Raw genomic sequence first — 247,381 nt, 5'->3', positions numbered from 1 at the left:
AGTGTTTCACCCTTTCCCCCTTCTAAGGAGTTCCCCTCAGCACCCCCCAAAACAAGAAAGGCTACAACTCCATACACAGTCTCACTGAGCTGTCTGTCCTAAGGGGTCTGCGGATACAAACTGGGGTGCCTGACTGTGACTGGGCATTGCTCTGGCCTGAGGACCGTAGAGCCTTAGGAGGCTCCCCCAAAATGGCTAGCCTAAGAGACAAATAAAGGAGGGCGGTAGTCTACTGGAGAGGTCTGAGGACCTCAAAGAATCAAAGGAAAAGCCATACAACAAGCCTCAGAAAGTGTAGGACTCTGAGGGATGTGAAAGGAGCCAGGTCAAGGTAAACAATGGGCAATGTTTTCAGGGCAAGACTATGGGATAAGTCACCTCCAACAGCTTCAGTTCTTGCATGGGACCATTCATAATTCAAATGCCCTAGAAAGAGAATCTGATTGAGTTTTCCCACTCTCACGCTAAATGAACACTGATCATTGGTCCCCAGCCATTTTTAATTCTGAAAGCCTAGTGTTTGGGCTCTCCCAAGTAGGAAACAGGTGTTCAGGAATCCTTCCTCACTCCCTGCCCCGGCTCTGTCAGCCAGGAAGGAGGCAGTGGGCCTGGGCGTGGTGAGTAGGCAGCAACTTTTGTCCTGGATTATCAGGGGCCTGTCTCCTAGTGTCCCAAACTGTTGCCTGAGATTCTATCCTTAGAGATTCTGAGTCTGTGGGAAACTGAAATGCAGCATTTTATCTCTGGAAGGACTCTGGGAGGTGCTGTTTTGGAGAGAGAGGTGGTAAAGGTAGGAACAGGGTCTGTGTGGGCACAGTCACATGAAAACTCCCAGCACCTTGAGAGGAAAGGGTTCTAAATGACATCACCTACTTGCCCTGCTTGGCTGAGGGCATCCCTGCCAGTGAAAAGGTAGAAAAGCTGAGGTTTCACCTGTCAGTGTCTCCCAGAGCTGGAGCTCTTCCCCAAGGAATCACAATAAGCAAGAAAGAAGAAACTGCAAACGATGGTGATGTAAGAAGATAATTGTTTTGTTAAAAAATAATAACAAGGCCTGTCTGTACATGAGAAAGAGTCTAGAAAGAGGCTATGTGACAGAATAATGTGGAGCAGTTGCCTCAGCCCTGGTAACCACCATGTATCTCGGTCCTTGGAGGTGAGGACAGTTGGGCTCCGGGGTCAGCACAGATGGGGCCACCTCCCCTGACGCACTTGTCAACTTACAATCTTCCCTCTTTCAAATGTTTTAAAACTCCCTCCTTTCCAAGGACCTTTCTCAACTGGAAACCCATGTTGTGCCTGCAGTGACATAACCAGTATGGAATGGAGGAAGCAAACAACAGACCCTGGACTGGACCGAGCTCGAGCCACCTAGACAGAGCACACACACAAAAAGATGGGTGCCCCAGGCTAGGCTGGGGACACGATTCTGCACATTGGGAAAGTCTGTGTTTCTCTGGGCTTCCATTTACTTGTCTGTAAAATGGGATATAATCACTCTTGCTGTTCTTGTTATAAATCTGAGATAGTGTTGCTTCTTATACCTTAACACAACAAGCAACATACACACACAGACAGAGAAAAGCTACCAGTTGCTTGTTTTTGTTTTCTGTCATTTAGACTGCAAGCCCACAGGGCAAGAACCTTTTGTTCCTTGTACCACAGCTGCTGCTGAGTAAATGTCATCAGTAATTAGAATATTGGGAATATACTGCAGTGGCTGCTCCAGTGTTTTCCAGACATTGCTCACCTACCAGGCACCATTTGACCCCTATGAGTGAGGCAAGAGATGCAAAGCCAAAGACCCAGTCCATTAGTGACAAAACCACTAGGCTGCTGGGTCCAGACAACCGCATGGAAGCCCAACCCATTCACTCATTCAGCAAATGTGTATTGAGCACGTACTAGGTGCCAGGCATTGTGCCAGGTGCTGTGAATACTGTGGTGAACAAGTCTAATCCTCTCCTTACAGAGCTCATGGCCCAGTGGACCATGACCACCAGCCCTTGTTAAAGGTTAGAACCATTGTTAGCATGTTTGGTCTGTTCCCTCAGACTCTCAGTTCTTACTTCTGTTGACTCAGATCCCTGGTTAGGTATTTATCTGCCCAAGTTCCCCTTCAGCTTGAGAGCCTAAGAGTCATCCACCTTTTCAGAATTCCTCCTCAAGCCTTAGGGTCCTGAGAGAATGGTTCTGGGTCTCTGCAAAATCCTGCCTGAGTGACCAGAATTGGAATACATCTGTGACTCAGAGTTGTGAAGATGTGGGACACACATACCCTATTTCCCACACCATTATTCATATTTCTCTCCCCCCTGCCCCATACACACACAAAGTGCAAAGGTGAATTCTGTCCTAGATATATTCCACTTTTGTGGCTATTGATTTAGGATTAGGATCATTTCTTCCTGTAGAGCATGGCCTTACACTTGTGCCAAAGTTCTCACAGTGTGGCCTTGAATATGTCACTGACCTCTTGATGCTACTACCATTTCCCCATTTGCAAAATTCGGAGTAAATCAGTCAGAATGTTTTGGTTGCAAACAACAGAAACGATTCTGGCTAGCCTAAGAAACAAATAAAGGGGGGTGGTAGTCTACTGGAGAGGTCTGGAGACCTCAAAGAATCGAAGGAAAAGCCATACAACAGGCCTCAGAAAGGATAGGTCCCTGAGGGATGTGAAAGGAGCCAGGCCAAAGAAACCAATGGACAGCGTTTTCAGGGCAAAGCTATGGGATAAGTCACCTCCAACCACTTCAGTTCTTGCATGGGACCATTCATAATTCAAATTCCCAAGAGTGGGAATCTGATTGACCTGAAGTGGTACCCAGGAAAGGGTGGCCCATCTTGATAGACAGTCCCACAAAGTCTGTTCGAAATGTGGGAGGGATAATTCTCCAATAAAAAAAACCCGAAGATACAGTTACTGGAGGGCAAAATCCACAACTGGCCACTATGAGAGAGCTGGTCTCTGGATTTATTCTGAGGACACTTTTGGCACCAGAAATTCTGCAACATAATCTGAAGCAATGGTTTTCTTTTTTTTTTTTTAGGAGAGGTACCCTTTCCTCAGTTGAATTCTTAAGGGGGAACCCCATTATATAATACACATTAAAATAGTTTTAAGTTACTATAAGGTTGTAATGATGCACACAAAAATTTGAAATCAGAGATTAGAGATTAACGGTTGCCTTCCCATATCAGCCTCAGCAACCAGTTTGTTTCCATCTTTTGTTTTGGTTGCACGGTACTGACAAAGGTCTAATTCACACAGAGAAGTTGTTGCAAAAGGTTTTAACAGCTCACCCTGTGACCGCAGAACAGTCTCCTGTTAGAAACAGCAAGAGGTTTATTTCAAAATCTAGTCCAGGTGGTCTCCAACGTGTTAAAATTTGGTACCTAGCACATTTAAACATGAATGTTTTTATTACTTTTAAATGGCTTCAAAGTTTTTCAAAGTAGAAGTTGAAGCTTATGGGTCTACAGAAGCAATATACTTCCAAAACCACTACCCTGAGGGGTAGCAGGTCCTCAGGACCTCAAATCCCTTCCTGGCTTGTGGACCACAGGCCAACCTAATTGACAATCTTTGGATCCTTACTCTAAGTGCCTCCACCTGTTTGAACAACCACAGCTCTAGCATCTTCACCCACTGTCAAGAAATTACTCCCAGTCATACAACAGGAACTTTATAAAGGAATTTAACTCCAAAAACCAATTCCCATGTGTGAAGGGGACAGGATAGGTAAAGAAAAGAATTTAATTTTAACTGAAGTAGCCAAACCATCTGTAGTGAACTTCAGATTAGTCTAGAATAAACGTGTTCCTCCCTTTCTTCTTCCATGCACGAAGTATATTTATTGTGAGGCAAAGGGTGTGTGTTGTGGGACTGGGGGTAGGGCAGGAATGTCTTCTGTTTTCTCAGTAAAATCATCAAATGTTTATGTTCACTCCAGAAAAGAGTTTTATACTGATGGCTTGCAGAGAGACAGTAGCTATTGTCAGCTCTCCCAGCTGGCTATGGGAGTTGTAGAGTCTGGGAGGTGGCACCACCTAATGGTGATGATGATGATGATGGCGATGATGATCGTGCCTTCTTGTTATCTGCGGAGCCCAGCAAATAGCTTCATTCCTTTGACTCTTGAAGATTTTCACATCTTTCAGAGCTCCTCTTTGGAATTCCTGGACCCAGTGGCTGCATAGACTACCAGAGCAATAATAAAATCACGACTACTAAAGAAAAATTAATATAATGATGATGATGATAAAAAACCTTCCTAAATTACCTAATTTTATAAGATCACATTTACAAGCCATTGAGTGAGCTGATTCCTCCCCAAATCAAAAACTAGAGCCTTATGACTTTGGGGAAAAGTTTAGTTTTTTGGGGTTTTTTTTCTTTTTTTCTCTCATTATTTATCCCAATGTCTATCAACATCTGGAATTCTGCATAATGTATACATGTCAGAGGTTGCAAAAGAAAAGTAGAGAAGGGGCCTGGGGGGGAAGGGAGAGCAGTGCAGCCCCTGAGGAGCTGGGAAATAAAGAGGGTCATTTGATAAGGGGAAGGGGACATTGAATCCAGTGATCAGCCAAGGGCTACCCCTTTAAAATCCCAAAGCAGCCTTGGTTTCCCAGTCTTAAATGATCTGGAAATTAATTGATCTTTGTCTAACAGAACCTCCCCACCCCCCTACCCAGGAAGGCCCAACTGTACTGGAGCACCTCAAGTAATCCTCAGTAATTTCACCCAAACCAGAACCATGGAGCCCCCTGCACTGGCTCTGAGATGAGTGCAGAGCCTCTGGAGGGTCCTGAGATGCTCGCCCTCTCCCCAGGATGCCTCTGAGGTTGTTTCCTGACGTTTGCCAGGGACCCAGGGCTGCTGCTAACAGCCTGAGGCCTATGTGATTTGTAACTATCATAATATCATACTAATAATGTCTATTGATTGAGGCCTGTGGGATCTGCATTTATCATATCATACTAATAATGTCTATTGATTGAGCAGCTACTTCATGACAGAATGATACCCAAGCTCCCAAATTTGCTTCTTGAGGTAAGAATTATAGTAAATAAGGGAACTTGGGGCTCAGAGAGGCTAGGTATTGTGCCTGGATCTCACACCTCAGCGCTGGGATTCATGCCCAGCCCACCTCATTCCAAAGTCTACGCCCTTAACCACCAGGCCACTGAAAGCTAGGCAAAGGAGATTCTGTCTGCCTAGAGCCGACACCTTGCAGGAGCCTCAGCCCCAAGGTTTTCTCCCATTTTCTCTCCTGGTGCCATTTCTGTCTTCTCCACCTCAGCAGGACACTTGAAATTGCCAGAGACGGCAACCCTGTTCAAATGGGCTAAAGGAAAAAAAGGGAACTTTGTTGTTGTCACAGCACTAAACAGTCCAGTGGGTAGATCTAGTTAGCATAAAGCATGGCTAGATTCAGGTCCTCTGGAATGTGTCACTCTGTCTCTCAATTCTATGTTGGTGTCACCCTCAGGCAGACTTCCCCTCATGGGGGCAAAGAAGCAGCTCTAGGCTCACATTCCTGCCAAGCCTGGCAACCCTACTGAACAGAGCACCTTTTCTCCATTTTCAGGACAGGTGGGTCTCTTTTACAGTTGCCACCTGCTGTGCAACAGGCACTGGGTGGGAGGGATCGAAAGGGAACTTGTTAGAAACGCAAATTATAGGGCCCCATCTCAGGCCTACTGAATCAGAAGCTCTGGGGGTGAGCCCAGCAATCTGTGTTTTAACAAGCCCTCCAGGTGGTCCTGACACACTCAGGTTTAAGAACCACTGGGTTAGTGGGGATCCGTACAAGCCAACAGTTAGAAGAGCCAGCAAGTTCCCCACAAAGAGACATGCTGAGGCAGGGCATTCTGTTGGACATACCCTGGGTGTATGTTCCCAGCTACTTCTGTTTCTCTCCCTTGTAATAAGGCAAGTATGAGAAGAACTGTGAGTGGGGGCAATCAGACTATTAGGGTACTTAGCAGAGTGAATGTAGGTACCAACTATTTATGGAGTTGTCAGGAAAAGCCCACTGCCCAGCACCTGGGGTCTTTTGGGACCCCTCGGAGGTTGTAACTCCTCCAGCCAGGGAGAGGAAGCCAGCAGACCTGAGGGAATCTGGCTCCAAGCGCAGCCCGCATGGGGTGCAGGCAGCCCAGGGTAAGCCCCTGGGATCACTGTTGGACAGTTCTCTGTATTGCATCACACCAGATTTCTAGTAAAAATCCTGTAATCCTGGGGTTGAATCTGGACCAACTATGTGAGCTATGTGCCTATCCTTGAGCCAGTTTGGAGAGTGTATCCATGAGGAACTTACTGAAGCTGATTGACAAGGCCTGATCACATAAGCACCCCTGGCTGCCTCCATCACTTCAAGCAGATTTCCTAGCCTTGTCCTCTGGGGTAGTCCTGAGTGGGTGTCAGGGATGAGAATCTGGATTCCTGAGGTTTCCTGAAACCTCAGCTCCCCAAAGCAGAGCTGACCCCTGCCTGCTGCCTCTTGTAGTTCTCCCGGCATAAGCAGCCCCTCCCAACCCCTCCTGGGTTTTAGTCCATGCTACCTCAAACCCTCCAAGCTCCTCATTACTTGTCTCCAACAAGACTTGAAAAGGGATTCCAGCACATCTAGCCTAGCAAGGCCCTCCCACCTTAACCTGCCACGTGGAGGTGGGCAGAGGGCCTTGGTATGCAGGAAAGAGCTCTTGCCTAGAGGCAAGCAGGACACCTAGATCTTCAGGGTGACTTTGGACTTCACTTAAACTCTCTGGGCCCGCATTTCTCCATATACACATGCTGGATTTGGCTCTATAGATGCTCTAAGTTCCTTCCAAGTCCTAAGATCCTAAGATTTTTCTAAAGTACTGTTTAATTTTCTAAATATCCTAAATTTCCTGCCTTCAAAACAGCTCCTTCCCACCCAGTGGTGCCTGACACAGCCCTGAAAACTTGACATAAAACTCTTTATATATTTACAATAGCCAGGACATGGAAGCAACCTAAGTGTCCATCAACAGATGAATGGATAAAGATGTGGCACATATATACAATGGAATATTACTCAGCCATAAAAAGAAACGAAATTGAGTCATTTGTAGTGAGGTGGATGGACCTAGAGTCTGTCATACAGAGTGAAGTAAGTCAGAAAGAGAAAAACAAATACAGTATGCTAACACATATATATGGAATTAAAAAAAAAAAAAGGTCATGAAGAACCTTTTCTTCAAGGTTCTTGAAGAAAAGACGGGAATAAAGACGCAGACCTACTAGAGAATGGACTTGAGGACACGGGGAGGGGGAAGGGTAAGCTGGGACGAAGTGAGAGAGTGGCATAGACATATATACACTACCAAATGTAAAATAGCTACTGGGAAGCAGCGCATAGCACAGGGAGATTAGCATAGCACAGCACAGGGAGATTAGCTCGGTACTTTGTGACCACCTAGAGGGGTGGGATAGGGAGGGTGGGAGGGAGGGAGACGCAAGAGGGAAGAGATATGGGGATATATGTATATGTATAGCTGATTCACTTTGTTATAAAGCAGAAACTAACACACCATTGTAAGGCAATTATACTCCAATAAAGATGTTAAAAAAAAAAACCTAAAAACTCTTTATATACACGTTATATCACTGACCCTCAAAACAACCATCTGAGGTAGGTACTTCTGTCCTTGCCCAAAGTCACATGGTGAGTTAACAGCAGACCCAGGTCTCCTCCCTTCAAAGCCCAGTCCACTGTTCCACAAAATCCCCCAGGTCTTAACCTCCCTTCTCACTTTCCTGGAAAAAAAAAAAATCCAGTCAGACCAGATACTATAGGACCCATGGCCAATTCCTTCTTTCCCCATGATGCCCAGGCATCAGGAGTGGAGTTGCGGGGAACAGGAGACGCCTCAACTTTCACTGTGGATACCTGGTCAGTGTCAAACATGTGACAGATTAGCAGATCTGAGATCAGAGGTAAGGCTGAGACCAGATGTGAAAGGAGAGGGTGTTTTTTTTTTAAAAAAGAAAGGTTCTGAGAACTGGCAGGACACCTCCAAAGAGGAAAGGAAAAGGCCAGGATAACAGAAACCAGAACCCCTAGGGGACCGGATGTGGGGAACTACATTGGACCTCACAGAGGGAACATCTGGAAAGGTATTTCTTGAGTCTGGGAGCAGACAGGTTTGAGGGAAGGGAGCGTGGCTGCCATGAAGGATAAGGCGTTAAACCTCTCTGGCTCAGATGAACAGCAGCCCTCCGCCTTTTCTACTGGGAAGAGCTGGGATTCTGGTCTCAGAGTCCTACCGAGTACAAAAACCAGCTCACTCTCTCAAAGCCTGTTTTCTGAACTGTAAAACGGGAATTCAAGTCTCTACAAGGTAAGGTTATCAGGAGGAATAAGTAAGCGCTTACTTAGAGCAATGGCTGGTACACAATTAGCTGTAAAAGAAATGGCAGTGGGCAGCAGTGGATCTCGGTCTGTTTTGACCATTGGTGTCATGATTGGTTGAGAGGTGGTTCCTGTGTCGTTTGTTGCTAATAATAGTTGAAGTACCAAAGTTTTAAAATTATTTACAGCAGAGTCATAGCATACATTCATGTAACCTAATGCAACAGCAACTATATGCATGGAGAAAAAAAGGCTGAGAATTAACTGGGCAGGATACCTTGATGAGCATCCAAGCCCGAGAAAGCATGGGGAGGGGCTATTGATCCTCTAGTTTTCAGCCCTTCACGCCTGTCAGACCGCAGGCCATTGACAAGGGTTTTGCTTGACACCATATACTTTTAAAAGTTAGACTAAACAAGCCCTTCTTTCTATCACTCAGATGCATTTGCACTCAAATAGTAGAAGAGGTGGAGTTACAATGCCAGATACAGCCAAGGGCATGCCAAGCATGATGCTGTGGACTCATGGTTGGGAAAGCTGATCTGAGAGGCAGGATTGGCCTCAACCTCCATCTCCTCATGTTCTCCTGTGTACTCAACTCTCACTCAACTCTGGAGGAAGAAATACGAAAGAGAGCCCCAACGGCAATCCACTACCTTCTGTCAAAACGTCATGCCTTGAGTAGAGCAACCTTCACTTAAACACTCGCCATTTGTCTCACACAAGTGCCTGGCCCAGGACTCAGACCAACCCGAGGTGTAGTCCAGGCAGCACCACTTACCGTGTGATCTTGGGTCAGGCCATTTGGCCTCTCTGAATCTCTCCACTAATTAATACCAGGTATTAGCCAGAGGCTGAAAATACAAAAACAAGCCACAAGTATGAATGTTCAGTCAAGTAGGGTCGTTTCAGGGATCTGTGCAGCTCAAGGATTAAAACTAAGGTCTCATCCTAGTGTTCAAGGGCTCTCCTTCCTGTCTCCCAGGCCACCTTTCTAGCCCTCTACCTCACAGCTCCCCCTATATTACAGTTAAACTCCCTGCCCCCTAACTCACTCCTGCTTAAGTTGTTCTGCTGCCCAAAATGCTCTTGCCTTCAATTCCTATTAAAAATCTTTAGTTCTTTCAAAATCCATTTCAAGGGACTTCCCTTGTGGTCCAGTGGTAGAGAATCCACCTTCCAATGCAGGGGATGCAGGTTCAATCCCCGATCGGGAAACTAAGATCCCACATGCCACGGGGCAACTAAGCCCATGCACCGCAACTACTGAGCTCATGTGCCTCAGCTAGAGAGCCCGCATGCTGCAAACTACAGAGCCCATGCGCTCTGGAGCCCGCGTGCCACAGCTAGATAGAGAAAACCCATGTACCACAACTAGAGAGAAGTCCGAGCGATGCAACTGGAGAGAAGCCCACGTGCTGCAACAAAAGATCCCAAATGCTGCACATAAGACCTGACACAGCCAAAAAAATAAAAAGAAAATAAAATATTAAAAAACAAAACAAAAACAACAAAATCCAATTCAAGCATCACCTTTTCCGTCCTGCCTTTCAGTGCTGCCAGGCACGCTGAACTCTAAAGCTGAGCAGAGAAAGGGAAGTGCCAAGAGATGGCAAAGCTGTTTGTATGCCTGCCTTCTCCTTCTAGCTTGAGATTCCCAGCAGGCTGGGGTTAGGTCTCAAACATCCCAGCATCCCCATCAGGCCTTCCACGCAGTGGATGACCCTTAGAATAGTCTCTAGTTACCCTTCCCAGGCGGGTTCTTGTTTTTCTCTGACTTCCAAGACCAGAACAGGGGTTCAGTAAATGACGATTTAGGCAGATAGAGAGCCCCATTTCCCACCCACCTTCCTGTGATTTAAATCATGATGAGGCCACTTGTAACTGTGGACTTTAGGAAAGACGCTTAACTTCTATAAGTCTCCATTCTCATCCATAAAATTAGGATAATAATATTACTACGTTTGTTGCGAGATTAATGAAACTACAAAGCACCTAGCACTCAGTAGGTGCTCAATAAACAACAGTCCCCCAAGGAGCACTGGATCAAGCCAAAGCGGAAATGGGGAGAAAACGAAATTATAAATTGGAACAGAAAAAAATAAGGTAGAGGAAATAAATACAAACAGAGATTACAAGAAATATAAATAGGTTAATCTCACCTATTAAATGACTCTTAGGTTGGGTAAAAAACAGGCTGTTTACAAAAGACACACCTGGACACAAGAGTTCTCTCTTCATTTTACCCATTCTTCCAAGCCCAAGGGTGTGCCTGCAGCCCTTGTCACCCCACACCGCAACACAGCAGACTATTACAGCACATCAGACTATTACCCCTTGGCTTACACCATACATTGTTGGCAGTGTATTATCTATAAAATAAAGGCTCAAAATACTTTTAGGCACCAAAATTTTTATTAACCCACCTTCTTGCTCTCTTTTAACATTATAAACCAAATTAATCTCTTTTTGACCCAGAGTTGTGATGGGAACATCAAGTTACAATGCACATTTACGTTTCTCTGGCCCCTCTCAACCTCTGGCTGTCACTTCTCTCGTCCTTTCTTGGCTATCCCTTAACAATATATTCCAACCCCTGTAAAATAGGGACTAAAAGTACCAACCTCATCGTTCTGAGGTTTAAGAGAATGCCAAGCACTAAGCCAGGCTCTCAGGAGCATTCAAACTCCAACAGTTCCTCCACACCCTTTGACATAGCTCCTTCTCATCTGTCATGGGCTGAGGAACCAGTGAACCTGTAAACCAAGAACATGGGTATAAAGTCCATAGGCCAAGTGAGGGCCTGGATGGTAAAGTGCATGGGCTTTGTGAACACCACTGCCAACTTCCAGCCTCTAAGGAAGGACTGACTGAGTGAGCAGTTCCAAAACCCCTGAGCTCATGGCTCCCTGTGGGTAACTCCCGTGTACCTCTATCATGACCAGGGCTTGAGGAGGGACTTCTCAATTCCCCCTGCCACACTTGGAACAGTATGAGGGATGCAGCAGAGGCCAAAGACTGAATGACTAGCCCCAGGGAGTTGATGGGGAACATTAGCAAACCAATCTCAAAGGTGGTGCCATTTGCTCTTGGGGAGGAGAGGTGGGACCCAGGCAAGGACAGCAGCTGGAAAGCAAAGGGCAGGCCTGGTTCTCAGTAGCGGTAGTGATCAGGTTTGAAGGGGCCATCACAGGGCATGCCCAAGTACTGGGCCTGCTTCTCAGTCAGCTTGGTCAGCTTCACATTCAGCTTGCCCAGGTGGGCTTCAGCCACTGCTTCGTCCAGCTGGGGAGAAACACAGAAAAAGCTGGAATCAGTGCCATGCTCTGGGATCCCTTACTTGCATCTAGCTGCCAAAAAGAGGCGGGAACTGTTCTGTTGTGACATCTGCGGAGTGTTATGCATATCACTTCATTCTATCCTCACAGCCAGCCTCCAGTGTGGCTTTTGGCTGCTCAGTTCCCCTTCTTCAAGGGGGAACCAAGCTACATCCTCCCCTCCAAGCAGCCCTAATGGGACAATCAATTACATCTCCTTCCTTACCCTCCATCAACCTAAGCAGCCAACCAAAATGCTTCTCTGGAATTTATCTATGGACAAGACATATTTTCATGACAGGGGCTTTCAGGATTCCTAAACAGGGAGGCTATCAGTCTCTGCTCACCAGGGGCAAGTCTATTTGACAAGTGAAGTGAATGTAGGAGGAAAAAAGAGCCAAGAGACAGAGAAAGAGCTCTGACCCCAATGGATCCCTGGATCCAGTGTCTGAATCTTAGACTCCTCCATTACAGAACCAATAGAGTTCCTTTTTAGATTACACTGGTTGTGTTTGTTTCAAAATACATCCTTAGCACTGGTGGTATAGTGGTGAGCATAGCTGCCTTCCAAAATACATCCTTAAAATCTTTGTCTACAAATTCATAAAACTCCTTCCTTCAAGAGGGGGAGCCTAATTCCTCACCCCTTGAGTGACTCAATTCTAATGAATAGAATAAAGCAGAAGTGGTGGTGTGTGACTTGGAGACTGGGTCCTAAAAGGCACTTCAGCTTCCTCCTTTGCTCTCCCCCTGGATCTGGGGGAGGCCAGCTGCCATCTCATGAGGAAACTTAAGCAGCCCTATGGAGATACGCATGTGGCAAGGAACCACCTGCCAACAGTGATGTGAAGTGGATCTTCCAGCTCCAGTCAAGCCTTCAGATGACTGCAGCCCTGGCTGACATCTCGACTACAACCTCATGAATTACGCTGCTCTCAATCTCTCAACCCACAGAAACTGAAATAATAAATGTTTATTGTTTTAAGCCAGTAAGTTTTGGATTTAAATTGCTATACAGTAACAGATAACTAATACACCAGTTTGAACAGGGTTTCTAAAGGATCCTGACTAATAAAAAAATTGCCATCTCCTTTCACAAATGTGGAAATCAAGGCTCAGAAAGGTGGAATGACTTGCCCAAGGTCACAAAGCTAGTTAATGACAGAGCTAGGTTTTGAATCCAGGGTCCACCTGGCTCCAAAGTCCCATAACTTGTCTCAAGTTATGGTCTCCAAGGCAGCTTTGAAGAGACAGAACAGAAACCAAGGAGGATAGAGGCTCGGGTTAGATAAGGCCTATTTCTAAGTCTGACCAGTGCTGAAATGCATAAAGAGGGCCTGAGAAGAAGGGCAAGTGGCTGTACTTAGAGAAGGATCAACCCTAAGCGGGGCTCTCACTTTCTCAGCGTCCAGCTCCAGGTAGGGCCTCTTTCTACCCCCAAGTCCCATCCCATAATGGCGCAATAGCCTTTAACCACAGCCCAGCCCAGAGAGCTTTACATTTCCAAGTGGTTTCACACTCACGGTCTCATTAGAGGCTCACAAACACCCTTAAGAAGGAGGCCAGGGTTTATTCTTCTATTTAACAAATGAAGAAACTGGGGAGAGGCAGGCAAAGGCAGGAGCAGAGCCCACCCCTAAGTCCTAAGTCCATGTCAGCTCTGGAGGCAGAATGAAGGTCTCCAGTGCCCAGAGGACACAATGAATTCTCCCTTCTCTTGGCCTGGCTTAGCCGAGAACACCCTTCCTTCTCCCTGCTCCCCGTACCCAGGAGGCAGTGTGTCATAACGGTTAACAACTTGGACAGGCAGGGGTGCGATGCACTCCTGGCCCAATACTTTGCAGCTGTGGAGGCAAGTCACCCTCTGAAGCTTAGTTTCTTCATCTGTAGGCTGGGTCTCTCAGAGCTGGTATAGAGATCAGTGATATTCAAGAGCGCTTGGTGCAAGTACCTTAAGAAATGGTGGCTGCTCTCTCTTTCCTTGTTAACCAAGGTACATAATCCCTTGCCCACATCTCGCATGTGAGATGTGAAGCCTGTCCCCAACCCGTATCTTGGCAGTGATGAAGGAAGAAGATAGGATGGGGCCAGGTGCTGGGGTAGGAGGTGAGCTCTTTGCCTTCTCACTTCCAACCCCGGCCTCATTTTAAAGGCCTGCCCAATCTCTCACTATATTCACAGCCGTATTTCCTCCAACTGAGATCAGATGAGGGGTCGAATGAGACTTTTTTAACCGCACAACCAGCATGGGAACCTGGCAGGCTGCCCAGGACAGGACAGCCCCCTGAGGCCCTTACAGGTAAAACATCTGGTCAGGCAAGACAGTGCCTGAGGAAGACTAGGGGGAAAGGAGTTGGCTGGCTCGGGGGCAGACAACCCAGCCTCTTCCTACTTCTCATCAGTTGGCAGACCAGCTTTTCAAAGGGTGGGAGGAGTGGTATGAAGACTCCACCGCAGCCTCTCCAGCAGCCAAGGGCTGGAAGCAAGAGCTACTCTTACCATTTAGCTGAGAAGGAAACTGAGGCCCAGTCAGGCAAAGTAGCAAAGCCAAGTTCACCCATGACACTGGCAAAAAAAAAAGCCAGGACTAAAACATAGTGTTCTGACCTGTGGGAGAGGGCAGTTGCAGGGGGTGTTAGGACAAGCACTGGATTTGACGTCAGACGACCTCATTGTCATGGTTAATCAGACCACACGCGCACAACACGTCAGGTGCCATGCTCAGTGTGTTAGTGGCATCATCCCATTCCAAGGCCACAATCACGCAGCCTGTAGGCTGCATTCGGCTTACAAACACTTCCAAGTTAACCAACCTGGTTATATTTAAAAACTGAATATTTCACACAAATATACTGATATCTGGCTTCCTTTGAAACGTCAGGAGCCCTGGTCCAGTGGGTCCAGGTTGATGACAGGCAGCCAACCTCTTCAACTGGGGCATGTGCTCTTTGCTCAGTTCCCACCCAGGCCATTTACCTGCCCAATCCCTGTGGGCATGTGGGTTTGTGACCTGTGATGTAAGGAAATCCTCACAATCCTTAAAGAGGTAATATCACCTTCATTTTACAGATAAGGAAATGGAGGCACAGTTACACAGCCTCTAAGTGGTACGGGTGAGATTCAAACCTGGGTGTGTCTCACTCCAAAGCCCATGCTCCTCTCACCACCCAGCCCTGCCACTCTGGGAGTTATCCCCTGCTTTGGGCCCCAATTTCCTCCTCTGTTAAAAGGAGAGAATGATTTCTGCCCTGTGGAGGACCCTGTGAAGATCTTCAAGAGAGTGGAGAGGCGAGTGCTGTATGAACTCTGGCAAGGCCTGCATGGAGAGCCCAGGGCTGGACACATGACCCTTGGCCAGGGGTGGAGGTAGGAACCCACCTTCTTGGGCAGGAAGTGGACCCCAACGGGATACTTGTCTGGGTGGGTCCACAGCTCAATCTGCGCCAGCACCTGGTTGGTGAAGGAGTTGCTCATCACGAAGCTGGGGTGGCCCATGGCGCAGCCCAGGTTGACCAGCCGACCCTCGGCCAGAATGATGATGCGGCGCCCGTTCTTCAACAAGTAGCGGTCCACCTGCAAGTGGGCAGCACAGTGGTAAGGGCTGGTGGGCACAGCTCCCAGTGTCCACCCCTATCCTCATCCTACCCTCCTGTCCAGCAGGCCTCCCGACCTCCAGCAGGGCCCACAAAGGGCCTGGACTGCCCCAGAACAACCTCCAGCACAGGGCCTGGCACACGCAATTAATAAGAGCCAGTATTTGTTATGCAACTCTGAGCAGCAGACCTCATAGGTCTGCTGTGAGAATTTAAAGAGCTGACATGTACAAGGCACTTAGTTTAAGTACTACGTATTAGCTAATGTTATTATTATTACTGGCATGTGCCCTGGGCTAAGAACATACATATAACCATATATACATATATACACAATATATATATAAAATTATCACATTTAATCCTACTAACAAACCTGTAAATTAAGTACTGCTATTATCCCCATTCCACAGATAAAGAATCTGAAGTTTAAAGGGTTAAGTTCTTTGTCCAGAGCCACACATTACAAAGCGGCTGCAACATGAGCCTGGACAGTCTGAGGACAGATCCCATGTTCTCAATCACCATGCCTAGTAACAAGTTGAATGCGGTGGTACTCAACCTTGGCTGCACATCGGAATCATCTTGGGACCTTTAAAAATGGGGATGCCTTGGCCGCACTCCAAGATTCAATTTAAGCAGCCCTGAAACCAGTCCCTCTTGCACCCATCCCACGGCCCAGGTTGCCAGACCCTCGTCATCTGACTTGCTTGACGGCCAGCCTATGAGCACGCCCCCCTTGGCGCTCCATCCACCAAGCCTGCTGGCAGGGCTGGGGCTTCTCACCTGGGGCTTGATGTTCACCTTCTCCACAGCGTTCTCGTTCAGCCACTTGACATCAATCTCCACGTCAAAGTGTCCGATGTTACACACAATGGCGTCATCTTTCATCTGTTCAAAGTGCCTGTGGAGGAGCCCCAGCCTGTGACAGACTGTCAGGGACCAAGAGCAGCTGCAAGCCTGCCCCCTCCTTCACTCCCTGGGACCCCCCCACCTGGCGCCTACCTGCCGAGGATGATGTCGATACAGCCCGTGGTGGTGACAAAGATGTTGCCCTCCTGACAGGCCTCATCCATGGTGGTCACCTCATAGCCTGTGTAGGGACAGCGTCTGTGCGTCATCCAGGGTGGCCTTGCCCCCCCTCTGGCCCCAGTGGCTGACAACCAACCTTCACCCTATCATACCCTCCATGGCAGCCTGAAGCGCGTTGATGGGGTCGATCTCCGTGATGATGACGCGGGCCCCGAAGCCCCTCAGGGCCTGGGCACAGCCCTTGCCCACGTCGCCATAGCCTGCTACCACCGCCACCTTGCCCGCAATCATCACATCCGTGGCCCGCTTGATGCCATCTATGAGGGACTCCCGGCAGCCATAGAGGTTGTCAAACTTGCTCTGAAAGGAGAGGGGGCAAGGCGGCTACGGGGGCAGGCAAGGCCCTGGGGCCTCAGACCCACTCTCAACATCTCAGCCTGGCGGGCCTTGGGCTGATCACCTCCTGGGACTTCTCCCCACCAGCTAATGTGCTCATGTGCCCCTTGCCCTGCTCAGTCCCACAACTTTCTCCCTGGCCTTTCTCTGCCAGTCCAGAAGGCTTCCTGCGAATCAACTATGAGAGATTGCCCAGTCAAAGAATCTGCTTCACGTTAAACCTCTTGATGCCCAGCTCTGAGGCTCACTGCACAGTTCTTTGCCTCTTTAATGCCTTTAATGCTTTGCCTCATTACCCTAAGTCTACAACCCCTTTTCCCCCTCAAATGAGGGCTAAGCCCCTAGCCTGCAGCCTTCCCAGGGGACTTTCTGCAAGGCCTACTCCTGAGCTGCTCTGGGAACCAACAGCTGGAGCCATCACTGCCCCACAGGCTCACCTTGGTGACAGAGTCGTTGACATTGATGGCAGGCACCTTCAGGATTCCGTTGGCCATCATCTTGTACAGGTTGTGGACCCCCGTTGTGGTCTCTTCGGAGATGCCTCGGATGCCTGAACAAGAGAGGAGGGGATGAATTTCAGGCCAGGAAGGAGTGGACCAAGGGACAGGGTGGCATCTGGGATGAAACTACAAGAGCCTCAGAGATCCCACAACTGAACTCACCCAAATTCCTCATCTTTGCCTCCTAAAGCCGCTCCTCCTTCTGGGTTCCTATCTCTGTAACGGACACCACAGTCCACCTAATCACCTAGGCCAGCATGAGGGAGGAGCCACTACCATCACCAGGCCTAATGATTCTACCTCCCAACAACTCCCCAACTCTCCACGTGCACTGTCACTGCCCTAGTCCCTGCCACCATCATCGCTTGCCTGTCCCAGCCACAACTCATCCTCTACACAGTAGCCATTTTTAACATATACATTTGCAGGGAAGTCTTTTCAGTACCATCGAATTATTTCCCTTTACTCTCAGGATCAAACCAAACTCTTTTCTCAGTCTATTCTATTAAGTCTTTACAGATCTGATCTTCACTAAAGCTCCAGCCACAACCTGCAATTCTCCCCAGTGAAGGAAGCTGCCATGCTAGCTAACTTTCTGTTTTATGAATGGTCTATCCTTTCCTGCCTCAGGGCCTTTGCACTCACTACACTACCCCACTTTCCTCCCCACCCGCTTTTAACAAAGCTGACGCATTCCCAGCTGTTCTCAGCCCTTGCCTTGGCTTGCCCTTGGGTCATCAGCTCAGCCAGGCCTCCCCTAGCCGCCTAGCCCCGAAGCTGGGCCCTAGCACGCCTACAGGAGCCTGCTGTTCTCCCATCTTCCACAGAATCTGCTGCTCGAGGCACTGGGAGTCCTGCCAGGCCTGCTGCTTTCATGTGGGCAAGCAGGCCCCGTTTAAACCACTAGCGCCCAGCCCATCCACCCGTCCTACTCACCTGACAGGAGCTGTGGGTACTTGGTGTGGATGAGGTTGGTGAGGTCACCACCATCATCCAGAATCATGTTGAGGGGCCTGTCCTTGAAGTACAGCGTCTGCTCAATGCACCACAGATATTCCTCGTCCGTTTCACCCTTCCAGGCGTACACTGGAGAGTGAGTGGCATATCAGGGCCTGGCCCTCCCCACTGGCACCTGCTCCAGGGACCCACCTGGATAGAGCCAATACTATCTCCTTCCTAATTCCCATCCCCTGCCACCTCTAGCCCCTCTGAGGACTCAGCAATGGTAAGAACACAACTTGGAGTCAGAGAAATCTGAGTGCAAATCCTGGTTCTGCACTCACCAGCTGTGTGACTTTGGGAAAATCACTTCACCTCTCTGAGCCTCAGTTTCCTCATCTATAATAGTACGGATTATGTGAGACAGAGGCCAAGTACGGACCCCCCCCCCCCCCCATATATAGGTATCTGGAAATAATTATTTCCTTTCCTACCTCTTCTGTCTGGGCCTCCAACCCAGTGACCAGGGCTCCTACCCACAATGCCTACTGCTAGGATGGAGGTGCACAGGGGCAGGAAGCCACACTCAGGTGGACCCAAGCGAGACAAGATCCAAGATTCATTATGCACTGAAAGGACTTGATGGGCCAGCAGTCTCTGTGGTAGGTTATCCTAGGCAAAGTCTGGCCAAAAATTACTAACGGCAGCTACCATGTATGGAGCACTTTCTCTGTGCCAGACATTACTCTAACTGCTTCATGCCCCATCTCATTTTTCCTCACAGAAACCCTGTGAGGCAGCCATTACCATCATCATCATTTACAGATGCCCAGAGAGGGGCTAAGATGTGCCCAGGTCACTCAGCATGGCATTCCTGAGCAGGCATCAGAACCCAGGCAGGGCTCCTGGGAATTCGAGGGCAGACCAGTGGTTAGGACTCTGCGCTTCCACTGCTAGGCGCCCAGGTTTGATCCCTGGTCGGGGAACTAAGATCTTGCAAGCCACATGGCACAGCCAAAAAAAAAGAACCCAGGGCTCCTGACTGCCAGCCCAGGCTCCTCCCATCATATGGTACAACTGAGACACAGGTGTGGGGCTCCCATGAACCTCCTGTGAACAAAGGACACCTGCCAAAGCAGGGCCAGCTTCCCCTCCCCCAAATTGGGGCAGACAATGGCATTAAAAACAAAACCTTTCCCAGAAAAGGGCCATGGAGCCCAAACTAGGCTGAGGAGTTGGAGACAGGCCAATCCAGCCTTGGTCAGTCTCTGGAGAGGTCCTCCCCCACTCTTTACCCTCCACCTGTGGCTGGTTAGAAGGAACTGTGAATGTCCTATTTCATCATCATCAGAGCTAACCACTGCCCTCCTCAAGCCCAGGCAGACTTGTGCCTATTTCTCCAGCAGCTTGTGAGAAAGTCTTTCCTCTTTGGTCCTGGTACTTCCCCAGCGCCCAAACCATCAGATACTATGCAATGGACCTCTGAGACTTTTTTTCTGCCCAGTATCCCTCCCTGATTCTTTCAGAAACAGACCCACATCATTCCTTTAAAGAATTTCCCCTCTTCAACATCGTGTGGTTCCCAATCATTAGATCCCACCCTTCCTGATCACATGACTTGAACTGGGCAAGTAAGTGCCTTCAATAGGATTTTAGATGACAGTTGGACAAAACAGTTCTTTCCAATGGGTCACTAGGCTAGGATTCTGTGGCCATGACTCCTCTCCTCTACCGCCAGCAAGTCTGTAGCAGTAAAAGTCAGTGGAGCAAACAGGAAAAAGCAGAGCCACTTCATGCATTCCTGCGTCCCTCAGAAGCAAGCTGGCCTCACCTGGAATGCCAGCCTTGGCAATGGCAGCTGCTGCATGGTCCTGAGTGGAGAAGATATTGCAGCTGGACCACCGCACCTGAAAGAGCCAGCAAAACAGGGTTGGTCACAGACAGTTCAGAAGACCAAGGTCACTGGACAGGGATAAGAAAAAGCCGGGGAGCTAGGGCCAAGAGGCTCGGGATCTACATCCAGCCAGTTCTGCAACCTCAGGCTGGGTTGCAAATGGCAACCAGTGGATGGGAGTGGATGGGAGCCAGAGCACTGACAAGACCCAACTTATGTTAAAACATGGCTCTGCTGTGTGGAAGGGAAAAGGCTCCACACAGAAGCAAGGAGACAGGGCAGAAGCTGTTGTCAGAGTTCAGACAAGAAATGCACCTCTAGCAGTGGAGGTGATGATGCGTGTACTTTGAGGGCTGAGCTGACAGGATTTGCTGCAGGGTTCATTGTTGGAGTAAGAGAGCAAGAGGAGTCAGGGACGACCCCAGGTTCTTGAACTGAGAGGGCCTGTAAGGCTGAAGTCTGCATCTGCCTACACGGGGAAGCCTCCAAGAAGAGAAGGAAATCATGAGTTCCTTTGGACATGTTGAGGCTGAGATGTCACTCAGATCTCCAAGTGGAGGTGATACATCAGCTGCTGGGTATCCAAGTCTGGAGTTCCAGGGAGAAGTCCAGGCTAGTACATATAACTGGAAGTCATCACCATACAGACAGTATTTAAAGCCATAAAATCAGATTGCCAAGAGTGTGAGTGTATAAAAGAAAGAAGAGGTGCAAGGACTGAACCCTGGTGTATTCTGTAGCTGGCTTTTGCTGCTCTGCCCTGCCCCCTGCTTTGGGAAACATCTTGCCCCCAGAGAAGTTGGAAGAGCTGCAATCATTGGTACACATAACCCAGGCTGAACCAATCAGAGCGTGCCATCCTTCCAGCAGCCATGATTGGCCAAGGGCAGGCACATGACCCCAGGAGGGCCTAGGAGAGCCAGTCCTTCGGTGACTCAGTAGAACGCCGGGCTTGAGTTTTTCCTATCAGAGCTCCCCAGTCAGGAGAATGTGAACTGAGGGCAGTCAGACGCCGTCTTCCCAGCGAGAGAAAATCTGCAGAACAGTCACGACAAATGGAGGTGGGGGGCACTGTGACAAGGCTGTAGCTGGAGCCCCTGCTGGGCCTGAGAGGGCACAAGACTGGAGTTCCCCACTGCACAAGAACTGCTGCTGCGGGCCTCACCTCAGCACCCAGGGCAACGAGGGTCTCAATGAGGACAGCTGTCTCCACGGTCATGTGCAGGCAGCCGGCAATGCGGGCGCCCTTCAGTGGTTTGGAGGCCGAGTACATCTCCCGCATGCGCATCAGGCCCGGCATCTCATTCTCTGCGAGGTCCAGGGCCTTGCGTCCCCAGGCGGCCAGGCTGATGTCAGCTGTGGGGGCAGGATGGATGGGAGTTCGTGAACCACCGCATCCCGCCAACCACAAAGCACTGCCACTCAGCACTCATCCACTTGCGGGCAAGAAACACTAGACTGGGTAATCCGGTCACTGCACTCTCTCACTCATTCAACAAGGATTTATGGAGCCAGGGCAGTCAAAAAAGAAAGACATGGTCCCTGCCAGTAACCACAGCTTACTTATAGCCTTGTGGGAGAACACATTTAATCAAAGAATCACACAGGACCATGAATATTACAACACGGGTAAGTGCCCCCTTGAAAAATAGCTATCAGCCTATATATACCTCCTGCTACCCTTTCTGCTGCCACCTACCAACGTCCTCATTCCCTAAAGATTTTAGCTCCTGGCTCTCCACATTCCTAGTCATCACTCCTGGTGACTTCAGCACTCATAAATGATATAATCTAACACCTTGGACTCGGCACAGCTCCTTAATCTCCTTGGAAGATATAAAAATGCTTCTCCACTCCTAATGTTTCTCTCCACATGGAGGGAACTCATCTGTGTAACTAACACTCTTGGCCTCTCTCTGCCCCAGGGGAGGTGGAGTGACTTGTCTAACTAGTAAACTTAGGAGGAATAAACTGGGCATGCGCAGTTCAGGTCTCCCGTCTTTTGCAAGCAAGCAGCAGCCAACCTACCTGCAGGAAGTGTGTTCTTCCACATAGAGACCTACCCAGGCCCGCCCTGCCTGTAACTCGTGGGTTAACTGCTGAATTTTGGGGTTCAGTTAGCATGATCATTGGGACTTTGACACTAATCTGCATTCTCTGGCTTCCATGTTATTAGTCATCCCTTGGTAACTACAGCGGATTGGTTCCGGGAACGCCTGGGGATACCAAAATTCTCGAACGCTCAAGTCCCTTATATAAAATGGCATAGTACAATGAATACTACTCCTGTCCCTTATAATCTCACCCTCCCTCCCCTGCCACACTAGCCCATTCTCAAGGTCAGTCCCTAGGTCAGTGTTTGCAAACTTCCCGGATAAGGGTCATCTGGCATGCTTACAAATCTCCACTGCGGAATCAGATTCAGTAGGTCTAGGATGGGGCCTGGAACTCGTCGTGATTTTTATCTTTAGGGGAGCTTAGATCCTGCCAATCACCCAAAAGGGGTGGTGGGTGGGAGGGAAAGGACTATAGAGAATTTAGTAATAAATAATAAAACCAACTAAGTCACTCTGCTTCCTACTGTACATCTAAACAACTTCACAGATGAAATATACCCCCCCATGGGAGGGACTACTCCCACTGTGCCTCAACACACACCCCCTCCAACCCCTGCCCACTTTGGCAGGCCATCACCCATGATACTCTCCCTTAGAAATCTTGATTTCAAGCGACCGACTCTGGCCATGTCCCATCTTTCCAATACTCTCTGTCTAGAGCCCAAACTCCAATAAAGCTGCAACGGGTCAGGTCAGAACCTTTAATCCATTTATCCTACGATTATCACTGTACCTCACTGCACCCTTCATGTTCTCAACATCTTCCACAATTTAGATTCCACTGTCCCTTCTACCCTCTTGTTCTCTGAGAACTCCTCAGCAAAACTCCCACCCTGGTTAAACCCAGCCCTCCACTGCACCCAAGTCATTGAGCCCAGCAGGAGGAAAATGATGACCACACCAAGAGTTTCATTTATTAAGACCACAAATCTCAAGGGACACTCCAGCAATCCTATTACATCTTCTTAGTAAATTTACCACCTTTTCCACTCCAAACTTCTAACCTTTCCTCATCAACTGATGACCTCACTTCACAATTCATCGAGAAGAATTCAGAACTATGCCACTTTTCCTCCAGGGAATCCACTAGTCCTCCTCACATGTAGTTACAGACCAGGCATTCCTTTGTTACAACAGACTGGGCTGTCTCTGCTCTGTGGGGCCTGATCCCATATCATTTTACCTCCTTGATGACTTCACTACTCCACTAAAACTGCTCTTCTCAAGGTCTCTGTAAGGCCTAATCCCCATAACTAATGGTCAATTACCTATGTTCATGGTTCTCCCTGCAGCACGAATAGCAGTAAGTACTCTCTCCTTCTGAAACCCTTTCTTTGCTTGGCTTCTATGCCTGTCTTTCTGTGGCTTCCCTACCACCTTCCTGGCTCCTCTTCCTGTTACAGACTCTAAAGTTTGGAAGCTCTCAGGGCTTCATCATCTCCCTCTTCTCTCCTACCAGATGAGCTCATCCCATTTTATGGCTTGAAATACCTTTTCTATGGAAATGTCTCCCACACATTCGTCTCCAGCCCAATCTTCTCCCCTGAACTTGAGACTCATATAATCCAACTGCCTATTCAGCATCTCAATTTGGATGCCCAACTGGATTATGTGTCAAGTTTGAGCCCTCATGACTCCTTGCCCTCACCCCCAAACTTGTCACTCCCCAAATCTTCCCATTTTAGAAAATGAAACCACCATTCGACCAGCTGCTCCAGCCAAAAACTTAACGATTTCTTGCTTTCTCTTTCTCCCTTGCACCCCCTTTCAACCCATCAGCACACTGTTGGCTCAACATCCCCAATACAAGCAATCCAACAGCATCTCACCACCTTGGATCACTGAAGCCACCTCCTCACTGGTCTCCCTGCTCCCACGTACTATTCTCCCCACAGAAGTCAGAGAAACAAACTTTTCAATTTTAAAATGTATCACCTCCATTCTTCTGCTCAAGTAAAAAACAAGGCAACATCCAATGGCTTCCCCTTAACCATGAATAAAATCCTAACTCATCACATGGCTTTAGGGTCCTACCCAGGTGACTGCCCACCCTTCTCCCCACCTCTCCACCCTCTTCTCCCCCTCTCTAGTTGCTTAACCACACGAACCTCCGGGTGAGCTAAACTCATTCCCACCTCAGGGCTTTAACCAAGCAGCTCTCTTACCCTGGAAGGCTCCTCCCCAGCACCTGATACAGTACCTGGCACACAGGAGGGGCTCAACAAAAACCTGGAAACAGGAAAGAACTTGGTATTTTGTTGCTGGAGGAACAGAGTGTGCCAGGGTGACTCTAGTAGAGGGAGTAAGATGATGAATCAGGACTTTATTCCTATAGAGTTTTAAGGGGAGTATCATGACCAGACTTGTCTTCCGAAAAGCCCTCTTTGGTTGCTGCATGTATCTGTGGAGCAACAGACCCGGGGAGACCTGTGAGGAGGGAGACCAGGACCGAGGTGGTGGCCACGGAGACAGAGAATTGGGCAGATCTCCTCACTTATAAAATGGAGACAGTACTACTGTATTATCCGTATGCATGTCTGTCCCACCCTCATCCTTGAGTCACCCTTGTATCTCTAGTGCCCAGCTGGGCCTGGCACAGAGAAGGGGTCCGCAAATGTTGACCAGCCACACTTGTTGTTAGGACTGAATGAGAGAAGGTCCACGAAAGGGGCTGGCACGAGACAGGGTTAGCAAACAAGAAACAAATCTGAACCTAGTCCAACTCCCAGCATTTACGAATGAGGAAAGGCTCAGAGAAGGGTTTGCCCCAGGTTCCACAACCAGTCAATGGCAGAGGCAGGACTGGTGGCCAGGGAGGGCTAGAGCCAGAGGCTCCTGGGAGGGGCACAGCAGTAGTGGACAATGGTTCCTGTCCTATCCTAAGCTTCACCCTCTCTGCCACCACCTGTCCCTCTAGCCAAAAAGAACTCTTTCACTGCCCTCAGGACAGCTGTGTCAGCCCTGGTGTTTTTGTGGGTCCCTCAACTCCAAGGGCACAGGAGGGTCTGGCACTCTAAGCTCTGGGGGTTTTGGTGCCCAGGAGAGCTGAGGACTTGCAGAGGTTGCAGTAACACCTGTCCCAGGACAAGCTAAGAGGCATAATAGCAAAACCCTCTCTGAGCCTCAGTTTCTTCGTCTGTAAAGTGGGAATAATCATCCCTAACCTTCTATGAGCCCTGAGGATTAAAGAAGATGCCATATGGGCAAGGTCGGGCACACTGTGCCCTCCCTGATGGAAGCGTCCTTCCTCCAACCCTACCTAGCCAAGCTCCTCCACTTCCAAATGCAGCCTTATCTGCTGCCACACAACCCGAAGCCCTCAACCCTAACCCATCCAACTCTCCACAGTGTAACATGTCCCCATTCCACTTCTGCCACTGGACCTTGGCTTAATCTTTCTGGGCTTCAGTTTCATCCACACAAGAGGGACAATACCTACTCTGGCCTGCTACTTGATAAACTACTATTGGTAGGTTGTTATTTTCCACAGTCTTTGCAAGTCACTTCCTGTTAGGGCTTCAGTTTCTTCCTCTGTATCATGAGATAAAGTCCACCTCTAAAGATCATTCTGTAAACAAATGCAAATCCCCAGATACATAGCAAGTGCTCCATGAATGATGCTTTTCTCCAGGTTGAATGGCATCTTGAATTTACTTTAAAAATTGCTAGCCAGGCTGAACTGGGTTTTGCTGAAAGGTCATTAGGGTTATTCCAAATGTGTTCACTTATATACAGTGGTGAAAAGGTGGGCACAGCCTGGGTTCATATCCTGCTCCACCACCTCCCAGCTGTAAATATGTGGGCAAGTTACCTTTTTTCCTGGGTTTCAGTAAACCCATCATAAAATGAGAAAGTCATAGTCCCTACCCTAAAAAGCCATTAGAATAAAATGAATTAATCTATAATAAACGTAGAAGGCAATGCCCATTCCACAGTAAACGCCCAATAAACGTTAACTATCAGTGTATCAGCTTCAATCCATAGAGCACCAGGAAGAAGTTTTCTAACCACTCCAAAATTTCTTCGAGATTCTCTGTATGACTGTACCTTCTGGCCAGGTGGGTGACCCCAAGAGGTTGAGTAACAAGCCCTAAGTCCCTGGTAAGTGGACTAGCCCGGCCTTGGGCTCAGTCTCCAGGCCTCTCCCCACGTGCCCTTCGGGGCCCCAGTGCCCTCGCCTTCCCTGTAGGAGGCCCAGAGAGGGTGGGCACTTGCCCGGGACCACCAAGTTAGCCAAAGAGCCGGTCCAGGCCCAGGAGGCAGGATCCAGGCCCCCTAGTGTAGGTCCCGGCAGGTGCCACTGGTCCCAGGCCGCGGCCAGGTGCGCGCTGCCCGCCTGCCCCAGGCAGCTCGGGCGGAACACGCCGCCAGTTCGCCGCTCCGCGGGCCTCGCCGCTGCACCGGCCTCGCGGGGCACGCCGGGACGCATAGTCCGCGGCCGCCTCCGAAGACCCGCTCGCGGCGGCGGGAGAACTCCAACCCCCAGACGGCCTCGCGCGGCCAAGACCGCGCTGTGCCGGCGATTCAAGGGGGGTCTTTCAGAGCGCCCCGGGTCGGCTCCGCGGCAGCCGCCTCAACAGGCCCCCAGCGGAGGCGGAGCAGACGCGGCCGGCTGCACGTCCTGGAACTCACCGACTTTGTAAGGCAGCTTGTCCGACATGCCGGCGGCGTTTCCGCACGGAGTGATGGACACAGGCGAAGGGTGCCGAGCCGCGGACTGGAGACAGGAGCGGGTCAGGCGGCGCCGGGTAGGGACCTGCGCGTGGCGCCGGCGCCTTTAAATATCTTCCCCTGGCTTGCATATTCATGAGTCCCGCTGGAGCTGAGCCATAGGGGCGGGGCAAACGCACGGGGGCGGGGCCGGAGTGGACTTTGGTCCCTGCTGAGCGCAGTTTTTTTCCCATGCGGTCCTTCCACCTCCCGCCCTGGGCAGCGAAGGGAGATCGGGTATAGGCCTGAGAACTAACTCGAGGCCGTTCTTTCTTTCATTCGTTCAACCAGTGAAACCGATGTCAAAACCGGGTGAAACTGAAATTCCAACCAGTTCACTTCCCCGAACCTCAGTTTCTTCTTCAGTAAAGCGGGCAGAATGATACCTACCATACAGATTCTAACTTGCAATATGTCAAGTTCCTAGCACATCCTAGACCTTCCACCCTCCTCCCACTGTCCTGAGTTTAGTTAAATTTGTATGCGTTTTTATACTTTTACTACATATGTATACATCATTAAATGCTTCATAGAATTCTTTCTGTGTTTAAACCCTTCGTATAAATGGTACCATACTGTACTTATCCTTCTACAGTTTGCTTTTTTCTGTTAAGAGTCATGCATAGACTTTGAATGTATTCATTTTTGCTGCTGTATAGAATTTCATTGTCTACATCCCATGATTAATTTATCTGTTCTCCTGTTTGCTGGCATTCGGGTTGTATAGTCAGTCTGCCATTATTGCATACATGGAAAAATGAACGTTGTCTCTTAGTGCCCATGAGTAGGTGTCTCTGGGCCATAAGTGTACTTAAGGGTGAAGTTTCTGAGCTGAAGGCACATTTTTTTTTTTAAAGAGGTAATTCTTTTTTTTTTTTTTAAACTTTGGGTTTATTTATTTATTTATTTATTTATGGCTGTGTTGGGTCTTTGTTTCTGTGCGAGGGCTTTCTCTAGTTGCGTCAATTGGGGACCACTCTTAATCGCGGTGCGCGGGCCTCTCATTATCGCGGCCTCTCTTGTTGCGGAGCACAGGCTCCAGACGTGCAGGCTCAGTAATTGTGGCTCACAGGCCTAGTTGCTCCGCGGCATGTGGGATCTTCCCAGACCAGGGCTCGAACCCATGTCCCCTGCATTGGCAGGCAGATTCTCAACCACTGCGCCATCAGGGAAGCCCCCTGCAGCAGTTTTTAAAAGTAGGTAGTGTTACATAAAATAACGGCACATATTACAATGATGCATCTTAACACATTTTTAACTTTCCTAGATATTGCCAAATTGTTTTCCAAAATAGTTTATCCTCTCACCAGCAGTGTCTGAGAGGGCTTGTTGTTCCACATCCCTGTCAGCACTTGTCAGTCTGACATAAATTTTTGTTAAACTGATGGGTGTGCAAATCTCCTTGTGGTTTTTAATCGGCCACCTGAAGACTCTTTATCGTCTCTCTAGGAACCCTCTGCCCCAGCATCCACCCAGCTGCTATCTCCTTCCTCTCCTTCTCATACTTTTTCAGAGTCGACCCATTCTGTGTCTGTGCTTTCTCACCACCCACTCAGTCCTCAGCTGTGTGATCTCCACCCCCAGGTCTCTGCTGAAACTGCTCCAGCCAAAGTCAGCAGGGAACCTGGCTGAATCCAAAGGATGTGCCTCAGCCTGCATCCCAACCCACCTCACTGCTGCACACAATGTGCCCTTGGCCTCCACTTTCCTGACTCTCCTCCCACTCTCCACAGGGTAACTTCTCTGGCCTAAGCAACTTCCTATCCTTCACTAGTGACTTCAAGTGTTGATGTTCCTTTTTTCTCTTACTCTGCTCCATCTTCCAGGCCCATCTCACCCACACTTATGGCTATTGTGACCACTTATATCCAGGTAATCCCAGTGTTCATGGAATAAAACACTGCCTTACCCCAGACACTGCATGTTTCACTTCTCAATTACATGCCCCTTCTCCCTGGAGTTAGCACTACTGTGATTAAGGTTTAATGTCTTTATCATTCCCTTGCTTTTTTTTTTTTTTTTCCTTTGCTTTTTAAAAATGGATGTTACTACCTATATGACTATCCTAAATAATACATTGTTTAGTTTTGACTGTGTTTTGCCTTTGTATAAATGAAATCATACTGTATATATTCTTCTGCAACTTGCTTTCAACATTGCTTTTGAGAGTCATTCATGTATATACTGTAGGTATGGTTCATTTATTTTCATTTCTGTTTAATCCACTTATTTATTCATTCTATTGTTGATGGACATTGGGTTGTTTCAGGGTTTTTTTGTTTTTTGTTTTTTATTTATTTTTGGCTGCGTTGGGTCTTCGTTGCTGCACGTGGGCTTTCTCTAGTTGCGGCGAGTGGGGGCTACTCTTTGTTGCGGTGCGCAGACTTCTCATTGTGCTTGCTTTTTTTGTTGCGGAGCACAGGCTCTAGGTGCGCGGACTTCAGTAGTTGCTGCACGCAGGCTCAGTAGTTGCGGCATGCGGGCCCTGGAGCGCGCGGGCTTCAGTAGTTGTGGCGCACGGGCTTAGTTGCTCCGTGGCATGTGGGATTTTCCCGGACCAGGGATCGAACCCGTGTCCCCTGCATTGGCAGGTGAATTCTTAACCACCGCGCCAGCAGGGAAGTCCCTGTTTCAGTTTTTTGCTACTACAAAGAATACTGCTCTAACATTCTTATGTGTGTGTATAGATCAATACAGGTATAGATATAGATAGATAGATAGAATTTGGGAGTTGAATTACTTGAACAGATATGCTCGTGTCCAACTTAACTAGGTAATATGAAACTGTTTCCTAAAGTGGTTGCATCAGTCTATACTCTGACCAGCAGTGGATAAAAACTCTTGTTTTATGCCCTTATCAGCATACCAATTTTTTTTTTTCTCCAATCTGGCAGGTATGAAATGATTTCTCATTGTGGTTTTAATTTGCATTTCTTTGACTACTGTGACTAATGAGGTAGAGCATCTGTTCATATGTTATAACCCTTCTGGGAGTCTTTGTCTGTAAAAGTTCCATTCATGTCTTTGCCTGTTTAAAACTAGGTGGTTTGTTTTTCTTTTCAGCTAATAGGAATTCTTTACATATTCTGGATACTAGTCCTTTGCTAATTAAATGTGATGCAAATATCTTCTCCAGGTTTGTGGTTTGTGTTCTCACCCTCTCTGTTGTTTTTTGATAAATAAAAATTCTTAGTTTTAATATAGTCAGATTTATCACTCTTTTCCTGTAGTGTTAGTGGCAGTTTTTGTCTTGTTTTAGAAAACCTATATACCCCAAAGTCATAAAGAATTTCTCCTATATTGTTATCCCAAAGTTTTATAGTTCAAATATGTATGTGGTGTGAGGTAGGAATTCTATTTCATTTTTTTCCCATAAGGATAAGCACTTGTCCCAGCACCACTTATGAGATAGTGCATCCTTCTCCCAGTGACCTATAGGGCCATCTCTGTCATACATTAAGTGTCCATAAATCCACGGGTTATTCCTATCTCTCTATTTTGACACATTGATCTGTATATGCACTGTTAAATTACTAAAGATTTATAATAAATCTTGATTTGGTAGGGGAAGTCCTCACACCTTGTTCTTCTTCAAGGATATCTTGTGGGAGTTCCCTGGTGGCTTAGTGGTTAGGATTCTGGCTTTTCACTGCTGTGGCCTGGGTTCAATCCCTGACCAGGGAACTGAGATTCTGCAAGCCGCGCAGTATAGCCAAAAAAAAAAAAAGAGCATCTTGCACTGTCTTAGACATTTTAGAGTCACCTTGTCAAGTTTTAGGAGAAAAAAAGCTTTTTTGAATTTTTACTAAAATTGTGTTAATCTGTAAATTACTTAGGGGGAGAGTTAACATCTTTATGTCATTAAGTATATCAACATTAACATGGTACATATTGATGTATATATTGATATATATTTTTATATATGTATTATATATTTATATGTATTTCTGCACTTATTTATTTTATTTTGTGTTTTTGGGTTTTTTTCTCTCTCCATTTATTTAGATCTTCTTTAGTGTATTTCAATAAAGTTATTTATTTTTCTCGGGACTTCCCTGGTGGCGCAGTGGTTAAGAATTGCCTGCCAATGCAGGGGACACGGGTTCGAGCCCTCGTCTGGGAAGATCCCACACTCTACGGAGCAACTAAGCCCGTGCACCACAACTACTGAGCATGCGTGCCACAACTATGAAGCCCATGCGCCTAGCCCCCGCTCTCTGCAACTAGAGAAAACCCATGCAGCAATGAAGACCCAATGTAGCCAAAAATAAATAAAAAATAAATAAATTTTTAAAACAAAGTTATTCATTTTTCTCTATAAAGATCCTGAATATATTTTGTTAGGTTGATTTCTAGGTGTTTTTTATGTTATTTAAAATTTTTTTTATTTTTTAGATGTTTGTGGCAGGTGTTTACAAATGGATTGCTTTTGGTAGATTGATCTTCTGTTCAGCAGCCTTGAACTCTTACTTGCTTTTAAATACTCGTGTTGGGCTTCCCTGGTGGCACAGTGGTTGAGAGTCTGCCTGCCAATGCAGGGGACACGGGTTCGAGCCCTGGTCTGGGAAGATCCCACATGCCGCAGAGCAACTGGGCCCGTGAGCCACAATTACTGAGCCTGCGCGTCTGGAGCCTGTGCTCCGCAACAAGAGAGGCCGCGATAGTGAGAGGCCCGTGCACCACGATTAAGAGTGGTCCCCAACTGACGCAACTAGAGAAAGCCCTCGCACAGAAACGAAGACCCAACACAGCCATAAATAAATAAATAAATTAATTAATTAATTTTAAAAAAAAGATGTGTATAAATACTCGTGTTGACTATGTACACAATCATATCCTCTGTAAGCAAGGATAATTTTGGTTTTTTTTTTTCCAATCCTGACACTGTTTTGTCTTTTTTTTCTTGCCTTACTGCACTGGCTGGACTTCTAGTACAATGGTAAATGGAAGAGGTGGACATTGGCCCCCTTATCTTGTTCTACTACCTCTTGTGTCCTTCATCTGATTGACTGACTGGCACCTCCCTCCACCAAGTAATTGCACATTTTATCATCATCAATAGAGCTATAGGGAATTCCCTAGCAGTCCATTGGTTAGGACTCCAAACTCTCACTGCCAAGGGCCAGGGTACAATCCCTGGTGGAGGAACTAAAATCCCATAAGCCTCGCGGTGCGACCAAAAAAAAAAGAGAGAGAGAGAGCTATAAAATCCATTCCCCCCTCTCTACCCCATAACCAACAGCCTGATTCCATCCTTCATCACCTCCCAGCTGGATCAGTGCACCAGCCTCCTCACTGGTCTTCAAGCATCCAGCCTAGCTGTGTCCCATTCATCCTCAACCCTATAGCCAGAGTGATAATATATATACACACACACATATATATATTTTGGCCACACCACGTGGCTTTCAGGATCTTAGGTGCCAGACCAGGGATCGAACCCAGTCCATAGCAGTGAAAGCACCGAGCCCTAATCACTGCACCGCCAGGGAATTCCCCAGAGTGATATTTTGAAAACACAAATACGCCTATATCTTCCTCCTGCTTAAAACTGTTCATTGGCTTCCGGTTGCCTAAAGCAGTGGTCTCTAAAGTGTCTTTTTGATCAATTTTTTTTTCTCAAATATTATTACATTCCTTACAACATGACTGACAAGGACAGGAGTTCACATGAAGAGGAGGAGAACTGTCAGCTTCACCCTTTTCTATTTGTTCACTGTTGTAACTTTAGCATTATCTGGAACTTGCCATTGCTTTGCAGGAATATTTTGAAGCCAATTGTCCATTTTGTGGGGCTAATATAGGAAAACTGGTAACATGATATTTATGTTTGCTTAGCCTGATAGAGGCACACACTACACACAACAGTGTATTGCAGAATTCTGAAAGGTGGGGGTAAGGACCCCACTGCCCACCCCTCCCAGGTGTGGACCCCCTTCCCTCAGGAAGTCTCTGCTACCTCACATGACACTGACCTCAGACAAAGGTCAGACATACAGACCAAGTGAGAGTAATGGTGTCAGTTAATGACAAAAATCCATCCTAAGTGTATATCGTGCTTTGGGAGATATCAGCTAAGGGCATATTTGCTAATGTATGTATTTTAAGTTCATTTGAACAAAACTTTCGGAGATTGCTGGCCTTAGGAGAAGGTCCAAGCACCTTCAAGGCCCCCCTTGGTGTGGTCCCTGCTATGCACCTCACCTTGTCTCTTTGCCCCCAACAGCATCACAGTTCACATTATAGCAACTCAACACTTATGGATGGTTCTCCCACACCATGTTCTTTCCTGCCTTGATATTCTCCCCTTTCTCCCTGGATGCTTCCTGACCCCAGACTTCCTGTCAAAGTCCCACTTGTCCTTTAAAGCCCGGCCCTTCCTTGACACCCCCGCCCAGGCCAGAATAGATATCTCCTCTGTGCTCCCACAAAATCCCTAATGCAACTCTAGCACTGTACTTTCCACATTGTTTCATACCATCTTTGTGGGGGAGGCAGGGCTCTTCCTCTTTAGCCCCAGGATCCAGCACAGACCCTGGTTAACTTTTAAAAATAATAATATAAATATTAAAAAAACCAGAAGTAGAGGTCCTTCATTTATTCATTCATTAAGTATTGATCAAGTTCTACTAACTGCCAGGCACTGAGCTAGCTTCTGAGAATGCAGCTGTGTTCAAGCCAGACACAGCCCCTGCCCTCATGGAGTTTGCATTCTAGTGGGCAAGGGGTGGAAAATAACAAAGAAATGAACAAGCAATTTCAGATAAGGATTTTTTTGTCCTGCCCAAAGGCCTTTGCACATGCTATTCCTTCTGCTTAGAAAGTTCTTCCTGACCCTTTGCATGATAAGCCACTGATCTTCCTATAAATCAGGTGTGCCAAAATGTAGCTTTATTATTCTTTTTCCGTGACTCAGTGGAGAGAGAGAAGCCCTTCCAACCTGAGACTTCTGAAGTCCTTTCCAACCTGAGACACTGTGTTTCCCATTGCAGCAGTGTTGTCAGCCCTACTTTGGTCCCTTGGGTTCCTAGGAAGATCATCCTGGGGAATTCCCTGGAGGTCCAGTGGTTAGGACTCCCGTCTTCCACTGCAGGGGGCACAGTTTCAATCTCTGGTCAGGAAACTAAGATCCTGCATGCCGTGCCTCGTGGCCAAAAAAAAAAAAGAAAAACAAAAACAAAAAAATCATCCTGGCACATAGTAGATGCTTAATTTGTTGTCTGGTTGACTGGTTGAATGAATGAATGTAGTTACATTTTACCTTTTGGACAATAAATCAAATTTATTTTTCATTGTAACAGAGAGAAGTTGAAAAATAGAGAACAGGGGAAAAAAGTATCTGTCTTAGCCTGAGTTTCATAGAAAGTAGAACTCACGACCTAGGTTTAAGTTTGGACCTTTAGGGTGTGTGATCCAGGGGTGCAGACTGAGGGAGGATGAGGGAGCAGAGCAGAGAATGACCAAGTGGGCAGCTGTATCACTTGGCTAGCCACCGCTCTGGGCTGCTCCATCTCACCGTGGAACCACCTGAGGAACTGAATGAAATGTGTTTCTATACCCACAGCTAGCTACATAATTTGCAATGCCCAGTGTAGAGTGAAAATGCAAGACCCTTGTTCAAAAAGCGTTGTGGGGGGGGGGCGCAGAATTCCCCAGCGGTCCAGTGGTGAGGACTCCGAGCTCTCACTGCCAAGGGCCCAGGTTCAATCACTGGTTGGGGAACTAAGATCCCACAAGCCCCAAGGCTCAGCCAAAAAAAAAAAAAAAGCACTAGGGGGAGGGGAGAGTGCCATCAAAGTACTAAAATACAGATATAGAGCTTTCCTTCTCTTCCGCAGTTTCTCTCCTGACTTATCATGTTTTTTATTTGCTATTTAATGTCACAATAAGTAAAGAAAAAAATTTTAATTTAAATTTTACCATTCATATTTACATTGTACAATGCAGTTTTAAAGGTAAATATAAGAGCATTTAGTAGAATCACCAAAATTACAGAATGTGTATTTCATAGCTTGTATATGCCTATGTGTTTTGTTCTAACCAGAAAGAGTAAACAGTGCACACAAAAAAACTTCCTTTGGGACTTCCCTGGCGGTCCAGAAGTTAGGACTTGGTGCTTCCCCCGGTGGGGGAACTAAGACCCTGCAAGCTGCACTGCGCCAAGGAAAAAAAAAAACAACTTCATTTTACTTTTTGATATGTGCACATTATATGTGCACATTTTATCAGCACTCTGCCCTCAGCTTACTGGTGAGTAAGGAAGGACCAAAAGGAAAAGGAACTATGGATTTCGCCATCTTTCCTTTCCTTCTGCATTTTCAGTGTGTTTGGCTAATACAGAGTAACATGAGAAAGACAGGGCAGAGTCCCTTGGTTGTTAAGGTTTTTCTGTGTTCAAATCAAGCTCTGGTTTGTACTGGTTTGTGCTCTCTTTGAGTCTTGCTGAAATCCATACATCGTGCTCTGCTGGAATTTTGCATCCATGGGACTTTGAGACCGTGACATTCACGCAGATATACATTGTTTGTACCATTCATTTGAGAGAAAAAAGGGGGAATTATTGATCCACCAGCTTCCGACCCCAACAGGTCCTAGTGTCTCCCCACAGGTCATTAACCTGCCTGAGCTTCCAGGAGATGCATGCAAATGCCCTGAGCAAGAAACCTTGGGAGGGGAGCTAAAGCTATGGGCCAGGCCTGGGGCAGGCACAGCCGGGGATGACCTGCAGGAAACTAGTAGGAGCCTGTGCAGAATTGGTTTCCCCAGCAGGTCTGGGATGAGAGGCAGGTGAGGTGGAGAGAATCCGAAGTGGGGCACAGGAGGGTCTGACAGAGCCACACAATCCTGCACCCACCACCCGACAGTGCCATCACTGCTTACTGTATTTTTTATATTTTTCCTTGTCGTCTTTACCTTTAATATATATATTTTATATACATAAATATACTCATATAATTTTTATGTCACTATATGAGGATAATTTTCCTCCACTGTTTTGAGATATAATTCACAGAGCATAAAATTCACCATTTTTAAATGTACAGTTCAGTCGTTTTGGTATAGTCACCAAGATTGTGCAACCATCACCATGATCTAATTCCAGAACATTTCATCACCCCATAAAGAAACCTTCTACCCATTAGCAATCCATTCCTATTCTTCCCTCCCACCAGCCTCTGGCAACCACTAACCAATGTATTTTCGGTTTTGATAGGTTTACCTATTCTGAACATGTCATATAAGTGCAATCATATAATATGTGACCTTCTTTTCATTTTTAGTTGAGGGGTATTTTATATACAGTGATATGCACAGAACTTAAGTATTATCTGGATGAATTTTGACAAATGCATACACATGTAACCTATACTCCAACAAGAAAAGTGAATATGTTTGAGGATAATTTTTTTTTTTAGTGTTCATTTATTTATTTGGCTGAGCCAGGTCTTAGTTGCCACATGTGGGATCTTTTAGTTGTGGCATGCAGGATCTAGTTCCCCCACCAGGGATCGAACCCGGGACCCCTGCATTGGGAGCGTGGAGTCCTAACTGCTGGACTACCAGGGAAATCCAGAGGATAATCTTTTAAAAGTATACATAGAAGGGGGCTTTCCTGGTGGCGCAGTGGTTAAGAATCCGCCTGCCAATGCAGGAGAGACGGGTTCGAGCCCTGGCCCAGGAAGATCCCACATGCCGCGGAGCAACTAAGCCTGTGCACCACAACCACTGAAGCCTGTGCACCACAACTACTGAAGCCTGTGTGCCTAGAGCCCGTGCTCTGCAACAAGAGAAACCACGAGAAGCCCACGCACCGCAATGAAGAGTAGCCCCCGCTGACCACAGCTAGAGAAAGCCCGCGGGCAGCAACGAAGACCCAACACAGCCAAAGTAAATAATAAATTCATTCACTAATTTTTTTTAAAAAGTGCACTTAGAGTGGATATGTCACACCACTCTCATGGAGTAATAGGGGTTTTCCATTTTTTCACTATTAGAAGTACAATGAGTTGTTCATTCATGCAGAATTTCCCATATATTTTGGATAATTTCCTTGGGAAAAAAATCCTAGAATTTGGAGTAATTTGACCAAAGGACAGAAGCATTTTTTTTTTAATTTATTTTTTTAAATTTATTTTTATTTATTTATGGCTGTGTTGGGTCTTCGTTTCCGTGCGAGGGCTTTCTCTAGCTGCGGCACGCGGGGGCCACTCTTCATCGCGGTGTGTGGGCCTCTCACTATCGCGGCCTCTCTTGTAGCGGAGCACAGGCTCCAGACGCACAGACTCAGTAATTGAGGCTCACAGGCCCAGTTGCTCCACGGCATGTGGGATCTTCCCAGACCAGGGCACGAACCCGTGTCCCCTGCATTGGCAGGCAGATTCTCAACCACTGCGCCACCAGGGAAGCCCTGGACAGAAGCATTTTTAAAGATTCTCCTGATTTTATTGCCATGTTGTTTTCTAAAAGTCATCTGTTTGTCACTGCATGTTCATCATCATTTATATTATCCTTGTTTTCTTTCTTTTTTAAAATACATTTATTTATTTATTTTTGTCTGCGTTGGGTCTTCATTGCTGCCTGTGGGGTTTCTCTAGTTGTGGTGAGCGGGGGCTACTCTTCCTTGCGGTGTGCGGGCTTCTCATTGCGGTGGCTTCTCTTGTTGAGGAGCACGGGCTCTAGCTGTGCAGACTTCAGTAGTTGTGGCTCATGGGCTCTAGAGCACAGGCTCAGTAGTTGTGGCACACAGGCTTAGTTGCTCTGCGGCATGTGGGATCTTCCCAGACCAGGGCTCGAACCCATGTCCCCTGCATTGGCAGGCAGATTCTTAACCACTGCACTACCAGGGAAGCCCATCTTTTTTTAAAATTTATTTTTGGTTGTGCGGGGTCTTAGTTGCAGCTGGCGGGCTCCTTAGTTGTGGCATTCGAACTCTTAGTTGCAGCATGCATGTGAGATCTAGTTCCCTGACCAGGGATCAAACCTGGACCCCCTGTATTGGGAGCAAGGAGTCTTAACCACTGCGCCACCAGGGAAGTCCTGGTGGACTTCTTTTGTTTTCTTTTTCGCTAATTTAGTAAGTGAAAATGATACATAATTTAAATATACATTTCTTTATCATCAGAACAAAAGTGTCCTGCTCCAGAATAAACCTAGTGAGAACCTCCCACTGAAAATTTAAGACTCCGCGCTCCCAATGCAGGGGGCCCAGGATCGATCCCTGGTCAGGGAACTAGATCCCATATGCATGCCACAACTAAGAATCTGCATGCCACAACTAAAGAGCCCGCATGCCGCAACTAAAAGATCCTGCGTACCGCAACGAAGATCCTGCACGCAGCAACGAAGATCCCATGTGCCACAACTAAGACCCAGCACAGCCAAATTGATTCATTAATTAATTAATTTTTAAAATACTTTAAAAAAAAGAAATAGTAGAGAGAGATTCCATGGCCCCTTTACCTGGTTTCCCCCAATGGTAACATCTTGCAAAACAATGTACAAAATCACAACCAAGATGTTGACAATGATACAGTCAAGATACAGAACATTTCCATTACCACAAGAATCCCTCATGTCACACCCACTTCTCTCCTATTCCTACCCCCTTCTGAGCCCCTGGCAACCACTAATCTGTGGTCCATTTCTATAATTTTGTCATTTCAAGAATGTTATATAAATGGAATCATACACTGTGTAACCTGTTGGGATTGGCTTTTTCCACTCAGCATAATTCTCTGGAGATTCATCTGGGTTACTGCATCTGTCAATAGTTCATTCCTTTTTACCCCTGAGTAGTATTCCTTAATATGGATGCACTACTTTGTTTAACCAGTCATCTACTGAAAGACACCTGGTTTGTTTCCAGTTTTTGACTATTACAAATAAAGCAGTTGTGAATATTTGTGTACAGATTTTCATGTGAATATAAGTGTTCATTTTTTAGGGATAAATGCTCAGAAGTGAGTGCAATTGCTGTGTTGTATGGTAATTGCATGTTCAGTTTCATGAGAATAAGTTGCCAAACTGTTTTCCAGAGAGGCTGTACCACTTTACTTGCCCACCAGCAATGAAGGAGTGATTCAGTTTCTCCACAACCTTGCCACCGTTTGGTGTTGTCACTATTTTTTATTTTAGCCATTCTGATAGACGTATCATAATACTCATGTGGTTTTAATTTGCATTTCCCTAATGGCTAATGATGTTGAACATTTTTTTCATATGTATATTTGCCATTTGTATATACTCTTTGGTGAAATATCTCTTTCATGTCTTTTGCCCATCTTCTAATTGAACTGTTTGGAGTTTTTTTTACTGTTGAGTTTTCAGAGTTCTTTATATATTTTATATACCAGCCCCATGCTGTATATATAGTTTGCAAATATTTTCTCCTATTCTATAGCTTGTCTTTTTATTCTCTTTCTCTCTCTCTCTCCCTACTTTTTATTTTTTACCATGCTGCGTGGTTTGCGGGATCTTAGTTCCCCAACCAGGGATTAAACCCAGGCCTATGGCAGTGACAGCGCCAAGTCCTAACCCCTGGACCACCAGGGAATTCCCTTTTATTCTCTTAACAAGGACTTATGCAAAGCAAAAGTTTTCGATTTTGATGTAATCCAATTATCAATTTTTTGTTTTATGGACCATGCTTTTGTTTTTAAGCTAAGAATTCTTTGCCTAGCCCTAGATCCCAAAGATTTTTTCCTATGATGCTTTCTAAAAGTTTTATAGTTTGCATTTTACATTTAAGTCCATGATTCATTTTGGGTTAATTTTGGTATAAGGCATGAGGTTTAGTTTGAGGGGTTCTTTTGTCGTTGCTTTTTGTTTGTTCATTTGCTTGTTTTGCCCACGAGTGTTCAATTGTTTCAGCACCATTTGTTGGTTATCTTTCCTCCACTGAATTATTTTTGCACCTTTGTCAAAAATCAGTTGGGCACATTTATTTCCATTTATTTCTGAGTTCTCTATTCTGTTCCATTGATCTGTGTCTGTCCCTACAGTCTTGATTACTGTAGCTATTAAGTCTTGAAAGCAAGTTAACTGATTTCTCCCATTTTATTCTTCTTTTTCAAACTTGTTTTAGCTGTTCCAGTTCCTTTGCCTTTCCATATAAATTTTAGCATAACCTTGTCTATATCTACTAAAAAAAAATCTTACAGGAATTTTTGTAGGAATTATATTAAACCATATATCAGTTTGAGGATATTGATTCTTCCAACCCAAGAACATCGTATGTTTCTCCATTTATTTAGATCTTCTTTTTCTCCCTTATCAGTGCCTTGTAGTTTTCAGCATACAAGTCCTGTCCATATTCTGTTAGATTTATACCTAAGTATTTCTTCTTCTTTTTCTCCTCTTCCTCCTTCTGAATGACATTGCATTTTTAGTTTTGGTGTCCATGGGTTCGTTGCTAATGTATAGAAATACAATTGATATTTGTGTGATTCTTTTATATCCTGCTGATATAAGATTACCCTTGCTGAACTTACATATTATGGAAGCTTTGTTTTGTTTTTTGTAGATTCTTGGAATTTTCTATGTAACCAATCATGTCACCTACAAATAGGGACATTTTATTTTTCCTTTCTGATCTGTATGCCTTTTTTTCCTTTTGCCTTACTGCACTGACTAGAATGTTCAACACTGTATTGAATACGAATGATGAGAATAGACATCCTTGCCTTGTTCCCGATTTTAGGTGGAAAGTATTATCTTTCACCATTAAGTACATTAGCCATAGATTTTTTGTAGATGCTCTTTACCAAGTTGAGAAAGTTCTTCTCTATTCCTATTTTTCTAGTGTTTTTTAAAAAAATCATGAACAGAGTTGAATTTTGTCATGTGCTTTTTCTGATATCAATTGATCTCATGACGTTTTTCTTCTTTAGACTGTTAAAATAGTGGATTACATTGATTGGTTTTGAAATATGCAGCCAACTTTCCATCCTTAGAATAAGTCCCACAGTTATTTTTATTATTACTGAATTCTATTTGCTAAAACTTTGTTAAGGAATTTTGCATCTATATTCAGGAGGAATATTGGGCTGTAGTTTTCTTTCTTTGTATGTCTTTGTCTGGTTTTGGTATCAGGATAATATAGCTTCTTAAAATGAATTGGGAGGTGTTCCCTCCTCTTCTATTTTATGGAAGAGATTGTGTAGAATTGGTGTTAATTCTTCTTTAAAACTTTGGTAGAGGGAATTCCCTGTCAGTACAGTGGTTAGGACTCTGCCCTTCCACTGCAAGTGGCACAGGTTCCATCCCTGGTCAGAGAACTAGGATCCCACAAGCCATGTGGCATGGCCAAAAAAACAAAACAAAACAAAAAAAACCACTTTTGTAGAATTCTCCAATGAAATTATCTGGGCCTGGAAATATCTTGAGAGTTTTTAAATTATGAATTCAGTTTCCTTAATAGTGTTAAAAAACAAAATTCAACAGAATTAATTTTAAAGATCTTATTGGGGACTTCCCTGGTGGCGCAGTGGTTAAGAATCTGCCTGCCAATGCAGGAGACACGGGTTCGAGCCCTGGTCCGGGAAGATCCCACATGCCGCGGGGGTAACTAAGCCTGTGTGCCACAACTACTGAGCCTGTGCTTCAGAGCCCACGAGCCACAACTACTGAGCCCACGTGCCACAAATACTGAAGCCCATGTGCCTAGAGCCCATGCTCCACAACAAGAGAAGTCACCGCAATGAGAAGCCCATGCACCACAACAAAGAGTAGCCCCCGCTCGCCACAACTAGTGCACAGCAATGAAGACCCAACACAGCCAAAATTAAAAATTAAAAATTAAAATTAAAAAAAAAGAAAGTTCTGTTTTAAAAAAATAAAGATCTTATTGTCTTTACTCGATGATTCATGAATCAGGCAGCATCCCATCTGGCAGACAGAAAGGAGCTCCAAGGAGCTGTACAAAATGAAAGACTTTTATAGGCATAAGGGAGCAGGATAAGGAAATTAAATTTTCCTTTAAGCTATGGTAGGTTCTATCAGGCATATTACCTCACTAGTGCTGACCTGGTGATTCCTGATTAACCTGTTTAAGATTCCATTTCTGGAAGAGGCCGAAATTGTAATTAAGTTTCGGTTTGATGATGTGGGACTTAGCATAAGTGACTCCATTTGGGGCCTGTTGTCTTGATTTTAACAATAGTTATAGGGCTATTCAAGTTATCTATTTCACGTTAAATGAGTTGTGGTAGTTTGTGGTTTTTGAGGAGTGGACCATCTTGTTGAAGAAGTCAAATTTATGTGTGTAGAATTATTTGTTCTCTTATTATGCTCTTTTTTTCTTCCAGTTTTATTGAAATATAATTGACAGACAGCCCTGTGAAGGTTTAAGGTGTACAGCATAATGATTTGACTTACATACATCATGAAATTATTACCACAGTAAGTTGAGAGAACATCCATCATCTCATATAGATACAAACTTAAAGAAATAGAAAAAATGTTTCCTTGTGATGAGAGTTCTTAGGATTTACTCTCAACAACTTTCATGTATAACATGCAGCCATGTTAATTGTATTTATTGTGTTGTACATTACACCCCTAGTACTAATTTATCTTATAACTGGAAGGTTGAAGCTTTTGACTGCCTTCATTCTATTCCCCCTCATGCACCCCCTCCTTATTATGCTCTTGATGTCTATGTGGTCTGTAGTGATACCCCTGTTTCATTACCGATATTGGTAATTTATATCTTTTCTCTCTTTTTTCTTTGTCAGCCTTCCTAGAGGTTTGTCAATTTTATCAACCTTTTCAAAGGGCTGGCTTTTGGTTTCACTGAATTTCTCTATTGTTCTTCTGTTTTCAACTCATGGGTTTCTGGTCTTATCTTTACTGTTTCCTTCCTTCTGCTTGCTTTAAGTTTATTTCGCTCTGCTTTTTCTATGTTCTTGAGGTAGGAGCTTAGATTATTGATTTGAGACTTTTCTTCTTTTCTAATGTATGCATTTAGTGCTGTAAATTTCCCTCCCAGCAATGCTTCCACACAAATGTTAATATGTTATACTTCTATTTTCATTCAATGTATTTTTTAAATTTTTATTTATTATTTTTTGGCCGTGTTGGGTCTTCATTGCTGTGCGTGGGCTTTCTCTCTAGTTGTGGTGAGTGAGGGGGCTACTCTTCATTGCAGTGCGCAGGCTTCTCATTGCGGAGGCTTCTCTTGTTGCGGAGCACAGGCTCTAGGCGCACGGGCTTCAGTAGTTGCAGCATGCGGGCTTAGTTGCTCCATGGCATGTGGGATCTTCCCGGACCAGGGATCGAACCCATGTCCCCTGCATTGGCAGGCAGATTCTTAACCACTGAGCCACCAGAGAAGTCCTCAATGTATTTTTAAGTTTCCCTTGAGACTTTTTCTTTGACCTAGGGACTACAGATATCCTCCATTTTCTATGAAAAAGTTTGCTATATGCTGCTTCACTTTTATGACAGAGCAACTAGTACCTATTTTCACTAATTAAAGAAATCCCAAAAAGTATTTTCACTTTTACAAAAAAAGGAAAAGAGCGAAAATAGCATTCAGCCTTTGTTTTGCAGCAAACTATTATAGAGGCGGTGCGCACACCAAGCAGCAAGAATGGCACCGCCAAGCTCCTTGCCCGGGAACTATACTCAGCATCTCAGCATCAAGCCGCCATAGCTTTGACCTGTGTCTGTAAGCATCTGTGCTTTATCTTGACTTATTTTGTGCATCTACTAGTAAAATGTGTCCTAAGGTAATTGCTTGTTTGCTTTACACCATTTAGGCTTAGGAAAAGTTTCATAGGAATGCTCTACTTTCAGACAGCAGGGAAAACCTGTATTTAAGAAGTGTATTGTTGAGTTTTCAAGTGTTTGATATTTTCCCGTTATCTTTCTGTAATTTGATTTGTAAGTTTGATTGCATTGTGATCAGAGGACACACTCTGTATGACTTCAATTCTTTTAAATGTGTTAAGACTTGTTTCATGACCCAGGATGTGGTCAATCACAGTATATGTTCTTTGGGCACCTGAAATGAATGTGTATTCTTATGTTGTTGGGTGGATTATTCTATATGTGTCAGTTAGCTACTTTGGTTGATGATGTTGTTTAGGTCTTCTATATTCTTGCTGATTTTCTGTCTAGTTGTTCTATCATTTGTTCTATAATTATAGATGTGTCTATTTCTCTTTTCAGTTCTATCAGTTTTGCTTCACATGGTTTGCAGCTCTATTGTTCCCTGCATATGCATTAGGATTGCTTTGTCTTCTTGGTGGATTGACCCTTTTATTATTATATAATGAAAAAGAAACAAACAAGCAAAATCAGGGAGGGAAAGAGATTCCTTATTAGTGCCAGATGGGGGTGGAATCCATGTGGTTTGGGGGGGGTTTGATTCATTTTCTTTTTAAGTTTACTAGCAGGTTGATAAAAATAAAGTGTGATAATTGTTAGTTATCTGTTGGTAATGCCGTGGGGAAGCAGGCCCCCTCATACATTGCTTTTTGTGTTGTACATTGGTCCAGCTTTCATGGGCAATACTCTGGTAATAGCTAACAAGATTACAAACTCATATACCCTTTGACCAAGCAGTTCCACTTCTAGGAATTTTTCCCAAAGTGTAAGCACACGTGAGTGAAATGACGTTAAGAGCAAAAGATTGGAAATACTCTAAACGTCATTCAGTAGGATACTTGTTAAATAAATGATGGTACAGTCCACGTGGTGGAATACTTTGGCAGCCACTTTTTTTTTAAAAGGAGATGTTTATCTATAGATATAGAACGATCAATTATCAAGATAAAATGTTAAGTGAAGAAAAAAGAAGGCAACTTGCAGAACAGTGTGCCTAGTATGTTAGTGTGTAAGTGGAAAAAAACACACAAACAGGTTTTTGCCTATATATGAAATATATAGAGATAGATAGATACATACCTACATATATATCAGGCTGGGTACACAAACAACAGCTACCAGTGCTTGGAGGGGGGTGGTGAGGAGACCTGTCCCCGCCCACTCTGCTGAAGGCCAGAGTGGACAAATAATTGTCAGACCCCCTTCCCCTAGGCCAGGCGGGGGTGGCAGGCTCTGGGGAGGCCGTGGGGCACCGGAAACAATAGGCAGAGACAGGCCAGGCCCTGTGGCCTCACCCAGCCCCCTCCCCCCCGCCCCCCCCGCCCCCCCCCCCCTGCCCTTTGAACCTGCCCTTTCAGTGTTTGCTTTTGCAGACACTTAGGTCCCCAGCTTGGAGGGTGGAGAGGGGTGGAGAAGAAGGGAGCCTGCCCATTGGCCAAGGGGTCCTCTAGACTGTCTTGCTCAGACTCTGAATTAATTGGGAGGCTGTGAGATGGGGGAGTGGATTCCACATGCTGAGGACACCCGCTGATGGGGGTGAGATAGAATAATGCAGTTCTCTGGAGACCTCCCCCACTGCTGCACCCCTATCAGGGTGTCTCCCCCGCTCCCTAACTCCTTCCACGCCGCTAATTCCAGGCCCCCTCATGTTTGTAAATGCCCCTCGGGTCTGCCTTGATGTCACTGCTGGGCGGCAGAGTACAAAAATGGGGGGATTTCTTAGAGAGCTTGGAACAGTCCCTCCCCTACCCCGCCCCCCAGTTCTTCTTATCCCAGACTGTTCTGCGTGGTGAGGGGGCCGATGAGAGTCCCAGGAGCTGGCTGCGCCCACCCACCGACATGCTTCTCCCCTTGGAAGAGCCCTCCAGATTCAAAGAATACAAGAGAATGTTCCTCACTAGCAGAGTGCCCTGAGTCTCAGTCTTTCCACCTGTAAAAAGGGGGTGGGGCGGGAAGGAGGTACGACTATATTGTCGAAATTGTCTGATTATGTGTCTGTCCCACTACTTGCAGGAGGGTCAGGAACGTGTCTGGTTTTGCCCACTGCTGTATTCCCAATGCCTCGCTCAGTGCCTGCCACACAGAAGGCACCCAATATTTGTGGAATGAATTATTGCTCTCAGATGTCTGCTTAGGAGCCCACCTTTTGGCGTCTCTTCAGCCCACAGACCTGGCTGTCCTTGGCGGTGGGAGGCGGGGCGGTCAGGAGCTCCCTGAATCCAGGTCTCTCATGTCCTGGACAGAGGCTGGAGCCTTCCCCAAGGGGGCTGAATGTCCTCTTGGGTCAGTTCCCACTCCAGTCCGGGCTTGCACAATCCTTTTATTCTAACATTTGCTGGAACCCTAGTCCAGGGACCCTAGGAATCCAGCGGCCTGGGATGCTCCTACTCCTTTTCATTTCTCAGATGATCGTTTCCCTCGTGGAGAGATAGACATTGCCTAAGGAATTCCACAGAGGAATACAAACTGAACACAGGATGCTCTGAGAGCTTGAATCAGGGCTGCCTGGCTCAGTGTGGCCAAGGGTCAGGGAGGACGTCCTGAAGCGAGATCTGAGGCAGGAAGAGTTCAGCAGGCAAAGAGGGAGGAGGAAGTTCCCCAGGCTGCTGCCCCCCACGCTGGGCTCCTTTGGCTGGGAGTCCTGACAGCACCCTGCCTCTGCGGTCCGCCTCTCTCTGGCGGGAGCCAACCTTTACCCCGCAATGCCAGGAGAGGTCACCCTGCTCCTAGCTTTGGCTTCAGCCTGCCGCAGTCCTGTGATCTCACACAAACCTCCCAGCTTCCCTGGAACACAGGCAAAATGCACTTTATGCTGCCTCTCGCAGAAGAAACTAAGACTCAGAGAAGTTTGATGGACATAGCTAGTGAGTAGCCTTTTGACTTGTTTCATGTGCCTTTAGCCGGTGGAAGTATCTGCTCTGAGTGTTGATAGTGACACCCTGTATAACGATACTAGTCAACATTCGAGTACTTCCTATGCACCACCCTATACGTAGGTGCTGTAGTTATACCCATCTTATAGATGAAAACCTGAGGCTTATAGTGGTTGATCTGCCCAAAGTTAGGAAGCACCAATGATGTCTGATCAAGAACCTCTGCTGATAAGCACTGCGCTACTCTGCTTTCCCATCATGCTCTCCCCTACACCCCACCACCCCGCATTCATTTGAGAGTGCTAGAATACAAGAAGGAACAAGAAAAGACCCTGCTCCCTGGAGTGCCATCTTAGTGAACATGTGTGTGTTTATGCGTGAATACAGTACAAACCCTCACACACATGTCCATTCACACCTGTATACTTTCCTCACCATCACACGCAAATCCACACACACACACATATTCACTCATACATATTCACACTCTCCCATACTCACTCACACATATTCAGCCACTTGCCCACACTCTGTTAGGTGTTAGATAGGATGTGCTTTAACTGCCAGGGCTCTGGGGTCTGAGGAATGTTGAGCCAGCGATCTGTGAGCTGTTTGTGAAGCCCTTCCCTTCCTCTTCCCTTGCGTTCATTCCACAAACGTTGCTGGCACCCACTCAGGGGCAGGCTACTGCGGAACACAGATGACTCAGACCTGGCCCCTGCCTTCAAGAAACTTCCTTCCTGTTGGGGAGAAATACTCACCAAGCACTTCCATACAGATCACTGATGCCAGGGCAGGTCTGACCAGAGGGTCCAGAGTGGATGGAGAAGATAACGCATCAGCCTTGGGCTGCGGGGTTTTCTCAGAGGAAGAGGCACCCATCTGGGTCTTCAGAAAAAGCCAGGCAGAGAAAGCAGAAAGAAACCTGCCCAGGTGTGGGAATATTTACATAGTCGTGGCAGAGTAAAAAGAGAGGGGGGAAAATAGCAGCTAGCATCATGAACTGTTTCAGACCCTTATTGCAGATAATCCTGTTTAACCCCCTCAACAAGCCGATGAGATAAAAATCATTATTAACTGTATTTTTTTTTTTTTTTCCACACCACGCAGCTTGCGGGGATTGCAGTTCCCTGACCAGGGACTGAACCTGTGCCCTCAGCAGTGAAAGCACAGAATCCTAACCACTGGACCACAAGGGAATCCCCTTAACTGCATTTTATAGATAAGGAAACTGAGGGAAGGAAAACCCAGCTGGTAAGCTGCAGAGTAAGGGTCTGAACCCAGCTCTGCCTTGCTCAGGGTGTAGGCTCTTGGCCCCATAGCTCTGCTGCTTTGGCCTTGATCACTTCTGCTTCCCACACATGTACACCCTCCCTCTCTGTCCCTCTGGCCCTGAAGGGGACACTCACACGTGTACCAACATAGTGTCACCCTCCCTAATCCCTCCAAAACTCATCTCAGTACCCTGGTGATTCCTTTACCCAATGTGCAGCGCTGTTCTGCCCAAGAAGAACTTCCAGTGTGCCCTCAGGCATCACACGGTTTTGTTTTGCTTTTGGCCCCCAGCTTTGTAAAATGTGTTATATGTGCCCCTAAATTCCTCGCAGATGACTGAAAGCTCAGAAGGCTGTGACCTCCTTCAGGGCAGCCACTAAACCTTGGGCATCTCTGCATCCCAGCGTCCAGCTCCAGGCCTGGCCCAGGGCAGCTACCCGGTTAAGGTTTGTGGACTGGAATGGATGATACGTAAATTTGAGCAGAGATTAGAACATGGTAGTCTTCGGGATGTTTGCCTCCTAAACTGGTGTTTTCTAATGTTTTGAATTAGTTGCCAATTTTTTTTTTTAATTAAGGGAATTCACATGGCAATCCATATTTCTACCTTCTCTTTTAAAAATTATCAGATCTGGCCACTGCGACTACGTTGTCATATAGCAATGGGTACGTGAGCTATATATTAGTTGTCTTCTTTAGATGGTGTATAAGCCCTCCAGGCCAATATATATCCCCGCCCCTGGCCCACTTCAGTTGTTCTACCAGTCTGATCTCTGACTTGAAGTTTTCTCAATGGTCCGGGATCATCCTAATGAACATTGGTTGTCATTCTCATTTGCAGAGCACCCACTGAGTTCTTTGCCCCTATGCTAGACGTCCCCATGTTGCACAACTTCCTGAATTCATGAGTTGGTTGTAATTTACCTATCTTCTGGTTGCCAACCTGGATCCTAAAATGCAAGCATCAGTAGTAACCCCTTAAACTCAAGCTTCTGGGGTGGATCCTCACAGCCTCCCTGTGAGGTCGGCAGAGCTGAGATCCGTACACATATTACAGAACAGGAAACTCAGGGATGAGCATTTGCCTGAATCATCACAGAGTCAGCCGTGGATGAGAGCGAGCATAGAGCCGAGGAGCCCACACCCAGATAAGGAGATTGATGAGCCAGTGGTCTTGTGGTGTGAGGATCAGATGATGAGGGTTGTGCTCTGAGATCCTTGATCTTGCGGGTAGAGGAGCAGGGTCCAGAAGGAGGACAAAGAGCTTGGCATCACCTTCCCATGGTACTCTGAGGCTAATTGTGGGTAATTCTCTGCCCTGGCATCTGGTTATCTATTGCTGTGTAGCAAACCACCCATGTTTAGTGGCATAAAACAACAACAATCATTTTTTACTATTATCTTTTGGATTAGGGAGTTGATTGGGCTCAGCTGGGCAGTTCTTTTTCAGGGTCTCTTGTGTGGTTGCAATCAGACAGTGGCTGGGCTGGTGTCACTTGAAGGCCTCCTCACTCATGTGACTGCCAGTTGATGCGGACTGTCGGCTGGCATATCGGTGGGGCTGTCAGCAGGAAACCTGTGCATGGTCTCTTCATGTGGCCTGGGTTTCCTCATGGCATGGTAGCTGGGTTACAAGGTTGAACGTGCCAAGAGAGAGCCAGGCAGAAGTTGTATCACCTTTTTTTAAAAAACTATTTTTTTTAACTGCACTTTATTTTTCTGTTACAGTATTTTTATTTTTTTATTTTGAGTTGTTTTTATTTTTTTAATTTTTTTATTAATTTTTATTGGAGTATAGTTAATTTACAATGTTGTGTTAGTTTCTGCTGTACAGCAAAGTGAATCAGTTATACATATACATATATCCACTCTTTTTTAGATTCTTTTACCATATAGGTCATTACAGAGTATTGAGTAGAGCTCCCTGTGCTATACAGTAGGTCCTTATTAGTCATCTATTTTATATATAGTAGTGTATATATGTCAATCCCAATCTCCCAATTTATCTCTTCCCCCTAAAACTATTCTTAAAAAAATTTTTATCTAGATTTATTGAGATATAATTGACATATAACATTGTCTAAGTTTAGGGTGCTCAATGTGATTTTTTTTTTTTTACATCTTTATTGGAGTATAATTGCTTTACAATGTTGTGTTAGTTTCTGCTGTATAACAAAGTGAATCAGCTATATGTATGCATATATCCCCATATCCCCTCCCTCTTGAGCCTCCCTCCCACCCTCCCCATCTCACCCCTCTAGGTCGTCACAAAGCACCAAGCTGATCTCCCTGTGCTATGCAGCAGCTTCCCACTAGCTATCTATTTTACATTTGGTAGTGTATATATGTTAGTGCTACTCTCTGCAATGTGATGATTTGATACAGGATATATTGTGGAATGATTACCACAATAAGGTTTGTTAATACATCATTCACTTCACATAACTAACAATAATTTTGGGGGTTGTGGTGATGGTAGTGGTGAGAACATTTAAGATCTATTCTCTTAGCAACTTTCAAGTATATGATACAATATTGTTAACTGTAGTCACCCTGCTGCACATTAGATCCCCAGAACTTATTCATCTTAAAACTGGAAGTTTATACTCTTTGACCAACATCTCCCCATTTCCTCCACCCCCAGCCTTCCAGAAAGGCAACCACCATTCTATCTTGTTTCTATAAGTTTGACATTTTTAGATTCCACATATAAGTGAGACTATACAGTATTTGTCTTTCTCTTTCCAACTTATTTCACTTAACATAATACCCTCAGGATTCATCTATGTTGTCCCAAATGGCAGGATTTCCTTCTCTTTTATGGCTAAATAATATTTTATATATATATATTATATAAAATATTATATATATACAATAATACACACATATATATTACATTGACTTTATCCATTCATTCATCGATGGACACTTAGGTTGTTTTTTTGTCTTGGATGTTGTATGTAACACCTTTTATGATCTAGCCTTGGAATTCATATGGCATTATTTCCACCACGCTGTTAGTTGAGGTAGTCACAAAGACCCACCCAAGATCAAGGGAAGGGGCCACAGACTCTACCTCTTGATTGGGGAATGGCAAGGTTCTAGAAGAGCATGAGGGATGGGAAATATCGTCAGATGCCTGGAGTCAGATGCCTGGATTAGAATCCTAACTCTACTATTTATGGTCCTGAGTCTCAGTTTTCTGATCTATAAAATGGGGCTAATAATAGCACCTACTTCATGTGATTGTTGTGAGGATTGAAAGAGATAAGGACCCGAAGTGCAGGGTACCTGGCACATGGCCGGTGCTCAGTGGGTGTCACTGCTGCTGGGGCAGCTCATCTCACTAAGCTCTGACCAGCATAGTTTACCACCCCCAGGCCATTGCCTGTTTGTGTGTGAAGAAGCCTGGAAGTGTGTTCAAAGATGTGTGTGCAAGTGGGTCCAAGTGCACATGCCCACAGGAGCTGAATGAACGAGTGTGTATGTGTGTCAGTGTGAGTGGGTTTACAGGTGGAACCTGGGTAGAGGTCTGCCTGTGTACACGAGGCACATGCAGAACCATGGCAGGAGTGCGTGAAACGGGGAGTGAGAACGACTCAGGCCAAGTGTGCGTGTGTGTCGCGGGTGTGTGTAATTAGTACTGGGGGTGGGTAGATTGAGCCATGAGGGCGTACAAGAGTGTGAGATAGGCCAAGCATATGTGTTAGATTGTGTGGCTATGTGTGCATGAGAGTGTGTTTTCCAGAAGGTGCCTGTCCATGCTTGATGCTTGCAAAAAATGAGAAAATGTAGAAACAAAGAAAGCTTTCAGAACTTTCCAGGGATGTTCAAATCAAATGAACCCCTGGGGACTATACCAGCTGGAAAGGTGAGGCAAGCCAGGTGGAGGGGCGTGGAGAAAGGCTTTTCTGAGGTTCGTAATCACGCTTGGGCTGGGATCCAGGGGTCTCTTAGGGCTGCTTCCCACACACTCTTGCCTCTTCAGCTTGGATGACAGCTATGTATCTGGGCCTGCCTCCTCCTCAGCCCCATTGCTATTAGTAGATAATTTGTTCAGTCAGTCAACAGGTATTTATTGAGAACCTACCGTGGGCCAGGCACTGTGCTAGAGCAGCAATCCCCAACCATTTTGGCACCAGGGACCAGTTTCGTGGAAGACAATTTTTCCATGGATGGGGGGTGGGATGGGGGGTGGGGCGGGGGGCGGGCAGTGGTTCAGGCAGTAGTGCGAGCGATGGGGAGCGGCAAATGAAGCTTTCCTCGCTCGCCTGCCGCTCACATCCTGCTGTGCAGCCCGGTTCCTAACAGGCCGCGGACCGGTACGGGTTCGTGGCCCAGGTATTGGGGACCCCTGTGCTAGAGGCTGGGGATATAGCAGTGAACAAAGCCCCTGTCCTAGAGGGCCTATGTCCTACTGGGGGGACGTTATACACATAAACACATATATCATGCACAAGTATAACATCAAGTGGGGGTGACTGCCATAAAGAAAAATAAAAGGAATGGGGTGACTTGGGAGGTGGGAGATACTCTAGAGCAGGGGTCCCCAAGCCCCGGGCCATGGCCCGGTAGCAGTCCGTGGCCTGTTAGGAATCCGACCGCACAGCAGGAGGTGAGTGGCGGGCGAGTGAGGGAAGCTTCATCTGCCGCTCCCCATTGCTCCCATCACCGCCTGAACCATCGCACCAGCCCACCCCCCGCCATCTGTGGAAAAATTGTCTTCCACGAAACCGGTCCCTGGTGCCAAAAAGGTTGGGGACCGCTTCTCTAGAGGATGTCATAGCCTCTCTGAGGGGCAGAGAGCTGAGGGTGTCTGGGGGAAGATGTTTTAGGCAGAGGGAACAGCAAGCACAAAGACCTTTAGGTGAGAATGCGCTGGCACACTCCAGGAATGAAGAGGCAGCTGTTGAGGTTGCAGTGCAGTGAACTAGGGGCAGAAGGGAGGAAATTGGGTCATACAGCTGCCAGGAGATGGAGGAACGTGAACTTTTGCAAGAGAGGGCAACTCGCCTTCTCCTTTCCCTTCTCCACTACCCTCATGTGGTAGCTTCCTGGGGCTGCTGTAACACATTACCATGGACTTGGGTTGCAAAACAACAGAAATTTATTCTCTCACAGTTATGAAATCTAAATCACGGAAGTTCAAAATCAAGGTGTCAGCAGGGCCACACTCCCTCTGAAGATTTGGGAAGAATTCTTTCTTGCCTCTTCCAGCTTCTGGTGGCTCTAGGAGTTCACTGGCTTGTGGCTCTATCACTCCAGTCTCTGCCTCAGTCTTTTTTTTTTTTTTAAATAAATTTATTTATTTATTTTTGGCTGCATTGGGTCTTCGTTGCTGTGCGCGTCTTTCTCTAGTTGCGGTGAACGGAGGCTACCGTTCATTGTGGTGCATGGGCTTCTCATTGCAGTGGCTTCTCTTGTTGCGGAGCTCAGGCTCTAGCCTCGTGAGCTTCAGTAGTTGTGGCACGTGGGCTCAGTAGTTGTGGTGCACGGGCTTAGTTGCTACACAGCATGTGGGATTTTGCTGGACCAGGGCTCGAACCCAGGTCGCCTGCATTGGCAGGCGGATTCTTAACCACTGTGCCACCAGGGAAGCCCTCTGCCTCAGTCTTTACATGGCCTTCTCTTCTCTCTCTGTCTCTTTCCTCTTTTTGTCTCTTCAATACTTGTTATTGGATTTAGGATTTAGAGCCCACCTGGATAAACTTATCTCCTTAACTTAATTGCATCTGCAAAGACCCTTTTTCCAAATAAGGTCACAATTACAGGTTCTGGGATTAAGATGTGGCTACATCTTTTGGGGGCCTCCATTGAACCCACAGTACTTCATTTTCCCGAGATCTAATGCAGGGTCACATGGGCTTCTCTGAGTTTCAGTTTCCACCTTAGTCTTTTTTTTTTGGCCATGTCACACAGCTTGCAGGATCTTAGCTCCCCGAACAGGGATTGAATCCACGCCCTCGGCAGTGAAAGCACGGAATCCTAACCACTGGACTGCCAGGGAATTCCCTTCAATTTCCACCTTTGTAAAAGAGGACAATAGCATAGATTCCTAGGGTTGTCAAGAGGGAGAGATGAAATCATGAATGTAAAATGCTTTCTGTAGTTCCTCACATATAGTAGGTGCTCAACTTTGAATTTTTATTATTTGGTAGATGTTTCATGAAATTAATCACTTTATCAAGCTTCTTTTCTTTTTTTTAAAATAAATTTATTTATTTTATTTATTTATTTTTGGCTATGTTGGGTCTTTGTTGCTGCACGCCAGTTTCTCTAGTTGTGGCGAGCAGGGGCTACTCTTCGTTGCAGTGCGCGGACTTTTCATTGTGGTGGCGTCTCTTGTTGCGGAGCACAGGCTCTAGGTGCACGGGCTTCCATAGTTATGGCTCACAGGCTCAGTAGTCGTGGCTCGCAGTCTCAGTAGTTGTGGCTTGTGGGCTCAGTAGTTGTGGCTTGTGGGCTCAGTAGTTGTGGCTCGTGGGCTCTAGAGTGCAGGCTCAGTAGTTGTGACACATAGGCTTAGTTGCTCCGCAGCACGTGGGATCTTCCCGGACCAGGGCTCGAACCCATGTCCCCTGCATTGGCAGGTGGATTCTTAACCACTGTGCCACCAGGGAAGCCCTATCAAGTTTCTTGATTCTTTTGAGTACAGAGCCTATACTACGCACAATGGCAGTCAAAACGGAAGGGGTAGGCCCAGCATTGGATACCCCTTCTGAGTCTTCTCTGGTTGGCAAAGTGTAACCACCACTTTCACCCTTTGTGATGGTTAATTTTATGTGTCAATTTGACTGGGCCATGGGTGCCCAAATTAAACTTTATTTCTGGGTGTGTCTGTGAGTATTTCCAGATGAGATTACATTTGAATCAGTGGACTCAGTAAAATAGATTGCCCTCCCAATGTGGGTGGGCATCACCCAATCCACTGAGGCCCTGAATAGAATGAAAAGTGGAGGAAGAGAGGATTCATTCCCTTCCTGATTTCCCGCTTGAGCTGGACATTGATGTTCTCCTGCCCTTGGACTAAATTACACCACCAGCTTTCCAGGGTCTCCAGCTTGCCGATGACAGATCACGGGACTTCTTAGCCTCCATAACTGCACGAGCCAATTCCTTATCTCTCAATTTACTGATACTGGCTTGTGGTGAAGGAAACTACCGGCGTTTATTGCAGAACCCAGCAGGAGTACAGGCAGCTCGTGCTCAAAAGACCCGAACTCCATGACGGCTTTCAGGGAAGTGTTTTTAAAGGCAATATATAGGGGTGAGGGCTACAGGATTCATGAGTTTCTTCTTTTTTTTAATTTAATTTAATTTATTAATTAATTTATTTGGCTGTGTTCGGTCTTAGCTGCAGCATGCAGGATCTTTCATTGTGGCGCATAGGCTCTTTGTGGCAGCGAGCAGACTTCTCTAGTTGCACTGCATGGGCTTCTCTCTAGTTGTGGTGCACGGGCTCCAGAGCACACGGCTAAGTAGCTGTGGTGCGCGGGCTTAGTTGCCTCACGACATGTGGGATCTTAGTTCCCTGACCAGGGTTCGAACCCGTGTCCCCTGCATTGGGAGGAGGATTCTTAACCACTGGACCACCAGAGAAGTCCCTCATGACTTTCTTCTGATTGGTTGGTGGTGAGGTAACAGGGCGGTGTTTCAGGAATCTCAATCATCAACCTTCTGGTTCCAGCCAGTCTGGGTTCTAATGCTTGTGTTCAGTGCGTAGTCACCATCTCGCACCTGGGGAAGGGGAGGGGAGGCTTAGTTCCTGAAGAACAGCTCAAAGATATCCTTCAGATTGTTATGTATATCCCTTGAGGAGGAACTGGAACTCTGTTTTATTGCTGAACTACTGTCATTACTTTTCTTGGTTTTCTGCTTTTCCTTTGTTTCTGCATTCCCTCCCTTCCCTGATAAGTAGCTGCTTATGCCTGCTCTTTGGAACTCTGGGAAGGTTTAGGAGACTAAAGCCTTTTTCTACAAAAAAGAAATGGTGACACAAAGGGGCTTTTGTACCCAGGAAGGCCCTGCTTGGTGCCTCTCTCTCTCTCTCTCTGTCTCATATACCCTATTGCTTCTATTTCTCTGGAGAACCCCAATACAGATTTTGATACTGGGAGTAGTTTTAGAGGAACAGACCATTAAGGATGAGTTTTCTGAATTGGTTCTGGGGTTCCTGAAATTGGCTCTCTAATCTCTTATTACTCTATTTTCTGTAGTAAAGAGAGCAGATCATCTATGGTGTGATTTGGCAATGGAGATACACAAATTACCTGTATTGGATACTCCTAATCAACCACTTATAAGAAGCAGGGAGCTGGGTGATTATGTATATAAGAGTTTCAAACTTTTTTGGAAAACTAATTATTACAGTTACCTTGTCTGGTTGCTTCTGATGTCACTGGACAAAGTGGTGCCAGAAAAGAAAGAGTTCATAGGTTCAAATTCCCAGCTTCAAGCGTTGCATAAATGACCTAAGAGTTTCTCTTTTTTTTTTTAATTAATTAATTAATTTACTTATTTATTTATTTATTTATGTATTTTTTTGGCTGTGTTGGGTCTTTGTTGCTGCGCGCGGGCTTTCTCTAGTTGTGGAGAGTGGGGGCTACTCTTCGTTGCAGTGTGCAGGCTTCTCATTGCGGTGGCTTCTCTTGTTGCAGAGCACGGGCTCTAAGTGCGCGGGAATCAGTAGTTATGGCTCGTGGGCTCTAGAGCTCAGGCTCAGTAGTTGTGGCGCACGGTCTTAGTTGCTCCGCAGCATGTGGGATCTTCCCGGACCAGGGCTCGAACCCGTGTCCCCTGCATTAGCAGGCGGATTCTTAACCACTGTACCACCAGGGAAGTCCCCGACCTAAGAGTTTCTATGTGTGGCCTGAAGGAAGGAATCTCTTATCTTCTGTTGCCAAAGGGCTGAAACTGTTGAAAAATCAAAGGCAGAATCTCCTCCTGAGAGGGGCTGAGTTACAATGTAAGCTGAACTCCCAGCCTCAAAGTGTGTCTACTATTAATAGTAAAGTAGTAAAATAGTAAAGTGAGGGCATTGATTGGGAAAAAATGGGATCCTGTAAGTTAGAATGGAGATGTGTAAAGGACCCTGATGAAGCTGAAGACATTGAACTGCTAAATTCTAACAAGTCTTCTCTGCCAGTGGAAGAGATGTCCCCACCCCACAATGGTATCTGCCTTTACAAATCCATCTGAGGGGATTAACACTGCACAGATTGAGGAAACTCTCTCTAATGGCCTCCCCTGAGGCAGTTGCCATGAAAGATAATGCTGATTCTCTTCAGAACGGCATCCCACCATCCTTTGCTTCTAGACCTATAACTAGATTCAAGTCCCAGCAGACCTCTGAAGGTGAAGTACAATATGTAAACCATGGACTTAATCAGCTACCCCAGGAGGAAAGCTGCCAGTCTGAGCCAAATAAGAAGGAGATGGAAAGGAATGAAGGAAAGTGGTTGGACTTCTTGATTTTATAGGAAGGGACCATAAAGCTATTCAGCTGCAAATGTGCTCTATTCTTGAAAGAATCCATTACCCTACAGGCGATTCAGAGACCACCAAGGCTGCCTCCTCAATTTCCAAAGGAGGGAGGGGTCATTGCCTCACTTTCAGAGGCCAGATGACCTCTGGAGTTAAGTGGGGGCTCGACTCCTGCCGGGCAGAACCCTGGGGGCAGGCCCCCACAGGCCCCGCAGAACTGATGGGTAGGATGTCTACCCCGGTGGGCTTGGAGGGCAGAGTACGGAGCCAAAGAGGATTATTCTCGAGACTTAGGGTCTCCTGGAGATTACCTTGCCGGATTTTGGACTCACTTGACACCCTTCAGGCCTTTCTTATTCCCTACTCCTCCCTTTTGGAGGGGGAATATCTATCCTGTGCCTGTCCCACCAATGTATTTTAGAAGCACATATCTTTTTGGTTTTACAGGTTCATATCTGGAGAGCAATTTGCCTCCTCAGGATGAATCATACCTGGAGTCTCACCCATATCTGATTTTAGATGATATTTAGATGAGACTTTGGATTTTAGACTTTGGAGTTGATGCTGGGACAAGTTAGGACTCTTGGGGCTATGGACAAAGAATGCTGCCTGCCATTTCAATAAACAAAGGATGTTGCGGCCAAAAAGCCATTGGCCACTGAAACAGCCCCCAATGGTGTACCCTGAGGGGAATTCAGGATGGAGAAAAACAGGATACTGGCCCTAGATAGTTAAGATGCATATCGAAGGATTAATTTCAATGAGCCCAGACTCTTGCATCTTGATTTTAGGGCTTTAGAAAAGCACTAAAATCATTAGTTTGAGATATCTGGGGGTTTTTTTTATGATTAGCAGTAATCTTTTGATGTTCCACTACATGTTTTTTTGTTTGTTTGTTTGTTTTTGTTTTTGGGGTTTTTTTTCTCAGCAAAAACTATATATCCTGGCTCCTCCCTTACCTCTTTGGAAGAGTCCCTCAGAGCCATCTGAGAAGCTGTATCCTGGGCTTAAATCCTCAGTAAGTCCTCCTAATAAAACATAATTCTCAGCTTTTAGGTTGTGCATTTTTTTTCCAGTGGACAGGCTGTTGAGATGGAATGAATATTTTGCATGTGAGAAGGACATGAATTTGGGGGGGAGGGAGGGGCAGAATGTTTGTGTCTCCCCAAAATTCATAGGTTGAAATCTAAACCCAATGTTATGGTATTTAGAGGTGGGGGTCTTTGGGATGTAATTAGGTTATGAGGGTGGAGCCCTCATGAATGGGATTAGTACCCTTATAACAAGAGGCCAAAGAGCTAGCTTGCTCTTTCTGCCATGTGAGACCTGGAAGAGGGCCCTCTCCATAACCTCACCATGCTGATCTCAGACTTCCAGCCTCCAGAACTGTGAGAAATAAATTTCTGCTTTTTTAAGCCACCTTGTCTATGGTACTTAGTTATGGCAGCTCAAACTGATGAAGACACACTTAATCAGGAAAACACAAATTAAAACTACAACGAAAACTAATTTTACACCTATAAGATTGGTAAAAAAGTGAACAGGTGCTCATTTAAAAGTGTGGTGACGAAAAATCAATTAACAATCAAGCTAAGAAGAAAAAAAGAGAATTTTATTCAAGCCAAACTGAGGATTATAACCCAGGAGACAGACTCTGAGAGGCTCTGAAGACTGTTCAACCTGTCAAGAGCTAGAGATACAGTTTTATACATTTTTGAGACAAAGAATTATCTATCATATTGACAGGTTGACATTATACATAAAGTTCATCAGAGATGTTTAGGTCAGGTATGCATGTAAAGAGCAAGACTTTAGGTCAGTGTGACCCCTGTACAGGATGAGAAAGAAATATTAATCTTAAAAATTATAATGCGGGCTTCCCTGGTGGTGCAGTGGTTAAGAATCCACCTGCCAATGCAGGGGACTCAGGTTCGAGCCCTGGTCCAGGAAGATCCCACATGCTGTGGAGCAACTAAGCCCATGCGCCACAACTACTGAGCCTGCACTCTAGAGCCCGCAAACCACAACTACTGAAACCCATGCACCTAGAGCCCGGGCTCCGCAACGAGAAGCCACCTCAATGAGAAGCCCACGCACCACAAGGAAGAGTAGCCCCCACTCACCGCAACTAAAGAAAGCCCTCACGCAGCAACGAAGACCCAACGCAGCCAAAAATAAATAAAAATTTAAAAAATAAAATAATAAACTGAATAGTAAAAAAAAAAAAAATTATGCTGGTGTCAGAAGAAAAGGACCATGTTTCTCAAAGTTTGATTACATCCTCCCGCCTTGAGGAGGTCTGGTTAACGTATAATGCAGATGCACATTGCACATTGGGAAAAGCCTGTCGCAAATGGGAGCATGTTATGTGTGTGTGTATTTCTTTCTTTTGCTCAGGCATGTTTACTAAGGTTGTGTGTGTTTCAATTCTGACTTAGTTTGATTGTCCTGCCATTGAGAAATTTATGATTTTTCCTCATTAAGTGAAAAACAAGCACAGACTGAGAAAAGATATTTACAATACATATATCTGACCAAGGACTCATATACAGAAAACATAAAGAACTTCTATAAGTTAATGAGAATAAGACAAATCCAGTTAAAAGAATAAAATGAAGAAAGAATGAGCAGAAGACTTGAACAGGCACATCACATAATTAAATATCTCAATGGCCAATAAGTGTATAAGGATGACTCAACATTATCACTCGTCAGGGAAATATATATAAAACCAAGAGATACACTAATCAGAATGGCTAAAATTAGGAAGACTGATAATGTCATTGTTGGCAAGGATGTGGAGCAACAAGAACTCTCCTACACTGCTGGTGGGAGTGAATATGAGTACAACCACTTTGGAAAATTGGCAGAATCTATCAAAGCTGAACATATGCATACCCTATGACCCAATACTTCCACTTTTAGGTCTATACCTAAAAGAGAGAAATGAGTTCCTATTTTCACAAAAAGATTAGTTCACAGATGTCTGTAGTAACTTTATTCATAATAGACCAAAACTGAAAACAATTCACCAACTAGAGAATGAATTAACTAATTGTAGTATATCATACAATAGAATTCTATACAGTAATAAAAAGAACAAACTACAGGTACACCTGAAACATGGATGAATCTCAGATACTATTTTGAGTGAAAGAAGCCAAACAAAAAAGATCACATACCGTGTAGTTCCACTTGTATGAAGTTCAAGAACAGGCAAAACTAATTTATGTTTACGGAAGTTAGAATAGTAGTTACTTTGGTAAGCGGGTGGGGGACTCTGAACTAGGTAGGGGAGCCTTCTAGTGGTCTAGAAATATCTTAATCTGGGTAGTGGTTGTATGGGGTTTTCTTTGTTTGTTATTTTTAAAATTATTTGGCTGCACCATGCAGCTTGTGGGATCTTAGTTCCCCAACCAGGGATGAAATCTGGACCCTTGGCAGTGAAAGCGCCAAGTCCTAACTGCTGGACCACCAGGGAATTCCCAGTTATATGGGTTTAACAAATGTAATAATGCTGAACACTTAGGACAAGTACATTTTATTCACTTAACTGTATGGTCTATTTTAATCAAAACACTAACAAGTCTGTCGGTACCAAGTGTTTACAAGGATGGGGAGCACTAGGACTTCTCATGCTTCACTGGTAGGGGAGGAGTAAATAGGTGTAACCACTTGGAGAGCCATTTAGCAATAACTTGCAAAGTTGAAGGTGTGCATTCCCTTTGACTCACCAGTTCCATTCCCAAGTCTATAACTGAGAGAAACTCACACATTTGCACAAGAAGATGTGTACAGTGCCATTCATTGCATCATTGTTTGTAACTGCAAAGTATTAGAAGCAACCTGATATCCATCAACAGGATAATAAAATATGATGTACTCATACAATGTAATTATATATACCAGCTAGGTTAGAAAGAAGAGGTAAGAGAATCATAGGTAGTAAAACTAGGAGGGCCTCAGAGATCAAGGTTTTAGACATAATGAAATTGAGGCTCAGAGAGGTTGACTGATTTGTCTAAACTCACACAGCAAATTAACAGACAAGTCAGGTTAGGCCTAGTTTTTTCCAACTCCCAATCCAGTACTCATCCCTGGGGATAGAAAAGGAAATTAGTTATAATCCCTGCTTGGGAAACTTCCTTGGGGGCAACAGGCACAAATATGGGGAGGTAAGCACAGTCTTGCTTTGGATGTAGTGACACTCTGCCCACAGGGACATACAATGCCATGCTCAGGGCCAGGTTGCCCCATCACAAATTTCATGACACCTTTACTACCTCTCTGAGACCATGCCAGGATTGCTCAGGGACCCTCCGCAGGTACTCCCACCAGAGGGGGTTGGGGCAGAATGAGGACATTGGCTCCAGCCTCTTGCACTAAGATTCTCACCCTATCAGGATCTGAATTCAGTTCCCGCTATGGCCGTACTCTTGTCCTGCCTCCAGCACTCCCACCCTCAACCATACCATCACTACTTGCTGCTCCAGGCTCCCCTACCCCTAGCCCCCCTCATATCAGTCCCTATCTAGATCTTTCCTCTATAGCCTCTGAACCTCTATTTTCCATACAAAATATACTTCTTGACCTTCCCAGAATTCCCCTTCCTTCAGGGCCTCTGTACAAGGGTATATGGGGGGCCCTGACTCAGGTTGACTTCATTTGGAGGAAGGGTGCTTTGTAAAATTTGTCTGGGGAGATATCCTAATCTTCACAAAGGGCTTTATGGTCTCCCCTCCAAAGCCTTCAGAAAGGATACCGCTTCCCCTAGTGCCCTCTCAAACACAGGCCCCTCGTATCCTGACAACCACGTGCAACTCAGAACCTTCTTCATTCCCCAGGGCTCCTTCTTCATTGTTGCTTCTAATGATGGATATTAATCATCCTTTTTAGCCACCCATCATCTGAACTCCTTTCCTCTGTTTGGGGAAAATCCCCTGCCTCTGAAACAGAGCCCTGCTACCACACTAGGAACTAGAAATTCCACGCTTGCTGCTAGGGTATAGTCATGTGCCCTAGGCTCCACCAGTCAGACACTCACGGGTCCACAGAGACTATGGGGCAGCGATGTCTGGGCTGCTGCTGGCAACAGTGCTGTCTTCATAGGGCCAATTCTGCCCCATGTTGTAGGGCACTGACCTTAGCTAGGTAGTCTCCAAGCCTGGCTCTCCCTACATCCAGGAGATTCTGTGAGTTTGATTTTGGAGAGACAGCAGTGAGCAGCAGCTGGAATTGAGACCGGGATCAAACCCTGGCCGTGGCAGTGAGAGCGCCAAATCTTAACCACTAGACCGTGAGGGCCAGCAGCTGAAGTCTGGGCCCCAGTCCTTGTCTGCCTTGAAAAAAAATTTTGACAAGGAGACAGAAGGTAGAGAGGAAAGTAAAGCGTTTACTAGAAAAGCAGAGTACATGCCGACAGACTCAGGGGCAAGCTCAGGAAAAAGTCGCACCTTTGGGAAGTTTAAATCATTTATAAGGGGCAGCCTTCCAGATCTTTGCTTTCCTCTGGCCAATTGTCTTGTTTTGTTTTTACCCCATCGCTGATTTGTCTCAGGGCCCTCCCTTATGTATGTGCACATCCTTTAACCAAGATGGATTTTAGCACAAGGGCCTTTGGGGGAGTTAGCACAACTTATTATGGTCTGATGTCCCCTCCCCTTTTGACCCCCAAGGAGCCTTTCTGTGCATGTGCAGTCAAGGCCTCCCAGACCCCAAGGGTGAGGAATATGTGACCTCTTGATCTTTTACTCAAGCAGTGCTTAGCCCCTCTCTGCCCCTGCCATTACTGCTATCTTAAAGTGTCCACAGGAGACAAAGTCCAGCTATTTTCCGAGGGCCCCCACTTAGCTGGAAGGTAACTAGAGAGGAGGATGTTGATGAAGTTAGTCACTAAGCAACAGTGTCTACACACACATCTACCTCTCAGGGATAATATGAGGATTCAAAGAGCGTAGTGCCGCCAGAATAGCAAAAATTTAAAAGACTAACAATATCAAGTGTTGATGGGGAGGTGGAGCAACTAGACCTCTCATACATTGCTGGTAGGAGAATGAATTGGTACAATCCCTTTGGAAAACTATTTGGCAATACATACTTAAGCTAAGTATACACCTCCTTTATCTTTCAGCAACACTCCTACGTTTTTATACCCAAGAGGAGTAAATACAGATGTCTACCAAAAGACATGTTCATGAGTGTTCATAGCAGCCTTCTCCACTGAAAACAACCCAAATGCCCATCAACAGCAGAATAGATCAATTGTGAAATATGCATACAATGGAATACTACATCAAAAGAGAGAAGGAGAAAGAAGAAGAGGAAGAAACTGCAAGTACACATAACATGATTTGTCCAAAGTCATGTTGCAAAGGCAGGATTCAAACCCAGGTGCAGTGACTCCAAATCCTGTGCTTCGTGGAGGAAACAGGATGTCCAATTGGTGGGAGTGTTAACTGGAAAGGTCTTTTTGAGGGGGGTTTGGCAGTGTTACTATTAAAAATATGATGGAGACTTCCCTGGGAGTGCTTAGACTCCGCACTCCCAATGCAGGGAGCCCGAGTTTGATTCCTGGTCAGGGAACTAGATCTTACATGCTGCAATTAAGAGTTCACATGCTGCAACTAAAGATCCTGCATGCTGCAACAAAGATCCCACACTAGCAAGGAAGATCCGTGCTGCAGCTAAGACCTGGTGCAGCCAAATAAATAAATAAATATTTTTTTAAAAGAATGTGATGGCCTTTGACTCAGCCAGTCACCATCACAACCCACCCCAGGAAACATATCCATGTGGACATAAAGAGGCATGAGCGAGGATGTTCACTTCATCATTGTTTGTAATGGGCAAAAATTGGAAAGAACCCAAATATCTACCAGTAGGGTAATGAATTAAATAAACTATTCTGTTTAGGATGGCACTGAGAAATCAAGTGTTTAAAGTGTGGACTCTCAGTTCTAAATCCTGCTTCCTTCACTCAGTTAAGGTATTTAACCTCTCCAGGTATCACTTTCTTCATTTTTTTCTCAATATTTTTTTAAAATTGAAGTATAGTTGATTTACAGTGTTGTGTTAATTTCTGCTGTACAGCAAAGTGATTCAGTTATACACACACACATATATATATACAGTCATTTTTTTAATATTCTTTTCTATTATGGTTTATCATAGGATATTGAATATAGTTCCCTGTGCTATATTGTAGGACCTTGTTGTTTCTTCATCTTTAAAATGGAAAGAATGTTGTCAAAAAAACTTTGGCTCCCTGTGCACCAATGCCGAATAGAAATATGGAGACAGAGATTTGGAGGAAAAGAAAGAGAGAGGCTTTTTATTTCTCTGCCAGGCAAAGGGGAAGACACAGCAGGCTAGCACCTCAAGAACTGTGCACCGCCTCTCCTGGGGAATTACAGGGGGTCTTATAGGTGGAACTTACAGTCCAGGGTAAGTGATAAGGATCAAAGGGTGAAGGTCTTGCATTCTTCTTCTTGCAATATTTTAAAACAGTCATGGCTGGCGTCAGGCAACCCGGTAATTGGGTCTGTTCATCTCTGGGTTATCAGCCTGCGACCTTCTTTCTGAAATGCAGCTCTGTGAGGTGATTTAATACAAGAGAGTGCAGGGAGAGTAAATACCAGGTGCACGGTGTAAATTACACAGAATTAGGGGGTGATAGGTGCAGGATGTAATTTACACCGAGTTAGGGGGTGACAGGTTAACTTTGTGAAGGACAAATCTAGTTACAGACACCACAGATTAGTAACAGTTAAAATAAAACTAGGATTGATTAACTATTTCAGGCCAGTTTATGTTTCTTCTCTAGCCTGTTCACTGTTCCCTTTATTTTCCTTGCTATCAGGAGAGGAAAAAAACCTCACTTCTATTTTTGTTGCGACAAGAATGCTAGTGATCACAATCTGTAGGGCTGAAATGAGATACACATGTGAAGCATGGAGGATGGGGCCTGGTACCTCATAGGTACTTGGGTGTATTTACACAGTATTTACTCTCTGGAATACTGGGAAGCAGTTAAAAAGAACTAATAAATCTGTATATACTTGTATAGAAAAGAAATCTCTAAGTCATGGAGTGAAGTAGGAAAAGTTAATTGCAGAAGAACATGACCTCCTTGGAAAGCAAAATGATGTGTTTCTTTTCTTTTCTTTTTTTTTTTGGCCGTGCTGTGCTGCTTGTGGGATCTTAGTTGCCTGACCAGGGATTGAACCTGGGCTATGGCAGTGAAAGTGCCGAGTCCTAACCACTGGACCGCCAGGGAATTCCCCAAAATGATATATTTCTATATGTTTATGCCACAAATACATAAAAACAAGATCTGGGAGGATATGTACCACATTTCTGATGGTGTTACCTCTGGGGAAAAGGAAAATCTTTGTTTTTTTACCCCTGTGTTCTGCCACTTACTAGTGGTGTGATTTGGGGCAAGTTATATTGCCTCTTTGTGCCTCAGTTTCCCCATTTTTAAAATGGGGATACACTAGTAGCTACCTGATAAGTAGGTGTAAGTATTAAATGAGTTAACACACATGAAACACTAAGAATAGTGCCTGTTACACAGTATAAGATAACTGTTGCAGGAAGGGGGACCCCTTCCAGGGTCCAAGAGTGGGCTCTTGTCTAACACTTGGAAATGAATTGTCCGAGGAGACACATGTGCTGACAAAGCAAGAGACTTTTTTGGGAAGGGGCACCTGGGCAGAGAGCAGCAGGGTAAGGAAACCCAGGAGGACTGCTGTGCCACGTGGCTTGCAATCTCGGGTTTCACGGTGATGGGATTAGTTTCCGGGTTGTCTCTGGCCAATCATTCTGACGCAGGGTCCTTCCTGGTAGCGCATGGGTTGCTCAGCCAAGATGGATTCCAGTGAGGAGGATTCTGGGAGGTTGGTGGGACATACGGACTGGTGTCTCCTTTTGACCTTTCCCGAATTCTTCCATTTGGTGGTGGCTTGTTTGTTCTGTGTTCCTTACCAGGACCTCCTGTCGTAAAACAACTCATGCAAATGGTTACCTGGCCAGGGTGGGCATTTTCAGCCAGTGTTTCCCCTAACATAACTGTTAGCTATAGCTCATGGAATTAAATTTCTTTTCACTCTTCTGTGCCCTTTCACTGTACTAAATAACCTCTCTGTCTTGGTCAGAAGTGGGGGACAGCCTCCCCCTCACAATTCCCTCAGCGTCTCAAGCAGAGAAAAAGCTTTAAAAAGTTTGAAGGATTGTATTGGAGACACAGGGTTAAGACAAGGAATCCAGCGTAAGGACAAGGAGTCGGCCGTGAGGAGGTGGGTGTGGGTGTGAGGGAGGGATAGCAATAGGGCCCAGGCTCCAAGAACAGGGCCTAATTACCATATTTAACCAAATTTAAGATGCATCATTGTAATATGTGCCATTATTTTATGTAACACTACCTACTTTTAAAAACTGCCGCAATTAGTTTGACTTGTCATCAACTGTTCTAGATATTCAAAGATATTAAAAGGCAAACAAATATGCATTGTAGAATCATTAAAATATGGGTCCCTAAAGCACTGAATGATTATAATGCCCTCACCTCAATTTTTTAAATATCGCACTAAACTATAAAATAAGTGTAAGAGGATTTTTTCCCAGTGATGATTACTTTGAAGTTTTTTGGGGGAAATGGTAAATGTCAAGTTCTTTCCCTAAACCATATCTCATCTCCTTTGTTCCCCTGCATGGGCTGAGTCAGCCTGTTGGGTGACCCAGGCCTGCCCTGGGGGAGGGGGAAAGTCACACAACTGAGTCCTTTGAGCCTCTCCCCTGCCCCGAGGGCAGCAGCAGCTGGAAAGGGGCCCGGCTTTATGGGGGAACAATGGTGCCAGCCAGCTGCGGGTGAAGCTGGGCTGAGCAGCCTGGCCTGGCTTGGCCTGGTTCCAGAAAAGTGACCCTTGCACCTGAGAGTTCCATTCCACTTGGGCAAAGGTCTGAGAGATCAAGGGAGAGTGGAGAGGGAATTCCCTCAGCATTCCTGGTGAACAGCTGTATGCATGGAATCCCAGAACCTCTCAGCCAGAGCTCACTCAGGGCCCATGGAACTGAATCGCCCCCATTATAAAGATAAGAAAAAAAAAAGGCCTCAGAGGGGCTGGAACTTGCCCTTAGGTCACACAGTAAGTCAGTGCCAGAATCCAAGTTCCCTTTGATTCATCAAGTCCACTATCAAGTGATGATTTATGCAATCTTTTATAAACATGCCCAGGTCATGTTGCTTTGACAAAGTATCTGTCTGACACATCAGATTAAGCAGCTGACCTACCTGATCACTGGAATGAGATGAACAGGACTTGAGGTATGAATACCTCCAGGACAGGGGAGATCTGTGAGTACCTGCCCGGCTCCACTCCTTCAAACCAATATTTACTGTGATGTAGTGACTTCCTTGGTTCGAAGGCTACCTCTAACACTTCCCATGTGCATGATCTTGGGTAAATTACTTTGTCACTGTGGTAACAAGCCTCCAAGATGGCCTTCTGTGATTTTTACCTCCTGGTATTCATACCCCTGTATAGTCAGTCCCCTTCCACAGTGATTAGGGCTGACCTGTGTAACCACTAGGATGTTGCAGAAATGACAGTGACTTCTGAGGCTAAGTCAAAAGAGACATTTCAGCTTCCACTTTGCTCTCTTGGGTCAGTTGCTCTGGGGGAAGTCAGCTGCCATGTTGTAAGGACACTCAAGCAGCCCAATGGAGAGATCCACATGGCAAGTAACTGGGATCCCGTGCCAACTACCGACTGATTTGCCAGCCATGTGCATGGGCCACCTTGGAGCTGGATCCTCTAGCTCTAGCTGAGCTTTAAGATGATTGCAGCCCTGGTTGATCTTGGCTGGAACCTCATGAGGTGCTCCAGGCCAGAATCACCCAGTTTTTAAATTCCTGCTCTTAAATTCCTGACCCACAGAAATGTGTGAGATAATACATGTTTATTGTAGGTGTAAACTGTTGAGCTTTGGGGTAACTTGTTATGCAGCAATAGATAATGAGTAGAGTCACTTTTTGCCTCCCTTTCCTCATCTTTAAAATGGAGATGATGATCATACCTGCTTCATAGAATCATAGGGAGGATCCATGGAATGACGCACGTGAAGGATCTGACTCATAGCAAACACTAGCAGATGAGAGCCAATATTGCTGTGTTATTTATGGTCTTCATTAATTGAGAGCAGAGGCTAAGTACCATGTGAGGAAGGGCCAGGAGGGAGGATGAAATAGAAGCACCAGTTTCTTACTTATTTTCCAGGCAATTCAGCTCTGATTCTACACTTGCATATCCTCTCCCAAGACAGAAGTCCTTCAGGGAACCTCGATCCCACGTCCTTAGAAGGCAGTGCGGAGACTATTTACTGCTCCTGGAGCATTCCCCTTGAAGGTCTTAGTCTCTACCTACTCCTGCCACCAACACCCCCCCACCCCCACCCCGGAGCTTATTTCTTGTTCATCTGCCAGGAAGCCCTATCAACAGACTTTGCTTCATCTCAGCACTTTCCAGGGATGTTCCCTTACCCCCAGCAGCTCCCCAGCTAAGGACTGCTTTGCTCCTTAATCTATCTCTGAGAACTGAGGTAAAATTTTAGCTCTGCTACTGATTTGCCTTTTGTCCAGTCACTCAACCTCTTGAGCCCCATTTCCTTATCTGCCAAACAGAGACAGTGAATTTTGCCTTAGGATTGTTGAGGGGAGAAATGAAGCCAGGCAACACTGAGGTATGAATGCCTTGTTAAATGGAAAATAAACTGTTAAAGCCTCCAGTCTGTCAGGTGCAGCCCAGCTCCCAGCTCTGCCCCCTTAGGCTTCTCCCCACAGCTGGAGCCACTTAATTCTTACAAGCAGGCTCTGCCCTGCTCTGGGCTTGAGGCCAACTTTGTTTGTTTTTTTTAATTTATTTATTTTATTTTTGGCTGTGTTGTGTCTTGTTTGCTGCAAGTGGGCTTTCTCTAGTTGCAGAGAGCGGGCTTCTCACTGTGGTGGCTTCTCTCGTTGCAGAGCACGGGCCCTAGGCATGTGGGCTTCAGTAGTTGTGGCGTGCAGTCTCTAGAGCGCAGGCTCAGTAGTTGTAGTGCACAGGCTTAGCCGCTCCACGGTATATGGGATCTTCCCAGACCAGGGCACGAACCTGTGTCCCCTGCATTGGCAGGCAGACTCTCAACCACTGCGCCACCAGGGAAACCCCCAACTTTGTTTTTTAATCAAGAGATTTTAAAGCGATTTTATCTCTTTAATCAGGGGCTCAGCTATAAGTTGAAAATGTGCCCTAGTACCTTCTTCTTATGTCCAAGCCCAGTTTAAAATAAATCACTTTTAAATCGCCAAATTAATAAAAATCACAGTATAGAATATTGATCTTTAAATTTGCGTATACATTGGAATCAGCTGGAGGGGCTAATGTTGATGCCTGGACCCCACCTCCAAAGATTTGGATTTAATTATCTAGGATGTGGCTTGGATGTTAAAGATTTTTAAAAGCTGTCCTGCTGGGACTTCCCTGGTGGTCCAGTGGTTAAGAATCTGCCTCCCAATGTAGGGGAGACAGGTTTGATCCCTGGTTGGGGAACTAAGATCCCACATGCTGAGAGGCAACTAAGCCTATGTGCCACAACTACTGAGCCTGTGCACCACAGCTAGAGAGAAGCCTGCCAGCCACAACGAAGAGCCTGCTCACTGCAGTGGAGGATCCCGCATGCGGCAACAAAGACCTGATGCAGCCAAATAAATAAATCTTTAAAAAAAAAAAAATTTTGCAAACACAAGAAGCTATAGCACGTTCCTTCTGCTTGCTGTGTATTGTTATGTGAAAGTTTGTCTAATGGAGGTGACAAATACATTAGAAACATATATTGCAGGGTAATAAAGTGGGAGGATTATTCTAAGCTAGACAGATATAAACATATATCAATTAAACATGATTCTTCCTCACACACACACACAAAAAAGCTCCTGCTTTACTCCCCTGAATGAAACAACTGTTTTCAAGACACTCGTCATCAGATAATGAAGCACTGTGATCCCTAAGAGACTAGAAACAAATGACATGAGATCTATGATTTCCCAAAATTACTGTCTGGAAAGAGAGTTTTCAGGCCATGGTACAGGGAGAGGGAACCCAGGTGAGCCCAGCAAACACTCTGACTTGGAGGGACAGAGCTGAGAGTCTGGGGAGACCAAGAGGCTAGAGTTTGTGGAGTACCAGAGAGGAGAGGATTACATAGAGAGAGAACTCTGGAGAACTACTGAAGTATTCAGCTGAGTACTCTCTAGCATATGCATGTGAAGAAATATCCAAGGACAGGGAAAGAAGCACCCAAAAGGATTAGAAGTACCAGTATTCAGTGTTGCATGAACAGCGGGAATAGTGCAAGTTCTCATCAGCCAGACTGGGAAACCTCATGATTCACAGGGCATTTTCATTAGGTGGAGTACACAGTACTGGAGAAAAATTAGCCCTAGACTAAGCACTGTTCTGGTCCCACCTAATCTTAAAAGCAAGACCCCAAAGGATCAAACTTTAAATAATTTAACTGCATCCCAGAACAAAGTTCAAGAATACTTAAAGAATTACAAAAATATCCAGTAGCCGACAGTTAACATTCACAATATCTGGCAACCAATAGAAAAAGGTACATTATTTCATATAAAGCAAGAAATGATGAAAAAAAAATTGAAACTGACCCAGTACTGACATAGATATTAGAATAGCAGACAAGGGCATTAAAACAATTATTAAAACTGTATGATGCATGTCCAAAAAGTTAAGCAGAGACATGGAAGATATAAAAAAGAAATCGTCTAGAGATGAGTGAAATTAAAAAATACACTGAACGGCATTACCAGCATATTAGACATTGCAGAAGAAAAGATTAGTAAACTTAAAGATGTAGCAATAGAAAATATCTATAACAAAACATGGAGAAAAAAGAGAATTTTAAACTAATGAACAGAGGGACTTCCCTGGTGGTGCAGTGGTTAAGAATCCACCTGCCAATGCAGGGGACACGGGTTCAAGCCCTGGTCTGGGAAGATCCCACATGCCGTGGAGCAACTAAGCCTGTGCGCCACAACTACTGAACCTATGTGCCACAACTACTGAAGCCTGTGCACCTAGAGCCCATGCTCCGCAACAAGAGAAGCCACCGCAATGAGAAGCCCGCACACCGCAAAGAAGAGTAGTCCCCCCGCTCGCCGCAACTTGAGAAAGCCTGAGCGCAGCAACGAAGACCCAACGGAGCCAATGAATAAATAAATAAATAAATAAATAAATAAAATTTTTAAAAATGTACTGGAAAAGCTTTAAAAAAAGAGTCAAAGTTTAATGAAAATTGAAATTATTTTAAAAAAAAAGAAACCACTACACACGTATTAGGATGGCTAAAATTAATAAGACTGACCATACCAAGTGCTAGAGGAGCTGGAGCTTTTATACACTGCTAGTTGCGAATATAAATGGTACAATCACTTTAGAAAATAATTGGACAGTTTCTTACTGTAGAGTTCATATACACAAAGCTTCTTTTTTCCCTTATTCTTATTTTGGTTAATCATCATAAGACCAGTGTAATAGTGCTCAGGGCTTGGCATGAAACTACCCCTTCCAATATGAGAATACACAAGGCTGGATGATCTCAAAACAACCAAAAGAAAAAAATCACTGAAGTGATTACTTAAATTTTGCATTTCAAAGAGCTGAGGAGTGTTTCTCATCCAAAATAACAGCTTTTCTTTTGTTGTAACTTTTCTTGGGAGACAGCATAATGTAATGTAGGTTAAAGTGGGCTGGGAATAAGATCTGGATTCTAGTTCTAGCTGGGTAATTTGATTGTAAGTCAATTCACTTCCTTGGGACTTGTAAATGTATTCAACTCCCAGTTTTCTCATCTGTATGTGAAATGAATTGATTAGAACTAATGGCTCACCTACTTGTCTTCCACCCTAAGTTGGAAACCAATGAATAAAATTAACATATAACACAGTGGGGCTAAAGGCATCACCACATTGCTGGTGCTGGGGGGTAATCAGTCTTGGAACCATTGCTTACTTCCCCAGTTAGCCTCTCTTCCCTGCTACAAGCAATTCTCTGGTAGCCCTGCCAGGCTGTATTCTGATTTTGACCTGATAGTTGCTCCTCAAGAAGTGGTTTTTATGTTTGTTTGTGCTTTTTGTTTTGTTTTCTTTTTACATGAGGCCTCTTCGCAATCCATCTTATGCATGTGCTTGACAACTTTAATTTTTTGACATAATATTGGAAACAAGTGACTAGATTATCTCTAAGGACCTATGTAGCTTTAAAATTGGTATAATTGATTGATACTACTTTCAGACTGCAAGCATCTTTCTTTTGTCCACTAGATTATTTGATTATTTGGTTTTCTGGAAGTTAAACTAAGGTACATGTCATGTTCTGTTCTTCATGTGGATAGCAACTGACTTTGGTTCTTATGTTTGCCATTTTATTTAAAAGGCTGTGTTTATGATTTTCTCAAATAAATGCAATATCCATACCAAAAAAAAAAAGAATAAAGAAAATAATTGGACAGTTTCTTAAAAGTACATATACCACATGTTATAGAAATTCCACTCCTAGGCATTTTCCAGGAGAAATGAAAGCATATGTCCTCACAAAGGTTTGTATATAAATGTTCATAGCAGCTTTATTCCAATGAGTATGTATTCCAAAAGCTGGAAACAATCCAGATGTCCATCAACTGGTGAATAGATAAAAAAATGATGGTATATCCATACAATGGTATACTGCTCATCAGTAAAAACAAATGAACTATTGATACATACTACAGTATGGATGAATCTCAGAATAATTATGCTGAGTGAAAGAAACCAGGCACAAAAGAGTACATACTATATGATTCTATTTACATAAAATTCTAAAAAAATATGAACTAACCTATAGGGATACAAAGCAGATCAGTGGTTGCCTAGGGAGGGGCATAAAGAGGGGATTACCAAAGGATATGAGGAAATCTGGGGGAGTGATGGATATTTTTGGTTTCATGGGTCTTTACATAAGTCAAAATTTATCAAATTTCATGCTTAATTTGTTTTTCTTTTTTAAAAAGTTTTATTGGAGTATAGTTGATTTATAATGTTGTATTAGTTTCATGTGTACAGCAAAGTGAAGCAGTTATACATATACATATATCCACTTTTTTTTTTTTTTTTGGCCATACCACATGGCTTGTGGGATCTTAGTTCCCCGACCAGGGATCGAACCCGGGCCCCCTGCAGTGGAAGCACAGAGTCCTAACCACTGGACCGCCAGGGAATTCCCGATCCACTCTTTTTCAGATTCTTTTCCCATATAGGTCATTACAGAGTATTGAGTAGAGTTCCCTGTGCTATACAGTAGGTCCTTATTAGTTATCTATTTTATATATAGTAGTGTGTATATGTCAATCCCAATCTCCCAATTTATCCCTCCCCCCAACAAATTTCACACTTTAAATGTGAACAGTTTACATTACGTTAATTATACCTTAATAAAGTTGTTTTTAAAAGTTCCCCAAGTGATTTTAAGGCCCTGTGAACTTTTAGAATACTGTTACAGAACATTTGAAGCTTCAAAGAAACCCTAAATCCCATACAAGTCCAACAAATCTACTGTTGGCATTCTGGTGGATCATCTAAGCTTGTCTTCAAATCATGTATATTTATTTACGTCAAGTTTTTTGTTTTGTTTTGTTTTTAATTTTACCCGGAAGAGTAACATATGTTCAATAAAATCTGGAAAAATATATAAAAAGAGATGAAGAAAAAAGATCACCCACCATCACACTACCCAAATATAACCACTATTGACATTTTTAGGATATTACCCTCCAGGCTCAAAGGAAGGGTCTGAGCTGTAGAAATAAAATTGGAGTCACTGGCACAGGGGATGGTAATTTTACTTTTTTAAAATACATTTTAATTTTGAAAATATTCAAATATACAGAAAAGTTGAGAAAATAGTACGATGATCACCCATACACTCAACATCCAGAGGTAATAATTGTTAACATTTTGGCGTATTTGCTTTATCTACACATAGATGTGTGTGTGTGAGTGTGTGGGTTTTTTTATTGTTCGTTCATTTGTTTGTTTGTTTTGCTAAACTTTTTGATAATGAGTGTTAGACATCATGAAACTTCAGCCCTGTGTACCTCAGTGTACATGCCCTAAAAAGAAGGACGTTTTCCTTCATAACCATATCATTATCACACACAGGAAAATGAGTAATTCCCTAATATCTAATTTCCAGTCCATAATTAGATATTCTTAATTGCCCATTTTATAGCTTTTTTTTTGAACCAGAATCCACTGAAGGTTGACAAAGTATTTTGGTTTTATGTCTCTTTAGTTCCTCTAGTCTAGAACAGCAGTCACCCTCCTCTTCTTACTTTCCATGGCTTTGATATTTTTGAAAAGACAAGGCCAGTTGTCTTGAGGAATGTCTTACATTGTGTCATTAATTGTGGTGTTATTTAATTTATCCCTCTGCCTTTTATGATTCCTATATATTGGAAACTAGTTCTAAAGGTCTCATTATATTTGGGATAAGCAGTTTGGGCCAAAATACAGTGCTTCGTATGTCATGTCAGGTACTTCATATTGTATCACTTCTGTTGGCACATCATGTCAGGCTGTCCCTCTATAAGTGATGCTAATGTTGATCAATTGGTTAAGGTGGTGACTGACTGCCAGATCTCTCTTTCAGAAAAAGGATCTACTTCCCCTTTGCAATTATCATCTGTGGGGTGATACGTTGTGATGGTGGAAACATCCTATTGTACAACAGCCTTTCACCGATGGTTTTGTTACTGAACCAAACTGGGTCCACTCACCTGCCATGCAGTAAAGCCGATCTACTGACACCGGGTTGTGGTGAAGGAAAGTCCAGTGTTTACTGTAGGGCACCAAGCAAGGAGAACCGGCAGCTTGAGCTCAAAAGACCTGAACTTCCTGATCGCTTTCAGGGAAGGGTTTTTAAAGACAACATTTAGAGTGAGGGTTGCAGCTTGTGGACGCTGATTGGTTGGTGGTGAGGTAACAGGGTGGTGTTTCAGGAATCTTAATCATCAGCTTTCTGATTCCAACCAGTCTGAGGTCTAGTGCTTGCGGTCAGCACGTAGTCACCATCCTCCACCTGGGTGGGGGTCTTAGTTTCTGCAGAACAGCTCAAAGACATGTCAGATTTTTACGTATATTCCTTGAGGAGGAACTAGGACTCTGTTTTATTGCTGCATTGTTGTCATTACTTTTCTTGCTTAACTGCTTTTCCTTTGCTTCTGCATTCCCCCCCTCACTTCTCTCATTAGTAACTGCTTGGGTCTGCTCTTTGGAACTCGGGGAAGGCCAAGGAGACTAAAGCCTTTTCTCTATAAACAAGATATGGGGGCACACAAAGGGGCTTTTTTACCCAGGAAGGCCCTGCAGGGTCCTGCTTGGTTTTAATCCCCACTTTTCTTTGATACTCTTCAATCCTGAGGGGAACAGGGACAAGAGAGGTAATAAAGTTTTGGATACAGAGGTTGGTCATAAACTCAATAAGGGAACTCAGTTTAAAGGGACTCAGTTTCAGTTTTAGCAGCCACTGATTATCATTCATCAATCATTTCAGTGGGGGATGCAAAATGGTAATCAAATTTTTTTGATTCTATCATTCTTTCTACATTTATTAGCATCACTTTTTTTTTTTAACATCTTTATTGGAGTATAATTGCTTTACAGTGTTGTGCTAGTTTCTGCTGTACAACAAAGTGAATCAGCTATATGCATACGTATATCCTCATATCCCCTCCCTCTTGCATCTCCCTCCCACCCTCCCTATCCCACCCCTCTAGGTGGTCAGAAAGCACGGAGCTGATCTCCCTGTGCTATGCAGCTGCTGCCCACTAGCTATCTATTTTACATTTGGTAGTGTATATATGTCCATGGCACTCTCTCACTTCCTCCCAGCTTACCCTTCCCCCTCCCTGTGTCCTCAAGTCCATTCTCTACGTCTGTGTCTTTATTCCCGTCCTGCCCCTAGGTTCATCATTTTTTATTTTTTAGATTCCATATATATGTGTTAGCGTACGGTATTGGTTTTTCTCTGTTTGACTTACTTCACTCTGTATGACAGGCTCTAGGTCCATCCACCTCACTCAATTTCGTTTCTTTTTATGGCTGAGTAATATTCCATTGTATATATGTGCCACATCTTTATCCATTCATCTGTCAGTGGACACTTTGGTTGTTTCCATGTCCTGGCTATTGTAAATAGTGCTGCAGGAAACATTGTGGTACATGACTCTTTTTGAATTATGCTTTTCTCAGGGTATATGCCCAGTTGTGGGATTGCTGAGTCATATGGTAGTTCTATTTTTAGTGTTTTAAGGAACCTCCATACTGTTCTCCACGATGGCTGTATCAATTTACATTCCCACCAACAGTGCAAGAGGGTTCCCTTTTCTCCACACCCTCTCCAGCATTTATTGTTTGTAGATTTTTTGATGATGGCCATTCTGAGCAGTGTGAGGTGATACCTCATTGTAGTTTTGATTTGTGTTTCTCTAATGATTAATGATGTTGCGCATCCTTTCATGTGTTTGTTGGCAAACTGTATATCTTCTTTGGAGAAATGTCTATTTAGGTCTTCTGCCCATTTTTGGATTGGGGTGTTTGTTTTTTTGATACTGAGCTGCATGAGCTGCTTGTATATTTTGGAGATTAATCCTTTGTCAGTTGCTTCCTTTGCAAATATTTTCTCCCATTCTGAGGGTTGTCTTTTCGTCTTGTTTATGGTTTCCGTTGCTGGGCAAAAGCTTTTAAGTTTCATTAGGTCCTCTTTGTTTATTTATTTATTTTTATTTATTTATTTTAAAATTTTATTTATTTATTTATTTTTGGCTGTATTAGGTCTTTGTTGCTGGGCACCAGCTTTCTCTAGTTGTGCCGAGCCGGGGCTACTCTTCATGGTGGTGTGCGGGCTTCTCGTTGCAGTGGCTTTTCTTGTTGCGGAGCACAGGCTCTAGGTGCGCAGGCTTCAGTAGTTGTGGCACGCAGGCTCAGTAGCTGTGGCGCACAGACCTAGTTGCTCTGCAGCATGTGGGATCTTTCTGGACCAAGGCTCGAACCCACATCCCCTGCATTGGCAGGCGGATTCTTAACCACTGCACCACCAGGGAAGCCCCCCTTTTTTTATTTTTGTTTTTATTTCCATTCCTCTAGGAGGTGGGTCAAAACGGATCTTGCTGTGATTTATGTTATAGAGTGTTCTGCCTATGTTTTCCTCAAAGAGTTTTATAGTGTCTGGCCTTACATTTAGGTTTTTAATCCATTTTGAGTTTATTTTTGTTTATGGTGTTAGGGAGTGTTCTAATTTCATTCTTTTACATGTAGCTGTCCAATTTTCCCAGCACCACTTATTGAAGAGGCTGTCTTTTCTCTATTGTATGTTCTTGCCTCCTTTATCAAAGATAAGGTGACCATAGGTGTGTGGGTTTATCTCTGGGCTTTCTATCCTGTTCCAAGTATCATTCTTCTACAAGGAAGAGTTTTCCTTTCTCCTAAGAATGAATTACAGGTCCTACTAAGAACACAGGTGAAATGCTTAACTCTTTCCTCTTAATAACCAATAATTAGAGTAAAGAGCCAACATAATAGTCATCTCCGGGACTTCCCTGGTGGCGCAGTGGTTAAGACTCCGCTCTCCCAACGCAGGGCCCCGTGTTTGCTCCCTGGTCAGGGAACTAGATCCCACCTGCATGCCTCAACTAAGAGTTTGCATGCCGCAACTAAGACCTGCTGCAACCAAATAAATAAATTAAATAAATATTTAAAAAACAATAATAAATAAAAACTTAACTGCAATTACTGATTTTAAAAAAAGTCATTTCCAACAGTGGCAAATGAGTTCTATGTCTCTCTGCGTTATTTTATAAACTCATAGATTTTTATTTATTCAATGTTTTATAATTAATTACATTCATTTTTTGTTGTTAATACTCACATTGTCCAAAATTTAGTCAGTAAAAGCCTCTTCGAGCTGTTTTTTGTTTCCTATTGACACACTCTTATTAATCCTGAGTGCATTCATATTTTTTGGCATAACAAGATGTTCCAGACTCTGCTTATATTTTTCTTCTGCAAGCTCTAGAATCAGCCATTTCTCCAAAGAGCCCAGGCCAATTTTAAAGAATAAGATTTGGGCTCAAGTTATGCTCATCGCTACTGACTTATAATTACTTTCAGGCCCTCCCGTTCATTGGGTAAATCTAGGAATGAATATATATGTAATCATGAGGTTATATTTTTTTTCCAACTCATAAGTGTTTTTTCTGAACTTGTTTGACTTTATATTCAGATCTCTTTTCCCTTTTATGAAAACTTTTGATTCCTAATAGTAACATATTTACTTGTTTGCTTTATCCTACATGATACACGCAATAGTTCCAAAATTACCATACCAATATTAGTAGTAACAATATAAACAACAAGGTCCTACTGTATAGCACCAGGAACTATGTATATTCAACATCCTGCAATAAACCATAATGGAAAAGAATATGAAAAAGAATGTAACTGAATCACTTTTCTGTACAGCAGAAATTAACAACATTGTAAATCAACCATACTTCTGAAAAAAAAAAGAATGAAAAAGAGGGAAGACTTCAGATCCTATAGATTTGAGAAAAGAAAGAAACATAGTAACAATGGAAATACTAGGTGAAGTTTTGGTCCTCAGAATTTGTGGTCTCAGAGAGTTCAAGGACGGAAGGGAGGAGGTGGTAAAGGAAAATTGAGGGTTCAGACTTGGTGTGCAGGTATGACCCCGGGAGACCAAGGTCACTGGAAATGAGGAGACCAAGGAAGGCTCTCATGTTGAACCAATCATTCTAGAAGGATGACAGGAGTGGAAGTGAGAAGTAAGACAATCAGTCTTTCCACAGGGGAGGAAACAGAGGTCAGAGATGATGAGGAACATTCTCAAGGTCATCTTGGCATTGAGGCTGGGATCTGAAGCCAGCTCTACCTAACCTCAGAGCCTGGGTCAAACTATTATTCTACTGTTGAATCAGTGGGTTCAGCCTCTGGGGCTGGGTCTCTGAGTTGCTTCTGTCTCTTCTCCTGTACCAGGCCACCTCATGCCAACGACTGAATGGGTTACCCCAGTCACCTGCCCCCATCATCTCTGAATCCTGCATTCTGCCCTCTGTAGTGGACTTCTTCTCCTCACCTTTAGCTGGCTGTCTCCAGAATTTGTTCTACCCTGATAGCTGAGTCTATAGTTCCAGATCCTGCTGTTCATGGCCTAGTCTGTCTCATGGCTACACCTTCTTACATGGACTGTAGGAGAAATGATAGTGATAATGAAAATAACAATACCTGTTTCTATTACCTTTATCAAGCACCCACTCTATGCCAAGCTTGGCATGTATCTTCTCTCATTTGGTCCTCACGACATCTCATTATTGTCCCCATTTTACAGATGAGAGCACTGGGACTCAGATAGATTACATCACTTGTCCAGGACCACACAGCTGGGATGTTGCAGAGCTGGAGTCAGTCCAGAATATTTCTGGCTCTCACAGTCCTTGCCCTTTGCAAATCATGAAAATTAAATAAGATAATGGACAAGACAGCCTTTGTACCAGTATAGCACAGTCTCATTAAAATAGCTTTTCAAAATAATTCCGTGTTTCCTGGCCTCCATCTGCCAATGCAAGCTGGCATCCCCTATCAAGTCTCCTCCAAGAATTGCTTGGAATCTCTGGGGGTGTCTTACCTGCATTCCAGAACTAGTCCTGCCAGCTGCCATGTGACCTTATCATTGCGAACCCTAAGTGAGTAGGCGCTTACAGTGTTCCTGGCATCTGGACTAGCCCTTTACACACATGATTTCACATACATGTCCACACACCCCTAAATAAATAAACATATGTATAAAAATAGAAATATAAAATATTGTTTCTATTTCACAAACGAGGCACAGAGAAGTGAGGGTAGTAGCTGCTGGTAGAACCCAGAGCTCAGGGTTGGCAGAGAAAGCTGTAGTGTCTGTTCCCTGCAACAGTGACCCTGGCATCTCTCCTGGCTGGAATCCTCAGGGTGATTTTGAGAGTTGTTCCTAACTGTACACAGCCCCCAAGCCTGGTGCTCAGGCTCTCATGGAGATTCTACGAGCCACCCAACATCTTTTAATAAACTTCTTTTCTGCTCAAACTGAGGAGAGTTGGTTTTTGGTTTTTTTTTATTGCAGTTAAGAATCCCGATTGATACACCCTACAACCCTATCAGGTATCTGTATCATTTGTATTATTTTAAAATTATTTTTGAGTTATTTAATTTTTTAAAGTAATGATATAGGCACTTGTGAATCCACCACCCCACAACAAAATGCAGAGCCTTGACAATAACCTGCATCTAACACTATACCCTCCTCCCCACCCAACTCTTTCCCTGACCAAGGTAACCGTCCTCTTGAATATTATGCTCATCATTCCCTCTTTTTTATTTTTAAAAATGCCTATTGAATTATAACATGTATATGTAGTAAAATCACAAATATTAAGTGTACAATTCAAACTTATATGTGTGTATGTACAGATTTTTGTGTAACCAGATCAACATATAGAACATTTCCCATGCCTCAGAAGGCTCCCTCATGAGGGAGGCTCCCCTCCCAGCTAATTCTTTCTGCTCTAGGGTAACCAGTATTCTTATCTCTATCACCTTATGTTTGTTTTGCCTGTTCTTAAACATTAAAAAAAGTACCCTTCTCATGATGGCTACTCTTTTTTGTCTGGCTTCTGTCACTCATTGTTATGTTTGTGCAATTCATCTATGCTTTTGCCTGTGGTAATGGTTTGTTCTTTTTATTGCTATATGTGTAAACATAGCATAATTAATTTTATTAATTCTCCTATTGATAACATTGGGGTTGTTGCCTTACTTCTCTTGGTATATTGCTTCATTTCATCTATATGTATTTCTAAAAGTATCATTTGCATGTTTACAACTGAGGGAACGGAAGCTCAGAGAAGTTAGGTGACTTGCCTGAGGTCACACAGCAAATAAGCAGCAAAATCAGGTTGACTCCACATCCTGAGCTCTACACCTCAACTGCAGAGGAGTGGGAGAAAGCTCTTCCTCTTTCCACTCTCTGGGACTGAGATGGCCCTGGGTGTCCAAAAGACCCAGGTGGCCTGACCATCCCTGGAAGCAGCAGGATTGTATGCAGCCTGCTGGCTGGGAACTCTGTGCTTGTGACATGAGCCCATTCTGACCCTCGTAGGCAGCAGTCACAAATACCAGACAACTTTCATGACCACTGTGCTGCACAGTGTCTGGAAGGCTCAGGGATCAGGGCTCAGTCTCTGTCCCTCTCCAGCCTCAGGCCAGGCTGAGTGAGGTGTGGAGCCACCAGATAGGCAGGCCCAGGCTGGCAGCCCTGATGGATGGCCCTGGGCTGGCTCCCAGCCACACTTGTCCACACCCTACCTTAGTAGTTTGTCCTTGTCTGTATACACTCTGTGATGAGACTTACTCATATTTTTCTTTAAATCAACCCACTTTTTAAAAAACTTAATGATTTTAGTTAAGTTCTTTAAAAATTTTTTAATTTAAAAATTTAAAAAATTTTCAAGTAGCTAATATAGGTATCTGACACATTATTTAAAAAGTATGAAAATGTTTTCCTCTTACTTTGTCCTCCAGCCACTCAATTTCTTTAAGAGATATACAATCTTATTCTCTTCCTTTGTGTCATCCAGAGATGTGCTATGCATATACAAGCGAATGAATATGTAATCTATTCATTTTTATTTTTGACCAAATGCTTAGACCTTATTTCCTAAATAAATTGGAGATGGTTTCACATCAGCACACGTAGATCTGCCTTGCTCTTTTTTTTTTTTTTTTAAAGCTGGCATAGTTTTCTAGTACCATAATTTATCTTATCCCCTACTGATGGACTTTGTCCTTATTTCCAATCTTTTCCTATTACAAACAATGTTATGATGGATCACATGTTCATCTGCTATTTTGCTCATTGCCTATTTATCTAAAGGATAAATTCTTAGAAATGGAACTGCTGGAACAACTGACATATGTGTTTTATAAAACAACTTTATAAAAAGTATAATTGACTTACCAAAAATCTATAATTCAATGATTTGTAGTAAATTTATTGAGTTTTTCAATCATTATCATAAACAATTTTTAGAACATTTTCATCACTCTAATAAGACCCCTCATGGTCATTTACATGGGTTAATTCCCATTCCTACCTCCTGTTCCAGGCAACCACTCATCTACCTTCTGTTTCTATAAATTTGCCTTTTCTGGACCTTTCAAATACATGGAATTAAATATACAATATGTGACCTTTTGTGTCTGGATTCTTTCCTTTAGCTTAATGGTTTTCAGGTTCATTCATGACATAGGTTGTATCAATAGCTCATTCCTTTTTATTACTGAATAGTATTCCATTGTATGGATATGGCACGTTTTTAAAATTCATTCATCAATTGATTGACATTTAATTTTCTTCCCCCCACTTTTTCGGCTATTATGAATAATGCTGCTGTGAACAGTCACATGCAAGTCATTGGCATTCATTTTTTTCATTTTTCTTGGGCAGATACATAGAAGTGGAATTGTTGGGTCATATATGTAGAAGTGGAATTGTTGGGCCATATGATAAATTTATGCTTAGCTTTTTAAGAAACCAACAGATTGTTTTCCGAAGTGGCTGTACCATTTTACACTTCTACCAGCAAAGTATGAGACTTCCTGTTTCTCCACATTCTTGCCAACTTTGTTATTGTCTTTTTTTTTTTTTTTTAAATAACCACTCTAGTGGGTATAAAATGGCATCTTATTTTGTTTTTCACTAATGGCTAATGATATCGGGCATCTTTTCATGTGCTTATTCCTGTACTTTCTTTAGTGAAATGTGTTCATATCTATTGCCCCTTTTTATTTTTTAATTAAAAAAATTTTTTTTAATTAATTAATTAATTAATTTATTTTTGGCTGTGTCGGGTCTTTGTTGCTGCACGGGGGCTTTCTCTAGTTGCGGTGAGCAGGGGCTACTCTTCATTGTGGTGCACAGGCTTCTGTTTGTGGTGGCTTCTCTTGTTGTGGAGCACGGGCTCTAGGCACACGGGATTCAGTAGTTGTGGCCTGCAGGCTCAGTAGTTGTGGCTCACCGGCTCTAGAGCGCAGGCTCAGCAACTGTGGCGCACGGGCTTAGTTGCTCCATAGCATGTGGGATCTTCCCGGACCAGGGTTCAAACCCATGTCCCCTGCATTGGCAGGCAGATTCTTAAGCAATGTGCCACCAGGGAAGTCCCTATTGCCCCCTTTTTAAATGGGGTTGTTTGTCTTCTTATTATCAAGTTTTAAGAGATTTTTGTATGGAGGGTGTTGGGGGAGGGATGGATTGGGAGTTGGGGATTAGCAGATGCAAACTATTATATAGAGAATGGATAAACAAGCTTCCACTGTATAGCACAGGGAACTATATTTAATACCCTGTGATAAACCATAATAGAAAATAATATGAAAAGGAATGCATATACATATATATGTGTAACTGAATCACTTTGCTGTACAGGAGAAGTTAATGCAACATTGTAAATCAACTATACTTCAATAAAATAAAATTTTTAAAAATCACCATACCAAATTCTACCAAAATAGTTACATATGAAATAATATGATGTCTGGCATTTGCTTCAAAAGAAGCCATCGGCAGTGGTAATAGATGAAAGCTATTGTTAATGAGTTGCTATTTGAAGCTGGAAATTCATTATACTATTTTCTTTTCTTTTATATATCTTTGAAACTTTTCATAATGAAAAGTTTTTGTTGTTGTTGTTGTTTTCTATTTCAGAAAAATTTTTGCAAGTTGTTTTATTTACAATGCCAACTTTTAAAAGTCACTAAACTAAAGTTAACTGGACAATAAACTAGGCAGAAATTGCTTTACAAAAAGAGGGAAAGCCCAAAATGCCACTTTCTATAGAGAAGCCACAGTTCAATTTTATTCAGCGCAAAGAAAAAAGAACTTTTGATCATACTAGAAGAAACTGAGCCATAAGTTTGGAATCTGTACTGAAACTACACATGCAATGAGGACAACATTCTGCTAATACAACTGATTTGCTGTTGCATTTGTGGACTTTTTTTCTAATATTAACAATTATAAACAAAGCAGTGCAACTAGTATTTGGAACAATCCTTAACAGTTTTACAGCATCAGACACAAAGTTTCACTTCTCCTCACACCACTGGTTCTCTTTGCGTACCTAGGCTTCCTCTTCTTCAGTAAAATCATTTTTGACATTTAATGTTTTTCGAATCTCCTCAGGAATTTTCCCCTTGATCATATTGGCAACAGTCTTGCAGGTAACATCAAGCAAACCTTTGATGTCTAAGTAGTTTGCTGCCAGTATAAGCTCAAAAAGTGTTCCTTGGTCAACTTTCAGGGATTCTTGATCCCAAACAGGAATATCATCTGTTCCATTTTCTTTGCTCTCATCATCCTCGGGAGGAGGAGGATCATCCTTGTGGTGGGTGCACCACTGAATGACCTTTTTTAATATTGCTGCATTAACATTTGGCAAGGGGACTGGATCATCATCTCCTTCATCATCCATTCCCAAATCTTCCAACATGGTCTTAATAGTCACAGATTGTTTCGCTATTTCAACATCAACTTCAAATATCTCTCCATCACAGCTCTGCAACTTAATTGAAGGCATGGTGTTAGGATTCAAGGAGATGGCGGGCCAGAGGCTGATGAGAGCAGGGCGGCATCTGCAAAAAGAAAAACAGAAAAGCGGAGAACAAGGCCAACACCTGTTTTGGTTTTTTTTTAATTAATTAATTTATTTGTTTTTATTTTTGGCTGTGTTTGGTCTTCGTTGCTGCTTGCGGGCTTTCTCTAGTTGCAGCGAGCGGGGGCTGCTCTGCATTGCAGTGCGCGGGCTTCTCATTGTCATGGCTTCTCTTGTTGCAGAGCACAGGCTCTAGGCACGTGGGCTTCAGTAGTTGTGGCATGTGGGCCCAATAGTTGTGGCCGGGCTTCAGTAGTTCTGGCACATGGGCCCAATAGTTGTGGCTTGCGGGCTCAATAGTTGTGGCTCGCGGGTTCTAGAGCGCAGGCTCAGTAGTTGTGGTGCACGGGCTTATTTGCTCCGTCGCATGTATGTGGGATTTTCCGGGACCAGGGTCAAACCTGTGTCGGCTGCATTGGCAGATGGATTCTTAACCACTGCGCCACCAGGGAGGCCCTGGTTTTTGTTTTTTTTTATGGCCACTTTTGGTACCACCTAAAATCATTTTGTGTGCATCATCAGTGCACAACCCCTTGGAAGATACTGGCTTAAAGGATAAGAGTGAGGGCTCTAGAGTCAGGCTGACCAAATTTGAATCCCGCTCCACTAGTTACTAGTTGATCTCAGGCAAGTCCTCAAACCTCTCTGGCACACAGCTGCCTCGTGTGAAAAATCAAGCACTAATTTTAATTGAACACTTACTATGCTCCTGTGCTGTGTTCACGCTTTCTCATTTTATCCTCCCCACAACCCTAAGAGTTTAGTCCTGTTTCACAGTTGAGGAAGCAGCCTGAACACACGTGACTGAAGCATTTGACCTTTCAGGACCTGCCCCTCCTCCCTCCAAGTTTAGAAGGTCCTCCAGGACCGAAAACAAAGTCACATGTTCCTATATCTCTAATTGCAGCCTTTACCGCCTCTGAAGTTTACATGAGTCAAGGCTGAGTTCTGAGATTCCCTGGAGTGTTTCTGGTCTGATGACACCTTTCCATCTTGCATAATGTGACTTAGATGCTTGTCACTTTTTTTTTTTTGGCTGTGTTGGGTCTTCGTTTCTGTGCAAGGGCTTTCTCTAGTTGCGGCAAGCGGGGGCCACTCTTCATCGCGGTGGGCGGGCCTCTCACTATCGCGGCCTCTCTTGTTGGGAGCACAGGCTCCAGACGCGCAGGCTCAGTAGTTGTGGCTCACTGGCCTAGTTGCTCCGCGGCATGTGGGATCTTCCCAGACTAGGGATCGAACCCGTGTCCCCTGCATTGGCAGGCAGATTCTCAACCACTGCGCCACCAGGGAAGCCCAGATGCTTGCCTCTTGATTCCATTTTTGCTTGAGGACTTTGCAGGCATGACTTTTTCTTTTAAATTTTTTTTAAAGACAGGTATATTTCAGTTTAGGATAGACATTTCCAGTGAGAACTGTGGGCAAGAAATGATTCTGATCTGCAATCTGTAGCTATGGGCCAACGGGGCTTTCCTAGGAGAGGGACAAATTCATGTTTGAGAGCAAGAAAAGAGGTAACTGAGGATAATGAGCAGGACTAGGAGAAGCTCTGGCATGCGGTTTATTATCTCAGGGAGTTCTTCAGTCCTGCAAATGCTCCTCTGAATCTAAGTCCTCCCAGAAACTGCAGGAGGTGCTGAGCGCTCTTTATGGCTATTTATTACTTGGAGGCATTTAATTTCACTACCCCAATGGAGAAAGTGTATAAAGCCCTGGAAGTAGGGTTGCCAAATAAAATACATGATGCCCAATTCAATCTGAATTTTAGATAAACAATAAAAAAAATTAGTGTAAGAATGTTACATGCAGCATTTGTCACATATTTATACTAAAAAAATTATTAATTTTTTACTTGCAATTCAAATTTAACTGAGCATCCTACATTTTTATTTTCTAAATCTGGCAACCCTACCTGGGAGGGAAGGACTGACGTGACTAGGGACAGAACTTGTGTATCTCATTTTGCAGATGACAAAACAGTCTTTTTTTAAAAATAAATTTATTTATTTATTTAATTTTTGCCTGCATTGGGTCTTCACTGCTGCACGTGAGCTTTCTCTAGTTGCGGCGAGCAGGCGCTTCCTTGCAGTGCGCGGGCTTCTCATTGCGGTGGCTTCTCTTGTTGCAGAGCACGAGCTCTAGGTGCTCGGGCTTCAGTAGTTGGGCCACGTGGGCTCAGTAGTTGTGGCTCAGAGGCTCTAGAGCACAGGTTCAGTAGTTGTGGCACATGGGCTTAGCTGCTCCATGGCATGTGGGATCTTCCCAGATCAGGGCTCAAACCCGTGTCCCCTGCATTGGCAGGTGGATTCTTAACCACTGTGCCACCTGGGAAGTCCCTTTTTTTAAAAAAAAATTTTATTCATTTATTTAGGCTGCGCCGGTCTTAGTTGCGGCATGCAGGATCTTTTAGTTGTGGCATGTGGACTCTTAGTTGCATGCCACTACTGAGAGTCCGCATGTCTAGTTCCCCGACCAGGGATCAAACCCAGGCCCCCTGCACTGGGAGCGTGGACTCTTACCCACTGGACAACCAGGGAAGTCCCAACAAAACAGTCTTAAAGAGGGAAAATGATGAGCCACAACCTCAGGTCTTCAGTGGTTTCTTTGGATCCAGATCTGAGGCTCCCAGAAGCCCCATCCAGTGTCTTCTCTCCATCAACACACAGTTCTGCCACTTTTCAAGTGTTTCCCTGCCTCTGGCATTGAATGCAGAATGGCTCCAGGGAAGTGGGGGACAGCAGCGTGACTAGCAGCGTGACTAAGTGTTCTGCAGGGAAAGCCAGTAAGTGACAGGTGGCATGTGGGCTGCTGGGGTTTCTCTCCCCACTCCTTCCAGCTCTGCATCCCTGCTTCCTTCTCTCTCCAAAGGCCTGGGAAACTCCTTCCCTTGCTGGTGGGGGCCTCTCCCAGCCTTCCTGCCCCTGCTGTAGCAGGGCTGGGTCCTGTCCCAGGTTGACCTGGCTGTCCAAGGCAGAAGGAGGGTGTAGGTGGCTCAAGGCTTTATTAGCCACCAGTCCTACATTCTGACCAGGCCAAGACTAGACTGGCTTTTGGATCAGGGAACTTGGGAGCCAGAGCCACATAGCATGGGAGATGAGGAAATGCCCAGGCTGGGATTCTCTGCCCTCACCAACCCAGCTTCTCCTTGGAGAACCACCAACTACCTACTTACCCTGGATGTCCTAGAATCTTCACAACATCCTAGGAGGTAGTAGCTATTATTCCTATTTAGAGATTTGGCCACTGAGGTTCAGGGGATTTCCCTAAAACCCCTGAAGTAAGATGTTGATAGTCAGAACTAGCTCCTTGATCTATGTGCCTCTGAAGAAGCCTGACATTAATTCTGGTAGGTTCTACCTCCCAGATCACAGCTAATCTACCCTGTTGGTATGAGCAAGAAGGTTAGGATACCATAGTCCACCCAGCATAGTGGTTCTCAAAATGTGATCCCTAGGCATCAACATCACCTGGGAATTGTTAGAAATGCAAATTCTTGGGCCTGATTCCAGAACTTCCTGACTTAAGAAATTCTGGGTGTGTTACTTGGCAATGTGGGTTTTAATAAGCCCTCCAGCTGATTCTGATGCACTCTAAAGTTTGAGAAGCTGGCATGTAGTAGAAAGAGATGCATTTTTGGAATAAAACGAATAAACATTTAAAACATACATTTGTTTTATATATACTTTTCTTGACATATAATATACAGAAAAATACACATGTAAATATGCAGCTTGATGAATTTTCACAAAGTGAACATGCCTGTGTACCAGCAGCCAGATCAAGACATAGAACATTTTTACCAGCCCCAAGAACCCCCTTTTTTGTCTCCTTCCTGGTATTACCTTCCCTCAAAGGTAATCACTATCCTGACTTCAAACACCATACATTAGTTTTGCCTAACGTTAGATAGTTTAAAAATTGTATATGAAGACAGAATCTGGAGCGGACTTCGGTTGGATCCCTGGTTCCTGGCTGAGTGATCTTGGACCATTCATCTAATTTCCTTGAGTCTCATTTCCCTCTCTGTATAATGGGCATAAAAATACCTCATACCTTAAAGGCACAGTGTTCCCCAATCTTGCCTAGTGATAAGAATCACCTGGGGCACTAGTTAAAAAAATCCACATTCCCCCATTATTAATAGGACAAAAATTGGTTGGGGGTGCAGAGATTTTTTTTTTTTAATTCTGTTTTTCTAAATTTATTCTTTTGTTTTTGTCATGCGGCGCTGCGCAGCTTGCAGGATCTTAGTTCCCCAACCAGGGACTGTACCCGCGCCCTCCACAGTGAAAGCGTGGAGCCTAACCACTGGACCGCCAGGGAATCCCCTCTGCCCCCCAATTTTTTTGTAAAAGCACAGATATATGGCACATAAATTGATAAACAGTATGTTTGTGATATTAAAATTTCATGAGGGAATTTAGGAAAAAATGTCTAGGACTTCCCTGGCGGTCCAGTGGTTAAACCTCCGTGCTTCCACTGCAGGGGGCACGGGCCTGGACCGGGAACTAAGATCTCGCATGCTGCGTGGGGTGGCCAGAAAGAAAAAAAAAAGTGTAAAAATGTTCCTTACAGAGATGATAATTTCAAAAAAAGGTGAGAAACACTGCCTACTACAGTGATTCTCCAAGTGTGGTCTGTGGTTAAAAACGCAAAATCTGAGGCCTGACCTCAGAGTTACCAAATTGGAAATCCTGGGGGTGAGGCCCAGCAAACTATGGTTTAAGTCCTCCACGTGATTCTGATGGGCACTAGAGTTTGAGAACCATTGCGCTAGACAATGTGAATGGGGTGGGGTTATAGGAATCTGTATGTTTAACAAGCTCTCCTAAGGTACGTTGCAGGAAACATTGACATGGAGGATTTGAAAGTATTTGAAAAGTGTAAGTGACTTTCCAGATGGTAAAATACTATTTTCATTAAGAGGAACACGCTAAACAATAATAGCAAAGGTCACTAATTACTAAGCACTTAGTTGTGCCTCTGAGTCCACTTGCACAGCCTATTCTCACAACCCATGAAGGAAGTTAAGAGGTTGGACTCTGAAACCACAGTGCCTGGGTTCTTATCCAGCTTGTGACTTGGTTTGTGCATCTGTAAAGTGAGGAAAATGAAGGTACTTCCCTCATAGATTTGTTGTGAGGATTAAAGAATCTTATTGATCAGGGGACTTCCCTGGTGGTCCAGTGGGTAAGACTCCGTGCTCCCAATGCACGGGGCCGGGGTTCCATTCCTGGTCGGGGAACTAGATCCCGCCTGCATACCGCAACTAAGACCCCACGCAGCCTAAATAAATAAATGTTAAAAACCAAAAAAGAATCTTAATGATCAGCTCTTAGAACACCTGCCATGTTGGCACCACTTACGTATAAGCTGTTTTCATCATCCCTAAGCGCACCCTGTTAAAAGGTGGAGTTGAATCCAATCAATGCAACTCCTGAGTGTACTTTCTTAAGGCCTAAGCTACAGTTCAGTGGTTCTCAAAGTGTGATCTCCTACCAGTAGCACACCAGAGAGCTTGTCCGAAATGTAAATTATTAAAATTATTAGGTCCTATCCCAGATCTGATGAATTAGAAACCCTGGGGGTGGGGCTCAGTAGTCTTAAGTTTTAACAAGCCCTTCAGGTGATTCTGATGCACACTAGAGTTTTGGATCCGCAGCTACAGCTTTTAGAGGTTCTGGTGTGTGATTAGGAGAGTTTTCAAAAAAGCCTAGAGGTACTGGGAGCAATCCAGGCGTCCCTCCCACCTGACTGAGCGCAAACCCCGATTTAGCTGCGCTCATCAGCCTGTACGAGCTCTTCCTGCCGGCAGCGGGCTAGTGCGCAAGGCCTTCTGGGGCTTGTAGGCCGGATTGCTCTCGAGCTGGAGGCGCCTGCGTGTTGGCCGCCAACTCGCTCTAGTAGCTGTGGTTCGGGCTCGGGACCGGCTGCCATCTTAGTCGAGGGACTGAAGAGTCGCCGCCGCCCCGAGTCCCGGTAAAAATCCGCGGGCGGACTGGAGGTAGTTCTGGGGAGAGGGAGGGTCCTGGATAAGCGTGTCCGAGGAGAACGAGGGATGGAGAAGTGCGGCGCGTCAGCCGGGACCCCAGAGCTGCGGCTGCTTCCTCTTCCCCAGAGCCGGTGCCCGTGGGGGGCGCGGGGAGTTCGGGCTAGTGGCAGGGGCCCGGCGGGGGTCGGGGTGGGTCGGCTGGACGCACCCAGCGGCCACTCTTGGGCTTAGGCGTCCGGAGCCCCTCGCCTCGCGGGCGCCAATTTATGAGAGGACTGGGCCGCAGTGGGCGCCTGCAGGGTCTGGCCCCGAACCCCTCAGCCCCGCCTGGGGGCCACTCTGCCGCGGCCCGGCCTACGCGCGGGGCCGGGCGGCAGCGGCCGGCGCGGGCGACGTGGCCCTGCGAGGGGCGGTGGCCGGGCCCACCTGCCACCCGCTGCCCTTCCCGAGACTTTTTGGAGCCCCCACTCGCGAGAGGGGCCCAGTACAGTGGCTGCCTCTCTTCTCTCTTCCACTCCCCTCCTCCCTCCATTGTCCCCCAGCATGGTGGTCCCGGCCCCGGCGTCCTCCTCCGCGCCCGCTGTCGCCGCGGAGTTTTGCAGACGTGGAGCTGTCACTGTCCTTCCTCCTGAGAGTACCCTTTTCTTTAGTGGAGAGAAGAAAAAAGTAGCCGTGATGAGGACATGACTTAGGGGTGACTAAGTGGGGAACTTAAGTTTTCAGACTTAGCTCCGGGCCGCGACTCAAAGAGAGATAAACACACGGTCTGTGTGCCCCAGGTAGACGTTCGGCCCCAAGTTAGCGATGTAACCAGGTGAATTTGCAAACTACCCGAAATCCACGGTTCCCAATAACAACTCAGCTTGTTGTCTTGGTTATATTCATATCTTAATCTTGTTAGATTTTCTGCCATTATTCTATAGCTTCATTATACTTTTTTGGGAGTGAGTGGTGGGGAAGGAAGAGTGGGATTTTTCTTTGAAAATTAACGAGGCACTTGAGCCAGACACCTATCATTGTACTTAGTTGGAGTGTCGCATGTATTCCTAACATAATTAGGTCTTAAGGAAGTACTAAAGGCAGTGTATTTCCACCCTCAAAATGGGCTAAGGATTTGTTTTTCAGCCGAAGTAAAGTTCTCACGGCAGCTCTGGTGAGAGGCTTCACTGTGTATTCATAGGTTTACTCAAGGTACGATTACTTCATTTTTAAGATTTAGAAATGAAGGTGGAAATTCACCTGCTTTTTTGAACAGTGAATGTAAATTTTTTTGGGTGTGAGTTCAAAAGGAATTCCTTCATCTTCAGCATATGAGTCAAGTCAGCAAGGGTATGATATGAAATAAACAAGTGCAGAATACTTCTTCAGTGTATTCTAGAATAAATCATTTCTACATTAGTTAAAGAATTATCTTTACACCTATTGGAAGAGACAAACCACTAGCCCCCAAATTTGACCATTAGAATAATTAGGGGAGCTTTTGAAAAGTAGAAATTTCAGGGCCTCATTCCTTGAGATTGATTTAATACATTTGGGTTAAAACTTGCCTCAGGCAATTCTGATGGTCTTGGGAACCATTGAGACAAACAATACTTTGGATAAACCAAAAAGCTTTGAGACAATAGAGGAGGTAACCAGTTGTGTCCCGGTTGACCTGAGAAGGAGGAAGGATCTGCTCCTGGACCTAAGTTGGGTGTTAGGTGATGAGTAGGATGGGGATTGTGATGGGGAAAGGGAAGGAGGGCAGACAGAGGAAACACCTTAATACTGTGCGTAAATGGAGAGGATTGTGGAAGAAAAAGAGAGCAGGGAGTGGGATGGGGAAGGAGAGCACTGTGGATGTGAGGCCAGAAAGGTAAAAGGGTACTATATGAAAAGTTCTAAGTATAATGGGAAAAAACTTGTTTTATGTTGTTAGCAATAGATACACATTTTTGAACAGGGAAGTGATATGAGTAGATGTTTGCTTTAGAAAGATTGCTCTGGTGACAAGAGTGAAAAAGGATGGAAGAGTGGCTGTTGCAGAGGTCTAGGTGAGAAGTGAAAGGCTTGACCTTGTAGAGAGGCTGTGGGGATGATCAAGGGATGGGATTTAGTTCTTTACTAGTGCAGTATTGTTGCCCTGTTTTTTGTATGAGGATTTCTTTAGGGCCAGTCTGGGTAAAAGGTTCCTTTTCTGTCAAAAGAACCCATTAACAAATCAGAATAATATTGATAGGTTATGTATGTTAATGGTATCAGAATGTATTGTTCATTAGCTTTCTTGATCAGGTGCAATTTGTAGAATTTGGAGATTAGACTGAAATTTATGACTATCAATACTATTGATTTAAGCTTGTTGGAAGTGTTTTTCTCCCACCCTCAGAAACTTGGTTGTAGAATTTTAGAGTTGGAAGAGATTGTAGAGATTATCTACAGTCTGCAGTGGCAGATATATTTTGTTTTATGGGCCAACTTTCATTTGAAGTAGCTGCCAAAGCCCTGTGTTGAGAAGGATTTTGATCATATGCATTCTCTGGGAAAGTGAGTTATGATTGATTAGTGATTCCTCCTGTGGACACTAGTTATCTAATGGGTAGTATATGTGCCAGGTATATGCTATTCTTAGACTAGTCCAACCTGTTAGTTTTCTGTTTGCTTAAAAAAAAAAACTGGGACTTCCTGGTGGCACAGTGGTTAAGAATCTGCCTGCCAATGCAGGGCACACGGGTCCAAGCCCTGGTCCGGGAAGATCCCACATGCCGAGGAGCAACTAAGTCCGTGTGCCACAACTACTGAGCCTGCACTCTAGAGCCCACAAGCCACAACTACTGAGCCCACGTGCCACAACTACTGAAGCCTGCACGCCTAGAGCTCATGCTCTGCAACAAGAGAAACCACCATAAAGAGAAGGCCGCGCACTGCAACGAAGAGTAGCCCCCGCTCGCTGCAAGTAGAGAAAGCCTGCACGCAGCAACAAAGACCCAATGCAGCCAAAAATAAATAAATTTAAAAAAGAAAAAAAAAAAACTAGCTAAGAATCAGAGCTAGAAGTAGAACCAAGTTTTGTAACTCTTAGCCTCTTCTCCAGCGTATCAAGATGAATGTGCGCTACTAAAGAGCTTTTGGTATTAGACCAAAAGAAAAAAAGTATTTCTAGCCTGAGCCTCTTGACTGTTTAGTTAAGAGTTTAACAAGGAACTTTGGCCTAGAAGTCAGTTTTGTTGTATTCATTCTGGCTTAAGAAATTTGTGTTGGGACTTCCCTGGTGGTGCAGTGGTTAAGAATCCACCTGCTAATGCAGGGGACACGGGTTCGATCCCTGGTCCGGGAAGATCCCACATCCCGCAGAGCAACTAAGCCCGTGCGCCACAACTACTGAGCCTGCGCTCTAGAGCCTGCGAGCCACAACTACTGAGCCCGCGTGCCACAACTACTGAAGCCCACGTGCCTAGAGCCCATGCTCTGCAACAAGAGAAGCAACCATAATGAGAAGCCCGCGCACTGCAATGAAGAGTAGCCCCCACTCGCAGCAACTAGAGAAAGGCAGTGCACAGCAACAAAGACCCAACGCAGCCAAAAATAAATAAAAAAATTTATTTAAAAAAAAGAAATTTGTGTTAGTACTCATAGGAAATAGTGTTGTCGTCGTGTCCTCCCCCCCACCCAGCCCCGCTTCCTTTCTTGTTCCTCACCCTTCTCTGTTTTGGGTTTTGGGGATTGGTTTCCTTTATATGAATTAAGGCAAAAGTATATAAAGATTTTTTCCCCCCCTTCCTGTATTTATAGCACCTAGCCAAATTCTGGGCTCATAATAAGCACTCAGTAAAGGCATGTTGATTTTTGTGGCTGTAAATGATACTGGCTTTGAGTCAATATAAATTAGCAAGGGGGCGGGTTGCAGAATTGAATTGCAGCATTCTCTGGTTGAGAGGTCAGCCCTCAGCTAAAAATGTTGGGTTGGAAACTAGCCTCACAACTAGAAGTAGTTAACCAGAAGCTGTTCCTTGCCTCTGTCCTCTTTCAGTCTAGCAGTGTACTGTCCTTGGAGAGCTACTGCCAACTCAGCTCTTTACTTCTTTTCAGAACTGGCTATACTCTGATCCTTGGAGTACTTTTTCTTTTCTTATCCCTAGGAGCTTCCAAGTTGCAGGGATAGTCCTTACTGTGACCCCAATAGGTAGAGTATGTGTTTATATGGCCATCCTCGTTTTGCCATGTAGCTGTACGCAGGTGGGGGTCACCCCTTACGGAGTGTGAGTCATTTTCTCCCCGACTCACCTTCTTATCCTGCCTGCTCCATCAAAAATTACCTGTCCCATGAAACTTTTTAAAGGACATTGTGCTGTCAGATTCCTAAGGTCATTGCTGATCTGATGTGTTTAACCATAGGAATAGTGTGTTAATGGACCCTCCTTCCTCTCTCAGGTAACATGCATTTAACAGTGGCCTTCTGGAGACAGCGCCTTAACCCAAAGAAGTGACTCCAAACAGTGAAAACTTCAGGTATGGTGGCACGCCTGTGAGAGAGATTGGGGGGCAAGAATGGTGCTGAGGGTGAGCCCTGGTCATATTAACAGCTGTGAGGAGGTATGGGGAGACACCAGTGTTCATGCTGGCTAAATCAGTTGGTTGAAGAAATAGACAGTTTCTACTTGGACCTGAAACCCAAAGCTGCCTTTAGAAGGATTAGGCATATTGTACAATGTGAGCCACATTGTACTCTTAATTTGAGTCCTGAGGACTGACTTTTCTGTTTTTCTAGCTTCCCTAGACATACATAAACTTTTCCCACTTGTGCTATTTTATAAACATTTATCTCTGTATACTTGTCCAGACGTGTGCATGTATATGGTTAAAAAGTGTAGGAATTAAAAAGAAGACAATACGGTTCAGTGGAAAAAGAATAGAGGGCTTGGAAAGAAAAGGTCTGGGTTTTGATTTGATTTTGCCACTGACAAACTGATTGTTGGCAAATTACTTAATATTGACAGGACTCAGTTTATATATCTGTAAAATAGATGTGTTGATTCCTACCTGCCTCCCTGGCATTGTTGTGAGGATCAAATATTGGGTTGGCCAAAAAGTTCTTTCGTTCGTTTTTCTGTAAGATGTTACGGAAAAACCCAAACGAACTTTTTGGCCAACCCAATAAAATAATACATATTAAATCTTTAGAAAAAAAATGAATTCACAGCTTACGGCATTATGTAGATCTACCAGGTGGGAGGAGTTGGCAATAATATTGAAAAGGAAAGCAGGACAGGACAGATGCACTTTAAAAGATCAGGAGAGGAAAAATAATAAAAGAACAGGAGAGAGAAAAGGAAGACTACTGGTTAAGAATAAAAGTAGAGCATAGGAAATGTCAAGCAGTAAGAGAATAGGGAGTGAATGAAGTAGAGCATGTGAATTGGTTGGTGAGAAAGCTGAATAGGAGGAGAGGATCCCTTTCATTTGCCTAACCCTAACCTTGCAACTGTTGTCATTACCACCTTTCTTCATATGTGTCTCATCCATAGTGGGCTTCTTGTCTCCACTGTAAACGTCATAATAATAAAATGTTTATTATTCATTCAACTGTGTGACCCTTTGTGTTTAGCGTATATTTTTGTTAACAAATTGCCTTATAAATGCCAAGAGACCAAGGCTGTGACTTGCTTATTATGGTATCCCAGGTCACTGCTATAATAAAATATGTGCTTAATCTGTTTTTTTTTTTAATAATTATGGAGAGAAAAGAAGGAGATAGGGTGCTTTGTGAGAGATACTAGGGAAGGGAAGTGGTAAGAGGAAAAGTAGATAAATAAGAGATAGTAAGAAGAATTCTCAGAGGATAATGAAAGGGAAGACATGAAAATGAAAAAAATATGTAGAACAGAAGGGAAAAAGATGGTATTATCTGCAGTTAATGGAACAAGGCAAATTTCATATCTTTAATGGTGATGTAATACCTCACAAAAAGTTATGTACTGGGAAAGATCATTTTCCATACCAAATATCTTTAAAATATTTCTAAAAGTATCCACTTCATCCTGAGCTCACAGAGTAGTTCTTTGTGGGAAGAAAACTGGGCCAATATTCAGGAGACATGAGTTCTGGCCTTGGTATTGCTTGTTACTTAAATTCTGTGATCTTGAGCAATTTGCTTAAATCTCTCTGGACTGCATTGCTTGTCTATTGAAAGTATGAACACAATGCTCTCTCCTAGCTCTTTGATTATTCTCTGTGCTTCATATGCCGGCTCACTAATTTTTCAGGGCTTTGTTGATATCATAATATAGGACTGGTCTCAGGAAAATCTTATAATAGGACTTCATAAAATCCAGTGCTTTATAAATGAGAAGCCATTTTATTTAAGTTCTACTTTATTTATTTATTTGTTTATTTTATTTTATTTTTTTTTGGCTGTGCCGCATGGCTTGCAAGATGTTAGTTCCCCAACCAGGGATCGAACCATGCCCCCTGCAGTGGGAGTGTGGAGTTCTAACCACTGGACTGCTAGGGAATTCCCTTAAGTTCTACTTTAAACATTGGTAGAGAGACTTACAGGAAATCTAAGTATAGGAATGTTAAGTTTATAACACTCAATAAGCATTTATTGAGCCCCTGTTATGCTAGGTCCCAAGGGGTACTCTGCCTCAAGGATTTTGTGTTTTTGTCAGGAAAACAAACTTGTTCACCAGTAATTATTGTAAAAAGCAAGGTGATAAATGCTATAATAAGGATTTTGTTGCACTGCAATTTAAGATACTTGGATATCTTGGTTCCTTTAATATAATTGAATATATGCTAACTGCTGCTTTGTGCTAGACATTGCAGGGACTCATGGAAAAAGCAGTCCCTGCCCTCAAGAAACTTGCAGTTTTTTTCACGTCTACAAACTGTTTACCCTAATAGATATAACCTTCTACTCCAGGAGAGAGAAGGAGTTTTGTACTGAATCATCACTTTGTATTTTTAAACTAAGAATTCGTCTGCATATTGAACTTACCTTACTCCAGAAATAGTCTGATAACAAATATATGTTATTTTATTGGATTCCCTAAACTTTGTCAATTACAGAGAAATTTTTCTTTAAAGACCAGGAAAAAAATCCAGAAATGCCATCTGCATTTAGGTGAACTGTGGTTTGCTTTTTAGTCATTTGTGTAAAGAAAGAACAGGCTCTAAAATTTAGTCTTTGATTCTTCGTTCCAGAGAGTCAGTTCAGTTGGTCACAGAGGAAAGTACGGTAGGGAATCATATTGTAGGGGTAAACTGTGTACTGGAGTTAGATTGTCTGATTTTGAATTCTGGCTCTACCGTGTCCTGGCAGTATGACCTTGGCCAAGTTGCTTAACTTCTTTTTTTTTGTTTAATTTATTTGTTAAGTTTTTGGCTGTGTTGGGTCTTCGCTGCTATGCATGGGCTTTCTCTATAGTTGCGGCGAGCGGGGGCTACTCTTCATTGCAGTGTGCGGGCTTCTCATTGCGGTGTCTTCTCTTGTTGCGGAGCATGGGCTCTAGGCCAGCTGGCTCAGTAGTTGTGGCTCGTGGGCTCTAGAGTGCAGGCTCAGTAGTTGTGGTGCACGGGCTTAGTTGCTCTGAGGCATGTGGGATCTTCCTGCACCAGGGCTTGAACCTGTGTCCCCCACATTGGTAAGCAGATTCTTAATCACTTCGCCACCAGGGAAGCCCTGCTTAACTTCTTTGTGCCTTAGTTTCCTCATCTGTAAATTGAGAATAATAGTAGCATGTATCCATAGGGTTGTTGTGTGGAGTAAATGAGATAATGTATTTTTGCTTGAACAATAGTTGGCTCAAAGTAAGCAGGAAATGTTAATTGCCAGTATTACTGTTGTTGTTATTATCACATTATCATCATCACCAACCTTGTCCTTCTTAAAATTATCTTCTCAATTTATTAATTCATTCAGTAAATTTATCTAGGGTGAGCACTGTAAAGTCAAATGCCTACAAGGGCTAGATGAACATTTTAAACAGTAATGATAGATCAGATTGGGACTTAAGTGATTTAGGGAATTCATGTCACTCCAGTGAGGCAGCTGTTATGCAGCTTTGGCTCACTTTATTTTTTTTAAATTGAGGTGAAATTCATCTTTTTAAAATACATGATTCAGTGTTGGCTCACTATTGATCTGGCAGGGGGCTGAGGGGGGTGGCATGTAGACAGCGTGTGGCCTGAACATCTTAACTTTTTTCTGAGCAGAAGCTAGAATTCCAGATTTTGTGAGAAATTTTCATTTTTAAATGTTGGCAACTTAATGAATTCATAAAAAATTCTGTGAGCCAAGCAAATCACCACTGTGGGCAGGATTTGTCTTGTGGGTTGCCATTCTGCAGCCTCTGATCTGGGGCTCAATTTTTTGCAGCATAACCCACGTTCCCTGCCCTCTGGGAAGAAAGTCCTTGCCCATATAGAGATTTTTAAAGTTCAAGCAATACCTTAGAGCAGTCTAGGGCTGAATGAGGAGTATATAGAATAATTAAGGCAAAGAGGAGGAGAGAAGTTACTTAAAACTGGGATTCAGAATGGGCAAAATGGCAGGAATGGACTTGAGATGGTGGAAGTACAGTGAATTTAGATTAATCTGAAGAGGGTTTGTGTGGTCCGCGTAAGAAGAGAAAGTTTGGAAAAATTAAGCGAGACCAGTGTAGGGGCAGAAAAAATTTCTCTTCTTCCCTTCTAGGTTCTTTGACTGGTCTAATCATTGATATAAGACAGATTAACAGGAGAAAAACAAATTTCCTAAATATGGTATGGGAGCCCCATAAAAGTGTGAGACCCAAAGGGCAGCCAGCTAATAGAGGCTTATATGAACATCCTGAGCTAAGGAAAGGGGTAGGGGCCTGGGGATACAAAAGGAAGAGAAGAGGAGATGTTTGGAAAATAAAGGTTGCCTTGATACGCAGGTAAGTTTCTTAGGTAAAAAGATATCTCTGGCAATAGTTCTCTTCTTGGTACAGGCCTCCTTTCCAGTGTAAATTTAGGCAGTTGAGGGGGAGGTAAAGAGCTTTTACTGAATCTGCTGAGTTTTGATTGTTTTTAGCTCAAAATAATCCTTATGCCAAAGTAGCATATTTTGGGGTGAAAAATTCTGCTCCCCTTCACCAGCCTTCTTATTTTGGGATAACCTTAAGTCCTGTTGACTGACAGGATGAAATGGTATTTTATGAAGATTTATTTGGTAATATTGAGGTCTACAAGTATTTACTAGGGTTGGTAGGGTCTGGAGGTAGGGAGACCAGGCTAGGGAGGTGGTAGTGAGAATGGAAAGTGACAGACAGAAGCTTGTATTTGGGTCACCCTGTGACAGTAGGACCCTGCAGTAAAGAGGGCAGATTTTGAAAGCTTTTCTCATATTCATTCTTTGAATGAAAAACTGGGATATGTGAGGATAATGCTAAAGAGGCTATCCCTCTTTCTTTCTTTTTTTGGCTGCGTTGGGTCTTCGTTGCTGCGCGCAGGCTTTCTCTAGCTGTGGCGAGTGGGGGCCACTCTTTGTTGCAGTGCACGGGCTTCTCATTGCGGTGGCTTCTCTTGTGGAGCACAGACTCTAGGCGTGTGAGCTTCAGTAGTTGTGGCTCGCGGGCTCTAGAGCGCAGGCTCAGTAGTTGTGCATGGGCCACAGCAACAGTTAGTTGCTCCGCGGCATGTGGGATCTTCCTGGACCAGGGCTCAAACCCGTGTCCCCTGCATTGGCAGGTGGATTCTTAACCACTGCGCCACAAGGGAAGTCCTATCCCTCTTTTTTCATGTTGTGGATCTTCATTACTCAGCCCCAGCACCCTCTTTAATGATGGATCACGTACATAGTCTTATGATTTCCCAGCTTCATAAGAAGAATAGAAAAGGAAGAATCAAAGTAGTTCAACTGCTTATTATATTTCTAGTTTCACATTTTTGGTCAGCTCAGTTAACCTCTGAGGAGTTTCTGTAGACTTCAGTTTAAACATGGAATTTTTGTGTTTAACAAGGTTTGGAAACACTAACAAAAGATTTTCTTATGGAAAAGATGTAGAATTTTGTTGCAGAAACTTGACACAGTAATTAATTTATGATTTAGAATGTTTAAAAAAACTGATAAATGTAGAAAGGTGGAATGTGTTTATTTTGTATAAACAGAGTGATTTTTAGGATTTAATTTTCACCAGGCCTTTTGTTCTGTTTATACTTCCTCATGAAAATTTTCTTGACATACACAGGAAAGTTAATTCCTTATTCTTGACTAAAATGCAAAATGTAGTTATTGTAAGTAGTCTTTTTAGAAAGTAATTTGAATAGTGTGTTAGATATAGCCTGAGCATTCAGAGTATTTGAGATAGTAACATTTCCCTCACTGATGAATAAGAATACTGAACTGGGCCTATGAAAAGTAGACAAAGTTGCCACCATCATAGAGATGCAGCAACAGCATCAAATTGAGCTAAATTTAAGTCTCATTTAATGGAAAAGGGATTTGTTTTTTGTTTCTTGAACTTTTGAAGCATGGTCTAACCTAGATTTTGGAGTTCATTTGTTCTGAAAAATTAAAAGGGATTTTTAGGTGGCTCATTTAATTATAGGTCTGCTGTGGAAGAGGGATTAGCTGCATTTGCTTCTGTGGAAAGCTAGTAGTCAAAGGGAAATCCTAGATTATCTTTTTTTTCCCTTGAATTTCTGGAAGGAAAGAATTACTATAGGTCTTAATTAAAAACTGTATTATGTATGTATTGAAATGTGCAGAACCTAGGTACTGCTGCTTTTCCTTGTCCAGAATATTGCTGACATTGATCTGCAGTCATCTATTCTCCCTTTGTCTTTGCCCTTCAGGGTGTAAACTGTTTTCCTTTTTTTCATCTTGTTGGGGTTTTGGGAGAGTATGGAGATGTAGCACATATGTTCAGTCTGCCCTGTTTGATTTTACCATGTAAATTGATGTTTTCATTTCTAAGGGGCAAAGAAAATGATGAACTTACTTGTCCTGATTATTTTTCGTTTGTTACTGTGGTAAAATATACATAACAAAAATTTACAGTTTTAACCATTCTTAAGCGTTCAGTTCAGTGGCATTAAATCTATTCACATTGCTGTACACCTGTTACCACTATGCATCTCCAGAATTTCATCATTCCAAACTGAAACTGTACCTATTATTAAGCAATAACGCCATTCCCCTCCTCTAGTGCCTGGTAACCGCTATGCTAATTTTTGTCTCTATGTAGAATTTGACTGTTCTAGGTACCTCATGTAAGTAGAATCATACAATGTTTGTCCTTTGTGGCTGGCTTATTTAACTTACCACAGTGTCTTCAAAGTTCATGTTGTAGCATGTTCCAGAATTTCATTCCTTTTAAAAAGCTGAATAATATTCCATTTTATGTGTATATCACATTTTGTTTATCAATTCTTCTATTGATGGACAGTTGGGTTACCTTTTGGCTATTGTGAATAGTGATGCTATGAATGTGGCTGTATAAATATCTGTTTGAGTCTCTCCTTTCAGTTCTTTTAGGTATATTCCCAGACGTGGAATCGGTGAATCAAGTAGGAATTGCAGGTTTTTTTGGTTGTTGTTTTTAAATTTATTTTTTTATTGAAGTATAATTGATTTACAATGTTGTTAATTTCTGCTGTACAGCAGAATGACTCAATTATGCACATATATACATTCTTTTTTATATTGTTTTCCATTATGGTTTATCCCAGGATATTGAATGTAGTTCGCTGCGCTATACAGTAGGACCTTGTTGTTACTAATTCCATGTTAATTTTTTTAGGATCCACCATAGTGTTTTCTGCAGCAGCTATACCATTTTACATTCCCACCAGCAGTTCACAAGAGTTCCAGTTTTCTACACCCATGCCAACATTTCATTTGTTTTCTTTACTTTAAAGAATAGTCATCCTTATGGGAGAAGTGGTATCTCATTGTGGGTTTTTTTTCTCATTTCTCCAGTGCTTAGTGATATTGAGTGTCTTTTCATGTGCTATTTGTATATCTTTTTTGGAGAAATGTCTGTTCAATTCCTTTGCCCATTTTTTAATTGGGTTGTTTGGTTTTTTGGTGTCTTAATTATCTTGTAGGCTGCAGCCTACCTCTTCTGGGTCTTGTGCTAGTCCTCCTTCTTTCCTATTGTTGACAAAGCAGCTAGAACCATTCTCTAATATATAATCCCTCAGTAAATGGATGTTTGATAAAATGTTAAAAGTAGTGCTTTCTGGAAAGATGAAGGTTGGTTGGGGCATGACCTTCATTACATTTTTCTCTAGTTTTGGAATTGTCTATTCTCTTTTAACCATTTACTTGGTGGGGTAAACATTTATAAAGGATAGGGAAAGAAGTCTCTGTGTCATCCAAGTTTTATATTATTTTTATTTATTTATTTAAAAAATTTTATTTATTTATTGATGGCTGCGTTGGGTCTTCGTTGCTGCAGGTGGGCTTTTTCTCTAGTTGTGGCGAGCGGGGGCTACTCTTTGTTGCGGTGCGTGGGCTTCTCATTGCAGTGGCTTCTCGTTGCGGAGCATGGGCTCTAGGCACGTGGGCTTCAGTAGTTGTGGCTCACGGGCTCTAGAGTGCAGGCTCAGTAATTGTGGCTCACGGGCTTAGTTGCTCCGTGCCATGTGGGATCTTCCTGGACCAGGGCTTGAACCCGTGTCCCCTGCGTTGGCAGGTGGATTCTCAACCACTGCGCCACCAGGGAAGCCCCCCAAATTTTATTTTGGAGAAGGAAAATATGGGATCTTATTAAAAGAAATTTGGCTCTTAGAGGACTTGCTCTTCCTGTTTGCCTAAGAAAATATGAATCAGCCTGAGGTATCCAGACAAGGGTTTTACTTTCTGTAATTCTGAAGGGAAAAATGTCTGTTTTAATTATTTCAGTGATTACTTGATTTTGTGTGATGATTTGGAATTTCTTATTTTGAGACTGTGCTGTTTGGTAGGGTTCTTTTTGTTTTTGTTCAAGAGGGGTTTGGGAGTGGTCCTAAACTCAATATATATTTTAATAATTTTGAAAAGGACCAAACTGAATAAGTTCAAGTACAGCAATGACATAAGTATTTTTTTTCATTTGTTTCCCTGTTTTTCTCTGTTTTCTTTTTTTTTTTTTTTTTTGGCTGATTTATGGAACTGTGGCTTTAAATCATGAAATTAACATTGAGCAAGGCTAGAGATCTCAGTTTTTGGCTGCGTCTTCTGTTCTGACCTTGGACAACCCATTTTGATTGGGTTGTTTATCTTATTATCAAGCTGTAAGAGTTCTTTGTGAATTCTGGATGTAAGTCCTTTATCAGATATGCGTTACATTTTACCAATATATTCTCCCAGCCTTTAGCTTGTCTTTTCATTTTCTTAATAGTGTCTTTTGAAGAGTAGAAGTTCCTAATTTTAATGAGGCTTAATTTCTCGGTTTTTTCTTTTATGGATGGTACTTTTGGTGTCACAGCTAAGAAATATTTGCTTAATTGGGCAATCCATTTAACTTTCCTGGATTTCCATATGTTTATCTGTGAGAACAAATAAGATGTGTGTGGTATTTTGCCTTCTTTGAAATGATATTTTTAATCAGTTCCTTCGGCACTCAAAGTAGAGGACGTAGTCTTGGAATAGAATACTAAGGTGAAAATCTGCTGGCCCAAATTGGAGTGTAGAATTGGCTCTGCTTTCATAATCCTATTTGTTTCCTAATGGATAAGTGGTAATTTGTTTCTCTTCCCTTCCCCCAGTATTTAGGGCTCTTGGATGTAAATGATTCTCTCTCTGATTTTTTTTCTGGGTTTTTAATACAGTGTTTATAACAATGCTTTTTTAGTTCTTTTAATATAAATGCATGAATTTGTTTATAAAGTATACATAGACATTACTCATTAACTCATTAGTATTGATATCTAGTTTACTTGATAGTTCTTAAATAATGTGTAAAAATGATCTGAGAAAGGTTTGCTGGAAGGATGGGGATAGTGGCTATCCAGGGTCTTATTTTGAGGAGAATTCATGGGTTTTAAGAGATAGAAATAAGAGTTTCTTGGAAGCCAGGAAATTCAACTTTATATTTAATTAGGTTGTATAATTTCACACAAGCATTGGTTGCAAAAGAGAGCAACAGTTATAGTAGTACAACAGTAGTTATATTTATTGTGGCATGTCGAATCCTTTAAACTCTAGCGGTAAATAGTCAAAGCCAGGACACAGCTGGTAACAGTAGTTAATATTATCATGTTTGTCAGAGAGCTGTTTGGGAGAACTAGGAGAAAATTGCCTTCTGCAATACTGGGTACAAAGTTCAGACCTGCAAATGAATGCTAAAGGTTCCAATTCTGGTGCCAGTTTTCTTAAACTCTTATACTATTGAACCTTGAAAGTTGTACCTTCCTTTATTTCTCTTTGAATAAGATAATTGTCTTTTTATGTATATGCTTTAGAATCCACGCTGGATTCCCATTTGGCTGGAAAATGGGAAAGAACTGTCAGTGATCTGAGATCATTATGTGATGTTCAGAGCCAAGGTGTCACTGTTGTGGGGGATACGGGGTGGTCCAAATCCTACTTCTCTATTAAGGTAACTTTCTCCAGTAAATAGGAAAGCAGCTTTTTCCCATCATGAGTGGGTTGGAGTTCATTTTCTCTCCTTTTCTTGAGAAATTAAGTTACAGAAATGAGTAATTACTTTCTGCCCTAACGCAAAGAACTCTTATCCCCTCTGACAATACAACACGTACACCAAGGTTAGCTTCTTTGTTATCATTAGTGGAGAATGGGATCTAAACATTGCTCCTTCGTCTCTGCTGCTGTGTTCCCAGTGAACAGGAATTAGTTTTCAACCCAGCTGGGTAGTGTGGCTACTGGTTGCATACACAGGAACCGTTACCAACTCCCATGTTTCCACTTCCAACTGGATTGAGGCTGGGGTCCATTCTTAATAAATATGTATTTATTTATTTGGCTCCTCCGGGTCTTAGTTGTGGCACTTGGGATCCTCGTTGCTGCGTGCGGGATCTTCTTTGCAACAGTGGGATCTAGTTCCCTGACCAGGGATCGAACCCTGGCCCCCTACATTGGGAGCACAGTCTTAACTACTGGACCACCAGGGAAGTCCCTGGAGTCCATTCTTCATAGTAGTGGCTGGTGAATGAAGACAGATTTTTCAAAACGGGTCCTTTGATACATAACTTTTTTGAGTAGGGGTTTGGGAACTTGGCTGATTGGCCCTACCCATGGGAGACTACTCAGTATTTACAGTTACCATGTATGCTTCTGTATTTTAGTAAGGCTGAGAGTTTGACTTCATTTGGTTTTAGTTCTCTGAATACCACTGTGTACTTTAGCTCTTTGAACTCTGTACTTTCTGCTTCAACAAGCAAGTTTTCTCCTTACTGGTTTTGTGTGTTTTCTGAAATGTCTTTTTGGTGGCTTCTTTTTTCTTTTTGGTTGCATTGGGTCTTCATTGCTGCACGCGGGCTTTCTCTAGTTGCGGCGAGCGGGAGCTTCTCTTGTTGCGGAGCACGGGCTCTAAGCACACGGGCTTCAGTAGTTGTAGCACATGGGCTCAGGAGTTGTGGCTCGTGGGCTCTAGAGTGCAGGCCTCAGTAGTTGTAGCACACGGACTTAGTTGCTCCGGCATGTGGAATCTTCCATGACCAGGGATCGAACCGTTTCCCCTGCATTGGCAGGCGGATTCTTAACCACTGTGCCACCAGGGAAGTCCTTGGTGGCTTCTTTTAAGAAATTATAGGCCTATATGAAATTATTGAAGGGTTTTCTAGGTCACAGTAGATGTGGCCTATAAAAATAACTGATTATGTTGGATATGTTACTCCTGAAAATAAACCAGGCAAATTTCATAATATCCTGGTTATTTAATAATTTATCTATAAATAGGATATTTAAAAATAAGACTACAAATGTAGTTTGTCTGTTTGTTGCTTATGGGACAAGATGTTACTGAAATAATCTTGTGAAATGTCTTTTTCCACTGCCTTTCAGGAAGATGTTAAGGTTAGAAGGTTTTTTAAAAATATTTATTTGTTTATTTTATTTATTTTTGTCTGTGTCGGGTCTTAGTTGTGGCACACAGGATCTTCGTTGAGGCATGTGGGATCTTTCGTTGTGGCGGGTGGGCTTCTCTCTAGTTGTGGTGTGTGGGTTTTCTTTTCTCTAGTTGTGGTGTGCAGGCTCTAGGGCACATGGGCTCTGTAGTTGTGGTGCTCGGGTTCCAGATCATGTGGGCTCTGTAGTTTGTGGCATGTGAGCTCTAGTTGAGGTGTTTGAGCTCAGTCGTTGTGGTACGCGGACTTAGTTGCCCTGCGGCATGTGGGATCTTAGATCCCTGACCAGGGGTCAAACCCACGTCCCCTGCATTTTAAGGCGGATTCTTTTCTTTTCAAATTTTTAAATAAATTTTATTTATTTATTTACTTTTACTTTTGGCTGCCTTGGGTCTTTGTTGCTGTGCGCGGGCTTTTTCTCTAGCTGCAGTGAGCGGGGGCTGCTCTTCGTTGCAATTCATGAGCTTCTCATTGGGTGGCTTCTCTTGTTGCAGAGTACGGGCTCTAGGCACACGGGCTTTAGTAGTTGTGGCGCTCGTGCTCAGTAGTTGTGGCTCGCGGGCTCTAGAGTGAAGGCTCAGTAGTTGTGGTGCATGGGCTTAGTTGCTCCGTGGCATGTGGGATCTTCCCGGACCAGGGCTCGAACCCATGTCCCCTGCACTGGCAGGCGGATTCTTAACCACAGCACCACCAAGGAAGCCCCTAAGGAGGATTCTTTACTACTGGACCACCAGGGAAGTCCCAAGGTTAGTTTTTATTGCTGGCAATGTAGACATTCTGTCACATTTTTCTAGTGTGATAGTAAACATAACTCAAAATAAATGATATAGAAGTGTTAAGAACTGGCCCTATTTTAAGTTTCTTTGTAACTGACAGACTAATAAGTAATAGATTATTTTAATATTGTACTAGATTTTAGATTCAAACTGATATCTTCATTGGTTCAAGTCAGTGGTTTACTAGGTGAAGATACAGACTCTGCACCACTGTATTTGATTGTGAAGGGACTTCCCTGGTGGCACAGTGGTTAAAAATCTGCCTGCCAATGCAAGGAACACGGGTTCAAGCCCTGGTCTGGGAAGATCCCACATGCCGTGGAGTAACTAAGCCCTTGCGCCACAGCTGCTGAGCCTGCGCTCTAGAGCCTGCGAGCCACAACTACTGAAGCCCGCACGCCTAGAGCCCGTGCTCCGCAACAAGAGAAGCCACTGCAATGAGAAGCCTGTGCACCGCAACAAAGAGTAGCCCCCACTCGCTGCAACTAGAGAAAGCCCGGACGCAGCAACGAAGACCCAACACAGCTAAATAAATAAATGAATTTATATTAAAAAAAAAAGATAGGTTAATCTAGCTGTGAGATGTAGATGTAAAAGAGAGATACTAGAAAGGAAGAATGAGTCCTGGAGAGATCTCCCCAAGATATATAGGAGATCTACTGTCAATTTTTTTTCTTTTTTGTTGTAGAAACTATTTTAAGAGCATTTTTTGTCATTCACGTTGGGAATATGCTTTTTGTAGACAGGTTTGTTGAGATGTAATCTACACATAATAAAATTCATTCTTTTTAGGTATACAGGTCTTTGAATTTTGATAAACACTTGAAATCTTTACTTGTGCTCTTTTGTAGTCATTCATCTCTCCCCAGCCCCATTCCTTAGGAAGCACTGATGTGTTTTCTGTCCCAGTAGTTTTGGCTTTTCCAGAATGTCATGTAAATAGAATCATAGAGTATGTTAGTTTCCTAGGACTGCTGTAACAAATTAGCACAAACTGGGCAGTTTAAAACAACACAACTTCAGTTTTTCATGTTTTAGGAGTCTAAAAGGCCAAAATAAGGCATCACTGGAGTTGGAACCTCTCAGAGGGAGAATCTGTTCAATGCTTCTGATGATTGCTGGCATTCCTTGTCTTGTGTATACATCTCTCCAGTCTATGTTTCCATTTTTACCCTGATCCAATATAACTTCATCTTAACTTGATTACATTTGCAAAAATCCTATAAGACCAAGTAAAGTCAAATTCTGGGTTCCAGGTGGACGTAAGTTTTGGTGGAGACAGTATTCAACCCAGTACCTAGAATATGTAGCCTTTAAAATTTTTAATGTTTTAAATGTTGTTTTAAAAATTCATCATACAGTAAGATTGGCTTTTTTTGGGTGTACGGTTGTATGAATTTTAACACATTTATTGATTCTTGTAACTAATACCACAAGCAGGATACAGAACAATTTCATCACAGCAAAAGCCTCCCTTGTTCTGTATTTTTGTAGTCATATCCACCCTCAGTTAACCTCTGGCAGCCACAATTTGTTCTTCATTCCTTTAGTTTTGTCTTTTGGAGACTGTCATGTAAATGGAATAGTACATATGTAAACTTTTTTTTTTAAATTATTTGCTTTATTTTATTTTATTTTTTTAGTTTTATTTATTTATTTATGTATTTATGGCTGTGTTGGGTCTTCGTTTCTGTGCGAGGGCTTTCTCTCTAGTTGTGGCAAGTGGGGGCCACTCTTCATCGCGGTGCGCGGGCCTCTCACTATCGCGGCCTCTCCTGTTGCACAGGCTCCAGATGCGCAGGCTCAGCAATTGTGGTTCACGGGCCTAGTCGCTCCGCGGCATGTGGGATCTTCCCAGACCAGGGCTCGAACCCGTGTCCCCTGCATTGGCAGGCAGATTCTCAACCACTGCGCCACCAGGGAAGCCCTGTGTAAACTTCTTGAGACTGGGTTTCACTCAGTATGATGCCTTTGAGATTCCTCCAAGTTGTTGCATTTTTAAAAAATTTATTGCTGAGTAGTATTCCAGTGTATGCATGTACCGCAGTTTATCGATTTACCTATTGAGAGAGATTGAGTTGTTTCACAGATCTTGCAGTTGTGAATAGAGCTGCTTGTAAACATTCTTGTACAGATTTTATATGGACATATGTTTTTATTTCTGTAGGCAAGGTTTCTCAATCTTGGCACTATGACATGTTGGTCTGGATAATTCTTTGTTGTGGAGGGCCATCCTTCACATTGTAGGACATTTAACAACATCCCTGGCTTCTGCCCACTAGATAGCAATAGCACCCACCCCCACCATTGTTTAAAAAAAAAAAAGTCCCGGAGGACAAAATACCCTCTGATTGAGAACCTCTGCTCTAAGGTAAATACCTAGGAATGGGATTGTTGGGTCATGTGGTAAATGTGTTGAATTTTATAAAAAATGGGCAAAACGTTGTCCAAATTGGATGCGCCATTTTGCTTTTCAACCAGCAGTACATGAGGATGCTTTGCATCCTTGCCAGCCCTTGATATTGTCAGTATTTTCTTGTTTGTTACTCTAATAGGAGCGTCATGGTATCTCATTGTGATAGGGTACTCTTTATTTTCTTTTTTTAATCAGTTCTTTATTTTGAAAAAAATCTACAGAAAAGTTGAAAAAAATAGTATAGTGAATACCTGTAAACACCTTGCTTATATTGACCTCTTGCCACATTTACTTTTTCTCTAGATGTACTTTTAATTTTGCTGAACCTGAGAAAGTCATTTGCAGCCATCATGATACTTCACCCCTGAACACGTTTACGTTACTTCTCCCAAGAAAAAGGATATTTTCCTATAGGACCACGATAGTATGTGTTAGTATTTCTAAGAAAATTAACAATTCCATAATGTCATCTAATATATTCACATTTTCCCAGTTATCACCAAAAGTCTTTTGTGTTTTTGTCCCTACGTATAGGATCCAATAAAGGTTCACACATTTTGTTGTTTTGTCTTTTTAGTGTCTTGACCTAGAACAGTCCTTTTGCCTCTAGTTTTTCTTCTTTTTTTTTGCCGCACAGCACAGCTTGCAGGATCTTAGTTCCCCGACCAGAGATTGAACCCGGGCCCTAGCAGTGAAAGCACCTCTTCCTGACCACTGGACTGCCAGGGAATTCCCTTGCCGTTTTAGTTTTTCAGTGTTAATTTTTTAAGAGTCCAGGCCAGGTAACTGGTAGAGTGTCATGTATTTTGGATATAATTATTTCCTCATTATTAGATTCAGGTCAAACATTTTGGGGGCAATAGTACTAGTCTAGGTGATATTGTATACTCATTTTTTTCTTCATTATATCGGGCAGCACATCAATGGTGGAATGTCACTCTAACGGTGTTGGTAAGTTTATTTACTTGGTTAATGTGATACTATAAGATCTCCATAATAATCATATACTTTTCACTTTGTAATTAGTAAGTAAGATGTGGTGTAATAATTTGAGGCCATATAAATATCCTGTTTTCTAATAACCTTTTACTATTGTATTAGTTATCTATTGGTGCATAACAAATTATCCCAAAATTTAGCTGCTTAAAATAACAAACTTTTTATCTTACATAGTTTCTGTGGGACAGAAATTCAAAAGTGGCTTAGCTGGATGGGTCTGACCCTGGATCTCTTGAGGTCACAGTCAAGATGTTGGCTGAGGCTGCAGTTATCTGAAGGCTGCTAGGGCTGGAGAATTAGCCTCTAAGGTGTCTTTCTCATGTGGCTGACAGGTTGGTGCTGGCTCTTGGCAGGAGGCCTCAGTTCCTTGCCACATAGCCTGTTTCCCTGAGAACAAGTAACCCAAAAGAGCAAGTGGCATTGCATTTTTTAAAAAAAACTGTGGTAGAGTGCACACGATACTAAATTTACCATAGTAATCATTTTTAAGTGTATATGTTTCAGTGGTATTAAGTATATTCATATCATTGTGCAGTCATCACCACCATCCACCCCCAGATCTCTTTTCATCTTGCAAAATTGAAACTGTACCCAATCAACGGTAACTCCCCATTTCCTCCTCCTGTGAGCCCAGTTAACCACCGTTCATTCTGCTTTCTGTCTCTGATTTTGACTACTCTTGGTACCTCATATAAGCGCAGTCATCTTTTTGTGGCTGGCTACTTCACTTAACAAAGTGTGTCCTTAAGGTTCATCCACGTTGTAGCACATGTCAGAATTTCCTTCCTTTTTGAGCCTGAATAATCCATTGTATGTATTTACCACATTTTGCTTATCCATTCATCTGTTAATGGACACTTGGATTGCTTTCACATTTTAGGCATAATGAATAATGCTGCTGCTATGTACAAATACTTCTTCAAGACCCTGCTTTCCATTTTTTGGGGTATATACCAAGAAGTGAAATTGCTGGATCATATGGTAATTCCATTTAAAAAGTTTTAGGAAATACTATACTGTTTCCCACAGCAGCTTACTGTTTTACATTCCTACCAGTATGCACAAGGGTTCTAGTTTCTCCACATTCTTGACAACATTTGTTATTTTCTGGGTTTTTTTTTTTTGGTAATAGCCATCCTGTTGGGTGTGAGGTGGTATCTCATTGTGGTTTTGATTTGCATAGTGGTGTTGAGTATCTTTTCACGTACTTAATGGCCATTCTTCTTTGGAGAAATGGCTATTAAAATCTTTGGTCCATTTTTGAATTGACTTGGGTTTTTTGTTGTTGAGTTAGGAGTTATCTATATATTCTGGATATTAATCCCTTAGATGAATGATTTGAAAATAATTTCTCCCATTTTGTAGGTTGCCTTTTCACTCTTTTGATAGTGTCCTTTGGACATGTTTTAAATTTTCATGAAGTCCGATTTGTTTATTTTTGTTGTTGTTGTTGCCTGTGCCTTTGGTGTCATATATAAAAATCATTACAAAATCCAGTATTGTGAAGCTTTTGCTCTATTTCTAAAAGTTTATAGTTTTAGGTCTTGCATCTAAGTCTTTGACCCTTTTTTAAAAAGAATTTATTATTTATTTGGTTGTGCCAGGTCTTAGTTGCGGCAGGTGGGCTCCTTAGTTGTGGCAGGTGGGCTCCTTAGTTGTGGCAGGTGGGCTCCTTAGTTGTGGCATGTGGGCTTCTTAGTTGCAGCAGGTGGGCTCCATTTGTTGGTTTTTGTAAGTGGTGGTAGGTATCAGTCTAACATTATTGTTTTGCAAGTGGATATTCAGTTTTCTCAGAATTGTTTGTTGAAAAGACTGTCCTTTCCGCATTGAAAGGTCTTGGCACCGTGTCAAAAATCATTTTGCCAGGGAATCGTGTGGGAGAGGGGGGTTGGGGGGAAGAATCATTTTGCCATATATGTAAGAATTTATTTCTGGGCTCTCTATTCCAATAGAATAAGTCTATATGTCTGTATTTATGCCACACTGTTTTGATTATTGTAGCTTTGTACTAAGTTTTGAAATCAGAAAATGTGAGTCCTCCAACTTTGTTGTTTCTTTCAAAGTTCTTTTTGCTATTTAGGGTCCCTTGAGATTCCATATGAATTTTAGGATGGATTTTCTATTTCTGAAGGAAACATCATTAAGATTTTGATGGGCTAGACAAGGCAGTTGAGAAGGAGGGAGCGTTTGGAGGTGGGCTTGGCTTGGCGTGCACTCCGCACCTCAGGAACGTTATTGCACGTGGAACGTCTGCTTTTGGCAGACTATTGCCCAGAAGAAAAGATGTTTGGTTTTCACAAGCCAAAGATGTACCGAAGTATAGAGGGCTGCTGTATTTGCAGAGCTAAATCCTCCAGTTCTTGATTCACTGACAGTAAACGCTATGAAAAGGACTTCCAAAGCTGTTTTGGGTTACATGAGACTCGTTCAGGAGACATCTGTAATGTCTGTGTCCTGCTTGTGAAAAGATGGAAGAAATTGCCAGCAGGATCAAAAAAAAACTGGAATCATGTGGTAGATGCAAGGGCAAGACCCAGTCTAAAGACTACACTGAAACCAAAGAAAGTGAAAACTCTATCTGGAAACAGGATAAAAAGCAACCAGATCAGTAAACTGCAGAAGGAATTTAAACGTCACAATTCTTTTTTTTTTTTTTTAAATAGTTTTCAAAGTTTTTTTTTTTTTTTTTTTTTTAAGTTTAATTTTTATTTATTTATTTATTTATGGCTGTGTTGGGTCTTCGTTTCTGCATGAGGGCTTTCTCTAGTTGCGGCAAGTGGGGGGCCACTCTTCATCGCGGTGCGCAGGCCTCTCATTATCGCGGCCTCTCTTGTTGCGGAGCACAGGCTCCAGACGCTAAACGTCACAATTCTGATGCTCGCAGTACCACCTCAAGTGCCTCTCCAGCTCAATCTCCTTGTTATAGTAACCAGTCAGATGATGGCTCAGATACAGAGATGGCTTCTGGCTCTAACAGAACGCCAGTGTTTTCCTTTTTAGATCTCACATACTGGAAAAGACAGAAAATATGCTGTGGCATTATCTATAAAGGCCGTTTTGGGGAAGTCCTCATTGACACACATCTATTCAAGCCTTGCTGCAGCAATAAGAAAGCAGCTGCTAAGAAGCCGGAGGAGCAGGGGCCAGAGCCTCTGCCCATCTCCACTCAGGAGTGGTGACTGAGGTTTATGTAGAAGGGGAACAAAAAATGATTTAAATTTTGGAAAACACCAACAAAATGACCTTCCTATTTTTAACTTGGATATCTGTTATTCTGCCAAAAGATGATTTCTAGAATAGTTTTGAGTGGGTTATTTTCCCTCCAGTTCCACAAAGTCTGAAGCCAGTATCTAGCTTACTAAAAGAAAAAGAAGTGTACATAATATTTAAGATGCTGAGTATTTCATAGGAAAGCTGAATGCTGCTGTAAAGTGCTCTTTAAGGCTTTTTAAAAAAATTCCCTTCTAATGAATGAAATTAGGGGAATTTCAGGGGACAGAGATGGGATTTGTTGTATGATAAACGTATGTAGTTTTAGTCTTTCTATATTGAGAAGCAGTGGTTGGGGCATTTTTTAAGATGGCTGGCTACACTTGTTTTCCTTCGTTACAATAAGTTTGTCATAACTCAGTAAACACAGACTTGCCCCTAGAGGTAGCTGTTAATAACTTTGAAATATTAAGGTGTTGCCAAGGTTCTGATGATTCAAACCTGTACTACTGAATATTAAGCAGGACGGACTAAGCTCTCTAGTGCGAATATCTTGAAGGAGTAATTTCTAAATATACAGAGGTAACTTGACTGTATATGTTGCATCCTGTGTCACCTCCCTCCATATTGATATTTGATAAAGTTTTTAATTTATATGAAACTTCTAAAGCAGAGTCAAAATTCCTCTTGGGGAAATGTCAAATCTTTAGGATAGGCAATCCTATATGAATAGTACCAAAGCATTACCCCTTGGTAGAGAATGCACTCTATTAAAAATGTTAAATTATCTGAAAAATAAAATGTGCAAGTCTTCAGGATGGCACATGAAAAACACAAAGGTTAATGCTTCTTGGGGCACATTTCTTAGAGGGCTTGCAAGTGTGTAAATAATTTGTTTATGTTACATGACTGGTGACTTCATTGAAAATCTGCACAATTCAGTTTTAGCTCTGGATTACTTCGGTTGACCTTTGTGAAGGTTTTATCTGTGTAGAATGGTTGTTTGACTTGTTTTAACCTATTAGGGTTTTGGGTTTTGGGTTTTTGTTTTTTATTTTTCATTCTATATTAAAGTAAAATTCTACTAAAAGAAAAGAGGTGTGTGTTAATGCTGAGTGGGTTGGTTTTGGTTTGGTTTCTTTTAGTCAGGCTTTCTGAACATTGAGGTGTTAGATGATACATCCTAAACGTGGAGCTCTTCAACTGTAAAACCTTCATTAAAAGCCTTTTACTTGAACCCAAACCAAAGTACTATCTATTGCCTCTTTTCTAAAAGTTCAGGAAGAATATATCACCAGTTCAGACTTTTCATAATGCGGGAGGATCATTTGCCTACCTTGTAATAACATGACTCAGTGCTTATTTTTAAAACTGGATTTTAAAGATTGGATAGTATAAATAACAAGGAGTGAGCCAATTTTTATGGGTATCCTATAGTTTTATAGTTCTTAATCTAAACTTAAAATTTTATATTTCTTCCTTTGGAAAAAACTACAAGCCACCATATGCACAGACTACATAGTGAGTTGGGTCAGCTCTCCCACAGACTTTGAGGTGTATTACCAGAATCCCAGCCATTATCATCTTCCTCCTGAGTTATTTTGAAATGGTTTTTTTTTTCTCTCTTTTTTTTTTGTACATTTTGGCTGCAGTATTGGTGGTAGAATATACTATAATATGGATCATCTCTACTTCTGTATTTATTTATTTATTACTAGACCTCAACCACAGTCTTCTTTTTCCCCTTCCACCTCTCTTTGCCTGTAGGATGTACTGTATGTAGTCATGCACTTTGTATTAATATATTAGAAATCTACAAATCTGTTTTGTACTTTTTATACTGTTGGATACTTATAATCAAAACTTTTACTAGGGTATTGAATAAATTTAGTCTTACTAGAAAATAAAAAAAAAAAAGATTTTGATGGGATTGCATTGAATCTGTAGATTGCTTTGGGTAGTATTGACATCTTAACAATATTTTGACTTCCGGTACATAAACACAGGATGTCTTTCCATTTATTTGTGTGTCTGTTAATTTCTTTCAGCAGTGTTTTGTGGTTTTCAGGTTACGAGTCTTTTACCTCATTGGTTAAGTTAATTCCTGAGTGTGTCATTATTTTTGATGCTATTAGTAAATGAAATTGTTAATTTCCTATTCAGATTGATAGTGTATAGAAATGCAACTCATTCATATTGATTTTATATCTTACTACTTTGCTGAATTCATTTATTAGTACGAATAGTTTTTGCGTGTGGAATCTTTAAGGTTTTTTACATATAAGATATCATCATCAAACAATTTTTTACTCCCCTTCCAAGGTGTATGCTTTTTATTTCTTTTTCTTGCCTAATTGCTCTGGCTTGGACTTCCAGTACTGTATTGAATAGAAGTGTTGAGAGCGGCCATCCTTGCCTTGTTCTTGATCTTAGAGGAGAAGCTTTCATTCTTTCACTGTTGGGTATGATGTCAGCTGTGGGTTTTTCATATATGGCCTTTATTATGTTGAGGTAGGTCCCTTCTATTCCTTTTTTTTTTTTTTTTTTTTTTTTAATCATGAAAGGGTGTTTAATTTTGTCAGGTCCTTTTCCTCCATCATGTGTTTTTTTTCCCTTCGTTCTGTTAATGTGCATTACATCAGTTGATTTTCATATGTTTAACCATCCTTGCATCCCAGGAATAAGTCCCATGTGGTCATGACATATAATCCTTTTAATATGCTGAGAAATGTCTGTTTCTCCCTGTATTTATTTATTAAAAAAAAAATTTTTTTTAACTTGGCCACACTGTGCAGCTTGCGGGGTCTTAGTTCCCCAACCAGGGATTAAACATGCACCCGCAGTGAAAGCGCGGAGTCCTAACTGCTGGACCACCAGGGAACTCCCTCTCCCTTTAAATATGTGTTTTTGCTTCATATATTTGGATGGTCTGTTATTAGGTATGTAAATGTTTATAATTATTTATATTCTTGCTGTATTGGACCTTTTTAATAAATTATGCCCTTTGTCTCTTATAACCTTTTTTGATTTAAAGTCCATTTTATGTGACATTAGTATAGTCACTTCTCCCTTTTGGATACTGTTTACATGGGGTATCTTTTTCCATCCTTTCACTTTCAACCTGTTGGTGTCTTTGGATCTAATGTAAGTCTTTTGTAGACAGCATATAATTAGATCATGTTTTTTTTTTTTAATTTTTATCTTTTTTTAGCCACACTGTGTGGCTTGTGGGATCTTAGTTCCCTGACCAGGGATTGAACCCGGGCCCTTGGCAGTGAAAGCACGGAGTCCTAACCACCAGGGAATTCTCAATTAGATCATGTTTTAAATCCATTCTGCCAATCTGTCTTTTGATTGGAGAGTTTAATCCATTTGTATGTAATTACTGAGAAAGGAGGACTTACTTCCTCATTTTACTGTTTGTTTTCTATATGCCTTATAGTTTTTTTGACCCTCATTTCCTTCATGACTGTCATTGTGTTTAGTTTATATTTTGTAGTGAAACATTTTTATTATTTTTTCATTTCCTTTTGTGTATATTCTATAATAATTTTCTCTGTGGTTACCATGGGAATTACATTTAGCATCCTAAAGTTATAATACTCTAATTTATAACAGCTTAATTTCAGTGACATTCAAAAACTCTGCTTCTTTACTGCTTTGTTACCACTGATTTCAGTTATTGATATCACAAAATGCATCTTTATACATTGTGTGCTGTGGCATTGCCTTTAACGATATAGTCTCTGAAGTTGCATATTGTCACTTCCTGCCACATTCTGTTCATTAGAAGAGAGTCACTAAATCTGGCCTACATTCAAAAGGCATGGGATATTAGGTGCCATCTTTGGCAGGGGGGATTGTCAAATAGTTTGTAGACATATTTTAAAATTCTGGGACTTCCTGGTGGCGCAGTGGTTAGGAATCCGCCTGCCAATGCAGGGGACACGGGTTTGATCCCTGGTCTGGGAAGATCCCACATGCCGCGGAGCAATGAAGCCCGTGCACCACAACCACTGAGCCTGCACTCTAGAGCCCCCGAGCCACAACTACTGAGCCTGCGTACCACAACTACTGAAGCCCGTGCACCTAGAGCCCATGCTCCGCAACAAGAGAAGCCACTGCAATGAGAAGCCCGCACACCGAAACGAAGAGTAGCCTCGCTCGCTGCAACTAGAGAAAGCCCGCACGCAGCAACGAAGATCCAACACAGCCAAAAATAAATAAATAAATAAATTTATTTTTTAAAAAATGCTAACATCTGTTCTTGCCTGGCTCAGTTATTTACATTAGAGGTTCTAAAATGATGATTCTTTCATTCCTTCATTATTAAGCTGAGCTGAGTTTTGCTGGGAAACTATTTGGAGGCTTGTCATGGGGACTGCGTATTTCCTGTTCCTGTTTTTTATTACATTTTAATATTTTTTATATTTATCTGAAAATCTGGTTTATTAGATTACTTAACATTTCTGTGCCTGTTTCATCATTAAAATGAAATGGGTGTAGTAATATCTACCTTAGAGGGAGTGTATTAATTTCCTGTGACTGCTGTGACAAATTACCACAAACTTAGCGTCTTAAAATAACAGAAACTTGGGACTTCCCTCGTGGTCCAGTGGTATAGAATCTGCCTTCCAATGCAGGGGACGCGGGTTCCATCCCTGACCAGGGACTAAGATCCCACATGCCGAGGGGCAGCTAGAGCCCACGTGCTCTGGAGCCTGTCCGCCACAACTAGAGAAGAGGAAACCCGCACACCACAAGTGGAGAGAAGTCAGCGCGCCGTAACAGCAGATCCTGTGTGCCGCAACTAAGACCTAACGCAAAAATATAAAAAATAAATTTTTTAAAAAACTACTTTAAAATAACAGAAACCTTTTTTCTCACGGTTCAGAGGCCACAAGTCTGATATCAAGGTGTCAGAAGGGCCCCGTTCCGTCCAGAGCTCTAGGAGAGAATCCTTCCATGCCTTTTCCAACTTCTCGTGGCTCCAGATATTCCTTGGCTTGTGGCTGCATGATTCTAATCTCTGCCTGTCTTCATATGGCCCTCTTCTCTCCTCTGTGTCTCTTATAAGGACAGTTGTCATTGGATTTAGGGTCCACCTGGATAATCCAGGATGATCTTATCTTGAGATTTTTTTTTTTTTTTTTCCCCTCTGCCACCCGGCATGTGGGATCTTAGTTTCCCGACCAGGGATGGAAGCCACGCCCCCTGCATTGGCAGCGTGGAGTCTTAACCACTGGACTGCCAGAGAAGTACCAAGATTCTTAATTATATCTGTAAAGACACTTTTTTCCAAATAAAGTCACATTCATCAGTTTCAGGGAATAGGATGTGGACATATCTTTTTGGGAACCACTATTCAACCCACTACAGGGAGAGCGTATTAAATGAGTTACCACATGTAGAATTCTTTAAAACTGTTTCCAGCATGTGATTATTCAACAAACTAATTATTTTTTGTTATTATGATGCTTGTGATTTATAGCAGCCTCCTGAATTTAATACTTTCTCTCTTTTATACCGCTATTTTAGCAGTTTAAATTTCCATACCTGTCACCCATACCTAGGGTGACTGTATCTCATGGTTTGCCTAGTATAGTCCTGGTTTATTCCTGTTGACTTCTAACTGACCAAGAGTTCAAATTTTTTAATATATTCTTTCTCTCAACTGCATCTGAATTCCAAGGGTGCCAACCCTGGTTATGATTTTTGTTTTTTGTTTTTTTCCTCACTGCACAGCTTGCAGGATATTAGTTCCCCAACCAGGGATCGAACCTGTGCCCCCTGCAGTGGAAGCACGGAGTCCTAACCACTGGACCACCAGGGAATTTTCTGTGGTTTTTTTTTGCTCTTGGTGTTGCTTTGTAATGAATATGTTTTATGTTCACAAGTTTGTATAGTTACCCCAAACTAGTTGGCTTTTGAGATAAAATTTTTTGCCTTTTTTCACTTAAAAGTTTTTTTGCTTTTCACTTTGTCCATGGTGCTGGTCAATTTTCTAGGTTATTATGTAGTCTTTTGGGTTTTCTGTGAAGCCATTCACATTGCCTGTGAATTACAAGTTTTGTTTCTAATGTAACAGCAGAGCTAGGGCTTGGTGCCCCTTTTGTTGATTTTTATAGTCAATTCTTTTTCTATTGTGCTTATTTCTCCTCTGTGACTTGTTAGTTGACTAAACTTGAGGAAATCCCCTATTCTCTTCCTGTTGTCTTTTCACCCACAAGTGATTGTCTTCTGGGTCATCTTGTCTGAATTTCCCCTCCCCACAAAGTCAAAATTATTTACTACCACCACCTGTACTTCCTTACTCATGTGAGGAAATTTTTACATACAGAGAATACAGTGTCAGGACTTCCCTGGTGGTCCAGAGGGTAAGACTCTGTGTCGGGACTTCCCCAGTGCAGGGGGCCCAGGTTTGATCACTGGTCAGGGAACTAGATCCCACGTGCATGCTGCAATTAAAAAAAACATCCGGCGTGACGGCAACTAAGACATGGCACAGCCTAAATAAATAAATATTTTTTAAAAAAATAGAGTATAGTGTCAATTTTCTGTAATTCTGATTACTATGGCTCTCCCTCACATTTTAATTTCTAGGCAGGCAGAAGCCCTCTTTGTAAATCTGTGCTGTTTGCTATTATGACGGGAAGCTTTCTGCAGAGTATATTTGTTGGCTGCTTTTATATTGTCATTATAGATCTAAGAACAACAACAACAACAGCAAAATCACCCTTTATTACCTCACTTATTCACAAAGAGGCTCTTATGTATAGGTTACTAGTGCTCCCATTTATTTGGAGAAATGCTGGACAATGGTGAGTGCTTTGGATTGTAATAGATATTTTTAAGCCTTTTAATGTCTCAGTAAGAAAGATATCCTACATTCAAGGAGTTAGAGAAAAATTCATTTTGAGTATAATAACTTTTTCATGTTTATTTTGATTCAACATATATTTGAGAGCTTACTATTAATATACTTCAGATACTCTGTAAGGTTCTAGTGATGTAAGGATGAATTGCCTTGACCTCAAGAAGACAGTTTGAAAGATGAGAGGGATTTGCAAACAGATAATAAGAGACAGCTGTTGAACACTTTACTGGGTTTAAGCCTTTCTATATGACTTTACAGGTATCATCTCAGCCTTTAAACCGAAACTACAATTAAGTTATCCCTGTTGTATGGATGAAGAAAGTAATTCAATAATTTGCTTAAGTAATAGTGCTGAGATGTGGATCTAGATTTATTTGACTCCAAAGCCTGCACATTTAATTACTGTGTTATAATATCTCTTGGAATACATACTATAGGGTAGACTAGAAGAAGAAATTAATTATTTCTGCTTTGAAGTTTAGGGAAGGCTACCAGATGAGATGCTTGAGCAGGATGTTGACGGATAAGAGAAGACCAGATGACTGGGAATTTAGGGAAATTGCAGGGCAAAGTTTGAAGAGAAGGAACAGGATAAATAAATCACAGAAGTATTAAACAGATGACATTTTGGGGAATGAAGAACTTCATTTCTGTGTGATTGGAGCATGGGTTATGTATGGGAGAATGGTATGTGAAATAAGAGAATAGGCAAGCCAGGATCATGGCAGATCATCAGAGGTGTAGAAAGTTCATCTTAAAAATCCTTTGACAACACTGTGTGGACAGATTGGGGTAAGGCAAAGAGAAATACTGAAATGAGTACGATAGTACAGGGAGAGCCAAATGAAGGGAATGGTAATGGGGATAAAGAGGAAGATGTAAAAAAAATTTAATTATAAGATATTCTACCCATATCCAACTGTTTTATTCTAATGTCTTAAGAAATTTTGCCTCTTCCATATTTCCCAGTTTTAAGCCATCATGGTGATATATGTAGGCTGTTATCATTTTTCACTTTGATGCTTGAGAGCAGGTGTTAGCAAACTAGACCCGTGGGAGGAATCTGGCCCTCGCCTGTTTTTATAAATAAAGTGTTATTGGAATAAAATACATTTTATGTGTTGTCTGTGACCACTGTCACACTACAGTGGCAGTTGAGCAGTTGTGACAGAGATCATACAGCCCACAACTGTGAAATATTTACTCTCTGGCCCTTTACAGAAAAACTTTGCAGAGCAGCAGATTGAAGACATTCTTTGATCTAATAACTAAAGTGCACGTGATAGTGCTTACTTAATACTATATGTTGGGCTTTGTTAACTAGGTGACTGACCACATCAGTCATTCAGAATGTACCCATAGTGTATTTGGAAATTTTTTGAACCCAGGCCACGGCAGTGAAAGCACCAAGTCCTAACCACAGGACCACCAGGGAATTCCCATGGAAATTATATTAATTAGACTCTCCCAAATTGCAAGGTTTTTTTAGGTTATGGGAGGTTAATGTAAAGTTGTTTATGAAAATAAAGAATGGAAAACTCAACTGCATAGTCAGGGTTCAAAAGGAAAAACAGGACATGTTGCTAGTCAGTCCTCACAAGGACCGAAAAGTAGTTTGAAGCTGCAGAATTATTCAAGATTACAGCATAGCCCAGGCAACCAAGTTATTTTGTCAGCCTGGCAGTGCAGGTATCAGTTGATTCCCAATTCCAGTGCTCCGACAAACTGAAATCTGTGTACAGAGCTTGCAATTTCACAGTACTCAAGAGCTGACCAAACTGGTGTTGGGGAGAGTTTTCACGCTAGTTACTTCTTTACCCTAAATGTTTTTTTTTAATGGCACTCTGTTTTTGTTTAATGAATATAGTATCTTTTCATCTCTCTGAGGATATTAATATATTTTGCTTTTCTTTGGCATCACTTTTCTTCATAGAAGCTTTCCACAACTTTATCATGTTTAAGGATGTGGGCAGACTGTGGGCTGTGAGTGCATGTAGAGAGGAGAGGGCTTGTTAACTGAGAACCTCACTATAGGGTTACCTGGTGGACTGTTTGGGGAACTTGATAAGAAGGCTTGTCCTATCTCCTGCCTGGGTGGTTAAGTCTTGACTACAGTGAGCTGGGAGCCTAGTGGGAAAAAAGGATGGGAATTTAGTCATTCCGTTTGCGTATGTTCCTTTAATTCTTGTGTTCTTGATACTGTTCTTCAGCCTTCAACTGTGCCTGGCATCTTCCATTGCAGAGATGCTTGAGGAAAAAAAAAACAGACCTGAGCCTTTTGGTGTCAAGTAGGGGATTTAGGAATCAAAATGCTTGGTGAGCAGCAGCTTTCAACCAATTCTACTTCTGTGTCCCAACTTTACTTTCTACTTCCAAAATTGACTGGTATCTTCTCTTGGGGGCACTGCAAGTAAACAAACCATCTTGGTTCTTGGCTTTTCCCTGTTGCCAACATAGGATAGGAGTCTACTTTATTGAGTGTGCTGTCAAATAGCATTGGTCCATCTGCTTTGTAGCTTACTGAAGTTATTGTACTTGTTTGTTGTTATCTCTATTTCTCTTTTTCCTGAACTTTACTGTTATTACTTTTTTAATTTTTAAAATTTCTTCACCAGAGTTTAGGGGAAATTTGAAAGGGGATTCAGATGCATATGTGTAATCTATCATCTTTTTGTGAAAGTCCTTTCCCCACATATTTTTTTTCTTTTGTTCACTTTTTGCATTCTTTTGGATTCATACATTTTTCCCTCAAATATTTTTTTCTCCATAGTGATTTGGAATTTGTGCACTGTTTTTATTTTTTTACTGCTTCTCTTTGAAATTGTTTTAATTGATTGATTGATTGATTGCTGTGTGGCTTGTGGGACCTTAGTTCCTTGACCAGGGATCGAACCCATGCCCACAGGGCAATGAAAGCAGTCTTAAGCACTGGACCTCCACGGAATTCCCTGAAATTTTGACTTGCATATTAACTTCGCAGAACTGATCAGTATCTTTGCCTTGTCCTGCGCAATACAAGGATCTTGGAACAATTAACTCCAGTTACCTCCATCCCTGACTTTAATGCTGTTATTCAGTATTTTAGCTTTGTATTTTTAAATCCCCAAATAAGACATTGTTTGGTGTATTTTATTTTTTTAATTCTTTTTTAAAATTTATGTATTTATTTATTTAGGCTGCGCCGGGTCTTAGTTGTGGCATGCGGGATCTTCTTTGTGCGATCTTTAGTTGCGGCATCAGCCTTCTTAGTTGTGGCATGTGGATTCTTAGTTGCAGCATGCATGTGGGATCTAGTTCCCTGACCAGGGAATGAACCTGGGTCCCCTGCATTGGGAGTGTGGAGTCTTACCCACTGGACCACCAGGGAAGTCCCATGTTTTGTATATTTTAGATTTACCTAATGTTTACCACTTCCTTAGTCACTTTTATATCTTGAGTTGCAGAGCTTCCTTTGAGGATCATTTTACTTATTCTTCAGGTACATCCTTTGGAAATTCTTCTAGTGAAGGTCCATTGGTAGTAAAATATTTTAGTCTAGAAGAAATTTTTCCCCTAAATTTTGTTTCTTGTTTTAAACACCTTTATTGAGATATAGTTCACATACCATACAGTATACCTATTTAAAATGTACAATTCAGTAGCTTTTAGTATATTCGGAGTTGTGCATCCATCACCACAATCAATTTGAAAATGTCATTGCCCCCCATATAATCCTGGTGCCCCCTTAACTGTCACTCTCAATCTACATCCACTCAGCCCTAGCCCTAGGCAGCCAATAATTGACTTACCATCTCTGTAGATTTGTCTACTCTGGGCATTTCATATAAATGGAACCATAAAATATATTGTTCTTTGTGACTGGCTTCTTTCACTTAGCATAATATTTCAAGGTTTATCCCTGATATAACATTTAACGAGTGCTTCATTTCTTTTTATTGCTGAATTTCTTTTTATTGTATGAATATACCACATTTTATTTATCTGTTCATTAGTTGATGGACATTTGTGTTGTTTCTGTTTCTGACTATTATGAATAATGCTGCTGTAAACAGTTATGTTCAAGTTTTTGTGTGGACATATGTTTTCGTTTCTCTTGGGAATATACCTAGGAGTAAAATTGCCTATTACCTATGGTAATGCAGTGTTTAACTTTTTGAGGAACCATAAAACTTTATTTCACTGCAGCTGCACTATCTTACATTTTTACTAGCAATGTGCAAGGGTTCTTCGTATCCTTGTCAACACTTGTTACTTATCATTTTGAATAGCTATTCTAGTAGGTGTAAAGTGGGTATCATTGTGGTTTTTATTTGCATGTCTCTGGCTAATGATGTTTAGCATCTTTTCATGTGCTTATTGGTCGTTTGTATATCTTCTTTGGAGAAATGCCGTTTCAGTCCTTTTGACAATTTTGTAGTCATTTGTCTTTTTGTGTTGAGTTGTAAAAGCTCTTTATATATTCTAGATACTTATATTGGATATATGATTTACAAAGATTTTCTCCCATTTTGTGGGTGGGCTTCTCACTTTCTTGATGGTGTTTTTGAAACACAAGAGTTTAAAATTTTGATTTATATCCAATTTTTATGTTGTTGGTTTTGGTGTTATAGCTAAGAAACCATTGTCTATCTAATGCAACGTCACACAGAATTATATCTGTTTTCTTCTACCAAATTTTTAGTTTTAGCTCTTACATTTAGGTGTATGATCTACTGTGAGTTAATTTTTGTCCATGGTTGTGAGGTAGGAATCTCTTGCATGTGAATATCCATTAGTTCCAGGACCATTTGTTGAAAAGTTTGTCTTAGTACCCTTGTCAAAAATCAGTTGGTCGTAGATATTTGGGTTTATTTCTGAACTCAGTTCTATTCCATTAATCTATATCTATGCTTAAATAACGCACTGTCTTGATTACTGTAGCTTTGTAGTAAGTTTTCAAATTGGGAAGTGTGAATCCTCCGACCTTGTTCTTCTTTTTCGAGATTGTTTTGACTATTCCTGGTCCTTTGTATTTCCATATGAAGTTTAGAATCAGCTTGTGATTTTCTGCAAAAAGGCAGTTGGGATTTTGATAGTGATTGTGTTTAATCTGTAGATCATTTGGGGGTTAATCTGTAGATCATTTGGGGGACTGTTACCATCTTAACAATGTCAAGTCTTCTAATTCATGAACATTGGATGACTTTACATTCATCTAGGTCATCTTTTTTGGGGTGGGGCACTGCATTGGGTCTTTGTTGCTGCGCATGGGTTTTCCCTAGTTGCAGCGAGGGGGGGGCTGCTCTTTGTTGTGGTGCTCGCGCTTCTCATTGCAGTGGCTTCTCTTGTTGCGGAGCACGGGCTCTACGCGCGTGGGCTTCAGTAGTTGTGGCTCGCAGGCTCTAGAGTGCAGGCTCAGTAGTTGTGGTGCACGGGCTTCGTTGCTCCGTGGCATGTGGGATCTTCCCGGACCAGGGATTGAACCCATGTCCCCTGCATTGGCAGGCAGATTCTTAACCACTGCGCCACCAGGGAAGTCCCTAGGTCCTCTTTTTTTTTTTAACATCTTTATTGGAGTATAATTGCTTTACAGTGGTGTGTTAGTTTCTGCTTTATAACAAAGTGAATCAGTTATACATACGGTCCCATATCTCTTCCCTCTGCGTCTCCCTCCCTCTCACCCTCCCTATCCCACCCCTCTAGGTGGTCACAAACCACTGAGCTGATCTCCCTGTGCTATGCGGCTGCTTCCCACTAGCTATCTATTTTACGTTTGGTAGTGTATATATGTCCATGCTACTCTCTCACTTTGTCACAGCTTACCCTTCTCCCTCCCCATATCCTCAAGTCCATTCTCTAGTAGGTCTGTGTCTTTATTCCCGTCTTACCCCTAGGTTCTTCATGACCTTTTTTTTTTTTTTTTTTTAATTATTTTTGGCTGCATTGTGTCTTCGTTGCTGCGCATGGGCTTTCTCTAGTTGCGGCGAGCGGGGGCTACTCTTTGTTGCAGTGTGTGGTTTTCTCATTGCAGTGGCTTCTCTTGTTGCGGAGCACGGGCTCTAGGTGTGTGGGCCTCAATAGTTGTGGCTCACAGGCTCTAGAGCACAGGCTCAGTAGTTGTGGTGCATGGGCTTAGTTGCTCTGCAGCATGTGGAATCTTCCCGGACCAGGGCTTGAACCCATGTCCCCTGCATTGGCAGGCGGATTCTTAACCACTGCGCCACCAGGGACGTCCCAAGATTTCCTTTATTTTTAAAAGAATTTTTTACAGCTGAGTAGTAGTCCATTATATATATACTGCATCTTCTTCATCCATGGATAGGCACTTAGGTTGTTTATATATCTTGGCTATTGTATATAGTGCTGGATTGAACATAGGTATGCATATATCTTTTCAAATTAGATGTTTTTGAATTCTTTGGATAAATACCTAGAAATGGAGTAGCTGGATCATATTGTAGTTCTATTCTTAATTTTTGAGAACTCTCCATACTGTTTTCCATAGTGGCTACAGTAATTTACACTCCTGCCAACAGTGTATGAGGATTCCCTTTTCTTTACATCCTCTCCAACACTTTTTATTTCTTGCTTTTTTGATAATAGTTATTCTAATGGTATGAGGTGATAACTCATTTGTGGTTTTGATTTGCATTTCCATAATACTTAGTGATGTTGAACATCTTTTCCTGTCCCTGTTCGTTACCTGTATGTCTTTGGAAAAGGGTCTCTTCACCTCCTCTGCCCATTCTTTTTTTTTTTTTTTTTTTTTTTTTTAAATTAATTAATTAATTTATTTATGGCTGTGTTGGGTCTTCGTTTCTATGTGAGGGCTTTCGCTAGTTGTGGCAAGCGGGGGCCACTCTTCATTGCGGCGCGCGGGCCTCTCACCATCGCGGCCTCTCTTGTTGGGGAGCACAGGCTCCAGACGCGCAGGCTCAGTAATTGTGGCTCACGGGCCTAGTTGCTCCGCGGCATGTGGGATCTTCCCAGACCAGGGCTTGAACCCGTGTTCCCTGCATTGGCAGGCAGATTCTCAACCACTGCGCCACCCGGGAAGCCCCTTCTGCCCATTCTTAATCGGGTGGTTTATTTTTTGGTTGTTCTTTATGTATTTTGAATATTAACTCCTTATTGGATATGATTTGCAAATATCTTCTCTGAGTAGGTAGGTTGAATTTTCATTTTGTTGATGGTTTCCTTTGCTGTGCGGAAGCTTTTTAGTTTGATGTAGTCCCATTTGTTTATTTTTGCTTTTGTTTGCCTTGCCTGAGGAGATATATCCAGAAAGATATTGCTAAGACTGATGTGTGTTTTCTTCTAGGAGTTTTATGGTTTCAGGTCTTACATTCAAGTCCTTAATCCATTTTGAGTTGACATTGTGTATGGTGTAAGATAGTGGTCTAGTTTCATTCTTTTGCATGTAACTGTCCAGTTTTCCCAACATCATTTATTGAAGAGACTATACTTTCTCCACTGTATGTTCTTTGCTCTTGTTTTGTAAATTAATTGTCACATATGTGTGTGTTTATTTCTGAACTCTCAATTCTGTTCCATTGATCTATGTCACTTTTTTTGCCAATACCATGCTGTTTTGATTACTATAGCTTTGTAATATAATTTGAAATCAGAGTGAATGATACTTCAAGCTTTGGGGTTTTTTCCCCCATTCAGGATTGCTTTGGCTATTTGGGGCCTTTTGTGGCTCCATACAGATTTTAGGATTTTGTTGTTATTGTTCTATTTCTGTGAAAAATGTCATTGGGATTTTGATAGGGATTACATTGATTCTGTAGATTGCTTTAGGTAATACGGACATTTAAAAATATTAATTCTTCCAGTCCCTGAGCATGAATACCTTTACATTTTTTTGTGTTGTCTTAAATTTCTTTCAAGAATGTCTTTAAGTTTTCAGTGTACAGGTCTTTCACCTACTTGGTTAAATTTATTCCTAGGTATTCTTTTTGTTGCAATTGTAAATGAGATTTTTTTGTTAATTGTTTTCTGATGATTCATTGTTAGTGTATAGAACAGACTTGTATATTGATATTTTTACTCTGCAACTTAGTGTATTTGTTTATTTTTAATAGTTTTTTGGGTTTTTTTTAATATATAAAAACATGTTATATTTATATCTTCTCTGATTTTTAATAAATTGTAGGACACTTAGCTGGTGTTGGAGAATTGCTTGTTGGTGTGGGGAACCTACTCACCGCACTCACTCACATGTGGGAATTGGTGACTGGAACCTTTACGCTGTTAAGAGAATGAAAAGAGAAGCCATAGGCTGTGAGAAAATATTTGCAAAACACATAAAGGACTTATATTTAAAATATATAAAGAACTCTTAAAATGCGACAGTAAGAAAACAAATAATAAATGAGCAGAATATCTGAACAGATATCTCACCAAACAGTGTACATAGATGGTAAATAAGCATATGAAAAGAGGCTCAACATCATATGTCATATGGGAATTACAAACTAGGCCAGTGGTGAAACATCATTGTACACCTGTTAGACTGGCTAAATTCCAAAAAACTAACAATACCAAATGCTTGTGAGGATATGGAGCAGTAGAAATTCTACTTCAATCCTAATAGGAATGCAAAATGGTACAGCCACTTTGGAAGACCATTTGGCAGAGCTAAAACATAGGTTTACCCTTATCATCCAGTAATTGTAGTCCTGTTTACCCAACTGAGTCGAAAACTTACATCCACAAGGAACCTGAACATGAATACTTATAGCAGCTTTATTTATAATTGCCAAAAACTGGAAGCAACTAACATATCCTTCAGTAGGCAAATGTATATACTGTGGAATAAACACAGATGAAATATTACTCAGCAATTAAAAAAAAAAAAGCTGCCAAGCTCTGAAAAGATATGGAGGAAACTTTAATCATACTGCTGAGTGAAAGAAGCCAGGCTGAGGCTCTAAATTGTGTGATTCCACCTATCTGACATTCTGGAAGAGGCAAAATTATAGAAACAGTAAATAGATAAGTGGTTGCCAGAGGTTTTTAGTGAGGGAAGAGAGATGAGTAGGTGAAGCACAGGGGATTTTTAGGGTTGTGAGATTATTCTGTGTGATACTGTAATAGTGGATACATGGCAGTTATGTGTTTGTCAGAATCCATAGGACTGTATAATGTTCACAAAGAGGGAACCTAAATATAAATTGCGGACATTAGTTAATTAGAAAAACAACAACTGTGGAATATTCTAGACACTGATTAGCAAGGCAGACAAGGTTGCCTACCTTTGTGGACCTTATAGTCAGTAAAAAATTTAATCAGAAAAATTTCAGTGGTGTGATAGAAAGTAATAGGATGGCTACATTAGATTGAGTAGTCAGGGAAGACCTCTCTGAGTATTTGAGTATTAACTTTAGACCTGAATATAAGATGTTAGCTATTTAAAGGTAAGAGGGAAAAACATTCCCAGCAGAGGGAACAGTTAGTGGAAAGCCTGTAAGTCTGGAATGACCTTAGTGTGTTTAAGAAATAGAAAGAAATCCAGGTTTGCAGTGGGTAAGGGGGAGAATGATATGAGGAGAAGTCAAGAGAGTAGGTCATGGATGGAATGAAGTGGGACTTCTGTAAGCCCGGGTGAGGAATTTGGATTCTGTTTTAGGTGAGATACGTAATTATTGGATAATTAAGCAGAGTAGAGCATGATCTAACTTTCATGTTTAAAAGAGTGCCCTAGTTGCTGTGTGGAGAATGGGTGGTGGGAGGGAGAGGGAGCAGGTGCAGAAGCAGGGAGACCAATTTAGTGACTTGTAGTAATTTGTTGACGGGGAAGGGATGGGTGTTTGTGGCTTAGACTAAGATAGTTAAGAAGAGGAGAAAAATAAGCATACATTTTAAGGTATACAGCAGGGTATATTTTGCAGGTAGTATCTTTAGAACGTGGTAATGAGGGAAAGAGAATGCCCACAGCTTTGGCTTGTGCAACTGGATGGATGGTGGTGCTATTGAGGCCAGGGAGAGTTTCAATTTAGTCTTTTTTTTTTGTTTTTGGCTGTGGTGGGTCTTTGTTGCTACTTGCGGGCTTTCTCTAGTTGCGTTGAGCGGGGGCTACTCTTGGTTGTGGTGCGCGGGCTCTAGGCGTGTGAGCTTCAGTAGTTGTGGTGCAGGGGCTTAGTTGCTTCATGGCATGTGGGATCTTCCTGGACCAGGGCCCGAACCCATGTCCCATGCATGGGCAGGCGGATTCTTAACCACTGCGCCACCAGGGAAGTCCCCTCAATTTAGTCATTTTACCCATGCAGGCAGTTATAAATAATGGTTAGACCTAAGAGTCTGGAGCTCAGGGGAGAAGACGGGACTTGAAGTGTAGATTCTCAATCTACTTTGTCTTGCCTGTTTTTCAACGTGTACAAGTAGGATACACATTTTCTTTTTAAAAACTCAAGCAATGCATACAAAACCGAAGTTCCCCATGACCACCTCCTTTAGTACACAGACCCTCTCCCCTTCTCCACAAAGGTAACCACTATAAACAGTTAGGGATGTATACTTTTTCTGCTTTTATTTATAAGTATATTTATCTACAAGAATATGTACTTTGTTTTTGTTTGCAAAAATGACATCACATTATATATATTCTGTAACTTAAAAAAATGTTCTTGGAATCATTCCATTTCAGTCATTAGTAAGTTGTTTTGATAGCTGCATAGTATTCTGTGGTATGAATATGTTATTTATTTAACTGGTTGCCAAGTGATACTTAGGTTTCTATAGTTTGTCTTTACAAATGGTATTTTTTTGTTTTTAGGGATTTAAAATACGTAAGTAATTTTGATTATATAAAACTAATATGTATCAGTACATACATTATTTTTTAAATATTTATTTTATTTATTTGGCTGCATTGGGTCTTAGTTGCACAATCTTCATTGTGGCCTGTGCTATCTTTTATTGCAGAGTGCAGGCTGTTCCTTGCGGCACACAGGCTCCTCTAGTTGTGGTGCGCAGGCTCTGTAGTTGCGGCTCATGGGGCTCTCTAGTTGTGGTGTGGGCTCATTAATTGTGGCTCTCGGGCTCTCCAGTTGTGGCACGCAGGCTCTAGAGTTCACAGGCTTAGTTGCCCCGTGGCACTTGGGATCTTAGTTCCCCGACTAGGGATCGAACCCGCGCCCCCTGCATTGGAAGCGCGACATCCTAACCACTGGACCGCCAGGGAACGGAAGCCTAATTTTGCCTTACTGTATTTGTATATTTCTTACATGGGACCTGGCAAATAGTGAGTGCTGAGTAAATTTTGCTTGAGTTTAATCTTTACTTTGACCCACTCAAAATATTCTTAAAATTTTTATCAAGTCCTCGAAAGCCTAAGAACAGGTTATTTTAAAAACATATTTAGGGACTTCCTTGGCGGCGCAGTGGTTAAGAATCCGCCTGCCAATGCAGGGGGCACAGGTTCGAGCCCTGGTCCGGGAAGATCCCACATGCCACAGAGGAACTAAGCCTGTGTGCCACAACTACTGAAGCCCATGCACCTAGAGCCCATGCTCCACAACCAGAGTAGCCACCGCAGTGAGAAGCCTGCGCACCACAATGAAGAGTAGCCCCTGCTCGCCACAACCAGAGAAAGCCTGCGCATAACAACAAAGACCCAACGCAGCCATAAACAAACAAACAAATAAATAAATAAATTCAAAGAGTATTAATGATAAATAATAAACATTCACAGAGGATTTTTTTCCCCACATATGTAATCATTCAGTCTTACAAAAGCCCTGTGAGGTAGAGGTGGTATTATCCCCATTTCTCTGACAGGAAACTGGGACCTAGAGAGGTTATATAACTCAAATAGTATCATATAGTAAGTGTTGTAGCCAGGAATCAAACCCAAGTGTTCTGACTTTGTTATAAAATCTTTTTTATTGTATACGAATCATGCCCTTTCCACAGGGGGATTAACTCTTCCATGATTATGGGCTGAAGAAGATATGTTAGAGGTGTTCATTTAGTATAATTCAGTAGCCACAGGCCCTGTTTTGGGCTTCTGGGTTTCATCAGTGAACAAAGCAAAAAGATCCCCCATTCACATGGAGTTTATATTCTAGCTTAGAGAGTCAAAACCAATAAACATAATTACCAAGTAAATTACTTAGTATGTCAGAAGGATCACATAGTTTATAGGAGAAGAAAATGATCATCATAAGTGGAGCAGACTGTTAATATTGTGAAGAAGACAAGTAGAACGAACGTCTAAAGGCAAGAATGTGCTGGCATATTTCAAGAATAATAGGGAAGTAGGTGCCTGAGTAGGGGAGGAGAGTAGCAGGGAAATAAGATCAGGAAGTGGGGAGCAGTGGAAGCATGTATCATATAGGGTCTTTCAGGATTTAGGCTTTTACTCTGAGTAAAATGGGAAGGTTTTGAAAGGTTTTTAACATTTTAAAAGAATCATCCAGGTTGTGTTAAGAATAGGTACTAAGGCTAGACAGGGGTGGAAAAAGGGAGACCTTTTAGGTTAATCTAGGAGAGGGGCATAATTTAGGAAAAAATGGCTGTCAGGTGGGTCTGAACAGATTGGTGGTAGAGGTGGTGAGAAATGGCTAGATTCTAGATATATTTTGCAAATAGAGACATCAGAATTTGCCAGCGGGTTGGAAAGGAAATATAAAAGTAAGGAGTCAAGGATGACTCCAAGGTTTTTGGCTTGAGCCTCTGAAAGAATGAAATTGCCATTAACTGAGATAGTTTACAGAGAACATCAGGAGGTCCATTTTGGATCTGTTAAGTTCGGAGTGTCTTTTAGATACCCAAGTGAAGTTGTTTAGAATTCAGGAGTGAAGTCTGGAATAGAAATATAAAGTTGGGACTTGTTGATATATAGATGATATTTAAAGCCATTACAGTGGATGATATCCTTGAGGAAATGAGTATGGAGAGATGAGAGAAGAGGGAACCAAGAACTGAGCCCTAGGACTTTCCAGTATTAAGAGGGTGGAGAGAAGAGAAGGAATCATCAAAGGAGTCTAAGAAGGAACAATCAGGAATGTAGGACATTAACCTAGAGAATGTGTCTTGGGAACTAAAAGGAAGAAAAACCATGGAAGAAGGAATGATCAACCAAGTCAGATTTTGCTGATAGGTTAATGCAGGATGGATACTAGAATTGAAAATTATATTTGGCAATGTGAAGGCCACTGGTTATTGTGTGGCCTTCAGTGGGACATGGAAATGGCCTGGCTAGCACTATTTACATATTTTTCAAGTGGGAATTTTTGATATTTATAGTGTTTCCTTGGCCCTGTTCAGGTTTGCCGTCCTGTTGGTGTTATGTCTGACAGTGGATCACAGCTTGGTTCAATGGGTAGCCTGACCATGAAATCACAACTCCAGATAACTGGTAAGTCTTTAAAAGATCTACTGCTTTACTTCCCCCCCACCCCCAAGATAAAAAGAAAAAAATCTTAAAATCTTTAGTGGCTGTGACGTATCAGGTTCTGAATGAATGAATGAACATAATGTTTAGATAGGTAAAAATTACATTTTGATTTCAGGATATTCTTGGGTATAGTATAGGATTTGGGTTTGTTTGTTTTTTTCCATTAAACATGCTTGGGCAATTGCTATTGTTTTTTGTTTTCATTTAGATTTTATTAGCTTTGTTGAGATAATTCACGTACCATACAGTTTCCCCATTTAGAAGTCAATGATTGTTAGTACATTCTCAGAGTTGTGCAACCAACACCAGTCAATTTTAGAACATTTTCACCACTCCAGAAAGAAACCCCTGCCCCATATTCCCCAACCACCTTCAGCCCTAGCTAACTATTTTTGTCTCTATAGCTTTGCCTATTTTGGATCTCTCATATAAATAGAGTCATAAAATGTGTGGCCTTTGTCTCTGACTTTTTTCACTTATCATAATAATGTTTTCAAGGTTAAACTGTGTTGTAGCATGTATTAGTATATAATTTCTTTTTATTGCCAAATACTATTCCATGTGTGGACATACTTTATCCATTTATCAGTTGATGGATGTTCGGGTTGGTTCCACTTTTTGGCTATTATGAATAATGCTATGAACGTTTGTATGTAAGTTTTTGTGAAGATGTATGTTTTCAGTTTTCTTGAGTATATACCTTCTACTTTCTTGAGTAGAATCACTGGGTCATGTGAGGAATTCCAAATTATTTTTCAAAGCATCCAAACCACTTTATATTCCGACCAGTCATGTATGAGGGTTACAATTTTGTAAGCATCCTTGCAATGCTTATCTTTTTGATTAGAGACATCCTAATGGATGTGAGCTATCTCATTATGGATTTGAGTTGCATTTCTCTGATGGTTAAATGATGATGAGCATCTTTTCATGTGCTTATTGGCCATTTGTATATGTTTTTTGGAGAAATGCCTATTAAATTTTTTGATTGCTATTGTTACTTTCCTAATATCTCTTTGTTTCTTCCTCTAACCATATTAATCAAGTATATCACTTTCAGATTAATGTTCTTAAAATGCCTCCTGATTTGTTCATTCCTGCTCAGAAACCTTCAGTGCTTCTCCTTGGCTATGGTATTGAATTTCTTTAAAACTGGGCTAAGACCTTTTACAGCCTCCATATGATCTCTTTGTAGGTCTTTATATATCAATAGAAGCTATTTGCACTAGCCAAAGTGAGGCACTGGATTTTCTTCAGACGTGCATGTGTCTATCACACAATGGAACCCTAGTCTCTCTCCCTTTAATTTAATGGCATTTATTGATTATTTTAGTTTTTACTATACCTGGCTTATATCTACTTCTAGGTTATGAATATGAGGTCATAAACTGTATCATTATTGTCCTTCTCAAAACCTAAAAGTGATTGAGTTATATAAAAGTAACACTTTAAGTTGAAAGCATGTTAGAATTTATTCTTGGTAATCCTTTCACTAACTCCAGTCTCTTTCCTTAGCAATGTCTGATTCTCAGTGAAAGATACTAATATTTCTTTGCTAAAGCCAGATTCTAATTGTTTCTCCCCTCCCCATTCTCAAGCTAGTCTGAGTAGCTGATTTACATTGGGCCAGGCTTCTTAAGACTTCTTTTTTGGGGCAGCTTATTGTTAAAACCTTTGATTTAAAGAATTTCTGATAGATTGTTTCAGCTTTTCAGGTTACATAAGTAATATACATGTTTTTTATTTTTAAAAACTGAGTAAAATAGTAAAGTGAGGAGTCCTTATTATCTCAATCCCCAGTTAAATAGGTTTATATTCCTTTTGACTTTTCTTTGCATAAACTGGCTATCTTATTTGCTATCATTACTGTCATAGTAAGAAAAACATTTAATGCCTAAATGCATTATGTCCTCAAGAAGACATAATTCTTAGCCATTATAAGCTTTTAATCTTGGGTCTAAAAATCCTGAGAATGTACAAGTATAGGGCAAAAACATTTTAACAAAAACAAACACCATGAATTATGGATAAAAGCTATTATTTAACAAAAATATCATTAGATATGGGACAAATGGAGAACATCAGATAATGAACAATAGAGTGCCAAGTTGACTAGAATCAAGTGTCCTTCATAATTCATTGTTTACTTCTTTGCTTTTGGTGCTAGAAACCTCAGAACTAAGTTTTTTTGCACAAATCCCCTTAATTGACATTGTATTTTTTAGTCTGTGTTAATGGATTAGCATAGTTTTTTTTTTTTTTTTTTTTTTTTTTGGTAAGCTCTTCAACATCTTCCAAAATTCAAGGAAGGCATAAATATGCAAGTGTTAAGTATAAATGCCATGGTATATGGTAATGGTGAGAAGAGATAATGAGTTTGGTCAGGAAAGAGAGATCAATATTTGACTAGAGTTACTGTGAAAGGAGGTAGTGCTTGAAGCATTGCTACTATTTAAAAGTAGAGGACTTCCCTGGTGGCACAGTGGTTAAGAATCTGCCTGCGAATGCAGGGGACACGGGTTCGATCCCTGGTCTGGGAAGATCCCACATGCTGCAGAGCAACTAAGCCCGTTTGCCACAGCTACTGAGCCTGCGCTCTAGAGCCTGCGAGCCACAACTATTGAGCCTGTGTGCCACAACTACTGAATCCCGTGCGCCTAGAGCCCGTGCTCTGCAACAAGAGAAGCCACCGCAATGAGAAGCCTGTGCACTACAAGAAAGAGTCGCCCCTACTTGCTGCAACTAGAGGAAGCCCACACGCAGCAACAAACACCCAGCACAGCCGTAAATAAATAAATAAATAAATAAATTAAAAAAAAAAAAAAGTAGAAAGGTAGGGACTTCCCTGGAGGTCCAGTGGTTAAGACTCTGCACTCCCAATGCAGGGGACACGGGTTCGATCCCTGGTCGGGGAACTAAGATCCCACATGCTGCCTGGCATGGCCAAAAAAGAAGTAGAAAGGTAGAAAAGGATCTTTCAGGAATGAACATGACAGAGCAAATGATGTGAAGGAGGGAAATGGCAAGACTTCTCTTGATGTCCCTAAAAGCCACTGCTGCAGAGCAGGGACCCATGAGAATTAATGGGAGTGAATCATCTCCTTCAGGTGTGTCAAGGCTACAAAAAAAAAAAACAAACAAAAAACAACATTGCTAAGGGAGATGGGAAGTAACCAGGGTTTTTAACAAAGAGCAGACAGCTGGATTTGTGTTTTAAAAGTCGGTGTAGGGACTTCCCTGGTGGCGCAGTGCTTAAGAATCTGCCTACCAATGCCGGGGTCACAGGTTCAAGCCCTGGTCCTGGAAGATCCCACATGCTGTGGAGCAACTAAGCCTGTGTGCCTAGAGCCTGTGCTCTGCAACAAGAGAAGCCACCACAATGAGAAGCCCACGCACTGCAATGAAGAGTAGCCCCCGCTCGCCACAACTAGAGAAAGCCTGCATGCAGCAATGAAGACCCAACGCAGCCATAAATAAATAAATTAATTAATTTTTAAAAAAAGTTGGTGTAAAAGACTCATAGGGAAATTTAGGGTCAAAAGTTAAAATGTTACTCTGTGGTTCTGCTCAAATTTATTTTTTTAACTCTTTCATACGTACATTACACACTTACATACATGTATGCAAACATTATTTATTTACAATGTATATTTGCTAATTGCTGTCCCTTACCAGATGAGGGCAAGTAGAAAATTTATTTCAGAGAAATGACACGTATTATAAGTTGTAGCAAAACAGAGTTTTAAAATATTAAATGATAGTACTGTTGATAAATGGATTGTTTAGAGAACTTGATGTGTGTGTGTGTGTTTTTAATTTATTATTTTTATTTTTGGCTGCGCTGGGTCTTCGTTGCTGTGCGCAGGCTTTCTCTAGTTGTGGCGAGCAGGGGATACTCTTTGTTGAGGTGTGCGGGCTTCTCATTGTGGTGGCTTCTCTTGTTGTGGAGCACGGGCTCTAGGCGCGCGGGCTTCAGTAGTTGTGGCGCACGGGTTTAGTTGCCCTGCGGCATGTGGGATTTTCCCAGACCAGGGTGTGAACCCGTGTCCCCTGCATTGGCAGGTGGATTCTTAACCACTGCACCACCAGGGAAGTCCCAGGTTCCACTGATTTTTACTCTCGCATTTCCTGGATCATTCTTTATTCTTTATCTCCAATTCCATGGCCTGGGTCCTTTACTTTGGACATAAGTCTGTTTTCTTACATCCTTCCCTGTCTTTAGCCATTTCCTGTTTAATTATGTTCTGTACATAACTTCAGCTATTATACTGAGCTTATCTGTGTTTTGATGCTTTCTGTGTGCTAGCATTATACTTACGTGGGCAAAATAAATTCTTTGGTATTTCCTAGAAATTTCTTAGTCTCAGTCCTTACATCATTTGAGGAAGAGAAACCATCTTATTTTAGTTATTACAAATCGAAATTAAACATTACTGCATTTCCCCAAATTTACTAGAACACCATATATTTAGCTCCCAATGCTTAGAGACCAGGAGAGTCCTTCATACTTTGAAGTCAGAAGTTTATATCCAGTTCTGCCCAGCCAAGACATAGTTCTGCTACAGAGGCCTCATGTAGCCTCTCATGACTTCTGACCACAGAGGTAGCACTTGCTTTAACTGGTTTTATCTCTTATCAGTTCATCATACTGCTAATCATACCTGGTCTCAGCACCCCTGTTTGTTTTACCTTGTTCATTATAGCCTCCTGATTCACAAAATAAATTGGATAAGCTAAGGATTCACTTTTACTTTCTTTATGTTTAAATTGTCAAGATTTTAATTTTGTATTGGAGAGGTAGGATGAAGAATCAGTCGGGTGAAGATGTTGACCTTTAGAACAGAAGGATCAGAAGAACATTAATAAATACCATGAAATCATATGTAATAGATTGTGTGTGTGTGTGTGTGTGTGTGTAAGTAACTATAAAGCAGGGCAACTTGTTTTCTACCATGGCTAATCATTTGGTTCAACAAATGTATTAAATGCCTGTCAAGTTTAAATCACTAAGTGCTATACGAGTTATAAAGACTGGCTATAACCTTGCCATGAAGGGGATTACAGAGTGAGTTAAACAAGTAAGAACTGATAAACTTACTAAGAACTAAGACAGAATGGAAAGCTGTAGGAGCCATATATAAATAGGAAAATGCTGTGGGGGCATAGAACAGGAACAGTTTGACACCCTAGGTTTAAAGAACCATCCGGTCAAAGAGAAGGGAGTATTTGTCTCTCAAGAAGTAGGATTTTATTGGGTGAAAAGGAAGAAGGATCATTATGAGTGGAGGGGGTAGCACATATGAGGCATGAAAGTACTAGGCCTTTGGGAGGGACAGCAAACAGCTAAGAGTGGTTAGACTACCAGGGGCCTGGGTGGAATTTGGTATAGGAAGAGGCTGTAAACGTACAGAGTAAGCAATGTAAAATGCCCCAGAAGAGTTTAAACTTCTTTTTGCAGGCATTAGCAAATCATTGAAAAGTATTGACATCACATCTGTTCTAGGAAGATAATTCTGGTAGCTGTGAGAGATTGCATTAGAGAAGTGAGAGTAAAAGCAGACAGTTGTTAGAGGCCTCTTGGAGTAGCCCAGGTGACAGATGATATTGACATTTTTCTGATTCCTTTTCTTCCAGTTTATAATTTACAGTTTGTTAATTCTTTTAATTTACTATGGGAATTTAAATTTTAGGAAGTAGTACATTGATCTATTTTATAATATTAGGACTGTAATGAAAGTTTTATACAATATAAGCTTTGAGATTTGAACACTTAAATAATTTCTCTTGTCCAGGCTTTGCCGTGACCCTTGGGTAAACTTTTAAATTTTGTTGAGCTTGTTTTTTTTTTTTAATGTATAAAAATTAAGATGATAATACCTATCTCACAGAATAGTTGTGAGTATCGAAATGACAATCTTTAAGTGCCAGACATAGTAAACACTAACAGTTGGTGTTGGTTTCCCTGACTCTCTTTATTTTCCCATTTAAAGTTTCCTAAGATGGCTCTAATGGGGTTGGGTGGGATTACGTGGCAAAATAGCTTTCAAAAGTTTGAATCCTAAAAAGCCACTAAGGGCAGATCATTTCCTCCCTGTCAGGCCTGCATTGCTCTTTGTTCTAGGTTTAATCAGTTTTAGAGGATCACAAGAGCCCCTGAAATAAAATGAGCTTATGCATGAGTGTGTGGGCTGTTTTACCTTTTCTCAGACCAGAAATGTATTAAAAATAGGGATTTTATATTTTTCTTTGGCAATCCTGTGATTAAATTAGGCTTTGTATTATGTGGTAGGGCTTTATAGTACATATTAATCAGAGATAGGTCTGATCCCCACTTGAGTATTTTCTGTTCTAAAAGACATTTTACCTTAGTGTTTCTACCTAGATGTCTCATGAGCATCTCAAATTTTATATATTCATTATAATATGCTTGATTTCTTGCCCATTCTACCCTCCTCAAACTTGTTCTTTCCCAGATCTTTTCCATCTTATTAAATGATACCACCTTCTATCCAGTTATTCATGCCAGAAACCTGGGAGTTACCCTTGCTTCTTTCCCCTAACTCACTCATGAAATCTAATCCTGTTGGTTCTCCTTAGAAAATGCTTATTCCTCCCCATATCCATGTTGACCACCCTAGTCCATACTACTGTCGTCTCTTAATTAGATGGCTCTAGCAGCCTCTTAAGCATAAAAGGACAAAAGTATTTGATAAACGTGAAGTTGGGAGATTCAGGGCCGCCGCCTGGGACTGTGCCTGCGAGGGTACCCAGACTGTCTATGTGTTGGTCTGTATATTGAGCTTCTTGGGTAGCTGCTATATAAACTTTTCTAGCAATTCACAAGGGCCCATTAGTCTTGAAGGGCACTGGCATTCTCTGAACTTTGCTGTTGGAGTATATATCCAGGTGGTAGATATTTCCTTGGCTGTGATCATCTCATTTATAGGGGACCAGTGAGTTGTCTCCTGTGGGAACCAGGGGGTGCTCTTCTAGATTTGAATCTACTCTTCGTACCTTCCACACAATGCTTAGACAAGGCTATTTTATGGCAAAAGTGACTAACTCAAGGGTGAAGGCTAAGGATGTAAGAAGCTCTTGCTAAGATGATGAGAGATATATGAGATGCTAAAAATAATCTTAGTTTGTAACTCTCTTCTTTCATTGGCTTTCTAGCATGCTTAGAATAAAATCCAAGTTCCTTATCTTGGCTTACAAAGCTAAATGTGATCTTATCTCATTTACCATTTTTCCGTGTTTGCTATACTTTTCCTCAGGTATGCCAAGCTTTCGTACCTCTGTCTGGAATTTTCTCTTCTTCCTACCTTCAGTCTTCACATGGATAGCTCCTTGTCATTTAGATGGTTGCTTAAAAGTACTTCCTTAGAAGACTGCTTTACTGCCAAGTCATACTCTGCCACATTAGGCTGTTTTTCATCACAAGGAACTTATCTCTAATTGTAAACTGCTCTGTCCACAGTTTAGAGCAATATCTGATAACATGGTAGGCATTCAAATACTTGTTTACCAAGTTTGTCAGTGTACTTTTTAATTGACCTCAAGATTTCTGGGACTGTTGATACCAACAGTTGGTGGGGGGGTCTACTGATGGGAATTTGGGTGGATGGTGTGGGGAAGTCCTATATTTTTTAATATGATGGGAAGAAATACAAAGGTTATGTGAATAAAATTTGTGAATATTTTAGAGCAAACTGCTTCTCTGAGTAAAAATAATAATGCTGTGTTTAACCTTTGTGAAATCAAATCGATTTGAAGGATGAACTAACATCTTGAATATTGAAATATTTTCTCTTTTATTTTACTTAGTCATTTCAGCGAAACTTAAAGAAAATAAAAAGAATTGGTTTGGGCCAAGTCCTTATGTGGAAGTCACAGTAGATGGACAGTCAAAGAAGACAGAAAAATGCAACAATACGAACAGTCCCAAATGGAAGCAACCTCTTACAGTGTAGGTTTGAAAGTATTTTCTATGGTATATTTTGTTTAGTAGGTGAGCAGAAATGCAGCTTTAAAAAAGTTTCTCACTTTTTTCTTTGTTCCTCCTCTCTTTTTTTTTTTTTCCCCCTCTTTTTCCCCTGTTCTTAGGACTCTCCTCCTAGTCTCCTTTCTCTTTAATTATTTGTTTTCCCAGCCTCTCCTTTTCATTGCATTGTTGCCACTGAACAGTAGCTGGGAGATCCCAGGGTCACGGGCCTAGAAAGATTAGCAGCTCTTTCCTTAATTTAGGTTTGAAATAGAGGGCTATGAGTAGCTCACTTTATTTTTTTAATTTAATTTTTAAAAATAGTTTGTGTTTTTTAAAATTACAGTGCCCACACAGAACCTACACAGGGGTTTTTTTCCTTTAAAAAAATTATGCTATACATTTTATACTTAACATACATAACATCATTTTTTGCTGAGTACATATGGGTCTAATATCCCTTATATAGCTACATAATATTCTTTAATATGGATGGCTACGATTAATTTTACTAGTTCCCTATTGATCGGTTGGTTTCTAATGTTGTGCTATTAGACAGTGTTGCAATATACATCCCTGTGCATATGTCTGTATGTTTGTGTTTTTGATCTGTCATTCGAATTCATAGAAGTAGGATGTAGCTCAATTTCAACCCTTACTGACAAAGCCCCAGATGTTGGTAGGAAGGAAATTACAGGTTGAAGAGAATTATAGGTTAATTTTAATTTTTCTACTAAAATGGAAGCAAATGTATGATTTATCAACAAATGGATTTTTAAATAATATAGTGTATTTGGTTTGTATATTAAAGTGTAGTTCAAAATATAACCAGTTGTTATCTCATCAAATATAGACAAATTGCTTTCATTACCTAACATTTGGAATTCTTGCATTTTTTTTCTCTTAGAGAAACAAACCTGTGACTAAAAAAAGTTTTATTTCTAAATGGTGAGATGAGACATTTGAAATGATAAGCTCTTTTCTTCACATGATACGTGCTTATGTGGACAGTATTCCTAATAAATGACAAAACAAATTAGCTATACCTATATTATTCTTTAACATGGATTTCTGAAGTTCTAGGGCATCTTGATGTACTTTATAATGATTTTGAGCAAATGAATGAGACTTAAGAATTTACTGAAGGTCATCTTGAAACCTATTTGCAGAAGTATCATTCTAATGTTCCTCATCTGTATTTATTTCAACATCGTTTCTTAGACTTCATTTTTAATTAGTGCCCCATTAGAGATTTGATCTAAATTAAACAATATGTGAGGAACATTTTTTAAAAAAACAAATCTTCAAAAGGCCACAGCCTCCAATAACGACTGGAGATGTTCAGAATAATAGACTGAATACTCATCTACTTTCTACCAGCTATCTGTGCTCACAATAAATGTACTTTAGGGCTCTTGAGCTGATAACGACATGAACTCCTTACTGGTTTAAAAGTTAAGAAAAAAGAAACTCTCCATGTAGCCCTATATGGTAGTGCTGTTCTTAAGCCCAGATGTTCGGGGGATCATAGCTCAAGATCTGAATTTTTAAGTTGCAGCAGATTGGCCTGCAATTTTAACACAGCTTCCATTGTTGGGTAGCAGGCTTTCCAGTCTTCTCTCAAGATTTGAATTGAAATAATTTAGAGTAGACCATCTTTGATGGTATACTTTATTGTCTCTCAAAGTAAAATTAAATTTATTAACTCTTTTATCCCATCCCCATTATAATTTCCCAAATGACTAACAGAGAAATGTGCTCCTTTTTAAAAAAAATTATTTATTTATATTTTTGGATGCGTTGGGTCTTTGTTGCTGTGCGAGGGCTTTTCTCTAGTTGCAGTGAGTGGGGGCTACTCTTCTTTGCCGTGCGCAGGCTTCTCATTGCGGTGGCTTCTCTTGTTGCAGAGCACGGGCTCTAGGCGTGCGGGCTTCAGTAGTTGTGGCACACGGGCTTCAGTAGTTGTGGCTTCTGGGCTCTGGAGTGCAAGCTCAGTAGTGTGGCTCACGGGCTTAGTTGCTCCGCAGCATGTGCGATCTTCCTGGACCAGGGATTGAACCCGTGTTGCCTGCATTGGCAGGCAGATTCTTAACCACTGTGCCACCAGGGAAGCCCCGAGAAATGTGTTCTTAATATACATTCTCCTGAAAGTAACATCTGAAAGTTTTGAAAGAGAATGAATACATTGTACAAAAAAGAAAAGGCAGTGATAAGGTGACAGTTTCTTAGTTTGTTTAAAATACCTGTCACTGGGAATTCCCTGGCGGTCCAGTGGTTAGGATTCTGCACTTCCACTGCAGGGGGCATGGGTTCGATCCCTGATTCTAGACAAATTCTAGAATTTGTTTTATAACCTTGAACCATAGGACTATGGTAGGTTATATAGTGTTCCTGTTTTTCTAATTGAAATAGTTTTTATACAGCTTATTGCAAATTCAAATTTCTATTCTGTATTGGCATTTAGCAAGGTATGGAAGAGTCTTTATTTGACAGTTGTCCCAGACACTTTGCCTCTAACAGTGTGAAACTTGGGGTAATATAATCCTCAAATCATTAAGTAGCTGACCGAGAAACTTCTTAATATAAATTTTAATGACAGATTTTTGTTCAGATTACAGTCTGCCACCGACTGACTGTGTGATGTTGGGCAATTTGCTTAACCTCTCTGAATATCAGCTTCTATATCTGAAGATAGGAGTGGTAATTCTCATCTCAGGGTTGCTGTGAAGATTAAATGAAATAATCCTAAGCTCAGCATACTACCTGACATAAAATAAGGATTTAATTTATAAATTCACTTTTTTGTACTAGGAAAGTAAAACTGATTTTTCAACAGTTTGTAGCATGGTGAGCACTTTTACTTTTGTTGGTGATATACATGCATGAAATTGCCCCTATAGTTCAGTGACAAGTGAAGATGACCATAGGCAGTCTTGGTTGTACAGTAAACTGTAAGGTGTGCAGTGAGAAGATTTTAATTATAATTTACTTACGATCTTGTTGTGATATTTAAAGGAAATTTTTTTTTCACCTTTTTTTTCACCTGTAGTATCGTCACCCCTGTGAGTAAATTACATTTTCGTGTGTGGAGTCACCAGACACTGAAATCTGATGTTTTGTTGGGAACTGCTGCATTAGATATCTATGAAACATTAAAGTCAAACAATATGAAACGTATGTATGTAAAAACAATAGAATATGCTCAGCTTTTGTTTTTCTGCAAGAAATTAATATGCCAAATGTGGAGAAACTATGTTCACTATTCGTTTTTAGGTTTACTTGGTTATAATATTAATAGGGAGATGGATCTTGAACTGTTTAATGCATTCTGAGTAACCATGGTTTGGCCATTCATTTTGGATCTGATATTTTAAATAAATATTTATTTAGTAAATAGATATTTATTGAAGGCTATATACTCAATTATGGAAAACAAAAATATAGAGCAGAGCTGAAGGAAAAACGTAATCTCACTGCAGAGAGACAAATGTGGTTAATATTTTGACATTTCCTTTTCAAATGCTTATTTTAAAAACTTCCTCATTTTAGATGGTTGTGGTTTTATTTATACGTGTATATCTCTATCTTTAGATGTCTATATATACTGTAGATACATAAAAACTTGAAACATGCTTATTTTAATTAATATATCATGATTTTAAAACAGATATTTAATCCTTGAGTATCTAAAACATACTTCTAAGAATTTTATTTCTCATTTAGGATTTACGAGATGAAAATTCATTCTTAAATTATGTTTTCAGTCAATATAATTCAGGCATATATTGCTGAGTAGTCTTAGTTGTCCTGCTGGCTCATTTTGTAAAAGAGAATGAATATAGTAAGTGAGATGATTAAGCTATTTAGTATCTTACGTTGTGGATATTAACCATTAGGAAATTTTGTTCTATTTTTAAAATGTTTTTGGCGTCAAAAGGCCTGAAACCTTGGGTGAAGTGTATTAAAACAAATTGTGTACACATAAATGTAAAGTTTTTCTGACAGTTTTGTTTTTAACAGTTAAGACTTAAAGGAAAAAAAAGTGACCATTTTCTATAATTTTATTCTCTTCCAGTTGAGGAAGTAGTTGTGACTTTACAGCTTGTAGGTGACAAAGAACCAACAGAGACAATAGGAGATTTGTCAGTTTGTCTTGATGGGCTGCAGCTAGAGTCTGAAGTTGTTGCTAATGGTGAAACTACATGTTCAGAAAGTAAGTAATCACTTCTTATATAGGGTCTTTAATGATTCTTCTTACATTAGCCACTGTAGTATGTTGTAATTATTGCTGTTCTTTTCCACATTAAAGAAATTATTTTATTTCCTTTTTAAAAAGAGACATTTTTCATTTTAAACTTTTAGTGCATTGTTTCTATGAGGAAAACATTTTTCTGTAAGTTGAAAAGCTAGCCAAGTAAAAGCCACATCACAGTTGGCCATATGCATGATGAATTGATTTATAAAGTATCCGTTCTGTAGGCCAACAGTGGCAGTTAGTATGGCACATTTGATGCTACACCTTCTCCAGTGCTAATGGCAGACATAGTTTACTCTCTGTAGCAGTGTCTGATTGAGTTTAAATTTGACTCAAAATCCTTCTTAGTACTGTACCAGACAAGCCAGTAACAAACTGGAATCCATTTGCCATTCCTCTTGCATTTTTGTAGGCTACATTTATTGAGATGTCTTTGAGTTATAATAATGACAGAACCAATTCTTTATGATTTACTAGTGTTTGTTAAGGAAATAAATATGAGCTGTAATTAAAAGAAGTTGGATAGCACCTGAGTTAGTGTCTGCACAGCTAGCATGCTTAATAAAACCACTTCTCAGTGGATTCCCTTTAGATATTTTCAACCCTTACTAATGTACTAATAAGTGTATTTTCACTTGAAACACAGACTGTAGAGGCCCCAAGACAAAGTGCATATTAATGGTCTCCTTGATTAGTCTGACAAAGATCTTTTTGTTTACTTAAAACTGCCTTACGAAACATTTTGCAGTTGTCAGGTGCTGCTGTACTTCTGTTCCTACTTTGGAAGACTTCCTACTTCCTTTTTAACTCTTGACCCTTTTTAATAGCAGAACCTTTAAGATAGTCCTAGTGTGTCTTCCAGTTTGGTTCTTTGGGGTTAATGAGGGTGGAAAGAAATTTCTGAATTGGTTATACTGCTTCAGAGTTGACATGTTCATCTTAATTTACTGTTATTCACAGGAACTCTGTAATAGTTACATTTTTCTATAAGTTGGAATTCCGGAAGGTAATAAAAGTTAAGTTACATTGTTAAACTGCTCTAAAACCTCAGTATTTATAGCTTCCTAAGTTTTTTTTCCTACAAATTGAAACTGCTACTAATATAGAATATTTAATAATTAACAAAAGTAAAGCATGTCAGCCTTCATATTTCAGAGTAGAATCTAAACTGCATATTATACTTATGACTTTACTGTTTGTTTCCTACAGAAGTGGACATTGCTGTGTAACCAGTTTTTGACTCAAGTAGGAAAATAATTGACAGAATTTAATCTCATTCTTTGAAGTAAAGAGAGGTTTTTTTTTTGTTTTTTTTTTTTTTTTTAAAGAGAGGTTTTAACTGGGAAGTCACAGTGGATTTTAGGGCTAGAGTTGCCACATACAGTAGCTGCCATTTGTTTCATGTTTACCATGTGCCAGGCACTGTGTTGGTGTGTTTACATATATATTCATTTAACCATCACAATTTTGTAAGACATTTGCATATAAAAGAAAGTGAGGCTCTGAGAGTTTAAATAGTATGTCCCGTATCACACCAACAAGTGTGATGCAGAGTCAAGATTGAAACACAAATATTTGTTGGTTTCCTTTTCTTTCCAATACACTTTCCGTTTCACACTTTAAAATTTAGGAACTTTAAATCAAATCATGAGTTGTTATAAGTAAGCAAAGGAAACCCAATTAAGTCCACAAGCATCTGTGGTGGGAGCTTCACTTGTATTGTTTTTTGATTGATTCCATTTCTGTAACTTTAACTATAAGCCAGAAATGAAAATTAGAGTAGCGCTAAAATTGAATTTCTATCATCTGAGCATTGTTTGGTTGGTTGCTTTTGTATTCTAATATTTTTCTAATGTTACAGAGTTTTAGTGTTTTTTCCCCCTCTGTGTGTTCAGTCAAGTTTTTGTGGCTTTGCTGTACAGCAGAAACTAATACAACATTTTAAATCAACTATACTCCAATAAAAAATTAATTAAAAAACAAAAAAGTTTTTGTGGAAGAACTCATAGGATTTTAGAGTTTAACATTTTTGGTTAATTTAAAAATAATGCTTATAAAAAGAAATCTGTCTGAATTTTGGTATTAAAAGTCACCAAATAATAGCTTGTTATATATTTAGATATACTGTGAATATTTTTCTAGTAAGACAGCATTATCTCTTTTGATAGTTAAAATTTTCATTTTTTTGGTAGATAAAATTTTCATTCTTTTTGGTGGATAAATTTTCTAAAAATGGCAGTTATATAAGTAAACTCTTTTTCAGGTGAAACAGAGTTTACTCACTATGTTTGTTTGTTCTTCCCACTTCAAGCTTTATTTAAAAACCAGAGAGCTTTATGTTCCCATTCGACCTCCTCTACCACTGTCTTCACTCAGGGAACAAGTTTAATATCCCAACTGAGTGTCATTTGTAACATTTTCTTTGATACTCTTTCTTATTTTTCTGTTTAGGAAGTAATTACATAATTTGTTTTGATGTTTTCCTTTTCTTAAGTACAGAGTTAATCTGCTTTTATGAGTCTTTGGGAAGGAGAAACCTTTATTTAATTTGCTAGTTAGGTAGACTTATTGTAGCTCTCAGATCTAAATTAACCTAACAAATTGAGAGTAGGTAGTTGTTCATTTCTGCAAGAACTTCCCATTCATGTATTTTGACTTCTTGGGTGGGTGGTGGTGGTTGATGGTTAGTTTAACACCTGTCTTCCCAAATATGGCATTCAACAAGAAACACTGAAAAGTATCATCATCAAAGGCATTAGTTTTCCTAAAGAGAAATAAAAGTCTATTTTACTTTTAAATTTATGATAATAAAATAGGAACATATTCTTGTAAAGATCTTTATTCTTTACCATGGATGCTCTGGAAATGTATTTAAAATTAATCTGGGGATAGTTTTTGGCACATGTGACCTCCAGTTCTTATTGTGTATGTTCCATTTTGTTTTGATTTTATCTCATTCTTTCCCAGTCTTTCTCATTAAACTCTAGTTATTGTGGTTTCTTTTGATTTTAGGGTAAATAGTCATTTTCATGTGTGATTATATCTATAATGTTTCTTTTCAGTAAAATAAATTCTAAGAAACTAGATGAAGTTTTTTGCTATACCAAATATTATTTGAAATTACTATACCTCTGCTGGGTCTGGGTACCAACTAATTATTTTATAGAGAGAAACTTTGCTGTAATGGTATTTTTTAAAATTTTACTTATATTTGATTATTTTAAATGTTTGCTCAGAATATTAACTAACATCACAAAAAAGCCAGCAAAACTTCCTTTACACACTTATGTTTTTTTAATATTTATCAGTGCTACTTTAAAAATGGAAGTATTGGGAATTCCCTGGTGGTCCAGTGGCTAGGACTTGGTGCTGTCACTGCCAGGGCCCCGGGTTTGATCTTAAGAATTAGAATATGAACAATATCATTGCATCCACCCGTGTTCTCCTGCCTATATCAATCCTTGTCTTCTCCCTAGAGATAATCATTATTCTGAACTTTGAATTTATCATTTCCTTGCTTTAAAATTTTTTTTTCACACGTGCATGTGTCCTTTTGCGCTCTATGAAAATATCAGTGTTGCCTTTTAAGATTTATCCATTTTGTGTCTGTAACTCACTTATTTTCATGGCTGTATAATAATCCATTGGGTGAATATACCACAGTTTATCCATTTTTTTTTAACATCTTTATTGGAGTATAATTGCTTTACAATGGTGTGTTAGTTTCTGCTTTATAAGAAAGTGAATCAGTTATACATATACATATGTTCCCATATCTCTTCCCTCTTGCGTCTCCCTCCCTCCCACCCTCCCTATCCCACCCCTCTAGGTGGTCACAAAGCACCGAGCTGATCTCCCTGTGCTATGCGGCTGCTTCCCACTAGCTGTCTATTTTACATTTGGTAGTGTATATATGTCCATGCCACTCTCTCACCCTGTCACATCTTACCCCTCCCCCTCCCTATATCCTCAAGTCCATTCTCTAGTAGGTCTGTGTCTTTATTCCTGTCTTGCCACTAGGTTCTTCATGACCTTTTTTTTTTTTTCCTTAGATTCCATATATATGTGTTAGCATACTGTATTTGTTTTTCTCTTTCTGACTTACTTCACTCTGTGTGACAGACTCTAACTCCATCCACCTCACTACAAATACCTCCATTTCGTTTCTTTTTATGGCTGAGTAATATTCCATTGTATATATGTGCCACATCTTCTTTATCCATTCATCCGATGATGGACACTTAGGTTGCTTCCATGTCCTGGCTATTGTAAATAGAGCTGCTATGAACATTTTGGTACATGACTCTTTTTGAATTCTGGTTTTCTCAGGATATATGCCCAGTAGTGGGATTGCTGGGTCGTATGGTAGTTCTATTTTTAGTTTTTTAAGGAACCTCCATACTGTTCTCCATAGTGGCTGTATCAATTTACATTCCCACCAGCAGTGCAGGAGTGTTCCCTTTTCTCCACACCCTCTCCAGCATTTATTGTTTCTAGATTTTTTGATGATGGGCATTCTGACCAGTGTGAGATGATGCCTCATTGTAGTTTTGATTTGCATTTCTCTAATGATTAATGATGTTGGGCATTCTTTCATGTGTCTGTTGGCAATCTGTATATCTTCTTTGGAGAAATGTCTATTTAGGTCTTCTGCCCATTTTTGGATTTGGTTGTTTGTTTTTTTGTTATTGAGCTGCACGAGCTGCTTGTAAATCTTGGAGATTAATCGTTTGTCAGTTGCTTCATTTGCAAATATTTTCTCCCATTCTGAGGGTTGTCTTTTGGTCTTGTTTATGGTTTCCTTTGCTGTGCAAAAGCTTTTAAGTTTCATTAGGTCCCATTTGTTTATTTGTGTTTTTATTTCCATTTCTCTAGGAGTTGGGTCAGAAAGGATCTTGCTGTGATTTATGTCATAGAGTTTTATGCCTATGTTTTCCTCTAAGAGTTTTATACTGTCTGGCCTTATATTTAGGTCTTTAATCCATTTTGAGTTTATTTTTGTGTGTGGTGTTAGGAAGTGTTCTAATTTCATTCTTTTACATGTAGCTGTCCAGTTTTCCCAGCACCAGTTATTGAAGAGGATGTCTTTTCTCCACTGTGTATTCTTTTATCCATTGTATATTCATTTTATATATTTTATCAAAAATATGGTGAGCATATGTGCATGGGGTGAATATACCACAGTTTATCCATTTTTATGTCAAAGCACATTTGGGCTCTTTCCAATTTTTTGCCATAATGAACATAAGTGATACATTGAACATTTTTGTATTTATATATGTCTCCTGGTACATAGGTTGAAGGGTCTTTGTAGGCTGTATACTTGGGAGTGGGATTGCTGGGATATGACACAAGTGCATTTTCAGCTTTACAACATTTATTGTTTCTTCAAATATGCCTCTTTTTTGTTATTCTTTTAATTTTGATGAAATTTACATAATAGATACTTAACCTTATAAAGTGTACAGTTCATTGGCATTTAGTGTATTCACAGTGATGTGTATCCACTACCTCTCATTTCAAAACTTTTTCATCACCCCCAAAAACCAAACCATTATCCGTTAAGTAATCACTCCCTATTCCCCCTCCCTTCCATCTCTTGGTAACCACTGATATGTCTCTATGGATTTGCCTCTTCTGAGTGTATCATAAAAAAGGAATCATGTAGTATGTGACCTTTTGTGTCTGGATTCTTTTGCTTAGCATATTGATTTTGTTTGTTTGTTTTGGCCACGCTGCGCCTCTTGTGGGATCTCAGTTCCCCAACCAGGGATTGAACCTGGGCCACAGCAATGAGAGCGCAGAGTCCCAACCATTGGTCCGCCAGGGAATTCCCTGGATAATATTTCATTGTGTGTATATATGCCACAATTTTTTTTACCCATTTGTCCACTGATGGACATTTGCCTTATTTCCACCTTTTGGCTATTAATGAATTATAAATAATGCTGCTATAAACATTTGTGTCCAAGTTTCTTTGTGCATGTCTTCATTCCTCTTGGATATATACCTAGGAGTGGAATTGCTGATGCTTGTTTTTGATAGTTTCTTATTTCTTGCTTGTTAGTTTTCTTTTGATAAGTCGGTTTTTTATATTCTCCATTTGAAAATTCCAGTATCAGAAATATTTGGGGATATAAATGTTTTGACTCTCCTTCATTGAAGCTTGTTTTCTTATATGTTATGGCTCTTTGATTGCCAGTTTATATTTGATCTTAGTCTGGGGGAATCTCAAGGGCCTAATAAGTTGGGGATTCTTTGGCCAAAGAAAATTTCTTTTGCTTCTGTTAGTGCCAGATGTGTCACCTACCTGGGAATACTTTAGCTCCTTTCTGGGATCCCCAGCCTAATGTGGATGTCTCTGGTTCAGCCCCCTCACCTTGTTTCTCATCCACCTCACAGCCCTCAGGGTAACCCTGTCTTTCACATTTGCTTACTGCACCCTGTTCTTGCTCTAGTATCAGTTCACTTGTTTGTTCATTTTGCTTTTGAGATTGTTAGGCACCCAAGTAGTAGAAATAGTGTGTTAAATTGCTTCATCTAAAAGCTGGTTCTTCTGTGGCAGGAGGATCCTTTTCAGTAGAATAGAAGAGATCTTTGTTGATCTTCTAACAAAGTGTCCTCTGGGTAAAATGTGTATTTAGAAATCTGATCAGGTTTTTTTGGTTTTTTTTGGAGGAAATTTGGATTGGGAATACTTTTAAACAGCAGTATGTTTATAAAATGCCAATTTAAGTACAGCCTTTTTCCTCTTCTTGGACATTGATTGTATAAGTGTTAGAAAGATTTATATTTTTTAACTATTCTCCCGTTGAAAGTGCAAAATTAGATCTAAATAATTTATGTCATGAATTTCATAGTTATGGCTTTACTCTGCATTGAAGTGAAATAAAAGATTGAACAAAAATAACCCTTGTTCCAGGGCTTCCCTGGTGGCGCAGTGGTTGAGAATCTGCCTGCCAATGCAGGGGACACGGGTTCGAGCCCTGGTCTGGGAAGATCCCACGTGCCGCGGAGCAACTAGGCCCGTGAGCCGCAATTACTGAGCCTGCGCGTCTGGAGCCTGTGCTCCGCAACGAGAGGCCGCGATAGTGAGAGGCCCGCGCACCGCGATGAAGAGTGGCCCCCACTTGCCACAACTGGAGAAAGCCCTCGCACAGAAACGAAGACCCAACACAGCCATAAATAAATAAATAAATAAAATTAAAAAAAAAAAAAAAAGACCAGATTATCAAGGGCCTTGCAGGCTATGCTAAAGGGTTTGCATTTAAAAAATAAATAAATAAATAACCCTTGTTCGGACTTTGAAATGTAAATGTCAGGAAACAATAATAGTTAATATTTATGGCGTGCTTATATGTGCTGGGCACTGTTCTAAATGTTTAATTCTCACTACTGTTCTATGAAGTAGGCATCATTATTGTTCCCATTTTATACACGAGGTAAAAGGCACAGGAAAATCAATCGTATTTCTGTAAAGTCACAAAGTTAGTACGTGTTGAACCTAGGATACAGACCCAGGCAGTCTGGCCTCAGTCCATGTCATTAAATATGTACTATGCTTCACTGTAGTAAATGGTAAAGTTTAGAAGTAGCAATTATTGGTAGAGTTAAATGGATTATTTCAAATTGTCTTCTTATTTTTTGAAAAAAGTGGAACACTGACTGATTTTAATAACTTATGACATTTGGTTTTCTGATTTCATTTATGTCATTTATCAGCTATTTTAGGGGAATATATTCCATATAAAAATAATTCTTATAAAATTGAAGCATACCGTTTTCAGCCAAAATGTATTTCATTGTACCGTGTTTTTTAAAACCATTTTTAACAGCTCTATTGGCATGTATTTTATATTTCATAAAATTTACCTGTTTCAAGTGTGTTAATTTAATGATTTTTAGTAATTTAATGGAGTGATTCAATCATTTACTGTAAATCAGATTTAGAACATTTTCATTCGCCAGTAAGATCCCTCCTGCTTATTCACAGGAAATCCCATTTTGACCTCTAGCCTAGAGCAACCACTAATCTATTTTCTGTCTCTAAAAATTCATCTTTTCTGGACTTTTTATGTAAATGGAATCATAACAATATGTAGTCTTTGTGTCAGGCTTCTTTCACTTAGCATAATGTCTTTTCAGGTTTATCAGTGACGTAGCATGTTTCAGTAGTTTGTTCCTTTTTATTACTGAATAGTTTTCCATTACATAGGTATACCACATTTTATCTATCTACCTGTACCATTTTTTAAAAATGTAACATTTCTAGATAAGACACTTGCCAACCTTGCTGAGTATGATATAGTAGTAGTATAGTGGTGACTCAGCATCTTTTTAATGAATTCATTAGTTATGCTTTGGAGTAATATAGTGATGATTTCACTGTTTGAAACTAGAGACTGTATTTAGGGACTATTATTCTTTAGCTAAATGGACCTAGACTGTTAAACTTGAGTTCTTTTTGCATTTCATAGTTTTTTAAACTTCTCTATATACTGTTTTTGCTGCAATCCATGTGCCTACCTCTAGTAGCCTCCTTCTATCACTTGTATAATACACAGGCCCTTACTGAATCCTAAGGATATTTCCCATGAATAAAATTTGAAGGAAGTGTGAATGTTGTGGCATTCATTTTGGCCACTTTGAGATCCATTTGTGCCTTTCCTATTCTTGAAGCTATTTTCAAGACCTTTGCATAAGAAAGATTTTACTGATTTTTCTATTTTCAAAATCTATTCTGTCATCGTCCTGCTGGTAATCAGCACTTTTTTGGGGAGGTAGTTGACTCCTCCCCAAAAGATGACTAAAATACATTTGAATTAGAATCAAGCGTGACATATTTCAAACAAGGCAGAAGCAGCATATGAGTAATATACCTTGACTAATTAACATCTCTTACACATAATAATCATTTGCACAAAATTTTGGTAAAACTTCTCAATCACATGAACACATCATATTTTCCTTTTAAATAACATGTTGGACTTTAACTCTGTTGCAGTATATTCTTTACTAGAAAGATTTGGTGAAAGGTTTTATTTACATAGCATGTTTAAGAAAAAGGTGCAAACCACTTTCTGAAACTCGTTTTCTGTACAACTTTTATTGTTGTTAAAGGTGCTTCACAGAATGATGATGGCTCCAGACCCAAGGATGAAACAAGGTAAGAGTTCACTTATTACATACCACAGAATGCAGAAAGAAACAAGGGAGAATGAATAAGTTTCATTTTAGTCAAAACTTTTAAATTCAGATTGATATAAAAATAAATGAGTATCAAAAATTTCAGGGCTCAAGGTAAGAAAGGAAATATTTATGGAAAATTCAAGACCCTAAGCTTGTATGACTGCAGTTCTCTAGAGTAGGCCAGAGATACCCCAACGCTAATACTTTTTCAGCTTATAGAAAGTGAATATGTTGGCACTTTTCCAAAGGTAGGGAAGTTCAGAATCCCAGGGTCATCATTGGGCTATTTTCTTTTCTAGGAAAGCTGGGCTATAATTTTTCTCACTGGGATTAAAAAGCAATAGAAAAGGTTTTAAAAATTAATAACTATCTCTGTATTCTGGAAGACAACTTATGCCTCTTGTGTTTCTTTTTATGTTTATGTTTCATAGCTTTTTTGAAGTCATGAAATTTCCCTTATAAAGATGTTTTAATATTTCAGATTTCTTTGGTCAAATAACTTCTCTTTTGCCTAATAAACCCATACTTTTGCATTAATAAGTGAGAATGTGGTAGAATTTTATAGTGCATTGAAAGGTTCTGTTTTGCCACTCTCATTTCTGTTTTGCAAAATCTTTCTTATAATACTTTATGAAACCAGACAGCTGTAAGTTTCTTGCAAAGGCCTTGCTAGAGCCCTGGCTTCATGCCATTTATTTAATCAATGCTTTACATTTTCCCAAGTGAATCATTGTTCACAAATAATCTGAGGAACAATGTCTTCTAGGTTTATGAGACTGCCAGACTAATCTTTGAGCATGTCTTTTGTGTTAAGCATGAATTCCTTTGCATTAGCCTTTTCCAGAGAGCATACCTCTGAGATGATGGGTTTGAAAAACATTTTGTAAACTGTCAAATGCTGTTTAAATGTTGCTACACAACAATCATGGTGGTGAATCCTTTGCTTTTGTTTGCCCACTTCATAACTACAAGGCATGTGAACAAGGCAAAACCTCCCCCTCCCCCCAGTCATTTAAGAAGCTTACTAAACAGCTTTAGGTTCTTTTACTTTAATTCAAGCACTGCATATATCGTCAGTATAGTCCTGTTGGTCTCCTTTCCCCCATAGCATGTCTGGATGTTGTATATTTCTCAGTGTTGTCTTCTGTCACTTTTATGAATTACCAAGATTATTGGTGCCTGGCGTTCAAGATTTTGTTTTTGGATGTACCTTCTTGACTGTTAATCTTTGATTTGATATTGTGACCTTATTATATTAGCATCTTGGTTCTCCATGTTTCGATCAGGTACATATGTATGGTGAGATAAGCAGGGGTTTATAAGACTGAAGCAAAGAACAAAGCCTTAGTAGCACTAATTCGTAGCTAATTGCTTTTCACATATAATGGTGGTGATAAGTTCACACTGGCAATTCTATACAGTATATAGGTTTCCATATTGGTTTTCAAAATTCATCTCAGATTTTAGCTCCACAACCACTCATTAAAGGAACTAAAGTTAACCACCAGTGCTATTTTAGTGTCACCATGTTTCTCAAGCTTCAGAGTACATGAGAATCACCTGGAAGACTTGTTCAACAACAGATTGCCCAGTCACAGATTGCCAAGCCTTGTGTCCTCTTCCCAAATTGTTACATCTAGGATGGGGCCCAAGATTTGCATTTCTAACAAGTTTCCGGGTGATACTGATAGACTAGGTCCTACACTTTGAGAACCACTATTCGTGAGACATACAGGTATTTCTTAGATTTCAACAAACTATTATGGGAAATCTTTCAGTTATGTAACAAACTCTATTTCTTGAAAATCTAGGCTCGCACAGCTTGCCAGAAATGTCACTCGATCTTAATCTCATCCTCTTTTACTTCAGAGCTGGTTTGAATCCTGTTTCTTTTTTGAACTGCTTTTACTTGTATTTGTTAGAAAATGATACATGATTTTTTAAATGTGAAACAGTCTATAAAATGTGTAAAAACTTCATGGAAGAAATGGCATTTGACCTAAGACCATTAAGCATAGTTATAATTTGGATATGCATGTCTTGAGGGAATTGGATGAAGGAGTTACAGGTGGAAAGAAGAAAAACAGTCATGGAGGTGGGGAAGAACATAGGGGTTTTATTGGAAATCTTTAGCCTCAGTATTTGGCTGAAAATAGAGTAATTGAAAGTGGGAAATGGCAGGTGGTGAATTTGAAAGTAGAATCAATCAGTATTTATTGCCTCTTACTATGTGTCAGGCAGTATGATGAACATGTTTCCTGTTATTTCAGTTAATCCTTAAATATTTTTATGAGGTAGGTATCATTTTTACAGGTTATGAGAAAACTGAGGCTCAGAAAGGGAAGGAAACTTGCCAGTTAATAGTGTAAATGGCACAGTTGAACCTGGGACTGCCTTACCTTCAGAGCCTGAGTGTGTTTTACTGTTGCCTAAAGTGAAATGCTTTTTTTGCCCCCCGTGTAAGTGCTTATCCCTCAATAAATGTTATTTTTAGTACTGCAGAGGTTGGAGCCAGATGGAGATTTTGGTTTGCAAGTATAGGCTTCTAGAATCTTTTTCTCTGGAGAGGAATGTCTTTTAAAATATTTGAACAGAGCATTGGTATGATCAAAACACCATAAGAAAAATTATTTGACAGTCATGTGTAGTTTGGATTGTATGGTGGTGGTGAAGGTGGGAAGACCTATGTGGGAACTTATTAGAGTAATCCACTGAGAGATAATGAGGGTTGGAACTGGAGCAGTGGTGGTAGAAGAGAGAGAGAAAACGTGCCAGTGAAATCAGTGGGACTTAGGCATTGAGTGTCAAGAGGCACAGGAGAGAAGAAAAGTCAAATTGCCTGGGAGGGTAGCAGAGTCACCCATAGAACTAGAACATAGGAGGAAGAGTAGCTTTAGCATTGGAGAGTTATTCTAGATCTCCTGCATTTAGCTGATAATTTGGTACCAGGGGATGAGAATGAGACAAAGATTCGAGTTTCTGATTTGGAATTACTTTAAAGATGATCTTTGAAATAATGGAATTTGCGACCCTAGGCGAAAATTTGTGGAGAATGAAAAGTAAGACAAGAACAGAACCATAGGGACCTATATTTAGTAAAGTGGAGGAAGAGGACAAACCAAAGGAGTGGTTAGTAGTGGGGAGTACAAGATTAGAAAAGCAGTGTCACAGAAATTAAGAGAAAAATGTTTTTAAAAGATGGTGTATTATTTAACATTATCAAACATTATCAAATACTGCAGGAGAGAATGAGATCTTAGCCTAATCAAGCCAGGGAAAAATGGCTGTATGGAAAAAGAAAAATCAGGTTAGAGCTTTAGCTCATCCCCAAATGAAGGTAGATTCTAGGTTTTTTAAACTGATTTTTTTTTTTTTTTAATTTATTTATTTATTTATTTATTTTTGGCTGTGTTGGGTCTTCGTTTCTGTGCGAGGGCTTTCTACAGTTGCGGCGAGCGGGGGCCACTCTTCATCGCGGTGCGCGGGCCTCTCACTATCGGGGCCTCTCCTGCTGCGGAGCACAGGCTCCAGACGCGCAGGCTCAGTAGTTGTGGCTCATGGGCCCAATTGCTCTGCGGCATGTGAGATCCTCCCAGACCAGGGCTCAAACCCGTGTCCCCTGCATTGGCAGGCAGATTCTCAACCACTGTGCCACCAGGGAAGCCCTAAACTGATTTTTAAAAATGAAACTATAAAACCTTTAGGAGAAAATATCTCTGAATACATTTAATTATGTAGAAATATAAAACTCTTGTATGTTCAGACATATAAAAGCAAATGACCACTATTTAACCAATGTGAAATTAGTACCTTCGGATTGTAAAAAGCTCTCACAAATAATGAGGAAAAACTATTCCTTTATAATAGAAAAATGTACAAAAGACAGACATATACAGTGCATGGAAGAGGAAACTCAGATGGCCTATAAATGAAATACTGTTGAACATTCATGTTTTTATTTACCAAATTGGCAAAGATTTAAAAGTATATAAATAGGGGCTTCCCTGGTGGCGCAGTGGTTAAGAATCCACATGCCAACGCAGGGGACACGGGTTCAAGCCCTGGTCCAGGAAGATCCAACATGCCACGGAGCATCTAAGCCTGTGCACCACAACTACTGAGCCTGCACTCTAGAGCCCGCGAGCCACAACTACTGAGCCCGCGTGCCACAATTACTGAAGCCCACGTGCCTAGAGCCCATGCTTTGCAACAAGAGAAGCCGCTGCATTGAGAAGCCCGCACACTGCAGCGAAGAGTAGCCCCCTCTCGCTCCAACTAGAGAAAGCCCGCGCACAGCAATGAAGACCCGCAGCCAGAAAGGAAGGGCGGGCGGGAGGGAGGGAGGGAGGAAGGCACAATGGGATAATATATTAAAATGTTAAAAGTATATAAATACTTTATGGTGAAATGGGCATTTTCATATCTATCTGGTGGAGAACAGATCAGTTATTACCTTTAAAAATATTTTTTTCTTAAATTAGCAATCAATATTTCAGTTTAAAATATTTGCCTACTTTGACCCAGCTATTCTATTCTGGCAGTCTACCTGAAGGAAATAGAAAATGTCACTCCCTTCCCTAAAAATAGATTAGATTATGGTATGTCCATAAGATAGAGTATTCTACAGTCATTAGAAATGTTTTTGGATAATTTGGGTGAAATGCCCAGTATATAATGAATAATAAAGAAACAAAAACTCACCCAGGATATGAAACATTGTGTGATCACATACATTGTATGATCAGTCATAGCCAATGCAAAAGGATGGACAAGAGATTATCTCTTAATGGTAATAATCTCTAGAATGTACGATTGAAGGTAATTTTTATTTTATAATTAGAAATTACTTTTTATTTTGAAAATGTCTTAAAAATTAAAATGCACTAAATACATTAATTGCATAAATACCAAGAATTACAGTGAAGGAAAGGAGAATGAGAGGACAGCTAGAAGAGTAATTAAGATTGAGGAAGTGTTTAATTATACTTGTGACTGAGAGGAACAATCTAGAAGAAGGAAGATGATGGAAGAGAGAAGAAAGGTGTTAAATGATGGTGAAAAGTCCTAGAGCATATTATTTGTGTCCTGAAATCAAAGACCCACAAGACAAATTAGCCTTGAAGAAGTGAAGATAGATTTTCTTTTCCCCAGAGGTGGGAAACAAACAGATGAAGATGATTAGTGGCATAGAGAAATTTTAAAATAGAGAAAAAAGAAGGATAGCTGATAATCATCATTTTAGGGAAGAGGTAGAGTCAGGGTCATCTGCAAATTGGGATTAGGTATTTGAGGAGATGGGAAAAGTTTTCAGTGAGCAATGGGAATGTGGCCAGGAGTAGATTAGAGATGTAGAAAATGATTGATTTTCAGGCAGTATGGATAGCCCAGTTGAAGTTGTTGAATAATGTGAACTGAAGTCCATGTTGCCTCAGTCTTTTTGAAGTGATCAAGCTTTTAAGGAAGTGAAGTTTGTCAGAATAGAAAGATATAGACACTATAGAATGGACTTGAGGACACGGGGAGAGGGAAGGGTAAGCTGGGACAAAGTGAGAGAGTGGCATGTACATATATACACTACCAAATGTAAAATAGATAGCTAGTGGGAAGCAGCCGCATAGCACAGGGAGATCAGCTCGGTGTTTGTGACCACCTAGAGGGGTGGGATAGGGAGGGAGACGCAAGAGGGAAGAGATAATGGGGATATATGTATATGTATAGCTGATTCACTTTGTTATAAAGCAGAAACTAACACACCATTGTAAAGCAATTATATTCCAATACAGATGTTTTAAAAAAAAAAAAAGAAAATACACTAAAGGATTCTGCCATCTTAAAAAAAAAAAAGATATAGACTAGAGAAGCCTAATATTAACATTTTCTGTCTTTTGCTTGGGTCTGTGTAACTGTATAGGACCTAGCAAAAGCTCTTTGTCCTTGCAAATTACTGTTAAACTTTTTATTACTGTTAATTTTAATACCACCACACTAATCTCATTGAACCTGTGGTGTAGGTTGTCATAGTCACCTGTCATTTCTAATTCTTCAGCTTCTGGGAGACTTGAGATTTGATTTGTTTTTGTTTGGTTGGTTTTTTGTTTTTATTTATTTATTTATTTTTAAGTACTTTTAAAAAAAATTATTTATTTATTTATTTATTTTTGGCTGTGTTGGGTCTTCGCTTCTGTGCAAGGGCTTTCTCTAGTTGTGGCAAGTGGGGGCCACTCTTCATCACAGTGCGCGGGCCGCTCACTATCGCAGCCTCTCTTGTTGTGGAGCGCAGGCTCAGCAGTTGTGGCTCACGGGCCCAGTCGCTCCGCGGCATGTGGGATCTTCCCAGACCAGGGCTCGAACCCGTGTCCCCTGCATTGGCAGGTGGACTCCCAACCACTGCGCCACCAGGGAAGCCCCGGTTTTTTTGTTTTTTAATATTTATTTTTTGGCTGCATCAGGTCTTAGTTGTGGCGTGCAGGATCTTTTGTTGCAGCGCCTGGGCTCTTCGTTGCAGTGCGTCGGCTTCTCTCTAGTTGTGGCACGTGGGCTTAGTTGCCCTGCTGCATGTGGGAATCTTAGTTCCCCTACCAGGGATCGAACCAGTGTCCCCTGCATTGCAAGACAGATTCTTAACCGCTGGATCACCAGGGAAGTCCCTGTTTTTGTTTTTTTTAAACAGGAAAAAAGTACTCACTTAGGCAGCACAAAAAAAGAATTTTTGTCTTGTGAGTCATTGGAAATGAGAACCTCAGGACTTTCCTTACCAGGCCCAGCATAAGATTTATTAGGACCTTTTGTAGAACTATCTGCCCATTTAATTTGGTACTTTACCTGGTTTATTTACTCTAGTAATACACACGTAATTTCTCAACTGGAACATTGTCCAGCATTACTTGTTGACCCCAGAGAACAGTAGTGGGAAAAGTAAATGAAGGACTAGTTGTAGTGAAAAGATTGCTTTGGGGTGGCGAGTATTGGGCAATAGTGAATTAAGGTTCTTGGAAAAGTAGCCTATGACGGAGCCCAGGTGAGAATTGAAGAGAACTGATGGACTGTGAAGATAGGGGATTAAAGTCATGATGAGACTGAATAAAAGATACAGTAGGAGGCAAGTAGAAGGAATAGAAGGTTGTAGGAGTTTAAGCGTTTAAGGTCTAGGAGGAGGAGCGATTCTAAGTATCAAGAAAATTTAAGGAATCATAGTACACAGCTTGTCAGATAATTATGTTGAGAAATTGAGGTCAAAATACTAGAAGGGTGAGCAGCATGGATGTTAAAATCTCCAAAATATTAATCTTCAACAACAGAACATAACATTTTTGGAATCCAGTTTCTGCTGTACTTGTGTTTGTCATAGCAGATTTACCTCATGCCCTGAATGTTCCCCCTCCCTCACATATCCCTAAAACGTGACCAGCAGTGGAAGTGTAATTTAGTTGAACATTATAGCTGAGAAGGTTTTAAGGAATCATTTAATCCAGGTAAATGCACTTTTGAGGTACAGAGAGATTAAATAACTTTTCTTTGGTCATGTAACTTGTCAGTAGCAGAGTTGGAGCTTGAAACCTCAATTTCCCTTTTTTGGTCCATTCTACCAGTTGTTTGTCTTCTTAAAAGCATCAAGAATCTTTTTTTCAAACTAATTAATCACCTCTTAAAATAGTATAGAGAGGCAATAGGCAGTCTCAAAGAGGTATATGACTCAAAAGGGGGTATATGACTCATCACCTAGGGGAAGGGGAGCAGTGTCAAAGCTGACTCTTGCTGCATTTCGTTCATATTCTGGGGTTGCTTGGTCTTCTTGCAGGTGGTCAGCACTAACCAGGTGCTGACTGCCTGTTTACTGAGCTTTTCCATTTATTCAGAATAAGCATTTGAGGAACCCCCTAAAGCAGTATTTGTCATGCCCTGCTGTTCACACATCATCTGGAGATCTTGTTAAAATGCTCTTTCTGATATAGGAGGTTGGGAGTGGAGTCCAAGATTGTGCATTTCTAACAAGCTCCTGTGTATTGTGCTTGCTTCTGGTCCAAATACCACACTTTGACTTCTGGGAAACATAGTATGAAAATGATTTAATGGTACTGCCTCTATTTTAGTTTCTTGAATCTATCAGATTTTATTTAGGCTTGTTGTGAGGTCCAGGAGTATAGATTAATACTGAGTAGTGCTTTCCAGTTACCAGGTAGTAGATACCAGGGCTTTAGCCGAGGCATCTCCAAACTAGCTAACTCATGCTTTGCTTTCTATTTCTAGTCAATGACTAGCATCTCCAAACTAGCTAACTCATGCTTTGCTTTCTATTTCTAGTCAATGACTAGATTCCCCTGGGAAAAGGAATCACCTGTGTTTAACAGTAATAGTAACTTTGTATCTGACATTCCTGTTAGTGTTCTTTCCCTTTTCTCTCCAATTGATGTCATTGCTTTGAAGACATGATAGTTCCTTTAAAAAAAAGTCTGTGGGCACCTCTCTTCTAGATCACTTACCTTGAACATTTTGTATACCATCTGCTGAGATGGAGGGAGAGCACCTATCCCTGGGAAATAAGTGTACTTCTTTCTCCTATTGTGGAACAGTCAGCTTTGCGCCATACCTAAATAATATTAAGAGCCAGTGGAAACCAAGAAAATGATGATTAAGTTATCTGTGCTTATGATAAGATAGTGCCCTTTCTAAGGCATTTGGAATTTTGAGAATTTGACTCCGTTTCTACTTATACAGGGCCTCTGAAGAGTTATTTGAAATCTGAGCCAGCACACCTAATAGTTCTGATTGGTCCCCTAAATACTTCTGTGCCGTTGAGTAACCCCTGACATATTTCTACGTGGGCTCTGAGGAGCTATATGTAAGACTACCATAAGAGCTGTTTATGTATTTGATAAGGCTGGCCAGAAATTAGGAAGGTTTTCTCAGGCTCCTAAAACTTTAAGTTTTGGTCTTCCTGTTGTTTTTTTTGTTAAATTCAAAGAGCATTCTTTTTCCCTTCCGTTCCCGGCCGTCTTACCCAGAGTGAACACAAATGGATCAGACCACCCTGAGGATGCAGGGTCTGGTGAAAATAGGAGGGTCAATGGGAATAATTCTCCATCACTCTCAAATGGCGGTTTTAAACCTTCTAGGCCTCCAAGACCTTCACGACCACCTCCACCTACCCCACGTAGACCAGGTGTGTATCCTAGACATACACTAGGGATGTAGGTCTCAGTACTGTGATTATAAAATTCTTTTTGGGAATTGATCTTCAGGTAAGTGTCAAGAGACCCTTTTAGGTTGGTTTTCTAGCTGAATTTTTACATTTAAGATTTTGGCCAAGAATGATCTTTCTATAGTTAATCAAGATGTGCCTGTTCCCTAAGTTTTTCTGCCAGGTGTGAAGTTATTGAGGCAGGTGCTCTACTGAGAATGAAAATCACATGTGTGCTGGGAGTTCGCTGATGGCCTCGTAGTTAGGATTCTGGGCTTTCACTGCCATGGCCCGGATTCAGGGAACTGAGATCCTATAAGCTGCACAGTGCAGCAAAAAAAAAAAAAAAAAAAGGAAATCACATGTGTACTATAAAAGGTAGAGGCAATACAGGTAAGATTGCAACTTTCTGTCAGGGTTTGTGACTGTGGACATAAGCATTTCATAGAGTCAAGGATCTGGTCAAGGATATATCTCATTAAATCCTTTAAAAAGACAATCAGTAAATAGCAAATAACCCAACAATGCTAAATGATATTCAGATTTTAAAGCAAAAATCACACAAGTAAACATTTTGTATAGTAAAAATATAAACATTTACAGTTAGAATATTTATTTTTCCTGATTAGCCAGAACAAATCTTTTAATCTCTTTTTACTTTCCTCTTTTAGTATGTGAACAGGAAATGTAAAATAATCCAAATATTATTAGAAAAGTAAATTGGTTGTCCACAGATCATTTTATTAAATTACATTGTGTTTAAATATATATCTTCCCCCTTTTTTTCTGTAGATAATTGTGTTCATAGTATATTCCCAGTCTTTAAGATCATATACTACTTTGTCATAATGTTAGTGACTGCCTCCAGGAATTGTTTTGTCAACAAGTATTTCTTGAAGATGTAATATGTGCTCAAGCAATAATATTCTTTCTTTTTTTTTTTTGGCCACACTTCGAGGCTTGCAGGATCTTAGTTCCCCAACCAGGGACCGAACCCAGGCTCTTGGCAGTGAAAGCGTGGAGTCCTAACCATTGGACTGCCAGGGAATTCCCGCAGTGATATTCTTAAAAATAGTTATCAGTCAGATCTTCCATATTATAGGTAACGCCAAAAATTAGTCTCGGATCTGTAGGCGTTCATAGGAAAGACAGTTTTAAGGATCTGGAAAATTACTAAATGAACTTATATGAAGGGATACCAAAACTTTTCTGTTCTAAAAGTTATTTCCTGTGACATCAAGAAATCAGCATCTATATGTGCTTTGTAATTAATAATGAGACATGGAGTAAATGGAACCTTAAAAGTTGTAAACAAGCCTATTAAGTGGGACCATTGGCTATTTCCCATTATTAAGTAATTTTCATCTGCGTGTCCATATCTTAAATTTTATATTTATCATCTACCTTTTTATTTAAGTTAAAATTCTCTCCTGAATTTAGATTTCTGAAAATTGTTTTTCTGTTTTCCTCAAATCTTAAAGCATCTGTCAATGGCTCACCATCTGCCACTTCTGAAAGTGATGGCTCTAGTACAGGCTCTCTGCCACCAACGAGTACAAATTCAAATACATCTGAAGGAGCAACTTCTGGATTAATAATTCCTCTTACTATATCTGGAGGTTCAGGCCCTAGGCCATTAAATCCTGTACCTCAAGCTCCCCTCCCACCCGGGTGAGTAATTGCTTTTGGTTAACATGTTTTCTTTAGACTTCTGCATATACTTATTAATAAGGGAAATAGTACTGAACTCCATTCTTTAAAAAACTGTCTTATAACTCTGTGTATGTGTGTGTGTTAAGGGAGGTCTAGAGTCAAACTGAACAAAAAAGCTTTGCCACATTTGAAATTTCTCCCTCATTTCCAGAGCAAAGTGGAAGAAAAAAAATTTGTTTTTATTGAAGGACTCTGAGCCATAGAAAGTTTACCAAGACCAAATAATAAAATAATCGCCTAATTCAGATTGTCTTTTCTTTTGAAGGGGGGAAAATCACTTAATTTTTTTACCATTATAAAGTCATAGCTGAGTAATAATAATTTAGGAAGCTGAGAGGATTACAACTCAATCCCATGTAAATCTCTACTGATTATTTTTTAAATTAATAATACTCTGATAGTTATACACACACACACACACACACACACACACACACACACACACACACACACACACAACACATACATATTGTGGCATTCAAATTAATCCAGAGCTCAGAATGCTAAACAAAAATTAATTGACTAAGTGATAAATTAAAAAACTCTCATGATGAGGAGTTTAATTGCTAAAGAGACTGTATTATGTGGGTAGTTAGGCCATTTTCCTTTTTGAAAGCCTACATGGGAAGCCAGATTAGAAAGTTGTTTGTGCAAGGGATTAGAAGTGATTGGTTCTTCTAAACTTTGTTGGTTTATTCCAACAGAGTGGGTGCTCTTAGAAGTGACTGGTTCTTCTAAACTCTGTTGGTTTATTCCTGTCTTTTTTACTTTGGGGATAAACCTACCAAGGAGACTGGAATACTCATATTGCCTTTGTCCTTGGTACTGTGCAGGAGCACATCTGAAAAAGTCTTATTCTTTGATTTCAGCTTTTCTAGTACCAGAACTGTCCTTTGCCCTTCAGTTAACAGCTCAGTCTTTCGTCAGATTTCATAACAATAATTACAGTTTTCTTTTCCACTCAAGTCCTATGACCCTGATCAGATTGAGACAGTTTTTGTATCCTGAATGCATTGCTTCAAGCCTCTTTAGAAATATAAGACATCTCCTAGAGCAGATACTTCTGCAGGAGAAATCTCATCCACTGTGTCACCCTCAGTATAACATTTCTTGACTTTATTCCTAAATTCTTTTGGTATCTGCTTTATATACTGACATGCTTATTTGTCTCAGCTCTGTAATATCGTCATATAAGAGAAGAAGACAAAGACAGGATTAAAAAACCAGGCTATTCATACATGTAGCATATGAGCTTTTTAATTTTATGTTTAAGTTGGGAGCAGAGAGTGGACCAGCATGGACGAGTTTACTATGTAGATCATATTGAAAAAAGAACAACGTGGGATAGACCAGAACCTCTACCTCCTGGGTAAGTGTCTGTATTGAAGAAGAAGAAAAGTATTTATTCAGAACTATAGTTTATGGCTATACAGAAATTTTCCCTACCTTCCTACTTTTCCTCTTCTGTCGATCTTGTCCCTCTCTACTTTGTTTTATGATAGGTGCAGACTAAAAAGAAGAGTCAGGGAATTGATTGATCATGATGAATGACTTTTATTTTCGCTCATTTCTGACCTAAAGAAAGATTCCGTTTCCTTTGTGAACTTTTACCTGGCTCAAACTGCAGGATTTTAAGATTAGCTTTTATTTTTTAACTATATAAGAATTATAGCCCCTATCCTATATATGGTAAAGTTCTTATTATAAAAAACTAATATATAGTGAAGTCATTGCAAGATAGTTGGGGAAATATTAATATATTAATAATAATAAAATGAGGATATATTAATAGATGGTGTTAAGCATTTAACATTTATATTATACAAAATAATTGGAATAAAAAATATTTGAGGGCTTCCCTGGTGGCACAGTGGTTGAGAGTCTGCCTGCTAATGCAGGGGACACGGGTTCGAGCCCTGGTCTGGGAAGATCCCACATGCCACGGAGCAGCTGGGCCCGTGAGCCACAACTGCTGAGCCTGCGCGTCTGCAGCCTGTGCCCCGCAATGGGAGGGGCCGCGATAGTGAAAGGCCCGCGCACCGCGATGAAGAGCGGTCCCCACACCACGATGAAGAGTGGCCCCCACTTGCCGCAACTGGAGAAAGCCCTCGCACGAACCGAAGACCCAGCACAGCCAAAATAAATAAATAAATAAATAAATAAAAATAAAAGTAGCTATAAAATTTAAAAAAAAAAAAATATTTGAGGGAAGTCAGTAGCAAATATGGGGAAATACTTAATCTCGCTAGTAATCTTAAATACACACCTAAAAAGTACAGTGTTGGTGAGACTGTAGAGGAACTTTACCTCATAACATTGCTATTGGTAATATATATTAGTTACAGCCCTCACAGAAAGTATATATAACCATAATAATACCCATACCCTTAGTAACCCTTTCCAGGAAATTTATCCTAAAGAAATAATGCAAAGGAAGAAAAAAATTTTTGATATATAAATGGTATTTATTATTTTACTACAGTTGGCGCTCCAATATTGGAGGGGAAATATTGGGGGAAAAATTCCAAGATGTTTCAAAAGACAAAACTTGAATTTCCCGAGCCCTGGCAACTATTTACATAACATTGTATTGACAGCTATTTACGTAGCATTTACATTGTATTAGGTATTATAAGTAATCTAGAGGTGATTAAAGTCTACTGGACAATGTGCCTGGTTATATGCAAATACTATGCCATTTTATATGAGGGACTTGAGTATCTGAGGAGTGTTTTGGAACCAATTCTGTATTTATAATATTAGACTAGTAGGCATAACCCTAAATAATCAACCAGGTAGACATCACCAAGTTATTTTATCAACATTTACTTGATACGTTATGTACCCATTTGAAATGATAAATAAGATAGTTGTATTCTTATGAAAAAGTGCTTTTTCTGACATCTGTGAAAAGCACCCTCTCTCCCCCCCCTTCTGTGTGTGTGTGTGTGTGTGTGTGTGTGTGTGTGTGTGTGTGTGTATGTTTCTGCCCCTATTAGGATTGCAACAGTCAAAAGAACATTTGAAAGAAAGAAAATGAGAGGTTTTGTCTTAATGATTGTTTGAGACTTAATCAGTAAGATACATTTTGTTTTAAAAACCTGACTGATACACCTTAACTTTTAAGAAAGAAATTTTTACACACATTCCTCTTAAGTTCACTTATAGACCATTTAAAAATATATAAAATAAAACAGGTAAGTCAAAAGTAGTATTGCAAGGGAAAATCTTACCAAACCTGTACCAGGGCTAAAATGAAGTCCTGTTTAATTCTTATTTGTTTCGCAAGTATTTGTTGAATCCAGTTGTTTTGTCCTGATTTAGCTGGGAACGGCGGGTTGACAACATGGGACGTATTTATTATGTTGACCATTTCACAAGAACAACGACGTGGCAGAGGCCAACATTGGAATCCGTCCGGAACTATGAACAATGGCAGCTCCAACGTAGTCAGCTTCAAGGAGCTATGCAGCAATTTAACCAGAGGTTCATTTATGGGGTGAGCATATGTACTTGCATTATAAACTTAATGAGTGTTTGATCTTTAACCTTTTCTTGCATATGAAATGTAAAGCATTAAAAAGAAAGTACAAGTAGGATGGCAACCCAGTTGTTGCTGTCGATAGATTATTATTTTTAGACCTTGTTTCCAGTATTCTGTGTGGGTGATTTATTCTTTTCTTTTTAAAAATTCTGAAAGTTCAACCTCCTTTGCTTTGTTACTGTCAAAAATAAAAAAGAAGTTAGGACAACTTAAAATTCATTTATGAAAGAATAGTAAAAATAAATCCAAGCAGTTTAAAAAGAAAACAGTTCTGAATTTAATACTGCCTAACTTAGCAGAACATTAGATGGCTTGGGTCTAATAGCACCTGACTCAGTTGCAGTGAACTAATGATAGAATTGAATCATTTTGTAACATATAAACGTAAAATTTACGCAATAATTATTTGGTGCTGTGGGAGACTAAAGAAATTTGATTCCTTATAGGATGATGTTAAATATATTATTATGGCTTTAAAACCATATTATCTTTGGTATCAAAACATCTCATTTCTGGAAATGGTTTAAATTTTACATAAACCAGCTCTCCAAGAGTTCAAGAGAAGCTGACCCTCTCCATTGCCATCTCTTCTCTTCTACTACCATCAGTATCATTCCTGTTAGAATCCATAAGAGTAAATGCCTGTTCTCACTAGGCATTACCTTTTTTTGCCTTTTCTCCATATTTCTGTTTCTTAGACCTCATCTTCATAATAATTACTCACTGATGTAGATAAATGCACCTTTATCAGAAGCTTTCCCTTCACTACCTGGTTATGACTAAAATAACTTTCTTTCATGCAACAGTTTTTCCTGCCACCTTCTGTCACAGCAGAAGATAGCTGTCACTATCTTCCCCTTCCCAGTGGTTTTAGAGGTGAAATTAATTTTTGTCTCATCTACTTTACCGTTTTTGTTTTATTTTCTCCACTGCTGTTTTACATCTTCCTTTCTTTCTAAATTATAATCACCTTTGGTATGCCTGGCCAAATTTCTTTTAGGTTTGAATACCTAGCTTGCCTGTCTTCTTAAAAGCTAGTTTCCACATAGGTGTCCAGTGGAAAGAGCATGGGCTTTGGAATCAGATACATCTGGGTTCAAATCCTGGTTCCACAGTTACTTTCTCTATATGACTTTGAGTAAGTTACTTAACCTCATCAAGACTCATTTACTTTATCTATACAATAGATCCATATATAAAATTACCTCAGAGGGTTTTTTTTTTTTTTTTGAGGATTCTGTAAAATAAAGTTCCTAATATGTTTGGCACATACTGGATACATAGAAATGTTAGTTTTCATCTTTTCTCTCCCTCATATCCACAATTGCAAATGTGCCCTTTATCTCACTTTTATAATACATGATCTTTTTTTTAATACATTTATTTATTCATTCATTTATTTCATTTTTGGCTGCATTGGGTCTTTGGCTGCTGCATGCAGGTTTTCTCTAGTTGCTGAGAGCGGAGGCTATTCTTTGTTGCAGTGCGTGGGCTTCTCATTGTGGTGGCTTCAGTAATTGTGGCACACGGGCTTCAGTAGTTGTGGCTCGTGGGCTCTAGAGTGCAGGCTCAGTAGTTGTGGCACACGGGCTTAGTTGCTCCGCGGCATGTGGGATCTTCCCAGACCAGGGCTCGAACCCGTGTCCCCTGCATTGGCAGGCAGATTCTTAACCACTGCACCATGAGGGAAGCCCCTATAATATATGATCTTTTATTATTTTTATTTTCATTGAAGTATAGTTGTTTTACAATATTATATTAGTTTCAGGTGTACAGCATAGTTATTCAAATTTTTATAGATTATATTCCATTTAAAGTTATTATAAAATATTGACTATATTCCGTGCTATACAATATATTCATTGTAGCTTATTTATTTTATACGTAGTAGTTTGTACCTCTTAATCCCCTACCCCATCTTTCCCCTCCCCCTTTCCCTCTTCCCACTGGTAACTACTAGTTCTCTATATCTGTGAGTTTTTTTTATTTTGTTCATTCGTTTTAGTTTTTAGATTCCATATATAAGTGATAACATACAGTATTAGTCTTTCTCTGACTTATTTCACTAAGCATAACACCCTCCAGGTTCATCCATGTTGTTGCAAATGGCAAAATGTCCTTTTTTTGGCTGAGTAGTATTCCATTGTGTATATATACCACATATTCTTTAGCCATTCATCTGTTGATGGATACTTTTTTTACTTTCATATCTTTCTTGGCTATTGTAAATAAAGCTGCTATGAACATGGCGGTGCGTGTATCTTTTTGAATTAGTGTTTTTGTGTTCTTCAGATACATATATCCAGGAGTGGAATTGCTGGATCATATGGTAGTTCTATTTTTAGTCTTTTTTTTTTGGCCCCACCATGCGGCATGCAGGATCTTAGTTCCCTGAGCAGGGATTGAACCCGTGCCCCCTGCAGTGGAAGCACGAAGAAGTCTTAACCACTGGACCACCAGGGAAGTCCCTACTTTTAGTATTTTGAGGAACCTCCATACTGTATTCCAAAGTAGCTGCACCAATTTACATTTCTTCCAATAGTGTACAGGATTCCCTTTTTCTTTACATCCTCACCAACATTTGTTTTGTGATGTTTTCAGTGATAACCATTCTGATGGGTGTGAGGTGATATCTCATTGTGGTTTTGATTAGTGATGTTGAGCATCTTTTCATGTGCCTGTTGGCCATCTGTATGTCTAGTACATGACCTTTAAAAACATTCTTTTTAAAGACAGATTCAGCAGATTCTTGGAGCACCTACAGTGTGTATTGCTTTATTGTAAACTTGACCAATTAAATACTCAGAGTCTTTGGAACTTTTCTTGAATTGCAGCTTTTACTCATCAACCATTTTCTTTTCTTTTTTTTTCTTCTCCTATCCAAATTCTTACTCTTTGCTCTTGTTATAGAGTGGTTCTAAATTATAAAGAACTTAAACAGCCTATTTTAGTTATGAACTGAATTGAACATTCTTAATACCAGCTACTTAAAAAGTGGTGGGGTGTTGCTGAGAAAGTCTGTTTATTGGGTAGATGAAGTGGCCTTTGTTCTGACCCTGGTTACGGGGCAGTAGATGCTCATACACCTAGCATTTTTAACCTCAGAATGGATATGGTTGATGATGTATCACCCTGTAATGGCTCTGGCCCATGGCTTCATTGTGCCTGTACCGCCCCCCCCCCCCCCCCTTATCTGTCCAGGGAGAGCCTGTGGGATAGGCTTGGGTCTTAGAAAATTATCAAAACAGATTGTCATATGCCAAACTACTCCGACCTGTTCTGTAGCCAGGGTTCAAACCTTGTGTAGTGTTTCTCCTTGGTTACCCTGTTTTCATTATTGTGTCTGTCAGGAGGAGCAAGACCACTCCTTGACAGGTCTGTCTTCCAAGAGCTTTTAAATGAGAAATGGAATATCTCTCATATGCTTTTAAAACTTTTTCAGTCAGTTAACCTAGTTTCTGTAATAAGTCAGTGACATGGGGGCGGGGGTTAGGCAGGGAAAGACTGACAGTGGGGGAAACTGCTATAAAATTTAGACTTAAGAGACTAAACCAAATGCAGTATGATGACTTTGTTTGGATTCTGATTTGACCCAGTAAGCAACCAGAGGCATTTAATTAGGGATTGTGTATTAGAGGATAAAATTATCATAGATTCTTTGCTAGGTGTGATAATGATATTGTGGTTGTATAAGAAAATGTTCACAAATTTTAGAAAGGCATACTAAAATACATAGGAGTGAAATGATGACTGATTTTTTTTTTTTTGCTTCAGCAAAGAATATGGAAGAAAAATAAAGAAATGTGGCAGTTTTGGTAATTGTTGAATCTCGTTGCTGGGTATATGGGGTGCACTGTCTTATTTTACTTGTGAGTTTTTTTTCCATAATTTTTTTTGAAGCAATTAGTCTATTATTTATTTGCCTTACCTTACTTAAAGGAGAAAGGGCTTAACCACATCGTACTGAAAGACCACAAAGTATCCCCCACTTCATTATACATTTAAACTAAAACACAGTCATTAACCCTTCACACTACACACTCAGTATGACTTTTGCTTCTCTTTTTCCAGTGGTTGACTCCTACTTTCCGTTTATCTAATCAAACCTCTCTCTCCACCAATGTGATAATTTCAAACAAATGTAAGAAATCTTCTATTCAGTTCTAGGCTTGTCAACTCCTTCCAACTGGAATTCTTTTCTTTTACTCATATGACAGCCTATTCTTCCTACTCCCCCAACTCTCTTCTCACAATTCTTTGTATTATACCATGTCCTGTATATGATCCTCTATTTTTGAGTTATAAATACAAAATTTTTCTTAGCCAGCTGATGACTCTGAGTACTGTTATTTATAAGTGACTCTTGGGAGATTTATGTATTTCTCTAACTTACTGACTTGGAGCTAAAGAAGGGGAAAAAATGGTCATTTGGGTGTAAGATTATTTGTAATATTTGAATTTCAAATAGTTTCAAATGTTAAATAATGTTGACGAAGTTTTTTTCTTCATGAGAGTGCATTGGCTTTTATTCTTGACTGTGTCATACTTCTCTAAGATGTGAACTCTGTAAGAGTATGTTATGTTGCACATGGCCAGGGAAAGGCATATCAGAATTCATAAGCCTGCTCTCAAGTTATCAGTTTAAGTTGTTCGTTATTTCACCATTTTGGGGGTTGTTCTTTTTAGAATCAAGACTTGTTTGCTACATCACAAAATAAAGAATTTGATCCCCTGGGTCCCCTGCCACCTGGATGGGGTAAGTCACATGGATTTTTAAATTGAATTCAGTTATTTTAACAATTCGGTATTTATGGATGGATGTTATACCCTGTGCTTGCTTGAGTGAATATCTGGAAAGCTTTTGGGGTGTGTTGGTTTAATTCAGAGTGCCAAATAGGCATTTAATTTCCCAAAAGTTCTAAGTTACTCTTGTAAAATATAAAAATATTTTGCCCACTCAGCATAAGGAGAAATGGATTATGGTACACATGAAAATCTGGATGGACCTCAAAGGCATTATGCTTAGTGAAAAAAATCCATTTCAAAATATTGTATACTGTGTTATTCAATTTATATAACATTCTGGAAATGACAGAACTATAGAGATGAGAAATAGATTAGTAGTTGCCAGGAAACAGAGCCACTGGTAGGTGGTTACAAATATAGGAGGTAACATAAGTGGTTCTTATGTAGTGGTGGAACAGTTCTATATCTTGACCATGGTGGTGATTACACAAATCTGTACATGGAATAAAAGTGCATAGAACTATATATTTACATAAATGAATTCAAACTTTAAAAATTAGTGAAAATTGAATGAAGTTTGTAGTCAACAGTAATGTACCAGTGTCAATTTTCTGATTTTGATATTGTGCTATAGCTACATAAAATGTCACCGTCGGAGGAAACTGGTTGAAGGGGGTATATGAGATTCTTTGAACAATTTTTGCAATATGCTGTAATACTTATTTCAAAATAAAAAGCTTTAAAGATTATTTTGATCATATTGGTGCTTCGAAAACACAGTTCAGAGGTTGATTGAGTTGATGTTATCTGAAAGAACAGTGGAAGGGGGAACATGTTGGGGTGGTGACTTTGTGTCCTGCATGAGCATGCTCTGTTATCAAGTACCTTAGTTATTAAAACTTTTTATAGACTTTAAGATGAGCCTGCCCTACCAGATTATTTTATATCCATTATATAAGTCATAGAGCTGTAGCAAGTTTCCAGAGTAAACACAGCAATATAGAAACAGTTTTGCACGGAAGAGAAAGAGAATATAGAAAGTGGAAAACAGCAAAGTAAAGCCATTTATGGAACCAGTTGAAGTTTTATCTTCAAGAGCTGCAGATATTTCAGAAAGTGATATTTCTAGATAGTCTTGTTGGGAAACATCAGTTTCTAAGATAGATTGCTCTAGCATTACTTTCTTTAGGAAGGGAGGGAAAAAAATTGATGTCAAGGTCACATGAATCTGGGCAATAAATGATACTGGCTGTGTAAGCCTGCTTTTCAGTTACCACATTGCCCTTAAAGTTATTTATCCCTAGCATTCCTAGGAGTCAAAGAAGTAAAAAAATATAATAGTTCATAGTTATAACTATTATTGTCACTGGCTTGTAGCAAAGGGAAAGCATATGAAAGTTGTGAATTTCTGTCTTTACCAGTGTCTGGTAGTTTGGTAAGGAGTCTTCTGGCTCTGTGGGAGCCTTGTAATGGACAGTTTATAATTGGCATGAAGTACTTCAGAAGAAGGGATGTTGTTCTTTTGAGGCATATTGAACTAGACCTGCTTGGTTGCATGCCCAGACATGGATGGTCTTCTCAGCTTTATTTCTAGGGTTGTTTTATGTTTGTGTTACAGAGGAGAAACGATATACCTGTAGGTCGTGTATTCATCCTCTTAATTTTAGTGCAGAAAAACCATGACCTGATTGGCTTTTGTTAGAAACACAAACTATTTTGCTCCTTCTCCAGGGCAGCTGTTAAGAAAAATTGTTTCTCGCTCATAGAAGCACGAATTGCAGGCTATGTTGCCTTTATTTGTAAAGCTTTTCCTGCAAATCTGGTCCTTGTCTTCTGTATTTATTATTATCCTCAACATCAGTATTTCTCATTTTTACTTTAGCCAACAACACCTCCATAAAATACTGCCTCTAGAGACCCAATTCCAGCTTACGTACGTTATCAGAATTTTGCCTTGGTTATTTTACATTCTGCTTATTTTTAGGTTTCACACTCCTGAAGTTGAAGTGCAACCCCTCCCCCTTCTTAAATGAGTTCACGATCATCCTATTATTCAGACTGAGCACTGCTTTATGATTCTCTGCCTTTGGGGCATATGTGTTATTTGTTGAGCCAGTGACAACACTGGTACTATCACAAATGAGAACCACCCAATAGACCCTCAGCATTGATCCAGGAAATAAAATCCCAGTTTACAGCCTGTGTTGATGTTCTAAAATTGTTAGCATTATTTTTGTGACACCATGTATTTTTAAATCAAACTTGCTCACCCTTTCAGACTTTTGTATGCTAGGACTAGACATTACTACCTTACAAGCTGACAGTGAAGAATTTTTAACACATGCAAACTATAGAGGCTGGAGAACAAAGAATGCTTTTGGTTCAACAATATAGTCTAATAGGGCTTTGTATAGCTGGTTTACCCATCAAGTATAAAACTATTTTCTCATTTTCAGAGTTGCTATGAAAGAATACATAGAACAACAAGAAGCTTCTGTTTTTCATTGTTTTATTCATCAAGTCAGGAAGTGGTTTGATGTGCATTCAGGCTTGGTGTTCAGTTATTTAGGAGTTGTTTATCATGTGTTTTTTGAACGAGGTAAGAAATCAGCTCTGTAGTCACAGTACTTCTCATTAAGCAGGTGAGCCTACAGTTTGCAAGCGCATCACCTTTGAAATTTTGGTTTTCACAGCCTCTTCCAAGAAATGCTTTTATCAGTACTATATACTTAGAACAAACATAGAAATAAGTTTTCTATTAACTTTATCTTACCTCATGTTAGCTTTTTTTTGTTTTGTTGGTTTTTTGTTTTTGTTTTAAAAATGTTTTTAAGCTTTTATTTAGAAAGCCTACCTAGTAAAATCACACCTATGAAGTGTGTGAGCTATAATCTAAGTGCACAAACTAAATATTTAAAATGTCAAACAGTTAGATGTTTTTCACTGAAAAGAAAATCTGCTTGGTTAAGACAGTTAAAAAAGGGACTTCCTTGGTGGTCCAGTGGGTAAGATTCTGCGCTCCCAGTGCAGGGGGCCGGAGTTCGATCCCTGGTCAGGAAACTAGATCCCACATGCATGCCGCAACTGAGAGTTTGCATGTCGTAACTAAGAAGTCCGCATGCTGCAGCTAAAGAGCCCACACACTGCAATGAAGATCTGTGTGCCACAACTAAGACCCAGTGCAGTCTAAATAAATAAATAAATATATATATATATATTTTTTAAAAAAGACATTTAAAAATGATAAAACCAAAGCACACGAAAAAAGTTCGGGAATAAGGCAAAACTACACAAAAGCCTTAAATCTGTTCATCTGAAAAGAAAGAAAAAGGAATATCTCCATGCCATCCCTAGCTTCATGCCACCGTTCAGTAAACACTGACCATGGGTAAGAAGAGGGTGTCCTTAGCTGAGGTCAGTAACTCACCAGCTCTGATGTGGTTGGCAGGGTGCTCAGACTTCAGAACCCTTGGAGAACCCAGGCAGTGACTCTGTTCATGTTAGCTTTTTGAAGAGAGAATATCTGGCCCTGAAATCTGAACTTACGTGGCAGTTAAAAGGAGAATATACACTCAACTGTGCACTTAGGATATTAATTTTAGATTATAAAAGTTACTTAAAAATTGTACACAAGAAGTTTATTAATTCTGTAAGTGTATTTAAAAATTTAAATTTGACTGCCAAGAACATTAACTTATTTTGTTATTATGTAGCTACAACTGTGTAGCGCTGTGGGTGCTTCTTTTTGCCTCAGAGACAGCTCTTAAAGTTGGTTACATGTTTCCACACTCAAGGTGCCATGACCGGCAAAGCCATTGTTATTACGCAGGATGTGTCAGAAGATGCAGAGTCCATTTTCTGTATATTATACACTCTGGAAGTTCTATTTCCATTTTAGGTCAGCTGATATAGAAAGTACCTGAGATGTCAGGAGCAGATTCATGATACCAGTATATCCCTCTGTGCCACCTCCACCCCAACCCCTACCCCCTGCCCCAGTATCATCACTGCTACTTGCGATCATGGAGTCAGTCCTGGAGATAAGTTAAAAGTTACCAAACACTAACTTTACGAGGCTGTATAATTTGGCCTAACACTCATTCTGCAATATCTTGCTTAAAGAAAGAGCCAAAGGATCTAAATAAATGTTGTTTGAAAAACATATGAACTTGCAAACCATAGGAAATAAAAATTGGCTTTATCACAACAGAGTTAAGCTTAATTTTTTTTTTTTTGAAAATTGCTTATTTTAAGATAACCATGCTTTCTAAAATGAGGGAATCCATTTCATACTATTGAATACTTCAGTTTTCATTTTTAGACATCTTGGCCAAATTTAAAAGATTCAGACATCGGAAGAGACCGTTCTTTTGAAGAATTAATTTGTAATGGAGCAGAGAAGTCAGTAGTTCAAAACAACAGAACTAGTATTAATATTAAAATTTCAAAACTATTTGGTTATTAAAAGAGAAAATAATATCCACACATCTTGTAAACCTTAATGAGAAATCTCAAAGAAGCGGGGCAAATTGTGTAGAACGGGTATAAGAAAACAAGGAGAGTCCTAAAGCAAGAGGCAGGTGGGTAAACAAGCAGCTGCTTCAGATACAGTAAATTAAAGAGCCGAGCCCTTCTGCCCAACCCTTGTATAAAAAGTTACTGTAGATATTTAGGATTTGGAAACTGGTTGTATTAAGAAACAGGATATATTTTGAAACAGTGTCTTTTCTAGTTGAATAATGCCTAGCATATAGCAAAGAAACAAATTATATCCCCTCATTGTATTTTAAGAAATGAGATGGTGTGATATGAAAAAAATCTCTGAATGCAGACATCAGTTTCCATCCTCTAGCTGCTACTTAATTCTGAAATTTGGGACAGATCACTAAGCCTGTCTGAGTTACTATATCTTCAAGATAAAGGAAAACTACCTACTCTGTGGGACTTTGAAGGTTAAAATGAAGTCATATATGCAGAGTTAAAACAGTTAATTATTCTTGCTGCTGGTTGGATTGAACAAAAAGGTCCTATGGGCAGGACATTGTGAATTATGTCTATTTAGTTTCTAGGACAGCACCAGGGACCGGTTTTGTGGAAGACAGTTTTTCCAAGGTGGGGGCAGGGGTGGTGGCGGTGGGGAATGGTTCAGGCGGTCACGTGAGCCAGCAAGCAATGGGGAGCAGCAGACGAAGCTTCGCTTGCTCACCCTCTGCTCACCTCTTCCTAACAGGCCGAGGACCCAGGGGTTGGGGACCCCTGTTCTAGGATAAGATGATATTTTATAACTTGAGTAAGTATGTGGATTTAATAGTGAAAGAATAAATCAAACCTTTAAAGTTGTGATTTAAAAACTACAAAATCAACAGAGCAGTGAGAAATGGGCAAAATCAGCTCATCTTATTTTAATTTGAGGAAGAAGACTATGCCAACTCTAATGCTTTGCTTTTTTTCGTTTGTTTTAAAGAGAAGAGAACGGACAGCAATGGTAGAGTATATTTTGTCAACCACAATACTCGTATTACACAATGGGAAGACCCCAGAAATCAAGGGTAAGAACTTGCAGTTATTAGTGTATAGATAACTTCTTAAAGATTGTACCCTATTTCCAACTCAGTTATGAAAAAGATCAAACCTACATATTCTTTCCCCAAAAGCCTTAATTACCCACATACTTAAGAAAGAGAAAAAATTACACTATTACTTCCATATAATGAAGGTGGGTTTCTTGAGAGTACAGGGGGGAAAAAACCCTCACTGGTATATACGAATACGTGTGTGTGTGTGTGTGTGTGTGTGTGTATGTGTTTTCCCCCCAAAAATACCTGTTTGTTGTTAGTAAGACTAGATTACTAATTCTAAAGTGGGGTTTTGCAACCTGACATCTCTGGATAGAATTCAGGGAGTATGTGACTTAGAGGGGAAAAATACATATTCATTTTCAGTAACCTTTACCTAAAACTGAGTGTTCTTTCCATTATGATTGTAGGCCACAACCATAATATTAGAATTAACAATGCCTCGGACTTTGCCACCAGTAGAAATCACAGGTTTTTAATATCTTTCTGCAGTTGTTGCAGATATCTGAAAATATTGTTTACACACATCATTACAAGAACTTGCTAGTTAATAAGCCATTAAAGAGGTACATTATTTATTACAAGTTTGTCTTTTTAATATTTATTATGTATATGTAATTGTTTTTCTTTATAACATTATGTGATAGTGTATGTATTAGTTTGCTAGAGCTGCTTTAACAAAGTACCACAAATTGAGTGACTTAAACAACAGAAACTTGTCTTATACATATTTCAAGGTCAAGGTGTCAGCAGAGCTATGCTCCCTCTGAAGGCACTAGGAAAAGATGTGTTCCAGGTCTCTCTTCTATCTTTGATAGTCCCTTGGCTTGTGCAGCGTAACTCCAATGGCATTCTTCCTGTATGCATGTCTCAAGGTCCAAATTTCCCCCTTTAATAAGGACATCGATCATATTGGATTAGTGGCCCACCTTATTCCAGCATGATCTCATCTAATTACATCTTTAATAACCCTGTTTCCAAATAAGGTTGCATTCTGAGGTACTGAGGTGTAGGATTTCAGCAGAAGAATTTGTGGGTTGACGCAGTTCAGCTCATAACAATATGTAATGCTATGTGTTTATCAGATTTCCAGAGGGTTCCATTCACAGGGAATTTGGTAAGCTATATAGTCAGAAGGCACAGTCCCCACAAAATTGTCCTCACTTAAGACATCAGCCACAAGCTGGGAGGTCTCCAAGACTACTCTCACTTCAGACTGACTGACTACAAATTTAGGGTGTCTACCCAACCACTTTCAGGTTCAGTAACTCACTAGAGAGACTAGAACTCTCTGAAACCTCTTATACTCACAGCCTCCTTTATTACAGGGAAAGGATACAAACTAGAACCAACAGAAGGAAGAGATGTATAGGGCAGAATCTGAGAGGGTTCCAAATGCCCAGAATTGATGTGGAACAGTATGTGTTGAGTATTGCCAACCAGGGAATCTCACCCTAGTCTCTAGTATCCAGAGTTTTTATTGGGGCTCCATCATGTACTGCCTGCGTAGCTAACCTTTAGTTTCCAGCTCTTCCCCACAGTTTGGGCTAATACCTATAGTGTCTAGTTACTCCAGAGGTTAGAGCTGATATGGCATATCCCAGAGCCTCCCTCATAAATCACATGATTGACGGTCTGGTGTTCGAAGCCCCTAAGCAAACAAAGATACACTTGACAGGCAGGACATTCCAGAGGCCTAGAGATCACCTCCCAGTAGCTGAGGGCAGTGGTTTGACCTCTGTTTGGGCGTGATTAAATCTTCACATCTACCATAGGTCAGGGTTTTAAGAACCTCTATTTTAAAGGTGTGCTTTAAATTTAAAATCTATTTCTGGGTACCAGCAAATCACAACATTTTATGGTGTTATGGTATTTAACTTAAATATTTTCAGTTTCTTAAAAAGGAATAATTAAGAATTTCATAGGCAACATTTCTAATTTCTCTTTAAAATTCTATCACTAAGGATAGAATAGACCATGTCACCTTTCTGTAATTTGCTACCATTTTTTGTTCCCCCTTGGACCTTTAAAGTTTCAGAGCTAAAGTTAGAATCATATTTTTATAAATAATACAAATAACCCAGTTCTATCCAATTTGTTTTCAAGAAAACAACTTGTTACTGAGCCCATCTTGCAAATATGATTATAACAAATGAGAAGTGTTATCTTCTTAAATTTTTAGTAGTCTGTTTTGTCTGACATTTGTATTTAGTTCTGTAAATATAGTTAAATGTTCTTAACTTTTTGGCATAGTTCACAAAATACTGTTGTAGGCAATGGTTCTAAGCCTTTTGTTCTTCTGAAGTACACTTGAGGAAAGTGACACTCCTGTCAGCCGTAGTGGCTCTCTAAAACAGTGAGATTAAATGCCTCTAACCCCTCCTTTTCTTCCTTTCTGATGTGAACTTGGACATTTCCATTGCTTTGCCTTCTCACCAGACCCCACCAGATGAGAAAAATGAAACTGTAGAATAGAGAAAAATGAACTGGAAAATATGGATGCAACTGGGAACACTGAAGTTTAGAGAGATTAAGCAAGGTCTAAAGATAGGTATTAAGGAAGTGGGTAGGAATACTCCATTAAGAACATTTGAGTTGCCTTAACAGGAATAATAGAGATTCTGGACAAGGGGAAAGGCTTCACTTGGAGGTTTGACAGACCATGTCTTGTTTAGGGAAATGGTGAGTAGGCGTACACTACACAGGGTTCATGGAAGGGAGGTGGAGGTAGAGTGCAGAGGTAAAACTGAAAGGAAACATAGAGGGCAGAGTATTGAGACAGAGTGAGGGCCAAATGGAGGAGTTTAGGTCTTATAATTGGTTAGTGGTGAATAGTGATATCACTTTTAGAAGAGAACGAATTTGTTCAGATCTCTGTTTTAGTACTCTATCAGCAATGTGAAATATGAGTATAGGACCAGAGTGAGACTAGAGGCAGCAAAACCAGTTAGACTGCTGTTATGAAAGTTTAAAAGAGAGATGAATAAAGCCAGAGTAAGGATGGTTGGTGCTGGTGATTGAAAACAGTGATGAACATGAAAACTTCTAAGGCAGAATTGGCAGAACTTGGTTACTATGAGATGTTTAGGCAGGTAGGGAATACAGGCAAAGTAGATGGGAGAAGACTGATGGTTGATGGACCTGTTGACATGTATAACATGCTTGTAGGATTTTAGTAAACAGCTGGAAAATACTGGACTAAATGGTTTTCTAGAATATTTCTGCCGCCTTTATGGGTATTTTTGGTTTCTGTACTTGGCAAACAAGGAACTCTTTAACATTTTTTATTTGTTTATATATGTTTCTGTGTTTTATATAGTCAATTAAATGAAAAGCCCTTACCTGAAGGCTGGGAAATGAGGTTCACAGTAGATGGAATTCCGTATTTTGTGGACCACAATAGAAGAACAACCACCTATATAGATCCCCGCACTGGAAAATCTGCCTTGTAAGTTTTCTAAATGTTTTGATTAAAAGTAAAACTGATTCATAAGATTTTGATATAAAGATCTCAATTACCAAAGAGTGCAATTCTTACATTTCTTGAGGTGGCTTGCCTGTAGGTCTCTGATCACTAAATGTTTTGTATTTCCATTAGCTTCTTGAATATTTTCTCCTAGAGACTTTCCATATTTGTTACCATCTATTCACAGCATTAAATGAGTGTTTAGAAATTATCAGTATAGTACTGCTCACCAATTAATCCCTGATTTCTGATACCTACTTTCTTTCATTTCTATCACCTTTTTTTTTTTTTGACTTACAAAAGTTCTATTTACACATCTATCACCTTTTAACTTGAAAACTCCCATTACTTTTTCTTTTCCATTTTTGAAAAGTAACTGTGTTTTGATTTGCTTAATATGTTTTGTTTAGGTTTTTTTTTAAAATTATGGTCAAACAGACATAACAAAGTTGACCATTTTAGGTGTATATCTTAGTGGTGTTAAGTACACTTATTGCTGTACAACCATCACCACCATCCATCTCTAACACTTTTTTATTATCCCATACTGAAACTCTGTACCCAGTAAACAATAACTCTCCAGTCTCCCTTCTCCCCCAGTCCCTGATAAGTACTGTTCTACCTTCTGTCTCTATGAATTTGACTAATCATACAATGTTTGTCCTTTGTGACTGGCTTATTTCACTTAGCATCATGTTTCCAAGGCTCATCCATGTTTTAGCTTGTATACATGTGGTTCATGGACATTTGAGTTGTTTCCACCCACCTTTCAGCTATTGTGAATGATGCTGAGAACATGAGGGTACAAATATCTGTTCAAGTTCTTGCTTTCAGTTCTTTTGCATATATATTCAGAATTAGAATTGTTGAATCAAATGATAATTCTGTGGGTTTTTTTTGAGACGTTGCCATACTGTTTTCCACAGTGGATGCACTGCTTTATGTTCTCACTGGCAGAGCACATGGGTTCCAGTTTTTCCACATCCATGCCAACAGTTGTTACTCTGTGTGTGTGTGTGTGTGTGTGTGTGTGTAATGCCATCCTAATTAGTATGAAATGGTATCTCATTGTGGTTTGTATTTCTCTAATGATTCATGATGTTAAGCATCTTTTCATGTGCTTATTGACCATTTTGTATATCTTAGAACAAATGTCTATTTCGGTTCTTTGCCCATTTTTGAATCAGGTTGTTTTTTGTTGAGCTTTAAAAGTTCTCTGTATATTCTGGATATTAATCCCTATCAGATATGTCATTTGCAAATATTTTCTCCCATTCTGTGTATTTCCTAAGCATTTCATAGCTTTAGCTCTTACATTTAGACCTTGGATTCATTTTCCGTTAATTTTTGTACATGGTTTTAGTAAGGGTTCAACTTCATTCTTTTGCAAGTGGATATCCAGTTTTGCCAGCACCATTTGTTTAGTGGACTTGGCACCCTTGTCAAAAACTATTTGACCATATATGTGGAGGTTGATTCCTGGCCTTTCTGTTCTATTTTTCTGTATGTCTGTGTTTATTCCAGCACCACACTGTTTTGACTGCTGTAGCTTTTACTAAATTTTGAAATCAGGAAATGTGAGTCCTCCAATTTTGTTCTTTTTTGAGATTGTTTTGGCTTTTCAGGGTCCTTTTGAGATTCCATATGAACCTTAGGATGGATTTTTCTATTTCTGCAAAAAAAAAAAACAAAAACAAAGACATTGGGATTTTGATAAGGATTGCATTGAAGTTTCCTTTGGTTAGTGTTGACATCTTAACAATATTAAGTCTTCTAATCCATGAACATAAGCTGTCTTTACATTTATTTGTCTTCTTTATTTTCTTCCAGCAATGTTCTATAGTTTTCATTGTGCAAGTCTTTTATCCTATTGGTTAAATTGATTCCTAAGTGTTTTATTGTTTTTGATGCTATTTGTAAATGGAATTGTTTTGTAAAATTTCCTTTTCAGATTGTTGATTGTTAGTGTATAGGAATACAACTGATTTTTGTATGTTTTGTGTTCTACTTTGTTGAATTTACTTATTAGTTCTAACAGGTTTTTTCGTCTGGAGTCTTTAGAGTTTTTTATATATAAGATCATATCATCTTCAAACAAATGTTTTCTTCTTCCTTTCCAATTTGGATGCCTTTTCTTTTTCTTGCCTAATTGCTCTGGCTAGAACTTTCCATACTGTGTTGAATAGAAGTGATGAAAGCAGGCAACCTTGCCTTGTTCCAGATCTTAGAGGGAAAGCTTTCATTCTTCCACCATTGAATGTGATGTGAGCTGTGGGATTTTCATATATAGCTTTTATTATGTTGAGTTGGTTTCCTTCTAGTTTGTTGAATGTTTTTTATCATAAAAGGATATTGAATTTTGTTGAATGCTTTTTTGCATCATTTGAGATGATCGTGTGGTTTTTTTCCCCTTATTAATGTGTGGTGTATTACATTGACTTTTCATATGTTAAATCATCCTTGCATTCCAGAGATAAATTCCACTTGGTCAAAAGGATTAAAATGTTAATCCTTTTAATATACTCCTGAATTCAATTTACTAGTATTTTTTTTTAGGATTCTTGCATCTATGTTCATAAGAGAGATTGGTCTGTAGTTTTTCTCTTTTTAATTTTGTTAAGCGCATTGTAAACATACTTTTTAATTTTTTTATTTTAATTAAGTTGTACTCAACATACAATATTGTTTCAGTTGTACAATGAAGTTTTGTTTTCATTTAGCACCTTTGTCTGGCTTTAATTTCAGGACATTGCTGACCTCTTGTTACTTTTTTTAATATGCAGAAAATATAAAATTAAACTTTCATGTTTCAAACAAACTAGGAATTCAGGCCAATTAGGTATTAATGAAATTAGATATGTAATAAATTACAAACAGATACTGTTGTATCATTAATCTTAGTTACAATTAAGTTTGGGCACATATAGCAGAAAACCCCAAAACAATAGAGGCTTGTATGAAACAGAAGTATATGTCTCTCTATCATTAAAAAATAGTCCAGTGGGATTTAAATAGCACACTACTGAATAATCCATGGCTCAAAGAAGTTGCTCACTAGAAATAAGGAAATTTTTTTTACTTTATGATAATAAAAGCAAAACATCACAATTTGTGGGATTTAACAAAAGTAGTCTTGGAGGAAGACTTAATTGCTTTAAAGGACTAGATTAGAAAATAGGGTGTAAAACCATTGTTCCCTGCTTCCACCTTAAGAAGCTAGAAATAGAAAAGTTAATTAAGTACAAAATAAGCATAAAAGCAGAAATCAATGAAATGGAAATGAAAGAACAGAAAAATCAAAGCTACAAGTTGGGTCTTCAAAAATTTAATAATATTGGTAACCCCTAGTAAACTTGAGAGAAAAAAAGAGAAAAACTGGGAAATGTAGTCTGCCCAAGTAAATCTCAAGATTCTGTTAAGAACAAAGGAGAGAATGGATTCAGGAATAGACACCATTCTCAGACAGAACCTCCTTTACCTAGTCCTGTTATATTTGGCTGTATATAAGAGAGAATCTCACAACAGGGGCTTTAAAAAGATCAAAGTTTATTTCTATTTCTTACTTAAAAATAGTCATGGGAAATTTTTTTTTTTTAAAGGTGGTGTTAGGAGTATGCTGTACTAGAGCATTTTTGTATTTGACTACTAAGTTCTTAGGGAGTGTGGTATTGTGTTTTCCTTCAATATTTTATCTTACAAGAAGCTATATATGTCATATTAACATTCTTCCTCAGAGACAATGGACCCCAGATAGCCTATGTACGGGACTTCAAGGCAAAGGTTCAGTATTTCCGGTTCTGGTGTCAGGTTAGTATTGGGACTGTATTTCTGTACTCCTTTTATTATGTTGCTTACACAATCAGTGATTGTGAAAATAACCTGTAGAAAAACAGGTAAAATGGAAGCATTGGAATTTTTCTCCTATTTTTAGGTCAAAGAAATAGATTTATCCCTTAGATAATTTATGGCTTCTCTTGTCCAGAAGAATAAATTTGAAACCATTTGAATAAGGAAACATTGCTACTCATTCCAGTACTCATTATTTTCAGATTGGAGAAATCTTCAAACAAATGAGTTAAAACATTTCTGATGTGTAAATTATAACCAGCTCCTTTCATATCTAGCATTTGATATAAATGACTTTGATAGATCCGTACATATGTATCACTTTGATAGATACTTTAGTACATATATATGGTTATAGTCAGAGTATGTTTAACAGATGTGATCAGTTATTTCTGATGTATTATAAATGTTTACTGAATTGATGATTTCTTTATGGGGTCTAAATAAAATTAACGGACTAGTCAAAGTGTTACTATGATGAATATTTTTAAACTTCAAACTCTTGTACTGGGCCTGTGCAAGCAAAAAGAATTTGAATTAGCTTTTTGAAAATTTAAAGATTTGTTTGACTCATTAAGTAATCACTGTGCATACGACATCTTGCTTTCTTCTGTTTCTTATGTATCAGATGATCTATAATTAGCATGAATACTCACAAATGCATGGTTAAACATTATTAAATAAAAGTTCATATTCATAGTCTACTTGTTACTGTAAGCAAAAAAGTAAGTAAAATTTTACCCTTTTGGTTTTTTGATAGGCCATTTTAATGGTGAGAGTTGACTTAAGACATTCTTATATTTCAGCAACTGGCCATGCCACAGCACATAAAGATTACAGTGACAAGAAAAACATTGTTTGAGGATTCCTTTCAGCAGGTACTGTTTCATCCACTTAATGGTTTGCCCCCTGGCTTCCAGCCCAAAACCTTTTGGTGCTAGCAGTTCAAACACTTTGGAACTTTTTGAGATGGAGTCCTTGAATTTTTTAAGTCTAATCTCATTGCCAGCTACCTTAACACTTAAAATTCAGGAAAATGCAGATAGCTTTATGTGTATGTTCTGTGCTTTTGAAATGTCAGAGTAACTTAGTATTAGTTTCAGGTTTCCATTTCTAAGCTCAGTGTTTGATTTGAAATAGATATTTAAGTAAAAAAATAGGCTTTTGGTAGACAAAGGTTTGGAAGTACTGTATGAACATACTGGATACAGTTAGAAAAAGAGAGGAGAAGACTTTGTTTTTATACTTCTGTATTGCTTGCATTTTTATAATCATATTTACTCCTATAAAGAATTTTTTATGTAGTAAAAAATGTAATTGGTCATTGATGACAATATCTAAAAATAATGTTTTCAGGAGTAGTCAACAAATGTTTTAGCTGTCCTCAGAACCTGAGTTAATTTACTACTTACCTTTATTTTACAACTTTGTTTACCAACCAACTACAGCTAAGTATTAAGTGATTTTGATATATTAAAATGACCAGTGGAAAAAAATGTCTTAATATGCAAACATCCAGTTCGTCCTTGTTTTATGGCCAGATGTGGTTGTGATTCATTATCAAACCCTTATGATAATTTTGGTAGCTACAGCTTCGAGAAGTGCTAAACCGAATGCAAAGGGAAAAGAGATTGTCTGAGATAGTTGACAATAACTGTCTACTTACTTTCAGAAACAATTATATTCTTTACTAATGGAACCTCAGTTATTAACATTGAAGGGAAATGCCAGTTGGCATCCTGCTAAGTAGGAGCAGATATTGTTTTAGGAGCAGAGCTTGACTAAGGCCACTTAGAGAATTATGAGTCATTCTCTTGATCTGATGTAAGCAAGGCTCCAAGGCCATTCTCTACCCCGTGATTACCTATTTCTTATTTTCATGTTCGTAACCAGTATGCAGTCACTGAGTAGTCAGTCTCTGGTGGGCCAGTTTCTTGGAACGTAACTTGCCGATAGCAGTGCTGAAAAGATGCGAACATGAGTAAATGTCCCTTTAGCTATTGACGCCTAGAGGCTTTCGCAGAATGACAGACCAGATGGTGCTAAAACAGTTTTTAAAAATTGTCACCCTGGCCTTCCCTGGTGGTGCAGCGGTTAAGAATCCGCCTGCCAATGCAGGGGACACGGGTTCGGGCCCTGGTCCGGGAAGATCCCACATGCCGCACAGCCACTAGGCCCGTGAGCCACAACTACTGAGCCTACGCTCTAGAGCCCGCGGGCCACAACTACTGAAGCCCACGTGCCTGGAGTCCGTGCCCCCCAACAGGAGAGGCCACCGCAATGACAAGCCCACGCACCGCAACGAAGAGTAGCCCCCGCTCACCGCAACTAGAGAAAGACCGCGCGCAGCAACGAAGACCCAACACAGCTAAAAATAAATAAATACAATAAATAAACTTTAAAAAAAAAAAAAAAAATTGTCACCCTAAACTCTACATCCATCCAATAAATGTGAAATAAAAAGAGACAAATTTGATTGCTTTGGAAGAGTGACATATAGCAAAATTAGCATCAGATTTTCTTCATAGCATTTGGATAAAGTTGTTTGGGGTAGTAGGTGTGTTTTTCTTGACACAGCACAACTGCTTATGGGGGAAATTGCAGGAGAAACACTTCTTTTTTTCCTTCATATTAGGCATTTGTTAAAAGGTATTATTTAAAGGTATTTTTTTCCGGGGGAACAGCAAGCGAGATCAGGGACACCCCTACGGTTTGGGGAGCAGCCACAGGGACAAGGAGTAGCCAGAAGGAACAAGAAATGAACAGAAAGGATAATTTTAACTTATAACATTTCTCATTTGCGTTGCTATATTTCTAGCCTATAGTGTTGTAGAATACTTGTCATAAGCATTGAATTTTTTGTTATATCTGGCATTTTCTTGTTTGAGTGGGATATGAATTCATGAAAGTGTGGGAACTGAGAGAGCCCTAGCATAAGCAGGTCACTTACTGAGCCTCTCTGGATATTTAAATGTGATTGTTCATTCTTATCCTTTCATGAAATAGAATCATTGTATGGACTTTATTCTCTCCAGGCCCTGTCATTTTTTTCCCTAAGAGTAATTAATGTTTGTAATCTTCTACTGGCCCAATTTTGGGCAAGTAATTAGATACTTTTAAAAAGCAAGAACCCAAATGACCTCTTCATTGTAGCTCAATAATGGTACTGTCCTTCAAATATGAAGATGATCTTATTAACCACTGTAGTAGAATACAAAATTTGAGTAGTTTTTCCAGGTTTCCACTGAGAATGAGTTTTCAAATTAACTATATTTTCTCTGCAGCCTCTGTTTTTCATTTCCAAGTTAACCAGTTAGTTATTATGTGTACCTTTTGTCTATAAAACAAACCCAAACCTCCCCAAACCAAAAAAGGACCTAAGCTCTGCTCATGGTCACAGTTACTCTGCTCTAAACAAATGAGAGAAGGAACTTTGTCAGTAGTAGGATCATTTAAAAGAAAATTATATATGTATAAAGTATACAGAAATATAGATATGTATAATTTATAAAACATTATGAAACTTTAATGTATTTTCTGTATGTGTGGTGTTGACCAAACCACAGACACCGTTCTATCTATGTCATGGGGAATTTAAGTTACTTATAATGCAGGAGATTTCTAACCTGGAAGTAAGTGGTATAAGGTGTTTCTACTTTTACCGATTCTTTTACTTCTTTTTTTTTTTTTTTTTGGTAGATAATGAGCTTCAGTCCCCAAGATCTGCGAAGACGTTTGTGGGTGATTTTTCCAGGAGAAGAAGGTTTAGATTATGGAGGTGTAGCAAGGTAGTGATAATATGAATACTCAGAACTTAGTTCCTTTCCTCCAAAGGTATCATTACACTTTGCTTGCAAGTATTATTTTCTCAATTTTCTGTTTCAGGAAAATGAAATGTAGCAAATTTTTGTACCTTTATTAATGTTACAATTATAAAATTTCAAGAAACATTAATTCAGCACTTTCTAAGGTGCTGCTAGTTGATTTCACCCACATCACTCCTTTAATCCTCAGGATAACTCTGAGAGAGAATTTTACAGGTAATAGTGAGGTTTAGAGACTCACCAAAGACACATAACTAAGTTGTAGAGCCTGGATGCAAGCTTTACATCATCAAACCAGAAGCCAGTGTTCAGTCCACCACCTCATATCTGTTCCACAGAACATACAAGGCCCTATAGTGTTCAGGTCACTTTCCCCATCACAGATTCCTGATAGAGATAATAGTCAGTCAGTTCCAAACTGTGATTAATATATGTTTTGAAAATATAGAAAGCTGTATAAAATAGGAGTTGAAATTATAAATTCTCCTTTCTTAATATTGGAGCTTCTAATCAAACCCCTAGAAGATAGACTCAAGCAGGAAATTGCTTTGCTTATTCCATAACAGTATATCATACCAGGTTAAAAATTTGCATAGTGGTGGCAGTATGGAAAGCCAAGGACTTCGTAGTCAAGACTGGATTTGAATGCTTTTTCTGCACTCAGTAGTATAACTTGGGGCAAATATCTTCATCTGTAAAATAAGAATAATCATATCTACTTCTCTGGGATTATTGTGAAGAGTAGAAATACTGTTTATTAATATCCTAGTTCAGACCCTGAGTCTTTGTGGGGTCACTAACTGGTGGCTACATTTGAGGGATTTTAGGTTTTGTTTCAAAAGCTCACATTTCAAATGTATGAAGTAATCACAGGTAAGTAACAAATATGAATAGAAACATTTAATTTTGTATTAGGTAAAGATAATTCAGGAGGGCAATCATTCATTCTTAACTAGAAAATTAACTAGCAGTATTAAAGTATAAGCAGGATTACTACCAGAGGCCATAAACCAACAAGAAAGGAAACTCAGGCACGAGCTGATACCACATATATTGCCCCAGATTCACTCTGCCTACTGTTCTGCCAGACCTTCACCCATGTTACATAGTTAATAACTATAATCTTACGTTAGTGTTGGTTGGTATTTTCACAGCATTTGAATTAGAGCCTCTTAGTATTTTCCTAATGAATGAGTAGCTTGAATTAAGTACTTTATTGCCTCTGTGAATTGGAAGGTTTTTCGTATTTATCTAAGATTTAGAGAGCAGTGGAACTTAATGAGCATCACTGAGGGGCTTTGTAATGGATGGAATAATGTTAGACTTGTTTCAGCTGTTCTAACCACATGGGTCAACAGTGAATTTTAAACTTGCCTATGTATAGTATTTCACTGATTCTAAGACTGAATTTTTCATATTTTAACATCTCTGAAACTGAGATGCGTATTACAATTGGAAAAAATTTTTTAGTGGTTCATCAAATAATGTTGTCTTTAAAGTCAATGATGTCTTAGATTCTTTGAAATACGCAGTGTGTAAATATCTCTGTACAAGAGATGTCAGTTTGTACAGAAGCAGTGAAAATCAATAAGAGACTAGAGAAATATCGCCATCTGAGGAGTATAGATTCCTGAGAACTTTATAGCACTGCTCTTTGATTTATTGGTATGGTTACTTACAAGATTTTTCATTCTAAATTTTCTTTTGATTTCAGAGAATGGTTCTTTCTTTTGTCACATGAGGTGTTGAACCCAATGTATTGCCTGTTTGAATATGCAGGGAAGGATAATTACTGCTTGCAGATAAACCCCGCTTCTTACATCAATCCAGATCACCTGAAATATTTTCGTTTTATTGGCAGGTTTATTGCTATGGTAAGTACAAGTGGAGAACTGTGTTTACTTTGCTAATTCAGCAATACTAAAGCATTGTTTCTTTAACTTTCTCATTTGAAATTTTCTCATCATTAAGACATGTCTAAGATTGGGCTTGTTATATCTGCCCTTTTCCCAGAAATATTCCATAATAGATCATATGACAGGGGAGTTTGTTTTGTTTGTTAGATGAGTTCTTCATTCAAAAAACAAAAACATTCTGAAATACGATGAGATATAAGATATAAAATCTTTTATATCTTATAAGATATAAAATTATCTTAAATGGTATTGTTTTCTTCTTGCATAGGCTCTGTTCCATGGGAAATTCATAGACACAGGTTTTTCTTTGCCATTCTATAAGCGTATCTTGAACAAACCAGTTGGACTCAAGGATTTAGAATCTATTGATCCAGAATTTTACAATTCTCTCATCTGGGTTAAGTAAGTTTGTTTCCTTTTAATTTATCATTGTTGTGTTGGTAACGTATTCAGACTCTAAGCATGTAATTGGTTTACTGAATTTAAATGGTTTACATTAAACCTGTCTCATTATTCAATATGATAAATTTTATAGAAATATCTTAGGCAAAAATGTGATTTTAGAGCATAATGTTCCAGTTTTGTTGTTAATTCCGATGTTACAGTTTAACAATAGTTATTTAAGAACATAGTCCTTTAGTTTAAAAAAAAACTCTTGCATGACTGAATTAGTGTAACAGTGTTACTTTCATTTGGGCAGAGAAAACAATATTGAGGAATGTGGTTTGGAAATGTATTTTTCCGTCGATAAAGAAATTTTAGGTGAAATCAAGAGTCATGATTTGAAACCCAATGGTGGCAATATTCTTGTAACAGAAGAAAATAAAGAGGAATATATCAGGTAAGAGAGACTGCTCCTTTTGACATAGTTTTTAGCCTTTCTGTTGGACTGTATAGCACGTTGATAATTGCTTAGTAGTACTAGTGGACAGTATTTCAAAAAATATTTGCCTTTATACTAATTATGAGAACTGCTCATGTATTGTTAAGGATGCAATACACCACGTCCTACCTTGTAAGTACATTGAGAGAGGAACAAGAAAAGTGCTATGGGAGACATCCTTTCATCTAGCTATAATCATGGAGCAAGAATCTGATGGTATTTAATTTGAGCCTTGATGGTTGGGAAGGATTCAGTTATGTAGAAATAAGAGCAAAAGTTATATGCAGAGATACAGAGGCTGGAAAGCACAAGTCACAAATCGTTAAGTAGAGAAGAGTTGCCATGGTGTGTGATGCTGTCAGGCAGCTCAGAATTGATAGCCCATTTGCCATGTCCTGCATTTCAGAAGCCAAGGAAAATGAAGAATCTTTAGAAGATGTTGTGGCTGATAAGTTATGATAACCCTTAAGAGAACAGTTAGAACTGTAGCCCAATGGTAGATATAGAGGCCAGATTACAAGAAATTAAGGACTAAATTCAGTAGAAAGTCTAAATTTCTTTTTAACGAGTCTGGCAGCAAAGCCCATGAGAGAGAGGACAGATTGTTGTGGAGGCAGCAAGGTAGAGGGACTATCCTGCAGGTTAATTCAAACTGTAAACCTTACAAAGAATTAGTCTAGTGGATGCTAATGAGTTTAATCCCCACTTTCTGATATATTTCAATTTAACCAGAAATATGAAAATTTGTAAAGTAATAGAAAAGAATTTTGGTCATATAGAACTTTCAGTTTTTCTCCAGAAGTGTGAGTGTTAAGGCTAGAAGCAGTGCTGGATCACTTTTTTAAATACCAATTCTGTAACTACTGTGCCATGTAACATCATGGCATTGAAAAGAATCTCAAATTTATATGCAGATATTTTTGTGGGGAATATTTGAAGAGCAGGTAAAATTTTTAAGTAAAAAGATGGTTTTCTTAGCGTAGTCTCTTATGCTTTGCATTAGTTCATACTTTTAGTCTCAATAGTTACTAGTTCACTGACATATTCTCAACACCAGTTCAGTCAGATAGGGGTGAGATTTCACATAGTTACTGATTCTTGAGTTCCAGTTTCTGGATCTCTTGCCTGCTTTTCTACTTTTTAAATATTAACATATCCTCTCCACATTTCTTGTGATTAATATTTGCATGGTATATCTTCCTCCATCCTTTATTTTCAATCCTTTGTCTTTCTGTTTAAAGTATGTTTCCTAAAAGCAGCATATTCTTAGGTCTTGCTACTTTTATCCATTCTGATAATCATTACTTTTAGTTGCAATTGGTACACTTAAATTTAATGTTATTACTGATACGATTGGACTTAAGCCTGCCACCTTGCTATTTGTTTCTTCTATTTCCCAATTTCTTTTGTTCCTCCTTTCCTGCCCTCTTTTGTATTAATAATTTCTAGTTTTCTTTTTATATATCTTTGGTTTTTTCTTAGCTATGCCTCTTTAATTTTTAGTGACTGCTCTAATGAATATATGCATCCTTAACTTATCACCTTTAATTAATATTATACTAATACATTAATATTATATGTAACATCATAATTTATAATTAATATACTACTTGTACATTATAAGAGGCTCATAATAGTATAATTCTGTTTATCTCATTTCAGCCATTTGTGCTATTGTTATTATTTTATTTCTTATGTTTATAACCCCATAATACTATATTCTTGCTTTAAGCAATCAATAGATTTTAAAAGAAATCAGGGAATAATAGTCTTGTATATTTACTCACATTGCTATTTCTGGTTCTCTTCATTTCCTTCTGCAGATCCATTTTTTCCATCTGGGATCATTTCCCTTCAGCCTTAAAAACTTCCTTCACCATTTCTGTTAGTGTGTACCTGCTGGCAATAAATTCTCTCAGCTTTTATCCAAAAACATCTGTATGTCATCTTCAGTTTTGAAGGATATGTTCACTAGATTTAGAATTCTAGGTTTATAGGGTTTTTTTCTCTTTTTTTTTTAGCAGTTTCTTTCAATAATGTCATTCCGTTATTGTCTTCTATTTTTGATGATGTGAGCCACTGTTTCTCTTGTTTTCTGGATGAAATATATGTTTTTTTCTGTGGCTTTTAAAAGATTTTCTAAAGGTTTTTTAGCACTTTGCCTCATATATACGCGCTTTTATGTTCTCCTGATTGATGCCATTTCAGCAGTTGTGGAAAATTTTTGTGCTTTTTCTCTGTAGATGTTCCTTTTGCTTCGTTCCCTCTTTCATACTTCAGAGACTTCAGATACATGTATATTTAACCTTTGCTATCATCCCAGATGCTGTTTATATTTTTTTCATTTTCTCTGTGCTTCAGTTTAGGCCATTTTGATTGATCTTCGTTTGAATTCACTGCTTTTAAGTTCATCCAATTAAATTTTCATTTCAGATATTCAGATATTCTTTAATTTCCATTTGCTTCTTTCAAGAGTTTCGGTGTTGAGAATCTTCATCTCCATATATTTCCATCTTGTCCTGTAAATTATTTAATACATTTTTAATAGCTTTTAGAAAGTATTTACTAACTTCAGCATTGGGCTATCAGTTGGCCTTATTCTATGGACTTTTTTCTCTTATGGGTCACATTTTCCTGCTTCTTTGCCTATGTAGTCATTTTTTATTGTGGATGACATACGGTAGAGACTCTGAGTTCTTTTTTTTTTTCCCTTTTGAAAAGTATTGAGTTTTGTTTAGACAGACAGTTAAATTAAGGACAGATCACATTGATTGTTTGGAAGCTTGCTAGAGCTAGTCTATTTCCATTTTGCTTTTAATCCTAAAACATAACGTTTATTCCTAGAACATGGTTCATAGTCCTTACAATGGAAAGCCCAAGGTGTTTTACCATTAATTTGTGAGAATTAAGCTTAAATTCTATCTCTACAGCCCTAGGTGGCTGCTGAAATTTCTGGTTGGGTCTTTGGCTTTCCAGTTGTTCATTGCACAGGGTTCCTTGGAGTTTCATCATCCTGGACATGTGTATTTAGGAGTGAGCTAAGGAGTTGAAGTGTGTTTCTGTGCAGATTTGGGAGCTCCTTTTCTTTGTCTTTTTTCTTCCAGGGATTTTTCTGTAGCTGCTTTGGCAGCTTTACGCTCCCAACCTCATGTCTCCTCAGCCCAATAATACTGTTGCTTTTAGTTTGAGTTTCATTTCCCTGTGCTCTTTGTAAACTGGGAAGTGCCCTCAAAGGAAAAGCCTAGTAAACGCGGCTCTGCTCCAGTGTGCCAGCTTCCTTCAAGAATCTTGTCCCCACCAGTTTCTGCCTGCCTTTGGTTTCTCTCTGACACCTTCAGACATTTGTTTTCTGTAATTTGCCCAGTGTTTATAATTATAATCACCTGGAAGATTAGTCCAATACAAACTACACTGCCATTTTCCAAAATTTCAGAGTTTTAATAAACTTTAGGACTTTGGTTGTCTGAAATTGTTAAGAAGTAATCAAATGCCTAAAATACGTGTTTGCTTGTTAAAATTGTTAAATATTCTGTAATAAAACAAAGTTTGTATTTGATGTGATTTTAACTCTGTTAATATGTATCTATGTAGATGAAGATTAGAAGAAAATTTAATCTGATTCAATCAATATGTCCAAAAATTTGAGTCAGTCAGTAGAAGTTGAGCACTGAATATTTGATATAAAGGAATTATTGTTCACTTTTTTGGTGTGATGATAGAATTGTAGTTATGTTTTTAAAAAACATAAATAAAAAAACAAAGACGCAGACGTAGAGAATGGACTTGAGGACACAGTGGGGGAAGGGGAAGCTGGGACCAAGTGAGAGAGTAGCACTGACATATACACACTACCAAATGTAAAATGGATGGCTAGTGGGAAGCTGCTGCATAGCACAGGGAGATCAGCAGTGCTTTGTGACCACCTAGAGGGGTGGGATAGGGAGGGTGGGAGGGAGGCTCAAAAGGTAGGGGATATGGGGATATATGTATACATATAGCTGATTCACTTAGTTGTACAGCAGAAACTAACCCAACATTGTAAAGCAATTACACTCCAATAAAGATGTAAAAAAAAAAAAAAAAAAAAAAAAACTTTAAGCTGCTTCAAGAAAGGAATAGCTTATACTCCTGAATCTCCCCCAGCATTGAGCATAGCATTGAGCATATTTTAGGTTAAGACCTTAATTAATGATGAACTAACCTTGAGTTACAGAGATTTTGCATAATAAATTATGCAAATTAAAATAAAAAGAGGCCTCATCTTATAGAAATATATACTGAGATGTTTGTTTAAAATGAAATTATATGCTATCTAGAGTATGGATAGGGGCATAATGGAATAAGATTGGTATTGTATTGAAGCTGAGATACCTGTACATAGGGTTCATTTATTTTACTTATATATATATTTGACACTTTTCATAAACTTTTAAAAAATTATTTTTATACTCAGAATTTAAAGGTAAAATCTGAACTTCCTCATAGTTTTTTTTATATTTATTTACCAGAATGGTAGCTGAATGGAGGTTGTCTCGCGGTGTTGAAGAACAGACACAAGCCTTCTTTGAGGGCTTTAATGAAATTCTTCCCCAGCAGTATTTGCAGTACTTTGATGCAAAGGAATTAGAGGTAATGAATTGTTCTTTCCTCTGCAGTATGCTGGTAAATAATGCCTTCAGGTGTCTGTTTTCAACTCACTTTATCATCTTTCCAATGGCAATAGTATTTTTTATTCTGGCAGTATGTTTCTGAAGCATCCCCCGTGGTTAAAAGAAGTCCATAATTTATCCAAATATATAAAGTGTTACCAAAAAAAGAAAAGTATTAGACCCTCTGTCCAGTGAGTGACTTATATACCTGAATATGTGTATATATGACACCAATCATGGAAACTCAGCTTTTACAAAAAATATAGATAAAATTCTTGATACACAGTTTACAAGCCAAAGCCTCCTGATTAAATTTTTGAAAGTTGTTTAATACTAGTCTTAACTATGTCTAGCATTTTTATATAGGTTGTACAGTTACCTAAAGAAACCATTTGTCTTTTTCATCCCTAAAGGTTCTTTTATGTGGAATGCAAGAGATTGATTTGAATGACTGGCAAAGACATGCCATCTACCGTCATTACACTAGGACAAGCAAACAAATCATGTGGTTTTGGCAGGTTTGTCTCAGTTTCTTTCTTTTGGAAGACATACCATAATTTTTGTAGAAATTGCTTACCACATATGGAAATGAGTCACAGAAAAAAATGTAGCAGTATGTTAAGGCTCCTCATTCCATTCTATGCATTACAATAAATGAATACCGATTATAACAGCATTCTTTGATTATTGCCAAGTAAGCAACACACACCTTGCACCTTTGCCCAGAGTATAAGACAACCCCAGATAATAATATTCCCCTGCATTTGATCTAAATGCTTTTGGAATTTTATAGAACTGTCTGAAGTATGGTTTTCATCATTCATATCTCATTGAGAATTATTTAATGCTTAGAAGGTGTAACTTAAGTGAGAGCCTTGGTTTGGAATCATAATGGTGTCTCTTCACAAAATTTCTGCTATAAGCACCATGAAAAGTTGCTCAGCATCACTAATCATTAGGGAAGTGCAAATTAAAACCACAGTGAGACATATATATACCCATTAAAAGGTGGCTGTTATTAAAAAAAAAAAAAAAAAGAAAGAATCATCCTTGGTACGGATGTGGAGAAATTGGAACTCTCCTGCATTGCTGCTGGCAATATAAAATGGTACACCACTGTGGAAAACAGTTGGTGGTTCCTCAAAACGTTAAACATAGAATTAATATGGTCTAGCAATTCTACTCCTAGGTATAACCAAAAGAATTGAAAGCAGGGACTCAAACAGATACTTGTATAACTATGTTCATATCAGCATTATTCACATTAGCCAAAAGGTGGAAGCAACCTAAAATGTCTATCAAGAGATGATTGGATAAACCAAATGTGGTATATATATATACAGTGGAATATTGTCCAACCTTAAGAAGAAAGGGAATTCTGACATAGGCTACAACATGGGTGAACCTTAAGGATATTATGCTAAGTGAAATTAGCCAGGCACAAAAGGACAAATATTGTATGAGTCCACTTATATGAGGTATCTAGAATAAGCAAATTTATAGAGACAGAAAGTAGAATAAAGGTTACCAGGGACTGGGGAGAAGGGAGGCAGAAGCAAGGAGATAAGTTTAATGAAATGAGTTTTTGTTTGATATAATAAAAAAGTTCTGTAGGGCTTCCCTGGTGGCGCAGTGGTTGAGAATCTGCCTGCTAATGTAGGGGACACGGGTTTGAGCCCTGGTCTGGGAGGATCCCACATGCCGCGAAGCAACTGGGCCCGTGAGCCACAATTACTGAGCCTGCGCGTCCGGAGCCTGTGCTCCGCAACAAGAGAGGCCGCGATAGTGAGAGGCCCGCGCACCGCGATGAAGAGTGGCCCCCGCTTGCCACAACTAGAGAAAGCCCTCGCACAGAAACGAAGACCCAACACAGCCAAAAATAAATAAATAAATAAAATTTAAAAATTGAGACATAATTCACATATCTTAAAAAAATTCACTCTTTAAAAAAAAAAAAAAAAAAAAAAAAAAGTTCTGTAAATAGTGGTGATGGTTACACAACAGTGTGAATGTACTTAATGGCATTGAACTGTACACTTAAAATGGTAAATTTTTATGTTAATGTATATTTAACCACAGTAAAAAAAAAATTTTTAATGCCTGCTAATTATGTAAAGAAATTTATGTAAAGAAATTCATAAGAAGCTGAGATGACTGGGCTTCTGTAACAAATACAATTAGTACAGTAGGATAAAAATTCTTTACAAAAAAAACATTTGGCTGAGACAAAATTCTTGTGCTACAGGCTGGAAAGCATTCTCTAGACACTTAATGTTTTGAATTAGAATTGTAGGAGTTAAAAGCCACATAATTCTGGCAACACATAGCTACACCAAAACATAAAGAACATTGAGAGAAGAACGTTACTGGGATATATCTTGGTCAGAATTTGTGAGCTTGATTTCATTTGTTCATAAAACCAAAAAGTCTGTTCTGACTCAACCTCTGTGTCCTTTGTAACGACATGAATTTCTATAGGACAGGCAGATCTAGAGGGAAAAGGAGGGGTGCCCTAGAAGAGCTGATCTTGAGACTGCATGTGTAAGGAGCTCTTGGGCCCAGGGCACTCTTCTTTTTCTGTTTCCCTATAAGGATGTGGTAGTAGGATTGGTATAGGGGAAGGTTGGTAGGGCTTTTGACAAACATGGAGAAGCTCTACCATCCACAGTGGTGGGTTCAGTCATTTTCCAGTGCATCTAACACTGGGAGTTTGGTTAAGATTTGAAATGATTTTTTTCTTTCTTGTTTAGTATTCTGAACGTCACATATGACCTATGTATCTCTTTAAATGTGCTTTTAACAGTTTGTTAAAGAAATCGATAATGAGAAGAGAATGAGACTTTTGCAGTTTGTAACTGGAACCTGCCGATTGCCAGTTGGAGGATTTGCTGACCTCATGGGTATGTCTACAGGATCACTTTTCCTATACAGAAAATTGTTTATCACACTGCTGTTGTATTAATGTGTATACAGTGTATCAAATAACAAAGACAAGTATATTTTCTTAATTAGACACAGTTAACCTGGATTTGTGTCAACTTTTTTTTTAAATTATTTATTTATTTATTTATTTATTTATTTATGGCTGTGTTGGGTCTTTGTTTCTGCATGAGGGCTTTCTCTAGTTGCGGCAAGTGGGGGCCACTCTTCATCGCGGTGCGCGGGCCTCTCATTATCACGGCCTCTCTTGTTGCGGAGCCAGGCTCCAGACGCGCAGGCTCAGTAATTGTGGCTCACGGGCCTAGTTGCTCCGCAGCTTGTGGGATCTTCCCAGACCAGGACTCAAACCCATGTCCCCTGCATTGGCAGGCAGATTCTCAACCACTGCACCACCAGGGAAGCCCTGTGTCAACTTTTAAATCGCTTTGTAATCCTTATCTCTAGAAGTTTTTAACTCTTAGGCTAGATCCCATGTTTTAACTCAGTAGGATAATGGTCTTCTATATGTAGATCTGTTTCTTCATTCAGTCATAAGGCAAACATTTCACTGTCTCCTATGAGAGACACTACTATTGTTTGTATTATATTTTAATGACTTGTTTACCACTCTTCCCTGTTATACCTGGAGCTCTTTGAGATATAGATCCATATCTTTATCTTTTTATTTCTAGTGCCTAGTACAGTGCCTGTCACATAATAGTCACTGATTAAATTGTATGTTATTTTGAAATGAATGACCTTAAGAATATTTATTTTGTGACTAAATAAATAAATTCAAGTCTTTCTTTAACACCAACACTATGCAAGTACCATAAGAGGATAGAAGTTGTGATCCCTAAGTCTTTTTCAGCTGGAGAAGAGAGTCAGAATTAAAGAATTAAATAGGCAATTCTGGATACAGTGTGTGGAACCAGTTCAAAAGACTTTAAAAGCCAGACCAAAAGAATTTGGACATTACTTAGGGTTTTGGAAGCTGTGGGAACTTTTTGAAGACAGGTGAACTTGCTGAAGCTGCCTTTTAGGAAGATTTGATAGTAAGGTATAGCATGCAGATGGAAGAGCCTGGAAATAGGAAGAATGATTAGAGCAATGATAAGAACCTGATCTTAGGAGATAAAATAAGGATGGAAAAGAAGAGAGAAATGCTAGAGAAGTTCCAAAGGTAGAAATAGGACTTGATTAGAAAATGAAATATAAAGGAAGAATGTTTACCATGTTATGAAACATGGAGAAGTTGTGAAATGTAAAGAATCTGCTGACAAAAAATTGCAGAGGAAGGAACACTCCCAAACTCATTCTGAGGCCACCATCACCCTGATACCAAAACCAGACGAAGACACTACAAAAAAAGAAAATTACAGACCAATATCACTGATGAATATAGATGCAAAAATCCTCAACAAAATACTAGCAAACAGAATCCAACAGCACATTAAAAGGATCATACACCACGATCAAGTGGGATTTATCCCAGGGATGCAAGGATTCTTCAATATACGCAAATCAATCAATGTGATACACCATATTAACAAATTGAAGAATAAAAACTATATGATCATCTCAATAGATGCAGAAAAAGCTTTTGACAAAATTCAACACCCATTTCTGGTAAAAACTCTCCAGAAAGTGGGCATAGAGGGAACCTACCTCAACATAATAAAGGCCATATATGACAAACCCACAGCAAACATCATTCTCAATGGTGAAAAACTGAAAGCATTTCCTCTAAGATCAGGAATGAGACAAGGATGTCCACTCTCACCACTATTATTCAACATAGTTCTGGAAGTCCTAGCCACAGCAATCAGAGAAGAAAAAGAAAAGGAATACAAATTGGGAAAGAAGAAGTAAAACTGTCACTGTTTGCAGATGACATGATACTATACATAGAGAATCCTAAAACTGCCACCAGAAAACTGCTAGAGCTAATTAATGGATATGGTAAAGTTGCAGGATACAAAATTAATGCACAGAAATCTCTTGCATTCCTATACACTAATGATGAAAAATCTGAAAGAGAAATCATGGAAACACTCCCATTTACCATTGCAACAAAAAGAATAAAATACCTAGGAGTAAACCTACCTAGGGAGACAAAAGACCTGTATGCAGAAAACTATAAGACACTGATGAAAGAAATTAAAGATGATACCAAGAGATGGAGAGATCCATGTTCTTGGATTGGAAGAATCAACATTGTGAAAATGACTATACTACCCAAAGCAATCTACAGATTCAATGCAATCCCTATCAAATTACCAATGGCATTTTTTACGGAGCTGGAACAAATCATCTTAAAATTTGTATAGAGCCACAAAAGACCCCGAATAGCCAAAGCAGTCTTGAGGGAAAAAAACGGAGCTGGAGGAATCAGACTCCCTGACTTCAGACTATACTACAAAGCTACAGTAATCAAGACAATATGGTACTGGCACAAAAACAGAAACATAGATCAATGGAACAAGATAGAAAGCCCAGAGATAAACCCACGCACCTGTGGTCAACTAATCTATGACAAAGGAGGCAAAGATATACAATGGAGAAAAGACAGTCTCTTCAATAAGTGGTGCTGGGAAAACTGGACAGCTACATGTAAAAGAATGAAATTAGAATACTCCCTAACACCATACACAAAAATAAACTCAAAATGGATTCGAGACCTAAATGTAAGACTGGACACTATAAAACTCTTAGAGGAAAACATAGGAAGAACACTCTTTGACATAAATCACAGCAAGATCTTTTTTGATCCACCTCCTAGAGTAATGGAAATAAAAACAAAAATAAACAAATGGGACCTAATGAAACTTCAAAGCTTTTGCACAGCAAAGGAAACCATAAACAAGAGGAAAAGACAACCCTCAGAATGGGAGAAAATATTTGCAAACGAATCAACGGACAAAAGATTAATCTCCAAAATATATAAACAGCTCATTCAGCTCAATATTAAAGAAACAAACACCCCAATCCAAAAATGGGCAGAAGACCTAAATAGACATTTCTCCAAGGAAGACATACAGATGGCCACAAAGCACATGAAAAGATGCTCAACATCACTAATTATTAGAGAAATGCAAATCAAAACTACAATGAGGTATCACCTCACACCAGTTAGAATGGGCATCATCAGAATATCTACAAACAACAAATGCTGGAGAGGGTGTGGAGAAAAGGGAACCCTCTTGCACTGTTGGTGGGAATGTAAATTGATACAGCCACTATGGAGAACAATATGGAGGTTCCTTAAAAAACTAAAAATAGAATTACCATATGACCCAGCAATCCCACTACTGGGCACATACCCAGAGAAAACCGTAATTCAAAAAGACACATGCACCCGAATGTTCATTGTAGCACTATTTACCATAGCCAGGTCATGGAAGCAACCTAAATGCCCATCAACAGGCGAATGGATAAAGAAGTTGTGGTACATATATACAATGGAATATTACTCAGCCATAAAAAGGAACGAAATTGAGTCATTTGTTGAGATGTGGATGGATCTAGAGACTGTCATACAGAGTGAAGTAAGTCAGAAAGAGAAAAACAAATATCGTATATTAACGCATGTATGTGGAACCTAGAACAATGGTACAGATGAGCCAGTTTGCAGGGCAGAAGTTGAGACACAGATGTAGAGAACAGACATATGGACACCAAGGGGGGAAAACTGCGGTGGGATGGGGATGGTGGTGTGCTGAATTGGGCGATTGGGATTGACATGTATACACTGATGTGTATAAAATTGATGACTAATAAGAACCTGCAGTATAAAACAAACAAACAAAACAACTAATACTAAACTTTCATTGGGTTATTTGTATGGAAATATGTTAATATAAATGTTTCAGACATTACATGAAATTTCTAAAAATCTTAAAAAAAAAGAATCTGCTGAGTTTAAGGTGACTATCAGACAACCAAGTAGAAAATCTCAGTGAGGGGACAGTTTTACAGGTGTTGTTAAAGCACGAGTTTAGAGGTAAGAGTAGAGGGAGAAAGTAGACTCATAAGAGCAGTGAAGCAGTGACATTTGAAGCTGTGAGAATGGATGGGCTTATGCAGAAATAGAATACAGAGAAGAGTAGAGAGCCGATGCTTAGAAACATTTAGGGGTGAGACATGACTAGCCTAGAGACAGACTTAAAGGAGAGACCAGAGAATAAATATTTTAGTTTCTCCGAAGCAATATAGAAGGGAAGTTTTTATCTAGTGCTACAGAGAAAGAAGTCTCAAAAAGGATAATTTGTAAGTCCTTTGAGAATGCTCTGTAGTTTGAAAAAGAGAAACCATGTTGGCGGTTGGAGAGGTAAGGAATAGTGACCAAAATGAAGAAAAAACTGGTACAAGCTTCTCAGTATAAACTGGAAATCTGATTATTAAAAAAACAAGAACCAGGTCTTCTCTTGAGGATAATATTTGGGGTTGGATGGAGCAGTCTAAAGCAACACAAAAGGATACCTGTGGAAGACAGAGATAGTGAGATTGTGGTTCATCGAATTTTAGAGTACATTGGTTTAACCTTCCTTCCACCCAGTGTAGGAAAAGAAAGTTGTAAGAGTGATGTATATAACAATTTAATCTGGTGGTTTTTGACCTTATCAGATCTAATATCCCATTTTTTTAACATATTTATAATACCCTCACGGAATGAAGTTGGTAGATGTGAAATAATGTATCTACAATCTCCAAAAAATACAGATACATAACACTAATACAAAGAAGAAAATTTTTAAAAATGATTTATAAAGAAATAATATTTGTTTCAATACATGTACATTTGGGAAAAACTCTGTTAGAAGACACAAAATGTTGTTCCTATTTAGAAGAAAAGATTTGGGCTTAAGAGAAGGTCAGAAGCCCTTCTGTATAAGAATCACTGGAATATGAAAGAACAGATAGAAAAGGTAAGAAATAATAAATAGACGTAAATAAATATAAGAAAAAGAGGGAAATAACCTAAGTGAATTAAGGATAATATACTTGCCAGAATAAACTATAGCTGATCAAAGTAGAGAAAAATGAGGTAGATCTTATTTTAAAGTGTAGTGTCTAATCACGAAATTCCAGTATAGGCCAAGGCTCTGATATGTACAAAGGCCTCAGAGACCTTTTTAAAGTTGAAATAGGCTGAAAAATAGGAAAAGTGGTGCAAGAGTCTATCTGGAGGTTGTTTCGTTTAGGGACAGTGTCAGAGTAAGATTGAAAACAACAGGCAACCTGAAATTAACTTCAGTATATAATGTTTACAACATGATGTCTTACAATTCCATAAAATTTTAGAAAGCATCCAGGGTAATAGTATTTGATAATATGACATATTTGTAAAATAGCCTTTATCAATGAAATTCACTAAAATCCTTAATTTCATATTTCTCTGCTATTTTATTTTATTTTTTAAATTTTTATTTTTGTCTGCACTGGGTCTTCCTTGCTGTGTGCGGGATTTCTGTAGTTGTGGTGAGCGGGGGCTACTCTTCGTTGAGGTGCGCAGGGTTCTCATTGCAGTGGCTTCTCTTGTTGTGGAGCACGGGCCCTAGAGCACATGGGCTTCAGTAGTTGTGGCACGTGGGCTAAGTAGTTGTGGTTTGCGGGCTCTAGAACCCAGGCTCAGTAGTTGTAGCGCAGGGCTTAGTTGCTCCACGGCGTGTGATATCTTCCCGGAGCAGGGCTCGAATCCATCTCCCCTGCATTGGCAGGTGGATTCTTAACCACTGCGCCACCAGGGAAGTCCCTCTCTGCTATGTTAATATTTGATTCTAAGTCTATTAAAAGCAATCCAGACTCTACTATTACATACTAATTAGAACTATTAAACGAAACTTTCCATCTGTGTGGTTAGAAATGCTGTAATATATTGAGAGAATGTGCCAGTACATAAACCATTTAATAATTTCAAGCTTAATTATTTAATAATTTTAACTATCCTTTTTCATAATGACCATATCCTATAGTACTGGGCTTTTCGCATAACTACTTGTGAAAACACTTCAATGTGATTAGATACAAAAGTACTACCACTTTATATTTGTACTGGGTTTAGTCAGGTGGAACATGAGAAAGTTCTTTGGGTATGACTGTCTTATATATGGCGGAACAATAAGTGTGCCTGGCCCCTTCTTATTTAAAAGTCCAGTAGTACTACCAGTCCTTATGACCACCAGTAAATGCTTCTTAGGGAGCAGTAGTGACCTTTTTAGAAAACCGGTGCTTAAAGATAACCATTAACAGCTGACTCCAACACAAGGTAAATGAGAGGCAAGAATGGGGTGTTAGGTGTGTAAGGGTCTGCCCTATAGGACCTATAAGCACAAGCATTGTTAATATTGAATTCACTAGGTTGTTTACATTTTCTAAAGTTTTAACAATTTTCTATTTAAATCAAGTTTTGTAAGACAGTGAGCTGTAGTTTCCCTATTGTGTTTAAAACTAAAATTAAGCTTTTTATGTGTTCTGCTCTTATGTGAGGTATTATTAATTATAGCATTCTGTTATTCTGGCTAAGCAATACTAGATAAAAGTGCATTTTCTCCTCTTGGGTATACATTAACAATGTGGTTCTCAAACTCTAGCTCTCAATCAGAATCGCCTGGAAGCTTGTTAAAACACTGTTGCTGAGCCTCACCCCCAGAGTTTTTGATTCAATTCAGTAGGCTTGGGTTAGGGCCTGTGGATTTGTGATTCTTAACAAGTTCTCTGGTGATGCTGATGCAGCTGGATTGGGGATAACAATTTGAGAACCAGTGCATTATCAAACTGTTGATGATTTCACTTTTAGGGAGCAATGGGCCACAGAAATTCTGCATTGAAAAAGTTGGGAAAGAAAATTGGTTGCCTAGAAGTCATACCTGGTAAGTAAAATCAGAAAGATTCAGTTATATGTATAACTGAATCACTTTGCTGCAGACCTCAAACAAACACAACATTGTTAATCAACTATACTTCAAAATAAAAGAAAAATTAAAAAGACAAAAAAGAAAGAGCGTAGAAAATAGTTTTTTCGCATTTATCCTGTATATACTAAAACTTGTTAGAAATTAGAAATGAAATACTTTCCCCATGGTATTGAATTATTTTTAATAGCTTTAGTGAGACATAATGTAACAAAAAACTTACCCATTTTAATTCAGTGATATTTAGTAGATTTTCAGAAAAGTAACCATCACTATAATCTAGTTTTAGAGTATTTCCTTCATCCCAAAACAATCCCTGTTGCCATTAACAGTCAATTCCTCCCCCCACCCCCAATTTTTTTTTTTTGAAATGTGATATTTAGAAAACTTAACTTTTCTCTGTAGGCAGAGGAAGAAATCAAGTCTAGATAGCTGTAGGGAGAGCTACTCTAACATAGTGACAGAAATACTATTTTCTCATTATAAACGTAGTTTAACCACATTTCCAAAAATGTACAAAACTAAAAACAAACCCTAATCTTGACTCAAATACAGTATATTGGAATTCAACCTAATGTCAACAATAGTTGAACTTTATTTTGTGGGACATTTCAGTAGTCATACATATACCTTGCAGGATATTTGTTTATTTTCCCTATCTACCCTTTTTGTTTATTTTATTGTTTGCTCCTTTGTATTTTCATACATGTGGCTTTTTAAGAATAACAGCTTGGCATGTTTGTTGAAAATCAATTGACCGTAAATACATGGGTTTATTTCTGGATTCTCAATTCTATTCCATTGATCTATATGTCTGTCCTTAATGGCAGTAACATTGTCTTGATTACTGTAGCTTTTCAGTGAGTTTTGAAATTAAGTATGCATTCTCCAACTTTTTCAAGATTGTTTCTGCTCTTCTGGGTTCTTTGGATTTCCATATGAATTATAAGATCAGCTTGTCCATTTCTGCAAAGAGGTCAGCTGGGATTTTGATATGAATTGCTTTGATCAGTTTGGGGGAGTAAGGTCATCTTAACAGTATTAAGTCTTCTGATCCATGAATATCAGGTGTCTTTCCATTTGTTTAGGTGTTTAACTTATTTCAACAATGTTTTGTGGTTTTCATTACACGAGCCCTGCATTTCTTCTGATAAATTTATTCCTAAGTATTTTATTCTTTTTGAAGCTATTATAAATGGAATTGTTCTCTTAATTTCATTTCAGATTATTCATTGCTAGTATATTGAAATACAATTGATTTTTTTACATTCATCTTGTACACATATATTTTGATTTGATCTTTTCTCCCTTTTTTTAAGCTTGGAACAGATTGTGCCATTACATTATTGTGAATAGCTTATCTCAGTCACACATGAAAACCAGCCTCATTACTTTTTCAAGTTCCATGTTTCCATTTGTTCATTTCTATAACCGTAAATTTATTTTCCCTTTGTGGATAGCATTATTTCTTAAAATATAGCAGAAGGCCAAGGCTTTAGGGCAGATTCACTACCTGTTACCTTCTGAAGGTGTTCTTAATATGGCCCAAAATTAGAAGATGCCTTTAAAAACTCACAGCTAAGAATAGGACAGAGAAATTCAGTCCGACCAACGTATTAGATATTAGAGCCGAAAACTTTTTTATTCTTAATGGGGTATACTTAAAACCTTTTGATAAGAGACCTATGACTCACAAAGCCTGAAGTATTTACTGTCTAGCCCTTTACAGCAAAAGTTTGCTGACCACATATAGATTAGGGTGGATGGGAAAGCTTGAGAGGAGTGACATTTTACTGAGTACCTGCTGAGCACCAGTACTGTGCTATATATATGCTTGTTTATTCTTCACTCTATCCCGAGAGATAAATATTGTTATTCCCATTTTACCAAAGAAAAAACCGAGACTCAGAAAAGTAAAAAACACATGCTCAAGGGCCCAGTGACAGAGCTGGGATTTGAACCTAATTTTGTCTGGCTTTAAAACCATTGTTACACTGCCCATATTATTCTTAGTATATTTCCTTTTCTCAAGCTAACAATTCTTACTTTTAGTTTTAACCGCCTGGACCTGCCACCCTACAAGAGCTATGAGCAACTGAAGGAAAAGCTATTATTTGCTATTGAAGAAACAGAAGGATTTGGACAAGAGTGACTTCTGAGAGCTTGCACCGCCAAAGGACAAGAACTTATTTGCAATGTTTGTCCTTTTCCTTCTTTGCCTATTGCACATCTTGTAAAATTGGACTGTGACTGTTTAGAGAGTTACCTTGAGTGTAAGTAAATTAATGTTATCGTTGAGATTTATCTCCCAGTGATTCTGGATTTCTTTTCAATGTTCCAGAAATCAGATCTGCAAGTGACTAGTCAAAACCTTACTTAACATGGAATTAACACAACAATGAAATCTGCCTTGTCTTATTCCACTAGATTGTTTCCTTAACAAAAATTTTGTATATGTGTATCAGAAGTCTCATTTGGGAGTAGGGTTTTTTCTTTTAGAGATTCTGAAAATATGCAGGGAAGTCCCTTGGTAACTAAAATATGTAAGATCTTCCTATAATAGCCTCATGGTAAGAGGTATTTGTTTAAAATAGCCCAGCTTCTGGGGATGTGAGCAAACTTCTGGCTTGTGCTCTCCCTCTTATTTCAGCCTGGCCTGACTGTTGTTTTTCCTTTCCGGAGCATGAAATCCATGCATCATTTTGATGTTATCTCTAGAAAGGAGAGATATGAGACTCTTGTATCTCTCTACAAAGTAGTTTTGTTAATTTGAATTCAGAGAGAAGTTGGTCCCAGCCTGCAAATGACTGCATAACTCTCTTCATTTGGAAGTTTGTTTTCATTGCCTTGCAAATACTAAACTTCACAAACAGTATTAACACTATGCTTCCTTCACTGTCTGTATAAAAGTTAACCTAGAATTGGAATTAATTTAGCTGAATTCTTTGAAGGCCATCAACAATTTTTATATGTTCCTGTATATTAATTGCATCTTTATAATTTTATCATAATCCAACAACTTCAGTTACATTTAATTATTGCTAAGGAGTTCAAGTTATATCTAGAGTGCTTTCTAATCCAAGTAGAGGTCAATGAAACATCCTGTAAAATTACATTTTCATTAGGGAGGGAGAGCTGTGGTACTGGCTAAAAAGAAGAGAGTAATACGTTTATGCACAATACATTTCTAGTAACCACAGAAATGTATTCTCTATGTGAATTAAAACTTTTTAAACTGATAATTTCTCTGACACCTGTTAGAGTAGTTATTTCCATTCTTTCCCTTGTCCTTAGCTGGATATTCTGTTCACCTCTAAAAATTTTAACAGGTTTTCCCCATGACTGTTAGATTGCTCTGTTAGTAACTGATTAATGAATGCACTTTGACTTTTTCTGTGGTAATTTTTTTAACTTAGCCTGCTTAGACTCTGTGAAGATGACTGCTGTCAGAGGTTTGACTTTATGGACAGTGGGAGGAAGCCGAAGCCAGCTGAGTGCCTATCATAGCCGAACCCTGAGGACAGCCTCATAACTCATGAGATAGGGACTTTGGCAGGTTTCAGTACCATAGCGTGAACAAATAGCATTGAGCCAAAAATCAGCAGAGAATAGCAAACCCCTGTTGTATATGGAAAGAGAATGGGGGTTTTTGTCCCTAACTACTCTTCCTTTTACATCTTGGAAAAACAACAAAAACACTTTGCAACTTGTGTATCTGTACTCTAAAACACTGCCATCATAAAGCAGACTTACGTGAGTGAAAGGGTTGCCTCATCTAGAAATTGTTAGTGTAAAGGGAGAGATTGGGCTCCCCCCAATCCTGTCTTTATTTTGATTTTATTCTACTTACTCTAGGAAATGTAGTACAGTCTCTAAGCCCTAGTTGTTTTCAAAGTAGTGACTCTGCCTTTTTGTTGGTAGGGGGCAAAAAACTGTTGCTTTGTCTTACAGAGCGAATGTCTGCCAACTACCGATTCGTTATATAAGTCTGAATTTTGGTAATATATGGCTATGGAGATTAAGCCTTCTATAAAGACTTCCTATTGAGGTGAATGCTCACATTGAAATGTAGTTACCTACAATATTTACTATAGATTTATGAGATTAAATTAAGAGATAATGTAAGAAAGTAGACTTTTTTTGTTCTACATAATGCTTGATGATTCATTTAGGGACCTAGAAATATTGTTCAAAAATGTATAAATATCATCCAAAAGGCTTTCTGCCCTATATTTTTAAAATACAGAATAGTTATATTTGAAGTAGTCCTGGCCCTAGTTCTATAGGGCTTGGCTATTTAATATTTTTATGGAAGAAACATTTAGTTCTGGAAAAGGTAAATGCTTGTATATATTTTTGCAGCCTGGGATCTCCCTTACTCCATTTCTTCCTTTAATTTAAATGGCCACATGTATATGTCTTTCCCTGCTGTGTTAGGAAAATGGGGGCTGGATATCCCAAGAATCAGAGGTTATATAAAAATACTGCAAATAGACAGCAGACATAAATATCTACCAAATACTATCTTAAATTTTGGTCCAAATTGATCATTTGGAAATAGATTTATTGTAAGTGTTTAATTAGAGCGATTTCTTAAATCTGAACTAAATTGCTTTTAGAGTCCTTTTTTCTTTGTAAGCATTGTAAATGCTAATAAATCCTGTTAATTTTTTTACTGCATGTTATGTTGAAATAAAAACAAAGTAAAATGAGCAATTGCCTTATTCTTCTGCTCTTTTGGGAGGTTGGGGAAGGCAGCATTTCACATAGCCTGGGTCTGGAGGGAAGGACCTCACTTGTTTCATCAAATAGAGTGATTTAAAACTGGTCCAGCAGCTCATAATAATGAATTACTGCTCTGTCTTTTATGATCTTATATCAGAGTGCAGAAGAATGTAATTTCATAAGACTTACAATAACTCTATTTAAAATTCAGGTACTAGTTTTTCATCAAGAGATTGACATACCAATGTCAATTCATCTGAAATTTTAGTGAAACATGACTCACCTGCCCAAAGAGGTCTCATCCTAAATGAACTCTTTCAGTCAAACCCACTCTGCCACTTTTTATTTACCTGCTTAATAATCTGAAATGTTATTAGGGACGACTCATGGAATTAGACTTCTCTATTTTTATATCCCTCCTTGTTTTGGATGTAACTCCATCCTTTTAAACTCCTTTAGGTTAACTACTTCTATTTAACATTATTGGCATCTCCAGCCCCCCTCATTTTTTTGTTTTTCTTTTAGGGTTATTTACAAAATTATTTGTATATATGCTATGCTTTCATTAACCAAAAATGGAATGGCAGCACTGGATTGTATATTACTGTATTGGAGTTCCTTTGTTTTCTTGAACTGTAATTTCAAACACTCAGGTAACTTTACAAATACCACAAGGAGTGAAGTGCTCTTATAAAGGTCCTGCAGGGGGCTGCCTCACTTGCATTTCCTTAAAAGTTGTAAGACTGTTTACAATTAAACTTTTTGGTCCTTCATTCGCACACTTTTCTTTTAGTCTTGAGTAAGGTTTTCCCCACTTGCAGGGAAGCCTTCTATGTGAACAGGTCATATAGATTTCTGCCCCTCTGCTTTTGTAAGTGAGCAGGTTACAGCCTGTCTTGTACTCTGGAGTAGATAGGAAAAAAACTAGAAAGACTCAGGTGAGACTGGATTTAGTGCCAGTGTTGAAGAGAACCAAGATGAAGACATCTCCTTTTCTGGGACAACCAAGGGTTTCCCTAAGACAGGATCCCAGCCATAGGTGCTCAATAGAGAATTACCAGCTGGCTACCAAGACTTTTTCTTATTAGGAAACCAAGTGATCATGCTCTTATTTAAAATAGATCCAGGGGAAAGATGCTAAGGGAAGTGGGGTTTTTTAATATCCTCATCTAACAGTGACTGGAGGACAGGTTCCTTCCAGATCCTGCAAAGTAGGCCCTATCCTATTTATTCTGTCCTATATAAGCAGCTAGAAAGCTCTAGTTTTCAGCGTGGCTAAAAAAAGAGGGAAGACGTGTTCCCCCAGCATGAGGAAATCTTCCATGGGAAAATAAGTAGTTACTTTTACTGACCATTTGGCTGTCCAGCCCCAAACCCTATAAAGCATCAAACTGGGACTCAGCTATGGCTGACTGGCTGCTATTCTCTGGACTTTTAGGAAGAGTGTCTCACATTGTGTAACTCCAGAACAGAAACTGCTGTCACTCACAGCTCATTTCATTGGTCAATTCCCATATGTCTGTAGGGCTCCTTTGTGGTCAGGACATTTAGGGGAAGGATCCACGGTAATCTTCCAGGTCTTCAGTGGAGACCTAGGAAGGACAGTTTTGGTCCCTTATGAACAGGTTCCCACTGAGCAGAGATGCTGTGGGCAGGAGGGTTTCCTCGAAGAAACTCACAGGGAAGGACCTTGAGAATTTTCAGTCATACCTGCAGATCACTGAAAATAGCCATGCTGTTATTTTCCTCATTTCTAATTCAGACCTCTTCTATTTTATCTTCTCTATCCTAGCGACCAATATCACACCTATATTTACTGAGTCCAGGACAACTGTCAACATTTATTACTATGTCCCAGACACTTAGATATGCCACATGCACTGTCAGTCTTCCTGGTCACTTTCAGAGACGAATGATTATCTCTATTTTATAGAATAGAAAATAGGCTCAACATAATTGAGTAACTTGAAGTGTCCACAGCTATTAAGTGGCAAGAGTGCAAACTGGAATCCAGGACTGTCTGATTCCAAAGACTGCATGCTTAAACGTTTTGCTGTACTGCTACTCACAACAACCCTGGGAGTTTTCCATAACCAGTTCAGCTGTTCCATCTAATTGGTCTCCAAATCCTATCAAATCCATCTCCAAAACTTCTTTTGAATCACTTCTTTCGGAGCTGCCCCCCATTGCCACAGCCCACATCCATCATCCCTACCGTGGTTGACTGTAGCAACTTCTTGTCATTGCCTCCATTCTCTCCAGTCCATCTGTGCTGCCTCAGAATGATTTGTGGAAGAGTTGTCTCATGGTTCTCCCCTCTTAAAATATTACAGTGGTTCCTCCATTGCCACAGAATAAACTCCAAAACTCATAAACCTGTCACTCAAGGCCCTGACTACTTCCAACTCCTCAATTCTTATTCTGGCTCCAGTCACATGAACTTTCTGCTTCTGTGATTGTGACCTTGTTCAATTCATTCACCCCCTCTCAGTCTGTTTCTCCATATGTAAGATGGTGGTGATGATCATCCTGTGCCTATCTCCCAGGATATTTTGAGGTCCAGTCACTACAGCCCTTCTTCCCCTTCCTAAACGCTTTTATAATGTTTCCAGATTCAATAATCATTTCTTTGTATCCAATCCTTTTTTTTTTTTAACTTTACTTTGAAATAATTTTAGACTTACAGAGCTGTTGCAAAAAAATAGTATAGTACAGAGAACTCCTGCACACACTTCACCCAGCTTTCCCTAATGTTAACATCCCATATAACTTGGTACAATTATAAAAACTTCACATGGGTAAAATGACACTAAACTACAACCTTTATACAGGTATCACCAGTTTTCCCACCAGTGTCATTTTTCTCAGTCTCTTCCAATCTGTGACAGTTCCTCATTCAGACCTTGACATTTTTTGAAGAGTATTGATCTGGCACCTTGTAGAATGTCCTAAGTTTGGTTAATGTTTTCTTATGGTTAAGGCCATGGATTTTTTTGTGTGAAAGACACCATAGAGGTGGTGTGCCCTTGGTGCATGATATCAGAGGGCACATATCAATATATCCCATTACCAGTTATGTTAACCTTGATCCTCTGGTTAAGATGGTGCCTGCCAGGTTTCCTCACTGTAAAGTCACTATTCAATCCTCTTAATATGCAGACGCCCCTAGAAGGAAAACCAAATCCTCCCCCAATTGAAAGAGGCTACAGTGGAATGAATTTTTGGAGATAGATCATCTGCGTTGAATTCAGCAAGCTCCAGTGCCTCGAAGGAACACTGTAAGCTGAGGCTAACTAATTCACAAATTATTTCCTGCTAGAGAACCCATAAATTTTTGTGGAAAACGGAACAACATAGTGTTGCAATAAAAATAGAAGTGAGATTTTTTTTTCCCCTCTCCTGAGAACAAGGAAAGTAAAGGGAACAGTGAACAGGCTGGAGAAGAAAACATAACCTGGCCTGAAAGTGTTAATCACTCCTTGCTTTATTTTAACTGTTACTAATCGGTAGTGTCTAACTGGATTTGTACTTCACAAAGCTAACCTCACTCCCTGACACTATGTAAATTACATCCTGCACCTATCACGCTAACGCTGTGTGAGTTACATCCTGGGCCTATCAACCCCTAACTTTATGTAAATTACATCGTGGTCCTGGTGTTTATATTCCCTGCGCCCCCTGGTAACAAATCACCCCCTGTAGCTTTTGCATTTCAGAAAGAAGGTCGTAGGCAGATAAACCAGAGACAAAGGGACCCAATTACCGGACTGCCTAACGCCAGCTATGACTGTTTTGAAATAATGCAAGGAGAAAAAGAATGCGAGACCTTCACTACCTTGATCCTTATCATATACCGGGGACTGCGAGCCCCACATATAAAATCTCCGTTTGGGGGTGGGGGGCCACACACAGTTCTTGAGGCGCTAGCCTGCTGTGTCTTCCCTTCTGCCTGGCAGAGGAATAAAGCCATCTCTCTTATCCTCCAAAATCTGTCTCGTATTTCTTCAGCATCGGCGCACAGAGAGCCAAGATTTGTTGGCAACAATAGGGCTCCAGGAAGAAGGTGAGAAAACGAGGGAGCACAGAAATGCGAAGTGGCTTCTCCAAGGGAACACCGGGTGGCCGCTGAGCTCGGGCTTCAAAGGCTTCAGACTCCCAGGCTAGACCTGACCGCTTCTCTCAGAGCCTGCATGGAATATTCCCAAGGGAGTCGCTCTGGAGACCCCAGGGACGCTTGACTCCAGCCCGATCTCCGGATTTTCCCGCGTTTTCGGAGCTTTTTGGCTTCGCGCCTCATTTTGCCTGAAAGGAGGTCTCAGCAACCCCCGTCCTCGCCTTCAGAATCGCTCACCACCCTTAACCTAGAACCTGCAGATCCAGCTCAGACGTCGGTTGAGAGTTGAAAGCCTCTTCCAACAACGCGAACCAGCGTCTTTTCGGCACAGTGGGAATTAGGAATTTTCCATAGCTTAAGTGCTCCTTTGCTGTTCACTTTCGGACAGCACGGGGCAAGTTCCCCTGGAGCCCTGGGGGAGCTAAGATCCGCCTACCCTCCCTCCCAGCCGTCCCACGCTGGCTTCTGATAGGCTACCGAGGCTGTCCGCCTTGACAGGGGGCTGTGCGCAGGCGCAGAGAGGCAGCGGGACTGGGCTGAGGGCTGGCTACGCGGAGCTACCGGATCGGTCCGAGATGGTGAGTGTCTGCCGGGAGCTTGTGGCAGGCGGCCGGGAGGTGGCCGAGCACGACTTCCCAACACCCTGAGCCTGGCCTTCCATCCTCCGGGGGCGGCTCCGAGCGCTGGACTGGGCATCCGCGGGGCTGGGCGGGGCCGGGCCGAGTTGTCTGGAGGTCGGAACCCGGGCGGCGCGGGCCTCCAGACTAGACCGAGGGGACACCGGATCCCGCTCTCCCTAGACCGGAAGCAGTTGCTTAGGCCTCGGCGAAGGATTGACGGAGATGGGGAGGCAGGCCCACAGGCCTCTGCCTCCTAGCATCCTGGGCCTTGTTGCGAGATAACAACAATAATGATTACACTTCCGGGAAGCTTAATTCGTGTCAGGCACTGCTAAGCGCTTTACCTACCCTGCCCTTCTTCCTCACCATAGCTCTGTGAAGTAGGTACGACCATTATCCCCCTTTTACATACTTGGAGTCTAAAGCCTGGTGAAGCTAAGTGCCTTGCCCCAGGAAACGGCGGAGGTGTATTTGAACCCTAGAAGCTCGACTGCTGACTTTCTGTCCCTGTGGTTCTTTCGAGACTCTGGGACATGGTGCATGAGTCAGAAACGAGCGGGATCCACCCTTGGGGTTCCTGCCTTGCTGGCTAGAATTGTGGGCTCCTTACGCCTTTACAGGTTTGTTTTCTTGTGTTTTTAATCCTCCCAACTTGTAAAAAACTTGAAAAGACCTTTTAAATGTTAAATCATGTGAATGGTTTTCGGAAATCTTATTTAACAATTTAAAGTCAATAAGAAACAGTGCCGTGACCTGGAGGTGACGACTTATAATTAGGCATATTACTCCTATTAGTCATTTTCTCTTCAGTTTTTGCTTTATATAGTTTAGCTGTATACTTTGCTTTATATAGTTAGCTAGTTTATAGTATAGATGAAGTAACTTCATCTTTCACATCACTTTTTAAACTAAAAAAAATTTTAACACATCTTACAGTAAAAAAAGTAATAATAATAATCTGAAAGGATCTAAGTGAAAAATAAATCTCCCACCCAACCCTGACACCCAGCCTCAGTCTCCTTCAGAAACATTGTTAGTTTCTTTTATTAATATATCTATATAAGCATGTATATATGCCCCCTCTTTTTCTTACAGAAATGGTAGCTTCCTGCAACCTGTACCATGCTGTTGTGTGTTTATATTCATAAAAGCAAAACATATTTAGATGCACAGTTTAACAAATTCAAGCAGTACCAAAGTATGTAATGTAGAAAGTGTAGGTAGTCCCTATCTCACTTCCCTCTGGTAATGACTGTTGACAGTGGGTGTGTTTCCTTCCAGGTTTGTTTAGTGCATAAGCACATTTATATATAGCCTGTTTATTACATGAAACTGGAACATATGTATTTATACATATTAAGTTTACTTTAGGCTAATATATATAGATAATCTCATTCTGCAACCTACTCTGTTCACTAAAAGATATCAAATATTTTTCCATGTCGATAAATACAAATCTACTTCATTTAAAGGACTGTATTCATATTCTATTGCAGTATATACATTTAGATGGTTTACAGTTTTTCAATCCAGACAATGCTGCAGTATTATTTTTGTCTTTTTTTTTTTTTTTTTTGCACTTAGTGTTATGTAGTAGTGGTACTTCTGGCATGCATATGTCAACATTTTGGTAGAAACTGACAAATTGCCCCTTAGGATGGTGAGGTGATATAAAAATCATCCATAATTAGCATCCAGTTTTACTCCATCACACAAGTATTTTCATCTTTGTACATTCTCCTTCCTCTTTGTTCACATATGCTTATTTTTCAAGATGTACCTGCTAGTTTTTTGTTTCTGTTTGTTTTAATGTCCAAAGCCATATAACTTTGTTGCTGCATCATCTTTGTAATGAATCATTTTTAGTAACTACATAATAGTCAATGAAATATTTTTACCATAATTTGCCAAATCATTCCCCTGGTGTACATTTGGGTTGCTTCTAGTTCATTAACAGAGATAACACTGTGATGAATGTCTCTGAATGCGTAGAGTTTGTTTTCTTTGTCTTTTTTTTTTAATTTATTAGTTTATTTTCTTAGGAGAAATTCTCAGGAAAAGAATTTCTGAGGCAAGGGGACCAGCACTTATGGTTCTCGCAATAGTATTGTCCTGTAGCTTTCCCAAAAGGTCGTATTGCCTTCGTACCAGTTTTGCCATAATACTGCCAGCGTTCAAAAACAGAATCATTCTGTGTGATATTTTGGAATTACTCCTTTGTTCTATTTGATGCAAATGTTTTTCCCTCCTTTTAATTCATTTTTGTTTTACAGCAATTAAAAATTTCATGCTTATTAGTCAAATTGGTCACAGTTCCTTTGTGAATCATTTCCTTCAGATGGTTATCTATGCCAAACCAATGAATAATCCTGGAGTTTTACTGCTGCTTGTTTTTTTTTGTTGTTTGTTTGTTTTGTGTGTGTGTGTGTGTGTGTGTTTTGTCTGTCAGCAACATGCAGCTGGGAACTAGAGAACCCTTCTCTGATGCAGACACCCATGTTAATAGTAATAAAGAGTCAGGGTGCTGAGGATACCAGTTGGGCTGTCTCTAGGAGCAGGACAGGAATTTGGTGATGTGAGCCGACCCAGAATATCCACTCAGATATTTCTGGTACCAGTTGGCTAGCACTGCAGGGATGACAAACATTAAAGACAAAGGTGGCATGACTTGGATGCCTAACTAGGACTCCTTTCCCATCTGCAGATGTCTCTGTTGCTGCTTGTGTCTTTTGGCATCATTCGTTTTCTTTCTTGGCTCCTCAGGGCTGAACTTGAAGTTTGTTTTAAGCATTATCTCCTGAAAGCAGGTGTGCAGTGCCTCCTCTAGACCTCATGACCCCCACTCACCCAGGCCTAGCCCCACCATACAGGTCAGGGTCAGATTGGAGAAGCTGTTTTCTAGTCTTCCAAGAAAAAATTTTTATTAAATTTGACTACATAAAAATTTTGAACTTCTGATTATTGAAAAAAATCATAAGGTTACATTTGAAAAGTGGGAGAAGTGTAATTTATATGATGGACAAAAGTCTAATATTTCTAACGTAAGTTTTTGAAAATCAGTAAGATTTGTAGAAAAATCAAAAGACTCAAAAAAGGAGAGATGCAAGCAAATTCCACTTTAACTTCACTGATAAGTTTTTTGTTTTTTATTTTTCTGACGAACCTCACTGATAATTCTTAAACATTAAAGAAAAGTTGGCTTTCTATTACTTGGGTTTTGCCTGTCAGATTAGCAAAGAATCAAACACCTTGGCATTACTGGTTCTCTTTATTCCTTTGAACATGCCAGACTCCTTCCCACTTCACTGCCTTTGCTTTCATCCCATTGCGTGGAGTGCTTTTCTTTCTCATCATTTAGTTCTTGGCTTAAAGATTACATCTTCAGGCGTTCCTGACCACACTCGTCAAGTAGCATCCTCCTGTCCCCCACCCCCCCATCCCTGTACCCTGCAAGAATCTTGGTCATTTGTTTTTGAAGGTCTCTTCCACCAAAATGTGAGCTCCCTGAGGACTGGGACCTCATCATTTGTGGTCAGTGGTATATTCAGCTCTTCTCTTTTTTTAAAAATTTATTTTATTTATTTATTTTTGGCTGCATTTTGGGCTTTTCTCTAGTTGCAGTGAGCGGGGGCTACTCTGTTGCAGTGCTAGGGCTTCTCATTGCGGTGGCTTCTCTTGTTGCAGAGCACGGGCTCTAGGCGCGCAGGCTTCAGTAGTTGTGGCACTCGGGCTCAGTAGTATGGCTCGTGGGTTCTAGGGCACAGGCTCAGTAGTTGTGGCGCACACACAGGCTTAGTTGCTGTGCGGCATGTGGGATCTTCCCAGACCAGGGATCGAACCCGTGTCCCCTGCCTTCGCAGGTGGATTCTTAACCACTGCACCACCAGGGAAGTCCCTCAGCTCTTCTCTTGACCTGCTGTGTGTCCTTGGGCAAAAACTCTTCTCCTTTCTGAACCTTGGTTTTTCTTATTGTAAAATGGAGATCATACTAACCATGGAAGGTTCAGATGAGACGTGTCTGAAAACATTCATCCTAATATCTGACCTGTAGCAGATTCTGAGTTGGTCATTGTATATGTGTATGTCCTCCCTTTCTTGGTAAGTGTGTTTACTTTTTAAGCAGCCAGATCTCAGTTGTTGGTTCTCATTAAATTTAGGATCAACTAAACCCTAGCTCCTTTTCACCCTGGGTACTGTACTTAAAAAGGTTGATTTTTGTAAAACATAGTTGTAGAAATGGTTTTTATTTGTTCCTTAAGTATCTATTGAGCCTATACTGTACCAGGTACTGGGATTACAAAGTCTAGGTTCCGGCTCCCAGGGTGCCTTGGGTCTGGAGGAGGAGACAGATGCAAAACAGGCAGTTACACTCCATTGTGATAAGTGCTGTGGAGTCAGGGTGCGTGGGTACCTAGAAGAGGGGCAGGTGTCAGAGAAGGCCTCCCATAGGAGGCTCATGAGCTGAGTCCAAAGAGTTGGGAGTTAGTTACATCAAGTGGTTGAGTGAGGGAGAGAAGGTTGCTGCTTTCAGAAGGAGCAGCACATGCCAGGCCCGGGCTCCGGCAGGCTGTGCTTGCCCCCTGCAGTCCACTCTCCACACAGCAGCCAGGGCCATCCTTTTGAAAGAGATCTTGTCACTGCTCGCCTCAAAACCTGCTGGTGGCTCCTCACACCCTCCCCATTAAAAACCAAAGTCATTACTCTGGTCTGTGAGGGCCCCTGAAACCTAGTCTGATCCTGGCTCCCTCCCTCATCTGGCTGCCTGCCACTCACTGCCCTCAGCCACACTGGCTCCTTTGCTTTTTTTCTGGAACACTCTCCCTAGAAGTCTGCATGGTTAGCTCCCTCATTTCCTTTCAGATCTCTACTCAACTATCACCTTAGTGAGGCCTTCTCTGACCACCTTGTTTAAAATTGCCATCAACCCCTGCATTCCAGATCCCCCATCCCTTCTGTATTTGACATTTGTATTTTATTTAGGTTTTTTTTAATGTCTGATTCCCTCCCCCCACCCACCAATGTCGGCTTCATGAGAGCAGGGATTTTTGTTGTATTTTGTTCAATACAGCATCCCTAGGCCTAAAACAACATCTGGCACATAGAAGTTTCCCATATAGTTATTGAATGAATAGCAGTCTTATGAAATTTCATCTTTTTCATTTCAGCCTCACTTTCCAATCTCCAGGGGTATCTTGGACTTCGATTCTGGCATCTTTGGTTTTAGTTTGCCCCGTCCCCAGTTTGATTGCAGATTGAGCTGTCCTAAATTGCCATCCTACTTATTCCTATATATTCTTATTCCCATAATGTTGAGAATGTCAGAGCCCTGTAGTTCCCAAATCAGAGATGTCTGATCTCTTGGATACACAGAGAGATGGGTTAAAAAATGTTTTTAAATAGAAACAATAGGGACTTCCCTGGTGGTCCAGTGGTAAAGAATCTGCCTACCAATGCAGGGGACGCGGGTTCGATCCCTGGTCGGGGAACTAAGATCCCACATGCCGCGGGGCAGCTAAGCCCGCGTGCCACAGCTACTGAGTTCGCACGCCTCAAGGAGAGAGGCTGCATGCTGCAAACTACAGAGCTCACGCACCCTGGAGCCCACAAGCCACAACTGGAGAGAAGCCCGAGCACCGCCACAAAAGATCCTGTGTGCCGCAACTGAGACCCGATGCAGCCAAATAAATAAACAAATAAATAGATATATATGTGGAATTATTATATAAAAAATAGAAACAATATAATAGAGTAAAAGAGGCTGTTTAAAAAAAAGAAGGAAAGAAACTAAAACCTAATCTGTACTTCTCTGCTCTCGGTGTGGCTTTTTGTTTTTTTCCATAATCCTTCTAGCCCTCTTCTTGTTTTCATGTGTATGCAATCTTGCAGCACTTTCTCTTTGTGGTGGTATAAACATTCTGATCCCCGTTGTTAATGTATGTATTATATTCCTGTGAACGGACATTCCAAAATTTCCTTGGCCTTTTCCCTAATTACTGGGCGTTTTGGGCTCCTCCTGCTTTTTTGTTATTGCAGATGTCACTGCAGCAAACATCCTGCTGTGTTCTTTTAATTCTTTTGGATTATTTCCTTAGGATGAATTTCCAGGAGGGTTACCAGGTCAGATTGAGTACTGTGTAGTTTTGACCACTATCATACTTTACCACTCCTCTTCAGAATAGTGTGTAGTAGGAGCTCACTGGAAGTCTGCTGAATGAATTATGATCTCATACATGTATAACCCACTGTATTATACTCTCACATCCACATAGCTAGCCCTGTCCTTTTACCAAGGCTCCAGATTACAGAGGCATCAGGCTGCCATTTTGTAGGAGGAACTTGTGTGCCCTTCCCTCCGGCATTTGAGAGTATTCACATGTCATTGGGAAGTGGGTGGCAGTGACTGGATTGTGAGGCCTGTGCCTACTAGAAAAACAATCTCTGTGCTATCTCCATCCACTGTTTAGAAGCTCCTCCCCCCGGGCCAACTCATTAGCCCCTGAGGGTGGGGGACCACTCTCTTGGTGAACAGAGCCTCTGTTTCCAACATAGTCTGACTCTAAGCCTGTGAGGAGCTTCTGACTAGATTCTGGATGGGTACAGAAGGGACCTCCTGAGAACAAACACTTCGGGCCAGTCTCCGTCCACAGGAAGAGTTAGACCTAGTTCAGTTTAGCAGCTATTTATTGAGCCCCTACTCCACAGACCATTATAGGGACTCCAAGTAAAGCAGTACCTAATGCATCCCCAGAGAGGTACAGTCAAGGCTTCATGGAGGAGGTGATATCTTAGATGGTCTAGAAGAATTTGCTGGATTTCAGCAGAGAAGAGGCCCTGTTCGGGTAAAAAGATGTGGAGACAGGGAGGTATGGACATGTAGGTGGAGAGTGGATGGAAGGGTAAAAGAGATGGGAATAATAATAGAGAAGGGCTTGCATGGCAAGGTGAGAACCCAAAGTCTGATTGTCCACTCTGTTTACAAATTCCATGTGCCAGAGTATCCCACCCAGACTAGCACCCGGAGGTGCAGGATTAATGAGCCCCTTCCTCAGCATTTGCTATGGCTGTGTGCCACGTGTCACCCTGTCTCAGGTGCCAGCTTATTAGGTCACTGAGTCTATCCTCATGGGATCATTTTGCTTCCTTTGGAATGTCTCCTTCCTGTTAGACACTCCTATTTGGATTTTTTTTAATCATTGGAGTCCTCTGGTTTGTCCCCCAGCTGTACCAAATATGTGAGTCATGGATGTGTCTGTACTCCTGGGAATGGTATTTGAATTCTGCTCCCCAATAGCTGAGGGGCAAAGGGCCCCTGATGGGCAAAGGGCCAGGAGCACAGCCCCACCCCATACTGGGAAGATGATGGTTTAGATGCTGGTGGTGGCCTAGGGACCATTCAAAATAGGCCTGGGGAGCTTTCAGAAAGTGCCACATGCCTGGGTGTTAATTGTTTGTTGTTGGAATGTGTGATTTCATCTGCCAGGGCTGTGAGGGAGTTGATCCAGCCTTCCTGACCCCTCCTAACCTTGGTCTTATTCTCTCTGGCAGGCAGAGGTGGAGGAGACACTGAAGCGACTTCAGAGCCAGAAGGGCGTGCAGGGAATCATCGTGGTGAACACAGAAGGTACACCCTTCTTCCAGCCATGACCTGAGTGCAGGCAGGCCCCCAGAAAACAGCCCAACACAGCATAACACTTGCTTTTTACTAAACCTCTCATTACCTGATCTATTTCTCACCCTTTTTTTTTTAAACACCTCTTGTGTCCAAGCACTATTACTAGAATTCTAAATTTAAAAAAAGGAAAAATCCACTCTATCCCAATGCTCTGACACATCATACTTTTCAGTATGCCATACTTTTTCAGCCCTTGTCCAGGTGCATTTTCTCTTGGTCATAATTATAGTTGTTACTCTTTTGCATATGTTTTACTCGTGAGTTTTTGTTTGTTTGGGTTTCTTTTTTTTTTTTTTTTTTTTTTGCTCCGTGGTTTACATAAGCAAAATTTTTAACTGCCGGTACAATGTTTATTGACCATCCTACATTTATGCTGTTTCTACTTTTTTTTGCTAGATAATACTCTTGTCAACTTATTTGGGCCTATAGTTTTCTGGGACATTATTTCAACAACTAGAAGAGTACAGATGCTAATTTTCTCATACTGCAGTAGACATGGTGAAGAAGGGAACTAACATTATCACACATCTATTCTGTGCCAGGCCATGGGCTGGTGCTTCACAAAACATATTTTTTCATTTATCCCTTGAAGCAGCTCTGTTGTCTCCATTTTGCGGTGGAGAAGAGTGAGTCTAGAAATTTAATTGATTCACCTACCATTATAGAGCCAAGATTTCATCCCAGGTCTGTCTGAATGCACTTGTGCTCTTTCTCCCACACTGTGCTGTGAAGGACCAGAGGGTGGCTGCTGGACTATGTCCCAGGCCATGTCCAGGGTCACCCAGCTGGGCTCCCCCAATTCTCAAATCCAGTGCATTCAATCAGCTCTGCTTTGCTTGAGGCTCCTTGAGAGCCTCTGTGTGTATGCATTGTCATTCTGGGCCTTGTTTTGGAAAGGCAGAATTCTCAACAGTGCCTACTTAAATAGAGCAGAATGAAAGTCACCAAGGGTGACAAATTGAAGGTGGCATGTCCTCAGAATGTTGTTTTCCAAGTCGTCAGACCCTGGCCAGCCCAGAGCCACGCAGAGTGTGCTCCCCAGCTTTGTCAGACTCTAATTAAACCACGAGGTCATTGCATTCAAAGGAGGCAGCAGGTTGGGGAGCCCAGAGGACACTGGGAGGCAGCTCGGGTCCACCACTGATCAACCGGGTGGTTGATCTGAGGCTTCCCCTTCCTCTTCAGAACTTAGCTGCCCCAAATGAAGTGGTTGGTCCTTGCTACAGGGAGCTTCTTGCTCCGAGACCCAAAAGACTGTATGTCACTCAGAAAGAGACTCTCTTCTGGGACTGGACATTTTTGACCCCAGATGGGGAGGGAACAGCCCCAGGGGCTGACTCCCCAGCTGGGACCCCTAGGCTTCCAGTAGTATTCCAAACCACAAGGCTTCATTCTTGCCTTAAAACTGCCCCCAAAGTTGAGCTTTTTCATTGGGAAAATATAGCCCCAGCTGCTTACCACCTTTTGGATACTAATGATGAGCACTTATTTTTTGTATACTAATGTGGCAGTATGGCACAGTGGCTAAGAATATGGAATGCGGAACCAGACTGCCTGGGTTTGAATCCTGACCCTACTTACTTATCAACTGTATGATCTTAACAAGTCACTTAACCTCTCTGTTCCAGTTTCCTCATCTGTAAAAGGTGGACAGTCATACTACTTTCTTCTAAGGGAAGCTTTTAGAACGGTGCCTGATGTATAGTAAATGCCATGTGAATGTTAAAAATTATTGTGTGTGTGTCTTTGTTTATTTATTTATTAGCCATGCCGCGTGGCATGTGGGATCTTAGTTCCCCAACCAGGGATCGAACCCGTGTCCCCTGCACTGGAAGCACAGAGCCTTAACCACTGGACTGCCAGGGAAGTCCCTTTGTTTATTTATTTTTAATTTATGTTCCATTCACGGAGCTCCCACTTCAGTCTCTCATTTACATTTCACACAGTGACCCTGCAAAGCAGGGACGTTTGCTCGTTTTTCAGATGAGAAACTGGAAGCTGAGAGCAGTGAGGTAACCTGCCCGAGATCACCCAGCCATAGATGGAGGTGGTCAGAACTCACTGCTCTGTGGGACCCTTAAGCCCTCTGAAGACTTCCATTAGAGGTGATCAGTTAAGGATGATTGTATTAGGGACCTCTATTAACTCCTCTCAGGCTTTCCTACCCCCATGATTCAGCTCAGCTGCATCTTCCTGCAGGATGCCTTCCCTGACCAGCCCAGCCCAGAGGGATTGCTTCCCGCCCCTAAAATCATGACATGCTCTTGTCCCAGTCACTTACCAACCACCTGCCACTGCCTGTTGACGTCTCAGCCTTGGCCACATTTAAATGGTGTTTCATAATAAAAGAGTGAGTTTAAGCAGACTTAACCAAGAATGTAAGGAACAGGGCTTCCCTGGTGGTGCAGCGGTTAAGAATCCGCCTGCCAATGCAGGGGACATGGGTTCGAGCCCCGGTCCAGGAAGAATCCACATGCCGCAGAGCAACTAAACCCATGCGCCACGACTACTGAGCCTGCGCTCTAGAGCCCGCGAGCCACAGCTACTGTAGCCCGTGTGCCGCAACTACTGAAGCCCGTGTGCCTAGAGCCCCTGCTCCGCAACAAGAGAAGCCACCGCGATGAGAAGCCCATGCACCTCAACGAAGAGTAGCCCTCCCTCGCCACAACTAGAGAAAGCCCACGCGCAGCAACAAAGACCCAACGCAGCCAAAAATAAAATAAATAAATAAATAAATTTATTTAAAAAAAAGAAAGAAGAATGTAAGGAACATTCTATTTGTACCTCTCCAGAACCCCTGCCATCTTCTGCTGCTACCCACACAGGGCAAAATAAAAGACTCAAATATGTAAACTCTCTGAGGGCAGGGATTTATCTCTTGTGTTCACTACTGTGTCCCCAGCACCTGCAACAATGCTGACACAAAGTTGGTGCTTAATAAACATCTGTTAAGTTTTGTTAATGTTTTTTAATTGTTGATTGATAGAGGTGGGTTTGGTGAGAGGACCTGGCTATACAACCTGACAGATCTGAGCCCCGGATTAGAAATCATGCCTTCGAGGTGACCAGCCACTTCTGTGGGCTGCACAGTGCCTGTTTGTGAGGGCAAAGGCCTAGAATAGTCAGCCTAGTCATTAGGCTGTCTGTGAGGTGTTCCCCAGCTCTGGCATCCTGTGAATCTGGAATTATCTCTTGTCCTTGTTTGAAATTATCCCCAGTTTTGGTCCCTGCCCTCCATCCCCACCCTGCCAGCTCTGTGTTTTCTTTTGTTTTTAAAGTAAGCCAACAAGAAGTTAGTTTCTTTTCTCCTTTACACAGTTTCTCACTTGGCAGAAATGTGATCACATTCATGACAGTATTTGGGGGTTTTGGGGTATTTGTTTATTTTAAATATTTGTTTATTTATTCGGCTGCGCTGGGTCTTCATTGCGCCATGCTTGATCTTCGTTGCCACCTGCGGGATCTTTAGTTGCGGTGTGCAAACTCGTAGTTGCGACATGTGGGATCTGGTTCCCTGACCAGAGATCAAACCCTGGCCCCCTGCATTGGGAGCGCAGAGTCTTAGCCACTGGGCCACCAGGGAGGTCCCATGACAGTATTTGAACTATTAGAAGTACACCTGTGTCTACTCATTTATCAACAGCCATAAATGCTTAATGCAGTCTCTCTAAAGACACTGGTGAGCACATCAGACCTGGTTCTGGCCCTCAGGGAGCTTAAAGTCTTCTGGGGGGGGGCAAACAATGATCACTTCCATAAAGGTGTGATACCAAACTCGAGTTAACTGCTCTGAAGGACAATTGCATGGTGCTGGGACTGTAGAATGGGGGCACTGCCCACATCTGGGGGTGGATGGAGACATGAGGGACAGTGAGAGTCAGGAGAGAATAGGGGAGGGAAAGAAAGTTCCAGGCAGAGGGACCTGAGAGAAGGTGGCCTTGTGGTATGTAAAAAGAAGGTCAAGAAGTTTGATACCCAAACTTTGCCAGGCCTCGAGACTGGCCCCTCAAGTTTCCTGGGGTATGGGATTTACTGTGTGGGTGATGTTGATAATAAATCAACACTTATTACATGCATACTATTGCTAAATATTCTCAAATGAATTAATCCATATTTAATCCTCACAGCAGCACTTTGAAGCACAGATGAGGAAATGGAGGCTCAGAGAGGTTAAATCACTTGTGTAAGGTCACATAGCCATGAAGGGGCAGAGCCGGGGTATAAGCCCAGGTCATCAGATTTCAGAGTTCCTGCTCAGTCGTCTCCCCAGCTGCTTATACTGCCAACCTCAGGAAGGTTCCACTATTGAATGAGGCCTCGTGGGGCCCTGGTGGGTACATTGTTGCCATCCAGGACCCAACAGCAGCCCTGGTGACCTGGTCATCTTGTCCCTTAAAGACAAGCGATCACTACAACCTGTTCTCATAACTCCACTTGGCTGAAACCAGCTTCTCTGACTCAGCTGCTTCTCCTGCTACCATGCCCTCCTCTGCCCACTCTCGTGTTTCTCTACCCTAGTAAGACAAGGTTGGATCAGTTTCTTGCCGCTCATGGGTAGGCCTGAGGGTTACTGTCTTTGGCTGATCCCTTGGCTGGTCAGTTATGGGCCAGATAGCAGGGTCCTGGACCCCAAATCCAGCCACTTATGTGTGGGGAGCCACTTGGGCCACATTTGTCACAAGGGCCTGTCAGCTGTGGGCACTCGGCCTCATCGATGGAGCCTTCTGCTGACATGTTACGGTGATTCATAGGCACCTTATGACCCAATCGTGGCCTGAGGTGGCTCAAGCTGAGCCCTCTTCCTCACCTCCATGACAATAGGCACTCTCCAGTGAGGGAGGTCCATTTAATAGTTCATCGCAAGGAAGCAGTCCTCAAAACAGAAAAGGCTTGTTGCAGGATGTTGTTCACTGCACAGTAATTAAGTAAAAAATCCAGCCTTAGTACCCAGCAACAGGGGAATGATTAACCCTGTGGAATGGCCACTTGTGGGCTCATTGAAAGCAGTAGCAATGCTGTTTACAAGGGTGTTTGCAGACAGAGAAACAGGCTTTAAATTGTGGGCACAGTCATGTGTATAGGCAGTGTGTTTATAACTGGGCCCTGGGCTTCCCTGGTGGTGCAGTGGTTAAGAATCCGCCTGCCAATGCAGGGGACACGGGTTCGAGCCCTGGTCCAGGAAGATCCCACATGCCGTGGACCATCTAAGCCCGTGCGCCACAACTACTGAGCCTGCGCACTAGAACCCGCGAGCCACAAATACTGAAGTCCGCGTGCCTAGAGCCCGTGCTCCACAACAAGAGAAGCCACCACAATGAGAAGCCCACGCACCGCAATGAAGAGTAGCCCCCGCTCACTGCATCTATAGAAAGCCCGCACGGAGCAACAAAGACCCAATGCAGCCAAAAATAAAAATAAATTAAAAATAAATAAATTTTGGGCTTCCCTGGTGGCGCAGTGGTTGAGAATCTGCCTGCCAATGCAGGGGACACGGGTTTGAGCCCTGGTCTGGGAAGATCCCACATGCCACGGAGCAACTGGGCCCGTGAGCCACAATTACTGAGCCTGCGCGTCTGGAGCCTGTGCTCCGCAACAAGAGAGGCCACGATGGTGAGAGGCCCGCGCACCGCGATGAGGAGTGGTCCCCACTTGCCGCAACTGGAGAAAGCCCTCGCACAGAAACGAAGACTCAACACAGTCATAAATAAATAAATAAATAAATAAAAAAGAACGTGAATTTCTTTAAAAAATAAATAAAATAAATAAATAAATTTTAAAAAATAATAATAATAACTGGGCCCTAAGCCTTCCTTGGTGGGAACTGGAGCAAAACACCAGTGATGGTTCTATCTGGACACAGGCTGACCTTTCTTCTTCTATCTACTTTTTAGTATTTACAGATTTGTAGGAGGTATTCTCCTTGTTTCTGTTCTAAGTGTTACGAATGATAGTCTCTCCTTCTATTGCTGGAAACCAGCCAGTACGATGTGGCCCTGTGAAAGGAGCCTGGCAGTGGAGCCAACAGGCCTGCGTTTGAATCCTGACCCCACTGCTTCTCTTTACCTGCTGTGTGACCACAGGCAGGCCACCTCACCGCTCAGAGTTTCTGTTGCCTCATTTGGCAAGTAAAGATGGTGACGCCGCCCTTAGAGTAGTTCTGGGGACTGGTGTTGACATATTTCAGGTGCTCAACACTTGCCTGTCAAGCTTTCAGTAAATAGTGGGCTTTGACTGTTAACTGCCAGTCTAGACTCTAGAATTATGGGTGTGGGGCTAAGAGCTGGGCAGAAAGGGACCCCAATGTTCTGCTCAGTCTCTGTCTCCTCTCCCCTCAGGCATTCCCATCAAGAGCACCATGGACAATCCCACCACCACACAGTACGCCAACCTCATGCACAACTTCATCTTGAAGGCCCGGAGCACCGTGCGTGAAATTGACCCCCAGAATGACCTCACCTTCCTTCGAATTCGCTCCAAGAAAAATGAAATTATGGTTGCACCAGGTAAGGGGTCTTCCACATCCCCACTTAGGAGCAGACCCTCACAGTGTGTGCTCTGTAGCTATCAGGACGGCTTAGCACATGGGTGTCTCCATAGGTTCCACAGAAAGGCCTGAAGAGCAGAAGGTACAGATTTGGTTGCCTCACCGCCTGGCCTGTCTCCAGCTGGCGTCCCCAACAAATACTCATTCACAGTGACTCTAGGCCAGACCCCGTCCTGGGTTCTAGGCCACAGCGGGGAATTATGTTCTCATGGGGGAGAGAGACATATAAGCATATCACAGTGTAATCCTCACCTTGATGTGGGGGAATTCAAGGAGCACTTGGGAACATAGAGGAGGGTGTGATTAGGGCTGCTTGTGGCGGTCAGCAAAGGCTTCCCAGAGGAGGGAGCACTTGAGCTGAGTCTTGAGGGCACAGGTGAAGAGTAAGCAAGCAGGGTGGGGCTTGGGGGTGCCGGGAGTGGGAAAGCTACGCTTGAAGAAAAAGGAATTCAGCGCTTCTAAACCAAAGTGTGAGGCAAAAACACCATGCACTATTTTATCCTTGAAAAAATGTTAATTTGCCCACTTCCAAACGATAGTCCTATTTCTCTGGACCCCATACAGACAGACCTTCCTCCAGCACTGGAAGAGGTTGCTGCTTTTGTTTCACGTGAAGTGCTTGGCTTGCACTTGGGGACTGTGTGGTGCAAACAATACCTGTCTTAGGTCTTAGGATCATTCTCAGGGTGATGAGATGCTTACCGTGGGAGGAGCCCATGAGGACTGGGACCACAGGAGGGACAGCAGGGCCACCTGCCCTGCCCTGCCTCACCTCACTCACACACACGGCCTGGAGTGGTAGACAGATCCTCCAGGACTGTTTGTGCAGTTACTTCTCCCCCTCCATCTCCTTTTTGGCTGAGCCCCGTGGTTGAGTGTGCCTGAGTTAAATGTGCACATGGTGATGGAGGCAGCTGCAGTGCAGCTTGTCTAGGGCATCAGGATATGTGTAGGAAGGAGTGTGAGGTGATATGTTTGGTCCAGTTTAGAAGGGGCCTCAAACGCAAAACTCAGCTGCATGGACTTGACCCTGTGAGCAGAGGTCTTTTAAGGCAGGAGGTGATAGGATTGTGATTGGGGGCCTGGATGAAAGAGGGCAGTGGGGAGGCTGGGACATTGACTGCCCCTGGGCTTTGCAACACAGGTGGCGAGGAGGCTGGCTGCAGAATTCTGAGGTATTTGATGGCGGTCAACCACTCCTTGCAGCAGAGCAATATTGGTTCTGTTCCCAGGCCTGTTCGGGTCCAGTTGAGCTGCTTGGAAGGATGTGAAGGAGAGACCCATAGAGCCAGTCACAGGGGCCCACAGTCTCCTGGGGACACTCCCTAGAGGGGTGGGGACAGAGCAGGTCAGTAACAAATAAGAACCTAGGATAACTTCAGAGTCATTTATTCCAAAAACATACATACACTGTTTATCAATTTAATCACTGTCTAATGCATCTCATGCCAACCAATGATGAGGTCTCTGATTCTGTCAGAGAAAATAGACTGCAGCAGGCACAGCATCTGTTTTCCCGGCTTCACCTCTTACGAGCATGACCTTTAGCAAATCACAGAACTCCTCCGAACCTCTGTTTCCACATGTGTAAAGTGTCTAGTAGGGGCCGGTACTGCTCTGGTATTCTGAGATGCCTCATCTGGTTGAGTATGTTGGCACAAGTTTGGGCAGAAAGGCTTGGAATCAGATTTGAACTCACATCCCTCCCAAGACTTCATGCTGTGTGATTACAGACAAACCTCCACTCCCCTAAAAATTAGGCTACCAACCCTCCAAATCAGAGCAGACCTTATGCCCCACCTGGAAGCTCACAATGTGAAGCAAGGACAAATTATGTGGTCTCCAAGTCGACAGACTCTCCGTGGACAGCGTCTCTTGGCTTAAAGCTTCCAAGAATGTCTGCTCTGGAACAGCTGAGTTAACACAGTGTAATCAAGCTTTAACACACTGCTTCCCACAAAGCACTGGGAGTGCTATTATTGAATGTAGAGCTTGATTATTCAGAAGAAAAGACACTGATATTGCTAATAGTATCTGTTTTTATCTGTTTTATCGGTGGCTTGTTAATTATTTCTATTTTTATTAGTGATTTTTCACTTACACAGATTGCTTAGCCATGAAACTTAGTCATATAATATCTGTTCCTTCCCAGATGTCCATCGTCATGGGAAGAAGCAAGCTTTAGGCTTGAATCTGAACAGACACAAAGCAGACATGGCCAAGGTCCTGCCATTTTTCACATGTTCAGCAGGGGGCAGACCAGAGGCATTCAGCATCTGAGTCAAACCCCGCTACCCCACCTGGCATGTTTGCCTTGGCTTGGACAAGTCATTTAATTCTCTGAGCCTTAGTGTTCTCATTAGTAAAAATGAGAAAACACTGGGCCCTGCCTCATAGAGTGATTCAGGGATTCATTGAGGTGCTGTATGAGAAGTGATTGACCCAGAGCCAGCACGTGGAAGCCTTGGTGAATGTTTGCAGTTTGATTATTAAGTGGGCAAAGCTGAAACACCCCGCTTCTCCTATTTCCTCTTTTATAAAGTGAGAGGCAGTCAGGCTCACCCCAGAGGACTTGGACTTGCTATGATTTCATGATGGACATTCCTTCTGACTGGCTGGATCCCCAGAGCTGAAATTCAGGTAGCTTTGGACCCCTTTGACCTGGCGCCTTTGAAATTTTCTACTCCAGAAGGCTCTGGAAAGCTAGCAACTGAACTTATGACAGAACTGACATTAACCCAAGACTAGCGGGGTTGAGGTTAGAATTCCATCTTTGATACTAATTAGCTGGGTAACCTTAAACTAGTGGTTCTTCCAGAACCTGCAGCATCAGCATCACCCGGGCACTTGTTAAAAATGCAAATTCTCGGGCTCCACCCCAGACCCACTGAGTCCGAAGCCCTGGGGGTGGGACCAGCAGTGTTGTTTTAAACAGCCTTCCAAGTGATTCCGACACCCTGTAGTTTGAGAGCCACTGCTGTAGGAAACCTTGAACCTGAGTTTCCCTACCCAAAAAAACGTGATAATCCTACCTCCCTGTTGGTACTGGGAAGATTAGAAATGAGGATGCGGGGACTTCCCTGGTTGGTCCACTGGTTAAGAATCCTCCTTCCAATTCAGGGGAAGTGGGTTCGAACCCTGGTCAGGGAACTAAGATCCCACATGCCGCAGGGCAGCTAAGCCCACACACCACAAGTACTGAGCCCACATGCCTCAACAAGAGAAAAACCCGTATGCCACAACTATAGAGAAGCCCACACGCCGCAAGGAAAGATCCTGCACGCCTCAACAAAGATCCCTCATGCCTCAACTAAGACCTGATGCAGCCAAATAAAAAAAAAAAGAAAGAAAGAAATGAGGATGCGCTGCCGAGCACCACTGCCGGGTAGGGTGAGGGCCCCGCTTCGCGGCAGCCACATGTGCAGAAGCCCCCACGGGAAATTTGCAAGTTTATCTTCTGTTTCCCCGCAATTGGAAGCAGCCTGAGTATTGATGCTTTTTATCCCTCTCTGCCCCACCACCATTTTACAGTTGGTGATTTAATGATTTATTGGCTTTGTGGTGTGTTTTTCTCCCATTTTACGTTTAGTGATTTGTTTTTTCATTTTTCCTCTTTTGCAGATAAAGACTATTTCCTGATTGTGATTCAGAATCCAACCGAATAAGCCGCTCTCTTGGCTCCCTGCGTCATTCCTTAATTTAATGCCCCTCAAGAATAATAGCGTTAATCGTGTCAACTGACTGGCATATGGAAGTCCTCTTAGAGCCCTCTCAGACCAACCCGGCTGCAGCTCCACCTGCCCCACCAAAGTCATCCCTCTGCTGGCCAGTCGCACCTGATTTTCCAGGAGGAAAATCCCATCCAGGTTTACAGAGCAAGAGATTGTGAGAAGCCCACACACCCTGTTTCCTTCTGACTTTGAGTTCACTTTGTTGCCCTTGGAAAAGGCTGTTTTTCTTTAACTAAAAATAACCAGAACGCTTTCCCTGCTGTGTGTCTTTAAACACTAGGTTGAAAAGGCCTCCCTTCCTGTGTAATCACGTGGTCTGAAGGCTAAGCCCGGTGCCCCCGTGGTGGATTGTGCTCCATACTGCACCTGTGACCACACTTTCTGAGCTGGACCTGGTTCATGACTGGTGTCCTGGTTTCTGGGCCTCTAGTCCCTAGCCACCCCTTTTATCATTTCTCACCCCCACCAATGTTTTGAAAGCTTTTTTTCAACTACACTTCACTGGGGAAAGGAAAGGAAAGGAGTGAAATTTGTTGAGTACCAGGTGTGGCTTATATCATCCTCATAGTTCCCTACAGACAGGGTGGTAAAGCCATCTTAAAGATGAGGAAGTTGGGTTCTCAAGAATGACTTGCCTGAGGTCTCACAGCCGGGAGCACAGGTGTCTGACTCCAAAAGCTCTGCTCTTTCCACACTACCTTCCCCAGAAATCCCAGATGGTCTGGTTCACCCGAGCGAGCTCATCCTGGGTAAGCATCTGCCTTCCCTTAGACTCGAGTCCTGGGGTGTGGTGGGGATGAGGGGTTGCACCGGCCACTCAGTGAGGCTGTAGGCCACTTGTCATCCAGCAGCACTCGGATTTTTTTCCCCCAGAAACCACATGTATTTATTTTTTATTAGGTTCTCTTTTTGTCTTCTGTTTCTTGATACAGAGGGAAAGGGTTTAAAACTATGGTGCAAACCTCGAAATTCCCCTTCATTGTCCTTCTCCCTTCCCGGGCAGTAACCTCCGACTACAGTGTGAGTTCTTCCATCCAACAAAAATGCTTTTCTAAATTTTCCAGTGAAGTTTCTTAACAGTATCAGGGGAGTAAAACATGTACCCTTGGGAGCCTAGAAGTATAGTTTATAAGGTCTCGGCAAAATTTCTTCAAAATCTATTTTAGTGAAAGATCATAGGAATTTTCCACTCCATAATCGATATGTTTGTGTTAATATAGAAATAATCCTTTTAAATACTTTTCCCCAAATCTTCAAATAAAACTGATTCTCTGAGCTATCACTGCATGCTGTCCCTGTCCCTGTGGACCAGGAAGCACATCCTGGGAGGTGGTGACTGCAGGACTGCAGCAAAATGACACTGGATCAGTAATTACCTCAGAGATGCCGGGTTTAAAGGAAAGTGAGGCATGGCCACCACTATCTCCTTTTTGTTCTCAGAGGCTGTTGAGGCTTCGATCCAAGTCTAAGGTTCCCCTGTCCTTCTGTCTTGAGTTTCTCCAAGAAGAATAATGGGAGAAGATGGTCTGATTAAGATAAATTACCCCAGAGGAGAGGTCGGGTTTCTGTAGAGGGGAGAAGGAGGTCTGGCAACAGAGCAAGAGTTTAGAAAGAGTTTAAGACCTGGCCCTCCTCTCTTCGCTTAGTTTCTCAACCACCCCCTCTTGTTTGCCTTAAAGTTCTCCGTCATAAAACTTCCCTCAAGGTCCTGAGGAGAGTTTGGCTCCTTCTGGCTTTGGGGAAAACCGGATGACCCATGAACATAAAGATGTTCCGCCTCCTAGTCCCCTGGGCAACGGGTTTTCACACCTGGAAGCTTGCCTTGCATTCATTCCAGTTTGTGATGCAGCATGGACTCATGTACCCTGGACTAAACTCCAGGTTTTAAGAAGTCTAAATAATGGTGCAGCACATGTAAATACCCAAGTGTTTCTGTACTTAAAAGTAGCAAGTGTACAGGAATAAAATAACTACTAAGATTAGAAACTGACGTTGTCCTGGGTGGGAGGGAAGGGCATGGCTTCTGGGTTTCAGAAGTATATTTGCCAAAAGAGCAGGGTGTTTCCGCTCCCAACATTATGAAAAAATAAAATTTTTTTTTGGCCCCACTGCTTGGCATGCGGGATCCTAGTTCCCCGACCAGGGATCAAACCCATGACCCTTCCAGTGGAAGCGCAGAGTCTCAACCACAGAACCACCAGGGAAGTCCCGAAAATTTTTAAACATACAGAGAAGTTGAAATAATTTTATATTCTCCGTTTAATTCTGTAATTGCTACAATAACATTTTGCTGTATTTATCACATAAGTATCCATTCCTCCATCCATCCAATTTTTGGATGCATTTCAAAGTACAGTTGCAGACGGTACACACTCCTAAACACTTCAACATGCGTATCATTAGTTTGTTTACCCTTTTTTGGGGAGTGGGTAAGATTTGCATACAGTGAAATGCACTAAGTTTACCACTTAAGTAACAAACGCTTACACCTGTCAACCCAACCCCCCTTTCAAGATCACATCAGCCCAGAAAGCGCTCTCCTGCTGCTCCCCAGCCAGTCTCCACCTCCATTCACCAGAGGCAACCCCTCTCTGATTCCCTTCAGGTGTGATATATTGCTGGGATCCCTGAGCAGGGGACCTGCAGTTCAGGTAATGGTTGCCTCCCAGGGAAAATGCTGCAGCTGTCCTCTCCCTTCACCATTTATTCCTCCACTTCAGTACTTGCCACTGTTCTGGAATTCTGATGTTTCTCTGTGAGCTGGTATTGCCTTTCTCCAAAAATGTGTTCTAAAAACACTCCAGGAATTATAGGCTTTCTCCCTTTTCATATATTTGACTCTCAAACCAACTGCACTTTTGTATATTTTTTCATTGAGAACCCTAAACCATCTTTCCACACCAAATCCAGGTTCTGGTGAATTACCAGAAAAAAAAAAAAGAAAAAGAAGTGGAGATCTCATAAATTTGATCACTGCAGCAGGTAGAAATCATTAAATTGCCAAGCACATCAAATTGGTTGATGCAATCCAGTGTCAGTGAACTTAAACTGATCATATTCAATCAAGAAAGAAAATAACACAAACACATTCAAAGTGCTGGTCCTACCATTGTGTTAAACAAGCTCAGTTGGATCAAAGGGCAACTTTATTTGGGTCTCCCACTGTCTTTAACTTTATTCTCTGGGGCTTGCTCTTCCTCTGCCCCTGGATGGCATGTAGGGCAAGTCCCAGGCTTCTCCCATCGGTAGATGACGCATCAGTCCAGTGTAACAAAACTTTTGAACGGTGTTTGGAGATAGAAGCCACCCCTTTCCCAGGCTGGGCCCGCTGCCAGTCTTGCCCCTGGCAGTGGAGGGGCAGCAAGTGCTTGGCTGTGGCCTTTTCCCCCCTGCCTTGTGCTGCCCATGTTGCTAAGAGGGGAGTGCGATGAGGGGAGGAAAGTTCATACTTCTTCAATACTGTTGTGAACTGGCTTCTTCCTCTCGGAGCCTGGTGCGTGTTCAAAGCTGACACTTGTGCTTCTGGTACATTTTACACGGGTTTTCAAAAACCTGCCCCTTGTCCCCCCCCCCAACCCCGTTACCTTATGTTGTGCATCCCCAACCTTCCATTCCCTTACTTTGGGTGACGTGCTCGCTCTGGCTGGCCCCTTGTAACTTTCCTTTTGGCTCCTGGTTCTCAGGGTCCCTCTCTACACACTCCCTCTCTATTGATTCAAGGTGAAGCAGAATCACCCTACCACCTCCCTCCATGGATGGTGAGACTCAAGTACATCCACAGCTTCTAAAAATTGTCCTCTAACTTCTAGCACTTTTATAGGCTAAAGATGAGGCAGAAGTGTGAATTCACTTTGAGACACCTTGTTTTTCAGTCCTGCATTGGTCCTGTTCCTCTCCTGGCATATGGCAAGTGTTGCCTTGGGGTCTCAGCAGAAACTGAGAGGAAAGTAATTACAGTTTAACATCCTCCTTCACAAGAAATATGTTGTTAAAGACTTGCCTAAAGGCGTGGTGGAATAGGGAATTTCATCATTTTTAATTATCTGGGTTTAAGCACTTTTGACATGCAAGACTGTTGTTTGACTTTCAGGTATTGGGTTTTCATATATATTTAGGAAAAACATCATGAGCAAAAGTAGCAGACTGCCTGTAACTTGTTCTTATTTTGCAATCTTCCTTTGCAAAAGAGTGCTTTGTTTATTCATTCAGTTATTTAGTGAATGCCTGTTATGCCCAAGGTCCCAGTCTAGACATAAAGGAGATGGTGGCAAGAGCTTATTTCTAGTGAAGATGAGATGACCAATTGAAAAAACAAAAACCAAACTATGCTTGGGCCCCACCCTAGACCAATTAAATCAGAATCCCTGAGAGTAAGCTCTGGACATCATCAGTTTGTAAAAGCTCCCTGGACATACAGCTAGGGTTGAGAACCACTGGCATAGTCCTTCATGCCCTGGTTAAGAGTACAGGAGGCTATAACAAAAATATCATTCGGAGATAAGAACTTTTGAAAGATAAAAAATGTGAAGGGAATAAGTGCAACAGAAGAGTTGCAAGATAAAGTTGAGAAAATCTCCCAAAAGGTGCGAAAAAAGAAAATGGAAAAGAAAAGTTTAGAAGATTAAAGGATCAGTCCAGGATATTCAACATCTGATTAACAGGAGTTCCAGAAAGAGAAAGTGGGGTGGAAAATTATCAACAAGAGACTATAAGAATATTTTCTAGAAGTAAGGACATAAGTTTCCACATTGAAAGATCTGAGTGTCTAGAGCAGTTAATTTTAAAAAGACCCATGCCAGGCCTCATCATCATGAAATCTCAGAATACTATGGACAGATATGATCCAGAGAGAGAAAAAAGAAAAACAGGGTACAAAGGATTAGAAATCACAACAGCACTGGACATCCCAACAGCATCATTAGAAACTAGAAGAGAATGCCCTCAAAATCCTGATTAAAAATAATTTACAACCTAGAGTTCCATACCCAGCCAAACTATTAGCCAAGTGTAAGAATAAGGTAAATATTTTTGGACAATAGAAGGTCATGTGTATTTATCTGCCATGCGCCATTTCTCAGGGAGCTACCGAAGAATGTACATCAAAATAAGGGAGTGAAGGAAAGAGTGTAAAGCAGGGTATCCAGGCAATTTGAGGCTCCAACACGAGAGAAAGTCAAAAGGGTTATGTCAGGATGGTGGTGAAGGGTGCTGGGTAGTAAACCTAGAAAGAAATGCTGAATGGGGTAGGAGGTTGTTTCCAAGAAGAAAACAAAACTGATAGGTCATCTCAGGTTTTTGAACACATTCAGAGGAGATTTTGAGCTTGAGTTTTCAGAGAAGTTTGAGAAGCCTAAACATTCTTTGTTCAGGAGGCCTGAAAGGAAAGTCAAGGGCAGGAGGTGGGGATTTGGGAGTCACTGTCATGTTGGAGGCACTAATGGGTATGAACGTGGACATGACCAGGATGACATGAGAGGGCTGAGGAAAGCTGAGGGCCAAGGCAGGGTGAGAACGCTGAGGAACAGCTGGAGGCTGGAAAGGCCAAGGGGAGGCAACCTCACCAGGTGACCAGCCAGCTCTAAGGGCCAGCGTCTGGGGAGGGCAGGGGCTAAGGACACAGCAGGAGGGGAAGGCGGTGGCAACCCTGGCCCTGTCATTCAGGGAGGTGGGGTGAGAACTGAGCACTCCCTTGGCTAGAGAGAGAGAAGGGGACCAAGGGAGTGAGGCCCAGAGGAAGGAAAGGCCAGGTCCAAGGTCCCATGTGGGAAGTGAGGTTGGTGGTCATGGCCTACACTTGTTGTCTTCTAAGAGTTTTCTGGTTTCAGGTTTTACATTCAAGTCTTTAATCTATTTTGAGTTGATTTTTGTGTATAGTGTAAGACAGTGGTCCAGTGTCATTCTTTTGCATGTGGCTGTCCAGTTTTCCCATGAAGAGACTGTTCTTTCTCCATTGTGTATTCTTGGCTTCTTTGTAGGTAAATTGACCAGATATGCATGGGTTTATTTCTGGGCTCTCTATTCTGTTCCACTGATCTATGTGTCTGTTTTTATGTGAATACAATATTGTTTTATAATAGCTTTGTAATGTAGTTTGAAATCAGGGAGTGTAATGCCTCCAGCTTTGTTCTTCTTTCTCAAGACTCCTTTGGCTATTCAGGGTCTTTTGTGATTCCATACAAATCTTATTTTATTTTATTTTTTACTATTTTTTTAAAATAAATTTATTTATTTATTTTTGGCTGCATAGGGTCTTTGTTGCTGTGCATGGGCTTTCTCTAGTTGTGGCGAGTGGGGGCTACTCTTCCTTGCAGTGCGTGGGCTTCTCATTGCAGTGGCTTCTCTTGTTGCGGAGCACAGGCTCTAGGAGCACAGGCTTCAGTAGTTGTGGCACATGGGATCAGTAGTTGTGGTGCATGGACTTAGTTGCTCCACAGCATGTGGGATCGTCCAAGACCAGGGCTCGAACCTGTGTCCCCTGCATTGGTAGGAGGATTCTTAACCACTGCGCCACCAGGGAAGCCCCCCCATACAAATTTTACAATTGTTTGTTCTATTTCTGTGAAAAAGGGCATTGGAATTTTAATAGGGCTTGCACTGAACCTGTAGATTGCTTTGGGTAGTATGGACATTTTAACAATATTAATTCTTCCAATCCAAATGAGCACAGAATATCTTTCCATTTATTTATGTCTATTTCAGTTTTTTTCATTAGTGTCTTCTAATTTTCAGTGTGCAGATCTTTCACCTCCTTAGTTAAATTTATTCCTAGGTAATTCATTCTTTTTGATGCAATTTTAAATGGAATTGTTTTCTTGATTTCTCTTTCTCATAATTTGTTATTAGTGTATAGGAATGCAACAGATTTTTGTATATTGATTTTGTATCCTGCAACTTTACTGAATTTGTTTATTAGTTCTAACAGTTTTTTTGGTGAAGTCTTTAGTGTTTTCTATGTATAATATGATGTCATCTGCAAATAGTGACAGTTTTACTTCTTCCTTTCCAGTTTTGGATATCTTTTATTTCTTTTTCTTGTCGAATTGCTCTGGCTATGACTTCCAATACTATGTTGAATAAATGTGACGAGAGTGGAAATCCTTGCCTTGTTCCTGATGTTAGAGGAAAAGCTTTCAGCTTTGAGTATGATGTTAGCTATGGGCTTGTCATATATGGCCTTTATTATGTTGAGATACCGTCCCTCTGTACCCACTTTGTTGAGATTTTTTATCATCAACAAATGTTGAATTGCAACTTACTGAAATGCATCAAAAAGATAAAACAGATGCATGGACAGATTGACAGATAGTGATAATGCAAATATAGCAAGTGTTAAGTGTAGAATGTAACTGGTAGGTATATGGGTGGTCATTAAACAATTATTTCAAGTGTTCTATTCGCTTGAAAGTTTTCATCACAAAATGTTTAGGAAAAGCATATAACATATTAGAATGTGATAACTGCTCTGTCAAAAAAATTCAGCAAGGTGTTGGGAGGGAGGATAGAGAGTGACTGGGGTGGAGGCTGCAGTATTAAATAAGATCATTCAGGAAGGCCTCCCTGAGGAGACCTTGGAAATTGAGAGTGAGCCACAAAGAGATCTTGGGGAAGAATGCTCCAGGGAAAGGGACCAGTAAGTACAGAAATGCTCTGGGGCACACGTGTGTCTGGGATTCCCGGAATAGTGATAGCAAGGAGGCCAGTGTAGTTGAAGCCAAGGGGGCAAGGGTGAGGTAGATAAGCCCAGAGGAGCAGCAGGAAGGCAGATCCTGCAGGCCTCATGGCATACTGTTCAGCCTTTGACTTTTACTTTGAGTGGCGTGAAGGAATAGCATGATCCAACACCTGTGTGCACAGGAGGACTCTTGTCAGTGTAGTGAGACCAGGCTCAAGTGGGCAAAGCCAAAGCAAGGAGACCAGGGAGGAAACGATGGCAGTAGACAGACAAGAGATGATGGTGGCTCTGACTTGAGTGGCAGGAGTGGAAGTGGTGAGAGGTGGTCAGATTCTGGAGATATTTTGAATGTGGAGCTAAGAGGATTTGGGCCTGGAGAATGTGTGGGGCTGTGGGAAAGAAAGGAGTCAAAGATGACAGATGCGGAGAGGGAGGGTTACAATCAGAGTCCATTTTAGGGGAAGATCATGGGTTCATTTTGGGGAGGTCAAGTTTGAGATGTCTGCTAGACTTCCAAGTAGAGACATAGAGTAGGCCAGCCCTTTGGATTCAGGGAAGATGGAGGAGAGGAGGAAGAAGTGAGCAGAGTAACCAGAGGACTGGTGGAGGGAGTGTCAGCCCTGCTGACTGGTCAGGTAAGAGAAAGATGGAGCACAGACCTTGGGATTTGGGGGATGGGCCTATCCCCAAAGGCTTAGGCTGACAAAAGAAAGGTGTAAGCACTTCCTCAAGGCCATGGCCAACCTAGTTCTTTCAGCTGCTCTTAATGACTCTGATCACAATCTCCTGCAACTTTGTGTATGTGAGATGTGTCCACTTTGACACACACAGCTCTGGATCAAGAGTCAGCAAACTAAAGCCCTCAGGCCAAATTTGTCTGTTTCAGCAAATAAAGTATTATTAGGACACAGCCTTGCCCATTCAGATTGTCTAGGCCTGCTTCCACACTCCAGCAGAACTGAGTAGTTGCCAGAGACCATATGGCCTGCAAAGCTGAAAATATTTACTGTCTGTACTTTTAAAGGGAAAGTTTGCTGACCCCTTCTCTCCCTCTTTCACTACAGGAATGTCCTGTTGTTCTGTTACACAAGATATTTAATAGGACATTTAGGTGGCTCCCAATTTTTTTTTGTTGTTATTTTGAAAATGTTCCAATAAACATACTTAACTGTATTTCTTTGGGCTCATGTGCACACCCGCAAGTTTAATTCCTGGTTTGAAGGATATGAGCATTTCAGTTTTGGTAGATTTTGTCAAATTGCTCCCTAATGTAGCTGAAATGATTTACACTCCCATCAGCAGTGTAAAGAGTTCTCATTTTCCCATATTACCCTAAAACTTAGTATTGTGTGTTGTTAGACTTTATTAGTTAGCAATCTCTTATTGTTCGTAGATTCCTTTGGGTTTTCTGGCTGTGAATGATAGTTTTGCGCCTTTCTTTTCCTTGTTTTGGTACTCTGGCTGGCCCCTCCATGCAATATTTGCATTTTGTTCAATAATACAATTAAAAATTCTGTTCTTGGCTCTAAAGGGAATAATGCTTAACATTTATCATATAGTATGGTGTTCTACCATTAAGTATAATGTTTGATGCATGTTTGGTTTTTTTTTTTTATTATTATCATTTTGAGAGAACTCAGCTAAAAAGCTATCTGGACTACTTTTTGTTTTTTGTATATGGCTACTCAGTTTGTCTATTTCTTTTTTAATTAGTCTTGGCAAATTATCTTTTACTAGAAAATTGTCCACTTCATCTAAGTTTTTAGTGTACTGGCATAAAGTTTATAATCTTATTTTTGTCATTTCTGCTATATCTGTAGTTATATCCCTTTTGCACATTAATGTTTATTTTATTGGTCTTTTCAAAGATCCAGCTTTGTTTTGTGGTACATACTAGTGCTTTTGTTTTCTATTTAATCAATTTCTGCTCTTCATTATTATCTTCCTTCCACTTTCTTTGGGTTTACACTTACTCCATTCTGAAATTCTTTGACATTCTGCTCATAAATTCTCCATATTTCTTCTTACCTAATACCACTGATAAGGTTACAAATCTTGTAAATTCTGCTTTAGTCCCCCCACCCCCCAAACTGGAGTTTTTATATGTATTCTCATTTTTAGTTTGACCTAAATAGTTTTCATTTCCATATGACTTCATCTTTGAGTAAAGAGTTTTCTAGAAGTGTTTTTTTTAATTCTTTAAAAAAAATTTTTTTTTAGTGTGTTTCAGTTTTTTTGGTAAATGTATTTATTTATTGGCTGCGTTGGGTCTTCGTTGCTGCACTCAGGCTTTCTCTAGTTGCGGTGAACGGGGGTTACTCTTCGTTGCGGTGCATGGGCTTCTCTTGCGGAGCACGGGCTCTAGGCGCGCGGGCTCAGTAATTGCGGCTCGCAGGCTCTAGAGCACAGGCTCAGTAGTTGTGGCACACGGGCTTAGTTGCTCCGCGGCATGCAGGATCTTCCTGGACCAGGACTCGAACCTGTGTCCCCTGGATTGGCAGGCGGATTCTTAACCACTGCACCACCAGGGAAGTCCCTAGAAGTGTTTTTAAATATCGAAAGATTTGGAGTTTATTCAGCTCTTGCTTGTGGTCAGAGAACACAGTCTGTATGAAATTAATTATCTAATTATCTGTTGAGATTTGTCTTGGGGCCTGGCCTACTCTATGTCTCTGCTTGGAAGCTAGCAGACATCTCAAACTTGACCTCCCCAAAATTAACCCATGATCTTCCCCTAAAATGTATTCTGTAATTTTCCCTGTCCCCATCTGTTGTCTTTGACTCCTTTGTTTCCCACATTCCCCACAGGTCATTTTTTATAAATGTTTCTTGTGTGCCTGAAAGTAA

At 41.0% G+C, this 247,381-nt stretch overlaps 4 protein-coding genes and 1 pseudogene across 9 annotated transcripts; 3 read left to right on the top strand and 2 right to left on the bottom strand.

Moving 5' to 3' along the window:
- Nucleotides 1–10,780: 10,780 nt before the first annotated feature.
- On the bottom strand, nucleotides 10,781–26,938 carry AHCY (adenosylhomocysteinase). 3 transcript variants are annotated; one of them, XM_059897571.1, is made up of 10 exons: nucleotides 26,808–26,938; nucleotides 21,224–21,414; nucleotides 19,996–20,071; nucleotides 18,162–18,311; nucleotides 17,163–17,275; nucleotides 16,482–16,689; nucleotides 16,303–16,390; nucleotides 16,084–16,201; nucleotides 15,083–15,277; nucleotides 10,781–11,672 (listed from the first exon to the last, which is right to left on the bottom strand). In XM_059897571.1, the coding sequence occupies exons 1-10, from the start codon at nucleotides 26,833–26,835 to the stop codon at nucleotides 11,541–11,543; spliced, it is 1,299 nt and encodes a 432-aa protein (XP_059753554.1). In that variant the 5' UTR covers nucleotides 26,836–26,938; the 3' UTR covers nucleotides 10,781–11,540. The 3 variants fall into 3 exon arrangements, with proteins under 3 accessions (XP_059753554.1, XP_059753555.1, XP_059753556.1); XM_059897572.1 differs by lacking the exon at nucleotides 26,808–26,938 and adding an exon at nucleotides 26,223–26,462; XM_059897573.1 differs by lacking the exon at nucleotides 21,224–21,414 and having other exon boundaries at nucleotides 26,808–26,829.
- A 57,711-nt stretch (nucleotides 26,939–84,649) lies between these two features.
- On the bottom strand, nucleotides 84,650–85,211 carry LOC132349014 (S-phase kinase-associated protein 1-like). Its single transcript, XM_059897082.1, has one exon. The coding sequence runs from the start codon at nucleotides 85,118–85,120 to the stop codon at nucleotides 84,665–84,667; it is 456 nt and encodes a 151-aa protein (XP_059753065.1). The 5' UTR covers nucleotides 85,121–85,211; the 3' UTR covers nucleotides 84,650–84,664.
- A 5,859-nt stretch (nucleotides 85,212–91,070) lies between these two features.
- On the top strand, nucleotides 91,071–214,954 carry ITCH (itchy E3 ubiquitin protein ligase). 4 transcript variants are annotated; one of them, XM_059897630.1, is made up of 25 exons: nucleotides 91,071–91,171; nucleotides 95,592–95,669; nucleotides 134,728–134,818; nucleotides 142,682–142,823; nucleotides 145,888–146,012; nucleotides 146,914–147,051; nucleotides 156,214–156,259; nucleotides 165,285–165,442; nucleotides 166,942–167,131; nucleotides 168,447–168,542; nucleotides 170,498–170,672; nucleotides 175,404–175,473; nucleotides 180,928–181,012; nucleotides 184,359–184,487; nucleotides 188,240–188,312; nucleotides 189,158–189,229; nucleotides 192,051–192,139; nucleotides 193,890–194,049; nucleotides 194,360–194,493; nucleotides 194,792–194,932; nucleotides 199,483–199,603; nucleotides 200,037–200,141; nucleotides 202,427–202,523; nucleotides 209,342–209,414; nucleotides 211,509–214,954. In XM_059897630.1, exons 3-25 carry the CDS (start codon nucleotides 134,749–134,751, stop codon nucleotides 211,606–211,608), a joined length of 2,589 nt encoding a protein of 862 aa, XP_059753613.1. In that variant the 5' UTR covers nucleotides 91,071–91,171; nucleotides 95,592–95,669; nucleotides 134,728–134,748; the 3' UTR covers nucleotides 211,609–214,954. The 4 variants fall into 4 exon arrangements, with proteins under 4 accessions (XP_059753613.1, XP_059753615.1, XP_059753612.1 ...); XM_059897629.1 differs by having other exon boundaries at nucleotides 91,074–91,196; XM_059897632.1 differs by lacking the exon at nucleotides 202,427–202,523 and having other exon boundaries at nucleotides 91,073–91,196.
- LOC132348852 (SIN3-HDAC complex-associated factor-like) lies at nucleotides 113,549–114,839 on the top strand (annotated as a pseudogene).
- Nucleotides 214,955–218,777: 3,823 nt separating the features above from the next.
- DYNLRB1 (dynein light chain roadblock-type 1) lies at nucleotides 218,778–237,115 on the top strand. The gene is made up of 4 exons (XM_059897633.1): nucleotides 218,778–218,873; nucleotides 226,461–226,536; nucleotides 232,923–233,090; nucleotides 236,753–237,115. Exons 1-4 carry the CDS (start codon nucleotides 218,871–218,873, stop codon nucleotides 236,794–236,796), a joined length of 291 nt encoding a protein of 96 aa, XP_059753616.1. The 5' UTR covers nucleotides 218,778–218,870; the 3' UTR covers nucleotides 236,797–237,115.
- Nucleotides 237,116–247,381: the final 10,266 nt, after the last annotated feature.

The sequence above is a fragment of the Balaenoptera ricei genome, chromosome 15 (genome assembly GCF_028023285.1).
Source record: "Balaenoptera ricei isolate mBalRic1 chromosome 15, mBalRic1.hap2, whole genome shotgun sequence".
Lineage (NCBI taxonomy): Eukaryota > Metazoa > Chordata > Mammalia > Artiodactyla > Balaenopteridae > Balaenoptera > Balaenoptera ricei.
The sequence above is the reverse complement of the archived record's forward strand: the minus strand, read 5'-3'. Positions and strand labels throughout refer to the sequence as shown.

Coding starts and splice junctions, on each gene's coding strand:
- ITCH (XM_059897630.1), top strand. CDS start 134,749: ATGTCTGACAGTGGATCACAGCTTGGTTCAATGGGTAGCCTGACCATG. Junction 194,494..194,791: donor AATTCTCTCATCTGGGTTAA/GTAAGTTTGTTT, acceptor TCATTTGGGCAG/AGAAAACAATATTGAGGAAT. Junction 199,604..200,036: donor TTGATGCAAAGGAATTAGAG/GTAATGAATTGT, acceptor TCATCCCTAAAG/GTTCTTTTATGTGGAATGCA.
- AHCY (XM_059897571.1), bottom strand. CDS start 26,835: ATGTCGGACAAGCTGCCTTACAAAGTCG. Junction 16,690..17,162: donor TCAACGACTCTGTCACCAAG/GTGAGCCTGTGG, acceptor CTCTCCTTTCAG/AGCAAGTTTGACAACCTCTA. Junction 15,278..16,083: donor AGGTGAACATCAAGCCCCAG/GTGAGAAGCCCC, acceptor GCCCACTTGCAG/GTGGACCGCTACTTGTTGAA.
- DYNLRB1 (XM_059897633.1), top strand. Junction 226,537..232,922: donor CATCGTGGTGAACACAGAAG/GTACACCCTTCT, acceptor CTCTCCCCTCAG/GCATTCCCATCAAGAGCACC. Junction 233,091..236,752: donor TGAAATTATGGTTGCACCAG/GTAAGGGGTCTT, acceptor CCTCTTTTGCAG/ATAAAGACTATTTCCTGATT.
- LOC132349014 (XM_059897082.1), bottom strand. CDS start 85,120: ATGCCTTCAATTAAGTTGCAGAGCTGTGATGGAGAGATATTTGAAGTT.